The sequence below is a fragment of the Canis aureus genome, chromosome 4 (genome assembly GCF_053574225.1).
Source record: "Canis aureus isolate CA01 chromosome 4, VMU_Caureus_v.1.0, whole genome shotgun sequence".
NCBI lineage: Eukaryota > Metazoa > Chordata > Mammalia > Carnivora > Canidae > Canis > Canis aureus.
In genome coordinates, this window is record NC_135614.1 from 80360589 (window position 1) to 80648946 (window position 288358).

A 288358-nucleotide genomic window follows, 5' to 3' on the forward strand; every position below is an offset into this window, starting at 1 on the left:
CACACTTTGTGTACACACAGTCACATAAAAATTTCAGATGTATTGCGGTGGCAAATTTCAAAAAGCATATGCATCCATGATAAAGAAAATAAATCTATGCTTTTCAGCAGATGGCCCTATAATCTACATACCAGTCCTCTAATTTTCTTGCATTTTGATGACTCATTTTACATCATAAGAAACTCTTTACTAATCCCTGATTATAATACTGTTGTTACTATAATTCTCACTTATCTCATCAGTCAGTTTTCTTCATCATTGCAAGTTTGGCAGAAGCTGGAGATTTCTGTAGGCTTTAGGACTGATGTAATCAGATGTTTTTGATGAAATGCCCATATACTTTTTTTTTTTTTTTTTTTTTTACAGGCAGCCTCATCCAGTTCTTTCTCTCTCACCATGCCTTACCTCCACTCTCGGAAATGAAACTTTTATCACTAGTTTATTTCTCAAACTCTTCTGCTGTGCCATTTGGACCTTCTTAAAATAAAACAACTCCTTCATTTCATCTGTAAGCTTTGCTCTGAATGATTTCTTTACTAACTCCTAACTCTTTTAGCATAACATGAACTTCCTTAAAGCATTCATAAATAAAAAATATTCCTTTTTCTATAATTTTTCAAACCAGGTAATCAGACCAAGGAAACAGTATGCTTCTTGCTTACCCATGGGCACTGAAAACTAATTGTTTTTCATCTATTGTCAAGTATTTTCAAGCAGTGATATTCCATTTGCTTAGTTACTCTGGTCTCCCAAATCTGGATCACTTGCCTGTGTTTATTTAGAGTATTGCTCACCTAATACTTTTCACTAATATTTTTCAATGTATTGTGGATGTGTATGCAAATTTAAAAAGTCTAACGTTAAACTTTTTGTTAATTATTTCTGGGATAATTCTAGAATTGTAGGAGGTTGTAAGAATAATAGAGAACAATCCCTCATATCCGTTACTTGTTTATCCCACTAGTAATATCTTGCAAAATTATACTTTAATAACACAAACTGGATATTAATATCAATACAATCAGGATACAGGGCATTTTCACCACTACAAGGATCCTTCATGTTTCCCTATTTTAACCAGCTCCAATGAGGCTTCCTTCCAAGCCTCCTCACTTCATACCCCTGTCCTTCTCTCTGGCAAGAAGGATTCTATTCTCTATTTTTATAATTATGTCATTTCAAAAATATTATATAAATGGAATCATCTGTGATGTAACCTTATGGTGTTGAGTTTTTTAACTCAAGAGTCATCCAGCTAGTTTCATACGTCAATAGTGCTTTCCTTTTTATTACTGAGTAATATACCATTATATTTATACTAATGTTAACTTTTATTTTTTAGAAGATTTTACTTATGAATGTATTTATTTACTTATTTACTTATTCATTCATTTGAGAGAGAGAGAGAGTGCACGAGCTGTGGGGAGGGGCAGAGGGAGAGGGAGAGGCAAACACCCTGATGCTCCGGCAACCTGATGAGGGGCTTGATCCCAGGATTCTGGGAACATTACTTGAGCTGAACACAGATGCTTAACTGACTGAGCCACCCAGGTGCCCCTAACATTAACTTTTAAAAGCTAATTATGTCCCTTTCTAATCAATTCAAGGAATCATTGTAATACACAGCCTTGTTCATACTTTCATCTCTGAAATCTTAAGTTCCAATACTCTTCTCTCTTATCACTACTCCCTATTCATTAACTTTACAGAAACTTCTCTCATACTTCAAATTCTAGTCTCACAAAAGTTATTTCATTCTATGGCAATTTGCATTCTCCTGGAGTCATGAATTGCCTATCTAGCCAGTTTTCCACCTCCAGATTACTTATTACCTATTACCTTATTTTATTATTTTTTTTACCCTGTTCAACATCCAAACACTTGCCTAGTCATGTCTCCAGATAAATTCTTGAGGAAAATCTTTAACGTTATTTGGTTTAAGATCCTTGCACATTTTTTTCTAGGCAGTTGCTTACATTTTTGACAAAGACTGTCCCGAGCTTGCACTAATTTCTGTTACACTTATAAAATGCCACTGCCTCCAATTTTCGTGTGAAAATGGTGTTCATCATGTGAAACAGCTCTCAAATTCCTGGTAAATACTTGGCAAATGTGAGTAGATGACGGGCTATCCAATCTCATGTTCTCTCTTCAATTATCACCTCTAGAAGCATATTATATCTCTCCTTTCTCACTTTACTAGTGCTGTCCTTTCTTTTCATTGTCTCTTCTTTTAATTTTTGTTTTCAGAATTACAGTTTCCAATCTACATTAGTAAGTAGGAACACAGTCATTCAATGTCATAGCAAGGAGACTGAATGTAACATCCTGGGTTGGATCAGAGTGAAATCTAATTGAATGTATTAATAAATGTCAGTAAAGAGTGACACCCAGAAGTTTAAAAAGGGTTGGTTACCCATGGAAGAAGAGTGAAAAAAAAAAAATCAGGCATAACCATTAGCAATATCCAACCAAGTACTTCAAGTATCCTAAACCCATCTGCAAGGCCATCTGACCACTTTAAGCCCTTCCAATCATGACAGCCTCCTCAAATAGACAGAAGCAAGGAAAAAGTACGTAAAATACACATGCTGACAAAAGAAAAGATGTGTTATCCATGCGACATTTCTGCTTTTTATTGAAAATTAACATAATAGAATTTTGTACCTACATGAATCAATCTCCTAATTCTAGTCAGTGTGCTTTCACTCTGCAGAGAATCCTGCCTTACTGTATTGCTAAAGTCTTCTTTTCTATTGCAGGGTCTCAGCCCTGGATTTTTGTGATTTTACTAAAGAATCTCTTTAAATATATATATACATTTATGACGAACATATATATAATGAATCTCTTTAAATATATATATTTATTTCACCTGAATGACTCTTTATCTTTAAGCTCTTAATCTTACTATATTTTTTATTTATTGTTCTTTTCCTGGGTGTGCCATTACCTTACTACATTCAGTTCTTGCACCCCCAAGAAACTTATATATGCCAAGCTGCCCCCAATATCAAAGGGAAAAATATAAAACCCCTGTTCAAATCTATAGTTGTCACTATTAGTTTTCCAAGCAATTCTCCCAGATTTCCTTTGCCTTTATGTATTGCATCTCACAACTCTATGAGCTTTACTCTTCACATGAGCTTCTGAAGCCTTGGACTAATGGAAATGCTTTCCCCTCAGGGGTTATGTCTCCTTAGGGTCACTCTTAACCAATGACTTATGATGTGGGAGTGTGAAAGTACAGCTTTCCACCCCCTCCTGGAATAGGGAGAAATTCTGAGTTCATTCCAGAGGTTCCTGCAGAATGAGGACAATGCTGAACTTTACTTGAGATCACAACTTTGTTGGACTTTTTCCCTATCTTTCTTCTTTTACTCCCTTTTATGCTTCTCAAATGAATCACTTATACATAAATCTGTCTTAAGTTCTACTTCTAGGGAACTTGATCAAAGAAAAAAGCTAATTATAATAGGAAGTTAATTTATCTCCTATTATGCTCATTTCATTAAACATTTCCCTTTCTCTTTTTCTTTGATCTATCCAAAATATCCCTCTAAATTATTACCTAACTTTTTTTCCTCCTAATATTTAAGTTTCTGTAGAGAATAGTTTGTGATCATATATCTAGTATTTTTCTTTACTTTCAAGCTATTGAAATTTAGCTTGTGTCTTCCCTACTTCATTAAAATTTATTTTACTAAGATTAGCTAAAGCCTCTTAATTGACAACTAAAGCTAGATTTTTTTTTTTTACAAAATATAACACTTCTAAACATTGTTTTTTTATTCAACTTATTTCTTCCTTGACACTAATGAGGACAGTATATTCACAAACATAACCTAGCCTTTTGGAGTAAGGAAATTTTGTCTGAAAGACATGACACTATTATTAAATCCTATGTAACTTATGGGTATTGTTTGTGGATTTTTTCCCCACCTATAATCTCAGGTTGAGATCATAATCTACTTAAATTGAAAAAGTAAAATTTGCAGTAGATATTTTCACCTAAATCCATGCTCACATTAGCTCTTTGGAACACTAAAAATCTCATTTTGTTATACTCTCAACTTTTACCTTGACCCTAGAAATGACTCTTTCTCCCTTTTAAGCTGTTAATCTTACTATATTTTTTATTTATTTTTCTTTTCCTGGGTATGCCACTACCTCTGTGAGCTCTTTTTTGAAATCCAGACATCCAGATACTCTAAGTGTTTTAAATATCTTTTTACAGTGAAGCTCTGCACTGGTCCCAGCTTCTTAGCATGTCTTCCCAATGCTATTTCTCTTATCTGTCATAACAATTGAATAAAAAAGAATCCTAAAATAGCTGAGTTAAAATCCTATGGCAGTTTAAGACTTATGGATATCTACTATTAAAGGATATTGACTGAGGCTAAATCTCTTCTCTGAAATGCCAGAACTGGGAAATGCAAATATAAAGCACAGAGAAACTTTTGATTAAAATACTCAACCATGCAGGTTAAAATTGTAGCCCAGGGAAATGGGGAAAATCTATTCCTGAATTGATAAGTAACTGGTAGAAGTCATTAAACAGAGAGCATTGGAGAAAAACAATTTTATTTAAATTGTGGAATTTCTGTGCAAAGTAATAGCTTTGAAAAACAGAAAAAAAATTCAGTTAATGATAATGGGATGCTAAAGAAGAGGGACCGCCCTCATTCAGTTTAAGGGACAAGAATAATGTAGGGCTGTGGAAACTGTAGGGTAGAAACAAAAATCTATGCTGTATGAGAACCAAATCGAGAAATTGTGCTCAAACTTATCCAAGCATGTCCTAACAAGAAAAAATTTCTGTACCCACCTTAATCTGTATGTTGGCTTAATTTAATCTGCACTGTCTCCTTGAGGCAGATCGTCTCAAATCCAGATAAATAAAATTCCCAGGGCTACAGCAATAGCCTATTACATCACATGGTAGGGATTTAAGGGCCATTTTCTGAGCTAATGATTCTAGTGGTGAGTTGTTCAAAACTTGATTCTCCTGAATTTGGGTTCCAACCTCACAGACACTCTTAGAACTTCAGGAAGTTAACTTTATATTGTCCATTCTTGTATTTACTAATGCTTATTCAAAAGTGATATTTGCAAGGAAAACAGATAAATGTTATAAACATTAATAGTATATAATACAAACCTCTTTATATCATTTATTAATATCGGGAGCATTTAATTGCTGTATTCTACTGTTGTGTAATCATGAAAGGTCCCAGAAGCATAACCTATGCTCAGTTTGCAAATCACTATCACATTTTTTAAATTATATTTTATGTATGTTATAAAATCTAGAAAAGAAATTTCTAATAAATGATCTATTATGGAAATCTTATAATTTGAAAGCACTTTTAATCATTTTGGCCAAAATCAGAAAATAAAAAAAGTATTTAAAAAACATAATTATTTACTTTTATATCTTATTGTTAAACAAAAAAATCCTAAAACAGTTCACAGATTCATGAAGTAAGACCTTTGTCAAATTTTCATGAACTTTGAAATATTATTAATACTGACAATTTAAAAAAAAAAATATATATATATATATCATGCATGATATGGTAATTTTGAAGGTTTTTTATGGTCTGATTTTATTTAGAGCCTGCAGGAAAATCCAGCAATATGTTTGCTTTTTATAATATTAATCTAGGAAAACCATAAAATTTAATACCTATTTACAACATAATGTACATAATTTATAATATAGATGAGCATTTAATGGCTTTATTTTTATTATTTCAGAGAATGTGTTTTAAAAGGCAACGTACAAATTTTGAATCATGAAAAGAAAATATGAAAACCTTTAGACAAGCTGTTAGCTAACATTTGAAAACCAAATTAAGCAGGTTTACAATATAATGTAGCAGATGGAGAAAATGTGATCACCCTGGGAATAAATTTTCTTTATCATTTTAACTTAGGTCTGTTCATGTGCTTCTCAGATAATAAGTTTTTTCCTCCATAATATGTTTCATATTACCATGAAACAACGTTCTTTCAAGTATTGTTTTTGATTAAACCTGCTCTAAGGGTAAAGGAGTGCTAATATAAGGGAATGGCAAGATTATATTTCATTATGTTATATGATATCATTGATTGTAGGTATCTGTGAAATACACATGTGCAAAAAATGACACTTATCTAGAAAAATGTTACACTATTTGTACTGGAACAAATATATGTTGTCTGATTGGAAACAAGGCAAAATTTGGGGGATCATGTGTCATTAACTCATTTTAAAAAGTTAAAATCGAGTGGCACTTTTTTCTTTTTCTAAGATTTTATTTATTTATTCATGAGAGATACAGAGAGACAGAGAGGCAGAGAGAGAAGTAGGCTCCATGCAGGGAGCCCAACGTGGGACTCGATCCCAGGTCTCCAGGATTAGGCCCTGGGCCAAGTCGGCGCTGAACCTCTGAGCCACCCAGGCTGCCCTCAAGTGCCAGTTTTTAAGAAGATAAGAGATGGGAGAGATTTGAGGCAGACCAGTTAAGGCACGATGCTAACATATTCCATGATGACACAGAATTAATTATCCATGATTAATTCAGCAAATTGCAAGAAAGAAGGAAATAGATAAGCTGGTCTCCCAGACAGCAAATGCTGTAAAACAACCTCAAATGAATAGTGTTTCTGAAGTAATAGTTATTTGTGATCAATATCATGTCGATAAACTTTTTACTGAGTAATTCTAAAATGTATGAGTTAAAGACATACACTGAAAAAAACCTGATAAGGAGACTTAATTACGGTAGCAGAGGAGTCACAAATCTACCCCAACATAAAAGTGAGGAGTGGAAACACTGAAATTCAAATTCTGAAAGTCTTCTTCCCCTCAATTTTTATTTTTGCATTTAGCCGAAGGACGTGGCAAAAGAGTTGAAAGAAATAGCAGACTCTTGTCATGAAGACGACATTTGTCAACCTGTTGAAATGGGTGGAAGCCAACTGGAAGATGTCATACTATCTACAGACAGCACAATGACAATATTTATAGAAGCGAACACTTAAATTGACTTTGGATTATATTTTCAAATTTTCCATAAAGACATAAACAGAATGGCTACAAACTCATTTATTATGCAAGATATAAACTTACCAAGATTGGCCTTTGAAGAAATACTTCCCGAGTATATCGATAATCAAAGTTGTTCAGGCAGCGTCAACATTACCTGCGAGCTTGGTAGAAATCTGAAATCTCAGACCTTACCCTAGACCTATAATGTCTTCATTTGAATAAGATCCCTGGGTGATTTATATGCACATTACAATTGATGATTTGGTTCATACAGATTATGTTTGGCAGATGGAAATGCTTTAAATGCTTTCTATAGTTACATTGGCAGTAACAGAAGGAAATAGTCACCTAGTTTGGAATAAATGCAGATAAAAACTGTTTTATCATTTTGTCTGCAAAGTATTCATATCATTTTACTGGGAATAAATCTTATTTTTATTACAATTGAATTATCAAAATTACTTTATGTAATTTATTTGGAATTTGAGACTTCATAAGGAATTATCTGAGGTTCCATTCAAAACTCTACAGTATATCAAACTTAGAAAATGTTTCAGTATTGAAGCATTTTCCCTAAAATTTGCATAGGCCTAAGATAAAAGATGCTAAAATTTTATTATGCATTTAATATCAATTTGCCCTTGAAATAGCAAATGCAAGATGACATATAAAATGATATTAATAGTTTCTGGAAATGCCCTACCTGATCAAAGAAAAACACTGAGTTAATTATATCTTTATAGTAGATACTAAGAGGTTTTATTTCTTTTTTTTTTTTTTTTTTGTTCTACATTAAGGTATCATTCAACAATGAGGCATAATGTATTTCCTACTGTTGAAAAAATAATGGAGTAGATCAGAGTTTATAATATATAGTCTATATTTTATATTTTTCTATACAACAAATATAAAAATGATTTTTGTGTATAAAATCAAGCAAGATATTATATAAAAATAACTGGATAGGGACACCTGAGTGGCTCAGTCAATTGAGTGCTGAACTCTTTATTTCAGTTTGAGTCATTATCTTGGGGTCATGTGATGGAGCTCTGGGTAGGGATTCACGCTCAGGAGGGAATCTGCTTGAGATTCTCTCTCCCTCTTCCTCTCCCCTCCCCCCCACCACACATGGGTGTGCTCAGTCTCAAATAAATAAATAAATAAATAAATAAATAAATAAATAAATACATACATACATAAATACATAAATAAATAAATAAATAGATATTTTAAAAAGGTTTTGAAAGACTCAAAAAGATTTTTCACTCTTATTAAAACATTTAGTATCAAACTCTATGGATATAATGAAATCTTGAAATAAAGAAACTAAACAGAACTTGAAATAACAGGTTCGGCACTTAATAAAATCATTAAGAGATTAACATTAAAATATTTAGACTCATAGAAAATGGCCCCACTCTTTTTGAAGGAGCAAGTCATACTAGGAGTCCACTTTTCATATAAATAAATAGAAGAACTCAGAGAAAATAAAACATAAAAGGAAACACATAAGAAAATTGGCAGTGGCTATTTTATAAGGATATTACTTACAATGTTTTATTCATACCTACGCAATTTTTATATTCTTTTCTATTTACATATACTACATTTATAATAGAAAATATTCTAAAATAATAAATAATATCTACACTGGTATCTGAAACACTTTGAACACCTTAAAGAAAGTTATGTTAATATTAGAAAGCTCAGCCAATAAACAGAGTACTAAAATGTATGTATATGATAATTTTATTATCTTTTATATCTTTCCTTCTATAATTAGAATATAAACTTTCAGAAATTGAAATAATATATCATGCAAACTAATTAAAATATCCATAAGGAACACTTCAGAACACATTTTATGTGAAGTATTTTATCATCCTTTAGAAATAGATATATTATTTAAGGTAAGCGGTGTGGATTAAAATCCAGTGCGCTCATAAAAAATTCTCTTTTTTTTCTAATTGCATTGGCCAATTATTGTGGAAGTGTGGATATTGTTCCATTTAACTTGTAATTAACATTTCTATATGAAAAATCAATTATATTACTATATGCATATTCTTACCTGAGCATATTTGAATACAAAAATGTCTATTTGTTCTTTAATGGTTTTAAAAACCAATGAAATAATTGGATTTGCAAAGATTTATTGGACACTGCAATTTACTCTAAATTACATCAAAATGCTCTCACACATTTCTAAATGGTATAATACCTTTCATATCCATAATTTGGGACTATTTCTTTCCAATATTGATATTGGAAGGTTGTTTTCTAATATGCGACTAAAGCTGGCCTTTTTTTTTTTAATTTTTATTTATTTATGATAGTCACAGAGAGAGAGAGAGGCAGAGACACAGGCAGAGGGAGAAGCAGGCTCCATGCACCGGGAGCCCGATGTGGGATTCGATTCCGGGTCTCCAGGATCGCGCCCTGGGCCAAAGGCAGGCGCCAAACCGCTGCGCCACCCAGGGATCCCTAAAGCTGGCCTTTTTACCTGAAAGTCAAGGAAGCACTTCATAAACGCTTGTTCTATTATATCATTTGTGATTCTAAAACAGTTCTGCAAACTTATAATTGACAATTGAATGTAATAAGTACAATTAAATTTAGCTATAATAAGAGACAACTGCATACAATTGTAAATCATACTTTCAATCTAATAGACATAATTTTAATTTATTAATTTTGTTTACTGAATGTAACTGATAATGACATTATGCATTATTTAAAAGACTCACCATTTGTATTACTATTCTAATAATTATTATGCATTATCTATGTTTAAATACACAAAAAGCAGTTTTAAAACAGTCAGGGCACTAAACTATATAATAAAATAAAAATAATGATAAACTACACCATGCATTTTTTAATAATCTCATTTAGCAACAATATATTTGCTACCACGAGAAACTAAATTTACAAATCAGAGTGAAAACAAACACCATGAATTAAAGTCATACCACAATGTTAATTATTAAATTGCCTTCAGAAGTTTGCAAAATATTAGATTTCAAAAAGAAGTGCCAAAAAAAAAAGAAGTGCCTTTGACCAAAAGACATATGTTTCCTGCAATTAATATGTAGGTATAATCAGATATAACCATTTCCCAGTCATAAAAGCAATGATTTAAAAGATATTTCCTTCTCTGTCTAAATAGGAATTGTCGATTAATAAAATAATTTAAATAGTGTTCTACAGGTTATATTGTGTCATTTAATAATTTAAAATTATATCTACAACAGAACATGTATGCCTCTACTATAGTACTATAATATGTCATTTTACACAACTGGTTTTTCATACATAATAACATTCTCAACCATTATTCAAAGTGGTAATTTTGGAATTCTTAATATTTGTCCTTATTTTTATTTTGTGCATTTCAGGAATGAATTTCTCAGTCAACTAGTGTTAAAATGTAAAAATGAACTTTATTACAAGCAGATGTTTATTTTATAAGATAAATATTTAAATTAGTGAATTACATGAAGTTCTTTAATGGAAAGTGTTAACTTTATTGAGGAAAATTTAATTGCAGAATGGTTATTACTGTGAATAAGTTCTGCATGTATGTCTATCTACCTGTCTTTTATTTTTATTGCATCATTAGTTTTAATTGCTTTAATTACATCAAGTTAAATCCATTTGCATACTATCATTGTGTATAGGTATATATTTTAGTAAGCAAGTACTTTGAGTCACAGACATCTATAATATACAGTCTGCGGATAATTCTGAAATAGATTTACATATTTATTTATGGAGCTGTATTGGGATTACTGGGATAGTTTCCCAAAATAGAAGAACTAATTTCTGTGAGGGTATTAAGAAGACAGCTGTCATGTAATGCTTCCCAAGTAGTTTTCAAAGTACATAAACAATATTCTGTAATGAACACTCAGATTAGCATATCAGATGAAAGAGTAGAAATTCATCTTGATTCAACTTCTTAAAAGAAAGACATTTTGAAGAATTAAAAATACAGAGATTTTTTTTTTTCTGGTCCAATATTACTGTGCTTTTTAAATCGAAAGTTTGAGAGTGTATTTGCTGGTTTAAGATGCTTCTGAAATGTCGTTGAGGCCCAGACAATGTTTTCCAATGAATTTAAAATACCCATGAAACGACATTGCGATATGAAATGAGCAAAAGAGTGGCACTTATCTTTTAATAAAAATGATCCTCAAAGAAAAAGAAAAAAAGAAGGAAAGAAATAAACAAAAAAGAATCTAAAGCATGGATTTCTATAGTAATCTATGAAGTTGTTTCATTTACCTTATTGAAAAATCTAGAGCATGGATTTCTGGAGTAATCTGTGAAGTTGCTTCATCTGCCTTTTTTAAAACGTCAAAAAATGTAGAAGTAGGAAATATATGAAATATAATATACATATATAGCAATGTGTATATGAAAGTATAAATACTATGAATTATCTATGTTTACCTATATATTGTACATTTACTGGCATCTATACTAGTAAATCTTATATATTTACATTATATTTTACATATATATAACACTATATATATGTATATAAAATATACATATGTACACTTTGAACTAAGTATATACTATACATATACTTTGAAGTAACCAGTAGGCAGAACTGTAAGATGAGTGCTATTGAGAAGTAAGGTAGGTTGGGATCCCTGGGTGGCTCAGCGGTTGAGCATCTGCCTTCAGCCCAGGGTGTGATCCCGGGGTCCTGGGATCGAGTCTCACATCCGGCTCCCTGCATGGAGCCTGCTTCTCCCTCTGCCTGTGTCTCTGCCTCTCTCTGTGTCTCTCATGAATAAATAAATAAAACCTTAAAAAAAGGAGGAGGAGTAAGTAGCCATTCACAATCATTGATAAAAGATAAACTACTGACTGCTTCAAGTTATCCAGGAGCAAACATATACTGAGGTAACTAGGCAGCAAGACTGCCAGCAAGGCAGCTGAATAAAGCTGGGTAATTTGTACACTACTCTCATCATCTCAGCAGAGGGGGAAAATGAAGTCTGAAAATTCCTCTTGCTAATTATGACACCTAGTCTGAAGTTGCCTTAATGCAAAAGGAATGATGATTCATAATTTATTCACTCAAAAGAGATGCATATGTATGTGTGAAGAGACCTAGTACAGAAAAGTCATCTCTCTCATTGCAGTTCCTAAATAAGGGAAACCACCGTCTAGAAGTTAACAATGAGTATTAGAAAGTGCGACAACTTAAAATATAAGAAAATGATCTTAACAGAAAATAAGCACAGAGCAAGAGAAACCCTGGAAGAGTCTGTATCTCCGTGTGTGGTCACATATTTTGCACACATTGATCTAACTACAGTGGTGAGCTAAAAAAAAAAAAAAAAAATCAATCAAACCAAAGATCTAAATCATATAAAAAGTCTTACTTTTACGAATAACCACTCTTTAGTATGAAAGAAATGTACAAAGCCATCTATAATAAAAACTGTACAAATCCTATTATAAGAGGGTAAATGATGGGAAAAAATAAAATGCTGAGAGGATAATGGGAAAAATAAATTTGGGTGAATTGTTAAAGGTGATACAAAATCTAAATGGAAGCAAAGAAAAAAGCTGCAGAAAGAAATAGCAAGATGGAACAGTTAGAAAAAGGTAAATATGGAGCTCACTGAATTGAAATGACACGTGTGCAAATAGCGTGGTGTCTAAACAAGAGAACAGACAAAAATAGAAACAAATACAAATGTAATTTTTAGGACATCATAAACAAATGATATCTCCTTAAAATTAAAAGTAGGGAAATCAATTTGAAAATAAAACAATTCTGATTGGCTGTAACTTAGGTTCTGAGGTTCTGTTCTTTAAGCCGTTAACCACATGTTAACCACATGTCCAAGGAAGGAGAGATACAGAAAGGACATGTGCTTGAAAAGCAAAAGTACCTTTTTTTTTTTTTTTTTTTTTTTTTTGAGAGAGAGAGAGAGAGCAAGCATGAGCAGTGAGGGAGGCAGGGGAGAGGTGAAGAGAGTGGATGGAGCCTGACACAGCTCTTGATTTCACAGCACTGAGATCATTACCTGAGCCAAAATCAAGAGTTGAATGCTGAACCAACTGAGTCACCCAGGCACTCAAAAACAAAACAAAACAAAACAAAACAAAACAAAACAAAACAAAACACTTTTTTAAAAATAGTTTATTATAAACTATTCTAGGTTGATAAGGTTTAGGTTTTAAATCTAGATTTATTTATTTTTTTTAATTTATTTTTTATTGGTGTTCAATTTACTAACATACAGAATAACCCCCAGTGCCCGTCACTCCCACCCCCCGCCCTCCTCCCCTTCCACCACCCCTAGTTCGTTTCCCAGAGTTAGCAGTCTTTACGTTCTGTCTCCCTTTCTTAAATCTAGATTTAAATTTTTAAGTCAGATTTAGATTTCAGCTGGTAAAATATTAGTTTTTTTTTTTTTTTTTTTTTTTACTATCCCTAGCTAAAGTTCTGAATCAAACTCAAATTTGAGTAGGCGACTTTGTCTCCTTCTCCTCCCACCATCTATTTTTATCTTGGCCAATAACTAAAAAAAATATAAAAGCTAGAAGCTCAGTGAGTTGAGCATCAGACTCTTGATCTCAGCTCAGGTTTTGATTGCAGTGCAGGGTGTAAGTTCAAGCCCCATACTTGGCTCAAAAAAAAAAAAAAAACCAGCTAGAAGAGATATTGAAAAATTATACAAAGTAAAACCATCATAACATCCTGCCAATTAAATCCTTCATATTTTTTGTATATTAGTAAAGCTGTATATGTATTACATATATTTTTATATATATGTACAAAAATATATGTGCACAAAATATGTAATACTTGTCAACAATGTGTATAAACAAAAATAAGTATATGTAATAAGTGTATTATATATATTTTGTATATATAATAGTAAAATTTATATATATTATTCATAGTTATGTGTATTATATATACTTATACACTATATGTGTATGTATACTTTGAGCTAGATATATTAATAAGACTCATTGCACTAATATACTTCTAAATATGTGTGTATATATATATATAGAGAGAGAGAGAGAGAGAGAGATAAACACTTATGAGTTTATAGAAGTATTAAGCCTTCAATTGCTAGCATGTGTTATTATGGCTTTCCATTGTATAATTTTTCAATATCTCTTCTAGCTTTTATATTTTTTAGTTACTGACCAAGATAAAAATAGGTGGTGAATGAGGAGAATAAGATAAAGCAGGCTACTCAAATTGAGTTTGATTTAGAACTTAAGCTGGGGATAGTAAAAAAAAAAAAAAAAAAAAAGTCTAGTATTTTACCAGTTGAAATCTAAATCTAACTTAAAATTTAAATCTAAATCTAGTTTATAAGAAGCTATTTTAAAAGTGCTTTGTTTTCTAAACTCATGTAAATCAAACTATTATTTTATTTAAGTTTAATTTATTTCAGAGTAAAATAGGCAAATGTTTAATAAATCTAGAAATTATAATTCAAGAAATTGTGATAATCTGCTTAATCAAAAGCATTGAACAAATAAATGCAAAGGCCAGCAACTGTTCAATATTCTGTATTTTTAAATAAATTGCACATATGAAGAGAGAAAAATAGTATGAATGTTTCTTTATGTAACTGTATAATAAAAGGATTTCAAGGAATACATTATTAGGAAATGATAAAAAAGAAGTATAACTTACTACCTGTAAGCTTATCAAAATCAGAAATACAAAATCAAGAAGCAAGATGGCAACCAAAGTATGATTATAAATGAAAATTACTTATAATTTCTCAATCCCTACTCACAGAAAATGTAAATCTAATTATCTAACAGATAATACTGTGTAGATCAATATATGCTATTCATTTTACCAACATTTTTTCATCAGCTACTAAAAGATTTTTCAGGGGGCACCTGGGTGGCCCAGCCTGTTAAGCATCTGCATTCAGCTCATGTCAGGATCCTAGGGTCCTGGGATGGAGCCTTTGCTTTGAGCTCACTGCTCAGAGAGGAGTTCTCTTCTTCTCTGTCTTTGCCCCTCCCCAACTTGCACTCTCTCTCTCTCTCTTTTTCTCTCTCTCTCTCAAATAAATAAATAAATACTTTAAAAAAAAATAAATAAAATAAATAAAAGATTTTTCAGTATCTTCTAAACATTAGTATTTGGTGAAAATGCTAAGAAAGCAACAAAACAACCTCAAAATTATTACTAAGGAAATCCCATTTCAAAAGAATTTCCCCACTGTTGAGGCATTATAATGTGAGGCAGAAACGAGAGAGCCAAAGTAAAAGTTGAACAGTTAGCCTTTATTTAAAGTGAATCACTCAGAATATATCTAAATAATGAAGTGCATTTAAATAGTCTAACTGGCTGCAATAAAAATGAAAACCAATGCTGAAAATAATTTTTATCATTTTTACATGACTGGGCATCATGCAACTATTGCCACACAATCTAAGATATCAATGCTTTAAAGAACTTCGGGGTTTTTTTGTTTGTTTGTTTGTTTGTTTGTTTGTTTGTTTTAAATGACACTCGTGTAAAAAATGGAAACTGATCTTCATTAGAATCTTATCCATCAAGGCCCTAGAAGTTCTTGGGAACTCATTTGGCTGCTGAAAGTTTCAATTCCCAGGATCATCCAAGCAGAGCAGATGCCAGATGCTCCCATGGCAACAGGACTGAATGCCCTATGTGGTTAGATATAAAATATGATATTTAGTGAAGGAAGTTATTTTTCCTTTCTTTTTCTACAAGATAGAGAACCAAAAATAGTCATAGAAATAAGAGATGACTTTGCTATTTGCATTATCCAAATACAGCCAGTGTCAAACTTCTAAGATTGCAAACAGTTCAAAGAATAGTGCCTATTTGTTTTGAAGCAAATTCTCACACTGTCACACAATTTGATTTGGTACATGGGGGAAGGCAAATTATTTTTAAGATTTAATTTAGGAATAATTCATAGGAATTTACAGAAGTAGAAGAGATCTTAGAGAACATATAGGTCAAATCACAGACTACACAGATGAGAATATAGAGTCAATTAAATTAATCAAGTCAATTCAGGAAGTGGCAAGTTTAACCATTAATTTTTTTTTCATTGGCAAAAATAACTATGCAGTTATTGTAGACCTTTTGGATTGCAAAAATTGTATCTTACTTCATTTTAAAGGTCTATTCAAACTAAGTATAATGCCCTTTTTCAAAGACATAAAATATTAAATGCCAACTTAACTTCTATCTTACTTATATACATGAAAATATAATATTATGATTATATAAAAGTGTTTTAAAGACCAGCATCAGTAATTTGCATTGGTCAGATTTCAATATTTTTAACATATAGTACGTCCTCCACCTAACCTGTTCTGGTTATGTTAAGGAACATACGTTTATAATATTTACCTGTGCCTCTGGATCATTATTAATATATGTGTATATGAGTAGTTATAGACAAAAATAACCACATTTTGCATATCTTAATTTTTTATGTAAGCGAAAACATAATGTTTTCTGATTATAAAAACAATCCTGAAAAGAGAAATGAAAAAAAATATGCACAAAATTTTGTATTAGAACAAGAAAGAACAGCTAAGTCAGAGAATACTGTTTTCCGAAAGACTTTCCACAGATCTCAGTCTAGGGAGCTGTTAAGAGTAGAAAAGCAGAATAAAGTATTCCAAGGTCAACAGTTATCCTTATTTTCAACAGAAAACCCAAAAGGATCACACTGTGCATTAGATTTTTAATGGTTCTGATGAGCCTTGCAGTAAAAAAGTGATTTGACTTTGCTTAATGCTGATTTTCTTTTAGTTAGATTGCTTAATTACTAATATTCTTATGAATTATGTTATGTAGAGTACCAGACTGGGACAATTTGCTAAAGGAATATTCAGGACACATAAGAATGATGAAATATTGTAAAGGTACAGAGTATCTTTGTAAAAGAATCCTATTAAATGTATTTTCAAGTATAATATTTTTCAACATATCCATAATAATGTTCAATGAGGGACACCTGAGTGGCTCGTCAGTTAAGCATCTGACTTCTGCTCAGGTCATGATCTCAGAGTCCTGAGATCAAGCTGAGCATTAAGCTCCCTGCTCTGCGGGTGTCTGCTTGTCCCTCTCTCTCTTCTCCTCCTTCCCCCCCACCCACTTCACATGCTCTCTGTCTCTTTCTCTCTTAAATAAATAAATAAATAAATAAATAAATAAATAAATAAATAAAATATTGTTTATGTTCAAAGGAATACTAATATATTTAATGCTTAATTTTCAGCTTAGGTATAAAATTAAGACATGGAAGAGTATTATGAGATATAACTCATGGAACAAATATATAAGTTAACACCTAGAAAATCTAAGAAAATAAAATTATAATAAATAATAGTTTGGCAAAGCACTTTATTACAATCTAAGTTATGATAGCAACTTATTTATATATCCAAAACTAACTAAATATAAAGAAGACATTTTCCTTAATGATAGAAAGGCAACCTACAAAGCTTGGAAAAGCTTTTGATTGAAATGCTAAAAGTTAAGTTTCACAAAACTATGAAACTTTAATGTAAGAAATACAATTTGAATAACCAGAAGCCATACAATGCTGGCACAATGTGGTATGGGGATCGATGAACCCAGATTAGTACCCAGATTTTAGTTTTGCAATACTGTTCTTCACTGAATCCAATCAGGGCTGTCCAGAAAAATGTGACTTCTGACTCTAGGAAGGTATGAAGAAACAAAACAAAATTTAAAACTAAAGGTGCAAAATGAGCCTAGGGCTTTTTTCTTTTTCTTTTTTTTTCCCTCAAGACAACAATTGTGCAAAGAATGTCAAAATATCACAGACTCCAGCTTGAAGCTTCTCCAACTGAAAAAATATGCAATAATTTGTGCATGGTTATAAATAACACTATAACTCACTATATAGAACAGGAATCCATTATAAATTATCAATACATCATACTAATTTAGATAAATAAATTAGTAGTTGCATAAGAAGAGAAATTTCACTCTCATCCAAGATGGAGTCATGGGAATCATATTTACTTTCCAGTTTTAAACTAGAAAACTGGACAAAATATATGAAGCAATACTCTTCAGACTTTGGATAACAGGAATCAAAGGAATACAAAGGAACAGAGGGGAAGGGTTGCCTTCTAATAGCCTAGCTTATTTTGTGGAGGCAGTTTGAAGGCATATGTAGCACAGGGAGGCAGAACCCAGAGAGCGTGACAGTCTCCCTAAGTGATAGACATTGTCGGAGTCTGGAGAAGCAAAGGCAGGTAAAGTCTGCTAGACAGATTACTGGAGAGAAGAAACTACAGAGAAAGAGTACCTTGAAGTTTGGCAGAGGAGCTCCTGATTTTTTTCCTCTGCTTTCTGATCTTTACGTGTGTGGAAGAAACTACTCGAGACTGGGGGGAAAATCATCATAAATGATAGGACGGTTACTGTATATCACATACAACTGGAAATATATTGTTGCACAACTAACAGAAAGAATATATGGTATAGCAGCAGAATTTTCAGAGGCATGTTGCCATGATAGTAAGGCTACATTAATCCTTGAATAAAGAATGCTATGAATCAGACCAGATACATTGTAAAAGCCAACCTTGAAAGAATTAAACTGATTTTAGTTAACTGCCCATACTAACAAAGTTAAACACTATTGAAAAACTATATTCAGGGGCACCTGGGTGGCTCAGTGCTTGAGTGTCTGCCTTTGGTTCAGGTTATGATCCTGGAGTCGTAGGATAGAAATCCACATCAGGCTCCCTGTAGGGAGCGCTCCTCTTCCTCTGCCTATGTCTCTGCCTCTCTCCGTGTCTCTCATTTATAAATAAATAAAATATATTTTTTAAAAAGACTATATTCAAAAGTTCAACAAGAAAAAACAAACTAATATATTCAATTAATATAATATCAATAGGATTAAAAAAACAAAAACTACTCAGTCATCTCAGTAAATGCAGAAATAACATTTGACAACTTCCAACACCATTTCAGATAACAACACTCAGAAAAATGAATCATAAAAGAGAATTTCCTCAACTTGATAAAGGACATCTAAGAAAAATCCACAAGTTACATAATATGTTATGATGAAGATTATATGCTTTCCTCCTAAGGTCAGGATTAAGACAAATGTCTGTTTTCTCCACTAGTTTTTGACATTGTATTGAAGGTTCCAGCCAAGGTATTTAGGCCTGTAAAAAATAATAATAATAAAAAATAAAGACACGAGGATTGAAAATGAAGAAGGAAAACTAGAAAACATCTATGTAGAAAACATTAAACAAATGACAGACAAAAACAAAAACCCTCCTAGAAGTAATAAGCAATTGTAACAGAGGTGTAGGATATAAACTTTATATACAAAATTCAATCATTTTTATATGGTATCTACGAACAAACAGAATTTAAAGTTAAAAACACAATGCTATCTTATGGCAACCCCCAAAATAACTCTAACAAAGTGTGTATGAAATCTATTTAAGAAAAACTAAAAAACTCTGATGAATGAATTTTTTTTAAAAAACTAAATACATTTCATAGTTATAGATAAGAAGATTTGATATTGTTAAGAAGTCAATTCTTTCCAACTTCCTCTATAGTTCACTAAAATCTCAAAGTTTTAGCAAGTTATTTTATGAATATCAGCAAACTGATTCTAAAATTTATACGGAGAACCAAAAGACCCAGAAGAGCTAACCTGATATGGAAAGAAAAAACAAAATCAGACGACTGACACTATTCCACTACAAGACTTCATAGAAAGGTTGTAGTAATTAACCTTGGTGAAATGATAGACTCCTTCCACAAAAATCAAGGCAAGAGATTAGAGAGCCCAGGAGTAGACCCACATATATACAATTGATCTTTGACAAAGAAGCAAAGCCATTATCATGAAGAGAAGATAGACTTTCCAATAAATGGTGCTAGATAAACTAGACATTCACATGCAAACAAACAAAAAACAAACAAACAAAAAAAGAGATGGGGGATCTAGACACAGAACTTATATCTGTCCCCAAAATTAACTCAAAATAGATTATAAGCCTCAATGTAAACTGCAAAACCTTAAAACTACTAGAAGATAACATAGAAGAATATCCAGATGACCTTAGATATAGTTGATGACCTTTTAGATACAACATCAAAGGCATGATCCATGAAAGAAATAATTGAGAAGCTGCAGGTCATTAAAATAAATTTTTAAAAACTGCTCTGTGAAATAACTGTCAAGAAAATGAGAAGACAAGTTATTATTTGGGGAAGAATGCTTGCAGAAAATTAATTAAAGTCTGACATTCAAAATAAACAAATAACTTTTAAACCTTAACAATAAGAAAATGAACAGCCCAATTAATAAATTGGCCGAAGACCTGAACGGACATCTCACCACAGAAAATATATAGACAGCAAATAGTCACATGAAAAGATATTCAACATGTTATAACATCAGGGATTTGTAAATTCAAAGAAGAGTGTGATACCACTGCTAACCTATTAAAAGGGCAAAAATCTGAAATACTGAATATCAAACCCTGGTGAAGATGCAAAGCGATAGAAACTTTCAACCATTCTTGTGAGAATGCAAAATGGTGGTAACAGCCACTTTGAAAGACAATTTTACAGTTTCTTTCAAAGCTAAATATATTTTTACCGTTTGATTCAGCAATCTTGATCCTTGGTACTTATGCACAGGAATTGTAAATTTATGCCCAAACTGAACCCTTCACATGATGCTTATGGCAGTTTTGTTCATAATTGCCAAAACTTCTAAGCAACCAGAATGTCCTTCACCATGTTAATGGATAAACAAGTTGTGGTACATCCAGAAAATGAAATGTTTCTCAGTATTAAAAATAAATGAGTCATCAAGCCATGAAAAGATATAAAGGAACCTGAAGCACATCTACTGAGCAAAAACAAAAGGCTATTTCCTACATGATTTTGGAAAAGGTGAAACCAAAGAGACACGAAAAAATATCAATGGTTGCCATCAGTTCAGGGAAAGGAGGGATGAACAGGCTGAGAACAGAAGATTTTTAGTGTAAATGAGATTATTCTATATGATACCATAATAGTGGGAACATGGTTTTACCCATTTGACAAAACCCAGTCCACTGAGAATGAACTCTAATTTAATCTATGAACCTTGGTTGGTAATGGTGTATTGATGTAATTGTATCAGTTGTAACAACTGTACTACTCTGGTGTGAGAAGTTGAGTTGGGGGAGACTGGATACGTGGGGGCATGCATTTAGGGGAACTCTGTACTTTATATGGAATTTTGCCGTGAACCTAAAACTCTTCTAGAAAACAAAGCCTATTTAGGGACACCTGGGTGGTTCACTTGATTAAGCGTCCCAGAGTTCAAACCCCACATTTGAATAAAAAAATGAATGAACGAACAAATGAATGAATGAATAAATAAATAAATAGTCTTCTTAAATGTCTTATAATAAGTAAACATGACAATTGCTATCTTAATCACAAAGGGAAAATCAACATTATGTACCCACCAATGAATTGCAATGAGAAAGCTACAGTTTTCTTTGTGATATTCTAGTTCTAGTTTATAGGGATAATGATCATTTGGTTAAGTTCACTGCTTGCTGCTGAGTCCCCCCCATAGCGGCCCATGCAGACCAAATTTCAGTACGTAATAGATCCTGGTGAATTTTGTAAAGAAATATCTTTGTGTCTCTAGTATTTGACTTTTGCAGGGAAAACTTCTGGGTGTGAGGCAAAGATGATTAGAAAAAGAGCTAATACCTGGCTACTAAAGGGGGACTGGTCAATTTTGTGGCAATTCTGGAAAGCAAAAGCTCTGGCACTTGGAAAGAAAACACACCAGATCCTGGGAAGTATGGAGATGGGAACACGACCAATCGTCTTTTCTCTCTGTCAGCTCTGCAGTGTTCTTCATGAAAGGAAACACCTGGGTACAGCTCTTTCAAATTCATGAACCCACCTCTGAGCATGATTTATTCTGCACCCTCCTTGACCTTCCCAAAAAATTTCACTGAAACGGCAGAGGATGACTCCACCTTTTGCCCCACACTATCCTAGTCCCATAGCTGCTGAAACCAACTACCAAAACCTGGATGGCTTAAAACATACATGGATTTATTTACTTCCGATTCTAGAGGTCAAAAGCCCAAAATCAGGTGTCAGCAAGGCCACGTTCCCTGCAAAAGATCTAGAGGAGAATTTGTGCCTTTGCCTTTCCAAGGTTCTGAAACTGTATTCCTTGTATTTATTTCCTGGCTCACGATCACTTCCTCCAACTTCAAAGCCACCAGCATATATAGAACTTTTTCTTCTGTAGTAGAACCTCCCTCTGTTTCCCTCTTATAAGGATGCTTACAACCAAAATTAGATCCATCTGGAAAACTCAGGGTAATTTCTGCATCTCAAGATCCCTAATTTAATCACATATGCAAAGTCCCTTTTCTTCCATGTAAAATAACAGTTACAGTTATACATTTGGATATGGATATCTTTTGGGGACCATTTGGACCTTGGCAGATGTCTTGTTGGGCCCTAAGATTCTGCATTGAAGCCAATGTCGCGCTCGACACTTTGCACCTCCTGGAAGGCTAGAGATTTGTGGCCTGAGCATGAACAGTTCACTCTAGCTTGTGAGGTCTGGTGGGCAAGAGGAGAGTGTGGATCAGGGGTGATGAGGCAGTGAGGTGTGGGGAGGGGCTGATTGTGTTCTGCTTGACAAGTGATGCTGGTCGGCTCCTTACAGTAACCCGCATCTGGGACAAGGGTCATCTAGCATGTGGGTCATCTAGGTTTTTCTCATACCAGTCTCTCCTGCTATCTCTGTAGTATTCCCAAGATCCATGAAATCGGGCTTTGGGAAGGGTAGGTCATAGCAGCTGCTCCTCAGGCCTGTTTCCTCCCTCCTGGGAGTCAGCTCTGGTGCTCTGTGCATCCCAGACCATCCTCTCCTTGCCTCTCCAAAAGGACTCACTCTTACTGCCCCACAGAAAAAGAGGGACAAAAAATTATTCAGCCTAACACCATCTACCTCAGGCCTCCAATGTTTCCCAGCACATCCCACGTTCAAAAGACAGTCAATATATATTCAACTCTTCTGAACATCATTTGGTTTCTTGGGGGAGTTTCCGGGAGGTATATTTCACAGTCATTAAGTTCATACTCTGGAAAGTTATCCCTAAGAAAGTCATCGAATTAGAAACGACAATACAAAATTCATCCTTGACTTTAACTGAAGTAATCAATAAAACTACCTCAGCCCAGGAAGGCATTTTGGTTATCCTCAACACACTGGGGAGAATAAATTCTATGGGATATTACTTTCCACAGGAGTATTTTCTTTAAGCTTCCAGGTAGATAATTATTTTTATATTTACTCCGCTAGCACACTATACTGGTCTTTATCATATTGATTTGTGTTGACTTATTTTGCTGTGTTTATCATTAGACTATGCTGTCTTTAAAATGAGATCTTATTTTGCTCACCTTTTTATTCTGAAGAGCGTGGTACTGTGTGTTGTAAAATATGCTTTTAGTAAATTGTTGTCAAAAAAATGTTTGCACAGCTATTTTAGTGGAATATTTTAATTGGGGTTTGAATAGCTAGGTCAGGGCTTTTACTAAAGAGGCAATTGGGAGTCCACTGATGTCTTTTTGAGTAGGAAAATTATATAGTCATATATGCAATTTAGCAAGATTAATTTGAAAGTGGTTTTTATGGTGCATTGGAGCAAGACATACATGAGACAATTACTTCTGTTAGAATAGTGTTTCAATAGTCCAAGTGGTAGATGTAGTAGAGTTAATCCTAGGTGGCCGAGAGTCATTATGGAAAAGAAATAAGATATCACATGGAAATATGCTATGAAAATTAGAAATAAGGGAATATAAAAATTCAATGATGATGTAGTGGCAAGGACATAAGTGCATATTTATTTTTTTAAAGTCAACCATTAATTATATCATTTGTATTGTATAAGTAAAGGTAAATATTCATAACACACAAAGAGTTCATGAATTAAAAATAGCTACCTATCAATTTTATGTGATGGAAAAATGTTTGAATCACTCAGTTTTTAAAATTTGTTTTTGTGTGAAGTCATAAAAATGGAATCTGTATTTGTAATATTTATCTAAATATCTATAGCCTACAAAATAATTAACAATAAAATACTCTTCTTTTTTAATCAGTACCCAAAGTATTAGTTCTATTGAGTTTTAAAGAAATAACATTATCATTGTATTCTCTAATATAAAAGTATAAATCTACTTATAATTCATATAACAAATGGTCATTTAAACAGTATGTGGATTTTAGCTATGTTCTAATGATATCCTATAAATAAAAAATTTAACAACTCTTTTTTTCCACTAAAAGCTGAATCTGTAAGTGTGATCTTCCAAGGAAAATATTAGAAAGGTTATTATTTTCTGTTTGTATTAAATTAAATATGCTTAAAGTCTTTCTATGCCTCTGTCCTTGAAATTGGCTTTGAATTATCTATAAACTTTTAAAAATTATATGCACATGTCTGAGAATATGTATGAAAATATGGTTCTTTATACAGATAATATCCGTTTTATATTTTAAAAAATATATAAAAGTAGGAATTATTATAATACAGAAATATGTTTTCAAAAAATACTAGAATTTAAAAATTGTTCACCATGTATCTATTCTATTTTAGTCTATGTTTTATTGCAAGAGACAAATTCAATGGAGTAGGGATATGCTCACTAGTTGCTAACAGGTGGAGTGACCCTATATACAAATATATTGATTCCAATTAAACATAAGATAAATATTACTTTCAATATACAGACAAGCTATTCATCAAAGTCTAAATGCATTAGAAGAGTATATTTTTAAATAGATTTAATTTTTTAGAACAGTTTTAGGTTCAGAGCAAAAATGAGTGAAAGATACAGGGATGAAGATTTTTTTAGAGTTTGTTAAAGAAATGATCTGAAAAAGTTGAGAATTAAATGGACATAAAAGTCTAGAACTTATATGAGAGCCTCCTAACTCTGGGAAACGAACAAGGGGTAGTGGAAACGAGGTGGGTGGGAGGTTGGGGTGACTGAGTGATGGGCATTGAGGGGGGCAGTTGACGGGTTGAGCACTGGGTGATATGCTATATGTTGGCAAACTGAACTCCAATAGAAAAAAAAATTTAAAGTCTAGAACTTACGTTTGCATTGAACATTGAGAGAATATATATAGTTTTACTGGAACTGACTCACTTTGGCTATCAAGAACCTGTTTTCATTTATTTTATTTTATTGTTTTGTTGTTATTACTGTTCAAGAGCCTACTTTTAAATGTTAAGAATTTAAATAAATAAATAAATAAAATAAATAAATAAATAAATAAATAAATAAATAAATAAATAAATATAAAAAATAATTTTTGAGTTAGGTGGTAAACAAGATAAAAAAATATTTTTAAAAGGTAAAGTACAATCCATTGCTTTCTAATTATTTTGTGCAAATTTGCTATTCTCTATTCTCTTGATATTATTTTGCCCACTGTATCTGATGGTGGGAAAACTATATGATGTTGCACTACTATTAGTCTCTTCCTAAACCTGTGTTCAGTAATATCACATAGGTCATGTTACAAGTTGGATTGTGTCCATCCAAAACTCATGTGTTGACCTCCTAACACCATCAGCCTCAAGATGTGACCATGACTTTTTTTAGTGATTTGGTCAGCATTTAGTGCTCTGTACAGAGTAATCAGGATAAAATGAGGTCATTAAGGTGGTCCCTAATCCAATATGATTGGTGTCTACCAAAAGGATAAATGTGAACACAGAGACATGTACAGAGGGCAGATGATGTGAAGAGACTTGGAAAAGACAGATATCCATAAGCCAGGAAGAGAGGCCTGGCATAGACACCTCCCTCATAGCCCTCAAAAACAACCAACACTACAGGCATCTTGATTTTAGACTTCTATCCTCCAGAAGTGACCCAATAACAGCTGTTTGTTTAAACTACCTCGCCTGTGGAACTGTGTCATAACAATCCTAGAGAATTAACACAGAAGCTGGAAAATGCCATGACCAGAATTTTTACATCATGAAAATTGGCAAAGACTACAAATCACATCTTTTGTTCCTGAAGAGTTGGTTGACAAACTTTTGGAAACATACATACACTGTGTGCGCATGTGTATGTGTGTGGGGGGTGTACATGTAATTTGCAGGAATTATAAAATATTTTACTACTGAAAATGAACACTCTCCCCTCCATGGAGACTTGGAAAATGAAGCAGCTTTTAATTTGCTAGTAATTTGATCTCTGCCTTAATAAACCATCATGAGGTATTTGGGTTTTTTGTTTGTTTGTTTTTCATGATGTACTTTGAATAAAAAATAGAAAACTATACCTTCATAAGTAAAAAAAAATCACAGAGGCAGATGGAAAGAGTCTGAGGCTTGCTAGATTCTATGGCAATGATGAATGAACTGCAAAATATGAGTGAGTCAGTCAAAGAAAAACTATACGTGCAACATGTCAATCACAGAAATCTGGGAAAATCTGGCAATCATGCTTAACATGTCTATTCAGAAGAAGTTATGAGTCATCTTTGCCCTACTGGACCCTCCTATAAGGTTGAGAAAAGTTTCCCAGTCCCATTGGTTCTAAGTGCTGGTGCAGGAGTGATTCTTGATGTCTACGGAAACAAGTTCATGTTGTTCAGCTCATAAAGGCAAAGGCCTGTGAAACACTAAATGAAGAAACTTTGCCAGGCGCCTGCTGTGACCTTCTAGGATGTACAGACTTTTGCTTGTCTCAGTACAAAACACTCAATTATGGAGTGAGGGTACAGGGAGTTATTTTGCACTTCTGAGCAGTGCAACTTGGAGAAGTGTAAATAACTTAGTGCCCTGTATTCCTCATGTGTAAAACAGGCATAATAAATTTCCATACCACATATTTCTTGTTACACAGTCAAGAAAAGAAAAGATCCCTAGAATGAGATCTGGAAAATAAGTGCTTACAAATATTAGCTATTACTTTCCAGAAGTCATATTATTCCTCTCTCTTAGAGGGCAGAAGGTGGAGCTGCACTCATCATCATGACAGGCTGTTATGGAGACTCATTTAGGAAACATCTTAATGGAGATGGCATTGTTAAGATTTCAGAGTAAAGTGGACTTGGACTTACTTCTGGATTTTCTGTCACATAGAACACTACTCTGAGCACATTTCTAGATTTCCTGAGATCCGTTTACTCATCTTTACAATGTATAATTAGAATGCTTTTTAAAGAGGATATTTTATGACAAGATAATATATGCAATATACTCAGATCAGTTTCTGGTTTATGACAAATATTCAATAAATTATTTCTATGTTTGTTACATTATTAGTGATATTACTTTTATCACTGCCAGTATCAAGATTATGTCATGGTTCTAATGGAAGGCTGTAATTACTATATTCATTATAAGATCCACAGTAAATATTTCCTACAGAGGCTAAGCGTGTATAAAAGAGGTTTATGGATTTTTAGGCCGATTCTTGGTTGTAGGGATTCCCCACAGCAGTCAGACATGCTAAAGACAATAAATTAGTAAAGAACACTTATTTCTTGACTGCTGGTACCTAGTAACTTTGAACTGCCTTTACCCCATCTCATTTATTGCCATTAATATGCTTTTTTATTTGGAAGTTAAATGGTTATTGATTATCTACTAAATGCTAGATGTGAGATATATAATGGTAAACAAGAGAAAGTCCCCAAGCTCAGAAAAAAAAAAGCAAATAAATATACACCCTGTCAGTGATGCTAACTCTGGTAAAGAAAATGAAGCATGATCATTAGACAGATCATTTGTGGGAGGGGTATTTGAGTCAAAATAATCAGTAAAGTCATCTTAGATAAGGAGACAATTGAATAAACATGTAAATAAGGAGAAGTAACAAGTGATACAGATTAGGGGAGAAAGGATTCCAGGAAGAGAAATCGTAAGAGCTAAGGCACAGGAAATTGGTATGTTTAGGTGGTTCTAGAAGCCAGTGTTGGACCAGGTGTGTGAACAAACAAGAAAGTAAAAGGTGATGAGGTTGAAGCTGTTGTTAGGTATGTGAGGGTAGCCATAGCCCATAGGGACTTAAAGAGCATAATGGGGGCTTTAAATTTATTTTGAGGGAGATATAAATTCCTGGAAGTCTTCACATATAAAAGTCACATAATCTTACATCAGTTTTAAAAATATTATTGGCCAATAGAGACTATAATTTAAATAAGCAAAGTAAAGGCAGAAGGATCACTTTGGAAGCTGATGCTATCTTCTATGCCTATTGGATACCCAGTTTGTAAATATCACCCTAAGTGAATCAATTAAAAAAAAGAAACTCTTATTTTTATGGAGATTATATCTTCTTATTTTGAAAAATAAACCTCAAAACATTTTATCTCATTTTGCATGTAATGAAATTATATTATTATTCCATTTATTTCCTGAAAAAATTCCAAATATTGATTTTCTTTTTTAAAAAAATCACATGAAAACATCTATTTCATATTTGTTTTTTGCACCAAACTTAAAGTGTATTGTTTCTTACAAGTTATTTCAGAGCTTCATTGATCTCTTGTGGCATTTAACTCATTCTCTAGTGAACACATAAAATCATATACATTTCTACATTTTTCCTTCTTTCATAGTAACTAGTTAAAGCTGCCAGATCCTCAAGGGACATGGTGTTGTGTGAGATTTGATATACAGCCTACATCTTCTATAGATCTTATAATTTAATTTCATAAATTAATTGCATTATTTCATTGCTTTGTATTTGCTGCTGTTGGTAATCAGAAAATGAGGACAATAAGTTGAGATAGTGGGCTGGGAAAATGTAATAAATATCAACTAATTTTATAATGACCCAGTTGATTAGTAAATGATTTTATTTCATGGTGACTTGTCATTGCTCTAATGAAAATCTAAGCTACCTCCAAGCAAAGCAAGAGAGATATATTCGGGAGAAGGTACCATCTTTACAAATACATTCTATGGTTTATTGACATTTCAGTTGTTGTGAGAAGGTTTACAGCCAGCGACGCTGGATAAGTGATATATGATTTTTAAGGACATGAAATATTAGGGAAAACTCCTTTAATGTGTGAATTTTTCCTCCAATTCTTCAAAACTATTCTAAACCTAAATTCCAAAGGATTTATGCCCTCTCAGAACATATATCTGGAAGATCAAAAAGCAGTGTTGGTCCTCTATGGTCTTTATTTATATCCAATAAAGTTTACCTAAGTCAGAACTTAAAGGTCTTGGGTAAGCAGAAGGAAAATATTTGCCCAATTGGGAATGTTCTTGACAATAGGCTACTAATAGTCTGTTAAACATTCTATTTTACTGCTACAAAAATAGTTTGATACCTCATAACCAAGACACGAAAATAAATTGGCTTTGATATCTAAAATGTTTTTGCCATAGCCAAGAACAGACAAACACCATCAGATGCAAAGGATTGACAGTGTCCAATGAATTGCAGGAAATACAAAAACTGCAGAATGTTTAGGTTGTCTTATATGAGGTTGGTGCAGATCTTCTTTAGCATAATATTGAGGGCCTGACTTTTTAGGAAATAAAGTGGAGATATGTCTAAGGGGAAGCACACATGAATCTACTCTGTTAATAACCAAGTGATTAAAGAGGGGGGTACACATAATAAACATACCCTGATTATTGGGAACAATTCAGTTGGAAAGTTTTATCTTTACTACAATTTTTTTAAAGAGAAGAAAAAATAATACTGTGCGTTCCTCTGAAAATAATCTGCTATAAATGAGTAGTAGAGGAAATGGGAAAAATCATGAAGCAAATGCATTAGGAAATAAATGCTTTTCTTGGTAGGTAGATGATTGATGAAAGGTAGATAGATAGATATACAAATACACAAATGTATAGAGATGGACAGCTAGTTATATAGGAAATTCTATGACCCAAATTCTCCTATGTTCTGGAGCTAGAAAGATAAGATATAGTTTCTGTCCGTAGAAATCTTACAAGTGAGTGAAGACACATAAACTTGTAATTATAGTAAAATATACTATCTTCATTACTAACTGCTGCACAATACATTAGGAAATACAGGGTAAGAGAGATTGTATATCAGATTTCACTTAAAATGCATGAGTTTCTGGAAACAAAATATTTAAAAGTAAGAACAAACAATAGGTATTTGAAAGAGACTATACGTGTTGAAAGAGACTCAGGTAAAGAATATTTTGAGCAGGGATCCCTGGGTGGCACAGCGGTTTGGCGCCTGCCTTTGGCCCAGGGCGCGATCCTGGAGACCCGGGATCGAATCCCACGTCGGGCTCCCGGTGCATGGAGCCTGCTTCTCCCTCTGCCTGTGTCTCTGCCTCTCTCTCTCTCTGTGTGACTATCATAAATAAATAAAGAAAAAAATATTAAAAAAAAATTCTTAAAAAAAAAAAAAGAATATTTTGAGCAAATTAAATCTTCAAAAGCAGAAAACAATTCTGCATGGATTAGTAATATATAAACAATTTTAAGAATCCAACATTTAAAGAATACTGAGGGAGAGATAATGGAAATCAAAACAGAACATGCTAGGTGAAGAGGTCAGGGAATAAAGACTAAACCTGTGAAAACTTAGTGGAGATATAGAAACTTGGTGGAGATAAAAGAAAAAAACTGTAATCATAGAAAATGCCAGAGTATAAAACCAGTGAAAATAACATAGTCATATCAAGAAAATAAAAAATAAAATAAACTAGACAAAAAGGAGAAAGTACATTTAATTTATAAATACATTATATATTAATAAAAATTAGTTAACATTTGATAAAAAGATTAGATTTTATCTGAAAATAACATTCCTAGAATTTCATAAAATTAAAGAAAATATATTTAAAAAACAATATCTAAACAAATGGGCAAAAGACTTGAACAGGTACTTCACAAATGAATATTTCTAAATAGTTCAGAAATGTATAAAATGCAAGTGAAATCATTAGTGATCAGAGAAAATAAAGAGCCCATAAATAGGCTTACATAGCCAATGATACAGTGAATTCACAGTAGGCAAAGTCACAGAGGCAATTCAAGGGAGAATGGAGAGACTTTCAATAAATTATACAGGAATAACTGGATATGTGATTACAAAAAAAATGATTCCTGATACATAGATTGCAAATTATATAAACACTAACTTAAAATAGACAAAAACAGAAATGTAAAACAAAAAAAACTATAAATTTTATAGAAAAATAAAACTTAGGAGAAAACTAGCATGTTTTGGGGGTTTGCAATGAATTTTTTGGTAAAAGTTTTATTTAGTTATTTATTTATTTTAGAAGAAAGAGAGAGAGAGACAATATGCTAAAGTTGGGGGAGGGGCAGAGAGAGAGGGAGAGAGAATCTCAAGCAGACTCTGTGCTGAGTGCAGAACCCAACTCAGGGCTCCATCTCCCTATGTTGAGATCATGACCTGAGCTGAAACCAAAAGTCAGGTGCTTAAATGACTGAGCCACTCAGGCACCCTAATGAATTCTTACATAAGGCACAAAAACACAATTTATAAAAGCAAAAAGCTAAATTGGATTTTATCAAAATTAAAAATTTTGTTCTGTGAAAGATATGTTTAAAAATGGAAATAAAAGCAATAGATTGGAGTTAATATTTGTAAAACACATTTATGATTAAGGACTTATACTCAGAATATCTATAAAGAATTCTTAAAATTCAATGATAAGGAAAAAATAGCCTGATTTTTTAAATAATAGACAAAAAAATCAAATAAGATACCTCACCAAAGAATATATGTAATAACAAATAACCGTATGGAAAGATATTCAACATCATTACTTATCAGGAAAATATAATTTTAAATAATACGAGATAACCAAGATATCAGTGAATATCTGATATAACAGATAACTCCTACGCTACGTATCCTAACAGATATGCTGTTGCTGGAATAGAAAATGATACAGCCACTTCGGAATACAGTTTGGGGGTTACTCATAAAGGTAAATATACACACATGACTCAGAAATTATATTCCTAGGTCTTTATCCAAATTTATAAAAACCTGTATATAAATATTTATAACAACTTTGTTCACTATTGACAAAACTCTAAAACATTCTAAATACATATCAGGTGAATAATAGACTGTAGTACATTCACTCAATGGATGCTCTATGGTAATAAAAATTTACATAACAGCACAAAAGAGTTGTAAGAATCCAGGTTGAAAAACCTACACTGTATATGGTTCCATTTATATGATATTCTGGAAAAGGTAAAACTATAAGGACAGGACAATGATCAGTAGTTTCCAGGGATTAATGCTAGGGGTAAGGGTGAAGAAGGAGGTAAACTCAATGGGGCAGCTCAAGTTCGTTTTTGGGTGATAGAACTAATCTGAATGGTCAGCACATTTTTAAAATGCATGAATATCTGAAAACAAATTATTTCCAGGATGGAAAAATGGCTTTGTGCAAAACCAAATGAGCAGAGATATACAAATTAAAACTGCTATTATAGTTCACCACGTTCACAATGGAATGGCTAAAATTAAATGTCCAAGCAAGCTAGCAAATAAATAAATGATAATATTACGTAATTGAAGATGTGGAGCACCTGAGTTTTTATGTATTAACCATGAGAAGATAAATCAGGACAACCACTTGGGAAAATGTTGACAGTATCCCTTAAACTAAAAGCATGCATATGCTATGACCCAGAAATTCTACTCATCTATAAACAACCCTACACATATACTTGTATATTTATCCGTATATTTGCATCTACCCATCTATCATGCAAGTACAATATTATTTGAAGTTGTATTATTCATAATCATCCCAAACTGGAAACTCCACAAAAGGTCAGCAACACTTGAAGAGATTCAAGCTTTTACATATATTCCTATGATGGAATATTAAACAGAAGTGAATTGAACAAACAGCACTTGTAGTCACTATCATAATTATAAGGCTATGTCATGGAAACCAGATACAAAAGGTCCGCACTGTTTTATTCCATGTATATAAAAGAAAAAAGAAAAAAATTAATCGAGATGTCTATTAGTCTCCTATTGTTGCTGTAGAATATTATCTTAAATTTAGTGGCTTAAAGCACAAATATATTCTCTTACTGTTCTGGAGGTCAAAATTCTGATACGGGTCTCACTGAACTAACCTCAATGTGAGGGCATGGCTGCATGCTTCTGGAGCATCCAGGCAAGAGCCATTTCCTCACCATCCAAAGGAGTCCTACAGCCCTGGGCTTGGGGCTGCCTCTCCACCACTTCGTCTTCAAAGTCAATGGTTGTTTTCAGTCTAGCTTCTGCTTCTGTTGTCACAGCTGGTTGACCCTGACTCTCCTGCCATCCACTTTCACTTTTAAGGATCCTTCTGATTATATGGGGCCACGTGGATAATCCAGAATGATCTCCTCATTTTAAAGTCGTTTTATTAGCAACCTTAATTCATTCTCAACTCTCTTTCCTCCTGGCTATGTAACATAACACATTCATAGGGACCAAGGATTAAGATCTGGTCATCTTTGAGAGTCCATTATTCTCTCTCAGCAAGTGATAAAAAATTAGAGTATTGGTTACATGTTCATAGGAGGAGTGACCTGTAGCAGACCCTAAGGAGGCCTGTGGTGTTAGTAAAAGCCTGTATCTTGCTCAGGGTGTCTTTACAGAGTTTTATGTTCCCTTTGGGCAGTGATGGTGGCTTTAAGCACCACATTCATATATTTTTTCACAAATTTAAATGACATATTAAGCTTTGATGAAGCTTTGACGAAATAGTACATAAACACAAGAAAGGGGATATAGGAAGTGAATTGCACAGGTATCTATTTGTTTATTTGTTTGTTTATTATAAACAGCTGCTCCATGGCAGCAGTGTCTTTTAGTCTACACCCAGTTTCAGAACAGTAAATTTCTCAGTTATAGTATCTTTATATACTAGCATTTTTTATACTAGCATTTCTATTTTATTTATACTAAATATTCCTTCTATACATTCAATGTTTCAATGTAATTTTAATGACCTTAAGTTTTTGAAGTATATTCATATTCTGTAACAGTATAGCTTTCATTAGATAAAATGTAATACTATTTTTCATAATTATCTTTTCTGATATAAACATTTTTTTAAGTTTATTATCACTCCTTTTATTTTTCTTTCCTAGAGACCTTCTACTTGCATCATACTTACTTACACCTCAGGCTCTGTTGGCTGGACCTATGAAAATAGGAATATACTAGAATTGTATATAGACATAGGATTATGTTGTACAGTTTAAATTTTAATATGACTATTTTAGGGTCTCTACAAAACACTATATTTTTGTTTATATTCCAATATATCAAGTGCATATTAGGCAGATTATTATTTAAAATAAACAAACTGATTGAAATGGCCAAATGCCTTTATTCAGAAAACTTATAAAAACTATAAACATTTCAACTTTTCTTGATGGGGACTCAACTCAAATGCACTCAACTAATTCACAATAGTTTCTACCCCACTATAGTAAATAATATGTCAGTCTGCAGTTATCAAGATATTTTTTGGTAACTTTTCCTGAAATTTTCCTCAAAATGGCGATTCACCCATAATGTCTCTGACTGCCGTATTATCAGAAGTTGCTTTCACCTCTCCTAAATCATAAAGTGATGTGCACAATTCTTATTAAGTCCACTGACTAGAAATCTTTAAGGGGTGATTGATGTGACCATTCTGATATGAAGTGGCTCCCAGCATTCCAACTACAAAGGTGATCACGGAAGATGATGGACCACTAAATTCTGTGGGAGAGAGAATTTTTCTATTAAGGTATGATAAATGACAGCAGCTTCTGTGTTCATTTACTTTTCATTTTGCTTTAACTTCTTCATTTTTTTAATTTAAGTTTTCTAATCCATCTTGAACTCAGAAGTAGCTTATCAAGTATCAGTTTAAAAAATAACCATCAAAATGTTTGCAGACACCAAACCTACCTATTTAAATAGAATGACAGAGCATTGTTTGATAATTTCATCAAATTTAACTCTGTAATTTCACTACAAAATTAGTAATGGTCTTGCTATATTTACCAGATTTTGTCTTGCAGTCACTTATTCAGTTCATTGTACAGCAGAGGACAGTTGTGGTGATTCTAGAACTCACACTTATCAGCCTTTGTCAGTACAGTTTTAGCACTATGTGCAATCACAACAGAATTAGTCAAAACAGGATTTTGAAGTTGAATTTAATATAATTTTCATGTGCTTATAATAAATTGTATAGGCATGTAATGTGAACATATAGGTTTTGTGTGTGTGTTTTTACCATTGTACAAGAAATCATTCCTTTTCTCGATATATGCAAACTTTAGTATAGCCACAAATATGTATTTCCATCTTTGCTGTATTTATGTAAGCATAAAAATGAATGACTGAATCCTACTAACCTAGCTATATAGATCTGCCAACATTTTAGAACCTGTCCTATTGATAATAATGAGAGTGGCATATTTTATTAGATCTAGAGTTCTGTGCTTTTTAAAAAATATCACTTATTTTGCCAATATTTATGTAAATGAATTGTAAAATATTCAGTGGCTGTTACATTTCTGTCCCTTTCTTTTCCAGTTACTGATCAGGAAGTTAGAATGAATTATTATTGCCAGCTTACTCAAAAAATTTGAATAATTTAAATATTATTTGCTTTCTTTCCCATGCCATAATTTGGCATTGAACTATGTTAACTACATGCAGTGTTAGCAAACTAGAGGTAAGGGAATTCAAAGCTAACTCATATTTTGGCTGGTGTATAAAAAACACTCTGTGAACTAGTCCACCTGTATTAGAATTCTAATGTTCTTTTAATCCTTTTTGATGACTACAGATTTGAATGGCTTCAAAATAAAGGACAATAACACAATAGGAATCATACAAAGATAATAATGGCTCATATTTATTGAGCTGATACTATGCAGCAGGCAATACATTGTGACTGTAACCCAGACCGTATCATTTAATCTTCATAAAATTCTTTTAAGATTTTATTTATTTATTCATGAAAGACACACAGAGGCAGAGACATAGGCAGAGGGAGAACTGGCTCCCTGCAGGGAACCAGATGCAGGACTTGATCCCAGGACCCCAGGATCACAACCCAAGCCAAAGGCAGACACTCAACCACAAAACCATCTATTACTAATGTGCTAACTATTACACATATAAGGGAATTAATTTGTAGATAGAATAAGTGACCTTCCAAGATAAGGCAGCTCGTAAATGGAGAGATTTAAGACATGATACTTCCAGTCTCCAACACAATCATGTGTGGCTACATATTTGAGTTGTTTAAATACAATACGCTTTTAAAAAGAAAGTAGTTTTGTTTAATTAGCTTTTGTTGAAGGAAGTTCAGTAAGTCTATGTTTAATATATTTTAACTGAAGGAATTTCCTAACTCCAGTGACCCTACAACATTGCTCAGAGTAAGGCTTTGTTCATTCAATGGTCCTGCTTTCCAAAATAGTAGGGTATGTTCCCACTTCTCCAGTTCCATAGACTATTATATCTAAAATAAGTATTCATCTCCCATTGCCTATTTTCCTTCAATTGTCACTCAATGAAGTTGGTAGTCACACTTAATTTACACAACTATTGTATTGGATTTAAAAATATTTATTTAGATATAGTTAGGGATTATATTATGCATATGTTCTAAATATATTTTATCAATTTAGTCATGGCAATTAGTTCAAGATAATATATTTTAGAGGAAATGTAAGCAGAAACAACAGTGAATACATAAATATAAATACACCAAATACCATTTAAACATCTAATGTGGCATTGAACAAAATAAAGCATTTTATATCTTTGAAAAAGTGAACTACATGCTTTTTAAATGCAGTATGATGTTAATATTAGCAAATAATTAGTGATATTAACAAAATTAAGTGCTTTTATAGTCATAGCAAGATTGTTCATCAATTCTGTCCTTAATATTGCCTCTTAGAAGTAATGTGTTCACTATTAATATGGGTGTTCTTAAGTTTGTTATTTCATAGAACTAAAATTGTCTTTTCTTGACAACACAACAAATTTCTATCTCAATTGGAAATTCAGTGCCATGCATAAGCAAAACAATAGCAACATTTATATCCAAGGTAATAAAGAGGGTATGCTTGTGTACCATGACTACTCATATTAATATTTTTTTTACTCATAGTAATATTGATTTGAGTTTTCTAGCCAAAGTAATAACACGTACATACATACACGCAAATGGTCATGAATACCAAAATGCTATTGCTATTGTCGATTGCACCTTTCTCCTCCTGAGAATCCTAGCCAGTAAGTAAAATAAAAAAATAAATAGTGTTCAGTTATATGGCTGCAAAAATAAATAATAAAATCTGTATGCCATATACATCACCAATGGGTAAAAATACAAATGGTAAGAAAATTCTACAAGTAGGAGCAAAGTGCAAGGATAAACAACTCAATAAAGCAGAATAGTGAGTAAAAAATCCTAAATTCTCAAGCATGTGGACATTTCTTTTAGGAAAAAAGACTTAATCTTCTTTATATCATTATGAAAAAAAAAAAAAACGAAGAAGAAGAACTTGACTCTTATCTCACTCTACTCCTGAAAATCCATCCAAAGCAATTGTAGATTTGAATGTTGATGATAAAACTATAAAGCTTCTAGAAGAAAACATGGGAGAATGGTTTCAAGGCTTGATATTTGAAAAAATAAATTTTTGATATTTGAAAATTAAAAATAAACACAAAAGGAGCTAATTTCAAGGTAAAATATTTAAGTTGAACTTCACTAAAATTATATAAATTTGTTCATCAAAACACCCCTTTGTAAGAATAAAAAGAAAGCTACATAGTAGTAGTAGGTACATGCCAGATGACTACCAAAGATATATACCAAAGAAAGACACTAAGCCAAAATAATCTAACTTCTGCAAGAAAATCATATTGAAGATAGAATTTTTAAAGTCTTTTACAAAATTGGATACCCAGCTGCTCAATAAAATCGTAATAGCTATTCAACCTCAATAATGGTAAAAAAAAATACAAGGAAAATCACGGTATGATGTCATTTCATCTCTTTTGTATACACAAAATTGAAAACAAAACTAAACTAAATATTAAGGTTGAATAAGGGTTGAAATATCTGTGGAGCAGTAAGAATTCTCATGACTCCTGATGTAAGTCAATTATTAAAAACACTTTGGAAAAATCTTTAACATTGTCTATTTAATTGGAACATACACATTCCCTTATATAAAGATAGATATAGAGATGGAGATATATCATATAGTATTATATAAATACAGATGACATAGATATATGCAAATAACAAAAATGAGTACATATATGCACCAATAGATGTGTGCGCAAATATAGCTAACACCACTCTTTATAATAGCCCATTTAGAAAAGAAAACTAATGTTCTTCAACAACAGAATGAATTAAAGTATTAATATATGTTATAATAGTGCTGCCTAACAGAACTGTTGTGAAATATAGAACATCTCCATCATAGCAGTGTGTTCATTGTACAGTGCTACATAGGAAAGAAGCAGAATTAATCTGTGCTACACACAACCACATAGATAAATTTCACAAATATAAAGTTGATTGAGAGAAATCAGTCACCAAAGAATGAGTACTGTACTGATTCATTTACATAAACTACAGACTACCTCATCTGTAATGCTAAAAATCACAATTTTTATTTTTCCTTTTGTCAACTGAGGAGAAATTAATGAATGAAAAAGAGCATGAAAGGTAGATTCTGAAATATGATTAATATTTATTTCTTAACCTGGGAAGTAAGTACATTCGTATATTCATTTTGTGACAGTTCATAAACTCTTCACTAATTTGTTCACATTAAGCCAGAAATGGCATTTCAAATGATCAGGAAAAAATAGAAAAATAGAAAATGCATGTGCACAAAGTTTTTTGCACAAAAAATAGAAAAATAGGAAAAAATAGAAAAGAAGCTTGAGAAGATCAAAATAACTAGAAAACAAAGCCAAAAATTAAGTTTAATATCAATTTTCTTTTAAAGGGTGTCGATTTCTACCTTCTACCAAAGGAAATGAACTTTGAATTTTCAATATATTATATATAATTATATAAATGCAAATTAATAGATGTTTAACTCAAGCATGTGAAAAATGCTCCTTTTTTGCATAGAATATAAGCCACTTGCTAAATTAAATCAATTTGATAGCATGAATTATTACAGGATAAACTAAATGTGTATAAATTTGAACTTTCATGTTCATATCTGTACAGGGAAATCATTTTATTAAATAATTTTACTGAAATTGCACTCCTTGCATCACAAAGGGATTCTTTCTCACTTACAGAAAAATAGAACTGATGTAATGGGCTCTCTGAGTTATCCACATGGTTTCACGGTTTCACTGATGCAGAAACAAGATCTGCTTAATATAAATAGACATTTAAATGCTACCTAAGCAGGTATGTATAATTGAGAAAACACCACAGTGTTTATTATCAAATATCATTAAGACTTCCACTACCAGTTTCTTGAAATCCTTTTTTGTCAATAGATTAAATAGATGAAAAAAAAAAAAACATGAATTTCTTAGGGAGAGTACATTTGAATTTTAGAAAACAGTCCACCTTTTTTCTGAATTATTTCTTTCTAAAGTCAGGGAAACTTTCTGTGACATCTAACACAGAAACCCAATATATTAAAAAACATTTCAAAGCTTAAAAAGTGCTGTTCTATATGAAAAAGCAGAAGGCAGAGGCTACAATATATTTCTTTGTTCCTTTAATTTCCCAATACCCCTTAGCAGAAGCCCTTAGAACACCTTCAAGTAACCACTACAGGTAGTCAGGAAACAGTCTGAGAATCAAATAACAGATTTACTTGATGCTTTGGGTTATTGAAATAAAATCCATGAGATAGACAGGTGAAGCATTTTATTCAGTTGCACATATTTGGTCAGTAGTAAAATGAAGAGAGAATTTCCTCACCTTGAGAAAATGTTTATTTGAAATCCCCAGTAATATTCTTTCCACTTGGTCTTATGTCTCAGTAGTCTAGAGTTACATTTACAATGAAAGCAAGTATGTTGACTTGTTAAGATAAATTTCTTTGCACATACCTATATCTTTTATTTCCTACTCAATTTCTTTTGTGACCAGAATCCTGGGGTTGAGAAGAGGTATAGAAATGTGTTCAAGAGTTTCTTATTAGTTCTTCTGGCTTCTTGGTAAAACTTATGTTTTTGTCAAAAAAATTCATAAAGAAATTTTGTTCCAGATCACATATAATGTAAAAGCACATGATGTTCCTAATGAAAGGAGTGGTGCATTTTCATCTCCTCTAATTGTTTTTCTTATGAATTAATTTTGATTTTTTTTCTTATTTAAAAGGAAAACAGTTTGATTATCTCCCTGAGTGACTTCATCCTTTAGATCCCTAGTTGGGGGTACAGGATACAAAATGAGATTATAAGAATTCCATAGGCATTATCTGATAGATATGTGAATTGATGACCATTAAGCATATTATAAGACACCGCCCGCAAGAATCTAACAACACATAAATGTACCTATCTGCCCCATTAAGGATAATAAATGTAAGGGCAATATGAAAGATCAGATAAAAAAGAGGAACTGAACAGCAGATCATAAGAGATGTCTAGGAATTGGGTTAAAATCCTTAGAAGAATATGCTATAGCTATTTGATTAAGTGAGATGCTATGAACATAAGATGTATGAAATGAAATGAAATGACAAGGGAGCTCATCCTGGCATTTTACTTTGAAAACATCATGTTCCATCTACAATGACAAGAATTTACTAAATTACCCCGTACAAGCATAACACAAAGGTATGTTGCCATAGCTGTTACTGAGGAATCAGTTAGGACTTGTCAAAACATATGGAAAAAAAAAAATCTCGAAAGAAAAGGTTAGATTGTTTCATCACCTTTATGTGTCACACACCTACATAATACAGAGGGCCAAGGAATCTACCCTATTTCTGCTATAAATTAGAGACAGATAACTGATCCGTGTTGTTTCTGACAACTATTTGATAGTCTATTCTTTTACAGGTTTTGAACATCTTCTGAAAAAATTGCTGTGACACTCTATTCTCCTTGGCTACTATGTCTGTACATGTAAGATTTACATTGGTTCATGACATGTGGTTATTATGTACAACAGATATTTAGGGTCTTGCAGGAGTCAAGGTTGTGGAGTTAAAGGAGAGGAGATGGAGGCAAGGGAGTGGATGACACTCTCAGGAGAGTTTCAGCATCTGAATCTTTGCATCACACAGGAAAAACCACCAGACTATTCTCACTGGAAAAGGTGCTCTTAAAAGTAGACAGAATAACATGTTTCATGAATACTAGTCATAACTCACAATCACTGGGCTCATGACAACACAAGCACAAATTCTTATGACTACACAGAATGGATATCACCTCCCAAGACTGAACGGTTTGGTCATCACAGAGTGGCTAGTTTTCCAGCACAAATTCCAAAGTATATCTGATGACACAGTGCTGTTCTCAAAAACAACAGCCAGTTGCATGCAATGTTGCAGGTTGACCACACTGGAACTTTGTGATTTCAAGAGTGAACACTGGAATCAATATTACTCATTGGATTTGGTTGGGCCATTCATGTTCCTTGGGCCTCTGAGAGTGTCAGGAAATACCTGCTTACATGCCAGTTAAGTCTGCTTGAGGATCAGAGTTAGAAGCAGGAAAAGGGAGAACAAAGCAAAGATTGCCATGATGGGAGAAAGGAGTCTCCAAAGAAGGCAGATGATCTCTAGAAGCCGAAAAGGCAAGAAGGTGTGGATTCTCTTGAAAGTATTCCGGAGGGGAAAAGCCCTGCCAACATTTTGCTTTTAGCCCGATGAGATCTATGTACTTCTGATCTCCGGAACTGAGAGATAAAAAACTCAGTGTTAAGCCACTAAGCATGTGGTGCCTCTTTACAGCATCAATGGTTCGTTTGTGGTGTTTTCAGGATCATAACTGGTTACTGTTCTCCCAGCAACCTATGAGCTCCTCTTTCATACATATTATGACTGCCAGCAATGATAACCAAAAGTTGTTTGTTTGTTTGTTTTCAGTCTTATATGGAGTCCTGAGCTTTAGTTTTTATCATCTAATAGCTAACAATGCATCAAGTGTGTTAACATTTCTGTGGCATAAAGCAAATTCAAGAGATAGGTAAAACCAAACCAAACCTCAGGCTTACATTCTTTTCTCAACTTGTAACTTTACTGAATTATATACTGGAATTGAAAATGCCAACCATTCAGGTGACATCCTACCCTGGTGGACAGTTAACTGAGCCCACCTCTTCCTAAATCTGAATGGAACCATCATGGAGTCTATCAGTGCAAATTCTCCAAGAAGTATGCCAAGGAAGGCTTTTGAAAACTAGCAAGAGTTTTATTAGAAAAAATGCCTCTGAGAGCAAATGGAGTAGGAGCAGGAAAAGGCTGGGTCAGTCATCAGGTCTTATATAAAGTCTGACCCAGTGAAATAGAGAAAGAAAGAAGTTTGGGTAAAGATGTCAGTACGGCCTTAGCGTAAGCAAGGCTACTGAGGATTTCTTGAACTAAAGGTCTGTGACTCCCAGTAATGAATTCATCTTTGGACTAAATTTCCTGTTGCTCTCACCGTGGCTTCACAGAAATGCAGTGTCAGATTTCCAAGTACAGCATCCTGGGCCTTTGGTCAATTATGGTCACTGTATTTGAACGGATGTGAGATGAATGGCTTCATGGCCGCCACATGGGGCAATACCAGGAAACAACCCAGTTCTTCCGAGGTGGTTATCCAATGCTCAACTGAAGCACTATAAATATTTAGCATGCTGCCAATAATCAATTTAACCCATTTTCTTCCATAGGAAGCACATTAGAAAAAATGAAAAGTTTTAGTAATGTATTGGACTTGAAGCCAGAAATCCTAACTTTTAGAACAAATTTATTGATCTTCTTGAACTATAGACTCCATTGTGCGATTTTTTTTTTTTACTCTCAGTTAATTTATATCATATTTTCTATTAGGCATTTCTTTATTTAAAAAGTTAATCAACACATTTCTGTTGAGTTAAATATACAAACACATATATGTTTCTATTTCTATGCTAATATTCAGTGACATTTTCAGGAAAGTCTAGTGTTCCAGTCATCTATCTATCTATCTATCTATCTATCATCTCTCTATCATCTACCCAGCTCAATTATATATTCTTCAAGAGAGATACCATTACAGTATTTTTTTTCTGAATACTACAGATAGAAGGAAACTTAATATTCTAAATAATTATAGAAAACAGATCCTTTACTATATAGAACAAACTTAGGGTTGCTGGAAGGGAGGTGGGCGAGGGGATGGGTTACATGGGTGATGGGTAATAAGATGAGCACTTGTTATGATGAGCACTGGGTGTTGTATGGAAGTACTGAATCACTGTATTATACACCTGAAACTAATACTACACTGTATGTCAAGTAACTGGAGTTTAAATAAAAACTTGGGAAGTGTAAATAAATAAATAAATAAATAAATAAATAAATAAATAATAAATAAACAGTCCTATACGCCTTACTACTAAAACTCAGTGATAAAAAATATCACTTACATTATATCTGGTTTTTAAGAAGTATATGGACTTATTCAACAGATGATTATTTTTTCAGTTCATAAGGGAAACTAAAAAAGAAACAAAATCACCATTATTTTCACAACTTGGCAAATTACAAAAAAAAAACAGTTTACTTTATCATAAAGGTAATTTAGGACAGACGATCTTTACATATGGATGCTATAAATTAGCACTAACAATCCTGGTAAATTTTAGGTAATGTGTTCAAAATATTTTCCATAAGACATATTCACTTTGCCTCTCATCCTTCCACCTGTTCAAACAAGATTAGCACCTGCTAGCAAAAATAAAAACAAACAGTTCAGAAAGAATCAGACATCACTGAATTTATTAAGACAGAGTTGTTTCAGCTGAGTATGTCATCATCTGTTCCAAAGTCTACACTTAAGGGGTTTAAATATATTTCTTAAAAGAGACCAGAGAACTTCCTGTTTTATACAATTTGGATTTGAAATATTGCAGTATAAATAAATAACCAGGTAATTTCACATGTAAGGTAGTAGTTTATTGAATACTGCAGTTAAATATTAAATTTAACTGGTTGCTTATCTACAATTCTGAATATATAAAATAAACATCCATTTGGGATATAAGCCATTAACATATAATGGACAGTATTTATGTTTTTTTTTTCCTGTTAATTTTTCTTCACTCAATTACTTCAGCATACTCACATATAAGTTAGAGTCTATCCATGTGAAAAATTACAACTGGTAAATTCATGTTCATCACTGATTAAATATTTCAACAAATTGTTGTGTTTATACTCTGTGTGAGAGTTGTTCTAGACTCTGGGGAATAAAGCAATGAATAGAAAATGAATTTCCTACTACCAATCACAAAAGCTTGTAAAATGCATACTAGGTTAAAAATATGCTATAATGTATAGAGAGAGCCTATGTGAAAGGAAATCTCAGAAAGAACTCATTCAAGTGAGGAAGTGATAGCCTTGCTGGTTTCTTCCTCAGTGAATGTTGAGAGGGAGAGGAAGACAGAGACAGAGACAATGAAAAAGGAAATATCTACCCAAGATAGAAGCCATGCTCATCTTAGAACCTCTTATAACCTAATTCTGGAAATGGCATTGTATTACTTTTGCTATATTCTCTTCTTTAGACTAGAGTCAGGGAGACTGCAATTGGGAAGAAGGAAATTATGGACCATTTGGGGAGCATCAAAAAATTGTGGATAAATGTCTGAAACCACTACTATCCCTTCACTCTGCATCACTTTTGAGTGGATTTCAGCAAATGAATGTGACTACAGGCAATTTGTTTTTCCTCTTTTTTGTTTGTTTGATTTTTTTTTATTTTGTTGAGCTATCACTGATCTATTACATTGTCTAAATTTAAGGTGTTTATTTGCTACATGTATATATTGCAATATAATTATCACCATAGAGTTAGTGACCATTTTCATTACTTCACATAACATCTCTTTTTCTGTGGTGAGAATACTTAAGATCCAGTTTGGTTATTTAACACCTTATTCTTGTTATCTCACAGACCATTATGTGTCACTTGCTTCCTTCTGCCAGAGTCTACATCATCATCATCGGGCAACCCTCTCTTCCCTCACATTATTATAGTGTGTCTCTCTTACTTCCTTTTTAGGCTTGGGGAAGAGATGGCTCCCTCTTACTCTTCTTCGCTATTGTACTATCAAATGCACTAGAAATGAACCAAGAAGGGTAATGTATTCTGGTTAGTAATGGTATTACACTAAGAAGGGAATTGCACTATTAGTATTATATATTATATAATCATATATGTAACTATTTATTCATGAAAGAATGGTAAGGAACTAAAAGTGATTTTACAATATTCTTTGTTTTTCTTAAACTCTGCCTACATCTATGTGAATTGTCCTTTGGCAAAATTCTTTTCTCATGGCATCGGGTACAGCATCTGCTTTCTACAGGGTTTCTAACTGATGTAGTAATTAAGAAGATATCAGACATTAGACTCGGATGAACCAGATTCTAATCTAAGCTTTATGCTACTTAATAGTTGTGTGACACGGGAAGGCTAATTAATTCTCCAACGCCTCAATTTCATCATCTATCATATCTATTAAGAGCTTACAACATGCCAGGCACTCCTCAGGCACTGAAAGAGTTACAAATCAATTCATGTAACCCATTATATTGATTGATTATTGCTCATCTTTGATAGGTATTAGCTACCAATGAATTGACCTGAGTTCACACAGCTAGGATGATGTGGGACAGCATTTGAATTGGATCCTCCTGGCTTGAGACCCTGTGCCTTTGTCCATTGCACTGCACCATAGTGCCCACTTCAATGTTTAATGTGAGAAGTCATTAAGTTCACAAAAGTAAAATGCTTAGACTTGAAAAGGCCAGCCCTCAATAAATGTCAATTCTCCTAATCATAATTTATAATTTCTTTTTCCTAGGAAACAGTTTAGCCATATATCAAAGCTAATACATTTATTTTAATAAGAAATTTTCTCCTGACTAGAAATAAAAGTTACTATTTAGGGGCAGGGAGTGTAACAAATAGTTTGATTTAAAAATTCCATCTACCAGATAGTCAGTAAAAATTTCCTCCATAAATGTGAGTTGTGTTCACCATAAAACTTACTTAAGATGATTCACAAGAAGGCATAAGAGAATCACATACAGTGCATAGCTGTTTTTAATAATATCAAAGCACTATAAGCAGAGTAAAACTATTTTTATAAAAAAATAACTTTTTGAAATTCATACCCTATACTCTAAAATACCTATAATTTGATTTTAGCCTGGTTTAAAGACTACTTGAACACTACATGATTTAAAATAAGCTAGGTGGAACCTGGAAGTTACTTTTAAAAAACCTTATTTCATATGTAAATGTAACACATAAATGTATATAATTTGAACAAATACAATCTTTCAAGTAACCCCCTATACTTTATTTTTTTAATTTTTTTAAAAGATTTTATTTATTTATTTATTTATTTATTTATTTATTTATTTATTTATGAGAGACACAGAGAGAAAGAGAGGCAGAGACACAGGCCGAGGGAGAAGCAGGCTCCATGCAGGGAGCCCAACATGGGACTGGATCCCAGGACCCCAGGATCACACCCTGGGCTGAAGTCGGCACTAAACTGCTGAGCCACCCGGGCTGCCCTAACCCTCTATACTTTAAAAAAAAATAATTAGAAATAAATAAACTTTTCTTCCAAAATATAAAAATTTTATTAGTGTGGTCTTTGTCTCAATGGAATTTAGAAAGAAGTGATGGTTTCCAGCTTATAGGGATCATTAAGAATTTGGACCGACTCTCTTAATAGTAATGATACAGGAGAGCTTGGTTCTTGACTCACAGAGTCGAAGAATGAATCACTTGAACACAGGAGAGTGAGTAAAGCGATAGAAGTTTATTAAGCAAAGATGTAGAGAAAGCTCTCAGAAGTGAGAGGGATCCCAACAAGGTTGCCACTCTGGGCTTGTAGGGTCAGTCTTTTATTAAGAACCTAATCAGGGAAACAAAATCCCTTTAACATTATCTATTGACATCACCATTGAGTAAGGACTACTGATAACATCTTTAATGGCTCACTTCTTTGGGGTTTGGTTATTCTTTGTTGGTCACAAGTAGCTGTTACAGCAAGACACCCTTCTCACCCACACCTTAGGTTAGGGCAGGGTGGTCTGGCTTGTTCCTTTATCTCTGGTTTTCTTACATATCAGCATTTTGGGGATTTTTGTGAGCCTGCTTCTGTGACCCCCTACCTAGGCCTGCCTAGCCTCATTTGGCCCTAATTCAGCAAAAAACAAACAAACACACCAACAAACAAAAAACTTGGCTCTTGAGAAGGCTCCCTAAACTTCTAATTATGGGAATCAATAGGCTCTAAGGTTTCCCTAAAGTTTGGTCAGGCTTCTTCTGACTCTGGGTCCTTGACCACACTATTCTGAGAGCTGTTACTTAGAAAACTTACCATCTTTTTTCTACTGCTTTGTGATGTAAATTTATTTAAAAGCCTTTTGCCACTTTTATAACCCAGCAAATCTTTCTCAAGGACCTGGGAACCACCCCTTGCATGACCTCTTAAAGGAAAATTGAGTCTTTGTCTCTTAATCTCCATAGGGGACTGGAAGCCTAAATCCTGTTGAGTTAGGGACAACAGGGCTAGGCAATGGGGTGTTCAGTTGCATGGCCAGTAGGGTAAGAAGCCATTTTTTGTTTGTGTTCCATGCAAATCATTGGAAGTCCTCACTGAGGAAGAATCCTGTGTATGGTATTTCTCCTTCTTCCTTAGGTTTGCTTTCTGCAGGTTTAGTTATCCTCTTCCACCACCATTTGGAGGCTGGTGATTCTCCTTCTGACCTCCGTGGGTTCCTGGTAGCCTCATGCTGCATCACAATGTCGGCGTTGTTCACCTCACTTCATCTCATCTCAGGCATTTTATCATCTTGCATCATCACAGAAACAAAAGTGAATACAGTACAAAGGATATTTTGTGTGAGAGAGGAAGAGACCACATTCACGTATGTTACCGTGTAGGGTTATGATTCTCCTTTTTTCATTGTTAATGTTGTTTATCTTTTACTGTGCCTCATTTATAAATTAAACTTATACATACAGATATGTATAAATAGGGAAGAAACATAAGGAAAAACGTATAATGGGGGAAACAGAGATAGATATGTATAAACAGGGAAAACAACAACAACAACAACAAGAAACATTAGGGTGATACTATCTATGATTTCAGGCCTCTGGTAAGGGCCTTAGAATGTGCCCCTTGAGGATAAGGGGAGGGACTACTGTATTTAAAAATGTGGAAATAGGGGCACCTGGGTGGCTCAGTCCATTAAATGTCTGCCTGTGGCTCGGGTCATGATCTCAGGGTCCTGGGTGAGCCCCACGTTGGGTTCCCTGCTCAGGGGGGGAGTCTGCTTCTCCCTCTGTCTCTGCCTGCCGCTCTCCCTGCTTGTGCTCTCTCTCTCTCTCTCTCTCTCTTTTTCTGTGTCAAGTAAATAAATAAATATATGTATTTTTTAACGTTGACATACTTACATAAATGACTAAAATTGCTAAGATTATGAAATCATAAGTAAAAGGGTCTCGGAATGTTAAAATTAGGGAGGATCTTTAAGTGCTATTTTTAAAATAATCTCCTATAATTGAGGAAATAATTTAATTTGTATGATTTCTCCTGGTCAAGAGTATGTCTACATGTATATTTTCAGGCCCTAGAGAAGTACCTTTGGTCCTCCAGGCATTGTAGCTAGTAAGCAAAGTAATATACACTAAGTTTCTTCCTCTGTAATTTCCATCCATTGGTCCTTGTTTTAAACCTTCAAATTATGCATATCAAATGAATTCTTTTTCCAAATAATGTTTTAAAAAGCACTTGGAATATATTGTCTCCCTACCTCATGCTGCCTACCTCATCAATGTTTCTATTTTCCCCATTCTTTCCCCCAAAGAGATTGTTCTTCCTCAAAGGTGATATTCATAGAGTTCTTTACATGTCTCTTATAATATCATTATTTAAGTTATCTTATCAAGACTGTCCTAAATAGAATGTCCTAAAATCCCCCATTATCACTTTCAAAATGCAGTAGTCAAAAACTAAGTGTCACACTCAGATATTATATAAATAGGAATATCTGAACAGAAATAACATGTACTCAACTGAGTTCTGTTTTCAGGCTGAGCTTGAATGATTAGCTTTTTTGAAAGCCGCATCACAGGCTAACTCACACTGAATTTATTGTGCTGTGAATCATTTAAACATTTTTGTCACATGCTGATGTTAACTCAGTACTTACATCATTTGCAATTTGGATCTAAGTATGGCATCTTCTATGTGCATATCTCTACTATATTTCATTTGTTCAACTCAGCCCATCGTTACAGGTTATAAAGATCATTTCTGGATTGTAATTGTTCTGCAGTGCATTCACTAACCCTTCAAGCTTCCAGTGACCCACAAATTTAATGAACATATAAGCTTCCTATCTGTATGCTCATTCAAGTTGTTGATTAAAATGTTGAACAGGACACCACTGGAGATACAGTTCTGAGGCCTCTATTCAAAATCATATTAGTCTTATAATCTTTTTTGGTATTTTTATTTTTTAATGTTTTACTAATGTACCTCATTAATGATCCTTGCATTTAGACTATGTCATAAAATGCATGCCATGGCATATTGGCAATAAACAGCAAGAATATTTTATTAAAAGGATTAAAATTGATTACCTGTTACTTGTTTCTTACATGGCATACACAGAGGAACTAAAAGCAAAATAGAGGGGTGCCTCAGTGGCTCAGTCAGTTGAGTGTCCGACTCTTGGTTTTACTCAGGTCATGACCTAATGGGTTATGAGATTGAGCCCCGTGTCAAGATCTGCACTCAGCAGGGTGTGTGCTTGAAGATTCTCTCCCTCTCTTCCTTCCCCACACTCTCCTTCTCTCTCTCAAATAAATAAATAAATATTTTTTTAAAATAATAAAATAAAAGCAAAGCATGTAGAAAGAGTAAATGCTGAAGTTCTAATAAAGTATGTGTCTGTGGTTCACTCTAACCTGGGCTCGATGCCAAACCCGGATTTATGTCTATGGCTATATATATATATATATATATATATATATATATATATATATGCATTTGAGGAAATGATTGTATTTACATATATAAATTTTTCATAAAGTTCACAAGGTTGACTCTGACCCTTCCTAAAAAGTTTAAGTATTTCTTAAAGCTTTAAAATAAATATAGCCTCCCAACTTCATTATATTGAGGATGGAGAAATTCTAATATTGATCAAAAGCCTCAGACAAGCAAGAGTGACCAGGTAAAGTGAAGAGCAAAGTAGAAATGTATATTAGAAAATAATCTTAACTCATTATATAGTTCACTTTAGATACTGTTGAAATGGATATTGTGTTCTTTCTTCCCCACCATAATGCATTTGGAACTTCTGCAAGCCTGTATTAATGTCTTTGTCACTTTGGGACTTTGGACTATACTTGAGCTTTGTTCTTTCATCTTTAAAAGTGGGATATTGTTCTGTGAGAGTATGCACACACAGGCATACGTATGTGATGTTAATATATATGTTTATTTAATAAACATTCACCTTATGAAGAGTTGTGGGCATAAAATAATAACATGTAACACAGTGACAGGCACACAGTCAACATTTTCCAATGAGTTTATGTTCTCAGGGTTAGGGTTAGGGTTAGGGTTAGGTGCTCTTACTATTTTGTCGTTGTAAGACTGTTTCATGTTGCCCTTCTTCCTTTCCTGTTACAAGCAAGAGGAAAGGGCCTGGAATATTCCTCCTCATTTTGACTATTGAATGTTTAGAAGGACTTATGAGGATGCCAGGGTAAAGTAGGCATGGGCCAGCCTTCAGCTTCATAGAGTAAGGAACATAAATCTTGAAAAAGATTGAAAAATCTTGTCTAATTCTCAGTGCTCAGAGAACAGATAAAGATCAAGGATTAAATGGTGATTTTCTTTGCTGCTTTGAAACTGAGTAGGAGAAATATCTGGGACCATGCATTTGTCCCAGTTATTTCAGAATAAGTGTATTATGGAGCAGCCGTCTTCATAGCCAGGTCTTTACTGAGAGAAGCTGGCCTAGTACTGAATCATCTGAGATACTTAATCCTATGCTAAAAAGTTTTGATGTTTCAGTACACAAAGAGCCATAAAAAATGATTAAGATTGTATAAATCCTAAAAAAAAAAAAAAGTATAAATCCTCACCTTGTCTTCTGAACAAGTGATATTATCCTTCTAATATATGTATATTTCTACAATATGGTATAATCCCAAATCTATAGAACCTTATCTATTTCCAATTTTGTTATTTTTTTTTTTTTTTATGTATTTACTCTCTGCTGCTCTTCAGGGAGAACAGATTTGAGGCCTGAATAAAAAAAATATGGAAACCCCTTCTAAAAGTCAGAACTTGAACAAAGGATAAAAAAAAATATATATATATATATAAATGATGATTTACATATAAACTTATCTGTATTCCTTATATGTTGAAGCTTAAATATCTGCTCAGTGCATATCCCTAGGTAATTTCTCTGTTTTTCCAATTTCAAATGAACAACAATTCAAGACAAATTAGTTTCCTCTTGTCTGAGTCGTTTCCTATGTGCCTATTGTTTTTACTTTTCCATCTTGAATACCAAGAGAATGTGAAATATTGTTATTTAAACAGCACTTTCAATATATTACTGGCAAAAACATCTCTTAAATGTAGTAAATGACTTAAGTTTACTATGTATTATCTTGCCCTCTAAGAGTCACAATAAAGCATCCTCAAACATTAAGCTAAAATAATGGAAAGAAAACATATGACCATCTGCAGAGTTAAAATAAGAAAGTTATTCCTGTAGATTGGATGTGCTACATATTTTGCAATATTCACATCACTTACTGGGAATAAATGTGGAAATATTGGAAACTGCATGTAGAGTGTGCTTTGAATTATAGAATATCAGCTTAAAGTGATAGAAATGAAAGCCCTAGTTCATTTATTTATTCATGTAGTCAACTAAATATATTTGGCTCTTATAACATAGTTAATTGTTTCTATGTCTGCCTCTTTCCCCAAAGATTTTTCTTAATCTACCGTTCTTTTAAAGAAGGGAGGTGCCTCATTTAAACTCTCTTTCCAGAACATAAAATAGGGCATGGTATATAGAAGATGCTCAGTAAATATTAGGTGAACTAGTTAAATAAGTATGCAAAGTGAGTTTTTGAATACCTGAACTTTTGCATTCTACAGGAATGTTCTAAGTATCATAGTCACGTGAGATCTTATATTTAGAAATATAAGTTTAAAAGCACTACACAAATGTAAGATCATTGTTGTCATGAATATGGGTTCATTATTTCTTAAAAGATGCAGGTAGATGCTATATGTTTTCAAGAAGGTCAAGAACAAATCTTTGCAATATTTTCCCCCTGCTCTCTCATGGAACCAGTACAGTGGATTCTGAGACTTTCCTGCCTGCACTCTATCTATACCTAGGAAAAACCTAGTTTTCCTTCATTTCACATATTTTGCCCTCTTCCACCTCTGCTCTTTTACGTAAATTGTCCTTGACATTTGGAGCAAGCTAATCCCTGCATCTTTTTCATTTCACAGTCCTGTCTTCTCTAGGTACTGGGTTGGATTTTTACTTATTCAAAGAGCAGTTCCTCATTAGCCCAGGCTCAAGAGCCTTCCCACTCCCTCAAGAGAGAACAATCAATTCTAATTTAGATGCATAGGAAACTCTGGCCAGTAGTGTTTTGGGAAACTACTGTTTTGTCTCTTATGATCTTAAGAAAACACTGAATTATATTGTATGCCCCAAATTTCAGGTCTGCCGTTTACATATATTTGGTTCATTTTGGTCCTCTTGAAGGATAAGGAAATATTAGTTCTCTTTCTCCTGCCCTAGCTATCATGTGAGTAGGCTGGAGGCTGACAGTACAGGGAAAGATGGTCTAAAGTCTGTTGGTTTTCTTAACGTGGAATATGTTTATGTCTGGGCCCTGGATACATTTCCTTAAAATGATAATGTTTCTTTTAAATGTAATGTATGTTTGTGATAATTGACAATATGATAAGGGAAAGTAGAAGTCCGGAAAACATGCTATATCAAGCCAGCATAGCACCAAGACCTCCTTATTCAATTCATAACAAAGCATAAAGGGAGAATTTACCTTAAAAATCATCACATTGGGGCAGCCCCGGTAGCCCAGAAGTTTAGCACCACCTTCAGCCCAGGGTGTGATCCTGGAGTTCCCAGGTCCAGTCCCACATTGGCTCCCTGCATGGAGCCTGCTTCCCCCTCTGCCTGTGTCTCTGCCTCTCTCTGTGTGTCTTTCATGAATAAATAAATAAAATCTTAAAAAAAAAAAAAAAAAACATCATATTGAAGCTCTAGAAGAAGTCATCAAGGCTATTTCTGACTCAAGGACATTCTAAGTATTTTATTTACTTTTGCAGTTAAATATACCTGGTTCTAGATTTTATACTATAATGTGTCTGTCTGCTTGCTTCCTTGTTCCCATATGAACTACCATGCGATATTTTGGGTTACTTTTCTGCCTCAGTGAAATAAATAATGATAATTACACACAGATTAAAGAAGAAAGGGGAAATTAAGCAACTGAGGTTTCATCATGAAAGCCTTATACATACATACACACACACACATATATATATATTTGTTAAATATGGATTGCTACCTTCCATCAGAAATATTAAAGTGACATAAAATACTATTGGTGACAATTCACATTTTTTTACTTAGTATGCAAAGCAACTGCATAAAACTGCTCTACTAGCTTTCAATTTGCTACAAAATTACTTCAATCAAAAGGAAGAGTGCCTTGATTTTAATTGACTTTATATTAAATCAAAAGTGCTATGTGATCCATAGTTCAGGTTACTAAAAATGAAGTTTGTTCAGATACACTAGTCAAGGCCATCTGATATTTTTATTTCTAGCTGCAAATGATAAAATTGATACTGATATACTCTGTGCAGCTATTTCAGACTGGTAGCTCTGTTAAATAAAAAAAATATATATGACAAACTAGGCAAAAACAATGAAACAAAGCAAATCCTCTGGTTCCCTTCATTATCTCATTAATACAATTTTCATTGAGCTTTCATTCACTAATTTTTGAAATAAGTCCTGAATTGAGATTAATATGAAACTACTTTTTTTTTTTTACACATTCCTTTCCATCTAGGCTTTCAGGTTCATTTTTAAAAATGGAAATAATGAAACTGTATGCCCTGCACAGAGAGAATAATCCCTCTGGGTATAAGCGTGCCAGATGGGAGTGTGTAATAGCTTCTATAAGCTAAGTAGCAAATCTGTATTGCCAGATCTTACATTATAGAATTCATATAACTACATTCTTGAAGAGTTGCTTTTCCTTATGTATAATAGTGAAACATGCAAACGTGGCACTCTTATTGTCAGATTCTTCTGTCATGCTTTTGAATTGAGGGCTTTCTGTAATGTTAAAGAAACATAGCTCACCTCATATGAATTTTTCCTGAATCTTCTCAAGGGGAAAAAATGCAAATCAGTTGTTGGATGCTAAGGAATAATCTAATAATTTATAATAATCTAGCTCCTTCCAAACTATACTGGATGGATGTGAGAGTTTATACAAAGACAATGGGAGAAGAGAAGGAAAATAAATGCTTTTATGCAGGTTTATCCATTTTATTCTGAGGAAAAGGTACAAATATAGATTGGTTTATTAAGTGTTAGCAATATACTTTTAACAATTGTTTTGCAGATAAAATAGTAAATGATTTTCCAATAAAATCAGAAATTTTTTTACCTATATGTGCTAGTACATGATAAGATAATATATAGTCGACTCTTGAAAAACATGGATTTGAACTACATGGGTCCACTTATATGAGAATTTTTTGATAAATACAAAATGGTTCTGTAAATGTATTCTTTCTCTTATGATTTTCCTAATAACATTTCCTTATTTCTAGCTTATTATCATAAGAACACAGTATATAATACATATAAGTTACAGATTTTTGTGTTAACTGTTTATGTGACTTCTGGTCAACAGTAGGCTATTAGTTTAAACATGGATTTTCAACTGCAAGGGGAGGAGGTGTTGGCAATCCCCACATTGTTCAAGGGTCAACTGTATATATTTATCTCACTCATACACAAGTGTATGAACTTCCTATATAAATATAAATAATATGAATTTTGAAATATGCATAAAATAATCAATGACTCTTTTTCCTAAGATTATTTTCATAATATTTTATTTACTAATAAAATATAATATTTTATTTACTACATTGAAAGGTTAAAGAAGAAAATTTTGGGCGCCTGGTGGCTCAGCAGTTGACTGTCTGCTTTCAACTCATAGCATGATCCCTGAGTCCCAGGATCCAAGTGCCACATCGGGCTCCCTGCATGGAGCCTGCTTCTCCCTCTGCCTGTGTCTCTTCCTTTTTTTCTCTGTGTCTCTCTCTCATGAATAAATAAATAAAATCTTAAAAAAATAATAATAAAAAATAAAAAAGAAGAAAATTTTAAACGTATTTCGTGACACAATGTAAAAGAGTTTCAGTAAAACTTAAAATTTAAGGATTTTCCTTTTTTTTTTTTGTAAACCAAGCATTTAAAAAATATTGTCTATCCACATAAAAATCCTCCACCAAAAGCCACCACAATACTTAATGATGCTGTATGTAAAAAGTTTAACATTAACAAGACAAAATATTACTAATTGCTGTGGAAATATTTGTCTACATAAAATGCCTTTGCTATGTATTTATTATCAGGGTCAGTATGGAAGCTCAACAATACGACTGAATAAAAAAATAAGGTACATGTGATTCATGGTAGTTTATTGGCAATGAGTTGAAAATTGCTTTGAAGCTAAATCCTAACATAGTTGGGAAAACTCTCCCAGAGATTCTTGAAAACTTATTCAGATGCCTCATGAGGTTAGGAGAACCACAACTTTGAACTGATATTGTATCTGATAGATTAATCATTTAAAAAGTAGAGAAAGAATGGGCTATTAAATAAATTGTGATTTAACAAGTAATGTCTATATTTAAAATGATAGACTCTCTCAAGTGATAAACAAAAACCCTAAGTCACGTACACTCTGAAAAATAAAGGTTATTTTTAGCCAAAAAAAGCAGTAATACATCCAAAAAGTCTAGAGAAGGATATCTTAAAGCAGAGAACAGAAGAAATTATTGGTTAAAAGACTGATAAATTTGAAAGTAATTCCTCCATATGTCAGCTTCTACTATTTAAGTCAATAAATTATAAGCTACTTAAAAATATAAAAATGGTTGAAGATAGAAACTCTTATCATCCATCTAACTTTAAATTATGCTTTCTTCACAGTGATACACCCTAGATTGTATTTAAGGGAACAATACAAGCTAAAATCACATTTCCTACCCTGAGTCTGGGCATGGCCATAGACCAGTGAAATGTAATTAAACCCAGATATTAAATGTGCCTGAACAAAGTCCTTAAGAGTAATTTTGAGAAATGAAATAAGGAACGGCTAATGAAAAAGAAATAATATTAATTTCAAGGATTGGTGCAACTTCAGCCCTTTTATAAACTGGTCATAATTTCAATTTTGGTATTATTAAAAAATAGTTTGGAGAGCTTCTTTACAAATCTCAAGAAAACGCTACACTATAGCCAACTACACATTTTTATCATTTATCCATCTTACTAGTTTTGTCGTATATAATTAGTTACTATATTTTTTGGAGTTGTGAAAAGTTGTTCTCCAAGATTGTATTTATTTATTCTCAAACTACCATATATATTCCCCCAAATAATACTAAAACAGACAAATGTGGTATGTTCTTACAATTAAAAACTCTCTAGTAATTGAATTAGCTGATTACATTTTTATGTATCTTTATCAATAGGCCTTAAATACTGTGCTGTAGGGAAAAAAATTTCCAAAGTTAGTTACAATTAAATATTCTACTTTTGAAGGGATGCTGAGCAGAAAACTGTCTTTGAGAAGGTAAGAAGCAAGAATACCATGGTAAACAACCCCAAATATCAGTGACATAGCATAGTACTTTTGGTCTTGTCACAGTTCTATGTATGTCAGCAGTGAGGAAAGGAATGGAGGCTCTCTGTTCCATACAGTCACTCAGAGATCAAGTCTCCTATGATCATCGGGTTCTGCAGCTTCTAAGGTCTCCTTCTCTATATTTGGCTTGCTAATGGTGGAAAGAGTGTGGAGAATTTTCATGGTGTTTTCAATAGGCCTTACCTTGAAATGGTGCTCACTTCTTCATGGAAGAGGCCGATTTCATGAAAACAGCTAAAGTCAGGGAGGACTGGGGAATATAATCGAACAGTGTAATCTGTAAGTAAGGACAAATAAACTGTAAAATTTATATATAAAACAATGCCATTTATGATTTCTGAATACATACATTTATAGTGTACATGTATTAGTTTTAGCTTCCTAGTACGGCTATGAGAAATTACCATGAAGTTAGTGGATTAACTCAACGCAAATTTATTATCTAGTTTGAAATCTCATTGTCCTAAAATCAAGGTGTTGGCAGAGCTGCATTTCTTTCTGGAATTTGTAAGAAATTTTTTATTTTATTTTATTTTTTTCCGATCTTTTTTCCCTTTATAAGCCGGCTGCAGTATGGTATCTTTAAATGTCTCTCTGACTCTGATCCTTCTTTTTGCCTCACTATCCACTTTGAAGGACACTTGTGATTACATTGGACCCACCAGGAAAATCCAAGAATAGTCTTCCTATTATAAAGTAATCAGCTAATTTACAAATTTAATGCCATCTACAAACTTAATTCCCCTGGGCTAAGCAATATAACATATTCCAGGGTCCAGGAATTTGGGTGTGAATATCTTTGAGCAACAATTATGCTAAAATTATTATATAATATCTATAAAATTATTGCCTAATTTAAAAAAAATTATTATATTGTCTCTCTCTGAATAGACACTCCCCTGCACACTGCCCCAAATACTTAGACTTTAATTGCAACCTATATTTATTAAAAATAGAATTATAGGGACCCCTGAGTGGCTCAATGGTTGAGCATCTGCCTTCAGCTCAGGCTATGACCTGGGGTCCTAGGATGGAGCCCCAAATCAGGTTCTCGTGGGAAGGCCTCTGTCTATGTCTCTGCCCCTCTCTCTGTATCTCTCATGAATAAGTAAATAAAATCTTTGAAAAAATTAAAATAGAACTATAAATAAAACATTACAAAGTTATTATTGGTTGATTCTGGTAATGTGTTCATGGTTTCATATTAGTCTTTGAAATTTGCCACATTTTAGTTATCTGAACTACAAAATGGATAACATGTAAATAAATATAAGAGGAATAAAATAATTATTGAGAAATATTTTAATTAAGAGGAAAATAAGTTATCTTTCTATGAAGTATTTTGTATCTCTGAATTTTAGTCTGAGGGGAGAAAAAACGGGAATTGAACAGGAGAAAAATAAAAGAATTATGAATTGTGTACCAAAGTCAATCATTAAGAAAAATATATCAAATATCAATACCATCATAGGGAATAGTTGACTTTCACTCAAATTAAAAAGATCGTAAGAATTCTACACACATAACCTGATGATAAAAGTAGCAAACATTTGACAGATTTTGGGCATTAAAATATAGGTGAGAAACTTCTACCTTAACTTTGAAATTTAAAGTTTCTCCTGAGGTCGAGGGAAGGGACTGTGCAGTGCCTGGGGAAAAAGAATTTCAATTACAATCTGCCAATTTTTTTCCATCTCCAGCAGGAGGCTTTTGATCCGAGGTTGCCACACATGATTTATGTTCTGGGAAGGGCAGATCTACAAATAGAAAAGCTCCATGTTAAACCTTGGCAAATGCCACTGAGAAGGTAGGAGGCCAGAGTAACAAGTGGAGTTGTTACTGTAAAGAAAGTATAAATTTATGTCTCTTTATGCCAACAAAAATGACCTTATTGCAAAAGATGGAGAAATGTACAGTGAGGAGGTGAAAATGAGGAGGAGTCAATGGTAAAATATCTTTCACTGTCTCCTGTATAAATTTTGATATGACAATAGTCTTTTAAAAATTTAATGAATGTTTATATCTTGGAATGAAATAGTAATCAGGTAATTTTTCTTACATTTCTTATATTGTGGCATTTAGTCATTTTATAGTCACTACTTCGTGTCCAGAATAACTGCAGTTTTAACCACCTCATATCCCAATTATGAAAGTAGCATTTATTTTTCTGTTGTTTTAAAAATGTCTTAAAGTTCTTTGTTTAAAAACTACTGGGATCCCTGGGTGGCGCAGCGGTTTGGCGCCTGCCTTTGGCCCAGGGCGCAATCCTGGAGACCCGGGATCAGGTCCCACATCGGGCTACCGGTGCATGGAGCCTGCTTCTCCCTCTGCCTGTGTCTCTGCCTCCCTCTCTCTCTCTGTGACTATCATAAAAAAATAATAATAATAATTAATAAATAAATAAATAAATAAATAAATAAATAAATAATAAATAAATAAAAATAAAAAGCTACTTATTTAGGTAAATTGTTTATGGTAATGCTGACTAGTTGTCAAGTGTTTAGTATTTCAAAGTGCTCTCATGCTCTGTGAAGGTATATGTAATGACACTCTACAAATGACACTAACCATGGCAGTGAGATCTAGATTATGTTTTCATAATGATTTCCTAAAGTGGATGTAAGGGTTTTTCAGATTTCAATTGACATTACTCTCTTTAGCTCTGTACATTTTTAATGCTTTCAGTGCTTTTAAAAATGTAAAAGACAAAAAAAAAAAGTAAAAGACTAAGCATAAGGTCAATTGGAGTAATCATTGTTTTCATAGTAATGCATGTCACAGTGCAACTTTTTAAACCCTTGTTTTGGGACTGTTTTATAAAAATAATATAGGTTTTAAAGAGTAAGATATTTATTTATTTATTTATTTATTTATTTACTTACTTACTTACTTACTTACTTACTTATTTTTAGGACATTATCTTTTATGAGCAGGCAAAATACTTGAGATTTTTTGGAACAAATATAAGCACCAAACTTGTAAAGGCAAAAGGAAATACTGGGAGGCAAATGAGTTACTTTCAACTCATTCCACACTTACGTTTCCCTTTTATTTTGGATTTGATCTTACCCTCCACAATCTCAAAATTTACTAAAGAATATTATACTTTAAACTCCCTTTCATAACAGACACTTTATTATCAACAAAGCAATTGTACCACATTATTCTGCTTTTGAGGAACTAGGAAAGGAGACATCAGACACACAAATACGGTTTGTTATTTATCTAAAGATAAAGAGTGTCAGAGGCCATTAACATAAAATAAAACAAAATAAATGTGAATTCTACAAACGGAGGATGATAAATGGGTGGAAGTTGTGATATATGCTGAACCTTGAAAAAGGTGAATAAAAATGAGAGAAAATAATCTAAGGGGATGGATTTTCTATCAATCATACTTTCTAATAACAAGCTAGAACTGTTACCATGTGACACTGTGAGGTCATTGGCACTTATCAGTGTTCACACTATCATTTCACTTATTTTCTTTTTTTTTAAGACTTTATTTAATTATTAATGAGAGACACAGAGAGAGAGGCAGAGACACAGGCAGAAGGAGCCTGATGTGGAACTCGATCCCAGGACCCCAGGATCATGACCCGAGCCAAAGGCAGACACTCAGCCACTGAGCTACCCAGTTGCCCTTGTTTCACTTCTTTATGCCCAAATACATCATTGTGGTTCCCTCCCTTCCCATTCTCCTGTGCATGCTTCCACAGCAGCCTATACCATCCAAACTAGATGGGGCTGCAGAAGTGATCTTCTTAAAATTGTAATTTAGATTATGTCACTCTCTGGCATAATGTGACTGAAATTCATATTACACTGCAGTTGTGAATATGGGCATACACAAAAACAAGATAAACTCTTCAGTCTATCAGCAGGATATAAAAGTTGAAACCATGAGCCTGCTGAATTATAATTCCAGGGATAGGAGAGGCATGCGGAGTTTGATTTCTGGTGGGGAAGTGGGCCATGCATCGCAGGGAACAAAAGCCGGGGTCACAACATGTTACTACTCACTGAGGAAACCCTTCAACATCCAGGAGCTAGGTCCATAAAACATCTGACACTGAGTCCCAGATCCACAGCTCTTATGGATATTGATCGCCTAGTGTAGTGAGAGGCAAAGAGAAAACCATTGAACCTTGGCTTAGGCCAGGTTATTTGAGCTGATATCTCCCTGGTTACCTCTGAACAGCAGCCTCAAATTGTAGGGCCCAGAGTTGAGGTCAGGCAACTATAAAATCTCATGTTGGGGAGAAGCAGGTACTGATTAAAATCAAACAAAAAGTAAACTAAACAAGGAAAATGTGCAAACTAAAACCTTTTATACTGAGCAGTGAGCTGGCAGATAAAGATTACAAAACAAGTAAGGAAAAATGATTTTAAAAAAGGACATGCAGATGGTAAACAGATGAAAAGATGCTGAACATCGCTCATCACGAGGGAAATACAAATCAAAACCATGATGAGATACCACCTCACACATGTCAGAATGGCTAAAATTAACAACACAAGAAACAACAGATGTTGGTGAAGATGCAGAGAAAGGAGAACCTTCTTACACTCTTGGTGGGAATGCAAACTGGTGCAGCCACTCTGGAAAGCAGTATGGATGTTCCTCAAAAAGTTAAAAATAGAGCTACCCTATGACCCTGCAATTGCATTACTAGATATACTAGATATTTACCCAAAGGACACAAAAATACAGATTTGATGGGACACATGTTCCCCGATGTTTATAGCAGCATCATCAACAATAGTCAAACTATGGAAAGAGCCCAAATGTCCATCAACTAATGAATGGTTAAAGAGTAGTATATATGTACACACACACACAACACACACACACACACACACACATACACACACTGGAATATTACCCAGCTTTTAAAAAGAATGAAATCTTGCCATTTGCAAGGATGTGGATGAAGCTAGAGTGTACTATGTTAACCAGAATAAGTCCGAGAAAGACAAATACCATATGATTTCTTTCATATGGGGAATTTAAGAAACAAAACATGAACATATGGGAAGGGGGGGTAGAGAAAGAGAGAGAGAGGGAAGCAAACCATAAGCGATCCTTAACTCTAGAGAACAAAATGAGGGTTGATGGAGGAAGTGGGTGGAGGATGGGCTAAACGAACGGATACTAAGGAAGGCACTTGTGATGAGCAGTGGGTGTTATATGTAAATGATGAATCACTAAATTCTGTCTGAAGCCAATTTTACCATATATGTTGACTGACTTGATTTTAAGTAAAAGCTTGAAGTTAACAAAAAAGTTTTTAAGAACCCACATCATCAATAAAGTAACTTATAAAGGTTTTCAATAGTAGGGAATCTGAAAGTGATTTTGAAATTAAGTGCATTTATATTTCTTAAAGAGAAGAGCTAAGTCCATAAAGGGCACATGACGACAGAAATAAGGAAATGAACCAAAGTGAGGAACAAAGTGGAAACTCCTTATAAAGGAAGGTAAGAGAGATATCATAACTGCCTTGGGTAGGAAGAATTCCTCAATTAAATCAATTCTAGATTAATCTTAATTAAAATAAGCTGTCATTTGGATATCTTTAAGAATTCAGAACATCACAAGAATCTCCTTCTTGGTTTGTATGTCCAAACCTAGCGAGGAGGAGCAAAGCTTAGACATTCCTCTCAGTGATGGGTCAGAGTTGAGTATGTAAAGTTTTTAATGCTTAATGTGACAGGTTTCAGCCTTGTAATATTGCTTTTGAAGACCAGGTCCTTGGGATTATAGAGGCATACTGTCGATTGAAAAAAGTCACAGGATATTTCATGCTCCTACAAAAATCTCAGATCTGCAGCCAGCTTTTAGCAGAATATTTATTACTATAACTCAGAACCTAGGATATTGAGAATCCATTTCCCGATTTGGATTTTCCTATGAGGATTTTCTATCTCTCTTTTCTTTTTAAAAATTCTCTCAGTAACAGAATTACATTGTGTTTGTAAATATTTTCCTTATTTTCCACCATGCCTAATTTTAATAAATGACTTGCCTGAAATTCTTTTGTTTAATTATAAATATCTTCCTAACATCTAAATGTCTATCTCTGCAACATATTCCGGGTAAGTGATTATTCTTTTTTTTAAACAATGTATGTCTAGTATCTAGCACACAATGTATTTCTAGTATCTAGTGCTCAATAATAATTATTATTTTTTTTATAAAAAAGAAGGATGCTTTGGTTCTTTTCCTTTCACCTGACCTACAGGTAGATCTGTTTTTCAATTCACATGTGTTTATACTACATGAACTGAACACTTTTGTTTCTTACCTCATTTACAGAAAGTTTGCTACTTCCTAGTTTAACTGAAGTGAGTTGTTCAAGTGAACAATCAAATATTTGATTCAGGCTTAGGCAATGAAGTCCTAACACAAACATGGTATGAGAGAGTGGGCTTAGTACAGCATTTCCCATCTACCCCAAATTGACTTTCACTCATGACTGATGACTTATGCTAATCCAGTATATTTTCCACGCAGCACCTAGAATGAACAGGAACATTCCTGATGATGCAAGTAAAGTAGAAATCCAGTTAAATCCTTACCACTTCCCTTCCTACTCTCATCCTGATGGTGAAAGAAAAGGTCTAAAAGAAGGTTGACTATATAACTTTTCATTTAAACAGGGTTGATTTTCAGAGTCAAAGGGAGAATAAAATGAAATAAAATCATTTAATTTAAAAATATTTTTGTTTTACCAAAATATTATTTTATATATGGGAGGGTGTAATATTTATATTACAGCATATTCAAAAATAAAATTGTTTCAAAAACAGAAACACAACCTTGTAACTTAAATAAAATAATAATAGTTTTTTTCTTATATAAGCAACAAATGAATAAAATGAGCAGAAGTATGGTGCATATTCATTTATGTGAATTGGTTTCTTAGTCCTGGTTTTCTTTAAAGACATTATATTTTCTGATCAATCTATTTTTCAATATGATCATATTATTTTGTATAAAAGCATCAGCAGTAATCTTCAAATTTATATTTCATTGTTGCAAAATCTGAATTGAGACACTTCTTCCTTTAAACCATAATAGTTTTCATTGAAAAAGTAATTTCTCCAAAAGTGCTGAGCTGAAAACAAATTCTACTAATGGAGTGTTTTCTTAAAGCTATTTTTTTTCCTGCATTTGAATGTGTAAATATTTACATTCTAGTCTTTTCCCAGATGCTGCATTTTTTCCTGCATGTAGAGTGTCTTTCCTTGACAAACATTTCATAAAATGAAGCTCATTGAATAAGTTATCTCTACTGATGACTATTAACAATTTTTTTTTTTCTAGAGTCAGAGGCTGAAGAGTCAAAGCCTTTCTGAGTTTTATTCCATTTTGGCAGAGAATATCCACCGATCCAATTAAAAAATGAGTGTTCTATTAAAGTATTATTTCGACAAGTTGAGAGATTAAAAAATCACATTTAATCCACATACAGCACTGCAGCTTCCTCATTTAGTATTGTTAGGACCTCTCTTGCTTTTATAAGGATAATTGTAAATGTCTTCCAGTTGGAATATTTGAAATATTTGTTTTCAACAAGTGCAATTCACCAAAAGCTTCAAGAAATATGTTTGTCAGCTTGTTTTAATTATGGAATATTTTACTATTTCACTAATATTTTCAAATGATGTCAAACAAATAACAAGCAAAAGATATCGATATCCATGACCTTTATAGCATGTAGAGTGATTTACAACAGAGTTCCTCAAGAGTTCAAACATTTCCAAAATCTGATTAACAACATCAGTAAAAAGAAAAAGAACAATTATATCTGGAACAAGTTGAAAGAGAAATCTAAATTTCTACTAAGGGAGCAATACACTGATACTTATTATTCCATGTTACATATGTACAAAGCAATCTTGGAACAGAATATAAGTGAAGTCCCTTTAGAACAGTAGATATTTGATCTAAATGTAAAGTCAGGTTTCAGAAAGTGATATGCACAGATATTTTTATGCAGATACCTATGATAAGTCCTTGTCCAGAGAGACAGCTTCCATAATGGATGCAAATGCCGACGTGTTATTCAAGTTACATATTCATCATCAAAATTCTTGAGATATTGAAATCCTATATTTAAGTTTTTATTAAATGCACAATTTGTCCTTAGAACAAAAGTTTCTATTATGTTGCATCTGAGAAAGGTTGAAGAGGAAAAAAAACAGTGTCTTCTTATAAAAAGAAAAACCTGAAATGACGCTACACTAAATGAGGAGCATGACAACGGATATAAACGAGGGCTGTTGCAAACAGAATATAGTCATCATTTAAGTATGACATATATCCTATGATTTCCGCCCTGTGAGGGAGCAATCCCTAACCACTGATCAAAGCCTTCTTGCTCTCTTGGCCCACATTCTGGCCCATAATCCTTCTCAACGTAGGAGAATGAAAGATAATATTAAACTATCTTTGGTGAAATACACACCTGACCCAGGCCACACCTGATTCCACGAAATATTGGTAAATGAGAGTATATAATCAAAATAAGAAAGAAAGAGAAAGAGAGGAGAGAGATCTTCCACGAGCAAAGGAATGCAAACTTAACAACAAATAATCCCAAGGAATTCCAAGAATTTATGATGATTGATTATTGGAGACAAGGTGTGTAATAAAATTACATTTCAACTGATTAAAGTAGGAAAGACGAATCTAAAATATGAATAAATTAGAAGATACCATAAAAATTCAGATTATGGGAAGCAAAGCATAGAATTCACAGTTACTGAGTTGAAATTACAATTGCTGTTAAACACTTAGCAATTGAATTTGAAAACATAATGAAATATATACAGATTAGCTCTCCTTTTGGAAAATGTATTTGAAGGTCACCAATGACCTGCCACACAATGAACTGCATAAATCTGACCAACTTCCAAATCTTTTTGGCAAGAAATGCACTCCTTATTCTTGGTAGGTGGGTTAATTTTTGTGTAAGTGATATAAACATAATAAAAATAAGTCAGTGAGACAGAAAAAGTATATTGAATGCTTTCATGAAAAAGGATGATCATATCAAACAATTTTTTAAGAAAAATTACTATGCAGACTTCACTTATTCTTTATTATGTTATTAACTGCTTTTGTAGTCTGTTATCTTGTTTTAGTATAAGAAATGCACACAAACTGGGCAGCCCGGATGGCTCAGTGGTTTAGTGCCGCTTTCAGCCCAGGGCCTGATCCTGGAGGCCCAGGATCCAGTCCCATGTCAGGCTTCCTGCATGGAGCCTGCTTCTCCCTCTGCCTGTGTCTCTGCCTCACTCTGTGTGTGTGTGTGTGTGTCTCTCATGAATAAATAAATAAAATCTTTAAAAAAAATAAAGAGGTAAATCTTAAAGAAAAATAATTTAATGAAAGTCACATATGTCTTAGACAAAAAAATAATATTTGTAATGAAATATGTGTTTTTAGAAGAAAATTTCACTCAAATTGATTATCTTCTCATTATATATCTATAAGAAGAGGAGGGATATTTCAGTGGAAGCATGGCTCACTCTGACTACATAGTCGAACTTAGAGAATGGAGACTGACAAAGCAATAAAGCTATCTGAAATAGGAGAAGTGGACATTAGAAAATTTCAGCAATGCAATCTGATATTATTTATGACATTTGATTTTATTACATCCTCATATTATCTCCTTAAGATGTTTGATAATATTTCCAAAAATACGATCTTATGTAGAATTTTACTTTTTAGGTAAATACTTTAATATATTAACACAGAGTAAATACCATACTTTGGAATATGCCATCTTTACTTTCCAGAAAGGTGCCCCCAAAAGTCTCATTATGTGTATGTATGAATCGGACTACAATTAAAAGTAGAGTCTACTAAAAGAAATCCTCATTGACTCTATCCCCTGGATTAGCTGAATTGACTAAATTTAAAAAGGGTTAATGTAAAGAATTTTTGTGTTTGCAACAATTACATTAAGCAAGTAATAATGTGCACTAAATTGTTCAATTTTTTAAAAATGGAGGGAGTGGTTATTTCTGGTTCAGAGACATATATATATTTATAATATATGTCTATATAATTTTCATATAATTGATTAACATAGATAAATGGAGAAGCATGGTAAATATAAGCTGAAAAGAGCATTGCTGATTTTTACAGAAACAGAAGGCACAAAAAATAATTAATCATTCTCTGATACAAGAGGAAGGATTTGGATTAAAGTTATAATTGGCACGGTAACAGTTCCGAACAGAGCAGAACAAAACACAGCATCTGCTTATTAAGTAAAGACTACAAAGAACTATTTCTCCATTAAAGCAAAATTCAGTTTGTTGTAGGTGGCATTATATACTCCTGCTACAGAGTAATCTCCTATGCATATCTTCTATGGAAATAAGAATTTTTGTTACAACTCCAAGTGCAAGTATCATAAATAGATTTAGCAATTCACAATGTGTAGAATAAGATAATTTTAAGCAAATTGCACACGAGGCTTTTATTATTTCTACAATCAACTATCTCTTACCAACCATAAGATATTCAAATATGGATTTCATATATTTCTGTTTAAGTTCTTGCCAGGTATGCTACTTACCGTTTATATGATTTGTGCTACTCTTTTGTTCATTTACAGAAACACTGATTAATAACTACTTTACAATGTTATCATATTAATTGGGTCATAAACATGAAAAGACTTATAAATGCTTTATATAAAGGTTGTCTTTATTTCCCCACAAAGAATGACAAGATCCTAATTGCTTTTACAATTGCACAAGTGATTTTCTTCAAATGTATTATATTAATAATGTGCTTTGGAACATTTGAAATGTAAGAGAAGGAAATTTCACTCAAGTATTTTCATCTTTCATCAATATTTTCCCACAATAAAAAATAATTTACATTGAATCATTTTTCACTCATTTTCAATGAGTATTCTAGACAACCAGGGCATAAGCAACCTGAGAAAAAGGTTATGATGTTTCAAATGGTTAAAGAATCTAAGAAACTAGAATGTTTTGCTTCTATCATCACAGGAGTAGTGTATTGTATTTCTTTGTTGTATAGTTATACCTAACATGATTCATTGTTCCATTTGCTGTTGATGCACTTGATGCAATTGCATATTGATGAAATTACTACATAATTTAGCATTTTGGGACAATCATTTTCATGTTCACTGATTCTGGGGTCAGAAATTCTGATCAAAAGAAGGACATCTGGCTGCTGTGACAACATATCTTGAGATCTCAACTGGGAAGACTTGAAGGCTTGGAGTCTCCTGATGGCTCAGGCTAGAATTATCTGAAGGCTTGATTTCAAAATTTCACTTGAAATTTTGCACTTAGGGTGGCATGACTTGGAGATCAGGATGGCTATCCAGCATACCACCGTGTAACCTCACTAGGTGTGCTGGGCTTTCTCACAGCATGGTGGCCTTGGGACAATTGGACATCTTGCCACCTTAGGGTTCTAGCCCTGAGAGTTCTGGTGACCAAGATGGAAGAAAGACGAATTGCCTTTTACGGTTTAGCCACAGAAGTCACAGAATATAACTGCCACCCTATTCCCTTGGATGAATGAATTTAAAGTTGCAAAACAAAGGAGAAGAAATATAGATTTCCACCTCTCAATGGGAGAAGTGTCAAAAAAATTGAATTATTTTTTAAACTCCCATACAGGGCAGCCCGGGTGGCTTAGTGGTTTAGCGCCACCTTCAGCCTAGGGCCTGATCCTGGAAACCCAGGATTGAGTCCCATGTCAGGCTCCCTTCATGGAGCCTGCTTCTCCCTCTACCTGTGTCTCTGCCTTTCTCTCTCTCTCTCTCTCTCTCTCTCTCTTTGTGTCTCTCATGAATAAGTAAATAAAATTTAAAAAAAAAAATTAAAAATAAACTCTCATACACATAACAGTGTGTGTGTGTTTATGCACATTTGAATATTTGTGCATATATTACTAATTGTATACACATATATATTAAACAAATATGTATATTTTTTAATTAATGATATATTTAAAATAAGCATCATAGTTTAGTAAGGAGAGTCAATGATGGTTGTATTTATAGCTCTTTCAGAGGTATATTTTTCAACTATGATATCCATTAACATTGATTGTCAAAATTAAAGCTGAGATTAGAAATGTACAGGAAAATGCACACTCGCATTGCCCTCATTAAAATGGTAAAACAGTTTAATAAGAGTTTATGTGTACCAAATATAAACTCAATAAGGTTTATCTTTATCTTATATTTTTAAAATTTAAATTTATTTGCACATCTTATTAGACAGGTAACAGATTATAATATTCTTCTATATCCTGTTAATTGATAATAATACATGTATTCAAGTTGAAAACCCACATGTCTTTAGATGATAAGATATGAAAGAAAAATATTTCAAACTACCATCTTATAAAATCTCCAAGAAGCAGAGCCTGACTTGATTTGGGTTGGTTTAATTTTCATTAAGCTTGGTACAGAAGCTCTCAAATGAAGTTTGACGCCTGATTTTGCCCATTAATACATTTGTCCATCTGTAGGTTGGGTATAGACTTGGGATCATTTATAAAGTGTTTCTGCTTTGCACTGTAGTATACTATTTCATTAAAAGCAAAACAGACATTTTACCTTTGATCACTCATTTCTTGTCATTGTATACATACATGATTTAGGGGTAAAAAGAGCTCAAATATTCATCAAAATTAGTGATGTTGGGGGAATTGTCCATATTTTTCTTTCATAATGTTTTCTCTTAGTATTTGACTCAATAATTTTGGTTCTTGAATATTGGGTTTAGAAATTTGGGCAATGTGTTACCTCCTGAATAAATTCTTGTGATTTTCAGCATATGGCACCTAACCTGTATTAGATGGCAATATTCCATATGTAACCTGTATCTGGAAACAAAACTTCTTACAGAACCATTTGGAAAATGCAGTTATTAATCTTTCTTTTTTGTGATTCAGCATCTATTTTTAAGATACATATAATTTCAATTTGAATTGTAATATTATTTGTCAATTTTTTTCCACCTATTCTGTATCTTTTGCTAAAGGACTATCATACCAAATGCAGAAGAATAAAGCTTCATATAATGATTTGATTATAGCTTGTTAAGAATAGACTTGTTTTCCACTCATCATTCCCTCTTCAGTTTTTCACTGAGCTGTGCTCTTTTAGAAATCTTGTTGAGTGGGAAGATGTGAGCTTATGTAAACATGCATTGAACAGCTGAACCGAAATGTTTATAGCCCCAAACAGGAGATTACTCATTGGCACTAGTACAATGCACAGACATTTTCATGCACGGTCTGTAATTGCAATATTGTATTTGAGGGAAAATGTGTTTGATAAAGAGTGAAAACAACTCTACAGTTGCTCAGGAAGATAACATTAGTTAAGTTAACCAAATCAATGTTTCATCTGCTGGTTTATATTTCATCAGATTTATGGAACATTATGTTACAAAGCATGCTGAAATACTAAATTAAAATTAAGTATGATATGATAAAATTAATTCTGATTTATGCAATTGAATTTAAGGAAGGGTACTGGTAAATTTGTATGTATAGAATAGCATTTATAGAAAAAGTACTCAATTGCCTTGTTATTTTTTCTGTGGAAATAAGGAATATCATTTCTAATTCTACTATTTTTTATCAATCTATCCAAAATGCTTTAACATAACTGGTAAAAAAAAAATGAATTCAGTGCAGTATCATTTTATTTAAACCAATTGGATATAGTTTCTTCACAGATTGTCTTCAAGTTCGTTATTCAAATTTCAAAATTTTATGTAAAACAAAAAGTGAGAGTCTTTTGATTAATCTATTTAACTTATATTAATAAGATGTCTTTGGGAAGAGATAACAGGTTTCCTTTTTTCCACTTCATAATTCCTCTGCTATAGTTGGTATAGCTTTTTATCTTGTTCTAAGGGTGGGAGCAACACTCCATTTTTTTCAAGCTCTGACCTGAAACCAACACTTTTCAGCTTTTCAAGTCAGTTTAACAGAACTGGAAAGAATGTTGCCCCCCACCCTTAGAACAAGAAAAAAAGCTACACCAACTACCAATTAATGACTTTTCTTAAAAAGACAGAGAACTGAGTGTCAAACTACCTGAAATCTAAGGAAGGATAGATCCCGGAGAACAGAAATGAAATCTGAGTGTTTGCTTATCTGGGACAGACACCTGGTCATATAATCTGGTGAGTATATTTAACTAGAAAATTTAAATAAGTTGCTAAATATGGGCTAGCATGACAGTGTAAAGCTCTAGCAGACCATAAATGAAGGGAGAATTGCATGTACTTGCAGGCTGTCCCTCCTGGAATTCCACCAGGATCTCACACGGAGATGAAGAATACTTAGAAAGTTTCCCCATGTGGTGTTGACTTGATAGGGATAGGAGGCATTTCAAAAATCCAACCAGATCGAGCCTATATATATATATATATATATATATATATATATATATATATATATATATGTAATATATGTATATAATATGTAATATATGTATAACACACATATGTAAGTAAATATATATGCATATATTATGTATGTTTTATACATACACACACTCCTCAATATATGGGAATAAGAAAATTTTTTAAAAATTTAGGTAGAAGAAAGAATCAATGAAGGTGAGGTGGAATTTTAGAAACTGTCCAAATAATAACAGAGAGAAAATAAGCTGGAGACAGGAAAAACTCCTTGGGGACCTGGAGAAGCATAATGAAAAATCTAATATCTGTGTCACTGGCATCATAGAAGAAGAGAAGAAAGAGACTGGGGCTGAAGAAAACGAGTATTTAAAGAAATGAGTGACATTTTCTGAAATTTGACAAAAGTATACAAGTCTATAGAAAAAGACAAGCTGAGTGGACACCAAACTGGATTAATCTAAAAAAGTGCACATCAAGGAACATCAGACTATTGAAAAATAAAAGCAAAGAGAAAAATCTTGAAACCAGCAGAAAAGATACTTACAGGGGGAAAAAACAATTGAAATGAGAGCAGATGTGCATCAGAAACCTTGGAGATGAGAAGTAAGTACTACCATATTTTCCAAAGACTAAAGAAATGAAATTTTAATCAAGAATCCTACATCCAGGAAAAATAAAAATCCTTCAGGAATGAAGAGGAATCTACCTCAGAAACCTCAGAAAAAGGTAAGCTAAGAGAATCGGCTGCCAGTGTGACCTACCATAAAATAAATATCCATGAAATCAAACTGATACAAAGGATTGGATAAATAAATAAATTAAAGGTTCAGATCTCTCTCAGAGAAGAATTCTGATTTATAAACGCAGAAGGAATGAGGTAATGACAAAGACTGTGTCCTTAACCAAATACTAGTCAGGCTCCTCTAAGCCCTTTTTTGATGAGACTGTATCTTTGGTCCTTTTTCTCAAGAGCAAGAATCCTGTGGTCATGTTAGCATGAATCTACCATCCTCAATATCTAAACACCTTCGATATCTGGTCAAATTACTTATCCCCCAGATGATATGACATCATTTGGGCCTATCTACAGCAAGAATCTTGTCATGTTGGTTTAGTCAGAATCCTCCCCTACCCCTGATGCTCTTTCTAAATAATTTCCATCCACTGAAACCCACTGTATTCCTAGGCTCTAAATCCCTGCATTTCCATTTCTATTTGGAGTTGAGCCTGATTTCCCTCTCAAAGAGTATTCCTTATCATCTTTAGCAAGTGTTATAAATAATTTTTTAACAGTTAATAGAAAATCAACTTTAGAACATCACAATAATAATTGTTGTGGGCTAAAGAATATTAAAATTTGAAAAAAAAAGAATATTAAATTTTGTGGTCAAAAACTTAAAGGGGAAGTAGAATAACTGAGTAGATTCAAAGTATCTCCCTCAAAATATATAATGATTATGATGATTTGTGCATGTCCAGACATAGAGATTGATTCTCTTTCTCTTGAGTTTGAACTGAAGTTAGTGACTTGCTTCCACTGAATAGTTTGGAAAAGAAAAAGCAGTAACTTTACAATAGGAAAACCTGGAAAATAATACATTTTAACTAAGTGATCAAAACAGTGACGGGATGAGTCATGTTGATACCATCTACCTTCTGATATGATGTGAAGGCACCATCTATGATATTCAGATATAACCAAATAGAAAGATGGTATCATAAGTATTTTGACTAGAACCCATTGAAAGTGTCTAGATAGAAATAATAATAACTTTTAAAAAGTTGAGAGGGGAGACAAACTGTCACAGATTAAAGTAAGCTTGAGTAATAGCATGTCTAAATGCAATGTAAGGGCACCTGGGTGCTCAGTAGTTGAGTGCCCGCCTTCAGTTCAGGTTGTGATCCCGGGGTACCTGGGATCGAGTCCTTCATCAGGTTCCCCACAGGAGCCTGCTTCTCCCTCAGCCTTGTCTCTGCCTCTCTCTGTGTGTCTCCCATGAATAAATAAATAAAATATTTAAAATAAATAAATAAATGCAATGTAATATGCTAGATTGTATTCTGGAGTGGGGGAGAAACCCTGTAAAAATTAGAGAAATGAATATAGCCTATGATTTAGTTATTACAGTTCTTTGTGCCGACACTAATTACTTAGTTTTGATAATAAAGAAAATAGATAAATCTCTAAATTCAAAAAGGAAATTAAAATAGGATAAAGAAGAACATGTCAGGACACATTAGACTTAACCTTACTGGAAGCTGAGTGAAGGATACAGAGGAACTCTCTGTACCATCTTGGCTCTTCTTCTAAAACACAACCTTATTTCCAAATCACAATTTTTTTTTTTTTTTTTTAAATTCTGGGATGAACATCTGTGATGTTTCCAGCTCCAACTGTTCTCCAAGATGTTGTATCTGGGGGCACTTGGGTGGCTCATCCGGTTGAGCGTCTGCCTTTGGCTTAGGTCATGGTCCTGGGATTGAGCCCCACATCGGGCTCCCTGCTCAGTGAGGAGTCTGCTTCTCACTCTCACTCTCTCCAATAAATAAATATACTCTTTTAAAAAAATCTTCTATCTGATCTTTGTCTTCACTACATTTCTAGGTAGGTATGAATTGTGATATCAGTAAAAACTACAACCCCCAAATACGCATGTGTAAGCAAAACGCACTTTTTGAAATATTTAAACTGAAGACGCACATTCACCAATTTACAACCTTCCCTTAATGCAATCCTTCATATGAATCTAAACTTGGATGAGTCAATAATGCAAATATTCCACATCATCATAGAAGAATTGTTCCTGATGGCACCATTCTCTCACCTACAGGAATATTCTTGTGCACATAAAATTGCTCCTTAAGCAACAACTTCCTATTTTTATTAATAGGGACAGTGTCTTTTTCTGCTCCTAGCCTGCCTCTGGGAAGATATCCTCTCCTGTGTGACTGAGCTTCAAGAACACTGAGTTCCACATTACACAACCAATGGTGTATGTGTTATTTTATATTTCTACACCAATGTTATTTTTTAAGGACTTATTTTATTTATTTTAGAAAGAGTGTGCAGTAGGGAGAGGCAGAGGCAGACACTCAACTGACTGCGCCATCCAGGCACCCAGAAACTGTTATTTCTAATTCCTTCAAATAATTCAAAGATTTGGCATAGAATGATGTTCCATATTCTTGTAATCTTCATAAGGAAAATCCCATCTACCTACCTCCCCTTGAAAGTGTTTTTTTTTTTTTTTTTTTTTTTTTTTTTTCAGGTACCTGGATGGCTCAGTCGGTTAAGCATCTGCCTTCAGCTCAGGTCATAATCTCAAGTCCTGGGATGGAGCCCTGGGTTGAGTTCCCCGCTCAGCCGGGAGTTTGCTTTTCTCTCTCCCCTGGCCCTTCTCCCCCACCTCACTGCTTGTGCTCTGTGCTCTCTCTCTCTCTCTCTCTCTCTCTCAAATAAATACAGAAATAATCTTAAGGAAAAAGAGAGAAGAATGTTTTTACTCTTTTGATTGATCAACACTACCTTCCAGACGATAGGCTTATATTTTTTTGCACTTTATATATGGATATACTAATGTCTTAATTCAAAATTAAGATTTTGAATCTATAGATAAACTCCGAATTACTACAAGTCAGAGATTCAGCTTCATTTTTATCTGGAAGTTTAAATCTGATTTGGAAAGACTGTAAATTTTTACAACTCCCCATGCCTGGTTGTTACTTCTGCAAAGTCAGTGATGAGTTAGTCCATTCCCCTGTAACATCCACTGTCTTTTTGTTATTCTGTTCAATTAACTTATGCTTATTCCTATTTTCTCTCTCATCACCATAAACAGCAGGTGCTCAAATTATCCAGAGTCTATACCTTTTAAAAAGTCTCAATCCAGATTCACTTCTCATAAAAAATAAATTCCTTGAAGATCATAGCTTCCATTGAATTCACTTCATTTGAATTACTAAAATATAAACAAGAAGAAATAAAGGGAAAAAATTAATTATTTACTCTGTGTGAAGTGTTGCAATGTTTTTGCTATCTTATTATCTTATTCATTCTGTAATATGGGTATGATTAGTGTCTTTTGGAAGGGAAATTTCAAATACTAATCACTCTAGGATAAGGCTTTTAGTCCATGCTCTTTTATTAGTAATTTTTTGCATGTCATATAATCCCTTTTACTTTTAAATTTCTCTGTCTGCTAAAGATATGCATGACATATACTCAAATAGTACTGTTTAGAATGTAGTAAGAGCTCAACATTGTGCTTTAGGGATATCAAACGGGAGAAGAAGAGTGTTAGAGATTGTTCTCAGAAAAAATGAAGATGTTAGGGAAATTATGAGACTTGTAATCACTGACAAATTCTGCTAAATTTATATCATCATTACCTCAATGTTCTAATATAATTCTGTTTTGCTTGCCATCTCTGTAAATAATTAGCCTATAGAAGTGTTCTCTAACCTTCACAATCTATATTCACCTTTAACAAAAGAATGCTAAACTGACGTGTAATTCAATACAGTATTAATAATGTCTTCCTTTTTTTTTTTTTTAAACATCGACGACTTCTTAATCTTGATTAGGTCAGCTGTCATTACATTTAGCCCCCAACACATGGGTCAGTTCTTATTTTCATAGTTGATTTACTGGATAAATGAAAAGGAAATTAGGTCATGATGTATTTATCTGGCTTATCTTCATGGGGAATCTCTTATATTGATTAGCCCTCAGGAGAACAGCATCCTAAAACTCTTTGCAGGAAGACATGGCACGTTAGTTAACGTGGATGGTACAACTGAGGATAATGGGGAAGATTGCTTAGTAGAGAAATTAAAACTATAGTTGCCTTGGCAACCAGGGATTCCTTGTGCCTATTCTTCATGTGACTTTCCTGGTATGTGTAAAATTCTACTCTGAGATTAATGATTTTTCCTTCATCAAATTGATTTTTCAGAAGTATGCCCCTTGGAAATGCTGAGGACATTAGTCTTATCTACCAAATGAACTATAGTTAAGAATCTGTTTTATTCCCTACCTAAACTTCTGTTTCATACAGCAATATCTTTGCACTTACCTTTCAACTTGTAAAACAATTCTGCACCTTTATAAAGAAGAAAGACATTCTCTGCGTTCTGAACACGATTTGACGCTACATGGTTATGGGCACTTGGTGTGCCAGCCGTTTGCACAATGTAAAGGCCACAGATCTGTGTTAAACTAGGGATGCATGAGGGAACCTCTTATCCTTTTTAGGGCGTTAGATAAAGGCAATGATTAGGGGGGATACAGCATGCAGCAATTTAGAATATAAAATTATACCTGTATTTCCCTTGAGTTTCCCTATACATCTTACTGACTTGCATAGTGTATGATTTCGTAGGATCCCTTCACAGGAGTAAGACATATGTCCTTTTACAATCCTTACTGCCCTTTTATTGCCACTATACCATAGTCTTTCTAATTCTTATTTTTTAAAAAATACATAATTCCTCACAAAAAGGCATCCTTGATTTTAACTTTAGTTCTGAAAGCATGGAATTCAATGGATATATCCTAAAGGGCAGTGATGAACAATTTATTCTCCTAAAAGAGTTGTCCCACAGGATGGAAAGGCCTAATACAAACATCTTGCAGTTTTCTAGGGTTCTTTGGAAGATCTGACCTGTGTATCTAGAGGGCCTTTCACTAGGGGCAAATCATCACCAGGTGCTAACAGGTAGATAGATCATTGGGTTGCATGTCATAGTGGAAAGTTTGAGAATAGTCAGAGTCGCAAGAGAATGAGAATATACATATATGTCTATTATATATATATATACATATATATATATATATATTTGAAGAGAACTAATAAAGTTTTTATTCAGTTAGGTTCAATGGTAAGGGAAAAAAGGAAGAAAGAGGAAGAAAAAGAGAGGTAGAGAAAGAAAAGAAAGAAACAAAGAAACAAAGAAAGAAACAAAGAAACAAAGAAGAAACAAAGAAACCCCCCTGTATCTCTGGTTTTGCTAACTATGTGAATTAGAGAGAATACAAAAATAACAGGTAGAGGAGGTATAAGCAGACAAACTTCAAAAGTGTTATTATTTAGTATGTTTATATGACTAAGAATTATCAAATAGGCAGTGATAAATAGTATAATAGACAAGCTTGGACTGATGAGGAGGATTTTTTCCTGAATATGTGAAAATGGTGACTTATGGAATATAGAATCTATACTACAGATAGAACCATGATGATATAACCCAGGGGAAGACTGGAGATTGTGAATAGGTCCTGCATAACAAGCCTTGCTGCTTTAAAAGGTTGTTAGTTTGTGTCCATTTAATTTAGATGATGAAATAAAACTTGCTTTAATATGATTATTTCAGGTGAGAAAAATGGGGGTGATAAATTTTACTAAGTCATTTTATCTTTAGTATTGTATAATATGGTAGCCCCTGTCTACCAATTTTTTTGATACATAAATGGAGTGAGTGAGCTAATTTATTTTATAATTTTTATTTATTTATTTATTTTTGAGTGTGCTAAATTTGACAATACTTTGTGGCATTAGAGCCATCCTGGCAGTTGCAGATCACATCAAGCCTTGATATGAGAAAACTGTGAGCAAGTGCACACTGCACATGTGAACACTGCACCCTAACTATACAGTGAAGAGTGGTGCGTGAGGTGAACTGGTGGCTTTCCAGTTCCTTGGACTAACAAGTGCCAGCTGCAAACCTATCACGACTTAAAGCCTACATGCAGTATTGCTTTCTCTTTGTCACTACCTTGAGGAATGAAAATGATGATGGTGTTCAGCCTTTGAAAGATGACCTACCTTAGCTACACAGACCAGCATGGAGGTCTCTGAGTACCTCCATGATAAATACGTGATTTCTCATATTATTACAAGTTATTCTAAGCATCTGCAAATTAAGTTCTTCAAACAATGGTAAACTAAACTGAATGAGGTTTGGCTTAAATTGCATCCCAGACACTAAGGTTCAAATAAATACAAAGTCATCATTGTAAAGCATCTAGACTTTCTTTTTGAATTTAGGATTGATTTCCTCTTGAGCGAATTTGATAAATATCCATTGATAAGATATATTTATTCTATGTTCAAATTGATTTTCTCCATCTCTACTGCTATCCTGTTTAGACCAGCAAACATTCTTAGATAGGGCTTTGTTTGTCTGTTTATATTTTTGCTACTTTTATAGTTAAAAAAAAACTATATATATATATACCTAATCCTCCAACAAGTTTCAAGGGGATTAACTTTAGAAAACTAAATTAAGCCTCCCTAAGCATCTCTTGTTCTTGGTAATTGTCTACACTTTGATTATGTAAAATTGAGAGAGTTCAGGAGAAAAAAATAAAAAGAAAACTTAGTGTGAAATTAAAATATAACTAAAATAAACATAATGCTAAAACTCATGAAACTGGAAATAATACACATAAACTTTACAAGGTGAGCAGAAAAATATCAAGGACAATGAAATGATTAAATTAAATAACAATTCTCTCTACAGTTACTTTGAATTTCGTTTTTTATTTAGTGTGAAAGCCAGAAATTAAAATGAAATGCTTTCCCTCTTGGCCATTTACCACTGATAATTTTATGTGACTTTTTTCTAAATTTAAAAGGAGTGATAAACAATAAGATAACACATTCATAAATAAGTTTGTTTCCAGTGATTGCAGCAATCATATCTATGGAAATCAGTCCATTAAAGTGAAAGGCAGTCAGAATTTTCCCACCGCATGTGACCTCCCTCATACTCCCCAGCCCAGCAGCATATACCCAAAAAGTTAAGGCTTTTTCTTTTGTTCTTTGCTTGTCACCATTTTTTTTAACTTTCTAAAATGTGCTATATATATATATATATATCTGTATATATATGTATATATATGTGTAACTATATATACATATATATAATTATGTGTAATTAAATATAATATGCTCCTGAGTGTTACTTTTTAGTCACCCTTTTATATAAAGCATAACTTCCTAAATTCCCTTATAAGCAAGATGGGCAACTTAGGAATCAGAACTACCCCACATGAGGTTATCTTTGAGAAAGAAATGTGCTGGCCAATTAGGGGATGCCTATCTAGTTTGGCTAATCATTTAAAGAGTAAATGGCTTCTTCTTCTTCTTTTTTAACTCCATCCAATCACATGGAATTGAACAGTGTATTTATTTTTATTTTTATTTTTTAAAAGATTTTATTTATTTATTCATGAGAGACACAGAGAGAGGCAGAGACATAGGCAGAAGTAGAAGCCCGCTCCCTGCGGGGAGCCTGATGTGGGACTCCATCCCAGGACCCCAGGGTCACCACCTGATCTGAAGGCAGACACTCAACCACTGAGCCAACCAGGCATGCCAAAAGTAAATGGCTTCTTTTACAAGTAAATCTTTTCTAGATGTTTTTGGAGAACAATTTACATGGGGTTTTTAGGCTAAGTTATATTTGACCTTTCTGGACTCTCTAAAATAATCAGTGTTGGGGTTCCTGGGTGGCCCAATTGGCTGAGTGTCTGACTCTTGGTTTTGGCTCACGTAATGATCTCAGGGTGGAGCTCAAGCCTCGTGTCTGGTTCTGTGCTCCGTGGGAAGTCTGCTTGAGATTCTCTCTCTTCCTCTTCCTCTGCCCCTCCTCCCACTCATGTTCATGTGCTCTCTCTCTCTCTCTCTCTCTCAAATGAATACGTAACTCTTGAGGAAAAAATCAATTATGCATTTTTTGATATTTTCTTATTTTAATGCATTTATCATCCAACATTCATATGATGAAGTCTAGTCATGTATATAAACAAATTTATGTCATATTCGATTTACCATTCAGTAGGTCTTGGAATGACATCACACAAATAAAATGATGTAAGATGATTTCAACTACAACATACACAAGAATTAATCACTTGGTTTCAAACAAAATGCTTCCAGTAATGGTTATCTTGCCACCTTATCATGGAATTTGGAATGTCTCTCTATTCTTTATGGATAAAATAATACTTTTTAAGTTTGAGGATGAAACTGTAAAACTATGAATTTCAAATGTTATCATTGTTCGTCAGATTTCTCTTACATAGGATAAGATTTTGTTTACCAAATTAAAGATAGTGTCCAAGCGAAAAATTCCAGTGTATCCCAAATAATTTATTGTTAAGTGCCACAGTCATAGATACTCCATAGCTTTACTTGTTATTCTTCAAGAAGGATATGTTTGTTATTGCTACTGTATTTTGACAGCAAAATTAATTTCATGTTTGTGGAAGTTCATCATATTAATTACTTGTTAATTATGTTTTTAACTACCTTTTAAAAGGTTAACTCCTAACTGATTTGTTTTGGATTTTAAGACCATTAAACCTTGTAAACCCTTTATTAATATTAATATTTAGTGTCATCTGTATATGTTTAAAGAATTAAACTAACAGAAAAATATGTTAAAGAGTATAGGTGAGCATATGTAATTCAAGCCTGTTTTTAATAATATATTTACAACCCTTATTATTTTTCTCATTTTTATAAAGCTATATTTTCTTTTCTTTGATCATGAGAAATAATGGAAAAATCAGTGAACCATTATGCCATTCTTTATGGATAGCCCACTTTATGTTGAAAATGTAGCCCTTTGAATTTGATTAGGGTAATTTTTAAATAATAAGACCATAAACTTAAATTTTTCAAGTTTAATTTCTCTCACACTCTAATATTAGGAATTTGAAGTTAAAAATATATCAAACCATTTATAGGAAAAACATGTTATATTATAGCTGTGTTTATCTACTACTATGTATGATGTCATATTGTTTGAAAGCTCATCTAGATCAATGTGAAATCAAAGAACTTAAAAGTAATAGTGGGGCAGCCTGGGTGGCTCAGCTGTTTAGCACCTGCCTTCGGCCCAGGGAGTGATCCTGGAGACCAGGATTGAGTCCCACATCGGGCTCAATGCATGGAGCCTGCTTCTCTCTCTGCCTGTCTCTCTCTCTCTCTCTCTCATAAATAAATAAAATCTTAAAAAAAAAAAAAGTAATAGTGTTCTGGAGATCATACACTACAGCTACTAGCCAATATATGAATTTTCTCAATGGCCATTTACTCATCAGCTGCCACTTACTGTCCGCTCCAGGAACTGGAGACTCTTTACTAGATGACATAGCTAATGAATTTATTAGGAAAACTTAATTATCATAAAAATCTTATATACAGTAAAATGTATTCCTCATCATTTTTATTAAAAACACTTTTTGTGCCCCATGACACTCAAAAAATAAGTGTATTGGTTTTTCCTAGCAAAATTTTAAATTATTTAATGGCAGACATTTTGTTTCAGAAAAAAAAACTGTCTATTAAAGTGAAGCATCATTAAGTCCAAATGTATTTGCACAAGGCTTTAAAACATGTCATTTTGAATATCTATGGGGGAAAATATAAAACGCTGAAGTCAATTTAAGGTAATTTGTTGCTTTTTTTTTTTTTTTTAAACGTATAGGGATTCTATACATATAGCTAATTGATAGGAATACTGCTTACCACCTGGGTACTTTAAAATCCATTTTTTCATTACCTATAAATTATGTCATCAAAAAGCTCAAAATTTAGAAATAAAAAAAGAGAGAGGCAAGCAGATAAGAGGATAGAATGAAATCACTTATAATCAGTAAAACAGGAAACCCTAGTTAATTTAAATTTTGGTTTATTAAATTAAATACGTATTGAGTTTTCTACACATTTAGACTGATTTTCATAATTTACATAATGTTAAGGACAGGCAGAGAAATTCAGGCAATAGGAAAAATGCTTGAATTGATCCCAGAGCAACTTACATTTGGAACTAGGAGAAAAGACTCTATAGACTTTTCCCTGAAGATCCTGAACTTCTTTCCTGCTATACTGATGACCACAATAGGTAAAACAATAGGAAAATGTAGTGTTACCCTGTGTCACTCACACAGACTTGACAAGAGTTGATGGAAGAAACAATGGGTTATGGGTCGCCAGAGGTCTCTCAAGTCCATGGATACAAGAAATTAAAAAAAAAAAAAAAAAAAGAAGAAGAAAGAAGAAAAGAAAAGAAAAGAAGAAAAGAAAAGAAAAGAAAAGAAAGAAAAGAAAGAAAAGAAAGAAAAGAAAAGAAAAGAAAAGAAAGAAAAGAAAAGAAAAAAGAAAAGAAAAGAAAAAAGAAAAGAAAAGAAAAGAAAAGAAAAGAAAAGAAAAGAAAAGAAAAGAAAAGAAAAGAAAAGAAAAGATTCCACATTTTAACCTCATTGTCTGTGGTACTAACTTTTCATCAGCTCCTTCCTATTTGTATTTTTCCCATTAGAGTAATTTTCTTTAGCTTGAATTTTGCTCCACCCTTGACTGAAATATATGCAAACACACCAAAAAGACCTACATAAGTTTTGAATTGGTGCTTTGTTTAGTGTTCCAATTATTGTAGTATTCAAAAGAATATAAAGCATTGCACATTTCTCTCTACATTTATCTAAATTTGTCTCAATTTCCATAGTCTCTCTCTCATTCACTGTCACATTGTCTTTCTCTCTCATCTGTCTCTTCACAGGAAGATCTGGTCAACTTATTTCTCTATAACCTATTTTTTTTTCTCTACTCCTAAATAATGTATTTTTCTGGTAAATCCACTCTTATTTTTTACATCTTACTCAAGACTTAGAAATGTGATAGTTAACTTTGATCTTATAATTTCCCTAACATGTAGTTAAAAAGTCACTAGGTTTTAATAATTTATTGATCCACTTTGCCATGAATTATCTTGTAGTTCCAAGACATATTTTTTTTATTAACTGTAAAGTTTGTTATTTACCAACTGGCAGTTAAGTAAATATGTCAACATGCTTTATAAATGGTGGTGCCATAGCTCTAGTTCATAGACATAAAAGATATACGAGAAATAAAAATGCTTTCCTCCAAAGACATAGGGGGTGTTTATTGTACACATTTCTTAAATGAATACGTTTATAGTCATATGTCTGTTGTGTGCTTAAAGAAAATCCAGTTTAATGATGATTTTAAATGACTTCTGATTAATCAAGTTTTTCTTTAAAACAGAGATTCATTTAGAAGAGATTATATCACAGAGTTTTATAATACAATTTTGAAGTGAATATGCCATCTATCTGAATTTCCAGTCTGCCATTTACAAGCTGCGTGGTCTTAGCTAATTACTATTTAAACCTACTTACTTGTACTAATAAGACTCTGCTAAATATTTATTTGGGTTGTTGTAAGGATTAAAGTTCTAGAGGTGCAGTAATCTTAGTCTCATTCCACAGATTACTATGAACTATCTTTTCAAATAATCTTAATTTCAAATAAATACCATTATGCACTGAGCCAAAATAAATAAAACTCAAGCTAAAAAGAGTTGTTATAGAGTTAAGTAAAATGACTAAAAATAATAATAAATAAATAAAAGGCATTGGAATGAGAAAACAGTCTACAGTTTAAAGACAAAAAAACAAAAAAAAAAACAAAAAAAGACAAAAAAAACAAAAAAAAAAAACAAAAAAAGACAAAAAAATAAAAATAAAATAAAGACAGACAATGCTATCACTAGTCTCCAAAGCAAAAAAAAGTCACCTCTTAGAATTTGTTGGGTAATTATCCATTGATTACTTTTCTCTCTTTTCTTCTTTTTAAAATTTAATAAACCTTTTGTAAAGATCTGTTAGGGAGATTTTATATAATAAGTCATACATAGATTATAATACAGTTCTAATAAAAAGTATTTATAAATAATACTCTTTTACTAATATCAATATTGTCATTATTTATTATCAGAATTGTATATTTTTCTGGATCACAATTACATACTTTTTTAATAATTTCAAACAGGCCCACAAAATTTTTCAAGAGGCTGTTAATCAGAAGACTCACATTTAAAATAACCTGTTGGAGGGAAAAAGAACATTTAAACAAAATATATATATATAAATTAAATATTAAATTATAAATGCCTCCTTTTTAAAAATTTCCAACTTCTTCAAATTGAGTATAAGTATCAATGTAGCAATCTCCTAATCAAACACTGTAGAATATTTATACACTTTGCTTGGAAATCTTAAGGATAGAAAACATTTTTTTTTCTTTTGTCTGTGTAGTCCAGTTGTTCATTGTAGTGCCTATGCTTCAGCCAACAATAACATTAATACTGAGTCAGTTAATAAATATTTCGAGTCATTGTAGAAAGTTTAAAAATTGCTATTCTGTTTTATTTCAAGTATGTCTAGCATGTTCTTCTATCATGCCTCAGAGATAGAAATGTCTACATTATCCTCCAGAAGACCATTATACCCTCTATAAATACTTTGATTTATTCTCTTAACTTGTACCATACATCTATTGTCCCTTAACTACCAATTACTTTTTTGGTGGGGACATTTCACCGATCCAAAATATCTTTTTTATTTTGTTTTGTTTTTAATGTAATTTCCCCAAAATTTACATTTTTCCCCAAAACCCACAATTAAACTGCATTTTTCAAATAATAAATTATTTTTTTATTATGGGCATTTAAAATAGGCAAGTAGTAAGATATTTTTTAAAAGTAAGTAAATAGAGGCAGGAAAGAGTGAGTATCTCAAATTATAAAGAAAAAGAATGGAAAGACATTGGGATAGATAGAAAAGGAATTTGCGATTCAGTAAGGAGACACAAGGACATCCAAAAAAAATAGTTTTTTTTTTTTTTAAGATTTCTGTAATTCCAAACTTATTTTAAATCTTCACAAATGAAGGGAGGGATTTTCAAATGGGCAAAAATTAAACAAACATCTATCAAGATTCAGTTTACAACCGACAAATCCAAGTTTCACTGTATTTGAAGTTTAGAAGAAGAAAATACACATATTTTGTCAATTTTTCGGCATCATTTGCCATTGATTTTTAAAGCTTCCTAAAGACAGCAACTCTGTAGGTAGAATTTGCTACACGCCCCTTATCACAGATGTGTGAGTACCCACTATGATCACAGGAACATTGTCATGGAAAGGAAAAGTCAATGATCATGGTAGTTAAATTCTGATTTCAGTTTAGTTCAAGTAGAATGTAAGAACCTTCTTTTTTTTTTTGTTCTTTTCTCTTTCTTTCTTTCTTTCTTTCTTTCTTTCTTTCTTTCTTTCTTTCTTTCTTCTCTTTCTTTCTTTCTTTTTTTTTTTTTTTCTATCCAGCAGCAGCTGTGTCAGAATAGGAACAGATGAGAGACTTAGATATAGATTAGGAACAGTTAGAGGAATTAGTGTGATTAAAAGCTTTTATACCTAATATGCTGTATTGCATAAAAAGCTCTGCAGCTCCTAGCATCAAAGAAAAGCCAGCATATAGCAGAAGCAGAGAAATGCAAGTAACACAGCACAGTGAGGCAGTTTCTAAATAATATTTATCTCACCTCTGGAAGAACACCAGGTCAGCAATGAGTTAAATAGCATGATGAGAGGATTAAAGACCAAAAATAAGCTATTGTATTGTGCCTTTTGTTGTAATCATCAGCCTTTTCACTGTTATCAAGGGTTCATCACGCATAATAGAGACAATTATGTAGGCCAATGACTACTGTGTTGTTTAACATAATTTACTTGAATTTTAAGTTAACCTGTTTTTTTCTTTTTCTTTTTTTTTTTTTTTTTATTTGTTTTGTCTTTCAAAACACTGAGGATGGAAAGAGTTGGGCTGTGATTTTAGGAACCATTTCCAGGTTCACTATGACATGCAATTAGAAGGCAAATCAGCAGTATCAAGAGTATATACATTCTTACATTTTAACCACACCTGATTGTAAACACCTGTGAGAGAATGCTTTTGGTTTGAGATCCCTCTCTTTATAAATTGAAACGCTAATACATGAATATTGTTTGTATTTATAAAATAATATTTTGTAAACCTATAGATTCAATTTATTGAATTCTGTATGAAATAGCTGTGAGTTTACTATTTGGTACAGAGAACCACCTTGAATGGCTTACGCAGCCACAAGTCTGAGATCAAGGTGTCAGCAGAACCGATTTCTTCTGTGGTCTTTGAGGAGTGAGTGTGTGTGTTTCTCCAAGTTTCTAGTAGCCTCCCCCTTGTAGATGGTGTTTCCATTTTTATAAGGTCAGCAGTCATATTGGAATAGAGTCCATCCTAACAACCTTATCTTAACTGGACTATCTGCAAAGATTATATTTCCAAAAAGGTCACATTCGCAGGTACCGGGGGCCGCAACTTTTGAATCTTTATGGAGGCATAATTCAGCCCAATAACAATAACCTTTGCTATTAATTGACTTCAAATACTTGTTGGTTTTTTGAGTGACTGGGAAAAAAACAAACAAACAAACAAACAAACAAACAAAACCTTTCTGCGATGCTTACAAGTAATTTGGAAAATATTCATGATTTTTTTTTCCCCAGAGATACTTTTCCTACTGGTTAGAATAAATTCTAAAATGATCAAATAAATACTATTAGACTTAAAATATAATAAGGCATTCTCTGTATCTCAAATTTACATTGGCTTGAAATGGATTAAGCTCAAATATATATATACATATATATATATATAATAAGAGATAAAACAAGTCAAAGATTTTATAAAAGATGATGTTTGATTAATTGCTAAGTGTTGTAGATATCAGCCATAAGAGTTAGGAGAACATGTTCTTTTTCATTGGACTAATAGTTTAATAGGAATTAAACTAGAAAGTAGAGACTAGATACATTTTAGAAAGCCAAAGAACAGCAGAAAAGAAATTAAAGAGTAAAATATTAGATATGAGAAAAAAATCTTGAATTTAGAGAGTGATAACAGATTTGCTCATGGAGACAATACAATATCATACAAATAATTATTATAAAAATCAGTCTAACAATGCATGTATATGGACCAATAAATGCATCAAAATGGAAATTCAGGACAAACTGAGGATACATAAATTTTTAACAAATAAAACAACTCAATGGGTATTAATATATTTTAAATATAATTAATAAAATAATAATAGGGATAGGAAAATTTGAACATTTAAATGTTCAAAATGCCATGCTAGTGATTTTATAAATATCTATTTATTTCCTTAAGTACATCAGTATTACTTAGTTTTTGAAGATAGATTTCTGGCTCCCACCTCAGGATTCTGATTGATAAGTTTGATGTGGGCTCAAAATTTGTATAATTAACAAAAGAGCACATTTGAGGATCACTAGCCTATATAAATGATGATAAAATTTTATTTTAAAAAGTAGCTTTAAGATAAATTTAAAAGTCCACACTGTTTTCTCTCATTAAGTATTTTTAGTTTCAAAACATTAGTAAAAATTCTCAATGTTCTCTAGACTATTCGATATTACCCAGGATATTGAAAATGCCATAAGTAGGACACCTGAGTGGCTCAGCGGTTGAGCATCTGCCTTGGGCTCAGGGAGTGACCAGGAGTCCCAGGATCAAGTCTTACAGAGGGCTCCCTGCATGGAAGCCTGCTTCTCCCTCTGTCTATGTTTCTGCCTCTCTCTCTCTGTTGTCTCTCATGAATAAATAAATAAAATAAAAAAAAAAAAAAGAAATGCCATACGTATAATTATTTCATAGAGGCATAACTCATTGCAACTCACTTCATTGTATTCACGGATACTACGTTTTTTACAAATTGAAACTTTTCTTTTTTTTAAATTTTATTGTGTTGTGCCAGAGGCACAACAATATTTAGATTAGGCCAATTAGTAACCCTAAAATGGCCTCTATGTGGTTGAAGTGAAAGAAAGGGTCACATGTCCCTCACTTTAAAGCAAAAGCCAGAAATGATTAAGCTTATTGAGGAAAGGCATGTAAAAACTACGATAGGCCAAAAGCTAGGCATCTTGTGCCAAATAGCTAGCCAACTTGTGAATGCAAAGGAAAAGCTCTTTAATGAAATGAAGAGTGCTACTCCAGTGAGCACATGAATGGTAAGAAAGCCCAACAGCCTTCCTGATGACATGGAGAAAGTTTTGTGGTCTGGATGGAAGACCAAACCAGCCACAGCATTCCCTTACATCAAATCCCAGTCCAGAGCAAGGCCCTAACCCTCTTTAATCCTGTGAAGGCTGAGAGATGTTGAGGAAGCTGCCAAAGAAAAGAAAAGTTTGAAGCCAGTAGAGGTTGGTTCCTGAGATCTAAGGAAAGAAGCCTTCTCCATAATGTGAGAAGAGCAAGGTGAACAGCAAGTCCTAACAGAGAAGTTAAAGCAACAACGAGGTAAAACCCTCTGCCAGCGAAAAGATTACCATGCACTCAAAACCTAGATGATGGTTACTTTTTTATTTTTTTTTTTTTTTTTTTTTTTTTTTTTTTTTTTTAAAATTTTTATTTATTTATGATAGTCACACAGAGAGAGAGGCAGAGACATAGGCAGAGGGAGAAGCAGGCTTCATGCACCAGGAGCCCGATGTGGGATTCGATCCCGGGTCTCCAGGATCACGCCCTAGGCCAAAGGCAGGCGCCAAACCGCTGCGCCACCCAGGGATCCGATGGTTACTTTTTTAATCCATAAATTATTCTTTCATTAATGTACATTGCTTTTTATACATTAATTTGCTCTCTTCATATCTCTGTCACATATTTCACAAAATTTAATTTGTACACTTAATTATGTACCTTTTTTAAAGCTATAATGCTATTACACATTTACTACACAACAGTCTAGTGAAAACATAAATTTTATATGCACTAGGAAACAAAAAAATAATCTATTTGACTTGCTTTATTGTGATATTCATTTTATTTCAGTGGTCTGGAACTGAACCCACAATATCTCTGATATGTGCCTGTGTATGAAATACAAATTTGCTTAATTTGATTCTACTAATATTTTAAAATTGACTACATAAGCCTATCATTGATTTATTAGTTTAACGATACTATCAAGAGATTTGTTTCCTTTTTTTTTTTTAAGATTTTATTTATTTGTTCATGAGAGATGCAGAGAAAAGCAGGGACATAGGTAAAGGGAGAAGTAGGCTCCCTGAGAGGAGCCTGATGCGGGACTTGATCCCAGGATCCCAGGATCATGCTCTAAACCACTGAGCTACCCGGGTGTCCCAAGAGACTTGTTTCCTTTGTTGATAATGTATTCTATGTATGATATTACATTTTATTTTTATCTTTGAATTCACTCTTAAATGTAATATTATTCCTTCCGGACATAACCCGCTTCATACATACATAGGAACAGAGGGATTATTATAGTACAAATTTGTTGAAAATGTCTTTATTACTTTGCATGTTGAATACTTATATTTAGTACTAGTTACTTGATTAATTACCAAAAAATCAGAGAGGGAGACAAACTTTAATTATAGGAAACAAACTGGGGGTTGCTGGAGGGGAGTGAAGTGGGGTTCAGGGTAACTGGGTGATGGGTGTTAAGGAAGGCATGTAATGTGATGAACACTGGGTGTTATATACAACTGATGAATCACTGACTTCTAGCTTTGAAACTAATAATACACTTTTTGTTAATTAATTGAATTTAAATTCTTAAAAAGGCCTAAATATATTACATTGTGAGTGGGTAAAGGCCATATGTCGTCATTATAAACATGATGTGCTTTTTAAATATATCGCATAAAATATTAACATATTAATCAGTGTTTATAAGTTAAAAAAATAGCATATGTGATTTTAAGTATGTATCAGTGATTAATATATGTTAAGTATTATTAAAAGAAACAAAGATTCTCTTTTGTAAAAAGGACAGTTTTTTTATCATTTACTATCATCGTTTGCATTTCTCTTGTGGCAAAAAGAAATGGCTTTTCTTGACATCACTAATATGCAATAATTTTAATTCAGTATTTAAAAACTAAATCTATTTAATTATATCACCCTAGATAAAGTAGATCAACTTTTTTTTAGTAAATATAAGGTACAATATTGCCTAGAGGAGGTAATTAATTACAAGCTGTTTGAAATTGTTTTCTGAATAAATGATTTTTAGTTTTGCTTCTTATGCCACTTGAAACTGTCAATTTTAAAATACAACTATTTTTTGATAATTAGATTCCTGCCATTAATACTATTTTTCTGTCAAAAAAATAATAATATTGACCACATCATATCAGCTGACAACATTCTAGATACATATTTCAAGATTAACAATATATCCTGGAGTTCGATATGTTTGTTTCTGAATGAATCATAGAAAATTGTAGCAGTAGTTTTTATGATTTAAATAATTTATATATGATAGTTCAACCATGTATGCTCATGCAAACCAATGAACATTTTGACAAGAAGTCATCCAAGACAGATTCATGTTTTCCTGACCAATGAGTTAGCAGACATTGGGAAATACAGATACAGACCTCCACCCTTTGACTTGGTGAGCACCTCAGCACCTCAATTCAAGTTCATAGATGCATCCTGTCAAAAACTCTACATCCCTTTTTAACTATTTTCACTTAATTTCAGCAAATATTGCTAAGGAATAACAACATTACTTGGAAATGGCTTTCTCAAATTTCTCAATTATGCTCATTATTTAAATCCTAGAGTACCTTGTTTTAGAAGGACTTTCATTTCTATAACACCTAGTATTATGAAATGCTTATATATAAAATAATATCAAGAATATTCATTTAAAAAAAAAGAATATTCATTTTAATATAGTTAATACAAACTTTTAAAATCTAAAAGAATTAGATTTTACAGAGTACCCACATAACAAAAGTTGTTTGGATTCTATTTTGCTCTTAGAAATCTCTGACTTTTTTATTTTATTTAATTTGAATTAAGCTTCCCATTATGACAGCACTTTACTTTGAAGTGGGATTTTTTAATGTCAAGAAGAAAAATCATCTCCCAGTTGGTTGACAATTTATTAAGCAAGAGGTCTCAGGAGATTAGCACACATAATATTATAAGACATAATGTCATAGGGCTTGTCATTACAAAACAAACAATTTAATGTGGATCAGAATGTATTTCAAGCCTCTCTTTGAAAAAAGTCAGAAAAAGCCTTCAAAAAGGATAATGTTTGGCATTAACATGAATATTTTTATACTCTCTTCTGAGGAAAAAAAATGCTATTCATTCAAACTTACAAACATGTACGCATTAAAGCCTATTCAAGTAAGTAAAAATTGGCCATGTTTGTACTGTTAAAAATAAGTGGAGAAACATCAATCAGGTGATATATGTTACATTTCTTTTCCCCTCCAGAATTTTAATTGTTCCTCACCTGTTCCTACCACCAGTACTATGCTCAGAATTTTGTCATAGTTGATTACCAATCATCCTCTATTTTTACAATAAGATGGTTATGACGATTAGTATAATCTGACTTGTTTTATGGTACTTGAGTAGCAAGTTGAAGACTTAAGATGAAATATAATTTGAATTTGAATGAGAAATGATTGAATTGCATAGGCAAGTATTGGGTTATTATGTTGTAGCAGATCCTTCACTGTTAGCTTTGGTAAAGCAAAAATTCCAAAATAAACTTTAAACTTAAAGTATAGATATAAAGGGATGTTACCTATGCTTTACTAGAAAAACAGATACATTAGAAGGAAAAAGCATAAATGAGGCAGAGATACCTACTTGGTCTCTAGTATTTATGTTGCCTCAGTTTAATGTCATTTAATAAATTATATTTCAATTTCCTTTTATGTAGGATTAAAGTTTGAAAGCATATATATAGGTATTAATATACTATATACAACTTTTATGAATTATTATTATATTTACTGCCATTCTGATTATCAACTAAAACAGTTTAACTTAAAAGTATATTTCTGAATATTTTAATCAAGAATGAATTACTTCATTTTTTTAATTAATCCTATCCAAAAAAGTAGTATTTCAATGCAGATATTTAGTTTTTCTCCAGAAACACTTTTTTTTCCCTTCTTTCTTCTTCACGTTGTAACATCTAACCCGGGAACAAATAAACATTTAATTCAGAGTTGGAAAGTGTAAATTTACATTAATTTAGTAACAATTAAGTGTCAAACTATATGTTTAGTAACAATTTAGTGTCAAACTAGATGTTATTTTATTAAAAACAAATGTGTCAGAACTTTTATTTCCCACCATATATATGAACATATGAAAATATTAGAAAAAAGTAAATTGCTAACATTATGTCACTGGTCAGTGTTAATGCTTAAATTTATATCCTAGACTGTTTGATTACAAAGTCCATGCCTTCTCTAGTTCCATGTTAACTTCCAATCCATGTGGTTGGGGTGCAAAAGAAGAAATTCTCAGGTACTATGGCTTCTTTATCAAAGGGAAGTGCCCCCTTGGTTTAGAGAATTTCTTTACACATATGCCAGAAACTATGTTGTGAGGGTCATCTACACATGAATCTCTGGGGATCAGAGAATTGATCATGGATTTTTTTCAATAATTATGCACCATTTTAAATTACAAATTCAGACCTTAATAAAATACCATGATTAAATTTGTAATTAACTCTATAATTCTATTGGTGATTACCACTACCCAAACCAACTGTGACATCAAATGCAGACTCTACACCCTACACTAATATCTAATTAGACTGTATCTTTCCTTAATTCATATATGCATTTATCTGGATAGACATTCAAACTGGAGTCATAGACCAGCATACAACCAATCACATATATTCATCCAGTGAAAAAAAATGCCATTAAAAAATCCAACAGATTCTAGTTAAACATATTATTAATAAATGCCAGAAAATTACTTTATAAAAATTTTATTATGTAATATATGAACATAAACTAACAAAAATAGTTTCTATATACATCTCTCTAGTGCAGAAATGTCATCCTCTGTAACAGTCATGAGAAAATGGAATTTAATGAAATTCTCATAGCAAAATAAAATTCATAGAATATGCCAAACCATTTGGTTGTCAGGATCCAATGAGATTTTTAAAAAATGTACAAAAATACATTATAAATTTTAAGTCACTGTAGAAATTAAAATAGCAATTTATATATATTTACAAGTGTTATGTGTAGAGTTATATATAATTTTCTGCTATAGTCAATAGGATTATAGTCAAAATACTAATTTAGTTAAATGAAGAACAATTGAAGTTATGGAATTGGCACTGTGTGTGTCATAATTAATTTTATCTATTGACTTAAATGAGTGAGTGCCCAGATATTAGGTCAAGCATATCTGTAAGGATATCTCTGATGAGATTAACATTTGAATCAATAAACTGAGTAAAGCAGAATGCTCTTTCTAATGTGGGTGGGCATCACCCAATCAGTTGAAGGCCATAATAGAACAAAAAGGCTGACCTTTGCCCAAGTAAGGGAGAATTTTTCTTGCCTTTGGCCTTAAATTGCCACATCGGCTCTTTGTGCACCTCCAGCTTGCCAGCCATCAGACTGGAACTGCACCGTTAGGTCTGAGTCTCCAGCTTGCTGCCTCACCCTGCAAATCTGGGGACATTTCAGCTTCATAATCACTAAGCCAATTCCTTCTGTACATTCTATTGCTCTCCTGCCACCCCAGGGAACTCTGAATAATACTCTATAAATGTCACTCTTAAAAGAATGAAGAATGTTCTTTAATAAACTTTTATTCTCCCAGGTGCTCAGCCATTGCCTAGTAAATGAATGTTTGTTGAATGAGAAACCCTCAGATCAATACCTTTCTTATTGTTATAACAAATTTTCACGTAACTTCTGATTATCAACAACCAATAGTGGCAACTCTTATCATTTATTCTCTTTTAATTTTATGTTCAATTTATCCTGATACAATAAGATATTGACATCAACATTATCCATATGTAAGTGAAGAATAAGTTCCAAAATAGTTTCACTTCTATAAAATTACACAGTATTTTGTATTCTTAGCCATTCACAGAGTACAGAATAAACCTTAGAACAGATGTAAGGGCTTTTCAGCCTGATTCAAGGAGACTTCTAAGAAACCAACCTCGATTTGATTTTGACAGCCTTAAATTTGGGAATACACTCAGGTCTGCTACCCTTGAAAAACTTAATCTGAAGGGTAAAAACCTGTTTATTTACAAATACAGAGCATACTTAATTTTAGATGCTATGTTATTGCTGAAAACCTTTGACACCAAACAGATACACTGAACAAGAAAAAGAGGCCTTAATGCATAACCCAATTATGCAATATGGCTGAGATTTATAAGAGATTTCTGGGGAGCCTGGGTGGCTCAATAGGTTAAGCATCTGTCTTAGGCTCAGGTCGTGATCCCAGAGTCCTGGGATCAAGCCCTTCATCAGACTCCGTGCTTAGCTGGGAGCCTGCTTCTCCCTCTTACTCTGCCTGCCACTCCCCCTACTTGTGCTCCCTCCCTCCCTCTCTCTCTCACCTTCCCTCAAATAAATAAATAAAATCGAGAGAGAGAGAGAGAGAGAGAGAGAGAGAGAGAGAGAGAGAGAGAGTTCTGTGCTTCTGACAGATTTACTTTCTCAAGCATTATTATCCACAATTGTTTAGATTTAAAAGATAGTAGATTATACTTCCTTCCATAACAACACATGGAGCTATTTTATCTATTCTTAATTCTAATTGAGGCTATTTTTTTCAACATTCTATGGGATAAGTAAAATTTACTTAGATACCCTTGACATAATTGGTGTATGGCTTTTCATCAAAACAACTTTAAAGAACATTATTTAAAACCATGGTAATGATATAGTTAATTATTATTATATATAATTAAAACATCCAAAATATCATCATTAAATATGAAAAGCGTTCAGGAAATAGGAATGGTAAAAACAATTTGTAACTATAAAGTGTGGACATTGCTTTTAGAAACATTACAAGAGAATAACTATTAAAAATAAATTTGACATTTTAGTGAGACTGTGTTAGAATGAGAGAATGTGTTCTATGAAATTTTACTTTTGATTTTTTTTCCTGAAATGGAAGGAAAATTGAATTTAAGTATTGATAGGACCCAACAAAGAAGGATATCTTGAAGACCTTGGTGATAGAAGGAATAATTGATAGAAATGTCTCTAGGGAGCACAGAAATTAATGGAATACAGTGAACATAATGAAGACTTATATCTAGCCCTGAGGAAGACATGTTATCCATTGTAATTGTTAGCAAAAGCAAAGAAATGTGAGCCAGATTTTCAGCTGTCCATTAAGCTTCTATACTATCAACTTTTGCGACTCTCAATGATATTGTATAGGACTGGAAACCTGAGAACAATTTTTCTCAGTATTCTTTTTTTTTTTTTTTTTTAAGATTTACTTATTTGTCTTGGTGAGAGAAAGCACACATGTGGGACTAGGGAGGGGGTGGAAGGAGAGGAATAGAAACACACTCCCCACTGAGCACAGAGTTCCAACACAGAGCTCATCTCATGACCCGGAGATCATGACCTGAGGCAAAATCAAAGAGTCAGATGCTTAACCGACTGAGCCATCCAGGAGCTCCTCAGAATTCTTACTACTCTAATACCAGGTTAGATTCCACCATCAGGAGGCATTTGCATATTTCATAGATATTAGAAGCTGTAACTGTCTTCCAGCAAGATAGGATTATCATGAGCAAAAAGAAGAAACAAAATTTTGTCCTAATTCTGAGAATACCCTTGAAAATAATCTACTTTAGTGTTATCAGTGGCTGCAATCATTAGTGTGGCTTCCTCATTTTCTGAAAGCCAGAGGGATATTTCTCTACCCTTTACTCTATCAGCTATTCCATAGTTTTGTCAATACCTAATTCCCTATATATCATCCCCTCCAGTTGAAAGGCCTAGAACAGTTTTTGCTTTCTTTACTCAACCCTGACCAACAATATGCAAACCCATTTATAGTGAGAGTAGCTACAATTTGAAGCAGTTTCCATATGAAATGTAGGAAACAAATTTAGATGTAAAAGGGTGGAGTTGAAAACTTTTAAGAAACTATATGTCCTTGCAGAGAATAAGAGAAAAAAAAAAAAAAAAAGAGTTGGCAAATAGGGTGTAGCTTAGCAGCAGCAACAATTAAATAAACTTGATAGTGAATATAGAGTGACCATTATGCAGGTGTTTGTTTCCATAGCAATTAGTATTCCTAGAATAAAGGTAGAATAAGGAAGATAATGGGTTAAGAAGGCCAACAGAGCAAATCAATTAAGAATAAAGGTTAAAATGACATAATAGTCAGATGAAGTAAGTTTCCCTAAGGGACAGGTAGAAGTATCAGGAAAATAATAAAATACATGGATTTGGAGCATTTAGAATTATTTAGATGTATTTAGAGGTTTTTACACTTTTTTCATCGTGATATGGTTTTGGAGAAGGGAAATACCTATGAGGCTGCCATACTTTTGATGACTGTGTATATTCTAGATAAATTGATGAGATAAAGGAGTAGAGACCTAGTCTAATCACATAGGATGGCTATATTTGTGGAACTGACCCTTTGGACAATAGTGTTTGTGAACGGGGTATGTGTCTTAAGCCTTAAACAACTGATTCAGGAACATATTTCTGGAACACAACTCACTTGCTCCTGAGATGTAAATGTGTTCCAGTAAAATATGTTTCAATTTTCTTCTCAGTCCTTAACCTTTATTTTACTCTGTGGATCCAGAAGATTTATTATCTTATTCATATAATTTACCTCTGGGTATAGTCCAATGAATAGGTACTTGTTAGTGTAGGTAAGGATTTTTCATTTGCTGTTTAACATTTTTTGGGTTTTTTAAAAACTTTTTTCTTGTTCTTACTTTTAATAAAGGCTATTTCTGCAGCAGACTGTTCCATCTTTCTTCATTCAATGGCAATATGGTACAAGTTATTACTGTAGCATTCTAAATTATTCACTACAATGTGATGAACTGAAATTAAATGAATAATAATAAACTATATGTGGTGAATTGCTTTATAGTCTAGACAGTTGTCAAGTCATAATGATCATGTAAAATGTTAAGAGTCTATTAATGGCTGAAATACTATTATAAGAATATACACAATTAGAATATAAATATGAATCTATGAACTTTCCTTTATATAAACTTTTTTTTTGAAAATTGTTATCACAATCAAATCAGTCACAATACATTCAACATCCAAAAACCTATGAGACATGACTACTTCTTCCAACATGCCTATATCATTTATTATTCTCATTTGTCCTGAAAAGTTTTCATGATATTTCTATACATACAAATAATGTTTACCAAACGCATCCACTAGAGTATAGGTAAAACTGTTGTAACAAAGTTCAACATATAAAGACAGATTTTTTCTTTCGTTTTTTTAAAATATTTTATTTCTTTATTTTTGAGAGAAAGAGAGCTCACAAGTTGGGGGAGGGGCAGAGGGAGAGGGAAAAGCAGACTCCCTACTGAGCTGGGAGCCAACTCAGGCTCTATCATGACCTGAGTGGAAAGCAGAGCCTAGCTGAGCCACCCAGGCACCCCTAAACAAAGTTTTTCTTCTTTTCTTTTCTTTTCTTTTCTTTTCTTTTCTTTTCTTTTCTTTTCTTTTCTTTTCTTTTCTTTTCTTTCTTTTCTTTTCTTTTTTTCTTTTTTTTCTTTTCTTTTTTTCTTTTCTTTTCTTTTCTTTTCTTTTCTTTTTTTTCTTTTTTTCTTTTCTTTCTTTTCTTTTTTTCTTTTTTTCTTTTCTTTTTTCTTTTCTTTCTTTTCTTTTTTTTCTTTTCTTCTTTTTTTTCTTTTCTTTTCTTTCTTTTCTTTTCTTTTCTTTTTTCTCCTTTTCTTTTCTCTTTCTTTTTTTTCCAGTTTGTCATTCAAATATCAAATTTCCTTCACTACACCTCAGGGGATTTTCCTAGTGTGCATGTTTGAAGCTAGGTATAATATATATTGTATATTAATATATATTATATATTTATAAATATATTTATATTTATTTATATTTATTTATATTTAAACATATTTATATTATATTTATAAATTTATATAATTTTTATATAATATAAATTTATAAATATAAATATAAATATATATTATAATAATATATGTTATATAGGTAGGTTATGTATCCTGACAGATAGGAGGGCAAAAAGCAGAAAAGGAAGGTAAGCAATATTATTTTCATTTTATGCAAATAATACAGTATAAAATTTCTCTTTCACTCAGATCACACTAGCAAGACAAAGATCCTCCAAGTACTTCTAGTCAAGAAATGCGGTTTCTGATTACATGGTCATATATGCAGCAAAGACTCTTGGGATTAAAAAAGACAGGATGTAGGATGACCTAGACATCTGCCATACCAAGATCCTAAGTTAGAAACGTGTACTTCCCAGGCATATGGCCTACCTGTCTCTTTTTATGTTTTACATAGAGGCCCATCACTCTTATTTATATTTATTCTAAATTCCACCAACTAAAGTGCAATTGGAACTCAAGTAATTCTTATTAATATAATAAAGAATACTCAGGTTCTACTCAACTTGGTTCTCCCATCAGCTATCTAAAACTGGGGAACATAATGAAACTATTTGATCTTTAATTTCCACATGTGCAAATTCAAGTTAATAGAAATTAATTCATAAAATTGCATGAGTTAAATGAAATAAAATGGATAAACCATCTGGATACTTAATAAAACACTACTAATTTCCTAACTCCCTTTAGTCTCATTAGCAAAATAATTTTTATATTATGTAAAATTCATCCCAGACATTTGTAGGCATTTAAAGTCCCACAAACTCTATAGAAATATAAGTACAGATTTTGTATTTCAGTTCCAAGGCCAAATTTGTCTTATAGGAAGTCAAGTAACTGCATGGGAACATGAAAAGATGTGGTAATTTTCCCTACACTCATGTAATTTTTCGTTCTATCTTTTTTTTTCATGGATTTTTACTCTCAGATTTGTTCACAAGTGTTTGGAATACACCTTTCCACTTTAGAGAAAAGGAATTAGAAATAGTTTATGAATCCCTATGAGTGTGTTTTCACAAATAGAAGAAATACCCAACTCCAACCAAAATACTCACACTACAAGGAAAGATTTGGAATACACCTTTCCACTTTAGAGAAAATGAATTAGAAATAGTTTATGAATCACTATGAGTGTGTTTTCACAAATAGAATAAATACCCAACTCCAACCAAAATATTCACACTACAAGGAAAGATTTGGCCACAAAAAAAATATATTGCACACAAATGCCTAATTAAAATGCATGAATGATACACATTTGCCTTCTAGTATTTTTCTTAATTTCAATTGATATGGAGTACAATTGACTATTTTATGTACAGTTAAATGTATTTTAAACATACGTATGTGTGCTACACATAGCACATACAACTGCCACAATTCCAGCAGTCCAGAAAAGCTCCGTTAAGCTCTATTTGCAGCCACAGCGTATCTCAGTCACCAACTCCTATTAACTACTGCTTTCTTCTCCAAAACCATAGCCTTTGCTAAAAATGTAATGTAGAAATAAATATGCAGTGGGCACCTATGTGGCTCAGTTGGTTAAGTGTCCAACTAGTGATTTCAGTTCAGGTCAGAATCTCATTGGTTGTGGGATTTAACCTCCCACCCCCATTCCACATGGAGCCTTGCATTAGGCTCTGAGCTTAGCAAGGAATCTGATTGAGATTCTTTCTATCCCTCACCCTCTGCCCCTCCCCACACTCATGCTCTCTTTCTCTCTCAAATACATAAATAGCTCTTTAAAAAAAAAAAAGAAAGAACGAAATATGCAGTATATAACTTTTTGATGATGGCTTTTTTCACTCAACCTAATTCCATTGATATTTATCTGAGTTACTGCCTGTATCAAATTTGCTTCTTCATATTGTGGAATAGTATTCCATTGTTGTCTATACCACAATATGTTTATGCATTTACCCATGTGGAACATTTGGATTGTTTCCAGGTTGGAGACATTGTGAATACAGCTGTTGCAAACATTTGTGTATAGGGTTCTGTGTGAACATAATTTTCAATTCTCTAGGGTAAATTCCTGAGAGGAATTGATGGATCATATAGTGAGCGCGTATATAGCTCTATAAGCGACTACCAAGCTATTTTCGGCCTTACTATTCATTTTGCATTCTCACATGCAAGGTATGTATTAGTTTCAGTTCTTCTATATAATCATCACTTGGTGTTGTTAGTGTTGTCATTGTTGTTTTCCATTCTAATAGGTATGTGTTATAATTTCATTTTGTGGCTTTAATTTGCATTTCGCTAATAACTATATTTTCATGTATCTATTCGCCATTTGTAGATCCTATTTCCTTTGGTTAAATGCTTGTTATTTTATCCAATTTCTATTTCATTGTTTTTTATAATGTTGGTTTTTGAAAGTCTAGACTCCTGCAAAAGTCCTTTTGTTAGACATCCAATTACAAATATTTTCTCCCTGTATGTAGTTTGTCTTTTCCTTCTCTTAACCCGTCTCTTCTCATATAGCATGAGCTTTTCATTTCAACAAAGTCTAATATGTTATCTTTTTTTTTTCCTTTTATGGCCATGCTTTTGGTGTCATGGCTAAAATTATGTGCCACATCTTCTTTATCCATTCATCTGTCTAAGGACATCTCAGCTCCTTCCACAGTTTGGCTATTATGCACATTGCTGCTATGCACACTGGAGGTTCAGGTGCCCCTTAATTTCACTACATCTGCATCTTTGGGGTAAAAGCCTAGTAGTGCAATTGCTCAGTCATCGGGTAGCTCTATTTTTAACTTCTTGAGGAACTTCCATGTTGTTTGCCAGAGTAGCTCCACCAGCTTGCATTTCCACCAACAGTGCAAGAGTGTTCCCTTTTCTCCACAACCTCACCAACTGTTGCTTCCTGTCTTGTTAATTTTCCCCATTCTCACTGGTGTGAGGTGGTATCTCATTGTGGTTTTGATTTGTATTTCCCTGATGCCAAGTGATGTGGAGTATTTTTTTCATGTGCTTGTTGGCCATGTGTAGGTCTTCATTGGAGAAATGTCTGTTCATGTCCTTTGCCCATTTCATGACCAGATTGTTTGTTTCTTGGGTGTTGAGTTTGATAAGTTCTTTATAGATCTTGGATACTAGCCATTTATCTGATACGTCATTTGCATATATCTTCTCCCATTCTGTAGGTTGTCTTAGTTTTGATGACTGTGTCCTTTGCTGTGCAGAAGCTTCTTATCCTGATTAAGTCACAATAGTTCATTTTTGCTTTTTTTTCCCTTGCAGTCTTGATAGATGTATCTTACAAGTAGTTACTGTGGCCAAGTTTAAAGAGGTTGTTGCCTGTGTTCTCCTCTAGGAATTATATCAATTGATATAATTGATGGATTCTTGTCTCACATGTAGATATTTCAACCATTTTGAGTTTTTCTTTGTGTACGATGTAAGAGAATGGTCTAGTTTCAATCTTCTTCACGTGGCTGTCCAATTTTCCCAGCACTATTTATTGAAGATACTTTTTTCCAGTGGATATTCTTTCCTGTTTTGTCAAAGACGAGTTGACCATAGAGTTGAGGATCCATCTGGGTTATCTATTCTGTTCCATTGATCTATGGGTCAGTCTTTGTACCAGTACTATATACCATCCTGATGATTACAGCTTCATTATATATATTATATATATAATATATATTATTATATAAAATATATAATAATGAAGTCAGACATTGTGAAGCCACCAGCTTTGGTTTTCTTTGTCAACATTCCTCTATTTGGAGTTCTTTCTGGATCCACACATATTTGTGGATTATTTGTTCCAGCTATAAAAGAAGTCCATGGTATTTTTATAGGGATTGCACTGATTGTGTAAATTGCTCTGGGTAGCATAGACATTTTCTTGATATGTATTCTTCCAATCCATGACCATAGAATGTTTTTTCAACTTTCTGTGTCTTCTTTGATTTCTTTCATAAGTGTTCTGTAGTTTTTTTTTGGATATAGATCCTTTACCTCTTTGGTTGGGTTTATTCCTACTAATCTTATGGTTTTGGGTGCATTTGTCAATGGGTTTGATTCCTTAATTTCTCTTCATTGTTCATTGTTGGTGTATAAATATGCCACTGATTTCTGGGCATTGATTGTGTATCCTGCCACATTACTGAATTGCTCAATGAGTTCTAGAAATCTTAGGATGGAGTCTTTTGTTTTCGATGGAGTTTTTTCTACATACAGCATCATGTCATCTGTGAAAAGTGAGAATTTGGCTACTTCTTTGCCAATTTAAATGCCTTCTCTTTCTTTCTGTTGTATGATTGCTGAGGCTAGGACTTCTAGTATTATATTATGACAGTAGTGACAGTGGACGTCTCTGTCGTGTTCCTGACCTTAGGGAAAAAGCTCTCAGTTTTTCCCCATTGAGAATTATATTCGCTGTGGGATTTTCATTAATGGCCCTTATGATATTGAGACATGTTCCCTCCATTCTTACACTTTGAAAAGTTTTAATCAGGAATGGATGCTGTATTTTGTCAAATGCTTTCTCTGCATCTATTGAGAGGATAATATGGTTCTTATCTTTTCTTTTTGTTGATGTGATCTGTCATGTTGACTGTTTTATGAATGTTGAACCACCCTTACATCCCAGGGATAAATCCCACTTAGTTGCAGTGAATAACCCTCTTAATGTACTTCTGAATCCTATTGGCTAGTATCTGGTGAGAATTTTTGCATCTGTGTTCATCAGGGATATTGGTCTGTAGTTCTCCTTTTTGGTGAGAGCCTTGTCTGGTTTTAGGATCAAGGTAATACTGGCCTCATAAGAGAAGTTTGGAAGTATTCCTTATGTTTCTATCTTTTGAAACAGCTTTTGTAGAATAAGTATGATTTTTTTTCTTTAAATGTTTGGAAGAATTCCTCTGGGAAGCCATCTGGCCTTGGACTTTTGTGTCTTGGGAAGTTTTTAATGACTGCTTCAATTTTGTTTCTGGTTATTGGCCAGTTTTAGGTTTTCTATTTCTTCCTGTTTCAGTTTTGGCAGTTTGTAGGTTTTCAGGAATGCATCCATTTATTCCAGATTGCCCAATTTGTTGGCATATAGTTGCTCATAGTACGTTTTTAAAATTGTTTCTATTTCCTTGGTATTGGTTGTGATCTCTTCTCTTTCATTCATCACTTGATTATTTGAGTCTTTTCTCTTTTCCTTTTAATAAATCTGGTTAGGGGGTTCGCTATCTTATAATTTTTTTCAAAGGACCAGCTCCTGGTTTTGTTGATCTGTTCTACAGTTCTTCTGGCCTCTATTTCATTGAGTTCTGGTTGAATCCTTATTATCTCTCTCTTTTTCTGCCTGGTGTAGACTTTATTTGTTGTTCTTTCTCCGGTTCCTTTTGGTGTAAGTTTAGCTTGTGTATTTCAGATTTTTTCTAAATTTTTGAGAGAGGCTTGTATTGCAGGGTATTTCTCTCTTAGGACCACCTTTTCTGTATCCCAATGATTTTGAACCGTTGTACTTTCATTTTCATTAGTTTCCATGAATCTTTTTAAATCTTCTCTAATTTCCTGGTTGACCCATTCCTTTTAGTAGGATGCTCTTTAACCTCCAAGTGTTTGAGTTCCTTCCAAATTTCTTCTTGTGACTGAGTTCTAATTTCAAAGCATTGTGGCCTGAAAATATGCAGGGGACAATCCCAATCTTTTGGTATTGGTTGAGACCTGATTTATAACTCAGTCTGTGGTCTATTCTGGAGAAAGTTCCATGTGCACTTGAGAAGTATGTGTATTCAGTAGCATTGAGTTGGAATGTTCTGTATATATCTATGAAATCCATTTGGTCCAGTGTGTCATTCAAGGCTCTTGTTTCTTTGGTGATCTTCTGCTTAGATCTGTCCTTTGCTGAGATTGCCGATTTAGAGTCTCCTACTAGTAATGCATTATTATCCATGTATCTCTTTGTTTTGGTTATTAATTGATTGATATAATTGGCTGCTCCCACGTTAGGGATATAAATATCCGTAATTGTTAGGTCTTCTTTTTGGATAGACCCTTAAGTATTATATAATGTCCTTCTTCATCTCTTATTACAGTCTTTGGTTTAAAATCTAATTTGTCTGATATGAGGATTGCTACCCCAGCTCTCTTTTGAAAACCATTTGAATGGTACTTTGTTCTCCATCCCTTGACTTTTAGTCTAGAGGTGTCCTTAGGTCTAAAATGAGTCTCTTGTAGACAGTGCATAGATGGGTCTTGCTTTTTTATCCAGTCCAATACCCTGCATCTTTTGATGGATCATTTAGCCCATTCACATTCAGAGTAACTATTGAAAGATATGAATTTAGTGTTCTATAATACCTATACATCTGTTTCTTTGGATTGGTTCTTTGGGCTCCCTCCTCTTACAGAGTCCCCCTTAATATTTATTGCAGAGGTGGTTTGGTGGTCACATATTCTTTCAGTTTCTGTCTATCCCAGAAGCTCCTTATCTCTCTTATTCTGAATGATAACCTTGCTGGATAAAGTATTCTGGGCTGCATATTTTTCTCATTTAGTACCCTGTATATATCATGTCAGCCTTTTCAGGCTTGCCAGGTCTCTGAGGATAGGTCTGCTGGTAATCTTATATTTCTCCCAATAAAATTTAGGAATCTTGAGTTGCTTTTCAGATTTTCTCTTTATTTCTGAAAATGCAAGCTTTTTTATTATATACCAAGGTGTTGATTTGGGGCGGCATCCTCTATATCTCTTGAATTTGAATGCCTGTTTCCTTCCCTAGATTAGGGAAGTTCTCAGCTATGATTTGCTAAAATATACTTTGTGGTCCTCTTTTTTTGTTCCACCTCCTTTGGAATCCCAATAAAATGAATATTATTCCTTCTCAAACCATCACTTATTTCCCAGAGCCTCTCTTCTTGGGCTCTTGTTTTTTTTAATTTTTTTCTCAACTTCCTTCCTTTCCATTGACTTGTCTTCTATGTCACTAACTCTGTCTTCTACCTCATTAACCCTAGTATTTAGAGCATCCTGTTTAGACTTCATCTCAGTTAAAGTATTTTTAATTTCACCTGAATAGATCTCAATTCTACAGTAAGAGAATCTCTAGAGTTCTTTATGTGAAAAAAAAAAAAAAAAACTAAAAACTAGTTAATTTTTTAAAAAGGGGGTGGGGAGGAAGTGCTTGTGGAGAGAAAATATAGTCTCACAGAATGGACCAAGAGGATAATCCTCTTGGTTCTTAGTACATTTTGTTCCGTATGTTAGAAGGTGCTAAATTCCAAATTTGTAAAATCAGCAAAACTTTGTAGAGAAACAATAACAAAAACAAAAACAAGAAGACAAAAGAGGAGATGGAGTGGAAGAAAGAGAGAATATAGTCTCACAGAGCGGACCAACATGGTGCTTCACTTGGTTCTGAGTGTATTTTGGTCTGTATGTGAGTTGTTTGTCCTGTGAGGCCTTTGTTCACTAGAGGCCGAAGCTCTCTGAGGTGAAAGGAGAAAAAAAAATTAAAATGGCAGTGGCCAGATCTCCAGCCCTGTAGCTAGAAGCTCTCCTCATGTACTGAACTACAGCCTCTCAGGCACACTGGCTCAGATCCTCTTGGGGACAAACATGTGGGTACTGATTCATACAAATTGGAAGCTCTCCACCTAGTGGCTGGAGAGCTTTCCCCATCTTATGTGCTCCCCAAATCCACCTGTTCCAGAGGGAATGGAAGATAGCCTGCTTCTGTCTACTGCCAGGCTCTGGGCCAGAAAGAGCTCAGTTGTTGGGGTGCACACCCACTCTACGTCTCCCAGATGCTCTGGGAGGGTTGCTGTGTTCCAGTCCTTAACCAGGACTTAGGACAGCATCGGTTCCTTGATCCAACCATGGTTTGCCATTTATGGCACAAGTTGAGTTTTTTCTTGGGTGCCCCTGTTTTTACTGTGTCTCCAGGAATATTGAGGCTTCACTGCTCCACCTGTGATTCTTCCCTATTTCCCCACTGAGCACTTTGGCAGGGAAGAATCTCTCAGGAGCAGACTTCTAAAGTTCCCGATAGTGCACTGTACCACCTTCCTGTAGCAGCCTACCAAGGCTTCCTCCCCTCACCATTTATCTTCCAATATATCCCCTCCTTTCCTCTTCTCCACCCTCCTACCTTGTAGGAAGTGATCACTTTTCTCTCTGTAGCCTCTGGCTGTTCTCTCTTTACATCTCAGGTTGAATTCATAGGTGTTCCAGGATGTTTTGAAAGTTATCTAGGTAAGTTTGTGGCACCAGATGAAATGAGGACCCCTACTCTTCTGCCATCTTGCCTCCCTTCTATTATTTTCTTTCTTCAGAAATTTTTCAAACTTGATCTGCTGAAACTTTTTTTTTTTTTTCTCCATCTGAGAATGTTGTTAGATGTGGAATTTTGGGTACTTTTTTCTTTTTTTTTTCAGTACCTCATACGTTTTTTGTTTTTGTTTTTGTTTTTTTTTAGTTTCATTTTCTTGTTAGGTAAAGTACTTGCCATTTTCTTCTTACTATTGCTCTGATGATGTTGCCTTCATCTTTAGTTTTTAGCAGTTTGATTATGATGTGTCTGTGTGTGTATTTATCTGGATGTGTCTGACAGCAGTTACTAAGCTGCTCAAATCTACAAGTTCATATCTTTTGCTTAATTAATTATTTTTTTCAGATTTTTTTTCTTGCACCACATTCTTCTCTTTTTCTGGAACTCTAAAGTAATTTAGAATTATTATTGTTACCATCATCGCCATCATCATTATGTTAGTTAGGGTTCTACAGACAAACAGAACATAGAATGTCTACAGAGAGAAAGAGATTTATTTTAAGGAATTGACTCACATGATTGTGGGGACTAGCAAATCTAGCATGTGAAGAGCAGACCAGCATGCTAGAAATTCAAGCAAATTGATGTCGTGGCCCTGAGTCCAAAATCTGCAGGCTGGAAACTCAGGCAAGATCCTACATTACTATCCTGAGGCAAAATTCTTCAAGTGCCTAGGTGGCTCCATCAGTTCAGTGTCAAATTCTTGGTATCCCTCAGGTCACAATCTCAGGATCCTGTGATTGAGCCCTGCATCAGGATCCACACTCAGTAGGAAGTGTGCTTGAGATTTTCCTCTGTCTCTCTCCTCTGCCCCTCTTTGTGTCCCACCACCCCATGCACATACACACACACTCTCTCTCTAAAATGAATAAATCTTTTTAAAAAATTTGTTTCTTCTTCAAGAAGCCCTCAGTCTCTGCTCCTAAAGTCTTTAACTTATAGAATATAACCCACACACGTCATAGAGGATAATCTGCTTTACTCAAAGTTATTTGGTTAAAGGTTAATCATACCTAAAAAATGCAACATCTACACTGGCATATGTATTAGAAGTAAAATTATTAGCCTATAATTAGTATTATAGGAAATAGTAAAAACTTTAAGGATGATATCACATTTTTTAAAAATATTTTATTTATTTATTCATGAGAGACACAGAGAGAGAGAGAGGCAGAGACATAGGCAGAGGGAGAAGCAGGCTCCACGCAGGTTGCCCAACATGAGACTCAATCCTGAGACTCCAGGATCACGTCCTGGGCCAAAGGCAGGTGCTAAATTGCTGAGCCACCCAGGTGACCCAATACCACATTTTAATTAATACTTTGCCTATTGCTTTATAATGGAGGACCCAAGAGGATAATACTCATTTGTTATTGGTGGCAATTATTAGTTACACGTGTCAATATGGGGCTGGGGATGGGAAAGAAGAGCAATTAGGGTTCAAATGCATATTGTAGATGAGTCATCCTTGGTTGAGTCTTTGTGTGTGCATGAGTCTATGTGTTCATAAGTGAGCATTTAAAATAAGAAACATTTCTAATGCTTGTTTTAAAATGTAACTTAACTTTTTTGTTGTTGTTGTTCTGTATAGGCCTGGGTTACTTCCTTTTTTTTCCAGACTTTCTCATGTTCTTATTTTGTAACAACATAAACATGTCAATCTTTTTTTCTCTCTGATGGTGGCACATAGAACTTAACAAATTTCTATAATTAAAATAAATTGAGACTACCATGACTACCACTTGTTTGTGCCACCATAATGTTTACTATTTTAAGATCTGTATCCCTTTTCTGCTTGTGAAATATCTTCCCACATTCTATGAACATTAAACCATTTTCTGCCATATTTTCCTGTGGCAAATTGACAAAAATAAACACTCCATATTAATAATTGCTGTCTTTCTTTTCCAGAAAAAAACAATGAAGCAAAAGCTGTTCATTCTTCTATTTTTTAAATCATCTTTTCCTTATAGTATACAGCCTGATAATTGGAAAAAATTCACCCAGCCCACATTCATTTCACATGTGCTTTCCTTTGTCCCTGATTAGTGATTCTGTCTCTTTTTCTCTAATGTGTGAAATTAGGTCTCCTTACTTTGATATGGCTTGTTAAAAGGGAGATAAATGCTATGTCCATGTGGGTTCATATGATATGATGAGCTCTAAGTATCCTGTGAAGCAATCATGTATAGGGTCAGGCACCATGGGTCAAATCAGGCACAGAGGTGTGAGGGAAATGTGCTACCATAATCTGAAGTAAAATGATTTTTTTTAAAAATATATTAATTGCTTGATTTTATAAGTCACTGAGGGTTAAACTAAGTCAGGGACTACATCAAAATTCAATTTTACATAACACATTTAATGAAAAATAAAGGTCACAATGTAAAAGTGCCTGGGGCATCCCATGGTTTTAAAACTGGCTGATCCTTAGAAGCTGATGCTTAAAACACGTAAGTTTCAATTACAAATTAGTTTTTAAAATAACCAATTATGGTAGGTATTTAATTTAAAAAAAATGTGTACTATTCAATTTCAAAGTGGATCTTAGGGCAAAGGATTAGGTGATGTGTTTTTATAAGGAACAGGCATATTTTTTGTGTGTATGAAAGGTTAGTTTCACCCCCTGGAAATTAGTGTTTTTAGCACATTGGTAAAAAGAGCATATTCAAGTGTCTTTCAACAACCTGTACTACATCTTTAAAATATAAAGTAGGCTGCCTGCTGGCATGCAACTTTTGATCTTGGGAGTTGTAAGTTCAAGCCCCACATTAGACATAAAGATCACTAAAAAAATAAATAAATAAAGTACAAAGTGAATTTTCATTTTTATTGAAGATAAGTTTTTGCACAGTGATTTTGGTTCAGATAAGTGCTAAAAAATAAAATTTTGACACATCTTGCTGTGTCTGTGGAGTATCTGTTCTTGTTGGGAAAGGAGATGAGTCAGTTGAAATCTACAGGGGCAAAAAGGTGAAGGAATTTTTTTTTTTCATAATAAGGGCAGAAATGTAAGAGTTTGGGAACTCGTACATTATCACCTCAATTTACAAAGTAGGTAAAAATTAAATATCATTACATGAAGCAAAGCATAAGTTATCTAAAAATATGTGAAATATGATGATCTATAGCAGTTCATAGGTTCAATGATGTGATAATGTAGCATGAGCTAATGTACAGCAGTGAGTTTTCAGGTGAATATCTATATTCAGTAAAGTATAATAAACTCACGACAGGAATTTTATTTTTTTCTCTTTCATTCATTACTATAAAATAAAGTCTATAACAATAGTTCATGTATCAAAAGCACTCAATAAATACTTTTGGAGCAATGATTATTTCCTTATATCTCAATTTAATTGCTACTTTTCTATTTTGTAATATTATATTTGACATGTACTTGGAGCATAACTGGCAGTGATACATTTAAATTTTGGTAACATGAATGCTCACAATAATGTCAAAAATATTTTATTTCTTTGCCAAAAAACAAAGTGAATAAGTTGGGTACAAAAAAAGTGTGCTAAAAAGAGAGATAATTGTTCATTCATTCAAAGAACCTATTTTGGGTAGCAACTTTGTTTTAAAAAAACAAGAAATTTTTTTTCCCCAATAGATTTACAGCTTACTGGATGATAGAGACATATGAACACATAGTAGTGGGAAATACTTATTTTTGGACATGTGCAAAGAAACAAAAGGACCAACTCACCAAGAATTTAGATAGCCAGAGAGAGAAAGAATCTAAAAAGAGGGGAAGCTTGATTCAGACTTGACAAATAAACAATGTTGATTCTAATAATATTGCATATATTATTATCTATATATAATATATAATATATAGTTCATAAAGAAAACATATATATTTAAAGATTTTATTTATTTATTCATGAGAAACACAGAGAGGAGAGAAAGAGAGGCAGAGACACAGGTAGAGGGAGAAGCAGGCTCCATGCGGGAGCCCAACGTGGGACTCGATCCAGGGTCTCCAGGATCACACCCTGGGCTGAAGGAGGCGCTAAACCGCTGAGCCACCGAGGCTGCCCAGAAAACTTATATTTTTAAATCAAAATGCATACACAAATATCTATCCCCGGCATTTCCTGTCATTAAAGAACATTTAAGCCACAAATTATCCTTCAAAATACTTTAACCAATAAATACTTTTTATGTACAATTCTCAATTTATTTTTTCCCAGTCACAAATCTTATCATCTCAGGTCAGTGTTTCTTTAGAAAAATAAGCAAACAACAAAACACATTTCCTTTTCAGCAAGGACACAAATATTCAGTCCTTACTCTCTGGAAATCACAGGATTTCATTCCCTTGACCTCCCCATTTGTTTTAGTTTTTTTTTTTTTTTTCTTTTTCCATCTGCTTTGGCTTCATTCTCTCCCTGACCCTGCATACATACTCTAACATACCTCAAGCAAGTTGATAATACCAAAAGTGGTTAAAATTTTTCACTATGAAATCTAAGTTGGATAAGGAAATAAATGAAGGCAAGAGAGGGAAGATAAAGGCCATCGTTTTAAGATTGCAATATTTCATTTTGTATGTTTCTTCCTAAATTTCCCTGCCCCTCTTCTCCTGCTCTTTATATTTTAAATCTCCAATATGAGTCACTGAACTTTTTCATAAACTCAGTGATTAGTGTTGTTTCTTTCTGGCATATTGGTTTAGAACCTTTTTTTCCCAAATAACCCTCAAATATGGAAAACAATTAAGATAAAGTTTTTCTTGACAGGATTTAATCATATTATACTTAAGAATTTTATTTATAGGAGAATAAAAATAAATTACATAGTTCTCCTTACAGAACACTTCCTGGGAAAGACTTTTCTGTCAAAGTGCAATGTATTTCAATAGGTTTATTCATTTAAATTTAAACACAGATTTTTTTCTAACAAAATAGCACATGTTCAATTAAAAGAAAAACAAAAAAAAATGGAAGAAAAGGAAAAACAAATAAAAATACACTTGATATTTCTACAATAACCATTATCATAGAGTAAGAATACTATATTTTCCTTTGCAGGAAAAATACATCGTAGCATCTGTTGTGGGTTGAATTGTATCCCTCAAAATTCTTATGTGGAAATCCTAAACCCCAGTACCTTAGAATGGGACCTTATTTGGAACTACGGTTACAGATATAATTAGCTATGATAGTCATGCTAGAGTACACTGAGCCCCTAATCCATTATGAGTGCTGTCCATACAAACAGAATGCCAGGTAAAGACCAGAAGACATGCATCCAATAGATTTGTGTGAATCATAAAGGCAGAAATCAAGGTGAAGTATTTACTTGTCCAGGAACAACACCAAGGAGTGCCAGCAAACCACCAGAAGCCAGGAGAAAGAACGCAACAGATTCTCTGTACCTCCCAGAAGGAGCTAACCCTCTAACACCTTGATGTCAGACTACTAGCTTCTACTGTGTTGTGTTAGACCACACATTTGTTTCTTATTGACTTTTAAAATGGTTATTCTATTTGCTTTTTGTAAAATAACCTCCTGATATATTCCTAGTGACTTGTACAAAATATTTTGTGATATCTGTCAAGTTCTGAAAAGAATAACTGAAACTATACATATGACAAAACTATATCTTGGCATCTACAAAATAATTTTTCCTTCAGTCATCAATTTGATTCAATGCATACATAGATCCACTAATTTTAAACATTTTAGAAATAAAGCCTGATAGCCTGTACTTTTGCATTTATTCATGAAATATAAATAATACATTAGGCCTCATTTTTTAAAATCTCAAATACAATGGAAGGTTTAAGGTACACCAGAGACTTCTGTATTATACTGTTTGGTATTACAACAACTAAGGTAAATGTTTGAGGTTTCTTTTTCTCTTTTGGTAGTAGACTTCTTTGCCTAGATACTTTTAGGATACTTTTTTTTTTCTTTTCTTTTTCTTTCTTTCTTTCTTTCTTTCTTTCTTTCTTTCTTTCTTTCTTTCTTTCTTTTTTTTTTTAACAATTTGATGTTACATTTTATTGGTGTTTATCTCTTTACATCATTTGCTCCAAGTAAAAGTATTTTCTCAGATGGGTATAGTATGGTACAACTGGTGTAGTTAGCAGTGTATCTGTAATTTGTTTGTCTAATGGTTGCCTAATATGTTTTTGACATGATGTAATTTATGAAACCATTTCTTGACTGATGGACATTTTTCTTCCACCACAAAACACCATGTGTATGTACACCCCAATATCCATGTGTACCCATTTCTTCCATCTTTGTAATGGAATAGATTTCCAAAAGTGCAATTGCTGGATCAAAGGCATTTATATGTTCAATAATGCTTTTCAAGAAAGTTATTATAACTAACATTTATACCAACTGCATGTGGGAGTACTCTTTTTTCTACCTACCTGATGAAAGGTAGCTTCCTCTCTTTTAAAGTTGTAAATCTGATAGGTCAGGATCAGAAAATGGCCAAATTTAACTAACCACATATTTTTGTAAATGAAGTTTTATTGCAACATGGCCATTCCCATTTACTGACTAGTACTGATGGTTGCTTTTGTGCTACAATGACAGGATCAAATACATATCAGAGAAATGAAATACATAATTTTTGTTCTATTTTCATTTAATCAAGCACATCCAAACCATCATGCTGTATACCTTAAGTTTATACATTGATAAATGTCAATTATTTCTCAATAAAATTGGGGGAAAATGTGTAAAAAGCAAAACAACAATGAAAAAGAGTAAAAAAAACACAAAATGTTGATTGACCTTTTTTACCTTTTAGAGTTAAAATAAACATTATTGTTTTGTTATTCTATTATTCTTGTTTTCTATTGCACTTACCTTCATTCAATAAATTTACGAGTACTTCTCGTATGATTTTATTAACATATTTAAGAAGAGTACTTTGTTGAATTTTTGCTGTTTAATTTTTACTTTTAATTTTGGAGGATTTTAATTAGAAGTGACAGGGTTTTGACTTGTCTGCTGAAATTATATTTTTAAAATATTTTTTACATTCCCCAAAGGTTGTTTTGTATTTAATATTGCAATTGATTTAGGTGTTGGTTTAATTGCTTGTTTGATTTTAGATAATCTACCTCCTCCATCATTTATTTTTCACTTAGAGATCTGCTTACTCTTCTTTTTGGTTGCAGGATCCCATAAGTGAACAAGAACTTGCTACCACTTCCTCATGAGTTTATCCCCCTTGTAACCGGAAGCTAAAGAGTCAAGGTAGGAACAGTCCCAGGAATGGTGATTTCAACAGGGTTAATGATCTGTGGTAGTCCTGGGGAGAATCTCATGTAGGACTATACCCCAGACTTTGAGGTCAAATAGAGAATTCTCCAGGCAATGAAATGTCAGCAGTTCCTTCCAGAAGTGTTCAGTGTCACTGGAAAAGCCCCTTCTTTCAAGACCCCTTGCAAGTCAGAGGATCAAATTCTCCCATTGTGGACTTATGATGTTCAGAAGAAAATTTTGAATAGTATTAGAAACTCCAGGTCTCTTCATTACTTTTGAATATTTCCACTTGGTTAAATTATATTCTTTATATCCAGTTGATGGGTGGGCACTTCATTATGGGCTTTGTGGATCACCAGCTTTACCTCTGAGGTCTAAATGGAAGACAGATTCAACAAAGCCTACAGATAATCTTTGTAATTCTAAACACTACAGAAAAATAAATATGCCACCCAAACAAGAACTTCAGAATTACAAAGATTAAAAAAAATGCATTCATTGTTGTTAAAATTGAATTGAAAGGGCACCTGGGTGGCTCAGATGGTTAAGCATCTGCCTTCAGCTCAGGTCATGATCTTGGGTTCTAGGATCGAGTCCCCTATCAGGCTCCCAGCTGAGCAGGGAGTCTACTTCTCCCTCTCCTTCTGCCTCTCCTTCTCCCCTGTTCATGCTCCCCCTCTCTCTCTGTATCTCTCTGTCTCAAAGGAATAAATAAAATATTTAAAAATAAATTAATTAAATAAAATTGAACAGAGAAAATGAATCATATCACTATATAGAAATCCTGGATAAAGACTAAAACATAATTTTTAAAATATCCAATAATTAGAAAAGAAAATTAAATATTTCTTAAAGTTTATATACACTTCATAAAATTTTCCTAAAGCGTTATAAATGTTAACATGATTCCACCTCAGATGGTAAAAATTGAACCTAAAAGCATAAGTGTGACTTTTTTACAATGTTACTTCCACTTAAATTCTTGAACTTTTATCAAAGGACTATTTTTTTCCATATTGAAGATTGCTGATGTTATTCAATATTTTGTTTTACTTAAATAAAAATAATGTATTTTTTTCTTAAAAAAATGAGCAATTTTATACCATTTGGTACATAAATAGTGTCTCTATGAGTGCAAGGGATATATCTGTTTTTACACATTGTTGAATTCCAAACAGCATAATATCTGGCATAGAATGAACTTTTAATACATTCACTTTTGAACTCTGATATTGTATATCTAATATCTAAAAAAACACCAAAACAGCAATAAGTGGAACACATTTTAATCCATACTTAGAAACAAAATATACTGTGCAAAATTGTTGCCCTTGAAACTTAGACTGCAAAATAAATTTCTACAAAAAAGTAAAATAACTACCTTTTATAAACAACAACAACAACAAAAAAAAAAGCAAAGGGAAAAAAAAAAAAGACAACCCAAAAAACAGACTCTTAACTATAGAGAACAAATTGATGGTTAGAGAGGGAAGGTGGGTGGAGGGATGGGTCCAATAGATGAAGGATATGAAGAGTACATTTATCATGACAGACACTCAGTAATGTATAGAATTGTTCAATCACTGTATTGTGCACCTGAAACTAACATAACAGTGCATGTTAACTAAAATAAAATCAAAATTTAAAAAATAACTATGCTTTAATCACATAAAATAAAAATCTCTTATGAAGATAAAATAATAATAAAAGTTATCATTATTATAGCTATACATTTTGAGTCCATATTAGGTACCAGATGTGTGCTAGAAGCTTCATGGGAATTACACATAAAATTATGTGCAGCTAAACACTAATTGCAAGAAGAAGGTGGGGACAGATTAGAGTATAATAAAAGTGGAGAAAGTGATATTTTAAATTTGGCAGCTGATTAGCTGTATTAAGCTGAAAGAAAAAATAAAACCTCAACAGCTGGGAGACTGGTGACATTTTTCATCTTTGGCCAAGTATGTGTTGCTCCAGAAGAGAAGAGAGAGTGGGAAAAAGCCTTAGGCTAGCTATAACTGCATCCAAATGTGCTTGGAAGGGCATCAAGTATAGATTATTTATCAGATTTTAGCCTAAAATTAAATTGTGTTTCATTGCATTCTGTGTAATATAAATATGTGTATCTTAAACATTTATATGTCAAAAATATGGCAGTATAAAAAGCTAACTATCTGGCTTATATCTTAAATTTCTTATACTAAATGACAAACACATATGAGCCATCATTAAACAATGAATTATAATCGAGTAGGGTGGAGTCATTATTTGAAAAGTGGTGAAAAAAGTAACCATGTACTTAATTGTGTTTTGGATACAATATAAGTTTTTAAAGTAAAATTAGATTTTTAAAAAGTCAGAGTAGTGAAATATATTTCACATACAATAACATTTAAATTTAATTGAATTTGAAATTCCAGCAAGTTTGAAAAATATATGCATTTTATATAACAATTACCGCATCATCACAAATGTTCCCTTATGCCCTTTTTTAGTAAATCTCTCCCTCCAACCAAACCCTGTCAGCTAGCCTTTTTTGCTGGGATTATTTCATTAGTTTTAAAAATGGTTTTATATATTTATTTAGAGAGATTGAAAGAGAGAGTTCACTTTTAAGCAGGTGTGAGGGGTGGGGAGGAGCAGAGTGGGAGGGAGAGGAGAGAATCTCCAGTAGACTCTGCCCACACAGGGCTTGATCCCAGGACCCTGATATCATGACCTGAGCCCAAACCAACAGTCCATCACTTAACCGACCGGAGCCACTTAGGTGCCCCTATTTTACGGTTTTTGAGACCCATCTCTGTCTGCATATTATTAACAATTTGGTCTCTCTTACTGTCAAGTAATATTCCATTGTATGCACACACCAGAGTTTATCTATTTGTCAGTTGAGGAATATTTAACTTTTTGGCGGTCTATAGTGATTATGAAAAACACTAGTATACATTTAAATACAGGTGTTTGTGTGGATTTAAATTTTAAGTTCTCTTGGGTAAACAACTAGATATAAAATTAGAGGGTAATAGAGTAAATATATGTTCAATTTATTGACAGTTTTTCAAAGTAGAGTTTTTATTTTGGGCTTCCATCAGCAACATATGAGAGTATCAATTAGAGAACATTTTGATCAATATTTGAATTTTACTTTGTTGATTTTAGCCATCACGATAGTATTTGGTGATATCACATTGTGTTTTTGTTTTTGTTTCTGTCTTTGTTTTAAATATTTTTATTTATTTATCCATAAGAGACACAGAGAGAGAGGCAGAGACACAGGCAGAAGGGGAAGCCCGATGTGGGACTCGATCCTGGGACCAGGATCACAACCTGAGTGGAAGGCAGGTAGCGTCCCTCACATTATAGTTTTGTCATTTATTTAATAACTGATGATATTGACCATCTCTTCATGTTTATTTGCAATCAATGTATCTATTTTAGTAAAATGTTCAAATTGTTCAAATTATTATTGTTTTCTTCATATATTGGATATATGTATTGAATATATATACACATCATATATTATATTCTATGTGTATTCTATATCTGTATCTATATCTATATCTATATCATCTATATCTATATTGTGGCTTGATTTTTCACCTTTATAACAAGGGTCTTTTGATGCAAAATTTCTAATTTTGATGAAGTATAATTTGTCACTGTTTTTGTGCATATGTCTCAATGTATGAAAATTTTGCCCTCAGAAATGGAGACCAAAAACTTAGAATTATTTCAGTGGAAAAAACAGAAGACCAAAAGGTGAAATTTGCTTGGAGTGTCATTTTGTCACCAGGTATGATTTATAATAAATATATAAAAAGACATTACTGTCTTTTATGTTGTCACAGTTATAGAATGTTTGCAGACTATGAATTTATAAATATATCCATAGTATTAAACTTTAATTATTATTATTTTCAGGATATTCTAGAGTTTCCAATTATAAATTCATAAGATTCCATCAGCATTATTTACATATTTATACATTTTTACATATTTACAGCATGATAACCAAGAACATACTCCCAGGAGTCAAAGAGCTTGAGTCTCAACCTTCAATCAGTCTTATTCAAGATGCGCAGCTTTAGAATATTTACTTAACTTCAGAGTGTCTTTTTTGACGTGTCAGCAAAATCAGAGACTTTCAGACTTTCGCAGTTCAGAGCGTCCTCAGTTACCATTCTTTTGTCCTGACACACGAAATCAAAAGAAATACCTAACAGTTCCATTTATTGAGTAGTGATTTCTATTAAAGTTCAAAGTATTTATGTCTTGACAAATTAATAGTCATTTGAAAAAAACATAATCTCTTTAAAGTAACAGAGAAATACTGTTCTTTAATTCTTAACTTTGCTCTTACCTACAATCAGTAATGATAGCAAGAATTTTCTTTTATTCACTATATTGCCTGTTGCATTAAAAAAAAAAATACCAGTACTTATTAAATACTATTCACAGTATTCACCTTGTAAAATACTGGACTCTGATTCAACACCACCACTCTCATTTCCTGTTCTATATTGATTTTTGCATTGTACTTGCCTTTTACATAAAGGCCTCTAAAAACCCAGCTTTCCAAAAACATGACCTGGAGAGAAGTGTAATGCAATCTAATCTTAAAACAGTGATTTCTAACCGGTAATTCACATGATGTGTGGCAAGTCTCCAGTATTGCCGTGTCTCCCTTTAAATTTAAAATACTCCCTGTGAATTTTCTGCGTGCCTTGGGGGCACCTTTGTACTCAAAATATTTCTCATCATCCCCATTTCTACATTTAATAAAACTAGGTACTCAGAAATATTGATTATTATTCTCACTTCTTTACTTTACCAAGCTTTTCTCCTTACCCTGCAAGGCTAATATTTATTAATATCCAGATTCTTAGAGGATTAGTCCAGTGATTTGCCATGGCAGATGCATAAGAATTGAACGGTCTATGGCCTGAAATATATGTCCAGTGTTCCAAAATATGTCCAAGCTGAAGACTAAAATTCAGATGTCTACATTCCCAATCCAGTACATTGTTCAGGACAATTTTCTCAAAGCAATATTGGTAGACAGTATGACAATAATGGAGGGATGTTCTGTGTCCCTTCTGATAATAACTACACAAAATATCTTGTCTATGTCCCTATGCTGTTCACTCCAGCAACAACAGCCCTATCTACAGGGTTATCAATCTGCAACACTGTGGATAATCATAATCTGTGATGATTAAACTGTATATCTCCTTAAGAAATATTTTATTAAATAAATCAAGTTGCATATGGATACATTCAATAAGGAATACTTTATCAATGTTCAGTTATAAATATGTCCACTTTTACATCATGCTTCCTTCTTTGAACTCAGGATTTTTTGAAGTTTAAGTACTGAGATTTAAACGTGTTGTCAATTATTTTAACTTAATCGCAGTCTCATCAAAGAACAAATTCCTGTTTGTCATTTTTTTAAAAGAGCGTTGAGATTCTCTTTATAGTCTAGCCCATGCTAAAATAGCATGTTGCACATAATTGAAAATCATCCATATTTCTATACCTTTAATGTAGTGGCTTCTATTTGTATCTTCAATCATTGGCTTCTATTTGTATCTTCGATCATTGCTATTAGTTGTGTTTTCCAATTGTCTAAGTCCTTCTCATACTTTCCCACCTGATTTATTATCACGAGTAAAATGTTAAAATCTCATATTTTGATTGTATATTTGTCTTTTAATTATGTTGATTTTTTTTGCTTCATATTTTGTTGAGGCTTTATTAGCTGCATATTACATTAGAATTGTTATACTTTTCTTTTTTTTTAGTTTTAAAGATTTTATTTATTTATTCATAGAGACACAGCTAGAGAGAGAGGCAGAGACACATGCAGAGGGAGAAGCAGGCTCCTTGCAGGGAGCCCGATGTGGGACTCGATCCCGGGTCTCCAGGATCACGCCCTGGGCTGAAGGCGATGCTAAACCGCTGCGCCACGGGGGCTGCCCTGATATACTTTTCCAGTAATTTTATATTTTGCTCACTTTCAGTGATTTCTTTTATCTAAATCAATGGCATTTTATATAAGATGATTTTATCTAATATTAATAGGACTAATCCATTATTATCTGGCTTACAGATATATGTGGATATTTAGCTACCTACTTACCTATCTTCAATCGCATATTTTAACTTTCTATATCATTTTGCTTTGGATGCGTCTTTAATAATCTGAATACTAGTTAATTTATATTTTCTATTCAGTTTTTAGTTATCTCTCTTTTCCTTTTAGAAAGTGAGAAAAAGGGATCCCTGAGTGGCGCAGCGGTTTGGCGCCTGCCTTTGGCCCAGGGCGCGATCCTGGAGACCCGGGATCGAATCCCACGTTGGGCTCCCGGTGCATGGAGCCTGCTTCTCCCTCTGCCTGTGTCTCTGCCTCTCTCTCTCTCTCTCTCTTTCTGTGTCTCTCATCTTTAAATCTTAAAAAAAAAAAAAAAAAAAGGCATTACCAGAAAAGTATATTTTTGATTTAATTAATTGTGTTATAGTTAAAAACAAATACAGTTGTTGAAAAACATAGTTATTTAATGATTAATGCCTAATTCTGAAAAATAAATTAATTAAATGAGCTAAGCAACAGCAAGGATTCCACCAAATGTCGTTTTATCTTTCCAGTCATGAATAGTGCCTGGCACAATGTAGGTGCTCAACACTGACTCAAAGACATATAATTGACTTCAGTGAAACAGAATTTTAAAAGAAAGTTGCTTGTAGGTTTTAACAAATGGATGGTTATATAAAATACTTACCCCCCAAATTAGAAAAAAAAAAAAAAAGATTCAGAAATATTTTAAAAAGTGTGATGATGAGACTTTTTAAAGACCACATTAAAAAAAATAAAGACCACATAAATGTAGTTAACACAGCAAGTTCATTAAATTTAATGTTTTTAAAATTGAAATATAGTTGGTATGTAACATCATATAAGCTTAAAGTGTAAATCATTAAACTTAGAGTTTTCCTACAATACTCAACTTATAAGTTTATTGGATATTATGAGAACATGAAATAAATAATCAGAACATCAGCCTTTGAGATGAGGTAGCCTTACCACACTTTATTTTCTACACAAAATAATGGAATCTATGTTAGCCCATAGTTCAGACTTCCCTGCATAAACTGTACTGGCAATTACCATAAAAACAAGATTGCCTAATAAAAATGAATCCACTGTTTGGAATAAGACTTGCCTTTTATTGAAGTCAGAGTCATCACATTTCTTCTACCCAACTTCTTGAATAATAAGAATTTCTACTTTCTTTAATGTTCTGAGAATTTTCTTTCTGAAAAACATAAAGGCATATTATCATGCAGAGGAAAAGGTTTGAGCTTCTATTGTGAATGTGCTGCAATATTCCATTTAAATAAAGTTGATTCAGCACAAGTTTTCTAGATACTAGCAATTTTATAGTTTGAATAAATGTAAGATACTTGCCTGGGTTGACTCTCTCATTATATTCATGCTTTCTATCATGAAAGACTGTCTCAGGATCTTTGTTAAGGTACGTTTTGGAAAGAAAGACACAATAAAAAGGTATTATTACTTCTTTTCTTTCATAGATGTGATATAAATACACCTTTGACTATTAACAGATAGGAGTCATGGATTCAAGAGGCTTCTATTGCTTAATATTTTAAAATCTCACATTATTGTATATAAAAAGAATTTATTAGACTTTTGAATAATCTAAGGATTTTAAAAACTATGTCATTCAAGAATTTTCTAAAATGTTGAAGTCTTCCTTATAAGGTATCATTTTATCCCCCATTAGATTATTAAATCTAGTACTAAATTATTTGTCACAATAATGAAAATGATTGGGATATTTTGAAAGCAAACTTTTTTGGTCATTACTAATTTTAACAAATTCATTAATATTGAAACGTGAATAAAAATTAAAATATGAGTGTATAGATTATGATGATGCTGTGAATATAATTGAAATGAAAATCATAAGAGGAAGTTTTGTTTTAAAAATAACAAGAGCATGGGCACCTGGGTGGCTCAGTAGGTTGAGTGTCCAACTCTTAGTTTTGGTTCAGGTCATAATCTCAGGGTCTCCGGTGGGGCTTAGCACTCAGCAGGGAGTCTGCTTGAAGAATCTCTCCCTCCACCCTTCCTCCTGCTTGTGCTCTCTCTTTTTCTAAAATAAATACATGATTTTAAAAATAAAAATAATAAAAATAATGGAGCCAGAGTGAGATCTTCCATAATAAAAATTCTTCACTGGAAACTTTACTTGTTTGGAAATCTAATATTAGGTTAAGATGTTAATATTAGACAGAAAGCACTTTCTGTCTTATACTTTTAATCACATTAGTGAGCAATACTATATACCATATCAGCTAAAACTTGTCCTTTTATGTCAGAAAGTTCAAGAGTCTGTTAATTACATAAAGTTGACTAAGCTACTTAGCCTCTCTCTGACCAATTCCTTATCTTTAAATTTAATGAAAATATTAGTACTTATTTCAAAGGATTGTTGTGGAGTTTAATTGAGATATAATGTGCAAACAGTTAAAATAATGCTAGGTACAAATTAATGCTGAATAGGTGTTAGCTTCTTATTATCAGTTAATATTTTAATACTTAAAAAAAATCCCCATTCTGTCAAATAGTTTATTCCTGAAAAAGCACAAAATTAGTATGTGTTGTCTAGATTTTTAAAAATCACAAGAAAAATGAATCTTGTAAATCTTAGAGACTTTGGGGCAAGATTGGGTTGCTGTGTATCTCAAAGTAGGTAGAAGTTTGTGGCAGGCACAGCAGATTTCATATAGAATAACCTTATTAACGTACTCTGATTCTGTTTATGCCCCTCTCCCACCACCCCAGCCACTTAAACATATTCCAATGCTCCTCTTTTTGTAAAATTAAATATGACCATATTGCAGAAGGCCTGGCCATGGGAAGTATTGGCAACAGTCCTTCCCACAGCCTCATTCAAAGAAAGCCTTGGCTTCTCTTTTACTTTCTTCCTTCTTAATGCCTGGTAGTGTCCTACTCGTCTTGCCATGAGAGTGAAGTAACATGTATGAAGATGGAAGATGACAATTCAAGTAGTGGAGGACGGTCATATTCTGAGACCGTGTTAAGCCACAGTACCAGGGCTGAACGATTTACATCTGAGCTTTGTGTTGGTCAAGTATTTGCCTCTGTGATTAAGCCCCTGTAAGAACTCCTTTTCATTATGTGCAGTGTGATGTAATCCTAATTGACACAAAATTGATGGATGGAGGAGATAGTAAAGGTGCAAAGATTCCCTGTGCATACCAAAAATGTAACCTTTTCTCCTTAACGGGATTCTGCTGCTCTTACCAACTTCCTTTGCCATTGCAATGCTTCTTTTTGCTAATTTTCTCTTACCAACATCCTAGCTGTCCCTTTTCTCTGCTATTCTATCTTCCACTTGATCTTTGATCCTTGGGATTTATGGCAGACTCTTATAGAAATAGCTCTTAAAGCATCATGTATCCTTGTGTCCATACCCTTGTATAGTTTCTACCCACACTGGCTGGGATTGGTCACGTGACTTTCTTTGATCAATGAGATATTAGCAAATACCATGCAAGCAGAGATTTGAGAAATAATGATCACTGAGAATTGACTTTTCTTTGCCTGTTTCTGGAAACAGTTCCCCATTAAAAAAAAAAAAAAAAGAAAAATTCCCTGGCTAACCTGATGAAAATGTGTGACCTGGGAAACAGCGAGAACCAACTGCCAATTGGATGAGTGAGGCTTTAAAAGCCAAAATATCCAGACCCGGACAAAGTGCTGAGTAATATCAATTGAAACCAGCCAAAAAAACTATCCAGTGGAATTCAAACCAAATTACTAACACAAGGGAATGTAAACAGTAATTGTGTTAATTTTAAAGCCACTTAGTTTTGGGTTGGCTTATTATACCGATAAATGATACAAGTTTGTGAAAGTGTCTTTTATGATCTTCTATTATATGGCTTTATTCTCTCTCCTTCACTCTCAAATGGATATCATCAAACTATATTTCTTTCCTACCCTCCACACCCTCATTTCCAACTTCCTTCTCAACACCTCAATGAGAATGTTACCCATACAAGGACTTCAAACAAAACATTCCTAAATCTCCCTTATAAGTATTCCTAATCTGCCTTAGCTCCCTCTTCTGTGCCTGCATACCTCTTTTCCCAATAACTCACTAAATGAATAGATCAAATAAGAAATCTGTAGGTCATAACTTTCCCCTCTCCCATGTTTCACACATCCAAATGACCACATCCTATAATTTTTCACGAAACAGTTCTTTTATATCCAGTTATCTTCAACTCCATTGCCTATTACCATTGTTAAAGTAGGCAGTTAGTTAGGTTCTAATAAGACACCTGGAAGTCAGCAATAGGAAGTCATGACCTGCTATTGGAAATGTCAGAAGCCTGTTCTGATAGCACTCCATAAGAAGTCAGATCAAACCAGACAGGCCAAAGATAGCAAGTGCCTTGGCAAGAAACCCCGAACCAAATTAGGAAGAAGAAGCCTGAAACCCTGCTTCCCTGCTGTAGGTAATGAATATCCTGTCCCTAATTAGCAAATGATGATTTAAGGTGGAAACCCAAACCCCAGGACAGAGTGCTGTCTTTCTCTCTCTTGTCTCTCCCACTGTTATCTCTCAAGAGTATACTTCTCACTTTAATAAGCCTTCCTGCTCATGTTCCTTATCACTGTGCTGCATGTCTATCCTTAAATTCATTTTTGTGACCAAAGAACCTCCAGTATCTCCTTCAGGTCTGGCTGGGTCAAGGCCCCAGTGCCCAGAATTTCCCCAATTCACCCAACAACACCATCCAAGGCAAAATCATTTCTCTCCCTCTGACAGGAGAAAAAAAATCCATCTATCCAATTCCCATAGAACTCTTATTTCCTCTTCAATCCATTCTACAAACCATTGCAAAATCAAATCTCAAATGCAGACATGATTACATAATACTGCATTATATTCCCACTGTCTTTGAATTAAACAAACCACATATTCATAGGATTGGGAAGTTTTTACATGAGAATTTCCCTGTTGGTTTCCACAGCCTAAATTTCTGTCATTCCCCTCTCTCTGTATGTTCTATTTTAAGCCATATTAAGCTTCTTTCATTGCTTTTAAGGCATCACATCTTTTTCTGTGTAATTTTGCTTTTGTGATTATGCAATTTCATCTACAAAAAAAAGAATCCACCTTCTCTCTCCATCAAGATCTATTTTGTCTATCTTTTGCTGCTCAGTTTAAGCTTCACTCAATTTAGGAGACTTTGGATGATACCTCCTCCAACTTCAGGCCATGCAAATAAGAATGGTGTGATGAAAACTACTTAAAACTAGATGGGGGGGGTGGTTAGGGGAACAAAAACAAAATCCAAGCAAACACATTTTTATTTAGCATGCATTGATTTCTATCGTTTATTTATTTATTTTTTTAAATTGTATTCCTTTTTTTTTAATTTTTATTTATTTATGATAGTCACAGAGAGAGAGAGAGGCAGAGACACAGGCAGAGGGAGAAGCAGGCTCCATGCACCGGGAGCCCGATGTGGGATTCGATCCCCGGTCTCCAGGATCGCGCCCTGGGCCAAAGGCAGGCGCCAAACCGCTGCACCACCCAGGGATCCCGATTTCTATTGTTTAAATATTCCCACCATGGTTTACAAGTAACATGACATCAGCTGGTCTGCAAAATTCCTAAAATGTGAACAAACAACTTGACCTCATGAGCTGTTACATACCAGGCCCAGCACAACACTTTCTGTGGAGTCCTACATTTCTGTCAGGATGCCCAGTGCACTGTCAGTATGAAGGAACCTTAGTGTTAAGATCCATTTCTTCTCTTCTCACTTTTGTATTTCTAATGGACAGCATAGTGCTCCATCCATAGGATATAACTCACAAAAATGTATTGGGTGCAAGAAAGAAGGAATGCATAAATGATGCTTCCCTGGCTTCCAGGGTTCCATACATTTAGAGGGCTAGATAGTATCTGAAAGTAAACATCCACACACTTCTGTTCCAGACTACCCAGATAAGTATACTTGGAAAACAAATAGAAATTAATTTACATAAGTTGAAAATGCTTAGCTGATGATTCTGATTCAACCAGTGTTAAAATTCATTGTTTTAAAATTATGTATTTTGCAAACATATGTATCAGCCAAAAATAGATGGCATTGAGGAAATAGTTTTTTTTTAAAGATCTTATTTATTTATTCATGAGAGATACAAAGAGAGAGAGAGAGGCAGAGACACAGGCAGAGGGAGAAGCAGACTCCTCGCAGGGAGCCTAATGTGGGACTCAATCCTGGGGCCCTGGGATCATGCCCTGAGTCAAAGGCAGACACTCAACCACTGAACCACCCAACCATCCCCCACTGAGCCACCCAAGTGTCCCGCATTGAGGAAATAATTAAGACAACTTTTAAACTATATTATGCAAGGACTTTTGTATGCATGACTTAAAACAACTGAGCCTCACAGATTTAGTTGCACACCTAGTTAACTGGGAAAGAAAAAATTGGAACTAAATGATGATGGATGCATAACCCAGTCTCTTTCAACTGCTCTATCATTTGTAGTCTTAAGTATTTGAAATAAAATGATCTTGATTACTGTTGAAAAGTTGCTTAAACAAGTATAATTTACTGGAGATTGACTATAGAATAGGAAGTCAACAGGAGAGTCAATGAGTATAAGCACATTTTAGAAACTTTGGAAGAATAATTCCAAGAGCATGCACATGATCTGAGCCACCATGAAACTGATCCCAAGGTATGTAATGGTCATGATTGCAAGTAAAATGATAGTTTTGTTAATGAACAGTAAAAATATTATTTACTAAATTACCATATTTTCATGATTCTAAGATAAACCTTTTTAATTTTCCTGCCCCTGAAATTCATATACAATAAATAAAACACACTGGATTAAAATTTAATTCTGGCATCTGCTTCCATCTTGGTAATACACAAAAACAAGGGTATCATCGAGTTGATAAATTATAGCAATGATATTATGTCATAGTAGATATCATTTTACACATGAGATAATATTACAAAAATACCCTTTTTTTTTTTTTTCAAAATTCTGATCCAGAATAGCAAAATGAAAGAGTTGGAGGTAATAAATATTAGATTAAAATTAAAACAATATGGTCAGGGGAAATGCAAATAAAATTATAGTGGTTAAAATGGCATTTATTCAGTTCCCACTATGGCTTTAAGGCATGAGGGTAGGAATATTCAGAAGCTATTTTATATGTACAATCATTTCACTAGTGTACTTTTTTTTTGCCACATGTTTATAACATTTGGTTATTGCACAGAGGCGGACAGAGACAGAGAGATAGGGGGAGAGAAAAGGTCTGAAATTAAGCTAAATGTTAAAAAGGATAGGCGTGAGCAATCAAGATAAATAGTATTTCTAAAAATGTGATCTGGGAATCATATCCATAATAATTACCTGGCATGCTTGTTAAAAATGAAGATTCTTTGGCTGAGACCCAAACCTACTGAATCATAAAATCTGTGGATGAGAAGTAGAAGACTGATTTTTAACAAGCTTTCCAGCAAGTTTTATGCAGAGTAGAGTTTGAAAAAACCTTTTTAGTAGGAAAGAGAAAAAAAATAGCAAAAAAAATAAGATGAACACGGGATTTTACACCATAATTTCAATCACACAATAGGAACTTCCTGTTAAGTATGCTGAGTGAGCACTTAAAATTATGTTTTCATATGAAAACATTTTTTAAAGTGCCTACATATCAATGGAGTCATGAAGAGCTACTTAGCTATAGAACAGAGGGGTAGATAATATTAAACTGTATGTGTTATTGAAATATTTGATCTCCCTCTGCCTCTCTCTCTCTCTCTCTCTTTGTGTCTCTGAATGAATAAATAAAATCTTAAAAAAAAAAAAAAAAAAAAGAGAGAGACACCTGGGTGGCTCAGCAGTTGAGCATCTGCCTTTAGCCCAGGGTGTGATTCTGGAGACCCAGGAGCGAGTCCCACATCGCTCTCTGCATAGAGCTTGTTTCTCCCTCTGCCTCTGTCTCTGCCTCTCTCTCTCTCTGTTTCTCTCTCTCTCTCTCTCTCTCTCTCTCTGTGTCCCTAATGAGTGAATAAATAAAATATTTTTTTAAAAAAAGAAGTACTTGATACAATGTTATTTCCTTTCCCCTAAAGAATATAAATTTACGGTTGAATGTTCTCAGAAATTGTGGTTTGAAAGATTCACATATTTTTCACATTTTTAAACCAGCATTGTAACATACGTATTTTGTCAATGTGGAGCCATTTACAATGCTACAATTCCATGAGAAAAAAATTAACAAACATTATATGTGTTTCAGTTTGTTAGTGAAGTTGTATTCATAAATTACAGAAAGGTGTTATATATGTGTTGCTTAAAACTGAGTATGAGCAACAAAGTTATGAGTGAACTTATCAGCAAGGAGTTATGTGTTAACGTGAACACATATAAATCGCTTAAATATATGCTATCTCTTAAAGAAACGTAATGTGGTATGTTGAAAAAGAGAATTTAAAAATTGAAATTTGTCTTAATTCATTACATTTTTGCTAAACTACAAGATACTATCTGAATTTTTAAGACTTGTCTGAAAATTTTTGTTATAAAAGATGACAAAATAACCTTGATTTTCTTACTTACTCTCAATTATTTTGTTACTCTGTTGTATTACCTAGATAATCTATTTTTTAAAAATTTTATTTAACTTATTTTAAAGAGACAGAGAAAATGAGAGAGAGCACGAGCAGGGGGTGAAGGGCAAAGGGAGACAGAAAGCAGATCCCTGCCTACTGGACCACCCAGCACCCGCCCCAAATAATTTTTATTATTTACATATGCCATTAAAATATTTTAATGAGAAATTGCATTGTTATCCCATCTTGGAGAAAACGCGATCAAAAATAATTTCAATGTAAATTTGCCATTTTTTAAATAAAAATTTTAATCTTTTTCTTTACCTAACCACATATATTGCTATTTAAAATTTTTTGTAGGTGATAGCATATCTAATACGAATGTCCCATGTTTGGACAGAAATGAAAGACTTCCTATAATTCAGAAGCTTTATATTAGCATAGACAACTTTTATTTACTTCAATTTCATGTGAAGAGTCAAGGACAGAAATGAAACCCAAGGCGGGGAAATAAAGTGTCTTTGGTCTACATTTTCTGAGTGGAAGTTTGCTTGGTACCATATTTCTCTCTTATTTTCCTGATCAACTTCAAGGAGAAGAATATCTTCTCAAGTCAAGATTATGCAAGAGTAACATATTAGCTATGAATTGGTTCAGACAGCTTTCTAACCATTTAAAATTGCTCAGAAATACATAAAAGCCATGATGTTAAAGGGAAAACTCTTTCTAAGCTTGCTATGTTCTTGATCTATAAAGTAGGGCAGCTAAAATAAAAAAAGTCAAAGTTTAAATAAATTGTGCTTTTTCTACTTGTGCTTATTTAGCAGAATTCTTAAAAGAACAAGTCCACAGACATAAGAAAAATGACATCAGGACATAAGAAAATATTGTTAAATTTATTTATTTTATTTTTTTTTAATTTTATTTTTTATTTTTTTTTTCCTTTGTACTTTGTGATTTATTTTCTTTTTTTTTTTTTTTTTTTTATTGGTGTTCAATTTACTAACATACAGAATAACACCCAGTGCCCGTCACCCATTCACTCCCACCCCCCGCCCTTCTCACCTTCCACCACCCCTAGTTCGTTTCCCAGAGTTAGCAGTCTTTACGTTCTGTCTCCCTTTCTGATATTTCCCACACATTTCTTCTCCCTTCCCTTATTTTCCCTTTCACTATTATTTATATTCCCCAAATGAATGAGAACATATAATGTTTGTCCTTCTCCGACTGACTTACTTCACTCAGCATAATACCCTCCAGTTCCATCCACGTTGAAGCAAATGGTGGGTATTTGTCATTTCTAATAGCTGAGTAATATTCCATTGTATACATAAACCACATCTTCCTTATCCATTCATCTTTCATTGGACACCGAGGCTCCTTCCACAGTTTGGCTATCGTGGCCATTGCTGCTAGAAACATCGGGGTGCAGGTGTCCCGGCGTTTCATTGCATTTGTATCTTTGGGGTAAATCCCCAACAGTGCAATTGCTGGGTCGTAGGGCAGGTCTATTTTTAACTGTTTGAGGAACCTCCACACAGTTTTCCAGAGTGGCTAACAAGTATATTTTTTGACACTTATAGGGAACTGATTAAATATAGTTTTTTTTTTTTAATTAATTTATTTATTTATGATAGGCACACAGTGAGAGAGAGAGAGGCAGAGACACAGGCAGAGGGAGAAGCAGGCTCCATGCACCAGGAGCCCGACGTGGGATTCGATCCCGGGTCTCCAGGATCGCGCCCTGGGCCAAAGGCAGGCGCCAAACCGCTGCGCCACCCAGGGATCCCCTAAATATAGTTTTGAACTGAAGTGAATGCCAAAGTCATTTTGTAGATCTTTGCCTTTGCTGATTGTCCATAAGTGGCAGTTTCCTTACATTGTATAATGCACACACGTATGTATGTACAAAACACACTTGGAAAAGGACTTGAGTCTTATAATTTTACTTTTTAACTTTCTGTTAAAAGATACGTTTCTTCTTTTCATGTCATTAAAGAATCTCATATATGTACATTGTCTTTAGTATGCTGAGCAAAATTTACCTTTCTGTGAGGAATCCTGTTTTGTCATAACAACAACAAAACCCAAACAAAACCAACAGGAAACAACAACAACAACAAAAAAATCCATGGCACTTTTAACAATCCTCATGACATACCAATGTTGCATATCAATAGGATGAGTACTAATGCCATACTTTTAAGTTAAAAGTTAAAAAAAATCTGAAAAATCTTAATGCATATTTTATATTTCACTTTTGATTTTTCACTACAAATTTCACCACCTCCTTTGAATCAAAAGAATAATAAACTACAAAATCCATTTTATAAAATGATGTTATTTGTGTCTGATTATGGCCGACTCCGTGCAATCGCTCCAAATTTGGTTCATGAGGAAATTGTACCTTGGCACTGCCAAAGAAAAATTGTACCCAGTGGAGTTAAACAGGCAAGGAAGATGGGGTTTTTTAGGTCTATTTCAATAGGGAAGAGAGATTGAACCAAACTACACTGAAACAAAAAGCAAGAAATTTTTAAGTGCTGTGAGCTAATGGAAAAATACTGGAACCTTGGGAGAGAGATTGTCGATATGATTAGGTCATCTGTGTGTGCTAATTGGCTCTTAAGTTAGGCTCCTTGTCTGTCACAGAGTGGGATAGAGTGTCTTTCCTGAGGGTTACATTTCAAAGAGCTGGCTCCCAGGTTCTTGAATGAGGCATCAGTGGGTTACAAACCTGTACAGAGGAGGAGAGAAGATTTACATCTCAGAGGGGCAGAGAAAGAATTTTCAATCAGAAGTTTTCTTAAGTAAATGTTCTAAGGAAAGGGTGGTCAGAGACAGGGTCAGGAAGAAAGCTGTCTAAAGATTTGTCAAACTGAGGGAAACATTAAAACCATCTTTAGTCAAAATAGGATAGAGGAACACACCAGCTTCATTTACATGCTACGTCTTCGGAGAGAAGGCCAGGGGGAAAGTGGAGCCACTTGAAGACAGTTTGGATACCTGAACCTTAAAGTCCTTTTCCTACAATGCTTCTGCTTTGTGAGTCAAATAGTTTTTCTGCTTCAAGAAACCTTTAAAAAACTCCCTTTACTCTTCCGCTATTTGACTTAGATGTCTGTTCTCTGTGCTCCCAAGCAATCTGGCCGTATTTCTTTCAAAGTACTTGTACTAGAAATGCAATTTTGGAGGCCAGTTTTATCTTCCCATCAACCCTGAACATTTTTAGGCCAAGAGACTATGAATCCCCAGCAACAAGTTAAGTGTCACACATAGTAGGTACATAATAATGAGTGCTGAATAAAGGAGACCGAGGTCTTTCACATCAAATAGTTTGAAGTCAGTTTGTGTAATGAGAATCAAAGATGGACAAAGGGCTCTACAAAGTCCCTTAAACCTTGAGTCTTTAAACATTTATTCTGTTACTTTGAGCAGTAAGGCCAACCCTATTAGAGAGCATTATAAATGAAAAATATGCAAACGTTTAAAAATAGCCCAGTTTTAACGGGGATTATAACAAAATCGAATATGAGCTTAACTTTGAATGTGTTGGCTTTTATGTTTCAAGTTAAATCCATGATACCATTTGAAACTATCTTTTGGAATGCAAATCAACACCAGTACTGCTGAGCCTAGTGAAATTTAATGAAAATAATAACAGAAAAGACCTTACAATGTATGCTGAATTCTGTTTTAACATAGTAAGTAGACTCGAGGTGGTCTTTATTATGATGATGATTAACTGATTGAATACAAATACAACCTTACTTATCCTTTCTTTTAAACTTAGATATAAGGATAGTTGTATAATTTCTAACACAAAGAATAAATAAAACCAAATTTAACTAGCCAACCAGAATACCCATATTTCACATTTCACCTAGAAGATTGTAAGAATCAGTAATTTCAAATATTTTATTTGGTTGGATAATACTCATTGTGTTCTGAATAAAATTTTAAAGATTTCAAAGTCAATCTCCATGTTTAAATATGTAAAATCCATTGTTAATAATGTACAGAAACCCAATTATTTTTTATGCAACTATTTTTCATGGAACTGAATTTTTTTCTCACACATTGCCTTAGAATATTTCACAGTAATTAGAAATGATTTTAAATATACACTTGATCTAAAGTGTTCCTTTATTCCAAACTCACTGTTTTATAAACATTTTAACTCAGACAATAGGGCTAACACTCAACATACTCATTTTTTATATATAGTTTTATTTTAGAATAAAATAAATTTGTATAAACTCTGGTTGTAAGATGCTATATAATGCCTATCAATTGAAAAAATCTTGTAAGAAAGGGAGACTGACAGAGAGAGGAAATCTGAAACTACATAATTACCAACATAGGGGCACACACCTTTCCTAGGGTTTCCTAGGATTTGATCGGTGTGATCGCTCAGTAAATATTTTCTGATATTAAAAATTTCAGACATCAAAGTTTCAATGATTTTCTAATATTCCATGCAATAAATAAATAATGCCTAATTAAAGATTACATTATTGTTGGAAACTTATCATTGTGTCCTTCAATGCCATATGTTAGCATTTACATAACCAATGACAAGTGAATGACGGAAAATTCTTTAAATAGCTGACAGGTGGGCAAAGTCAGTATAGTTTCACAGTGGTTAATTCTGTAGTTCAGCAATGCCATGGACAGCTCATCCTTTCTGTGCCATAGCTGTTTTGGCCTTCAGATTAGAAGAGTGATCACAGTGGTGATAGACATTATATGTTGATAGCTGCATCCACCAATTTAAAATATTTCCAACAGGAAAACAAACAAACAAAGAATACTTCTACTTTGTCTTCCTTTAGAGGTTATAACAAAGAACTTCCCAGAGCTCCAGAAGACTTCCTTTCATTGAATTAACGATGAACAAGCCCAATGCCACCTTTTCAAGTGAGTGACTCTGTAGTTAGTTGCTTTACAATAAGGCTCTTCACCTAGAGGAGGGACAGACATAGAATTTACTAAGGGCTGTTAGGAAAAGGTAAACAAATTCAGAGCTCTGCTCCGTGTATCTGTCATCTTAGATTTGGAGGATGCTCTAAGTATTTCTTTATAGACAAACTTTGTCATAGATTGTAGCGCTGTTATAAATATTAAATATGACAAGTTCAGACCTACTTATTTACAAAGCTAGTAGAAACAGAAATACTAATATTTAATTAAACAAAATGGAAGAATTTTCTAGGAAACTAGTATTTGTGAATTCTATGTTCCACCGGGTTGCTTGTAGGTTTCTTTTTGTTTGTTTGTTTGTAGGTTTCATACAAATAACGATAAATAGCTCATTTATCACATCATAGAATACATTCAATAGTAATGAGCATAATTAATTTATTCATGTTTCTGAAGGTCTTTATTAAAAATACTTTTATACCAAAAATAGATTTAATATGAGAAAATGACTCTTGTCCAGTTGGGTGCAAGAAAGGGTGTTAGTTATTATGTCTCAGATTTATAAAATAAGCATGTGTATTTATCTTTTTTATCATTCTATATATGTTTTAAGCATTAAATTTATGACACATTCTCTGAGCAGATCCTGAATTCATGAAGTCCTATTGTTACATTTCTAAGTCACGACAAAAGTTAGTAATAACAAACATTGCTTTAAGAGTTATGTGCGAAAAAAAAAAAAGGTATGTGTGATATAAATTATATTTACATTATTTGGAAAGTAGTGAAGCAGAGCCCTATAGTCACTAGTTGAGTGAGGTAAGAATAATGTTTGTATTAGCTTCTCAAATAACCCACTAATGTTCTTCTACCTTACCTGAGAGAGCACTCCATAAAACTGAAAGATTTGCTACGGATTTTGTTATTTCAACTTTTGAACTCACAATCAAGTTGAAATATTTACCAGTTATAAATTCAATTATGTAAATTATATGGAAAAGACTCATTAATTGGTGCACAATGATACCTCTGTTTTTAAGAGATGCTTCTAGGCAAATTACTTGGATTTATATTGCTTCTAGAACAAAGCATGAAGTAGAAAAGTAAATAGTACTTGTCTTGATTTTTCTATAATACACAAATAAAGGAGGTTGAAACAGGAAGCATAAATAAATAATTCCTTTTATCTCCTAACATGATGTTTGCTACTTACCCTTCCACAAGCTGATGGTGATAAAGAAAAAGAGAGAGAGAAAAATGCAGTGTGTAGTGATTCTCCTGGTTTTGTCCCTGGAACTAAAAATCTGATGCTGTTAATCTGAGTGTAGGTTACAACAACCTACCTGGATATTTCTTTGGTCAATTCAGGCATAACATAAAAATCCTATTGAATTCATTAGGTTCAGCAATGTACTTAGGTATTACAGATACTCTAAACATTAAAGGGATAATAAAGACCTGTAATGAACAATTTTAATGCAATACTGACCTGGGAAATAGGAAACCTGAATATCCTATAAACATTTTAAGACATGATTTCATAATTAGAATTCTTCACATAAAGGAAACTCCAGGTCGAGATGCCTACACTGGTGAATCCTATAAAACATCTGACAAAGAAATGTTGCAAATCCTGTACAAACATTTTTTTTAGAAAATAGAGAAGGAGGGAAATAAATGACTTCTCTTATGGAAACTGATGATAAGTTTTCCACCAGTAAAAGTGAATATCCTTTAAAACCCTTCCAGACACACAAATAAAATGGAAGATCATTTCACAAAAGCTCTCTGCTTCCACAAAACACTAACCACTATTGAAACTGTTAGAGTTCTATAGAACAAAGAAAAGAGGAGATATAGGTGCTATAAATATGAAAGCAAAATAAAATGGAGAGTGGAACGTAAGCGTGAAAGCAGAGCCTAAGAGCAAAGAAGCAAGCATGTATGCACAAGGTGAGCATTCTCTGCGGCCTGCACCAGATCTCTGACCACAGGAATCATCCAACCTCTATGGAGAACTGGTTGGCAGTTTCTTATAAATTTAATATACACTTTCCATGCAGCTGAGAAATTGCACCCCAAGGTATTTATCCACAAGAGATGAAAACTTATGTGTGTGCATATAAAGTACATGTAACAAAAACTTCGCAGGGGCTTTATTTGCAATAGCTAACAATTTGAAAAACTTAAATTCGTCAGCCTGCAAATGGATAAAAAGCGGTGATCTATCCCTACCATGGAATACTCTTCGGCAATGAAATACAATGCACTACTGATACAAATAATGACATGGATGAATCTTAAAACTGTTTAACATGGAGCCACAGAATCCAGATGCAAATATATTTCCCAAAATTCTGTTTATGTGACATTTAGAAAAACTTTATTAAATCTAGGGAAATGGAAAGGAGATCATGCTTCCCTGAGACAGGTGGATCCAATGACAGCAAAGAGGACCAAGGTGTAGGCACAACAAACAGTTTTACATCTCGGTTTGGGGTAGGTACATGGATTTGTATATTTATGAAAATTCATTGAACTATATACTGATTATTAATTTTATAGTAGGTAATGACAATTGACTACCACTAATGTTTAAAAATAACTGTACCTGGACACTTAGAAAACAACAACAAAGTACACTTTTTGTATTGTAGCAGAAATCCAAGGAAAAAAAGTTACACCAGTATAAATGACAAATATGACAAATAAAATATATAAGAAGAAATACAAATTAAAAGTGATTAAAAATTAAAATGTTCAGATATTATTAAATTTATTTATAAATGTACTTATGCCATTTAAAATATAAAACTGCAAATTGGGGATCCCTGGGTGGCTCAGAGGTTTAACACCTGCCTTTGGCCCAGGGCGTGGTCCTGGGGTCCTGGGACCGAGTCCCACATCGAGTTCCCTGCATGGAGCCTGCTTCTCCCTCTGTCTGTGTCTCTGCCTCTGTGTGTGTGTGTGTGTGTGTATGTGTGTGTGTGTGTGTGTGTGTGTCTCATGCATAAATAAATAAAATCTAAAAAAAAAAAAAAACCTGCAAATCACTCTTTGGAAGAAAATATATGCCACACCTATTTCTCACATATAACTTGATCTGGAGAATTTATCACAAATTAATAAAAAGAAGATAGCCCAGTACAATTCAGACAATGGTTCGAGCAAGTATTTCATAAAATATGATATATGGCAATATGTGCATTTAAAAAAAGCTCAGTATCGTTTTTCATTACAGAAATAAAAAACTAAAGCACAATGAACTACCAATAAACATCTGTTAGAATGACTCAATTAAAAGAGGTAACAACTTCAAATGTCAGGAATAGGAATCAATTTGAACTATTTTGCTGTTGGGATTGTAAATGCTACAACCACTCTGTAGAACTGTTCGGCATTTTCTTATGAAGTTAAACACACATCATATTGCCAACAATTCCACTCCTAGGTATTATTCAAAGATAAATGAAAATATATATTCACAATAAATACTTGTACAGGATATTCATAGCAGTGTTAATCATGAGAGGCAAAAACATTATAACCCAGGTCCATTAACAGATAACTGGCTAAGCGTATTTTCATACAGTCACCCTTTTGAAGACTACTCAGTGGTAAAAATAATCAAAATATTTATGCAATGGAAAGACTACATCTCTGAAATACACTGAGTAACAAAAGTCATGCACAAAAGAAGAGACATTGTGTGATTGTGTTTATTTGAAATCCTAGGACAAGTGAAAGCTTGTCGATGACAGGAAGCAGATTTAGTGGTACTGAATGTAACTTTGACTACAAACTGGTGCTCTCAGAGGTACAGCATTGGACTTTATTTTGATTAGTGTGGTGGTTACACATGCGTATGCATTGTCCAATCTAATTTAATGAAGCATCAAAATGTGTTTTATTTCTTGCACAATAGGCCTTAATCAAGTTTACAAAATTAAAAGTAATAATGAGTAAAAACGAACTAAGTGGAGAGAAAAACAGGTGAGTGTTTTCGTGGAACAAGATGTGATTAAATATGTGCAAAAAATGGAAATGTAAAAAAATAGATTATTCATGAGAATTTATGTGGAGAACAAGAAACATGATTGATTTGTTTATTGGTTGATTTTATACCTGAAATTATGATAAAATATGGAAATGTTTTCCTAGAAAATAATTAAAGGAATATATTTTTCTTCTGTTTTCTGTTGAGATATCCTGGAACCTGGATTAATTCACTCAGAAACAAGTACTGGCTATTGAAGATGCATTTTTAAGCAAATTCTCTTTAATAAATAGCTCTAAGGGATCTTGTCTGAATTGCCATACATAATCTCCTGGAAAATACAGCAGGTTAGCCTGCTGCCAGCATAAAACGTTTTGCAACCTGTGTATGTAAGTAAAACAGATGATTATCAAACAAGTGAGTAGAGCATTGATGATAATCTCCAGGCCCATCAAATGACAGCCACCTTGAATAGCATGTGGACATTACATTTCGATATATTGTCTAAAGAATTCTCTGTAATCTAGCAAAATGCTTGACAACATAATTTTGTAATTATTTTATAGTTACAAAATTTCAAGGTAGCAAATACTATTTAAAAGTTCGATATTTTGTGTTTAGTGCAATATAAGGAGAGACATTTTCCCTGCAATACAACTTTGCACTGGACCTTTATCAGAACACAGAAACTCAATTTTTATCATGTAGGTAATGGGTGTAGGTTCCATTTAAAAGTAATATTTATGACTCAAATAAATTGGGTATGAATAATATAATAATATAATAACCCTTAGGCTAATTGTAATTATATTCCATATTTTCCAGTTAAGACAAGTGAGGTTCAGAGTTAAGCAACTCACCCAAGGTCAGTAACTTGGCCCTTGACTTCGGAGTCTGTGCAGTGATGCTCCCCAGTTGACCTGCTGCCAGGTTTTGTAGAAACCTCAAAACTCCCATGATTATTTACTCCCTCACATTGTTTACACCACCACATGAAGAATTTAGATTTATGAATTCCAAGTGCATGGCACCCAAATGATTCTGCTTACATCCTCTTTGTCTTTCTTTTGTAGTGAGTTATCAATTTTTTTCTTCTTGTTCCCAAATTAGAAATTATAAAGTGACTCACTCTGAGTAAAAACCAAAGATGTCCCTAGATGAGAGCACACTGATATGGTGAGCAACTTAATAATATTTATATCTTTAATTTAGAACAAAAACTAATGACCAATGGGTCCCAAATGTTTGAGGAAGTTTAATAGTTCCCTAGTGCTGATGGGGACTTTCCAGAAGGGGGAACAACAATCATAATAGATTGACCCCCCTTTGAAATATATCACCAATTACAGGGAACAGACTCAAATCTACAGGAAGTTATGAAGCTGATGGCAGATAGTATTTCTTTTTTTTTAAAGATTTACTTATTTATTTGGGAAAGAGAGAGCATGAGCAGGAGGGCAGAGGGAGAGGAAGAGAAAATTTCAAGCAGCCTCTACGCTGGGTGTGGAGCCCGATCCAGGCTCCATCTCATGACCCTGAGATCACCTGAGCTGAAACCAAGAGTCACATGCTTAACCAATTATGCTTTCAAGGTGCTACCAGATTGTGCTTTTTTACTATATTTGTTGTTAGTGTATAAAATTGAACCTAATTTGTAGTTGTTGATTTAATGTCCTAGAACTCTACTGAATCTGTTTAGTTCCAACAGCATTTTTGGTTGAGTCTTTATGATTTTCTCTATATAAGGCAAGATGAGGATTAAACATAAATGGAATTAAGATAGTTATAAGATAATAAGTCAAGAGATGTAAAATATAGTATAGGGAATATAGTCAATAAGATTGTAATAACTTTGTATGGTGACAGATGGTGACTAGCTATGATGTGAGCGCTTGGTAATGTATAAAATTGTTGAATCAATAGGTTGTACACCTGACACTAATATAACACTGTATGTTAATTATATTTCAATTAAAAAAAAAACAGATCACATAATCTGCAAACAGACAATTTTATTTTTTCTTTTCTGATTTGATTTTTTTCCTACCTGATTGTCCTGATGAGGACTTCTACTATGTTGGATGAGTGTTGACAATGGATGTCTTGTTCCTGATCTTAGAGGAAGAACTTTCAATCTGTCACTCCTGAGTATGATATGAGCTATGGTTTTATCATATACTGCCTTTATTGTATTGAGGCATGTTCCTCCTATATAAGATTTGTTGAAGAATATTATCACAAAAAGATGTTAGCAAAACTTATTCAATGACCCATTAAAAGGATCATAAATTAGGGCACCTAGGTGAACGCAGTCAGGTAAGTATCTGACTCTTGGTTCCAGCTCAGATTGTGAGCCCCATGTCTGGCTCCATGCTCCGCATGGAGTGTGCTTAGGGTTCTCTCTCAGTCTCCCTCTGCCCCAATCCCTATGATCTCCTTCCCTCCCTCCCTCCTTCCCTCCTTCCTTCCCTCCCCCTCTCAAATAAGTAAATCTTTAACAACAACAACAAAAAAGGATCATATGCTTTGATAAAGTGAGGTTTATCTTTGGGATGCAAGGATGTTTCAACATACACAAACTAATTAATGTGATATGCCCTGCTAATAGAATAAAAGATAAAAATCATATGATCATCTCAATAGATGAATAAAAAAATTGACAAAATACCATATCCTTTTATGACAAAAACACCCAAAAAATCAGGTACACTACATTTTGTAATAAAGACACTGTTAGATTTCCAATTTTGTTCTTTTAAAAGTTCTAGATAATTTCCATTTCCATAAAGTTTTGAGGAGTTTTCCAAATTCTCCAAAAAGGAATGATGAATATTGATTGAGATTATTTTGAATTTATAGATTAGTTTAGGGAGAATTGATATCTTGGTGATTCTGATCCATACGTCTGGTAGAGGTCTCCATTTATATATGAAATCTTCAGGTGTTATCAGAAATATTGTGTTATTTTCAGGGTACGACCTTCACAACCTCTGTTAGATTTATCCCAAGTTATTTCATGTCTTTAAATGCCATTTTAATCAGTGTTATTTTATAAATTTCACTTTCTGATTATTAATTTTGATTATATGGCGATACATTTTATCTTATGTATTATTATTTTATCTCCCACAATACTTTGCTAAATGTACTTTTTAGCTCTTCTAGTTCTTTAATCCCATCACATTTTCTAAATAGACAAATAGGTCTTTCACATATAAAAATATTTTTACCTCTTATTTTCCTACCTAGATACTCTTTTCTTTCCTGATTACTATGGATAGAACCTGCAATTTGGTGTTGAATAGAAATGTCATTACTATGCTGTTCCTGATCTTAGGGAGAAGCATTCAGTCTTTCACCAAGGTGTTTGAAGTTAGCTATGAGTTTTTCATAAATGTAATTTATCATTTAAAAAAAAGTTTCTTTCCATTTCTAGTTTGCTAAACATTTTTGTCATGAATGAATGTTAGAGTCTGTCAATGCTTTTACTATGTTTATTGAGGTAAACACATTGTTTCCTTATAAGTGTGCTAATATGGTGAATTGTCTTAATTTTACCATTCGTGGGATAATATCCACTTGACGATATATTATTCTTTATGTACAAAATGATTTTTATTAAGAATATATATTTTTAATCTTATTACCAAGATATTTATTGTGTACTTTGCTAATGATGAATTATTATTTGTTTAGTTTGTCTAAAAAAGGTCTTCACCTTCACTGGTATGAATTCTTGGTGAATATATTTTTCATTTTAGCATTTTAAAAAATGTTCTGCTGTCTTCCTGAATTATTTCTAATGAAAAATCTGCTAAGCTAATATGTATGTTTTTTTTCTTTTGGACTGCATTTAAGAATTTTTTTTTTTTATTACTGCTATTGAGCAATTTAAGTGCTATATGACTTGGAGTAATTTTCATGGTGTTTGTGTGTTAGACTCATTGAGCTTTTTCATCTATGAGTTTATAATTCTCATCCAATTTGTATACATTTTGCACCTCATTCTCTCTTGGCTTTCCATGTAGTTTCACCTCAACTCTCCATTCTGTGAATTCCCTAGAACTCTTGACTTTCCCCTTCCTGTCCAAGGCTTGGAAGTTCTCTCACGGCAGTGAATTTGGGCAAATGTAACCCCACTTTATTTCTTTCTGTCTCTTAATGATCATTGTGATTAATTGCCTGATGCTCAGTGTCTTGAAAGGATTGGTCTTAGATATTTTGCCTATTTAGTAGTTGTTTAAATGGTAGGATGAATCTTGTCCCTGTAAGCCCATTTTGTCTAGAGGTGAGAAGGTATAACTTTAATGGTGTACTCAGCTATACTGCAGATTATGTAAGTACAGACACATTAAAGATTATACAAACCCAAACTCTCTAGTCTACTGATTTAGCAACAAACAAATACACAAGCAAAAACTGAGTTTTAAATTAAAGTAATGAGATATAACAACAAAATCTCAATACCTCATTGACTTGAAAGAATAGTTTTACTGCTCACTTATTCAAAATAAAATATAGGTTAGGTGACCCCCCAGTCTATCATGTAGTTATACAAAATATAACCTTGCTTCTCACAATGAACTCTATGAACCAGCAGCAATAGCATCTGAGAGCCTGTTAGAAATGTACAATCTCACTCCATCACAAATATGCTTTATCAGAATTTGCCTTTTAACCAGAAACCTGAATGGATGTATGAACATTAAGTCTAGGAAGTACTGTTTTTTATTAGAAGTATGTGGCTTCCAAAGTTGCTGAATCAGGGTAAGAAAGAACTAGAGTACCCCACAAGATACTTTAATGACTTATTCTGGAAGTGTCTTCCAGCATTCACACTCATCCAATTGACCATAACACAATCACAAGAATTCAATCTATATGCAAAGAGGCTAGAGATTATAGAAGTACGAATGGATCTTTAGAAGTTTAAAGATATCACATTTATTTACCTAGCTAATCCTTTTGATATGAAAGGAGTCTAAAGTTTATGTTGTATCTAGATATGTAGATTTTTTTAAAATATTGCAATTATTAATATTAAAAAGAATACTTATCTGGCTGTTTCTTCTATAAAATTTATTATGTGTAGCTAAGAGCTTCATGTATCCTCTAAAGAAAATATAGTTTTCCAGTCTTACTAATAATTTTCCAGGCCCAGAGTGTATTATTAAAAGGAGCAATTTGGGAAACAGCCTACATCTCAACAGGATAACAATTTACAAATCATAACAATATGAAACTGATGACTAAAACAGAAAAAAGTTAATAAAAAAAAAAAAATGAAACATGTAGGGACACCTGAGTGGCTCAGTCAGTTAAGCATCAACTCTTGATTTCTGTTCAGGTCATGATTTGATTGAGCCTTGCTTTGGGCTCTGCACTCAGCAGGTAGTCTGCTTGAGATACTCTCTCTCTCTCTCCGCCCCTCCGTCCCACACTCATTCTCTCTCTTTTTCTCTAAAACAAATTTTAAAAATGTTATAAAATATAAAGCATGTAAAGATTGGTATCATTTTGTATAAAGGCAAAAAAAAAAACAACTATTAAATATATTCCTTTGATCCTACACCAAAGGATTCAATATTCAAAAGTAAATATTACAATATTAAAGAAGTAAAACTCATACTTATTAAGAATAGAATATCCTCTTTAAAAGGCTACTGGTATTTGTACAGTTTTATAAAAACACTCTAAAATCATCTGTATGTTTAAGCTAGCTTTGAAAAACATATATTCCACTAAAGAACATAGTTGAATATATTTTAAGAAAAATCAATTTTTCTCAAATATTATCTCAGAGAGATAAACTATAAAATAATAAATGTTATGAGTTTCTTTTTGTACAATAATTTTTTTAAATATATATTTCATGTCTGTATTTTAATGGAGTTCAAGAATAACCTCTTTTTAGATTAAATGCAGGTATGATCTTACAGGACTCTTCCTTGAAGATAAATAATTTATTTTACATTGCTTTTAAATGTATCAAGGGAAGATAATGAACTAGGGCAAAGAAAAAGAAGGGAAAGAACATTTATTAGTTAATATTTACTTTTATAAATTATTATAAACATTTACAACAGAAAATAAACCTGTAAATTAAATAATATTGATCAGTTGCTATTGTAAGTCATTTACATACATAAATTTGTATTTAGACGCCTGTTTTAAGTATTTTTAAATCTGTTGAGTACATAACTTTCTTATATAATGTTCTCTGAATAGCAATATGCTCATAATTATCGAGTCCCTTTTATTTAAAAAACCCTGTTGTTTATGATTTAATTATTAATAAATCATTATAGAATATTTATTTTAAAGAACAATAGGGTTAATAAAATTTTCTCAGCTATTATATGCAATTTCTTAGCATAAAAATTTTATTTTACTCAGTGAATCTACCTTACCATAAGTTATTGAAATGATGTTTTTATTGCTTGTAATTACTCATCGAAAGAGAGTCTTACCAGTCTCATTACTTGCACATGTGGCAGGTAAAAGAATATCTTTATAAAAGAATAGAAAAAGTAACTATAAAACCACCAGTATATAGCACTGGAAGTCTGAATGGTAATAAGCCAATTTTTGTGGAAATGAACTCATTAATGCTAAATTTTTGCTGACTTCCAACTGATTCGAGAACTGCTTTACAAAATTCAAAAAGCACTTCATGAATTGTAGAAGATATGAGAAGAAAGGAAATGATCCAACCATAACCAAGCATATTTTACTCATTTGGCTTCCAACAAACTCCCATCTAATCTATAGCTGTGATCTAGGGGAAAAAGTCAGTAAAATTGATGAGAGTGACAGAGGGTTCCATCAGAATGGCACAAAAAGCTTCTCGTTGAGCAATGTAGAGCAGTTTAGATATGAAGTACAGCTGGGCTTTGATTGTTTATTAGATTTTTTTTTGGCTTTCCTTGCACTTGCAAGTTTTCTGCACATTATTTATAAAAATGTCAACTTGTCATAAGTGAGCTTCAGACAGTAGAAGGGGCAAATTGAAAAACAAAATGGAATGTGAAATAGATAAATATACAATAGACATAGGCTAAGGGGAAAAATAAGTTTCTCATGCTTGATTAGAGTACTTATCCAAAATACTGTTTAAAAATACTTGATAAAATAGATAATAGTTTATAAACATCTATAGTCTTAAATGCAAAAAAAGAACTTGTAAAGATGAAAGTACTTATCAAAGGGCCTGTTTTTTTTAAGGCAACAATTATTTTTACTTAAATAATCCTGAACCTATATGGTTCACTCTATTTATTTATTTTTAAAGATTTTATTCATGAGAGACAGAGAGAGAGAGAGAGACAGAGACAGAGACACAGGCAGAGGGAGAAGCAGGCTCCAAGCAAGGAGGCTGTGGGACTCGATACGGGTCTCCAGAATCACACACTGGGCTGAAAGCAGGCACTAAGCCACTGAGCCACCGAGCTGCCCAATATGGTTCACTTTAAAGCACATGGCAAGTCAACACATATTTGGTATGGAACTCAAATGTGAGATTTTCAACATTGGAAAAAAAGCAACCAAAACTTAATTTTTCCTGTTCAGTTTATCTTTAAAATTTGATAACACATTTCAACTTCTACAACTCTTCACAATATATTTCCTGAGAGAAGCGGACTCAGACAAGCCTAGCTGTATTCCTTTGTTTATGTCCAAAGAATGACTGATTTATAACTGAGGGAAACAAACTGCTTCGCAAAACGAAGATGTTCTTAGTTAAGGGGCAAATACAGTTATTACTTATTGTTTGCATTCTACACACCTCAAAAGTTATATGCTGCAGTTAAATAAGATGGCAAAGATAAAAAGCAATTATATAAGGAACAGTCAATGCAAATTTCAAGTAATAAATTATGGCTATGAGAACTATTATACAACAGAAGAACCATTAAAATCAAGTTCAGGACTTATAAAAAGCCATTAAAATTATCGGAAGAACCAAACATGGACCAGAGTGTTTCTGGGAATTGAGTTGACCAGACAAAATTTGTTGCAATGAGTATCTTTCTGTTTTCTAAAATACACAGACTAAAAGTGTAAAATACCTTATCTAACAACATGCACAAACAGAACTGGGAACAGAAATGAGAAAAATGACTTGTGGAAACCTAAAAATTAAGCTAACTAAAAAAAGAAATTCAATTAATATTTTTCTTTCTCTTTTCTCTTTTCTCTTTTCTCTTTTCTCTTTTCTCTTTTCTCTTTTCCTCTCCTCTCCTCTCCTCTCCTCTCCTCTCCTCTCCTCTCCTCTCCTCTCCTCTCCTCTCTCTTCTCTTCTCTTCTCTTCTCTTCTCTTCTCTTCTCTTCTCTTCTCTTTTTTCTTTCTTTTCTTTTCTTTATCTCTCCTTTTCTTTTCTTCTTTTCTTTAGCATCAATCTATCTGAATGTTAGTTTGTTTCTTTTAGATCCATCAGTATGTCACATATCAGAAAAGAGAGATCAAATAATTCAATAAGTATAGTTAGGATGTACCTACCATGTGTAATTCAATCAGTTAGTCATTTAATGAAGATGGAAGTAAGTGAGCAATTCCTAGGTCTAGGGTAGCTCTATGTTTAACTTCTTGAGGAACCTCCACACAGTTTTCCAGAGTGGCTGCACCAGTTCACATTCCCACCAACAGTGCAAGAGGGTTCCCCTTTCTCCACATCCTCTCCAACATTTGTGGTTTCCTGTCTTGTTAATTTTAGCCATTCTCGCCAGTGTAAAGTGGTATCTCGCTGTGGTTTTGATTTGTATTTCCCTGATGCCAAGTGATGAGGAACATTTTCTCATGTGCTTGTTGACCATGTGTATGTCTTCTTTGGAGAAATGTCTGTTCATGTCTTCTGCCCATTTCATGACCAGATCGTTTGGTTTTTGGGTGTTGAGTTTGATAAGTTCTTATCAATCTTGGATGCTAGCCCTTTATCTGATATGTCATTTGCAAAAATCTTCCACCATTCTGTAGGTTACCTGCACTCCAATGTTCACAGTAGCAATGTCCACAATAGCCAACTGTGCAAGGAGCCACAATATCCTTCAACAGATGAATGGACAAAGAAGATGTAATATATATAGTATATATATTATACACACACACAATGGAATATTACCCAGCCATCAGAAAGGATGAATACCCACCTTTACATCAATGTGGGTGGAACTGGAGGGTATTATTCTGAGTGAAATTAGTCAATCAGAGAAAGACAATTATCATATGGTTTCACTCATATGTGGAATATGAGAAATAGTGAAAGGGAATCATAAGGGAAAAGGGGGAACTGAGAGGGGAAAAATTAGAAAAAAAGATAAACCATGAGAGACTCCTAACTCTGGGAAACAAACAAAGGGCTGCAGAAGGGGAGGTGGGTTGAGGGATAGGGTAATGGGTGACAGGCATTAAGTAGGGCACTTGATGAGATAAGCACTGGGTGTTATACTTTATGTTGGCAAATTGAATTTAATAAAATTTTTAAAAAGAAGTAAATGAGCCGTTTAGCATCGCCTGGTACTATAGAATAAATTTTAGAAGTATTCTGTTATTCATAAAGCTATAGTATGTGCTGTAAAAAATTAAAATGTAAATTATGATCGGGTCACAGAACAATTGAAAGAGTAATTATATTTAGTTTTGGCACAAGGGGTATTAATGACAGAGAATGCATGTCACCTGATCAAAAGTGATGTTAATAGTAATTGACAAACCAAAAGAAATGATATAAGAAAAATATGTTTTTTGAAAATAATGATTCAAATGATCTCTTTTTTCAAATTATCTTTTTTAAATGTGTGTGTGTGTATATTTATATATATATGATGTACGTGTGTGTACATTTTTATATGAATGTATATATATATATATGATTTTGGAAAGATTGGGATAAGATTTTGAAGAACTTAGCTGTTGTAATAGTTTACATTTTATCATTTTAGTACTGAGGATTGGCATGATGAAATGTGACTTTAGGAGCCTCATTCCCTCTTATATCTACATGTCCTTCTCTCACTAAAGACTTGCTGATATCCTTAGTAAAATCTCACCAAAGGTAAACAAAGTTGCCACACTTAGCACCTTGTTGTTGAATATACTGGGGAAAGGCCAAGCAGGACATGTGCTTGAAAAATTCGCTTCTCTACCATATTTCTTAATCTCTGCCACAAATCTATCACATAGTAACTGGAGTTATTATTTATCATTCTTAAAATTAAAAATATATATACATATATTATGTATTTGTTTAATGACTTCTCAACTGGATCATTCCTATAAAATTATTCTGACCTCTCAAATTCTTATTCTCCATCAATCTGCTGATGAGACTAAGTTGGGGTCTTTTACCCTATCTTAGAAGTCTTTATTCTCCTTCTGATCCAGGCACTGATTACAGCCTTTAAAAGAAGTATTCAGACCCAGAATTCAGATGCAAAAAAAAAAAAAAAAAAGTTTATATCTGTAATAAGTTGAACAGTCTTAATTTCCTGCAAAGTGAAATGGGTTTGAATAAATAATATCTTAGAGATATGTTGGATTCTAAAGACTGTACTCACAAACAGTTTTAGTTTCAATGCAACCATAAACCTGGAAATAGGGCAAAAAAAGTACTAAAATAAACAAGAATGTAAAAAAAAAGTAAAATGTAAAAACTGCCTGAAAAATAATAAAAGCAAACAATAGGAAAATCAAACTTGTTGTTTTCAAGATTCATTCAGATTATAGCATGTATTAGTACTTCCTTCCTTTTTATGGCTGAACATTCTTTCATTGAGAGGATATGCCACATATTTTTTTCATCAATGGACATTTTGAGTTGTTTATATTTTTGACTATAATGAATGATGATACTATGAATATTCTTGTATTTTTGTGTTTGTGTATTTGTCTATTTTGAGTGTATACCTAGTAGTGGAATAAATGAGCAACATGGTAAGTCTATGTATAACATTATGAAATACTGCCAAATTATTTTCCAGAATAACTACATTGTTTTTCATTTCCACCAGTAATATTTGAGAGTTCTAATTTGTTCATATCTTCTCTAATGCTTATTTTCAGTATTTTTGCTTATGACCACCTATTGGTTGTGAAGTGACATCCCATTGTGACTTTGATTTGTGTACCTCTAGTGACTATGTTGAGCCTCTTTACATGTCTTATTCGACTTCTAGCTTGCTTGTTATCTTCCATGGAGAAAAGTCTTTCAAATCCTCTACCTATTTTTTTTTTAAATATGCCATTTATAATTTTTAGTTTTGAGTTGTAAGAGTTAATATATTCTGGATAAAAGGTCCTTGTCAGATATATAAGCAAGTATTTTCTCTCATAGTCTAGGTTTCCTTTAACTTTCTTAATGATATATTTTAAAACACAAATGTTTTCAATTTTGATGGATGCTTTTTTTTAACCATTTATGGTTTGCGTTTTGGTATCATATTGAAACATCATTGCCTAATCCAAGATCAAGAGAATGTATGCCTGTTTTCTTCCAAGGATTTTGTAGTTTTAGATCTTACATTTATTTATTTTTCTCTTCTATTAATTTTTGTACATGGGTGGGCACCTGGGTGGCTCAGTGGTTGAGTGTCTTGCCTTCAGCTCAGGGCATGATAGAGTCCCCACATCGGCTTCCCTGCAGGGAGTCTGCTTCTCCATCTCCCTATTTCTCTGCCTCTTTCTGTGTGTCTCTCATGAAGAAATAAATACAATCTTTAAAAAAAAATTTGTACATGCTGTGAGATCATTCTAACTTCACTCATAGGTATGTAGATTTCCACTTGATCAGTATCATTTATTGAAGACTCATCTTGTCTTCATTGAATTTTCTTGTCATTGAAAATCAATTGACCATAAAAGTAAGGTTTACTGCTGGACTCTGAATTCTATTATATTAATGTACGTGTGTTTATCTTGTAATAATAACACAATGTTGTCATTACAGTTGCTTTGTGGTAGTTTTTGAAATCAGGAAAGATGACTCCTCCAATTTGCTATTTTTCAAGAATTTTTGGCTATTCTGGGTCTCTTACATTTTTCACATACTTTATTTTTAAGATTTTATATATTTATTTGAGAAAGAGAGAGAGTATTATGAGTTGGAAGAGGGGTAGAGGGAGAGACTCTAAATCACACTCTGCACTGAGCATGGAGCCCAACATGGAGCTTGATTCCAGGACCCAGAGATCATGACTTGAGTGGAAATCAAGAGTCAGATGCTTAACTGACTAAGCCACCCAGGCACCTCTTCACATGCATTTTTTAATCAACTTGTCCATTTCTGCAAAAACGGCAGCTGTGATTTTGAAAAGGGTTGTGTTGAGTACATGAAGATCAATTTAAGAGACATCACAATGATCATGGGATGTCTTTCTGTTCATTTAGGTCTTCTTAATTACTTTCAATGATGTTTTGTAGTTTTCGGTGTACGAGATTTACATTTATTTTTAAAAACAGATTTTTGAGTATTTTAGCTAGAAATCAGAACGCCTTCTCAATTTTACTTATATATTATTCATTTTTATGTTTAAAAGTAAAATTGGTTTTGTGTATTAATCTTGTATCTTATACTTTTCCTGAACTCATTTATTAGTTTTAACTTTTTTGTTGATTGCTTATGATTTTCTACACATAAGATGATGTTATCTAAAAATGGATACAGTTTCATGTCTTTCTTTCCCAATCTGGATGTCTTATTTCTTTTTCTTGACTGCCTGAAGTAGAAACTCCAGCACAATATTAAATAGAAGTGGTGAGAATAGGTTTCCTTATCTTTTTCCTGATTGTAGAGGATGCATTTCCAGTCTTTTAACATGAAGACGTATGATGACAGCTGCAGTTTAGGTACCCTTGTAGCTAGAGGAAGTTTCCTTCTCTTTCGGGCATATTTATTGTTTTAGCATTGTGCTGTTTATTTTGTCAAATATATTTGCATCAAGGTGATGATGTGGATTTTGTCCTTTGTTCAGTTAATATGGTTTATGCATAGGTTGATTTTCATGTTAAATCAACATTGCATTTCAGGCATAAATCTCACTTGGTCATGCAGTATAATCCTTTTATTTATTGTTGAATTTAACTGTTACTGTTTTGATAAATACCTAATGTTGGTCTGTAGTCTTCTTGCTACATCTTTGTCTGCTTTTTTGTTATCAGGGTAATTCTAGGCTCACTGAATGAATTGGGAAGTGTTCCCCCAACTTTTATATTTTTCTGGAGGAATGTATAAATAATTGATATTAACTCTCCCTTAGCATTTGGCAGAATTTACTAAGGAAACCACCTGGGCTTTGTCCTTTCTATAAGTTTTTGGATTAGTATCAATGGCTTTACCTGTCATAGGTATATCAGATTTAAATTTCTTCCTGTTTTATTTTTGGTAGTTTGTGTCTTCTAGAAAATATTCCAGTACATTTGAGCTCTTTTATTTTGTTGACACATATTTTTAATTTATTAATTTCTACAATGTAGGTAGTAATAAATCTACTTCTTTTCTTATTTTAGTAATTTCAGTCTTCTCTTTATTGTTTTCTTTGGTTTAGTGTTGTTTTTGGTTTGGTTTGGTTTGGTTTCACTTTGTTTTTAGTTTTATTTATTTTTAGTTTTTAGTTTTAGTTTTATTTATTTTTAGTTTTTAGTTTTATTTATTTTTTCTTATTTCAGTTTCTTTTTTTTTAAGATTTATTTATTTTAGAGAGAGAGTGACAAGGGGAAGGAGACAGAGAATCTGAAGTAGACTCCCCACTAAGTATGGACTCAACATGAGGCTCAATCTCATGACCCTGAGATCATGCCTGAGCCAAAATCAAGAGCTGGTGCTTAACCAACTGAGCCACCTAAGTGACCCTCTTATTTTAGTTTCTTATTGGAAGCTTATTAATTTGATGTCTTTCTTCTTTTTAAATATAAAGATTTGTAGGTATTTATTTCCCTATAAGCATTTTTCAGCTACATTCCAGAAGTTTGCATATGCTGTGATTTTGTTTTCATTTATGTCAGTGTTTCTCATTTCCTTTGTGATTTTTCTATGATTCATTGATTATTTAGTAGTGTGTTATTTAATTTCTCATATTCTTGAATCCCAAATTTCCTTCTGTTTTTTAATTTTTAATTTCATTATTTGTGGTATGAGAACATATGTTGTACAATTTTAATTTTTTAAAATGAAATTTTTTTGTGACCTAATATATGGTTTTTCCTGGGCAATGTTCCATGTGCAGTTTAGAATAATGTGTGTTAGGCTAATGATTGGGCTATTCCTGGTAAGCTACAAAATTTCCGATTTTTAAAGAACCATTTGAGAGCTGAAGGTCAAAGATGCCTAAATAAAATAAACTTTAGAAAGACATACATGCTTTGTAGGAGGGGAAAAGCACTACTGCTCATTTGATTACTTAACATAAAGTGAAAACCAGTAAGGAGAAAACAATCCAAATTTTAATAAATTTGTAATGGCTGCACATGGGTTGGAATGATGGATTTGAAGCTCAAGAAACAGCCTCTTAATGCCTTCTTTTTCTTATTAGAGCTTTACCAACTAGTTGTATGGCATAGTGCACCTGAGGACCAAGTTACCGACAGTGGACTGAGTAGGTTCCTTAAAGGAAAATATGGTTTTCACCAATTGCAAGGCGGCAACCTGCTAAAGGGAGAAATAGGGAAGGATTGCCAAGAGGGATTCCTAAAAAGTACACATTCTCTCAAACAACACACACACACACACACACACACAACATAGCGACCAACATTGGATAGAGCATTCCTTATTTGAGGGTGAGTAAAAATTATTGATTTCAGTATCTGCAGTCCATACTCTAAAGCAAGTAGAATATGGTGTAATATATAGGATTTATTTTTTAAATGTCACTTATGATACAAAAGGATTTTTGACTTAAAATGTTGGCCCCTCAAATACAAATTATTCTATTTTATTTACTGCCCACAATTCAGGTGTCCTTTCACATTTTAACTCAATCAGTACTCTCTGTTGTGTTGGCTCACTGATTCTCAATTTTATTTTATTTTATTATTTTTTAAGATTTTTTTTTAAATTTATTTATTCATGAGAGACACACACACACAGAGAGGCAGAGACACAGGCATAGGAAGAAGCGGGCTGCATGCAGGGAGCCTGAGGTGGGACTTGATCCCAGAACTCTAGGATCACACCCTGGGCCAAAGGCAGATGCTCAAATGCTGAGCTACCCAGGAGTCCCACTGGTTCTCAATTTTAAAGAACAAAGCCTTGTTAGGGACAGAGAGCAAGTTGGGAACAAAAAACAATGACAAAAACAAAAACAAAAACAAAACCAACTAGAATTATTTTAGTAAATAACATATATTTCTTAATGCTCTTTAAATAGCATATTTCGGGATCCCTGGGTGGCGCAGCGGTTTGGCGCCTGCCTTTGGCCCAGGGCGCGATCCTGGAGACTCGGGATCGAATCCCACGTCGGGCTCCCGGTGCATGGAGCCCGCTTCTCCCTCTGCCTGTGTCTCTGCCTCTCTCTCTCTCTCTCTCTGTGACTATCATGAATAAATAAATAAAATCTTTAAAAAAAAAAAAATAAAAAATAAAAAATAAATAGCATATTTCATCACAAAATTGAATGTACCCAGTAACTGGTTAGTGGAAATGCATTTTTTAAAATTATGGTGTGATGTATTTTTGCTTTTAAGTTGATTAATGTATTTTTGAGAATTTTCTATTATTAAAATATTAATCACTATTTAAATTAGTTCATCTTGGTGTTAAGATAGTATTATTGACTTCAATATTAAAGGAAAATTTAAAAATATACAACTTTCAATTTTTATATCTGAAAACTTTTTTTCTCTTAGGCAAAACTGAAATTTGCACTAAACTCCATCTTTTATTTAATTTTACTGAGTTTATACAAAATTTGGCTTGAGAGTATAGTGGAGCTTATCTCACCTGGGACTATTATTGGTATATGGAGAAAATAATGACTATTTCCAATTTATTGTCCTCCCAAGAGAAAAAAAAAACACAAAAATTAAAGACTTTGAAGAATGATTTCATAGCTCTAGATCTTATCATTTTTTAGCATAATGAGAAATTTTCTAAATTCATTTGTTTATGTTGTTAGGAGAAAATACACTTGCTTACAGTCCCACCAAACATAGTAAAAGCCTGTTTCTAATTATTGCTTACTCTGATCTTTTCAGAAAGGGGCATTTTTCTGGCCTCATTTTGATTGAAGACTGGTCCTCAGACAGCACTCATTAATTGCCTAGCCTTGATTGTCTCCATGGTGAGGCATTGTGAATTGCTAGTGTGGTGGTTGATTTTGCTTTAAGACCTCTATCTGGTTGATTCATCAAGTCCCAGTCCAATGCAGGTGATCTGAGCCAGACAGAATTCTTGCAAATTTCTACATTAAAAATAATACAGTTGACATTCTTTCCCTGGATTGATGAGTTTTTGTTTGCCCTGTGGAAGAGATCTTTGGATTAGCAAGAGGGACCTCTAGATGACAAAATCCAATGATTGAAACCTTTTAAAATTAAGAACTCTTTCAAGTGACAAATTTTGTCTAGTAATTATTTCCTCATAAGTTAGAAGTTGCATGTCTTGGTTCATCTGTTGGGTTGTAATTTTACATCTTGTTGGGTGTTATAAATTTTATATCTCCGTTTTCATAGATATCTCACTACATCAACATTTTCAGGAGAAAATAAATGCTAGAAGAAATGGCTAGTTGGCTATAACTGAAAACTTTAAGAAAACGAATTGATCTTTTCAGCTTATGAGCCTGAAGCTTTCTCACTAGACTTGTTTTAATTTCCTGGTAAAGCTGGAACTGATTGGTTTAACATGGTGAATCTCAGCTTATTAAAATCATTTCAGTTGCTTTTTAAAAATACCCAATTTACTGCATCCTACCTCAGGGTGATTAAATCGGAATCTCTGGGAGCAGGGACCAGACATTCTAATATGATTCCAATGCTAGCCCAGCTTGATGACTATAAACCAAGGCATGAAACACTCTGAAGTAGCAACTCTTGAGAACTGTTTTGTTCTTATTTTGGACATATACTTCAGAGCAAAATTAATCAGGGGACCTAAATCCTAAGAGTCGTGAAAATACTGGTTGAGTTAGTTGATCGATTTTCTTTAGTTGATCGGTTCAGATAAGCATGTATCAAATTTTAAAATAAATAATGGTCCTTAGTGAAAGCATATGGTACAAATGCAAAACATTTTAAACTGCATTTCTATCTGGGAGGCCGGTATTGTCTATTACCTCAGAGTTATTCTATATATAACATGAGCTGTGGAGAATGATTGCAAATCAGGTAAAAAGTGGTTATGGGTTATACTTTTATAAACTTGTGGAGATTTCTGTTAGGAAGAATGTAAGATTGGAGCCTTTACTGACTTTTCTTCAGGCTTTGCTTTGTGATAAGAAAGTCACAATAAGCTAAAGAGCTAGAATTTAATAGAATGCTCTGGATACTGATGCTTGTAAAAGACTTTAATATTCATGGAAGAATCAGGGTTGGTAGAAACTGTTTTTCGATGGATCAGATAGCAGTCTCCACTGGGTCATTCTACATCCTCTCTCACTTTGTAAATCAAAATCATCGGAAGGGCTCTATATCAAAAATTGTTGAGTCAAAGTCATGGTGTATAGTGTTACCTTTGTTGTTACTTTTACTATACTCTCATATTTAACCGGCGTATGTTAAGTGATACAATGAAACTATTTAATTAGCATAATTAAATAAGTATTTTCTGCAATAGCAGAAAATAATGTGTGGACTACATTATTCTGACCCTTGAAGATCTGATTTTACTGAATTTTAGCTGGAAGTTAGCTTCAGTTGTGGTATAATTTTGTTTTTCTATGTAGCTAATTTGGTTTATCATCATGAATTATTTATCTGACAATGCTGTCTTCTTTGCATTAACTTTGAGACTGGCTTGAGATTATTTGCATCTTTACATTAGTAAGACTCTTGGTAAAATAGTTTTGACCATAGCTTGCCCTTTGTGCTCTTCTGGCTTGGTCTTTCTCACTGGTTTTCCCTTCATTCTGTTTATTTTTCAAACAATTTTTTCACTATACCCTTGTGTATTACATGTAAGTCACTTTATATCTGTTATAAAACAAGATGAAATATCTATAAATAAACAAAAAGCTGACAAATACAAAATATAAATTAAAGATCATAAAAAGAAACATATTGGCATTTCTATCTCAAAATAATAAATACTTGACAAAAGATATCGAAGCCCACCCCTTTTCTCCTTCCCTCCTTAGGAATTAGCCTGTCAGTAAGCATTGCTGAGGATTTTGCTTGAGTTCAGATCCTATGTGGGATATTTACATTTGCCGACACACTGCTATTATCAACTTGTCTCCAGTTGCAAAAATATCCGTGTATGTTGTATACGTACATTTTAATAATTAATTGGATATGCAATTGAATTTGATCTGCGAAAAATTTAAAAGCCTCCATCCTTGGGAAAGTTATCTATTTTCAACATTGTATCTAGGAAGGTGACAGCGATCTGAGAGTCAGTGAATCAAGTCAAATGGCTAAGGACGCTGAAAATAATGGAAAGAGCAGCAGAAGGAAAAATGATTTTCCTTCAGCACAACAATTTAAATAAATTGAATACACTATCAGAGAGGCAGTGTGCTATTTTCAGGAGTTAGAAATTGTCAGAACAGCCCTTTCTAGATTTGCTTCAAGCTGCTGGCAGTCTCATTCCATTCACCCATTAGGCTGAGGATGAAAAGCAAGCCAGGTGGCTTATGTATGCATTCAAAAACAAAACTGTTTTATCCAAATGTGAGAATGGACAAGAAGCGAAAATAGTTCTGTGATCTGCAAATGAGAATGGGACTTCTTTCAAAAAAGATTTCTCACGTTGAAAAAATCTTGAAATATAGAAGAAATTTCTGCTGGCAAACAACGAAACTTGCTCATTTTGGCAGGAAAGGAACCTACTTTCCTGCATTGCCTTTTCAAGCTTTTGAAGGCTGAGGCATAGAGTATTAAAAAAGAAAGCATAAAGAACTAACATTTGAAATACTTGCTAATTAACTTTTAACTTGCTTCCCTGTGTGTCAATTGGAGTCAAACTTACAGTTACTTTAAATTAAGGGTGTATGTTCTACTACCAATGACCAAAACCATGAAAAGAAGATGAAATCTGGAATGATAGAGCATGAATATGTGCACCAGTAAGGAGGTTAAAATATGCATATATAATATTTATGTATTGATTTATGTATTTATTTATTTAGATAGATAGATTCTGATGTTTAAGGGGGAAGTCATTCTTTTCCTTCACAATTCTACCAAGTAAGAAGATGTAAACTACCTGGATTGTAGAAGATATCTTGAGAACACATTCTATTTAGAACGCTCTGTTTGTCACAAGATTAACAAAACTGAACAATTTTTTTTTAAACTGAACAAAATTAACAAAATCGTGAGGTCTTACTTTCTTCTTATTTATAAAATTCTTGGTTCTAAAGGGCAAAGTGAGAATTAGAGAGGAAAGTAGTTCTGATTCCTAACTCATCAAACTTATAAAATGAGCAGCTCTTACAGACACAATTTGCAGCTCTCCCACTGCCTCCTCCATTATGCAGGCACAGTTACGCTCTCCAGACAGAAATGATCATGGCTTGCCCTGCAGGAAGTGTGAGGACATAATAACATATGGGCATTTGTAAAGAAAAAAATATGCAAAACAAGAAAAAGGGTGAGGAGAGACCAGAGGATTTGCAAAAGGGAAATAATTTGTTCTGCTCCCAATTTTAGCTTTGCAAATATGATGACCCATGGACATTTGGCAGGACAGTTCATACTTCAAAGAAAAAAAAAAGAAAGGAAGAATATCAGAGAACTTATTTCAAATATTATAATATTTATTTCACAATTGTGAAAGCAATTTAAGTAACTGAACAATTCTTTAAAAGAAACAAAATTAAACACTAGGGTCAGAGACATTTGCACTTTTGGTTGTTAGAAAGTTAAATAATAAGTCACAGGTACGAATGTGATTCAGGACTGCATTGTGCTAGTTATGCTGAAGTTTTTCTTCTGTCACTTGTCTTTCATCTGTCTGCTTATCTGTCTTTTAGCAGAATAATACAATACTAAATTCCTAACATTGAACCGTTGAAATTTTCTATCACCACGTCTATTCTACTGTACTACAGAAAGGTATATCCATCTTAATTAGCACCAAGTCACAGAGAGGCGAACCCTGTATGTCTCTTTTCAGTGTCATTAAAAGGGCTTGAACTTTTTGATGAGGTTGGAAACTGCTGAGTTTAGCATGCAGTATCCCTGGGTTTGCCATTTAACTAACTATTCCCCTTTAGGTTCCCTCTAGGGCACTGCAAGGAATCAGAGTTCTGTCCTCACAGCTGATGAGAACCTTGGTGTGTAGTCTTTTCCCAAATATCCAGGATTTCTCTCTTAATAGTAAATTCCCCAACCCCTCTGCTACTCTTCAACCACTCTAGAGCAGTTTCCATTATTCCTTCACTGAACTGAACATCCATGAAACAAAACATTCATTTAACTTAAACCTCAAATTCTCAGAGACGAGGAATTATAAGCTCCAGCTACTCGTCTGAATGAGGAAGAGAAAATCTTGGGGAGGCCAATAATAGCTTCAGATTTTATTACATAAACTTGCCACAAGTATATTATATTTTGGAAATAAGCTTCTAAGAGATGAAAATCACCAAATTTCATGTTTGAAGTCTTACAGAATTATTCTAAGAAAACTTGAAGGTGCGTATAATTCTGTTTACTTTATTACAATCTACAATCTGTATTTTAGAGATTTCATGAGGAAAAAGAACTTCACAAAGTCATTGAACAATATGAGTGATAGAACATGGGCCAGAGTGAGGTCTCTGGTTCATATCCATTTTTATTTCATACTTTACCTGATTTAAATAGAAACACAGTAGCATACCCAGGCACACGTGCATACTATATATTACAAAGACATGTCTATACACAACTCCCTGGTTAATAACACTGAATTCAGTAGCAAATGGAAACCTACTGAAAGTATTTTCTATGTTGATTGCAGAGATTAAAACACTCCTGACTAGTCCTTCACAATATATGTTTATGTTGGACAATTTTCAAATAAGGAGGAATAATTCAAGGTCCAAGAGAATATGAAATTCTTTCTAAACTTGATTGTCCTTTTTGATTGTATCTCAAAAAGAAGTTGTGACTAATTATGCATGAAAAATAGAATATAAAAAAGTATTAGTATGAAACAAAAATATATGTTTTATAGGTATACTCCTATATAATGCTCAAGGTATTAAGTTAAAATACCCATAATTTCCAGTTTATTACAATGAACATGCAGATATGAGGCCATAAAATAAATTAATCAAAATCAGCATAATTTTTTTCCAGTTTTGACTATCTTGCTTTTTTTGTTTGTTTGTTTTCTGTGTGTAGATATGTGTTTGGGAGGTTTTTTTTTTTTTTTTTTTTTTTTTTTTTGTGGTTTTAAATTAATTATTCAGGGAGGCCATTAGGGGCATCTAGATGGCTCCCTCAGTTAAATGGTTGAGTCTTGATCTTCTCAACTCAGGTTTTGATTTCACAGTCCACGGGTTCCACCCCCCACACCAGGCTCCACACCAAGCACACTACTGAGAAAAACAAAAAACTTTAAGGAGGCCATTAGACTGAGGTGCTTCTATTGTTGCAGTGACCTAAACTAACAAGCCAAAATCTAAGCTTCTAAATGTCTTAAGGTTATGAAATTGAAACCTAAAGACAAGGGATTACCAACACCCAACTACCCTTTAAGCTACAGGTAATCAATAATCTCTGTGCTTTGCCTCTGCCTTTTCTCTATAAAATCTTTCCTAAAGCTGTTGTCCTTGGAACCCTCCTAACTACTTCCGGTTTGACGCTGATCAATTCCAACTGATGTTTGCACAAATAAACTCTTAAAATTTTTAATATGCCTCAGTTTGTTTTTTAAAAGTTCTCAGAAAATAAAAAGTTCTATGAGTTAGTATGTTTCACAAAAAAAATAGTTTTTCTGCTTTGAGAAATGCAACCCGGTGTCTTTTTTTTTTTTTTTTTTAAGATTTTATTTATTTATTCATGGGATACACAGAGAGAGAGAGGCAGAGACATAGGCAGAGAGAGAAGCAGGCTTCATGCAGGGAGCCCGATGTGGGACTCAATCCCGGGACCCCAGGATCACACCCTGAGCCGAAGGCAGACCTTTAACCACTGAGCCACTCAGGCGTCCCAGCCCCAATGTCTTTTATGCTGGTTTTGAAACTATGATTTTTCATGCACTGGTAAATTTTAAATGTATTAGTGTGAAACATCAAGAAAATGAAAATCATATTTCATTGCATGTTCCATTCAAAAGCATTACTTTGATGATATTATTAATTGAAAAGAATTATCTATAGAAAATGTTCCAGAATATCTTGATTATAATTTAGATCAATTGTTTAGTTTGATGGGAAGGTGAAAAATGCAGCTGTCTGGTTTCATGCAGATCTATAAGGAGATAAATCCTCTGTAACATATTTATTTCTGGCAGCATTTCCATTGTCAGTGACTAAAAAAAAAAAAAAAAAAAAAAAAAAGCTACAACTGAAGACGTAAATAGAAGTAATGATCTGATGAGTGTAGTGATTTAAAAAAAAAATTCAACAGTTAATGATGTCGGTTTGTACTTATGCCATCAGGGGAAGAAAGGCATGAGTTTCATTGGAATTAATTCTGCCCAATTACTATGTATAGTCCTTTATGATAGAATAAAGATGGCCTATTATTTATCATGGTTCTTTTTTTGTGATAAGAATATTCCTTGTAAAGTGACTTTTAATTTTCTGAGGGTATTTAATTTGCTGCCCTTGGATTTAGTCTATGAATTGCCAGATCAGCCTCTAACCCTTCTAGCAGATAAGGGATTTACTACTCTGAGTGTTAGGCCATATCAACCACAGAGCTAATAAAAGAATGTTTTGTATGCTCTAGGCTTTATTTCATTAACTGCCTCTTTCTGAAGTCTATGGCACTGTATGATCTAGATATAAAGAAGGTATTCAAGTAAAAGTATATGTCATGAAGGAAATGGAGGCTTTACTTTCTTTTTTCCCAATGACCAACAAAAACCAACCCTATTCCACAAGCAACTCTGATAAAAATCCTTAACAACCTTATTAAACACTTTTTAAGGTCATTAAAAACATAGTTATATAGATATTATCGGCCTTGAGAAAAGTAGAGAGGAAGTATTTCCTTCCTTTCTATGAGAGCATTCCTTCTACTAATCACATTCACATTTGAATATGTTAATGAAAACCTCTTAATCTAGTTCACTAAAGGCAATTGGACAGTAGTTTCACAGGACAGCAATGGAGATGTAACTGATCCTTTCTGTCATCACTCCATCCTCACATTCAACTGGTCACCCAGGCCTTCGAACGTTTCCTTTAAACTGGTTCCTCTTCACCAATCTCACTGACGTTGTCAGTCATCAGGCACTACCAGACTACATCAGTAGGGCTAATTGACATCATCGTCCCTCCTTGTCCCCCATTTCAGTCTATTCTCCATGCAATTAACTTTCTAAAGTAGAAATAATATCATACAATTCTTCCTCTTGAAAATGGTCAGGTCACCTTGAAAAGGATCAGCTGTTCTCACCTAGAGGAAACTTTCAAATATCTCAGCAATGTCTAGAATCTATGCCTCGATAGGGTCTATGGATCTGTTTATCTCTATGGGTCTAATTATCTCTCTATTGAGATAAGGGAGTCAACTGCTTTTCCTTCACAGTCCACACAATATCGCATGCCTTTGCAATTTTTAATTTCTGTGTTTGAAATAGTCTTTATTTGTATTCTATTCACTCTCTAAGGTTCCATTCAAATGTCACCTACTGGATGAAGCACTTCATAATGATTAAATTTAATCATCAAATATGTCATTTCCTACAGCATAGTAGGAAACTAATAGAGGCTTGTATAATTTAGAAGTAAATTCCACCCTATTTTATAATCCTTTCTTCTATAAGTTATATTTCCTCTAAAGTAGTGACTTTTGTTGAGGAGTAAGAATTTCCGTTCCCCAAAAAGTTCCTTCTAGTTGGACTATGAATCAAATTGACATGAGATAGATTAATAGGAGAAAATCAAATTTAATAGGCAGACATACAGAAAATCCACATAAACATGGAAATTCTAAAGATAGTCAAGAAAAATTTATATATATATATATATATATATATATATATATATATATATATATATAACATTCTGAACTAAAGAAAGAAAAATATGTCTCAGGGTGATAAGACGAGCGTATGTTTGGTAATTAGATGTTTGTCCTACCATAAAGATGGCTCACTCAGATAAAATTTATCTCCCTTAATAGTCCTTACTCTCAGAAAGACTCCAATTTAGATTCTTCTGCATAGTTATGAGAGAGATTAAAGTTTCTCTTGAGCCTGCAGGGTCTCAAGTGCCTTCAGGTCAAAATAATCCACATGCCAGAGTAGCACATTCTGGGGAAAGAGGGTCCTGTCCTGAACCCCTTCACTTCTTTATTTTGCACCAAGGTTTTAAGATATTGTTGACTATCTCAAGGAATATTCTTCTTATCCTTTCAAACTTGGTTTTAGGTCTAGGATTAATACAGTAAATTTTCTGAGCTTTTTTTGAGAACCATCTAGACATTTATATAGCAGTGTTGATGGACGTGTACAGAGGGCTTAACTAAACATCAAAGCAATCAAAATAGATTGAGTGTGAATATATTATATTTAAAAAGACAATCACACACAGACACACACACATCTGTTTCGGGAAACTTATTCTGTGTGTGTGTGAGTGTGTGTGTGTGTGTGTGTGTGTTTAAGAGCACTCTTTAAATGATAATTTCATATTTTTCCTCCTGAAAACTTGCACCACTTCTTTTCCCAACATCCTTCCTAGTTGCATATCTTATTCCCAATCTCAACAAGAAAATAGAAGCAATTCTATGGGAATTGCCCATCCTCCAGTCTCCATACCACTTTACCTTTATTGCTAATCAAATGTTCAATCTTCTCTCTTCTCACAGATAAGCTCTTGAGATTCCTTGTAAGACAACCCTTTCTGTATACATTACATTGCATCCTTTCTAGTTTACATAAGCATCACCTCAAAAATTGTCTTCTCTTTTGTACCAGTTTCTCCTTCCAAATGGATCATTCCTTTTGTATGCAAACCTGTCCTAATATCACCTATTTTAGAATGAATAAATAAAAACTTTAATTCTCTTCTCCAGATACTCCCATTCTACCTCCACTCTCACTCCTTTATGATACAACTTTTCAAATTAATCCTCTACATCATTGGTGTTGATTTCCTCTCTTGTCATTCTGTTTGGAGCACACTGAAATGGACGAGCATCATATTATCTCACCAAAACAGAGATCAAGATCACAGAAGGCTGCCATATTCCTAAATAAAAACTTTAACCTTTTTTCCTTCTCCTGTATATGTTGGCAGGTTCATGTTTCCAGTATATCATGTGCAATTGGCCAACTCTTACCTGACTGACTCAATCTCAATGTCCTACCCTGCTTTTCTGCTTCACTCTTTAACTTTCTAGTACATATACACCTCTGAGTTCAGTTATAGTCATACCTATTTGATGATTTATGTTACTCCACTATAAGATTCAATATCTACATTGATGGCTCTCAAAGGTGTAACTCCAATCAGAAGTTTTCCTCCTGAACTTTAGATTCATATGATCAAATCCATATTGGATATCTCTATTTGGATGTCTAATAGGTAGATTAGACTTATCAGGTCCAAATCTGAAGTTTCAATTGAAATCCTCCTAACCCCAAAACTGCTTCTTCCGTGCCTTTTTCACTTTGTGAGTAGCAACACCAATTTTATAAGCACTGAGACAAAATGTACAATCATCTTGTCTCTTTTTTCCTTTGATTTCATATTTAAAAAATCCCATAGCCTCTATCTTTAAAATGTGCTCAGAATCTAGCCACTCCTCACCAATATCCACTACTCCATAGAGTGTTTTTAATTATTGGTGAAAGCTGTTACAGAACTTCCATTGTGTTTCCACTTCCACCCTTCCTACTACTAGAGTATCTTCTCTGAAATTAATCATCATGATCTGTTTAAAACAGTGGTGATTTTATCCCAATTCTGGGAGCTTTAGGCAATGTCTGGAGATGGCTTTGGTGTCAAAACTGGAGGAAAGCTACCCACATCTAGTAGACAGGCCAGAGGTACTGCTAAACATCCTATAATGCATAAGAAAACACCGTGTAGGTAAGAACTATCTTGCCCAAAATCACATTTAGTAACTCTGTTTTAAAATGTAAGGCATACCTTTTTCAAGACCTTCCAAAGAATTCCCATCTCAGTCTGAGTAAAAGCCAACATCCTTAAGGTTAATTGTGTACAATGGCCCACAATACCTGGTCCCTTGCCATTTCTCTGATTTCATCCCCTCTTAGGATATGTCACTCTTTTCCAGCAATAGTGGCCTCCCTGGAGTATGTCCAAAAAATTCCTAATATTGGGGCTTTAGAGTTTGTTTGTCTCTGTCCTTGGAATATAGTTTGAACAGATGTTTCTATGACTTGTCCATTCACTTCTTTTAGATGTCTGCTCAATGCTGCCTTGATGGAAAGGCCTTCTCTGAGTATCATTCATAAAATATATACTTTGTACCAGACAAACAAATATATAGCTAGCTTTTTGAATTGCCTCTTTCATCTTCATTTTTCTGCATAACTCCTGACTTTATATATTTACTTGTTTCTTTATTTTTTCCTTTACAGCATAAGTTCAATGAGGTTAGAGACATTTGTTTTCTACTTTATTTACTTCTTAAATATATAGGAGAATGCTTGGAACTGAAATGGATGTTCAATAAATATTTATTGTGTGAAGGAATGCATAATACTATTGAAAATTCATGGTTATTTATCTATCAAAATTACATTAAACTTGGCTTAACTTGAATCAAGGAATAAAACATATCAATTTTCAACAAAAAGAGTTTTGATTCCTCTCACATTTTAATTTGATTACATGAAAGAAGAATATCATATAAAGCTCCTTCTCAATCCAAGGAAACATGGATCACATCAATAAGACAGAGATCAAAGAGAATGAAGACATTGAAAGAAGAATTAAGTGTCCTTTTCTTTCTTACTTTCAATTGATAAGTAATTATGGGGGTTAGTCCTCAGTTCTTTGATTTGCTTTAAGCCAATTCAAGAAGGAACAAAGTACCTGAAACCTTAAAAGGCAACTTATGCTGATCAGCAAAGTGCAGTTCACAAATCCCCTGTGCACATCCATGCACTGTAAATGGCTAATTTTAGACTTATCTGAGAGAGTAAATTCAGAGTTTTTGCTGTTGGCTTAGCTCACTCAAGCTAACTTATCCTATAACTCATATATCCTTATTTCTTGACTTATGTTTTAGGGATTATGGAGAGAGCAGGTCAGTAATTGCATTTTAGTTTGGAATTGCAGCTTATCTTGATTTTTTTAAGGATTTGGCTTAGGCAGAATGTAGCTAAAACAATAAATGCAAATATGAGAAATAAGTCACACAGCATGTTTTCCTATCAGGTGCTCGATGATATTCTTAAGAATTCAAATTATTTTTGTTTTTCTGCTTTGCTATCCTGTGGAACTTCACTTTTATGTTAGACTAATACCTTAAAAGTTCAATAGACTCCTAAATATAGAAAAGATACATGGTTATGATGTCTGTTAGAGGAAAGAAATCTTTCCCAGAGGTCTCATTCACATCCTACACCTGATTTCTTATCAGGTCAAAATTTGTGTAATATGCCTGTGACAAAGACAGTCACTAGTGAAGGAAATAGTCTGATCAGCTTAAAAGATTCTTGATTTTCCCTGAAACTGATGATATAGCCACCTTTTATGAGTGGTGGCTACCAGAACGAATGTGTGGTTTTGTTAACAAGAAAGAATGGATAATTGAGAGACAATATACTGCATATGCTACAAGAAATTTGTCTTTGTTGGGAACCAGCATTATTTCTTTATTCCTACTTTGGGACCCTCTGCCTTCAAAACCACAGTGAGATACTAACTTACATCTGTTAGAAAGGCTCTTATCACATGTCACTAGCCAAGGGAAAATATCAAAACTCAAGAGTACTGTTTCTACTGAATGTGCATCGCCTTCACACCATGGTAAAGTGGAAACATTGTAAGTCAAATATCATATTCAAGGGAAGTCTGAAATAAAATCTTCAATATAATATATTGATATTATTTTCTACTCTATGTGAACTATTTTTTTCTAAGGGATTATTTATCTACCTTATTACTGAATCCCTTGTTAAGCAGGGTTAATTGTTCCCGGGCTGTGTTCTTGCAGAACTTTATTACTTTACATTACCTCTATAACAATCTTTATCTCCTAGATGACAAATATGTTTAAATTACTGTCATTTATAATCTGTTTTTGAGGTCAAAGACTGTTGCTTGTGTTTATATTTTTGTCCCCAGAACCTAACACAGAATGAATACTTAAAAAATAATGTTAGGCTGAATTATATAAAGTGAGTGCTTGTTTAAAATTGCTTATTCTAGAATTTTGTCTTTGATCAACAATGGTCACACATTGGGTCATAGTGACACATAAGTAAACTAATATTAGTAAAAATATAATTGATCAACCTGGAGCATTCTTTGTTTCATCTTCTCTCATTTGAGATTAAAATATCATAAAAATGCCAATTCATATGGAAAACTAATTTTCCCTGCCAACATAACTCCTATTTACTGTATTTTTTCTTACTAAAAACAGATGGAGCAAAAATGTGTGCTTGCCTAGATTTTTAACAAGTGATGTTTTATCAACACAAAATATAAAACAGATGATGCACAACTATATTCAAAGATCATATGAAGCAAATAAAAGGACACAATTTTGTTCATTCTATGATATATCTGCATCACTGACAGGAAAATCACAAGTTATTCTTAAAATAAATCAACACAAATAATATTTACTGATGCTTCATTACCTTAAAGAAGTACTGTAAGCAATGCAAGACAGACAGTAGATGCCTAAGAACAGTTTCAAGCCCAAGAATTCACTCTGTGTTAAAGGCATTGATACAAATCTGAAATATCAAGAGCTACAAGGGATTTGTGGACAGCAATGTAAAAAACTAAAAAGAAAAAAAAATATGTAGCTTCACTAATATAACATCCAAAGTTCATATATATTTATATATTCTAAGTAGTTATATTGTATATTTTGCACATTAGAGCCACATAATTTTCAGGGTTTTTTAAAAAACTATTTTATTTATTTGAGAGATGGAGAAAGAGTGAGCAAGCATGAGCAGGGGGAGGGGCAAAGGGTAATGGAGAGGGACAGACTCTTTGCTGAGCAAGGAGTTTGACAGGAGGCTTGACTCGAGGCTCCATCCCAGGACCCTGGCATCATGACCCCAGTAGAAGTCAGACACTTACCCAATTGAGCCATCCAGGCACCCCAAAAGTTTTAAGTTTTTTTGCTTGATGGATCTTTTGTGATTATTTGCCACATTTCTCTACTATGACTGAATTTTTATAGCCCTGAGATTATAATTTTACAATCATGTTCTCGTGTGATGTTAGTGGTAACTCTGTGATCTTTCTTTCTTTCTTTCTTTCTTTCTCTCTTTCTTTCTTCTTTCTTTTTCTTTCTTTCTTTTTTTCTTTCTTTCTTTCTTTCTTTCTTTCTTTCTTTCTTTCTTTCTTTCTTTCTCTTTCTTTCTTCTTTCTTTTCTTTCTTCTTTTCTTTCTTCCTTTCTTTCTTTCTTTCTTTCTTTCTTTCTTTCTTTCTTTCTTTCTTTCTTTTCTTTCTTTTTCTTTCCTTTCTTCTTTCTTCCCATTTTATAAATGAAGAAACTTAATTCCCAAGATTTAAGTAGTTGTCCTAGAATCACTTAGCCCCAAAATGACTGAAGTCAGGTTGTAAATCAAGTCTATTTAATTCAAACCCTTAAGAACTTTTCTTTCTGCTATGTTCAAAATATCAGAATCCCAGTTTTCGTATAAATAATCTTATAGTTTCTACCTACACTCAGATTTTAGAGAATTTTGGATCACACAGAAGCAGAAAATATCAGGAATGGGATTCCTTGTGAGAGGGGTCATCTAATTCACTTATATTTTAAGACTTTTTTTTTTTCTACTATATTTGGAGAAATAGTCACCTAGCCTCTCAGTTTAATCAATTTAATGATAATGTACTCAAGTTATTGAATGTAAGAATATTTCAATATAACCTCATTATTAACATGTTTATTTCAAAATATATGCTTTGTATAAATGTTCTATTATACTCTTTAGGATCAAATATATTATATGTAAATCTTCTAAATAGTTTCTCATTTCTCCACTTTCTTAATATATTGGCTCCATTTAAGTAAATGAAATTTTTAAAAAAGAAAGATTCTTTAACATTTTTGGTTTTGTCTTCCTGAGACTAAGTATGTAGCAAGAGAAAATCCAGGTAGCTCGAGTGTTTCAGAGGTCCTTCTGTGTGATTCAGATGTTGATGATTCCTGTGGTTAGGTTATGTTTCCAGGAATGAACCCAGGGACCTTACAGTTATTTGGGGCCAATTTGATGGTTTCATAGAGGTCGCATTGAGATAACAAAACCAGTATAGTCTTCTCTTTTAAAAATATTCCTCCAGGGACTCTGAGACTCATTCATTGCCTTGTGAACAGTCAGAATGAGGTTCCTAAGAAGACCAAATTTCTTGACCTACTTTCCTTATATTGGTGTCTTTCTCAATATTCTTCCAAGAAAAGAACACAAATCTGATCCCTTGAGCATTGGTCTAAAGAGGATGACTGAAATCCTAGTAACATTTTATGACAATTTGAATTCTCATAAGGTTTTACCCTATTTTAAATATGATATGATTCACATAAAGTGAAGCATTAGTGCTTATATGTAAATAATACAGATTAGAGAAATTCAGCCATTTACTTGCCTTACAACGATAATCTATAATAAATTTACAGTCAACTAACATTGCTAATTTGAATCACTGTTTTATTCTGTTAATCCTGTTTAAGTTTTCCTTTATATTTAAATAATAAGATTGAGGATATTTATAATTTATTTCATTTAAATGCAATTCTGATTTATTCAACTTACCATTATGCTATTTTAGGGTTCTGAGAATTCCAAGAGTATATTTCTCACATATTTTATTAAGTGAATTCAAATTCATTCAACAAATGTACTCAGTGAAATACTTTACAGAATATTTTGCAGAAAAAAAAGTATTGAGGGTTCAAGAACAAAGGTTTGTTGTCTGGTCTCCACTCACAGAACAAAAACATTAGATCAACAAATTAAAATCTAATGCTTGGATGAGAGCTCCAGGATATAGATTTGCTTTGGTATGACCCACTGAGCTGGATAGACACGCAGAAATAGCTATGGCCTGTCCATGTATGTACTGAACATAGAACACATGGCAGAAATTTATTCCATGAGGAAAAAGCAGATAACATTATTCTTACAGTTTTCATTTGTCTCTGCCCTCTTAAAAAATTGCAGTGCAAAGTATACAAGTAAACTGCTATTACATTATTTTCTTATTAACAGAGGCCAGCTGTATTATAAACTGCTAAGTGTACTTTGTCAGAGGGCATTTAATTGTTATCTATAGTACTTTCCAATCATACATTATAATTTTAGTATATCTGTGGCAAGTACGGAGCTGAAAGCTACAATAGACATTTCCCCATCAAATGAAGTAATTTGACATGAAACACACGTTATTTTGATAGGCAACCCATGTTTATTTCACAGTCTGTTTCTGAGATAAGCACATTCAAAACGTATTGATTTTCACTAGACTGGCATCTGTAAAATACATCTTTGAATATCTCTATATGTCAGATTCAAATCAATATAGTTTTCTATTTTGAGAATTTATATATATTTATAGGTTGACCTTCATTATTGGGTGTCCAAAATAATTTTTTGGTAAGTTATAAAAAAGCAAGCTTATTCTTACCCACATGGATCTATTTATTGTTAGAAAATTAACTCTATCTCATGAAGTTTGAAATTTCAGAGCATTGTCAGATAAATAAAATTTCCGATTTAACAGGTTTGAGTTGGGTGGAACGGGATTGGGAGTTGCAGTTAGAAGCAGCTTCTGAGTCTTTAACTCGATATATTCCTAATACTTGTTCCTAAATTTGCCCCATAAATGCAGCCTTCCACACCCTACCATTTTCTTCACCCACTGAACATTTTTATAAGATCTATTTGGTCTCAAGATAATGCAGACAAATGGTGTGGTGCCCTGATATTTCAGAATATTGACCAGTTTGTTTTTATCAAACCCATTTTTGTGGCACTGATTATCAAGAAAGGTAAGAAAACTGTGCATGTGTACAGTTGAATATATTTGATCCATTACATTCAATTCAGATATATATTATTATTGCTGCACAAATATAACCCAAATTAAGCAGCTTAAAACAGCAAACACTTGTGTCATCATGGTTCATGAGTCAAGTGCTTTAGTAGGCAATCTGCTTAAGGGGCTCACAAAAACAGTCTATGTATCAGCTGGACTATGCTTTCATCTGTAGGCTTGCCTAGGAGAGATCTGTACATTTTTCTCAGAATTCATTTGTGACTGAATGACCAAAAGTCTCGGCTTATTCAGACGCTGCTCACAGTTCCTGGAATACAACCCACCCCCCACCGCCACTCCTGCCACATGAGCTTTCTCCATATGGATATTTACTCCATTTAGGCAGCAAGGAGAACCTTTCATTATAGTCTGCTAAACTGGCCTCTGATGTACAACATTGAAATCACAGGAGTGACACCCCATTTTCTTTGACATGCAATATAACCATGTCAAGGGATTCATTAGAAGTCAGTGACAAGCCTTACTTACATCCAAGAGAAATTAAATTACATAAAGAGGCAAGAAATAGGAGGTAGGATATTAAAGATCTCCTTAGAGTCTGCGAGAGGACTATTTTACTAAGTTAGTTGGCTCAAGTTGCTAATTTTTTTTAACTTTTTCTTGCTGATGGAAAGGACAATAGACAGATTATGAATAAAATATTTTTTTAAAGTGTGCTGCCTTCTGCTATGTCAAGACTGTATAACTTCTTGTGTGTCCATAACCAGAAGAGAATACAGAGGGACATCTTTCCAAAAATGTCCGTAACTGTAGCGCCCACAATCTTTGTGGATCTATAATCATGCAAAGATAATTTTACCAACAATGCAGAAAATAGGTCTGCCTGCAAAATTATGGGTACTTCATTTTTAGGTCTGTCAAAATTTTATTGAAATATATAAGTTACTGTCATGTCATAAGAATGTCAGTAAATATTTATATGCTGGTCTTACCCTGGATCTTAAGAAAGTCCTATTGCAAAATTTTTGTCTAATTTGAGGTATTTCAAGGTGTCTACAAATCTCAAAAAAGATAAATAATGAAAATATCTTCAAAGTACATATAAAGAATATCTAAGTCACTTTTTCAATTTCAGAGGAAATTTCTTTGAAATTAATTTTGTAATCTGTCATAAATTTGGAGGTTTGACTGTAAAAACAACAATTGAAATGATGTTGGTGACTATGTTTGAATAATACAAATTGTAATCGAAAACAAAACAAAAATAGTAATAGTCAATTAGTTATTTTCAGTACTCTTAGTTTTCATATTTTCCCTTGAGCTTTTGTTTTATGTAAAGCCATACTAATTATGCTAGTTACCTAGAATTGAATTAATTTATTGATTGTAAATTCACTTGTCAACATAATTAGTATAATACACCTCTACATTTACTGCTCAGTTAGACATATGAACAGTTTTCCTTAGAAATTTAGCTCTACTAGCTTTTGAAGTTCTAAATATAGAAAAGGGCTTTAGCAGAAAAACGCACTTAGAAAAATCAAACAAAAATCTATGTAATTACTCTCAATTGAAAACAACGATGCTTACCTCTTTACAGATACAAGTGTGAAGACATAAATTGTTAAACTACTAACGAGCAATCACAGAACAGGGGAGAAGAAAATTAGACATTTTCCCTTACTCAAATAATATTCAAATATTATTTGAGTAATATTCAAATGGCCACTTTATAAATCATAAAAGGCATTTGGGCATGCACTTGATGGTGAATAAGTACAATAAATAGATGGCTATAGCTGTGTCTTTCTCAATACTAAGCACATAGCAACGTTTTCAGGTAGAAATAGTCATTAGGAAAACATTTCCCCAATTTAAATGTGACCAATTGTAAATCACCTTCACGGTGTTATTCATATAATGGAAAAGGGCTTTCTCAATGGATCAGATCATGTATGGAAAATGTTTCTGCTCTGTTGGTAAGTATCTTGTTATTTGCCTAAGTGAGGCCAACTTGGGATATTACAGAAAACTTGCATACAGCCTAGTGAAGTTAAGGATATGGGTCTTTCCCCATAGTTGGTGAAGGTAACAAATGAATATAAAGGTGCCAAGTTGGCTGTGTTCTCTACAGGTTTTATGGTGTTGTTTTCAGTTGTTTAAATGTATTATTCCTTCATCAACCTTACAAGTTATGTCAATATATCACCTTTAAGAAAATATTGAAAAGACATTATTTTGAGCGTATGTGCATTATGTAAACTCTCATTTTCACCTTCTCCTTCCTGCCAATTCTCCTTCCTGGACCTCCCAACACATACTCATACCTCTGCTCTTGTTAACTGGAATCATCTAGAATTATCTTATCTGCTCACTTTTCAATATGTTTCTCAGAGATGACAAGGAGTACCAAAGGATATAAATAATACCACCTAGGTAGGTTGAATAATATACTATGTGAGATTAAAATATCTGAAGTGATAAAAGACTCGAATTTCCAAGTTCTTCAATGAATTTATTATCAAATGATAGAAGATTCTAAGGAATTTTTTTTAACCTACAATGGGAAATTTCGTTTAATATATGAGCCAGTTGGAGGAATGCTTGAGGAGACAGGGTAATAATTAAACTGGAGATATACAAGTGGTTCAGTTATCATCGTATCATTTTTAAATGATAGATCATCAAATCTTTAAATAAATGTACAAGTTCTTATTCCTTGTGTTGATGGAATGAATACATTACATCCTTACTGCAGATAAGCAAAATTAAGCACCAGGTTCCCACTTACGTGCTACATGTAGTCTTTAATCTACATTCACTCAATAATATATATTCAGCAAATATTTAATGACCTCCTTCTCTATGCAACATATTTTGTCTATTTCTCTTGAGAATACAAGGATGAATAAATTATTACTTTAAACTAAATAGTCTCAAAAACTTATATGGAAATAGGATATTATGCAAACAAATATTGTATTGAACAGAATGCATTAAGTATACAGCAAAGTACGCTTTGGAAGCCCAAAGGAGGTAGCAAAACTTTAGTCTGTAATTGTCAAAACAGACTCTTGGAAAAATTGATGTTTAATTTTAACCTGGATGATGAGTTTTAATGTTAGAGGAAGGTTAAATTTGAATACATAATGAAATGCCAGCTTAGATTTTTAAGTAGGGAAAGAAATGTAGTAGCCTATCTTTATGTATCTTTCCTACATAAGCAGGCTTAAAGATAAGCTCTTACATTTTAAAGTGCTGGCTTACAGAATGACAGCCAACTATTAGGAACATTTCTACTTAATTTTTTAATATTTTATTTTGATTATTTGAGAGAGAAGCACTAGGGAGAGCAGAAGCAGGGGGACAGGCAGAGGGGGAGGGGCAGAGACAGATTGAGCGCAGGGTCCCTACCTGCTGAGCAGAGAGCCCAATGGGGTCTCATCCCAGGACCCCAGGATCATGACCTGAATTGAAGGCAGACAACCTACTAAGCCACCCAGGGACACCTGGACATTTCTATTTTTTTTTTTTTTAAGAATCTGGTTAACCTAGACCTGGGCGCTCTGGGATTTTATAAGGGCAGCATGACCTTATTTTTTTTAGATATTTCTTCTTACTTCTTTTGCCATGAAGTTCAACATCAGCTTAATTTTCAATAACACATGATGTATAACTGTGTGTGGCCAAGTGCATTATCTTAGCTTTTTTCTCATTTTTGAAAGTCACAAACCACAGTTGTGAATATATCTGAATAAAATTATCTTTGTATTTTGAAACATTATCACTTAAGTGAAAATATAAAAATCAGGATGTCCATTCATCCTAAATTGCCTGGGATGATCTCGATTTTGGCCTGTGATTTTGGAATAATGATTAATTGCATCTCATTTCACACCTGGAAGTGGCCTAAATTAGACAATAAATTATTTGATCACTCCACGTATAATAAATATGTGCCATCCAGTAAGCTGAAGGTACACATTAGAAGTACCTTGACCACTCTTCAATCCCACCTTCCTCTCTTTTCTACATTATTTTAAAATATGGACACTACAGACATACATGCCATGGAATGAAATGTGTCCCTCCAAAATAAACATTGAAACTCTCTTTATTTGTGAATGAGAGCTTTATGGAAAAAAGATCTTGGAGATATAATCAAGTTAAGATGAAATTATACTGGATGAAGGTGGACCTAAATGCAATGAATTGTGTCCTTTTAAGGAGAGACACACACAAAGTGAAGTTGGCCATCTGATGGATGGTAAAGGCAAAGATTGGAGTACCCAGCTACAAAGCCAAGGAATGCTAAGGATTGCCAATGAACAGAAGCTGGAAAGAGGCAAAGAAGTCTATCACCTTTAGAAGGTTCATGGCGCTAACACCTTATCTCAGACTTCTAGCCACCAGTTTTGTGAGAGAATAAATTTCTGTTACCTGAAGCCACCTACTCTGTGATACTTTGCTATATCATCCCTAGAAAACTAGTACAATGATTATGTCCATGAATGTTTTTACCATTCGTCATATGTGTGTGCAGATCACACAGAACACAATCCTCCATTTTCATATATTAATGTTTTGTATAAAATGGAATCTTGTTTTTATTTTTCTGCTATTTGTTTCTCTAAATATTGTGGTGATTTATTTTAGCTAAATTATGGAATGCTATCTTTTTTTATAAATAAATGCATACATGTATAAACTACAAGGTATATATTGCTTCTCTTGTTAATGAATATTTATATTAGTGACTTATAGCTATTACAAATATATATTTTTGTATATATGTGTGTACAAATGAGTAGGCAATGCAATTCTTCAAATTTATGTGGTATTGCTAAACTGCTCCCAAATTGGTATAGTGATTTTTAACTCTATTCAGGAAGGCATAATAAGCCTTACATGGTCAACATTTCTTTTTTTGTTGTTTTGCTTTGCTGTGGTTGGTTGGTTGTATGATTTTTCCATCTGTTAAGTGAGGAATCATACTTCTTCCTTGTCTTTGCAGTCTTCTGATAACTAGCAAAGTTCATATATTCCTGTGTTCATTGGGATTTCAGATATTCTCTCCTGTGGGTGGATTACACAATCATTACTTTTCCCCTGAGGTTGATTTATTTCTTTATATTTCCCTTCAATGAGATGGAGTAGATATTTTTAGTTTTCAGATGACAATGCTTTATTGATCTTACAGGGTGTTAATATCTTTTCCAGTTTGAGGCTTAAATGCAACTCATGCAATATAATTTTTGACAGGCAAAGTTATTCTTTGTTCTATTTGAGCTATTTTATTGTCATGAACATCACAACGTTTTGTTACTTGATTGCTTATGTAATTTCCTAGAAAATTGCAAGTTCTTTAAGAAGATGGACAGTGTTTTTTGTCCTGTTAAAGGCACATCCAAGAAAATATAACAATACACATTAAATGATAATGAAATGATTTTAGTTGTTAGAAGCTGTTAAACCTATTGCCAGGGAGCACTGGACAATCATTTTTTTGGGTAAAAGTTAGAGATTACAGTACACATAATAAAATTTTTATTTTATGACTATTGGGTTAAAACAAGACACTGGAAGGATTGTTTAGTTATTTAAGTCCCTTAAGCACTTAACACAAAATAAAGCCAGAATATATTTTCTCTTTTACATTGTCCATATTGTGTTTAAGTATATTGAAAAACTAAAGAAAATTTCTTGAAACAACAAATATAGGAACATGAATGCATAAATAAATAGATAAATAAATAAATAAATAAATAAATAAATAAGTACCCTAGGATGGGAAAAATGTTGCATATATATTCTGATTAAGAATATTGGTAAGGGGATCCCTGGGTGGCGCAGCAGTTTAGTGCCTGCCTTTGGCCCGGGGAGTGATCCTGGAGACCCAGGATCGAGTCCCACGTCGGGCTCCTGGTGCATGGAGCCTGCTTCTCCCTCTGCCTATGTCTCTGCCTCTCTCTCTCTGTGACTAGTAGAAAAAAAAATTGGTAAGTCTTTACTACTAAATTTTGTAGTAATGCACATTTACATCTTATTACCATGAAATTTTAATTTATTTTTTAATTTCTATTTGAGAATCCTCAAAATGTCCCATACTGTGGCTCAGTTTCCTTTGTTATGTACCAAATGGGCATATCATGAGCCTAGACAGTAAAAATGTTCAAGATAGCATGAGGAATCTAAGTTAGCTATTTAATGCAAATTAATAGTTTGAAGTAATGATTGAAGTCACTTTATACTTATTTTGGAAAATTTAAGTTGGAGAGTTCCTCTAAGGTCACCAGAAATATTAGTAACCCTAGTTCTTCTTAATTAACGTCTTTGTATCTTTTAATACTAGAATATGTAGCAATGAAAGCACTGGTTTATGTCTTACCACTTAACTCTATGTTTTGAAATGCAGTGGTTCTCGTCATTCACACTGTATGTGTGTCATTTCCTTGACAACATGCTGACATATCATTAAGATTGAGATTGAGAATGCAGAGATTAAGCCCCATGAGAGTGATGATCTCATTTGGTCCATTTTCTGGGCAAACAAGCAAGCATGTTCACCCCTTCTTTCAAAATTTCTTGTGGTTCTATATGACTTTTATAATATAAAAATATATAAAAATAATATAAAAATAAAAAAATAACATATCTAAATACCTTCTAATTATAGTTAAAATGTAATATTTTAAACATAATTCAACTCAAGATTGGGTTTTAATAATACATAGGAATTGTGTATGTGTGGAATGTATGAGGCAAATAAACCAGTATCTCTTTATTAGGAGGTGAGAATATTCCACATTCATGCATTAATTAGACTAGTGTATTTCAAATATTTCTCCTTATTTATTTCACTAATTCATAGTGTCCACTACACATTTTGTTCCATTTTAAAATGTATTATTATAGTGCAGAACAAACACCTGTCTAGAGAACACTGGGTGATATCATGGATTCAAAGACTGGAATATGTACTTGATATGTGACATATTTCCTTTTCCACTTCCACTTTTCTGATCATGACTATGCCAGCACAAATGGCAGAAAACAAGTAATTATTTTTGTTACGGTGTTTTTAGATGAATAATAAATAACTTGTATATGTGAGAGCTCAAATATTTGCCAAAAGTGTAACGCACAGATTTCCTCCTCAATTTCCAATATTAGCATAATGTGAGAAAAATACTTCTATAAACATAAAATTTGATGATAAAAACCCCTCTCACTTGAATGATATGTAAGTCGTAACCAAGTCACATTATGCTCATCTAGCATAGTTTTATAAAATGTTAGAGGCCAAAATTTAATAGTGGTAAAATGGCAAGGGGCTTGAAAGAGATGGTGCAACATACTGTGGACACATTTTTTTTTTTAAATACCCAGACTGTTGAAGGCCATTAGATATTCTCTGTGGTACATATCCATATGAATATGCATATACAAGCTAAATCCTACTAATCTGTGAAAGAAGAGACTACAAGAAAGCCCCAGAGACAAACTAAGAATGAAACTATTAAGATAAGTAGGCTCAGCTATACATGTAACTGGCAAATAATTTATATTTTAATTTCTATGCACATTGCCTGTGTTAACATTACTATAAAGCAGTCTGGTCATATTTTATAAAATCTTTGCGTATATCACTACAGAATTTGTTTTTCAAAACTATGCTTGCAAGGGGAGTTTTATTATCCCCTGTGGATAGTTAACCAAACTTAGAAACTATGTGACACTAAGTGACAATGCAGAGACCAGACCCCTGATGTCATATTGTAAAGTTGTTTTATATTCTATTCCTGCAAGCTTTGTGATATGTATACCAATATTTACAGAATATTTAATAATTAATGTAATTAAATTACATGTATGTGCCTGTATGCCTATATATTATATTATCTATAATCTATATAATTTGTATAATATATAATTACATATAAAAATTGGTGTATTTATGTGAGTGGTAAGTTTGGAACATTCCAGTAAAGATCTGACATTTTTGTGTTGAGGAGAAAGCCCCAAAACGCTGCCCTGACATTATCTGGATTGATTATAATATTTACATTGAAGGTCAGTTGCAAATGACTTATGAAAATAGACTGAACGACAAACGGCAATAATGAAAACAGTGTCCAAATGAGATCATTCTTTCCTGAGAAGCTAACAATTAATATTAAATAGGCATGTTCAGGGGAATCCCTGGGTGGCTCAGCGGCTTAGTGTCTGCCTTTGACCCAGGGCATGATCCTGGAGACTGGAATCGAGTCCCACATCAGGCTCCATGCTGCTTGTGTCTCTGCCTCTCTCTCTCTCTCTCTCTCTCTCTCTCTTTCTCTCTCAGTGTCTTTCATGAATAAATAAATAAAATCTTAAAAAAGTAAAAAAATAAATAGGCATGTTCATTGATACGTCTAAGAGATATATCAGATCATCCTTAAAGCTTTACATTTTCCGAAAACATGATTTTGCTTTTTAGCTACATAAATGCTTGCAAATAGATATGCTTCAAATTTCCCAGGATATTCCCACTTAGTATAGTAAATGTTTTATTGACATTTCATTTCACTCTCAAAAGACCCTTGGTTTAGACAAACATTAAAAAAAAAAATTAAAAAAAAAAAGACAAACATTTATGTAGTTACCCTACAAATCTCAAGTATAGTCAAAACACTTTCAGCTCTAGTCATTTTTTATACCAATAAAAAGGAACATTTAGGGGCCCCTGGGTGGCTCAGTGGTTGAGATCTGCATTTGGCTCAGGATGTGATCCCAAGGTCCTGGGATCAAGTCCTGCATCACGCTCTTTGCAGGGAGCCTGTTTCTCCCTCTGCCTATGTCCCTGTCTCTCTGTGTCTCTCTTGAATAAATAAATAAAATCTTTTTTTTTTTTAAAGGAACATTTAGTATCTTTGGCATGCAATGTTGAACGCAGTGTATTAATTCTGAAATTTCACTAAAAATACAGCCATATGACCTGAAATTGTTCTAAGATTAAATACTTTCTAGCACCTATTAAGGTTGGTAAACAGCAACAACAACAAAAATTAAAGTCAAAAGAAAATTAGAGATCATATGACTAATATTTTCAAATCTATCTTTCTATATAAAGGATGAAGTGGACCAATACTTGGGAAGTACTGAAGTATTATAGAGATTTAATATTTCAGAAATATAACAGAACTTGGAAGAGATCAAGTAACATCATGACCAGTCATACCAGAATCAAAATTAGAAGTTAATTAACATGACCTTGTCAATTTACTTTTACAATAGTATCCGGGCTTGAATCATGATCATTAGAGTAACTGAGTCATAGCTATGTGCATTATTTTAGGTTATAAAATATATAAGGAACCTTCAAAGGTATGAAACATAAGAAATTCATCATAATTAAATTCAAAGTTTAAATAAAAAGATCAAAATTTTATATTATATATGTAAATATATTATATTTTTCCTGAATAAACATTTTCACTTTTCTCTTGCATGTAACACAGTAACCTTTAGCCTACAATTGAAATGGAATACAAATTAGGCATTTTCCTTCCTAAAATGTAATTATTTCTAAACACTATTCCTTCTTAGGAAGCCATATAATTTTGGTATGTGTTTTAATTTAAGTTACTCCCAGTCTGCTTCTCTTCTAATTATTTTAAAATGCTGTATTGAGATTAATTTCAGTGGTACTAATGTATATAATTTAAGTGAAAACATGGAATCAAATTACCACAGGCTTATGCAATATTTAAGAAAAGCAGCTTAAATTGGGGAAAAGTGGAATTAGGTACTGCACGTTATTGAAATGTACAAATTCATTCTTTCCTACTGTGTTAAGTAAAGGGATTGGCATGAAATCTTTAGTTCTGAATTAAAGTGTTAGGGGGTTTACATGAGCAGCAACATGAGTGAGCAAGAAAGGATTATCAAAGGAAAGAAACAATAGCGGGTCTTTAGGGAGCTTTGAATAAGGTTTTGTAAGTACACTCAAATTGTTCCTTTTCCTTTTCATAATATTGTATTTTGCTGTCTATCATTTTATTTTATAGTTATTATATTTACTCCTTGTAAAGGATGGAAAATACTATACTTTCTCTTCTATGTATATAATTGTGCTAATTTGATTTAGTGCAATGATTTTCTTTGGACTCTATCAAAATAATCTTTGAACAATAACCAATGTTAAGAAAAGAAGTTTTAAAAATAATAACTAGGCCATTAAATGAAAGATCCAGAATAGGCAAGCCTGTAGGACAGAAAGTCGATTGATAGCTGTCAGGGGTTGGGGTGAGGAGCAGAGAAAAAGTAGTTGCTGTTGGGTACAGAGATTCTATTGGGGATGATCAAAATGTTCTGATTTAGGTGTGGAGATGTGTGCACAGCTCCTAACATACTAAAATGACTTAATTAGGAAAACAGTTGTACATGTTTTAAATTAAATACTACAATAATATTTGCCTATTTCATTGGCTAAAATAATCAAAAAGTCTTTCAAATGCTTTTACTTTTTAAGCTAATAAATTCCCTTCTCAAACTCTAGTCTAAATACATAAATAAGGAAGCAAAGATTAAGCTATAATGGCATTTATATTGCAGCTATAAGGGTATTTGCATCATTGGTATCTATGATAAAAATGTTGAACTATAAAGAATAAAATAGTAAGGATAACGAGTCTTGTCTTTCAACTTTCACAAACATGACACATTAAGCTCAGGTCCTACATACCAGTGTCATACACAATTTTCATGATATTTCATTCTGTATATTGCTGTGAGCTTATGTGAGGATTTACAAAATCGTAGTTCCCCAAAGTCCAATATTAAATGATATCCATTGAAGAGAGGGTCCAATATGTCTACTTTGATGAATTTGTATTTAATAATTGCCCTGGTAAATAATGCATTTGATAAAATTTAAAGATCAATTTTAAAGTGTTAATGAAAAGGTTTCAAGTGAAGTTCTGGACCCAATGTATATTTAAGCTCCTATATCTGCTAGAAAAATAATTTTCTCATCTGCACCCTCACCTGAGATACTCTTGAGGAGAAGAGATGGTGGAGACACCTTCAGTTCTATGGGATGTGTATGATATTGTCTGTGTTGGGAAGTCTTGAACTTTGGATTATTTAGTCCATAAACAGGTGATGTAGTAGTTTCCATGTCCATCCTGAGATATTTTCTAGCCTGGGAGTCCTAAGAGAAGGCTTCAGAATTTGAGGGGTTTTGTGGTCTGGAAGATCATACTGTTCAGCCTGGGGTGGAGAGACCTAATTTTTCATGATAGCCCTGTTTTAGGAAACCATATATAAATTAACACTTATTAACACTCAGTAGTTGTTTTAGTGTCTTCCTTTGCTGTCAACTGTATCAGATGCATATGAAAAAAAAAAATGTACCCATCCTATCATGTACTATGCTGTTGCCACTTTGAAAGTAGTTCATCGGGATCCCTGGGTGGCGCAGCGGTTTGGCGCCTGCCTTTGGCCCAGGGCGTGATCCTGGAGACCCGGGATCGAATCCCACATCAGGCTCCCAGTGCATGGAGCCTGCTTCTCCCTCTGCCTGTGTCTCTGCCTCTCTCTCTCTCTCTCTCTGTGACTATCATAAATAAATAAAAAAAGTTAAAAAAAAATTAAAAAAAAAAAAAAAGAAAGTAGTTCATCTTGCAGACTTGTGTTTTCCTCTAAAATTAATCTACTTAGACTTTTGGTAGTCAATGCTAATAGTCAGATATTTTTGGTTTACTATCCATCCCTCATCAGCAGAGACACCTTCTGCAAATCACTTCTGTCCTTCTTCTTGGAAATAACTCTTCAGTTTATTATTGGCTCGGTCAATTATTGGCTGTGGTAGGTGTAGAGCCTTGGGAACCACACAAGATTGTTCTTCAGAGTCGTAGTAAGTGTTTATCAAAATCAATAGTGTTAGGGATGCCTGGGTGGCTCAGTGGTTGAGTGTCAGTTTACCACTCATGGTGTGATCCCAGGGTCCTGGCATCGAGCCCCTCATTGGGCTCCCCACACGGGGTCTGCTTCTCCCTCTGCCTCTGTCTCTGCCTCTGTCTCTGTGCTTCTCATGAAAAAGTAAATAAAATCTTTAAAAAAAATCTAGTTTTAGAAGTAGTTGATAAGTTCAGAGACACATATATGAGTGTTAAAAAAAAAAAAAAAGTGGGAAATACAAAATTGCGTTTCCAGGAAACTTTTATAGAATATCCAAATCTATGAGTAGGAAAATCTTACGTTGTTGTCTGTCTTCTTTTTCTCTCCAATGAGACTGTTTTTGTATGGAATTTATTATTTTTTTTAATTTTTATTTTGATGACGCAATGATAGCCAGAAGATTGTACTCACTAACCAAGAAGTAACCTGCATACAAGATTCAATGCTTGCTCACAAACCCCCAATTTCTTATAGCACAAGACTCTAAATGCACTGTACAAATTTTGCATCATCAGTACATTTTTTGTGTGTATATTTGAATTAAATAAGTATTTGGTTACCTGCTGTAGTAAGCTGGCTCTCTGTGGGGTCTGTGTAAGATGTTTTTCTCACTTTCTAGAAGGAAATCTGCCTCAGGCCCACTTTGTTAAAATCGAAGGCATAACCTGAATTTGGTAGGACCTGGAAAATTACCTCAGTCTATATTTTGGGTCTGATGTAGAAGTTGAGTCCCAGAGATTCATAGTATTTTAAATTCCTCAGTGTACAAGAAACCTGCAATTGGGAATAGAGTCGTTTTGCAGTTAGTATCACATTTCCTATCATTCGATTTTTACTCATGCTTTTTAAAAATTTATTTTTTGCATTTATACTAAAGCCCTCAGTTGGGACATTGTGGGTTAATCTCTCATTATGGATTTATAACAAACAGTTAAAAAAATAACTTTGAGAAATATGAGGGGAAGAATTATCTGACCAGGGTTCAAAGTAGTAGAGGGTTATTTGCTATTTGTGGCTTTGTGGTGGCAAATGACCAAATCCTGAGGTAACGAAGATTATTACCTTTTCAAGGTCAAGAATCGGCTGGTATTTTCAACTGCTTGTAAGTCGTGCATGTATTTTTAGTGTTTTCCTTGCATGTGATTTTACTTCTAAAATAACAACTCAGCTATATATTTTTTTTAAAAATGACCCGTTAAAATTTTTAAAAAATAAGAAAATAAAAATGACACATTATATTAATTTAAAAATTATATAATCACAAGTTTCATCTAAACTTTCTCATCAGGATTTAAGTTTCTGACAAAATTTGCATTTTAATTAGATACTGTTGATATTTAATACTTCTCACTCACTGAATTTCACATTTTGGATTACATAAAACTTTCGGCCTTTAACACAAAATTAAAATAAGACAATAACACTTAAAAATATTTTCTATAGTGAGAAGCAGAGACAGTAAAATATTTGCTTCACTTGCTCCTTAAATATAGATTTTCTATAGCCTGTCACTCTTGTCTTTGATGTAAATGACTATGAAATAAGTCATTGATTTTGATAAATACAAAATTTTGTCAGCACAGTTCATACTGAGTTTCAATCTAACTTTATAGCTGTGATATCTATTGCTCTATTGTGCATAACAATAGGTATCAAGGAAACTGTTTATTTTCCTTCTTTTTTTCTTGCCAATGCTTATGTATTTCATACTACTGGTAAATTCTATCTCTAAGACATGGTAGAGAGCTGGTTTGAAATCCAACTGATCTGATTTTTTATTTCATTGTTTTCCATTTAGTATATATATGACATAGATAAGTGATTTAATCTCCCAAAGACTAGCTTCCTCATGTATAAAATGGGGGTAAAAATAATAAATAATAAACCATGTCCTACTTGGGAATAATAAGAAAATAAAATATAAAATACTTGACATATAATAAAGACTCAATAAATGATAGCTATCAGTTATCATTACTTTTCCCCCTCAATGCTTCCCCCTCCGCCTGTGTCTCTGCCTCTCTCTCTCTCACTGTGTGCCTATCATAAGTAAATTAAAAACATAAATAAAAATAAATAAATAAATAAATAAATAAATAAATAAATAAATAAATAATAAATAAATAAACGCAGCGGTTTAGCGCCTGCCTTTGGCCCAGGGCGCGATCCTGGAGACCCGGGATCGAATCCCACGTCGGGCTCCCGGTGCATGGAGCCTGCTTCTCCCTCCGCCTGTGTCTCTGCCTCTCTCTCTCTCACTGTGTGCCTATCATCAGTTAATTAAAAAAATAAATAAATAAAAATAAATAAATAAACTTTTCCCCCTCAAATTCTAGCTAAATATTTCCATCATTCTTTTTAGTTACTCTTAGTTGAGTATGTATCTTACCTGCTTATATCGCCAAAGAAAATTATATTTAAAAATAATTTATTTTTACTTGCCATTTGAAATACCTAATTTATTGCTAATATACATCTATTTTATTAGTTGATATATTTTTTTCAGATACAAATAATGTAATCAGTGACAGTCTCTGATAAATGAAAAATATGCAGAGCATATTAAATAACAACTATCATATTCATCTAAGATGAGACATTTTAGAAAAGGAGAGAGTGGGAAAAGGTTATGATTCAAGGATGAAAGATGCAACTTGGAAAGTCATCCAAATATGACCTGACGGTGGCCACCTTCCAGGTCCCCTCCCTGGCAGTCGTCAATTATAAGTTATTGATAATTCTAGAATGTCAATGTCAGAGTCTTGAGATCAGGAAAAATCCTCACCTTCCACAGAATACATTTACACAAAGATTGCCACTGATGTCAAGGCTTTCAAAGTGACTTTAAACAGGTTTTCTTATCAAATAATCTCAGGGATTGGTACAAAGCCACAGTGATTGTGAGCAGATTGAGGCAGCAAGTAAACAACAGAAAACCAGTAATTAGGCAAATAAAATGAAGTCTGGATCAGTGATCAAGTTTTTTTTTTTTTTTTTCTTCTAAAACCATAAATGTTTGTTTATATTCAATGCATTTTTTCAAGTTGACCTGTGAAATTTTTATCATTGCGACAAATAGTAGCAAAGGGTATATTCCCACTATATTTCAAATTTTTTGAATTTTACATCACTTCTAAATATACTTAATATACTCTAATCATTTCAAGTCTGCAATCATTTTCTGAAAGAATAAAGAAGCTCTTCTTAAACAGTTATACATTTTGCATTATTTTTTCTTGGACTTTGATTTCAGTTTCACTTCTCCAAAGAATTTTTATAATAAATATTTTATACATGAACATATACAAATATTTTAAAACAAAGTATATTGTGTATATTTGTATTTAAGTTATTTATAATTTACATAGACTTTCAAAAATTTTGACTATGCTGATAAAACTTTATTCTGGCTTGCTATACCATTTCATGTGTTAGAAGTTCATCACTGACCACAATAACATCATAGATTGCAACTTTTGAAAATGTTTATCATAAAAGTAAATTTTATTGGAATTGCAGTTAATTAAGATGTATGACAGGGTTATAAAGCTTGTCTAAGGACATTATAATTATCTTCTTGCTTAATGGTCCTGAGATTTTTTACAGTGTAGGGTAATGCACCTTATTGGAATGCAAAATGCGCTTGTTCTTCTGAAAAATGACAGAAGCATAATTGTGAAGGAGGCAGTTACATAGGAAATGCAATTGTTAAGCCGATCACATTAGTAAAAAGTGTGTCCAGAAGTAAACGATCTGGGAAAACATGCCTTTAAAATAACTTGTGCATGAGTTCTTTAAATGCTTTCCTGTGATGCCTAAGATACGTGGGCCATAGGATAAAAACTGCTGTTTTATGTGATCCGTGGGGTTTTCTTTAATTCACTTGTGCGGTCAGGCCAATTCACAGTAGAGAAAGATGTGGTTACAGAATGGGCACTCCAAGAATGCAAATGTTAATGTATTGATTAGAGTGTTGTAGACGGGTAAATAAATTATTACCCTCCCCATCCATATTTAAGACGCCTCGGGTTTCCATTAGGAAGTCCCTCTACACGCCACTCCTTCCTGAATTCAGGCATAGGCATACCAGTGAACATATCCTCTATGAATACTCTCTGATTATGTAAATTCATTTTTAGGAATTTGCTGGGGATTGTCAGAAATCACAATTTACTAAGACACTCCAGTGCTATTTAACAAAGAACTGCGTTTGGTAACTATGGTTAAGGTTTTATAGATATTTATTAAGTTTCACAATTAAGGAAAAAAAAAACTGTTAAATACTCCATGGATAATTATATACCACAAATAATAACTTGCCACTTGGCCTAAATCTTTTAGTATACTTAGTTCTAATTAAAAGACAGGTTGGTTAGACTTGTTTATTTATTAATTGAATATATTTTAACCTTCTAGATTGTGTAATTGATTGTAGAGCTTACACAAATGTTGTATACATCTTTGAAAACACGGGAAGTGAACACAAAACTGGGCTTGTATAAATGTTGAATGCACTTTGAATTAAGAATCCTTGGCTTGCTCAGTAGCTTACTAAAAGCATAAGGATATTGTTCTCCAAATCACACTTCTTATTCACACAAGCATTATTCATGGGAATTGCTATGGTCTTCTAATATGTTCTTCCTTATGCTTTATAGATAATCCATTTTAAAAACATGTTTTTTATACACAGATAGCCAGACCCTCGTTGGTCATGCTGAATGAAAATTACTCCCTAGAAAATCAATTTTACTTACTCATAGTACCAATGCCAAAAACTCAAACAAACAAGGCTATTCAGTCGGTAGTCTTGTAACTTAATTAACTCAAGGAGATTTCATAGAGTGAACACAATCACTTTTGTATGTAGCATACAGAAAATGAATATGAATAGAAATTCTACTCCTCCCCCCCAAAAAAATATATTCTTTAAACTGTTCTAGCAGTATCTTACCTACAATCTTCCAATTCCTTTGAAATTATGTTCTGTATTATCCTTCTTTAAAAGGAGAGTATAAAACATTCAGGATTTAAACTCAATGCAATTTACTTAAAGTTTTAAAAAAGGATGCTATTTCGAAAAATATTTTCCCTAATGTGAACAAAACCTATCACTGATTTCAAAATAAAATCAAAATATTAATCTCAGTTTTAAACTCTAGTATTTTATTTACAATTATTTTTTAGGAAATTTTTTCACCAGATAATCTCATAGAATTTTATCATTAAAAATATTTAGTGAACCAAAGAAATACAAAGTCGAAATGACAAAAAATATTACAATTATCATTTCCTTAAATATTGAACTGTAAGAGAATAAACAGAATATAAAACACCTCAATAATAGACTTTACCTTATCTGCTGTGATATTTTATTTCCTTAAACATGACTTGTTTCTTGAATAACCGACTAGTTTAAGGAGCTTAGTGATGGGTACCAGGGCTTTTTCATTTGTGTTTTCTTAATCCTGTCTCAGTCTTTATTTATGGTTTTATTTCCTCTTATTCTCAACTAGCCTCTCCAAATACTATAAATCAAATAAGACTATTAGCACAATATTTAGTAAGTGATGTAATGGATGGAACAATTTGCCTAGAATGTTTGGATATGGGTCACCAAACATTGAAGGAGGAGTAGGCCTCATTCTTTTATGATTGGTAGAAAGAAACATAGTTTTTGGTTGATGGGCCAAGGTAGAAGCAATTGCGAAATGACTTAATGTTGTGACATTATAACCAGAAAGACTAGGAAGAAATACGCAGAATCAAATTTCATGACATTTAAACACCACTAAGAGCCAAGATCCTACAAAAAAAGAAGCTTAAGGAAATAATTCAGAGTAAAATTAGACTCATTAGATCAATGAATTTTAATCAAATGATGAATTACTTTGGAGTAAGAATTTCCACAACCTAATCAAGCTATAAAAGGTAAGGAGGTTATATAAAAATTAGGCTAAGTGCTTAAATTAATCTTAGGGAAAGGGTATAAAAACAACCCATTGACAGTGTACAGAATTTGAGAACCCTCTTACAAGAATGATATCAAATGGGGCTGTCCTACTTTCCCTCATGTTTGTGACAAAATATCTTTTATGCCTTTCACTCTGTATCTCTTGCAATGTTCTCAATTATTAGTCAAGTTTCAGCCCTCTGAGAAGAAATCCACAAAAAAATAAAGAAAAAAAATGGAGGTAATGTAGTAAATTAAACTCTTATTAGTAATATATTTGTATGTTCAGTTTAGAAATAATCCGTTGTTTCCTAATGCAAGATCTTTTCATGTTTGAGGATTTTACACACACAGTCAGCCTAATAAAAATCCATTTGCAAGTACTTAAAAAAAGAAACTTGCAAATTAGAGCCTAACATTGTCTATGTGATTTTAAGATGTTTAATATACTAATTTGCTTACACTTGTGATTTTAATTTCAATGGTATAAGAGATTACAACATTTTAAAGAATTTTAGAAACTTCCATTTAATTTAAGACACAACACACTTTTAGTTTAACTTCTTTAATTTCCTATGATTGCTTAGGTAACTGACAGGTTGGTTGGTGAGATAATACAAAAAAAAAAAAAAAAAAAAGAAAGTCAGACTCACAGAGATACAGATGTAACCCAGAGCCAAGTGTTACCTATGATTCAAAGAATACAGTCAATAAGAAAATGCAAGTCAAACAGTCTTTCCATGGATAATCTGATATCATCAATGAAGCAAAACATAAGCCCATGATTGAATGTAATAATAATTTTAAAAAGTTATTGTATTTACTAGGAAGTTGTCCATCAGCCTTTTACAAGAGAGACCAATGGGTTGTGGAGTATGGGCTTCATTTTAACATTATCCTTTAATCACACCCTGACTAGTAATTCTCTAAAATTTTTTAATATTAATAAATTTAATACATCAATTGTCATACATTTTTATAAATTTATATGTGCAAATAAGACATTTTATGAAGTTTAATTGATGAAAATTTAAAGAAATCTTTTTAATTTCCTATATCCTAAAACTATTCAAACTACTGGGTGTATACCAGTATAAAAACAAAAACAAAGTAATCTCTCCATCCCTGTGGAGCTAACATGCAGAGAGTGCAGGGAAGAGGAAACTTTAAGAAAATAAACAAATGAAATATAATTGGTAATTACTTTGGAAATTTTAGGCATTACAAATAATATCAGAAGTCTGGGCTGTGGTTGACAATGCACCTACCTTATCACCTTAACTAATATTTCAGGGATTTTTGAGTAAAGACTTGATGAAGTTGGGAGTTTTGGTTATGTGAAAATCTAGAGCCAGAATGTTCTAGTAGGACAACAGACCATGCAGAGATCTTAAGGCAAGACTGTACCAGGTGTGTTCAGATTGTCCTTGTGGTGAGCAGAGTAAAGGAGAGAAAAGAACAGATACTACTAGAAAGGTAATAGGACAAGATTATTTAGGTTTTTTTCAGGTCATTGAAAGGCTCTTATCTGATAGAAATGGGAAATCGTTATAAACCTGGTGAGATAAAGTGTCACAATCTTATTTTAATGTTAAAAGATTCATGTCAACTGTTTTGCTGTGATAAGGGTAAGTAGGGACAAGATAAAAATACAGACACTAGTCAGAAGACCATAGCAATAATCCAGGTAAAAGATTATGGTGACTCAGAGCAGAATGGTTGCAATGGCTAAGATGATATTTAGTCAGTTTCTAGAGTATATTTTAAAACATCTTCTAGAAATATTTCAACACTAAACCAAAAAAGAGGGACTAGCACCCAGAACCATTAGTATACAATTCCAGCAGAGCAAGAATAGCACTGCTCACCCTATTTTACAATTATGTACACTTCACCACACTTACTTCATCTACCTCCTCCTTTGGGGCCCTTTCCTTGTTAAAATGTCTTAAAACAAATCTTAGATATCATTTCAGACTATGATACTTGATTAACCATCTACAAAAACATTATATTTTTAAATATTATATAATATTGAACATCTAACAACATTAATGATAATAGCATCCAACACCTAATAAATATTCTAATTTACCTAATATATTAAAAATGTTTTTTTATTATTATTCAAATCATGATCTAGTAAGTAACACATTCTATTTGGTTCGTATGTGCTTTCAGTATTTATAAATCTAGAACTCCCCCTTCTCTTTATCTCATATCATTGTCTTGTTATAGAGTCTGTGTGGAACTTGGGGGTGTAGTTTTTGACTTGTTAAGTCTGAGATGTGATATAATGATACTGTGTAGATAGTTGGAACAAACAAACAGAGATAATCATTCAGAAAATATAAATTAGGAAGTAGTCAATATTTCAATGTCATTTAAAGTTTTTAGACTGGATGAGAGCAGCAGTAAGGGAGTTAAGTATAGACAATTACTGAAGATTGTGCAAGGATGACTCTGATATTAAAAGTCAGGGAGAAGAGTGGGACTCCCCAAATAAGACTGAGAAGAGAGGGGTGTCTGGTGGCTCAGTTGGTTAAGTGTCTGACTCTTGATTTTGGCTCAGGTCATGATCTCAAGGTCATGAGATGGAGTCCCCCCTATCAGGATCTGTGCTCAGTGGGGAGTTTGCTTGAGATTCTTTCCCTCTTCCTTTGCCCCTCCCCCTGCTCATGCTTACCCTCATTCATTTCTCTCAAATAAATCAATAAGTAAATCTTAAAAAAAAAAAAAAACAACAACCTATGAATGGAATACCTGGATGGTTCCGTCAGTTAAGTGTCTGCCTTTGGCTCAGGTTATGATCTCACGGTGCTGGGATCAAGCCCCATGTAGGGTTCCCCACTGAGTAAGGAGTCTGTATCTCCTTCTCCCTCCTCCTTTGTCACCCTGACTCCTGCTCTCTCTCTCTCTGTCTCAAATAAATAAGTAAAATCTTAAAAAAAAAAAATACTGAGAAGAAACAAGTATAGAAAATATTTTCAAGTAGTTTATTTTTCAAAGTCAATTAGGGAAATAGAGGAAGACTGGGAGACAAAGTTTCATTAATAAACCAACACAATCATGTATGTTGAAAATAAGAAATGTTTATGTTTTCCTCCTGATAAAGTTCAGCATGTGCAATCTCTCCCCACTGTGACAAGACTCCATCTTCTGGCTTCATTATTCCTGGGGCCCCAGCATCCTTGCTTTCAGCAGTGGTGATAGTGGGAAAAGGCTTTGCAGGTATGGACCAAAGCCTGAGCTGACTACATGTATCAATTCTGATGAGAACTCCATCACATGACCAAACCTATCTCAAAGAATGCTGGGAAGTCTAATCTGCTCATGTAAATAGCTGGAAAAGGAAACTGGTGAATTGGTAAATGATTTCAAGTAAGGAGAGATTTTTTAAATGAAAGCACCAGTATGAGTTGTCTAGGAAAGTCAGAGACTGAATGGATCAGAAAATCATAGTATGACTGTGGGGAAACTTTAGAATTCCTCTTGAATTTTGTCGTCTTACATTTGAAATAGATCCAGTCATCATGATTCTTTGTTTTTCTGTTTATTTATTTGTTCATTTGCTTTTTCCCTTCATTTTCTTCAGCCAGTGTTGTGTATCAACACATGGAGTAGTTTATGGGCTGATGCATCAGGTTCTTATGGCTGCCATAATAAATTATGGGTGTTTAAAACAACAGAAATGTACTCTATCCCAGTTCTGGAAGCTAGAAGTCCAAAATCAAAATAGTAGCAGGGCTGTTTCTTTCTTTCCAACTCAAATGTATTCCATGCTTCTCTCCTAGCTTCTTAGTCCTTGGAAATCCTTGGCTTGTGGCAGCACAGCTCAACATCTGCCTCCATCATCACATGGCACTCTCTATGTGTCTGTGTATGTCTCTGTTTCCTCATCTTGTAAAGACACCAGTCATTGGGAGCACTTGGTTGGCCCAGTTGATAGAGCATGTGATTCTTGATCTCAGGATTTTAAGTTTGAGTCTCACATATTGGGTGTAGAGCTGACTTAAAAATAAAATCTTGGGGTACTTGAGTGGCTCAGTGGCTGAGTGTCTGCCTTTGGCTTAGGTCATGATCCTGGGGTCCTGGGATCAATTCCCACATCAGGCTCCTCACAGGGAGTCTGCTTCTCCCTCTGCCTAGGACTCTGCCTCTCTTTGTGCATCTCTCATGAATAAATAAATAAAATCTTTTTTAAAAAATCTTAAAAAAAAGACACAAGTCATTGAATTAGGTTCTTCTCTAATCCAATGTGACCACATTTTAATTTAACTAATTACATCTTCAAAGACCCTATTGCCAAATAAAGTCACATTCATAGATACTAGGTGTTAGGTGTCAAACATGTCTTTTTAAGGAGACACAATTTAAATCATTCTAGTTGGTTTGCACCATGGTTATGTTTTGCAAAGTAAACACATGTGAGAGAAGAACAAATGAGTTTTGGGTGTTACTAAGAAGTAATTATAATGATTGGCCTTGGGATTTACACAATTTAAGTATGAAAAAGAGAGAAGATACCTTGAAGGGCGAGATACTGTTTAAAAAAAAAAAAAGATCAGTGACTTTGAAGTCTTGACTTTGTCAAAGAGTTCTTGGAGTTGGGGTACTAGACATAGTTTATGGTAGTGTCTCATTGAGACTAATGAAAGGGGTTGCCCTTAACATTTGTGATCCTTCCCTAAGATCTAGGAATCCAGAAATGCCCTCCATCTTCTTGCTTGGAGGGGCATTCATTGCCTCCATGGGTCCTATTTTGGTTCTCTGTCCTGAATGACCAACACTTATTAATGGAAACATTTATGTATCCTTTGTTTCCAGAAGCTCAGGGAGACTAATTCCAATATATCATCTCAATAACTTAACTTCAGTTTTCTCACATGTAAATCTTGCCGGTGATTATGTATCCCTACTCAAAATTTCAAGCATAAAAATAAATTGTCGTGGAAATCCAACTCACTTGGTTTGAAAAGAAAGAGGTTTCACTCATGACTATTTGCTCCAAGGATGGGGAGATGCTTTGGAATCAGTATTATAATCATTTTTTTTTTTTTTCCCTAGAAAATGTCTTAAGCTTTCTCCTTTCCAAAGTCAGATCCTTTTCCAGATGCCTGGTCTGCTAGAGGATATAAAATCAATTAAATGGACTCTAACATTCTTTTTTTTTTTTTTTTTGTAAGATTCATTTATCTGAGAGAGAGATAGAGAGTCTGTGTGAGTGGAAGGAAGGACAGAGGAGAATGGAAGGGAGAGAATCTTAAGCAGGCTGCACACAGAGCCTGATGTGGGGCTTGATCCTATGATCTTGAGATCATGACCTGAACTGAAATCAAGAGTCAGACATTTAGCCAACTGAGCCACCCAGGTATCCCTAACATTCTTTTAAAAACTATTTCCAAGACTGATGTCTGTCATTGAGGTTCTTATTTAAAAGAAGGTAGGAAATCTCCTTTTAACATCTTGTTATACTAAATTTTAAAATTTGTGATATTAATAAATATTAATTTCAAAATTCAGCTAGCTATCAAGAGTACATGTTGGGACTGGAACCCAGCTTCTTCATAAAGCATCTTTCTGAGGCTTGCCACAACTCCAAAAAAATCAAAAGCAAATAAGATACCAGTGTTGGTAGGACAGTAAGAAAAGTTAGGCGCCTAGGACAAAAAAAAAAAAAAAAAAAAAAAAAAAAGAGGTATTTACTTTCACTCTAAGCTCACATTTTTTTGTTATATTTTATAATTTAGGAGTAGCGACAATCACCTCACAAACAGCAAAGTTAGAAATATTGTCCAAGACACACTCTTATTACTCCCCCATCCACTGAATTATGACATTTAAATATTCAGATTTCCTGATCTCATTCATAAATGCACCCTTCTCTCAATCCACAGTATTTCAGCATGATTATTTCTTGCCTAGACTATATTAAATCATCTCTTAATTTATCTTCCTGTATCCAAATCATTCTTCTAAAATTAACTATCCTCACTTTTACCTACTGTGCTGATCTTTCTAAAATTCAGAGCTAGTCCTTCTGTGCCTATCTTTAAACAGCTCTTTTTTGCCCAGTCAAGAAATAAAGTTCACATCATAATCTATTCCTGTTTACTCTACCACCTTATGTCTCTCAGCCTATCTGGGCAGTTCCCCAATGCACTATACTGTTTTGTTCATTTACATTTTTGTTTTCATACTAGACACTTTTGTACCACTCAGTTCCTCCTAGAAGAAACCCACTAATGTCTTGGAACCAAGGTCAAACATCAATTACTTGAAGTTTTTCTTTACTTTCCCAAGTCCAGCTGAAAATCTTTACTTATACCATAGCCTGCATGGATTCTTGACATGGCTTGCTTTATCACATTTATTTTAAAAGTCAAAGCTTCCTGAGTCAGCATATACCTATTCTTTCTCTTTATTCACAGTTTTCATAAAAATACTAAAAATATAGCAGTTTTTAGTACATTTATGTCAGATAAAAAATGTATATAAGCTATGAAAAATAAATAATCCTATTTATAAAAAAATTAACCCATTGTTCACTATCTCAGAATTTCCTATAAACACTTGATGTGAACTCTGACCTTTTAAAATTATGAGTAGATGAACATGTTACATTAGTACAAATCTTTCCTTCCTAGAAATGACTAGATGTTATCATTCCTGTCTCAAATCCCAAGGGTCCTTTTCGCACCCTGAAGTAATCTCTCACTCCAGGCCCAGGAGGTCTCCTCACTCTGAAGTATTGCCCTCTGGGATGCGATCAAAGCTGCTCATCCGAAATCAATCCTGCTTATGATTCTGCTAAGTTGTAGGCTAACAGTTTTCCCAAAGAGAGCTGTAAACCCAGCTCCCAAGATAGGTTCGAAGACTTACCAAAATTATTTTCTTTTTTCTTTCTCTCCTCTGTGTCTACATAAATTCTTTACAGAGCATCAGTTCAACTAAAATCATAACTTCTTTTTTTTAATATTTTATTTATTTATTCATGAGAGACACAGAGAGAGAGAGAGGCAGAGACATAGGCAGAAGGAGAAGCAGGCTCCATGCAGGGAGCCCAATGTGGGACTCGATCCCAGGATTCCAGAACCACGTCCTGGGCTGAAGGCAGGCACCAAACCGCTGAACCACCCAGGGATCCCAAAATCATGACTTCTAAATTGTTTATAATGTCATAATTTCAGCACCGAGTGAAAATTACAGAGAATGCTATTGGCTTTTTATATGCAGAGCTTGCCCTATCTCAATTCAGTAACTCCACATTTCAATAGCATGTCCCTAAAACAATCAAAACTGAGGATACGTGACTAACATTTACTACTGAACAACTTACAGTCAAATTAACCTGAAACATTTAATTATATAGATGTAACAGTTTCTCTATTTCAAGGTAATCAGGAATAAATGGTAAGCTGTTGTAGGAAATGACAATGATACTATTTTAAATCAACAAAAATGACATTTTTCTCTGTCTGGTAATGCTCTCTTATCTATAATTAACATCTGTAACGGATATTCCTTAGAGAAATACAGCATTTAGTTATAATCCAAATGATTAAACATCAACTCATATTACACAGATAGAGGTCAACACACGTACATATTGAAAGGTAAAGCCCAGAGTCTGACTACATGAAGTTGAATCGGCCCTGTTCTGGCAGATTTAGAATAGCAACAGGGAACTAGACAAAACAGAGTTTGAAACACACTTTATTTTTTTTTTTTAAGGAAATGTACATTGTGTTTGGCAAAGGCACATATTTCTGTTTGACAGAAGCCTGCTGAATATAGTTGGTAGTAAGGTGCAAGTTTGAACGTAGAGGAAGCCAACTGCATGAAAAACTATATTTAGGTGAAAGAAACATGGGCTTGTTTCAAGTAGAAGAAAATGAGGGAGATATGAGAGTAGCAAAGAATGGCTGAGGAAATAGAGTAGAAAAATGGAATAAAAAGACATTGGAGGCACTAGCTAAAAGTTGTAGGCAAACCTTAAAGAGGAATGAAGAGATGAAGATTAAAAGAAAAAAAAAATGTTCTAAGCAGTGAGTACCTACTGTAAACCCCACCCCCCATGCATATAAATGCTTCAAGTGACCAATATTTCCCCTCTTTTTCTCCTATAAAAAAGGAGGGCATTCAAATAATCAAGTATAAAGTTTCTACCAGTGGGAAGATGGCAGGGGCACAGAGAGCACAAGCTTCCCCGGGCTTCTAGATTCAATGGAAGGGGGTCACACGTCTTTCTTTGCTGACCACCAGGCGACAGATCCTGCAGGATGGAGGATGACATGAGTCCTGCTTGAATCAGAGAGCTTCACAGATGAATGCAATGCAGAATGCCATGAAGTGAGAAGCAGCATGTACGCAGACACTTCTTTCCCTTTTAAACTTGATGTACTTTTTACAGCATCGTCATCTTCTCAAGATAATCAAATCATTTTAAAAAATAAAAATGTCAAACTGTTTTTTTAAGCTTTTTATTTTCTCTCCTTTCCTTGATGTAAATTTGTATTACAACATGATACTCCACCCCATTACATAATTTTAAAAGAATGTTCATAGGAAAGTGGACATATAATTTAATAGAGAGAACTTATTTAAAATATTGTATATATTTTCCTAAAGAATATGTGTCACAAAATAGAAAAAAAGAGTCACCATCTTCTCTTAATATAAAAGAGGCACTAGAAAAATCAAGACCTGATTTTCAAAGATAAATACGACATCCTTCTTCATAGTATATGTATAGATTTTACTTTTGGCAAAATATATTCACAATGTTAAGATAAGATAAAGTTCTTATTTTAAGAAAGAATAAAAGAGTGAACTGTTAAAAATCCCTTTCTGTGCGAATTGAGAAGTTTGGATTAAAGTATGAGACAAAGCTTTCTAAATCATATGAGTTGTTTAGTTGAAACCATTTTTTTTTCTTTCCGGATGTATTTTTTTAGACATGATAAGAATTTATATTAAAACAAGTTGTGAACAAACTTGTATAAATGTCCCTAAGTGATTGAAACACCATTTAGTTTACCACAGACTGAAATTATAGTATAAAATAAGTAAATGATAAAATATTATATTTTAAATCTAATATATGTCAGATTAAAATACATAGACAAATGGCATAGTATTTTTACAAAAAAAGAATGACATAGTATTTTTTTTTGACATAGTATTTTTTTAATGATACCTGGTACATACAAAGTTAGCAAAATTATTAAAAGTCAGATAAGATAGAGCTTGATTAATCTTCCACTTAAAAGTTATTCAAATAGAAAATTATACTCAATACTCACCAATTAAGATACAAATGTCATATTGAATAACCACTCATATACTTCTAAATTAATTACTTTAAAAACTATTATATAAAATGGATTTTAGCTATATAGTATAACTAAGTTAAACAATCTGACACATTAAACATTAAACATGTTTCAGGAAAAATAATAATATTTAATGGGGAGGTTTTTAATATTTCATTTATTTATTTTTATGAGAGAAGGCGGGTGGGGAATGAGCAGGGAAAGGAGCAGAGGGAGAGGGACAAGGAGACTCCACTGTGAGCCCTGAGTCTGATGTAGGGCTCAATCTCAGGACCTAGAGACCATGACCTGAGCCAAAACCAAGAGTTGGATGCTCAGTTGAGTCCCCCCAAAGACCCCAGAAAAGTTTTATTTTGAATTTAAAAATACATTATATCAGTTGTTAAAAAATAAACTTGCTGGATAATTTCTTAGCTTTTTATTTCATTTTTCCTCTGTAGACAAAGCCATAATGGCTAAAAATTTTTCAGACATGTAATACTACCACCAATTTTTCATTAACAGGAGTATTGGGATTTGTAAAGAAGGATTTACTGAACGATCTCAGAATAATTTGTAATCCCAAATATTTAGTTATATGTTTATGACCTGAGAAAAGAAAATCCTGAAAAAAACAAAAACAGGAAACCATAAAGACACAAAAAATAGACAGAAAACCTGAAAGATAAAAAGCATAAGTCATAAAATAAAAGATGGGCACATTTCGCTAATATTTTTTTTTTTAAGATTTTCTTTATTTATTCACGAGAGACACAGAGAGAGGGAGGCAGAGACATAAAGGGAGAAGCAGGCTCCATGCATGAAACCCGATATGGGACTCGATCCTGGGCCTCTGGGATCACGCCCTGGGCCAAAGGCAGATGCTCAACTGCTGAGCCACCCAGGCATCCCTCGCTAAGATTTCAATTCATCAGAATTCACTGTGCAAAAACTGAAAAGATAGGCTACCAACTAGAAGGACATATATTTTAACACTGGTAAAGCTTTTCATCCCAAAATATATAAAGAATTACTACTAAATTGGAGATTAAGGAAGGCACTTGCGATGAGCACCAGGTGTTGTTTGGAAGTGCTAAGTTACTATATTGTACACCTGAAACTAGTATAACACTATATGCTAATTAGAATTAAAATTAAAAGTTAAAAAATTTTTAAAAAATACTACTAAATAATAATATAAAGGTAACCAGTCAAATAGAAAAAGATAGTCAAAGTCTTATGCAGTCATTTTTGAGAAGAGGGAATCTGAAGCACCAACAGTTTCTGGAAACATACTAAAAATATCAACATGGAACATAGAAATTAAAAACCAATAAATTGTGGATCCCTGGGTGGCTCAGCAGTTTAGCATCTGCCTTCGGCCCAAGGTGTGATCCTGGAGTCCAGGATCAAATCCCACATCAGGCTCCCTGCATGGAGCCTGCTTCTCCCTCTGTCTTGTGTCTCTGCCTCTCTCGCTCTCTGTCTCTCATGAATAAATAAATAAAATCTTAAACAACAGCAACTAAAAAAAACAAAAAACAAAACAAAAAAACAGTAAACTGCATAGGTCTTTCAAGCAAAATGTTTAAGTTTTGATAACTTCAGAGGTTGACAAAAATTAGAGTAATGAGAACCTTACATATTGCTGAAGAAAATATAAATTTTATAAACATACTGGTAAACAATTTATCACTATTTTGTAAATCTGCATATTAGCATGAGAAACACATTCCACTGCTAAGTATCTACCTAAGAGAAACCACTGGGCAAATGAATCTGGAGACGGGTCAATAAATTTACTACAGTAATGTTTATTAACAAAAAATTGGAATAATTTAAATATCTAATAAGGGAATGGAAAATAATTTTTGATTTATTCAAATATCTATTTCACTTAGATAATATTCAAAGGCATATAAATCTATATGGTTTAATATTAAATATTCATGTGGCATATGTTAAAAAGGAATTGAATAATTAATGTACAATTTAGCAAAATTGTCATCTCCTGAATAGGAGCAAGATGGGATCAGGGTCATAGATAGTTTCCATTCTTCAAATTTTTCTCCGTGTGTGAATTCATTTATGTTTATCTTATTTTTATTCTTTATCCAATAATAACTATAAATACCATTTTGTATGTATTCAATATTTAAACAAAAACAGAACCCTCAAAATCAAAAGACATTGATTAAAAAAGGACATTATAGTGCATAGTACATAAATATGATAACCATATCATCTATGTATCATCTTTCATCTATTCTATATAATTTTAATGCACCAAACTAGACAATTACTGTTATTTCACCTAATTTCAATCAACCAAAAAAGTATTACAAGCTAGACAGACATAATAGAAAAATATAAGAACATATCATCAAGTGAAACATTCTTACAGATTTAGGATTTTTTTTTTATCTTTCTTTTTTTTTACATTTGCAAATTAAAATTCATGATTTATTTTTTTTAAGATTTAATTTTTTTTAAGCAAGCATCCTCAGCAGTGGCAAAATGTAATATATACGTGTCACTTAATTCATACTTTTTTTCAAAGATTGTATTTATTTATTCATGAGAGACACACAGAGAGAGGCAGAGATACAGGCAGAGGGAGAAGCAGGCTCCATGCAGGGAGCTGGATATGGGACTCGATTCTGGGACTCCAAGATCACGACCTGAGCTGAAGGGAGGCGCCAAACTGCTGTGCCACCCAGGCATCCCTAATCCATACTTTCAATGCTTTAGGAGATCATTCCCCAAGAGAAATATTTTATTTATGTTATGTAGTCATTCTATAAATATTTACTGAACCATTGCTGAAGACACTTGTGATTTAACAATGAGCAATCATTCCAAATATTCTTAAACTATTATGCTGTAGAATTCACGCTAGTAAGTAATGGATAGTTTCACGAAAGCATGGTTTGATCACTGAAAGAGGGAAATTTAATTTTCTTGGATAGTAAAAAACAGATATTTGAAAATGCAGTTAATTCAATCTAGTAGAAATGCTTTCTAAACCAATTAATCAGCTGGAAGCAGTATTTAGACGAAAAGTCAAGGGAGAACCATTTGAAGACGTGTGCATATAATGTTTGAAAGCTGTAAGTGAAAAAGAGAAGTATGTATATTGGAGAAACTAAGTAATTCAGTTGCCCATAGAATCAAGGTGAAGGGAGCAGTGGCAAGAGATGATGTTGAGGAAGTAAAGGTTAATGAAGACAAGATTTAGACAGCTACCATCGTGTGTTTAGATTTTATCCTGAAGGTGGTGGTAGGGATTCTTTGTGTAATAGAATTCATAAGCTAATTTGGCTTATAAATCACATCGTACATCTAGAGCAAAAGATAGGATAGTGAATGCGAAGGTAGTAGGTAAGAGACTATTACTGTATCCCAAACAATTTTATGACAAACAAGAACGATGGGAGTGGCCACGACAAGAAATTGGAAGATTAGCAGGACAATTTGAATTTACAGAACCTTGGGGATTAAGTGGATATAGGAGTGGTGAGCAAGAAAGAGCACTCCAAAAATGTCTTCCGGCTTGTGTAAGGGGACGATTGTAGTTACATTCACTCTAAAGGGATAGGATATTGCAGGAAAAGGATTGCTTGAAAAAACATAAAAGTCTTATGGGTAGAACATACAAATAAATATGTTGGAATAAATCATCTATTGCTAATATATTTCTGGATTTCAAAACACACTTAGGAATATTGACATCATAATAGGGTGGGTGGAATAAAAAGGGTATGCAAAACAAGGTGAACTAAGGACTATATAACAACTACTTAACACTATAAAAGAGGAGTCATAGATACAACAAAAAGTATTTAGAAGGGAGAACGGCAATAATGTCAAATGTTTTTAAGGACTCAAATAAGTTAGGGACTTTGAAATCCCATCACACTGAAGTTGGTCTTGGAGAGAAATTTTAGTAAAGTAAATACCATATGATTTCATTCAAATCTAGAATTTAAGAAACAAACAGATGAACATAGGGGAAGGGAAAAAAAGAGTGAAGCAAACCATAAGAGACTCTTATTTTTTTTTTTTTAAGATTTTATTTATTTATTCATGAGAGATGCACAGAGAGAGGCAAAGACAGGCAGGGAGAAGCAGGCTCCCTATGAGGAGCCCAATGAGGGACTTGATCCCAGGATTCTGGGATCATACCCTGAACGGAAGGCAGACACTCAACCACTGAGCCACTCAGGCATCACCATAAGAGACTTTTATTGATAGAGAACAAACTGAGGGTTGATGGGGGGGAGATGGGTAGAGGAAGAGCAAGATGGGGGATGGGTATTAAGGAGGGTACTTGTGATGTGCACTGGGTGTTGTATTTAAGTTATGAATCACTAAATTCTACTTCTGAAACCAATATCTCCCTATATGTTAACTAATTTGAATGAAATGTTGAAACAAAAGAAAGTAAATAATTATTCTTTAAATAGGCCAAAAATAATAATAAAGTGAATTAAGATGAAGATTGAAGTCAAATAATACTAAGTTGAGGTGATAAAAAGTGATTTAGTAGCTTTAGACACCTCCCACCCCAATTACACAATAAAGGAGAAACAATTCTTTTGCAATAAAGGGGATTTTGGAGTTTGTGAAGTTTCTATGAGAGTTGAGGAGGGTTTGATCACAAATTTGAAGGTTGCATGTGAGAGCCAGAGTTTGAAGATGGATGGCAACTGGTGATGCATAGAAAGACATCTCTGTCAAGTCTTAATAGGATGAAGTCCTTAGAATACATGAAAACCCAGTCTCTAAGCATATATAAAAATAAACGAGGAAATAACTGATGTGGAATACATTTTAATTCCTCTCTATCTCTGTCTCTCTCATATACATATTAGAGTATTTACAAGTTTGTTCATACATCACAACTGTCTAATTCCAGAATATTCTGTTCACCACAGAAAGAAATTTTAGAATCATTAATAGTCACTTTGATTTCTTTCTTTCACCTAGTAAGCACATGACTGACACTACTTTCCATCTCTATGAATTTGCCTATATTGAGCTATTTGTAGAAATGAAATCTTTTACGTCTATTTTTTGTTTTGTTTTGTCTTGTTTTACTTAGCATAATGTTATGGCAGTTCATCTATGTTGCGGCATGTATCAGCACTTCTTTTTTTATTTATTTTATTTTATTTTTTTAATTTTTATTTATTTACGATAGTCACACACACACAGAGAGAGAGAGAGAGAGAGAGAGAGAGAGAGGCAGAGACATAGGCAGAGGGAGAAGCAGGCTCCATGCACCGGGAGCCCGACATGGGATTCAATCCCGGGTCTCCAGGATCTCGCCCTGGGCCAAAGGCCGGCGCTAAACCGCTGTGCCACTCAGGGATCCCCACTTCTTTTTTTTTTTTTTTTTTTTTAATGTTTTTTGTTAGTTTGCTAGAGCTCCAATGACAAAGTGCCATAGACTGGATGGCTGAAACAACAGAAATTAATTTTCTCACAATTCTGGAGCCTGGAAGTCCAAGTCAGCAGAATTGGTTTCTCCTGAGGCCTTTCTTCTTGGCTTGCAGATGGCCTACTTCTTCATGTGTCTTCACATGGCGTTTTCTCCACAACCTTGCAGGGAAATTTCCTCTTCTTGTAAGAACACCAGGGCTCATATTAATGATCTAATTTTAATTCAATTATCTCTTTAAAGATATTAACTATAAATACAGTCACATTTCTAAGGTGTTGGTGGTTAGGACTTCAACATATAGCAAGGTAAATTAAATCATTTATTTATTTATTTATTTATTTATTTATTTATTTATTTATGATAGTCATACAGAGAGAGAGAGAGAGAGAGAGAAGCAGAGACACAGGCAGAGGGAAATCAGGCTCCATGCACCGGGAGCCCGACGTGGGATTCCATCCCGGGTCTCCAGGATCGCGCCCTGGGCCAAAGGCAGGCGCCAAACTGCTCTGCCACCCAGGGATCCCTAGCAAGGTCAATTAATATAATGTTCTCTGAATAAATCCCATCAAGTCCATAGGGATAGTTTCCATTCTTTGGGTACTATCATTACTGCTGCTAGAACATCTGAGGACAAGTTTTTGCAACATATTTTTTTGCCACTTCATCTCTGGGTAGGAATTTCCTGTGACTCTAGGTCTTGAGAGATTCCTAGAGAAGAGAATGCGAAATCTCTCATATTGTGTTTTGCTTTTGGTTTTCATTAAAATTAAATCTTTTAAAATTTCAAATTATGTTTCATCAAACCGTCACATTTTAAACACACTAAAATGTACTTTTGAGACAATTTACTTTGAAATAAAATTTTAAAATATGATTATGCTCACATATATTGAATTTAACTTCCAAAAACTGACTTCACATATCTGTAAGCTTTGTTAATAGTCTCTATGCAGAATCTTTCTTAGTTATTTTCATTCTCATTTTATTTTAGATGATTACATTTAATTTAATTTATATGATATGTTTAAGTGACCTGCATGAAAAAGTTGTAGGACTGTTAACACTACTTATAATAAGCTAACACAATGTTAAGTGCCTATTAGCAGCTTAATAGCTACTTTAATGATACACTGACATTTTTAAAAAGTAAAATTATCAGTTAATGTCAAAACAGGAACATCTTCAAATATAATTTAGAGAGGTAGTGGGTTTAGTTTTCACTTTAAAAAGATAATAGTGTATTAGCCTTTGAATATCCAGTATTTTTCTAAAATCTACAGGATATATTAATTTACTGTAGGTCACTGCAAAAAGGTGGACTATGTAAAAGACAAAGATATTTTTTCAAATTATTTTATAAATTCAAAACAAGAAAAAGGAGCCTTAAAAATTCTATTAAAGTAATTACCTGAAACACAGAAAGCTAATAAATTTCTATTTATTTTTCCTTATCATTTAAGAAATGAATCTATATATTTGTTTTTATTTATGGCTAATTTATAAATTATAGATGTTACTATATAGATATGGTAATTTAGGTTGCTTCTTCACATTTTAGTTTTTCCTCCACTTATTAAAAAATTTAAATTACAACTTTATATATTGCACAAAGATTATTTTGTCTCCAACACTTTTAGACAATTTAAATAATTAGGTACCAAAATATAGAAACAGAGAAGTATTCAGAAACTCATTGAACACATGAAAATAATAGAATCATATATAGAGTGTATTCTTGAGGCATATACATGGATGTGCAAATGAACATCTAGATCAGAGGATCTAGAGAATGTTAACCAAGTGAAGTAACATGGGGTAGGTTTTTAACAATTGGCATGGACTAGGCACAAAGGAAGAGTGTTTGGTTATGTAAAAATTATAGATATAGTCTGGAAATAGAGAAAGCATTTGGATAATTGCAGTTAGTTCATTATGGCTAGAGCTAGGGCATGTTGAGAATGGTGGAAGATGAGATGGCTGAAGACTTTAAGCAGAACTCAGGTTATGTCAAGCTACAGAGTATGAAAATAATCCTAAATGAGAGTAATTAGACGAATTTAAATGGGGAATGTTACAATGCAATCTGTATTGTTTTCTTGGTTTATCTAACCTATTTTTCCATCTGTCCATCCATCCCTCCATTCACTTTTCTTTCCACCTATCCATTGACTTTTTTACTTATTAATCTGTGACCAAATGCCCCCTGCATCCACACATGGTGAAGAAGGTTATGAGATAAAATTTCCAACTGAGAACAAAAAAGCAGTGACAACTTTGGAAAATAAACGATGGAGTTAATATTTTATAAGAATACTTTATATTCTTTAAGTTGACTTTTCTATAGCTTCCTCTAGAATGGAGAAATAATACCACTGGGTATATCTGGAGACAAAGTTTGTCTCTGAAGTTTTTAAATCTTTTCAATGACCACAAATATATAAAACTTATAGAAGTATTATCCATTAATAAAAATAAAAAAAGTTTGGTGTTAACTAATACCAACAGAGCAGAGGAAAGGCACAGTCATTTCTCTGATTTTCATTGGATTAATCTTCAGTATCAGGCTCTAATGAGTGTCTAGTAGTGTCTTAATGTGTGTGGTATTCATCCTCCTTGCTTCCCTCAGCTTTGTTATCAATTTATTTTATTTATTTTTTTAAAGATTTTATCTATTTATTTGAGAGAGAGAGCACAGAGGGAGAGGGAGAAGCAGACTCCCCATTGAGCAGAGAGCTGAATACGGGGTTCTATCCCAGGACCCTGAGATCATGACATGAGCTAAAGGCAGAGGCTTAACTGACTGAATCGCCAGTGATAACCCCTGGTTATCACTTCTAAAGAAGAGAAAAAGTAAATTTTTACCTTAGGTCATCTTAAGATAGCCTTTAATAAATGATTGAAAAATTCGAAGAACATTAGTAATATCATGGCAATCAGATAATGGAAGATTTATATATTACTCTGTGTAATAGTCAAAATGATGTATTACATGGGTACTGTAATTGAGGGGAATAAATATAGAGTTCTGGGAATGAGTTTAATTTGATCACATAATTTTAAATGATGCACATTAATAATTAATGTATTATGCTCAAATATAACTTGAGTTATATAAATTCCCACAGAAATGCCATACTAAATGATCATGATTAGCATTACCTTAATAAATAGCAAATAAATTATTGTCAGACCAATTGCTCTTACAGCATTTATGATTCATAAATACTGTATAGAGTATGTCAATAATTAATAAATATGTTTAAACAACAATTTCTTGGTATGGTAGATAGTTTGCACAGAAGACCACAATAATTCCTCTTTCCCTTTGTAATGTAACATTATAAATTCTCCCATCAAAGAATTAGATCCTATTTTCTCAGACCTTGAACCTGGGCTGGCCCTGTGACTTGTTTTGTCCAAGGTAATGCTGCAAACTGGCTCTGTAAATTTCTGAGCCTTGCATATTTGCTCATACCTTCATAGAATGGTTCCCTGAAGTCAAAAGGAAGATTTTTACTCTCCTATATAGGAGGTTGAAAAATCTGATGGAGCAAATGCCAATTGCCAGAAGAGCTAGTGTAGATATGGTTGACCACTCAGCACAGGTGAGTCAGTCATGTGACTCACCCAGGAGAAGCAACCAGAAGTGTGCAGCTGAGCTCAATCTAATTGCTAAAAAATTATGAGCAAATGATAGAATTGTTTTAAGCCTCTAAATTTTAAGGTGGTTTTATATTCAGCAATATAAACAGATGGACTTGGATAGCTTATATATTACCATTTTCTATGTTCATCTTTATTTTTTACAAGCAAAATAAACAATTTAAGTATGGAGAAAAATTTTTAGGCAAAAAAATCAGATACTACAATAAACTATTTAAGACAGGGACTAATATTTAGAATAGTATTACTATGTGCTTAGGATATTACTAAATGTGTTTTACATATGTGTTGAATAATCCCACATAACATTAGCATGTAGATATAGTTATACAAAATATGGAAATCTAAATTTAATTTACTTACTTAGAAATGAAGACTTAGTAAACATGAATAAGTTAACCAATGTCACAATACCAGAATTGAAAAATATGCCCAATTATGTTTGATGTCAGAGGATATTTTTTTCTCAGTAAAGCAGTGTAAATTTAATCATCTTTTTCTTTGTGCAAATTCATCTAAAAATGATTTCCCATTCAGTTAATCAATAAATATTGTGAAATAATAGAAAAAAATATATGTATTGGACTCTCCCCCCAGTTCATGACACAGAGATCTTAAGATCGTTATAATTTCCTAAGTGATAAGAGTACTAGGATTAGATTTTGTTCTATTATTTCATCTTTAATCTTTGTTCCTGACACAGTTCCTAAATTCCTTGGCATTTCCTTGGTGATAGGAGTGTCTCTGGGTCCAATGAGGCGACTCTAGGGATAATAATATGATTATATTATTATACCCAGATGGACTCTTGGATAGCTCCAAGATGGGGGATGGTCATCAGAAATAATTAGAAGTTCTGAACTTTCAGATCTGCTCCCAACCCCCAGCATATCTTCTATGAATGAGTGAAGGGCTGGAGATTGAGCTGGTGACTCATCGTGCTATGTGATGAAGCCATCATCAAAATCCCAAAAGCACAAGGTTCATTCAGAGAGCTTCTGTGCTGCTGTTCCTACAGAACTCCTCCATTTGGAACTTTTCCAGACCTGGCTCTCTGTATTTTCTCATCAGACATTTCATGTATCCTCTATCATATCATTTATCATATAATAAACTGATAAAAGTAAATGTTTCTCTGAATCTGTGAAATGTTCTAGCAAATGATCAATCCAAGAAAAGGAGGTCATGAGGGCTTCCCATTTGCAGCCAAATCGGACAGAAATTCTGAGTGACATGGGGATCTGCTCCTGATGATTGGTGTCTGAAAGGCGGGGATTATCTTGTGGGCTGAGCCCATAACCTGTGGGATCTGGTGCTATCTCAAAGTAGGTAGTGTCAGAATTGAGTTAAATTGTAGGACACCCTGCTGGAGTTTCAGAGAAAGGCTTGGTGTGGGCAAAACCCTCACACATCTGGTATCAGAAGTATTGTGAGTGTGGTAGTAATGTAAAAGGAAAAACCCAGGCAGAGTTTCCTAGGTTTTCTAGGAAGAGTTTCCTAGGTTTTCCAGGTTTTTAACATTACTGCACAATAGCAATTAAAATCCAAGGTGACTGTACGAATTTATAAACTCACCACCAGTACATGAATTATTATTATTTCAATTTCCCGTCAGCAATTAGTATGATGAGTAGTTTTTAATTTCTAGTCTGACAGGAATTAAATACCAACCCATTTTGAACATTTTCACTTTTCCTCAATGGTTGGAATATTGAGAATCTCTTAATATTTTATTGAGCATACAGGTTGCCTTTTAAATTCTTTCTCAGCAGAAATATTTTCATCAAGAAGTTTTTGATTCACGCTTAGTACATAATCCAACTAGGAATGATTTTTGTACACAGTATGAGGAAGAATCAAATTTTCTTTATTTTTTCTGCATCGACAGCCAATGTCTTCAGTGCTACTAGCATAGCTGTTTTCAGTTTCTATTTGCTCTGTAACGTATTACCAAAAATTTTAGTGCCATAAAGCAGCACACGTTTATTATCTTACAGTTGTAGTAGTCGGACGTCTTACACAAGTCTTACCAGACTAAAATAAAAGCATTGCCTTGGCAGGAACACAGCTGTGCAATGGGGCACTCTTCAGACGGGCCTCCTCCCGCCATCTACAGGTAGGAACTCTCTAGAGGATCTCTGAGTTCTCAATAAAACCCTAACCCTTTGAGCCCTACCCTGGAGCTGGCTTGATAATCTCTTTGGCTCAGCAGTACTGTAGCACCTGTTCAAGTTCCCTTATCTAATTTCAAGTGATGAATTCTTACACATGGAACCAAACATATGGTCCATTTTTTTTTTTTTTTTTTAGAGATGGATGAATCAGTCTTCAACAAAAGTAACTATATTTCTTTTGTGAGAGACAGTGTTGGGCAAGCAAGAAGGCAAACCACAGACGAGAAGAAAATATTTCATATCCAGGCAAGGTTAGGCATGGAGAATATATAATAGACCTTCAAAACACAACAATAAGGGGATAAAAAGCCCACATTAAAAACAACTGAGAGATACAGGCATTTTACCAAAGAGGATATAAAGATAGCAAATAAGCATGTAAAAAGACATCCAGTATCATTAGTCCTTGTGGAAATGAAAAGTTAAAAAAAAAAAAAAAGACATGATGAGATATCAGTACATGAGCAATAGAATAACTAAAATAAAAATAATGCTGACAGCACTGCACACTGGGGAGGGCGTGGAACAACTAGCATTCTCAAATACTGCTGGTCAGAAGGCAAAATGACACAGACACGCTGGAAGATAGTTTGGTGGTTCTTATAAAGTTAAACATATACTTTTTAAAATATTTTATTTATTTATTCATGAGAGACACACAGAGAGAGGCAGAGATACAGGCAGAGGGAGAAGCAGGCTCCATGCAGGGATATGGGACTCAATCCTGGGACCCCGGGATCATGACTTGAACCAAAGGCAGATGCTCAACTGCTGAGCCACCCAGGCACCCCTAAACACACACTTCCTTGTGACCAAGGAATCCCATTGCTCCATATTAGGCAGAGGTAAACTTAGGCTTGTAGGAAAAACTTCACATGAAGATTGGTAGCATATTCATGTGGCTGAAAACTGGAAACAACCCAAATATGTTACATGAGACTAACGAATAAACAATTAAAATACTATGGACAAAGGAATAGAATACTATTCAGCAGTAAAACGAATGCAGTTTTCATAGATGCGACAATCTGGATGAATCTCGAATGCACTGTGCTGAGTAAGGTAAGTTGGTTTCAGAAGGTTGCATACGCACTGCATAGTTCCACTTATATTACACCTTTGAAAATAAAAAAAAAAAGTAAAAATTGAAACTCTGGAAATCAGGAACAGATCAGTGGTTGCCATAGGTTACGGTGGGGGAGAGAGAGATGAGAATAAAGGGATAGTAGTAGGTCGCTTTTGGAGGTGATGGAATCAGTCTATACCCTAGCGATGGTGACCATTCACACACATCTATACATGTATTAAAATTCCATAATTTTACATAAAAACCGTCCATTTTAATCCATGATAATTGAAAAAAAATTAAAAATAAGTGGAATATTTCAGATCAGGCATGTAGGTCGCCTTGCTGAAATGTTTTTGAAGTTGAAGTTGCAGCCCATTATTCCTCTGGAATCAAAGGATTTTGTGAAGAAAGTTTTTAATTAGACTAACAGCTTGCAATCATCTTTTGTGAAGTTTCAGCCACAAGTTCCATAATCTTGAAACCCTTCTTAATAACAAAAAGGTCAGGCAATTTAGAGAGTAAAAGAGGTGAGGATGAGGGTCTTGAGTAGAGGTAGAGATTCTGTTAGAGAAAGCAATTGCTTCAAACCCTTTATTATATTAACACTGCCTATTCCACCTACTAGATTTTTTTTTAAACTACAGTTTTATTTTTAGATTATTGGTCATTTTAGGAACCTATGGTCACAAATCAGGAATGATTCTTTGGATTTGTTTTATCATCCGCTTCTCTTATTTTAATTTTTAGACTGAAATACCTTTTTGGTAAAATATTTCCTAGTTTCCCTGAGGATTGGCAATGCACGTGGTCTGTATTCCCTGACCATTGGTCTTATATTCTTTTATCTCTCTTTTTTTAAAAAAAATATTTCATTTATTTATTTGAAGGGGGGAGACAGACATCAACAGACATAGTGGGAGAGCACAAGTGGGGAGCAGAGGGAGAAGCAGGCTGTCTGCTGAGCAGGGAGCCTGACAACAGCTCGATCCCAAGACCCCAGGATCATGACCTGAGCCGAAGATAGACACTTAATAGACTGAGCAACCCAGCGCACCTCTTTGTTTATCTCTAATTCTCTTTAATAAGATATGCTGTCCTATTTGCCCCAAGCTTCTTGCCCCAACATCTGTATTTCATAAATGATGATACTAAATTATTATAGCATACCTATAATCCCCTAGGTTGTCCTCACAACATAGATAGAGGCATATTAATTTCATATTTTACTTGTAAGGGAACTGAATGCAAGAAATATTAGAGATCATAGATTACTGGAGAAAGTATAAAACATATTTGTTTTGGAAATACAAAACATATTTGGGTTATAGCAAATCGTTTTCTCTCCACTGTTCACTGATGCATAACTAGAATGCTATTACTCTATATTACATATAAGACTTAGAAAAATCCATTTCTTTTACCAGAGGACTGGAAAAAGAAAGTAAAAACAAAGCACAGTTTTCATCTAAGAAAAATGTTTTAAAGTCTAATAGTGTAATAATTAAATAAATTTTATTTAAAAATTTTAGTATTTCTCCACTATTGATCTGAGGTCCCAAATCTGTTCGTTTTTGTAATAGCCAAGAATTTATTCCATGAAAAAATTTTAAGTGATGTAAGATTGCTGAAATCAGGATGAGCTAGTGCATTTCTTGAGCAGTTTAAATTGAGCTTTCTAAAATCCTCTAAGCAGTTCAAATCTAAAAATAACTTAAATTATTCAGATCTTTAATAATGTGCAAATACGATTCCATCCTTTCTAAGCTCTAGGTGTGTGATAATTCCTATCATTTTTCATTAAAGGCTGTTGGATTTTGAACATTTAGAATTCTAATCTCATTTCCACAAAGAACTGAAATGGCATTAATATCGATCTCAAAGGAGATCACACGTTTCATGTGCTTAGAGGAAGGAAAGCGCTCCAGGAGCCTTTGGCAGAAAGAAAGAAGGGAGAGAGAAACACCACCCTTATGTCATGAGGAAGATTTTGTCTGGTTAGGATGCTTGGGCATCTCCAGTACCAGACATCAAAAGTGTATAAAAACAATTTACTTTGATAACCATGAGTTGTTTTTGTAATTTGCCCTCAAGAAAATTACCCTTCACAAGACTATTCTATATTGCAACCTATAGAAACACTAACTATGTGCATGAATATGTTTAATAATATTTAACAGTCTGGATAAGAGAGAGAAAAAATGTTTTCTATATCTGAAATCAAGAGATTGGAGGAGTATAATATTGGCAAGTTAAATAAAATCTTTAAAAATAAACAAATAAATAACTGGATAGGAAAACAAACAACTTTTTTTTTTGTATCAGACATAAATTTATTTTAAAATGATAGATCCTTGAGATGTCTCGATTAGGCAACTTAAATACGGTTTTGATGGTGAGGATGAACTCAGGAAATACCAAACCATAGAAGTCACAGTAGAGCAGATCGTCATATTACCAAACTTAGAAAGTATGTGCATTATTTCTTTTTATTTTGAAATGTAATTGCATTAATCCTTAGCCAATATGTGAGTAATGTATTTATATTAGTGAAACATTCTTCATGGTTACTTTGCTGAGATTAAATTCACAGTCCTTATGTTAGAAGCAACTTCCCTTGCTCTGCCAACTTTCAAAACTATGATTCCACTCTTTTGCAAGAAGCTTTCTTTCTCTAACTAGATGAAAGGTAATGTGAGGCCACCATAAGCTCAGTACAACAGTGAAAAATGTAGTCAGTTCAGCTTGCCTGCGATTTTAGTGCGTTCCACTTCCAAACCATGGAAACCTAAATACTCAGGAATTTTCCATTTCAGTTAACTTTTGTCAGCCTGCACAATGTGGCCTCATTCGGTTAACACCTATTATTGACTTACTATTACGTGCCTGGTAGTATTGAGCACAGCCTACATGATGAAACGGGAGTTTCTCTTAGCTTCTTCAAGTTTTGCATCACAGATGTCACGCTTTTTGCGATGTTCTGACTCTGTGAGGAGACAGGGATTCTGACTGTCTCACACATTAATTAGGGGCAAAACGTTTGCAAATGCTTCCGTACTTTTAGAGGAAGAGTTCAATGAACCTTTACTGTAAATAAGGTTAAATTGGCCTGTTTGTTACAATGAAGAATTCTGGGCATCGCAGGAAAAGGGGCTAAGGAGTGGATTCCAGAAATCATCCTAGAGGGTTATGAGAGATCCAAGAAATATTTTCTAGAAATTAACTTCCTAATCTGTGACCAGAGAGGGCTGGTGGACTATAATTTAGGACCTTTGATGGAAGTCACCAAAGGAGTTAATCAGAGTGGTTAAATTTTTAAAATCCCCTCAGTGATCAACCTTCAACATCTTTCCAGCCTCTCCCTCCCACACAGACACACCCCCCACCCCCACCCTCCCTCCAAGAAACTGCCTTTCTCTTTCTCAGTGAGAACCACTGTTCTATTTGATGCATAAGTTCCCATTCACCTCTAATATTCTCTGGTGGTTCCTTGTCACAATTTGTTTTGCTTAGAACAGAAACAATGAACATGGACATTGTAAAGACATTTCTATTGCAGATTAGTTAAGATTCAGAGAGATTTAGTGGGCAGGGATCAGGTTTGGGGTTTAAAGCACTCTCTGACTCTGTGACCTCGGACAAATTACTTAACCTCTTTGAAACTCGGTTTCCTGTCCTTGGAAGTTGAATAATGGTACCTAGCATTCAGGTTTATTGCATTGATTTAACAAGATAAAATGCAGGGAGTTGTATGGCAGTGCCTAATACATAACATGTCCTCAAAAGTAACAGCTGGTTTATGTTTATTATTATGTTTATTATTATTTCATTAAAAAAAACCCACATTGTTACTCATTAAACCGTGACAACAAATATATAACCATAATGACACCTGATTTGCGAAAAAACGATTGGAGTGTTAATTGAGTTTTCTTGTGTCATCTATCTAAAAACCGCTTTGATCTTTAGATCATTAACTATTGCTTTAAAGTTTACACAAAGAAGGGGCGGTGGGGTCTCATCTAACCCCTGAGAAAGTTTTTGTTTAGCTGTATTTTTGTCTTGCCTTTTAGATTTTGTGTTTAGCATTCTAATTGAGATCCTATAATTCACATAGTAATTTAAAGCCCTGGGGCTCAAATGCTGTCAGTATTGAAGTCCTGCTTTGCCTGAAGTCCATCTGGGGATTGGAAACCAGATCTTGCCCCCTGCTCTAAAGATTACTGACCCCCCACTATCTGCTGCTATTCACGTCTGGGGGTTACATTTTCTTCCACCTGCCATATATGTCCCCTCTGCTGTCTGCCGTGTTTTGCAGGTCTGCTTGTCTCTAGGTACTTGTCTCCCTTGTAGACCTCTGTGAGTTTCAATTTTGAGAATTCTATGCGACAAATTCTATCAACAATTTTTGGCCTCAGTGTACATCTCAATCAGAAGCTCAGCAGTCCCTCAGACTAGAACAGCTTGAGATTAAAGATTCCTCATTTTCAGGTTCACAGGAACATATCAAATTTAAACCTCTGTTTGGATAATTCCCAGGCTACATTGATCTAAAACTTCTTCATACTGTGTATTGTTCAACCTAACTATACTTTTTTTTTTTTTTTTTTTTTTTTTTGAGTCAGCTCTGGGAACAAGACGAGAAAGGACAGAAAAGTCAAGAAACTCATTTCATCAGATTTAAAGGCCGAATTGAGATAGCTGGTGTGTCTAGTAACTAAGTCGAAGGCTTGGCTAAGCAACATGTTGACAGTGAAGATGCCTGCTGTTGTCTATAGTTCCCCATTATTGTTCTTCAAAGCAGACTGTCACGGACTCAAGTTTGTGCTCCCCTCTGCACGAGAAAATTTGAAGGCCTGACTTCCAACATGATGGTGTTTGGAAGTGGGACTTTGGGAAATAATTAGGTTTAGATAAAATCACAATGGGGGCTCCCAAGATGGGATTAGTGTCCTTAGGAGAAAAGAGAGACCTAAGCACTCTCTCTCTCTCTACCATTTGAAGACACAGCAAAAAAGCTATCCATCTGCAAGTCAGGAAGAGGGCTCTCACCAGACATAGAATCTGCTGGCACTTTGAATCTTGGATTTCCAGCCTCCAGAACTGTGAGAAATAAATGTCTGTAGTTTGAGCCACCGACTCTGTGATATGTTGTTATGGCAGCCTGAGCTAGGACACGGTTTACCAAGCTCCCCTCTTTTCTCATTCAAATATTTTATTTTATTTTTTTAGAAGATTTTATTTATTTATTCACAAGAGACACACAGAGAGAGGCAGAGACACAGGCAGAGGGAGAAACAGGCTCCCTGTGGGGACCCCGATATGGGACTCGATTCCAGGACTCCAGATTCACGACCTTAGCTGAAGGCAGATGCTCAATCACTGAGCCACCCATATGTCCCTCAGATATTTTATAATCATCCATACTACTGTGGCTCTTCAACATTCCTCTGCCTAAAACGCTTTCGCTGATCTCTTCTCCAAATTTTATCAAAAAATCCTTTTAAAGTTCACATATAAGAATATTCGTATCTCTTTAGTTGTGTGAGACTCAGTTGAAGGGGTTGCCTCTTCCCTTGTTTACTGCAATATTCTGACCTGGCCTCTCTGCTTCTCACTTCATCGCTCTCATTCTATTCTTAATTCAGTCAAGATTATCTTGTTATATATCACAGACTATATCATTCCTTTGCTCAAAGTTCCCTAGTGTCCTCATTTATCCTTCTGAATAAAGACCGATTTCTTTAGATGACCTGTATATTCCCTCACTGCTCTCTGCACCATTTCTGACTCCATCGCCTACTATTTTCCCCCGTACTCTTCTGTCCACACTAGACCCCTTCATTTCTGTGAATATGACAGGCAATTCTGCTCCTTAAGACCTTTGCGCTTGCTTTCCCTGCTGACTGAAATGTCCTTCACCCAATTACCTACATATTTTGTACCAGTTCTTTGTTCAAATGTTATCTTTCCAGTGAGTAATCTAAAGTCTATACTGAAACCAACCTCTCCAAGCACTCCCTTTCATTTTCCTGCTTAATTTTATTCATGTCACTCACCTTAGTTGTTTATTTTCTGGTATCCCCTAAAATGTAAAAACATAAGGGAAGCGGTTTGTCTTTATTGTTAGTTACTGTATTTCCAGAAACAACAGATTATTACAATTAGTATTGAAAAAAATTTGCAGTTTTGATTAGTGATCTCTTGAAAATGCAAAGGCAATTTATTCATTTGTTCTCCCTACCTAATAAGTTTGAGTATGAATGAAGACTGCTTCTGGATAAAATTGTCTTGAAGCATAGCAACTTGACAAGAAAGCTAGGGATATTGGTGGTGCATATGTGACAGGGGGTTTGGGGATACAAATTCTTCCCATCTCTCTATTCTGCCGAGCTCAGTGTATAAAAATGCCTATTTTTATTTTTGCAATGTGGCTGCATAAGACTTTTTTCCCCTTACATCGATTTCTTTTCTAATACGTAAATATTTCTATTGTGAGAAATAGATCAAACTCGCTCTTAGACCAAACACTACATAAAGGGGTAAGATAATTATGACTGAATTAGATAATTTTGAGTTACCCTGTGGAGCTGGATGCCCAAATTGAGAATCTATTTGGAAGATGATAAGGAATAGCTATTTGGCAGATAATCTATGGTGTCTGACAAAACTTTTCATATTGGGGCTCACTGATTGGCCAGTATATTACCCAAGTTGTGGGTGAATATAAACATTCATATCTGTTTTAACAATTTGACCAGGATCCACTTATTGATACTGTTATTCAGTAGTCCATCAACTAGCAAGTCTGGAAAGGAAGGGATTTAATTAAGATATTGATATGCTATAGTGACTAAAAATTGGAAGAGGAAGTCTTGGAATCAACACTGCCAATAGTACTATGGTATTTATTCCATGCAATTTTTTGACAATGTAGGATGGTGACAATCAATTTTGATTTGTGTTTTGAGTCAGATAGACATGCGTTAACCTTAATTCTGCCCCCTTGGAACTATGTAATCTTGGGCAAATTACGTAACTTCTCTGATCTCCTCAGGAAAATGAGAGTTCCAATCAGGACTCACCCTTCAAATTTAATGAGAAAGAATGAGTCAATACATTTTTCTAAACATGGAGAAATCAGATACAAATAAATAAGCAGGAAAAATTCCTGGAATAATTAGGAAAGCTCTTCAATGCACAACTTAATCAGTAATCAAGTTTGAAAATCCCTATTCTCATTATAATTTTGCTCTGAGCAATGAATATATTTTATGATCAGTGATGTGAATATTTTATTCTAATCAAAATATTATCATATATTAGAAAAACTGTAGGACCTAGGGGTCTTTGTCAATAACGGAGTTACATTTTAAAAAGTGGTGGTTTTGATTGTTTTACCGCCTGTGCCTTTGTGTGTAAGTGGTGAAACAAAATGGATTTTGGAATTCAGAGTGTTCTGAGTTCCAGTTACCTTTTCCCAGTTCCTTGCTATGCATCTGTGGTAATTCAAAATTTCTGCACTTCAATTTCATCATTTTTAAAATCGGAAAGAATTCTATAAATCCATTCATTTTTTCAGAGCTATTTATTTGTCATCTATGTATATATGTATCTATCATAAAGTGCCCTAGCATATTGTAGGAGTTAAATAAATTATAGCTTTATAGATTATTTCATATAGCTGTATTAACGATGAATTCCATTAAGACATAATAATACTGACAAAAATAATCATAGCAACCATTAAAATATTTGGTGGGCAGGGATGACTGCCTCTTAATTCTGAACAAAATTTATTTTGAAGGGATTGTTATCAGAGATTATTTTCAAAATTATTTTATAACTTCACGAAAAGGCCTGTTTTATTCCATCATACAAATTCAAATGAGCGAAAAGTCAAACTATGTCTCCCTCTCTTTCTTCATCTAGATCACAATATCCAGCAGATTGTAAGAAAAATATATTCACTATGGTATTTTTTTTCTAGCGTGTCCCTTTCAATAAAAAGTCTTTTCTCTCATGACGAGACTCTTTATTGAAACACTGTATTGGCCATTGGGAGGAAGGTGGCTGGTTATAAAATGTGAAGTCACCTCGATTTGGGTGGTTCCGTATTTTGCATCCTTGCTGCATTTTAAGCTTTGCTTTATGCTACTGAGACCCAGGTGTTGTTTATATCAAGTTCCATTTGTTTCAGAATATTGAGGAGACTTTTGTAATATTTGAAAACTTGACAATTTTACCTCAATAAAGCTCAATGGCAAAGTAATTTTAAATAGATATTGGATAGACTAATTGATCTAATCACGGATACTATAAGTCTATTAAAACAATTTTGATGTCCCCAATGAATTCCATGCAATTAACTGCCTGCTTAACTATTTCATTTAAATTCCATATTAAATTTTAATTAATAGCTTACATTTCATGTGCCTTTATATAATTACTTGATAAATTATGCAAGTTGTGATGTTATAGACAAGTTTAGACACATGCTAAATCAAAGTAGTTAATGATTAAATGGGTTCTGATTTCTTCTTCTCTTTCTTCTCCCCCTCCCCTCCCCTCCCCCTTCTCCCTCCCCCGCCCCTCCGCCTTCCCCCTTCCTCCTCCTCCTCCTCCTCCTCCTCCTCCTCCTTCTTTTTCTTCTTCTTCTTCTTCTTCTTCTTCTTCTTCTTCTTCTTCTTCTTCTTCTTCTTTCTTCTTCTTCTTCTTCTTCTTCTTCTTCTTCTTCTTCTTCTTCATCTCCTTTTCTGGCATTTTAACCTAATGACGACTTAGGTTTTTTGATCAGAGTTAGGTTGTAACCATTTTCTTAAAAAATATGTACATTGGGGATGCTTGGGTGGCTCAGTGGTTGAGCAGAGTCTGCCTGCGGCTCAGGTCGTGATCCAAGGGTACTGGGATGGAATCCCACATCCGGCTCCCCACGGGGAGCCTGCTTCTCCCTCTGCCTCTGTCTCTGTCTCTCTGTCTCATGAATAAATAAATAAAATCTTTAAAAAAATATGTACATTAAAAACTATGCACATTACAAACATTAACTGAATACCCACAATAACTGAAGTACTCTTTTGGGAGATGAGTGCAAAGTAAGAAAAACAAGGTAGCCTGAAAGAGTACAGCAGAGTGATCTAAGTTAATTGGAGCCAGAGAAATCTAAGCTTGAGGGTGAATATGAGCTCTCCAGATGAGGAGTGGGAGAAAGAGAATTCCATTTGGAGAAAAAGTGGGTAAGTAAATTACTTGCAAAATTGTATAAATTACAAAATAAAATAAAATAATAAAATAAAATTTGAATTAACATGGTTGAAAGCTAGCGAGATAAAGGGAAAGTGCAGTGAGGCAAGATTGTAAATATAGGAAGAGACAAAGATGAAGTTCTGTTGAACATGCTAAAATTTTTGATTGTTTATATTAAATGCATTTAAAAACTATTGAGTAAAGAATGAGAAATGTGATTTTACTTATGCTATATTTTAATTTTTAATCAGAACATTACCTAATAATACTTGAAAAAGTCAAAAATTGGGGGAAAAGAAGGCAGAGGAGTCTTGTGTAAGAGCAGATAAAAATTTTCAAAAAGAAGCTTAATTCTGTTTGTTGAAATTAAGGGAAGGTATTTGACTTCACTCACCCTTTCCCTAAATAATTTACATTAAAAAGTGTGTAATTATAGATTCTTTGTCTCTTGAAATGTTTTTAGCCTTTTTTTCAAAAACTAAATAAACCTTTTAGAAGCTTTATTACTCAAAAATGTCTTTCTCAAGGAACTGGAAACCATCTTTTTTGAAACATAAGCATCAAAGTAGATGGAGCCCCTGTCTCCTAGTTCATGTGGGTGGGTAGGAGCCTCACTTCAGCAGATGCCTGGCTTCCAAGTTGCAAAACTACATTCTTTCCTAAAGATGTAGAAGCTTATTTTTCATGTGGAGAAAGCCAATTAACTAACACAGATGGTCACTCCAAATACCAAGTGAATTTAGGATGAACTGTTTGTGACAAATGGTTCTGTCAAGTTCTCTCACTTAAGGACATGTATGTAATGGTTTTAATCTTCTTGGGTATATAAAAGGGTGGGATTTCTTTCTGTCTTAGCCTGTGATGCACATCGCATTCTAGTCCAGGGCTTATTCAATAATAAACTTGTTTTCTTTCTCTTCTAGTCTTAGGGAGAGGTTTTATGGATTGGGAGGAGATTTTGTTTTTAATTATCTTTTCCCAACCCTTGTGCCTCACCAAATCATACCTGACAAATAATAAATTAATATCATTTTCTCTAAAAGATAAAACTCCTCAAATACTCCTTTATGCTGCCTCAGTCTGTTTTAGTTGTTTTCTAGGTTTGATACACATACCCTCATCCATGATATCCTTTGGCTGAGCAAAATGCATTTAATCTGTATATCTTTTCCCTGCCGTGTTTGAGTTTTATAAGCAAACAATAAGTAAATCAATTAATAAATATGTACATCGAATAAGTTATCTCTTTGATTTCTTCTAGGTATAATCTTCAATGTTGGTTACCAGTATTCTGGGGTTTGGCAGAGCAGGATTTGGAGGTAGGACAATTCTGCTTGAATAATACTGTTCATGATCTCACTCCTGTCCTCCATTTTCCACATGTTTCTAAATATGATTATTTTTCTCCTGAAAACAAACTCCTTTTTTAGTAAATCCTCACCAGATAAAAAATTAAATGCTTTGATTTTATTCACCATGTCTTTTTGTCTCTTCTTTCACTTCATATAAGTAAAATCCTAAGTATGGACTTATTTTTTAATTAGCCTTTTTTTTGATAAAAATCATGTTTTTCTCATTGAGATACAATTAACATATAAACACACTGGTTTCAGGTGTACAACATAATAATTCGATATTTGCAAATATTGCAAAATGATTATCATAATAAGTCTTATTAACATCTGTCACCACACATCATTACAATTATTTTTCCTGTGATGAGAACTTTTAAGATCTAATCTCATAACAATTCTCAAACCTTCAAATTATTATTAATTAGAGTTACTATGCTGTATATGACATCCCCAAGACTTAATTATTTTATGAAGGGATTTGTTCCTTCTGATCCCCTTCACCCATCTTATTCACACCCAAACCTTCACCAATTAATTCTCTGTTTTTAAGTTCCTTTTTTTTTACTCTGTTCTTTTTTTTAAATTTATTTTTATTTTTTTATTTTTTTAGATTCCACCTGTAATGTAAGTGAGATCAAGAAATAGCAAGTGTTGGTGAGGATGAGAAGAGGGATCACTAGTGCACTGTTAGTGGGAATGTACATTGGTACAGCTACTATGAAAACAGTATGGAATTTCCTAAATAAACTAAAAATAGAAAAGCCAAATGACCTAGCAATTCCATTTTAAGATATTTATCTGAAGGAATTTAAAATACTTACTTGAAAAGATGTATCCACCTCCATGTTCATTGCAGCATTATTTACAGTAGCTAAGAAATGAACACAGCATAAGAATTCACTGATGGACCAATAGATAAAGAAAATGTAGTATAAAAATATAATGGAATATTATTTAACCATAAAAGGAAGGAAATCTTGACATTTGCAACATGAATGGGCCATGAGGGCATTATGCTAAGTGAAATAAGTCAGAGAAAGACAAAGTATGATCTCACATGTAGAATCTAAAAAAAAATAGTAATATTTTTGAAACTTATCCACAGTGTTGCATTTATTAGTACTAGCTTGATTTTCTTTGTATTGTTGGGGGTATACAATTGTATGACTGTAATCTCATTGCATATCTAGTCTCATGGGAAGTAATTGGTATATTTAGTTTGGAGACTTATGAGGAAAGTTACTTTGTTACTTTGAACACTTGTACAAGTATTATTGTGGGCATGTTATTTCCCTTGGGTAGATACACTGAAGTGAAATCACAAGGTCATAAGATAGTTGTGTTTTTAACTTTATAAGAACTGCCAAAAAGGTACACACTGTAGTGTGTACATCTGTCTTTACAGATGTTTCTCTTCATAATATTCTGAATTATTTTCCTAATTATGGAGAGATATTGAATTTTCTTAAATATTTTTCCTTTACCTTTTGAAATAATTTCGGGTCATTTTTTTTTCTTTATTCTGTCAATATAGTGAATTTTTAAACTTAATTTCAAACGTTAAAATGTAATTTCCTAGAATAAGTCCCATTTGGTCATGATGCATTATACTTTTAATATATTGCTGTATTTGGATTGCTAACACTTTGTGAAGAACTTTTCCATCTAGTTTTATAATGGATTTTTTTTGTGTGTAATTTTCTGTTCTTGTAAATTCTTCTTTAGATTTTGATATCATAGTTATCCTGTACTTAGTCTCATAAAATAGGGTGAAGGGTGTTTTATCATCAGTTTTTGAAAGTTTCAGTAGGACTAATATTTTCTTCTTTCTTAAATGTTTAGTAGAATCCTCGGTGAAATCATGGGAGCTTAATGGTTTTGTTTTTAATTCATTTTCTGTTTCGACATTTTTGATTATAGAATCATTTATTAAAATGCATTTGAACAATTCAACAGTCTAGTTGTTTTGTACTTTTCTTCAAATGTTTATAAGATATGTATAATATGTCTTTCTCATTTTGATATTATTCATACATATTTTGCTTCTTTTAAAAATTGTTTAGCCTCTCTATATGCTAATAAATTATTTTAACCTTTCAAAGAACCAATTTTGAGTTTAAATTTTTTCTCTATATTTATCTTTCTCAATTTCATTATTATTTCTTTATTTCAATTATCATTTTTTTTTTCTAATTACTTTGGACTAATTTTTTTCTCCCTCTCTTATTTATTTATTTATTTATTTATTTATTTATTTATTTATTTATTTATTTATGATAGTCACACAGAGAGAGAAAGAGAGGCAGAGACACAGGCAGAGGGAGAAGCAGGCTCCATGCACCGGGAGCCCGACGTGGGATTCGATCCCGAGTCTCCAGGATCGCGCCCTGGGCCAAAGGCAGGCGCCAAACCGCTGCGCCACCCAGGGATCCCTCTCCCTCTCTTTTCTATGGATGGAAATCTACATGTTGATTTTAAGCTTTAAAAAAATGTTTTTAACTGAACACTTAAAGCTAGTTTCCTCTTCATCACTGCTTTAGCTACATCCCACTAATCTTTTTATTTCAAGACCTAAGATAAGATCATTTCACTAACTTTTAATTTTTCCTTCCATTATCATTCAATATGACATATTTTCTTTCCCCTGTGATTTCTTCTTTGACCACTTATTAATTTTTTCTAATTTAAAAAATTTAAGGGTTGTTTCCAGATTTGTTCATGTTAATGACCTCTAATTTAAATTCATTGTTTACAGACACCTGAATGGCTCAGTGGTTGAGTGTCTGTCTGTCTTTGGTTCAGGTCATGATACCAGGGTCCTGGGATCAAGTCCCACATCAGGGACCCTGCGACTCCCTCTTTGTCTCTGCATCTCTCTCTGTGTCCCTCATGAATAAAATAAAATCTTAAAAAAAAAAAAATTTGTGAGGTTAATTAAACATAAGAGTAAACCTAAAGTAATTGTCTAATTCCAGGAACAAAAGCAGATAATTAATATTCATTATTATCATATTTTATTAACAGATTTTTTTAAAACTTTACATCAAAATATAATTGAATTTGGCTGTCAGATGATCAAGAGCAAAGATTCTTTTTTCCCCATCACTGCAACCCCAGCACAAGGGAACAACAAACCTATTACAGATGAGGATATGTTCTTTGCCATTTCTAAATAACCATACCACTAATATTATAATAAAATGACAAAAAACATTGAAATATTTGCAACCGGTTCATTGATTGGGTTGAATTCACTCTGATATACAAATAGAAGAGGATTTTTCTCTAGCTTTGGTTTTCAAGCAGGTAGCTCAAATCATGTCTTCCCACTTCCTTGAAGTCATCTTGGGCATAACTGATAGCTTTCTGTCCAGCTAAAGTTACTTCAAGCCAAGGTTTTTTCCAGTCCAAAGTTAAACTCCAATCTTATATCCAATTCACAATTTCCCCTGTCTCTTCAATTTAGTCAACTGAGATTCTGGGACCAGTAGTGCCTGACTAGCAGGACTTACTCTTGTACTATAATTTTCTCCATCGGCAGAGATTAAGATTAAGATTAAGAGCCATTAAGATGGCTCTTCTAGAGTTGAAAGAAAGAAAGGAAATAATAAAAGATGGGTGTGGTAAACAGAATAATGATTTCCTACAGATATCCACTTACAGATTCCCTAGAACCCATGACAGTGGGACTTACCTCACAAAAGGTATTTTGCTGAGTGACTGAGGTTACAAATTATGCATGAGATTATCCTAGATTGTTTGAGTGGGTGCCATTAATCATCACAAGGGCCTTTAAAAGAAGAGAAGCTTTTCCAGCTGTGATCAGAGATGCCTTAAAGAAAGGTCAGATATAAGGCAATGAAATAAGGGTTTTATGCCCAGTTCCTTGTTCTGAGATGGAGGGTACTCCTAGAAACAGACTGAGAGAGAGACTTTGGGGATATATGGGCTACCTCCAGCAGACTGCTGGAAAGGAAAGAGGGAACTTGGTCTTCTATGTGAATGGAACTGAATTTTGCCAATGCCTGAATGACCAAGAAAAGAGATTCTTTCCTGGAGCCTCCAGAATGAAATAGGGTCTGTTGACACCTTGGTTTTAGTAGAGTGAAATCCACAGGGATTTCTAACCAACATAACTATAAGACAACAAATATGAGTTGCTTTAAGCTACTGGGTCTGAGGTAATTTGTTACAGGTAGAATAGAAAGCTTATACAGGGGATAGCTAACAGCTCACACTGTAGGTAATCCCCTTTTAGCTGTCCCTGCTCTGCATAGCAAGTATTGAAATTTTGAATTATCTTGGGATGAATTTGTGAATTTTTAGATTCCTCCAGGGTCTTCTGTGCCTCAGAGTTCCCTGACATGCTGCAGTGTTAGGCAGAAACTCCTTGACCATATTCATTCAATTCATCCTAGAGCAGTATACTGAATTGATGGTTTCCCACCCTGGCTGGCTGCTTTCCAAGGAAGAGTCCCATCAAAATTATTTGAGCCCAGCTGTATCCCAATTGTGCCACTTGACTTGCAGGCAACTCTTTCCTGCCTTGTTCTTCATACACCAAGTGTGGAGGCTGCCACAGAGCCAGGGGTGCACTCTTGCTTCTCCCCGGGCCTAGTGTAGAGGTGAGGGTCTGGGTGGGTAGGAGAAATACTGAAGTAGTTCATATTAGACCTAGAAATTCCACACTTCCTTTTTTTGACAAACTCTACTTTTATGTTAAATAGGCTAGTATTGGGGGATTATTGTGGGTAATGCTTACAGATATGAATTGATAGTTTATATTAACTTGAAAGCACCTTTCTTTATCTCTAGTGCCCATTTTCTCAACCAACCAAAACAAAAAAGAAAGAAAAGGAAAAAAAAATCCAACAACAACAAAACACATACTTTTACACATGTAAATGCGTTATATTAACATTGACTTTAAGCATATTTTAAAATGAATATAAATAAGATATAGTTTCTAATTCTTTCATCATGGCCTTCTTAGTTTTCTTAAGGGCTACCGAGGCTAGGAGGCAGATTCTGCAACTAGACATTGGCCATGAAAGGCTGATATTAAAGCCAGCTCTCTCCCCAGCATCTTATTTTGCAAGTTCTTCATCCAGGTAACAGAAACAAAAGTACCCTTCCAAGGGGCTTTCTCTAGCCTCAGATGAAGTGATATTAAAAATCATGAGATGTCTTCAGGGACAACACAATCATCTTAAAGAAGGAGCTGGAAAACTAAGACCAGAGTCATTTGAATGCAAACATCAGAGGAAACTGATGAGCAGTTTTCACATATTCATTAGTAGGAAGAGCTCTCAGTTTGCAGGGAAGGAGATTTTCAGGAAAGAATGAAAGACTGGAAAGAATACGTTTTGTGAATTAAAGTGATAGAAGCCATGTTATTGGGCTCAAACAAATCTTCCCTGCGCCCCATGGTAACTCCTATGTTTATCACTGGCTTGTATAGCACAGAAGATGGAAAAAGTCACTCTAAAAGAGCTGAATCCAGGCTTTCATGAATTCCTCACATGAACTCTTTTCTTTGGCATAAAGAACCCACAGTAAAATTCCTTTTCCTGGGACACTGGGATGAGATGTTGGTTACATATCAGACTCTTGGTTTCAGTCAGGTTATAATCTCAGGGTCGTGAGGTTGAGCCCCCATGTTGGGCTCAGTGCTTAGTGCAGAGTCTGCTTAAGATTCTCTCTCTCCCTCTGCCTCTCCAGCTTGTGCTCCTTCTCTCATTCTCTAAAATTAAATAAATTAATAAATACTTTAAAAAATTCCTTATACTTCTTTTTTATTATAAAACATTGAATTGTTAAGCTATTTTTTCATTGTCTACTACTACAAGATGACTCCAACGAAACTCAATAAAACAATTTTCAAAGGCAATAATAAACTTGTCACATAAATGGATGATGTAAAAATTCCATTTCATTGGCTTTAAGATTTTCATAACTTTCTTGTCCAGGAAGAAACCGATATTAGCACTGCTGGGAATCAAACTCCTTACTTGAAAGAACAGTAGAAACAGCAGCAAAGACTGTGGAAAGATTGAACATGAAAGGGAAAGATTTAGAAAATCAATCAACAGGAAACTGTCCAACATTCTTTCCCTGAAGAAAAACCAGCATATAAACCTGCTGTCTTTATTATCTAGCTTGGAGCAGCTCTCTCAGTGGGGTGACACTTTGTTTACTTTTTTTATTCCCTCTACCTTTCTACCTGCAGCTAATTCCTGGCAGGATGCCATCAGGGTATTTAAACCCTTTTAGATCTCTGTCTGGAAAGAGAGAACGGTCGACTGTATTGCAATGGATATTGTTAAGGCTTCCTCCATGTGAAACAAGGTTAAAAACACACAGGGGTGAAGGATGTACCATTTGGGAGATAAATATGACAAGTTGTCAAGATTCTATAATTTTTAATCCTTCAGAAAAGCTTAATGATGTCTATACATTCTAGGTTACGTTAGGCTAAACTTTAATAATGGAGCACTAAGGCTTTATAACATCATGGGAAAAACTGTAAAATAGTTTCTCGTTGTTTTTCTACTTCTCCCTAGGACCATTGAGATGGGTTAAAACAATCCTTCAGTTTTCTTTAATGTTCAGATAATATCTATAAACACGATTCCTATTGCTCTAAGAAACACAAATCTGTTGATCCGTGTGAGCTTGTTACTATTATTGTTCCTCTATAATAGGATAAAAATGTATACTCACATTGCATCTCGATACGCAAACAAAAGTCTTTTTTAAAAAACGTGTTTTAAAGTTCTTTTTTCTACAATTTACTTAATGAGTCTTTGTAACCGCCCTTCCAACTTCTGCCTAGAAGTGGTAGGATTTACAATTAGACAATGAACTGTATCTGAATTCTTTCCGGTTACCAAAATATGTGTCTTTTCAGCTTAAATAATCTTTTTCATGTAAACAGTAGACATTTTGGATTCTCCATTTTTTCAAGGATTTATTGTAAGTCATATATGGCTTCTTCTCCCAGTATTAAACTTTAATGCTTAATCTTAATAACTACACATGTTCTCTTTGTTCACACTTGAGGAATATCATGTCTCTAGTCTGGATGTGCCAAAATATGACTTTCTTCTTTCAGCAACGTTTTCTAGTGAAAGGGATTGAGAATGGCCATAATCAACTGATAATGTCTTATTCTAGATGATATATCTCTTCTCCTTTAGGTTCATTCTTGAAGAAAGACACGAAGCAATTGATTTAAATGCAAGGATGGAGCAATTCAAATGTATTAGCTGCATGTGTTCGGTATAGTAAATTTCATTATAACCCATGTTTCCTTTTTTTTAAGATTTCATTTATTTATTCATGAAACACACACAGAGAGAGAGACAGAGAGACAGAGAGACAGAGAGAGAGGCAGAGGAAGAAGCAGCCTCCATGCAGGGAGCCGGATGTGGGACTCGATCCCAGGACCCCGGGATCACACCCTGGGCCCAAGGCAGACACCCAACCACTGAGCCACCCAGGTGTCCCATAACCCATGTTTCTTCATTGTTCACTAAAAGAAAATAAAAATAAAATATTGTTGAGCTCCTTCCAATAGGGAAAAAATGTTGACGAATAATATGTATACAGCCTCTATGACACTAGGGGAAAGATTTTTTAAATTCAATTATCCTTGCTAAACTTTACAAAAGATCAGGCTCATGTGTGTTCTATCATATGTATAAAGAAATTTATTCATCTGGGGAATAAACACAAATAATTTAACCATTAGAACATTTACCCACCTCTAAAGCATTTAGTAACTTTTGATTATTTTCTTTTCCTTTTTTTTTTATTATTTTATTTTCAAAGTAGAAATGCTCCTATCCCAGAGTCTGGAGGCAAAATATGAGGAAGGCCAATAATGTATTTCATTTAAATCATACATCTAGGCTGGCAATTACCTGGTTCCATTTGTGAATGGTGGTCTCTTTATTCACACATTAGTGTTTGTTCACTGAGCAGATATTTTTAAATTATAGGGAAATATGACCAATTACTTGTTTGCAAAGGGCAGTCTCGTAATTAAATTAAAGTGCATGTTTGGTGGTTATCCACTTGCAGAAAGATTTTCAGTTTTTTTTTTTTTTTTTTTTTTTTTTTTTAGATTTTCAGTTTAAACAATGTTTTTAATGTAAATGGTAGACATTTTCAACTCCGTGCTAAGTCCTTTCTGCATTTTAGTGCAAAAAGAATCTCTCTCCAAGTAAAAAATTATTCTAGGCAAATTTATAAGTCTGTGCTTGAGATTTGCAAGTCAAAACAAAATTTTTTTGAATCTTTAAGATACTTCCAAACACTGACAAACTCTAGTGTTGTTTTACATACAACTTTTCAAAAAACTATTAACTTCATAAGCTAAGCTTTTTCACTTAGCATTTCAGTACATTTCTAGTTTCCTAGTATGCTTAGAGACCAAAAAATTACATATAATAAAACTAATTGGAATGGGACTGAGGTCACCAACGTGGAGACACAGGAGACCCCCACCTTCTTCCTGCAACAAAGATCAGCAATGAGACAGCTACCCGTGAGCAGGAACAGCTCTGGGATAGGCCTGGAGTCTGCTTGAGAATTTTTAGTGACACATGGAATAAAAAACCCTGGGACTAATCACACAAGAAGAAAAGACAGCTCCATTTTTGCCTGCATCACTGCAGCCCCCAGCAGGCACCCTTCAGCACCAAGAGGGAATTTCCTGGCTCCAAAGAATTCCCTTCACCAGGAGTAGGAATGCTGACCAGTGACCAGCTTCTCCAGACATTCCAGGCACCACACAAAGGACTCCCTTCAGTTCCACCTCACCCAGCCGAGCAAAGCTGAGACAGCCAGGAACAAGGAAGAAAGAAGGGACTACTAATTGCAGCCATGGCCCGGGCAGTCACGGTTCACGAAGACCTGCTGTGCGGGCAAATCTGGCAGATGTGGCCACTGATGGAAATGGCACTTAGCATCACGCTGCCACAGACCTACTGCAGGTGTCACCCAGTTTGTCTAGCAGGTATTTGCATTTCCTGATGGGAGCCTCCTAAGTCTGTCCTTTTCTCCTTTCATATCCTCCTGGAGTCCAGGAACTGCAACAATAGCCAGCTCAGGCCTCTGTGCCTGCTCAAGTGCGAGATGTCCCCACATCTGGCACCCGCAGCCATGCATGTGCTCAGGCATAGCCTTCCAACTGTGCACTTTTACCCCACCAGTCTGACATCTATCACTTGCTTCCCTTGCAGTAGACACACCTGAGGGGAGAGTGTGTGGCCGCAGGGGAGAACTCAGACAGCTGGGGCCTTCAGAGCTACTTGTGGGCCTGGATGAGGCCTGCTTTTCTGTCCCTGTCCTGTCCCACTCAGCTGACCTTTAGCTTATCCCTTAAGCTGTGCATTTGCAGGCCCCTGGACTGCCTCTTGCCATCGGACTCCAAAGTAGTATGTACACGGGGAGTGGTGATGGGTGGTGGGTGGGGGTTGTGCAGCCATAGGAGAGCACACAGAAAGTCAGTGTCTCTTTGGCAGTGAGTTCTCAGTTGACTCTGCCATTGCTGCCAGCACATGGCCTCCATGTACATGTCTAACAACCAACCAGTCCCTGCCCCAACGTAGGCACCTGCAAGTGACCCCCACAGATGAGTGTGTGCACACCACCAGGTCTGGCCACCACAGCTGCTTGTTTTGGGCCCTCACTGCTGGACCTGGATGCATGGCTGAGTACCCAGGGCCCTTGTCTGCAAAGACTCTGTGGCCCCACCAGAGTGTTCTCCAAGAATCATAGTTTTGAGGTTGTAGATCCCAGCAACTTGAGCCAAAGAGACTCTGACTCTTGCTTGTAGGACACCAAGTGTTCTGCACCACCAGAATTGAAGTCACAGATCCTCCTAGTGGGTCCTTACTCACAGGTGAAAATCTTCCCTTATTGAAGTTAGCCCAAAAAGTCTGGAAGAGGTGCCTACTTCTTCAAATGGGCAGACACCTAAACAAGTATACAGGGATCATGAAGAATCAGGGAAACATGACTCCACCAAAGGAATATGGTAAACCTGCAGTAACTGAACCCAAAGAAATCTGTATCCAGAAATTGCTTGACAAAAAGTCAAACCAATTGATCTAAATATGCTCAGAGAACTACAAGAGAGTACGGGTAAACAATTTAACAGTATCAGAAAAAGAATACATGAAAATAAGAAGTTCAGCAGAGAGATTGAAAATAATAAAGAGAATCAGACAGCAATATTGGAGCTGAAGAACACAATGAATGAACTGAAGAACTCAAGAGAGAGCCTCAACAGCCAACTTGACCAAACGAAGGAGAGAATTAATGATCTATAAAACAGAGCAGTTGTAATTATCCAACCAGAGAAGCAAAAAGAAAAAGGAATGGAAAGGATTAGGGAATGCATACCAGATTTATGGACTATCATTGAGAGAAATAGTGTATGCATCATTGGATCCCTAGAAGAAGAGTGAGGGGAGGTGTAAAAAGTTCAGTATAAGAAACACTGGGAATTTCCCAAAACTGGTGAGAAATTTGGACACCAATGCTCGTGAAATCACTAAGTCACTCCAAAATTTCAATCTTAAACAATATTCTCCAAGATAGATAAAAATATAAAAACACAAAGATAGTTCTAAAAGCAGCAAGAGAAGAAAAAGATCTCATACCAGGGAACTCCATAATGTTATTAGCAGATTTCTTGGCAGAGATTTTGCAGGACAGGAGAGAAGGGGTGGTATAAGCAAGGTGTTGGAAGAAAGAGAATGTCAACCAAAACTACTTTACCCAGCAAAGTCATCCTATGAAATAAAAGTGAGATAAGGACTTACCATAATAAAGACTGGGGAAATTCATCACCACTAAATCTACCTTATAAAAAAATCCTGAAATGAGTTTTTCAATCAGAACTGAAGGGACACTAATTAGTAACATTAAACCATGAAAACATAGCACACCAGTAAAGGTAAGACACTGGTAACATCAGTTTTAGGTGTACAACATGATGACTTAATACATATATATATTGTGAAATGATCACCACAGTTAGTCTAGCTAACATCTACCATCACACACAATTTTTTTTCAAAGCAGTATTGTTTATAGTTACAAAAATAAAACCAGAGAATAATCCAAATGTGCACAAGAAAAAATTGGATAAACTGTAGTAACTCAATGTATCTAATGCATATCTCAAAAAAATATCCATACAAAACCTAAAACAATTTGAGCCCCAGATGGGATTTGTAAATAATAATCTTTTTATACAACAAAAAAGCACGAGCAACAAAAACAAAGACAAAAAGTGTGGAACTATATCAAACTACAATGTTGTACAACAAAAGAAACAACCAACAAAAGAAAAAGTAACCTCCAGAATAAAATATCTGCAAATCATATATCTGATAAGGGATTAATATGTAAAATATGTAAAGAACTCATACAACTCAATATTAAATCAATCAATCAATAAACCAATTGAAAAATGAGCAGTGGAAGTAAATTCCAAAGAAGACATATAAATGGTCAACACGTACAAGCAAGGGTGCTGGACATCACTAATCATCAGGGAATACAAAAGAAAACTACAATTAGGTATCACCTCATGCCTGTTAGAATGACTGTCATCAAAAAGATAAGAGATGAATGTTGGTGAGGACACGGAGAAAAGGGAACAAATCCTTTTGCACTGTTGGTGGGAGTGTAAATTGGTTACAACCACTATGGAAAACACTACTGACATTCCTCAAAAAATTTAAAATAGAACTCCCATAGGATCTTGCAGTTCCACTTTTTGATATATATCAAAGGAAATGAAAACAAAATCTTGAAGAAATATTTACACCCCAATGTTCATTGCAGAAATTTCAAATAGCCAGGATATAGAAACCAGTTAAATGTCTGTCAAAAGATGAATAGATAAAGAAGATATGGTATATATACGTTATGGAATAGTATTCAGCCAGTAGAAGGGCCAAATTTGCAACCATATGGATGAAACTTGGGGATATTATGTGAGGTAAAAAAAAGTCAGAAAAGGACAAATATGGTATGATATCACGTATGTACATAACCTAAAAATGCTGAACTCTTAGAAACAGAAAGTAGAATTGTGGTTACCAGGGACTTGGCGGTGGGAGAAATGGTGAGATGTTGTTCGAAGGTGACAAACTTCCAGGTATAAGGTGAATGAGCTCTGAGGATCTAATATATAACATAATGTTTATAGTTAGTAAAACTCTAATATATGCTTGAAAGTTGCTAAAAGATTATATTTTAATGTTTTCACTATAAAAATGGTAATTGATGTGATGGAGGTGTTGGCTAACACTATAGTGGTAATCATTTTGCAATATATGTGAATCAAATCAACACATTACACCTTAAACTTACACAATATTATGTCAATTATGTCTCAGCAAGGCTGGGGAATTTTTTTTAACATTTTATTTATTTATTTGACACAGAGAGCACAAGCAGGGGAAGAATTAGGCTCTCACTGAGCAAGGAGACCCACATTCCAGGATCCCATGACCTGAGCCCAAGACAGACCTTAATCAACTGAACCACCCAGGCTCCACAGGCTGGGAAAACTTAATTACCAAAGTTTTGAAAAGTAAAATAGACTAGTTATTCCACTACCATAGGCAATCAATGATTATTTTATTTTTCTAGTCTATTTTTCCCTTATGTTTGTTATAAACATACAATCCTTCCACTTAGATCTGTTTCCTGCTTCAATAGCCTCATAGAATGTTTCAAAAACTATACCCCTATATCTTAATGGGTACATAATTTTCATTTGGGTTGGCTACTTGGAAAATAAAGAGTGGTGATGGTTACACAACATTGTGGATGTAATTAATACCACTGCATTGTACACTTACAGAGATTTAAAAAAAAAAGCAAATTTAATGTTTTATATTTACAAGAAAAGTATATAAAAATCAGTCAGACATTTCTCAGTTGCAAATAAATCCATTTTTATGACTTAATATTACAGACATTAGAACTCTAATATGCACAGGCAGCAAGATCCAGATTGTGATAGTAAGAAATTGGTTATATTGGGAAAAATAACACAATGATTATATTTTCTCATACATGAATTCAGTATGGGTTTCTTTGCAAATTTCTCCTTAATACGAATGGGTCTTGTTGTAGCTGGGTGATTTGAGACTGGCTAAGTTATGTCTCCTAAGGGCATCAAGGTTTAATGCCACCTCTTTCACTTTCCTCAGAAGTGTTTCAGCGATATGCATGGTTTGCTCAGTTTAATGATCTGGGACAATGGGAATGTGCACATCTTGCTTTGTGGCATTCCGCAAGTAAAACATTCATGAGTATTTTGACATTCATAAGTAAAATGAGGCAAGCACCACTGTTTTCCTTCTTATAGAAAGGCACTAAGCATAAACAGAGTAAATTAAGACATATATTTTAATATACCATACATCTGTCCTGGATCTACTTCAAAAGGTAAAAGCTGAACAGAATAATTTCCTAGCAGTATATCTTAATCAAGATTTATTGATTTTTCTTCTGCTTTAAAACATTTTAAATGGCTCACTTTCAATATACCAATGAATCTAATACCGCCAGTCACAATTACGCTATGAAAGAAGTATAGATTAGGAAACAATCATAGAATTGCTTTTTATTATTCTTGACAAAAAAAAATCTTAACATCAATCAGAAATAGATTTGAGGTTAAAAAAAATGAGGCATGTGGTAATGCAATACCATAGTTTATGTTTGTTTGCTATTTAAAAATAAAACTGGAACTAATGTAGGATCTGGAATAGAACCATTCTGGGATCACAGGATTGTAGAGTTGAATGATTAGGAGGCAATTTCTCTATTTTTTAGCTAGTATTTTTCAAATCACATTTAACTTTTCCAAGATGAGGAAATATATAGGCTTGACTATAATAGCTTCAGAAAAATCATGTATATTTTACAAATTTCTTTACCTTTTAGAACAAGTATAATTTAATCTGCTACCACCAAAAACATCTGATTTCAAATTATTTGAAAGAGTACCGTAAGCGTTTTCTTCTCTCTTGTTTGGAAGAACGTGTTAGAACAACATAAATGAACAAACTGATTTAATATGCTTAGAAAACATTCTATTAGCATGAAGTTCTATTAATCTGTGATCTTTAATTACTTGCCAATTTCTTTACCTGCATTTAAAGTCAGTTTCATGGCAAATGATATCAAAAAGTATTTTATTTATTAGATATTTGATATATCCACTAAAGACTACAATATTCTATGTTATATGGTATATTTAATCATTGTTTAGAAGTTCAAGCTTAGCAACCAGTCCACCACTTACCATCTGAAATTTTAGTGAACCCCTGTACCTCAGCTTATTCACTTGTAATACAGGACAATTAAAGGACCTATACCTTTTATTATGATGTCACGATTTTTAAAATCATGTGTGTGTATTTAACAACAAATATTTACTTAAAATTATGATATGATACAAGGAAACCTGACAAGTTATTATTATTTACTATATAGAATAAACAAACAGTATTACCAACAGAAATTGCACTCTCTCAAATAAAGGATAACTGGGAAGTACACTAAAGCTAAAAATCAATTCAGGTCCTTATTGCTAATATTTTTAGTCACCAGTCTCTGCTTTAGTAAAATCATGACTACCAGAAGATTAAGTATTTCACAAAAGACTTTTAAAAAGTGTGCTACTATAAGGGACTAGAGAAATGAAACTAGTGCTATTCTTCATTAAAATGTGAAACATTAACTCTTTGGTAGAAGAGAGATCTTGAAAGTTATGGAACAATTAGGAAAACATTTATTTTCTTCTTCAGTGATTTAGATTGTATATGTATTTAGATTGTCAACTTAATGCTTATTTTGTGAGATAAATGTGTATGAACATTTCAACAGTTATCCCCCAGGGCAATCTGGAAAAATAAATTGACCATATGTGTGTGTAAATTAATATAATCTTTGGGAGTACAAATATTTTGGCCCTGTAATGCTACCTCTAGGTGATATACAAGGATATTAATTTCCTCAATGTCTCTAATAAAATTTTTAAATAATTATATCAATAAATACATTTATATAAATTACTGTACATCCATACTACAAAATACCTTGCTGCCATTATAAATAAAGAAGTGGAATTATACATGCCTAGGTAAAGAGATTTGTAAGCTTATTTTTAGGAATCAAAACCAAATTTGAAGGTAGAACAATAATATTATCCCTGTTATATACAAACTCACACACACATACATTCCAACATTCTAAAAGGTATTGCAATTGTATGTGTATATACCTAAAGATAGAGAGAAATGTTTAGAACATCATAGATCTTACTGATGACAGCTCCTATCTCTAAAGAGAGAACTGAAGATGGTGGAGATTACTAAAGAAGTTAATTTTATCAATATAGTTAAGTGTAAAAATAAAATAAATCTGCTACAACTGGCTATAGAGAGTTCTAGTCAGAAATTCTCCTTTAGGATTTGTTTATGGATTTTGTTACGCAAGAAAAGAAAATGCATGTACCAGGGGTTCAGTAGGTTTCTCTCAAGAGAGGAAAATGGACCTAGAATTGTATTTATTTCCAGCAATCTAATGTGACCAAGTATGGTCAGCAAATTGTAGTTACAACCAGACAGATCATTTATGGTCACCACTTAATGTAATGAAGAAGGAACTGAACAAGGAGCACAGGTACAATGAAAACAAGGAAACAAACAAACATGGATACTACAGACCTGGAAACATACAACTGCCTCAATAAATATAAAATTTGGAGGAGATGTGATGATTTGAAGTTTTTCTTGTAAACCTACTATATATGACTATATTGTATAAAACTCCTGATCAATTCTTTAAGAAAACCTAATGACTGGCCAACCATTTAACGTGACATCTTTGGGTCATGCTTTAGTTTTATTAAATGCAACTTTATGTAGAAACCAGATCTTATCCTATACCATTGCTCATCAGGATTATACTGAGTCAGGGGGCAGGGTTTCACTTGGGATCTTGGATTTAAATTAGTACAGTGTATTAATTAATATTGTGGCTCAAATGTCAGATTTCCTAGGTTTCCATTTAGGCTTTACATTTGTAACTATGGGCAAGTCCTTAACCAACATAGTCAAGCTGTGAAACTGTAAACTCAAATAAATAACGTGGAGTTGAGGTTCTGTGCTCGTATTAATCTTCGATTGCCCCAATAATCATACATAGAAGAACATTCCAAAACTCAGTGGCCATTAACAGAAGCATTTATTTCTCATTGTCATTGCTGCAGGTTGGTTGGGATTGGACTGCTAGCTGTGGCTTGGATTCAAGTCTCTCCCACGTAGTCCTCTCCTCATGATAATTTAGAAGATCGAGATAACAAGCTTATTTGCATATGCACAATACAGTACATGGTCTATCATCCCATGGACCAAAAAAATAAGTGACATGACTGAGCCTGTCAATCCTAAGGACACTTGTGATTGCACAGGTGATCTTAGCATTCAGCTCAAAGTCCAGGATATCATGATACCAATCAGGTCTGATGGTAGATTCTCTTGATCTATAAATTTATGAATGAATTTTCTGCACCCCCTCTAAAACACTCATAAACATTTATAAAAAAGTACATTGGTGGTACAAGTACAGGATAATAATAGACATTATATTTTAAAGTTAAAGAATATATGATGTGTGCTAATTTATTTTTTTAACATTATTTGCTCATTTATATATTTATTTATTTTTAAAGATTTTATTTATTCATTCATGAGAGACAGAGAGAGAGAGGCAGAGACACAGGCAGAGGGATAAGCAGGCTCCATGCAGGGAGCCCAATGTGGGACTTGACCCCAGGGTCTCCAGGATCACACCCTGAGCTGAAGGCAGGTGCTAACCACTGAGCCACCCTGGGATCCCCAACGTGCTGATTTCTAATTCAGAGCAATTCTGAAATCTTACTAGGCAAATGTTACCAGGTCCTTCTGCATTGAGGACAGATATTGTTTCTTTCTTAGGTCCAAAATTACTCTTGGAAAGTAGCTCCCCTGTCCTTAGTCTTCCACAGCTCTTGCCTCTACTCTCCTATTCTGTTTCCATAAACGATCTTGACCATTTCTGAATAGGGAAATATGCCCTCTTGGTAGCTGGTGGCTTTCTCAAATTCTGCCTGTAGACAGCTGTGACTTTGGATGTTTTGTTTGTTTTTCTGTTTTTGAATCTTGAAATCTTTCTCTTTTTTTCATCAAGATTTATTTTATTAGAGAGATTGAGAGAGAAAACGGGGGGGGGGGCAGAGGGAGAGAATCTCAAGCAGACTCCTCGTTGAGTGCAGAGCCCAACATGGGGCCGAATCTTACAACCTGGGAAATCATGACCTGAGCCAAAAGCCAAGAGTCTGTGCTCAATCAACTGAGCCACCCATGGACCCCTCTATTTTTTTTTTTTTTAAATCAGGGTTAAAGTCACATTTTCCATCGCAGATCTCTTGAAAACTGTTTTCTCTGTATCTATGTACCATAGACTACATTTACAATTCTTTTCAACATCTTGCTGCTTTTTCCTTCTTTATTTATTAGATTGTGTTTGTTTTAATCTTCCAGGTGTGCTGCACACATGAATGTAGATGAAATAAATAAAATGCTTGGAAGTCAAAGGATATAACTATTAACTATCAAACATGTATTTCACTAGTAAACCTGCTATCTGTGGAAAAACAATTTCTCAAAAAAAAAAAAAAACAACCCACAAACCTATTTTGGTTAATAGGTTAAATATGATTTGATGACATTTAAAAACAAATGCAGTTGAAAATAGAGGAACAAAATTCCTCCATGTCACCATAGTACTGTGAGGAGAATTGAATATCATTTACCAGAGAAGAGGCAAGGAATATACAGAGAATAAAGATTAATACAGAAAGTAACATGCCTGTTTATGCCTCCAGCCAAAGTGAAAATGATATAAATATATGTATTTATTTTCTCTTGCTGCCATAACAAATTACTCAAGTGGCGTATAAGCAACACAGATTTATTAATTTACAGTTTTGTAGGCCAGATATCTGACACAGTTATCACAAGGCTGAAACTAAGGTGTTAGCAGGGGTGATTTCCATTCTGGAAGCTCTGAGGGAGAATCTGTTTACTTGCTTTTTCAGGTAGTTAGCAGAATTCACCTCTCCCAGTTTGTAAGGCTCTGGGCCCCATTTTCTTCCTGCCAGCTGAGGGCCAAGTCCTGTTAGTAGAAGCCGCTTGAATTTCTTGACTCATGGTGACCTTCCTCCATCTTCAAAATCAGCAAAAAACTTAATCCCTCTGATGTTTCAAATCTCCTCTTCCATAGTTGAATGTCTCTGACCTACCCTTTTCCCTCACTCTTCCTTTCCTAAGGATACTTGTGATTACACAGGTGATTAGGTAATGAGAGTATCTCTAGTTTAAAGTCCATAAACTCAATTACACCTCCATAGTTCCTTTTGCCAGATAGCAAATCCAGATGTAACACCGAAAATGTCTTTGAGAACAGGAAGCAATTGTACGCCAATCATAATATGTGCAGTTTTCATACAAGCAGGTAATTATTAAAAGTTGAAATTCAACATTTGCTAAATGAAAATGAAAAGTAACATGGTGTGGACTTTCAAGTTGAGGATTGGTGTATCTTAGCGTTTTCCTCCTTTTGACATAAATTTTTAGCAAAGTTTCCCTGTCATAGCAACAAATGCAAATGGCTTTGCTCAATGGTTTCACTCTTCCTCTATGTGTTTTAGCAATTTAGTAATTTTAATAATTTAACAATGACCTATGTTCATTCACATTTACACAGGACTTAAATTCCTTTCACTGTTGAAACTTCTGCTTTAAAAACAATATTTAAAATTTTGATATGACCCTCTCACCAAAAGGAGAAAATCTGTGAATACAATAATTTTGTAAAATTATTCACTAATCACCACTTGATAGCATTCAAGAGAAATAATAATTATTTCAGAAGATTAATTTCATGAGACTTCAAATTTGTGAATAGAAAATCTCTATGCATGCAGGTATAACAAAAAACAGTAAAAAGGCCCCAGATATGTTTGAAGATAAAACCATTAATTTTCACAGTTGATTGATTCTATAATCCAAGTAATTATCTTTCATAGACAGTAAACTTAACATTTTTCTAACTGAATACATCACTAAACACCAGGAAAATATCTAAAGTCTAGACACTAAAGCTAAAATCTAAAGTACCTGAAAATCAAGGTAAAATCTAAAACAAAATCTATACTTAAATTGAAACTCGTGAGCATTAGTTAATTCATAATGCACTAGTGTGTTAGCAAATTATGATAATGCCACAGCTGCCAACCTGCCTCACTTTTTTTTTAAATAAAATATGTTTAAAAACTCTATGCAGAATTTATATTCCTCTCCATTTGCAAGTTTGAATGAATGAGAAAAGGATAATTTTTAGGATACACTGAATATTTTCCCAGACCTCATTGAGAACTCTTACAAAGACCAAGTTTTTATTCTTGGACACTTCAGGTTCATATGATTGAAGTTGTTCAAAGACAGATCAGACAGCCGAAAGTAGAAATAGAACTTAAGAATCAGATGTTTAAGAAACCCCATAGTGTGGATATCAGACAGCCATCCATTTCACATTTAGGCTTGTCCATTCAGCTTAAAAACAAAGTGACTATGTTGACAATGATGGGACTTATTCATGAACTCAGCAAACTGGACTTTCCCTGACCAAGGTTGATGTCCTTCTGTTGAAAACGAAGCAGTCAAACAAAGATCAACTCTGAACACACTAATGTGGCATCATTTCCTAGGGTATCAGCTGATATCAGCTGGTACGTAAGTCACACGTGGGAACTTTGATTACAGAAGTGGCAGAACTTTTTTCTCACTTAAATAGAAATTTTGCCTGGTTAGGGATTTTCATTTTCTGCCACACAGCATTGTTTCTGAGGAAGTCATTTTGCAGTAAATAAAGTTTAAAAAAAAAATGGGCCCATGGTCATTACATCCAAGGATTTCACTATATTCTGAATCAGGCTGAAGCCGCTGGCCTGAAGGTATGGTGGAATGACCTTTCAAGAGTCAGTTATAGGGGCAGAATGAGGGTGATGTTTTGCCCTGCTAAAGAAAAAAAAAAAAAAAAAGGAATCAGCGGCCAATACAAAGTTTGTCTCTACCACAGCTGGGATTCATAGGACCAGGAATCAAAGGGTAGAAATGAGATGGCTCCTCTCACTATTACTATTAGGCAAGGAAAGGATTTATACAGGCCAAGGGGAGTGGGGGAATTATATTCCTTCTATCCTTTGGAGATAAGAAGAAATTCGTTTGGAATCCAAAGTGTATCCTGAGCCTACTGGTATGATAATGTTGAGTGGAACACTACCCAGACAGGCAGTTTTGCTCATGATCAAGAGCCATCAGGAAGGAATACTTAGGTGATCCAATTAGGCAGGGAACCAGGGCCAACTGGGTTCACAGATCATGACAAAAGAAATATAAATGAAGAATTACAATCATAAATACCATAAATAAGTTATAATTTTGTGACTAGTTGCAGAAATGAGGACTTTAATGGTCATATTTCTGTCTTATTTTAATATGTACATATTTATAAATATATTAATGACTTATCTCCTTTTTTGTGTTTCTTCATCCATACTTTGACATTCTAATATAAAAATAGTTGATAGTAGTTAACTCATATTCATGTTTCAGTAATCCAAAGGTAAGTAAGTGTGTCTCATCCAGAAACAAAATGAACATAACTGTGGGAAGAATAAATCGACCTTTAAGATATTGTTTCACCGTTTGGGGAGGTGATTAGTGAACTTGTGATTAAAGATAATTACATCGTGAGGATTATGATAGTGGTGACAAGTTTCAAAGAATTTAAGATATGGGTTTCACATTGTGTATAGCTGCATTTACAAGCATAAATTATTCACTTATACTTTTATTATATTATAAACCATCCAATTGAATTCAATTACTTTCCTATTTATCATAATTTACTCATATTCAATGAGATAGTTTCATAATTGTGTCAATCTATTTCTTCAAATTCTGTTTCTTGAGCTTCCTTTAAAAAAATGGTCTAGCTCTAAAGTGGCTACCTGTAGAGATATTTATGTCAGTTCGTTCATTTGTTGATTTTTCCGAACTCATTTTTATTACTGCATGTGTTTTTGGCTGATGCATTTTATAAGGAACTCAATTATTGCATAATATAATGTGTTTGCTTATTATTTTCCATTAGTCACTACATTAGAATATGAATCTTGATTTATCAGGAAAATTGCTAGGTTTTTATGCTTATTACATAGATTTAAAATTAATACAAGCATACATCTCTTTAACTAAACATTTATATAGAGTTGGTACAATATTTCCATATATCCAAACTTAGGCATTCCTACTGAATTTTAGTATGCAGTATAGTCTATTCACAAGAAAAAAATTCCAGGAAAATATTAAATTTTGCATATTGAAAACAGTGTTTTGTACTGCTGGGAGGCATGTTAAGCAATAGTGCATCTTACATAGAAATTATATTTTATGTAGGTAGTTTAATATCATGTAAAACACAACTCTATTATTTATACAGATATAAATCAATTTTAAAAAATAAGTAAGCAAGTCAAGATTCTGGTTAAGTCTAAGGGTGAAGGATTAGCACCAAGGAGGTTTTGTGGATGGTGGAATTTTTCTAAATATTGACTTAGGTAGTGATGATTTAGGAGATAGCACTATACTTATTCATTAAACAGGGCATTTATGCATTTCTTTGTATCTATGTTATATTTCACTGTGTATCTAAGAGGGGAAATTATAATTATTGTTACTAAGGATAACTTAGTAATGTTTGCAGCTTTATATTTTAAACTTATTTTGTTTGTTGTACAATATTAATATCTTTTAGAACAAATGTTACTATATCAATATTTCTTTCTTGAAATTTAAAAACTAATTTAAATATAATATGAAATATATAATTCTTTTATACTGAATCTATAATTGTCCTCACATACATACTGCTATAAATATATTACTAGCATGTTATTTTACATTGATTGATGCATAATACTCTGTGTTTTATACCCAGTGGGTTATTTTCTCTAACTTATTAATAAATTATAATTAAAATGAGAAAATTATTATTTAGTATGAGCTTATCCTAAAATTGAGTTATTTTCTACTTTCCTAAATGTTAATTTTAATTTATTTAAAATTTTATAACAAACCTTTCTAAAGATAAAGCTATCTAATCAACTAATATGACATACTCAGACATTTTCTTCATAACACACTTGACAAAGATTTGTTTGATATTTCAGCACTTCAACATGCAGCTTAGAAAACTTGAAAACTCTACTTACAAAATACATGGGGATTCTTATCTTAGAGCAGATTTACAATCTTTTTATTTAACTCTTTGCTTAGAGATATTTCATCCTAACAGTTAGAAATAGAATATAGGACTATTTCTTTTATAAATTATATAAAATCATAGATATGAATATGCTGTCTTAGAGATTTTCAAATTAGTGCCCTCACTTTAATAATGAGTAAAACAAGAACCAAAGAGAGGAAGTGATTTTTATAATTACTACACTAAATGCAAGAAAACTGCATTTTAGATCGGTAATAATTTTTATGTAATAGGTATTATCTGGTAGATGAGTATTTTGGTACATGTTTTATTCTTCTTTGATTAAGCCCCAAGCATTTTGAAATAGTTGAGAGCAGTGTTCCCACAGATATCCCAATGCAGGCCTCCCCTAAAAGTTACCAGTTTAATGAGCTATCAGCAGTTAACCTATTTCACATCTTCTCTGGGACACCATTTTAATAGAATAATAAGTGGTGAATCCATAGGGAGGTTACTATGACAATGTCTTACTGAAAACCAGTAGAATAGGACACTAACAGATAATTTAAGATAACTATTAGCCAACTTCCTTTAGCCATTGATAAACAAGATTAAGGCCAAATGATTGGAAAACATAAGCAGATTAAATATCTTCTTTCAATTTTTGTCTAGGTATTTGTTCTTCATTACATTTTGTTTGCCTAGATTACCAACTATGCCTAACATAAAGTAATTATACAGAAACACGTTTTTGTAATTCTTTAATGCCCTTTGTTTTCTCTCTCATTTGACATTTTTAAAGAAAAAAATGTATATGGCTTAATTTGAATAATCTATGTAATAAACATTAAGGAAAAGAAAAAATAGTTTTAGTTACTACTAATAAAAGTAAAATGACTGAAACAGCAGATTTTGCCAACTTATATTTCTTTGGATTGTATACAGAAACACACCTAGGCATGCAAATAGATTTTGACAGTCTTTTGACTAGCAGATAGTGGACAGAAATCATCAATTTTTACTGTGTCAGAGGGAAAAACAAAACACAAAGTGAGCAATCTCTCAATTTCTAAGAATTATGTTTAGAATTCAAACATTTCTCCCTTTATAAAAATTGGTTTAAAGATTTTATTTATTTATTCATGAGAGACACACAGAGAGAGGCAGAGACACAGTTAGAGGGAGAAGCAGGCTCTCTGCATGGAGGTTGGTGTGGGATTTAATCCCAGGACCCCAGGATCATGACCTGAGACAAAGGTCAGATGCCCCAAACATTTCTCCTTCTTGAGAGGACTAATTTTTGATTGAGAGATACACAAAATACATTGATGAGAAATATCTTTTCTTAGTTTCTCTTTTAATGAAAACATTTGCTTTATCATATGTAACAAGTAGAAGTTGTTACAGTCAAATTAAGTGTAACTAATATCAGGTCATTTGCCATTAATTTTGAAAATTAAGTGAAATACTGGGAACATGATCTAAAATTATAGCAAAATTATATTGGGTAATGAACTTTCGGATTTAGACTATCCATTTTTATAGCTATGGACATATACAATAACATGTTTCTATCATAAGACATGACAATTACTCTTTTATCATTTTATTTATTTTTTTTTTTAATTTATTTATGATAGTCATACAGAGAGAGAGAGAGAGGCAGAGACATAGGCAGAGGGAGAAGCAGGCTCCATGCACCGGAGAAGCAGGCTCCATGCACCGGGAGCCCGACGTGGGATTCGATCCCGGGTCTCCAGGATCGCGCCCTGGGCCAAAGGCAGGCGCCAAACCGCTGCGCCACCCAGGGATCCCTCTTTTATCATTTTAAATCTGTAACAGAGACATTACTGTTCTTCAAGCGTGCTAAGAGAAATAAACACAATGAACACTTTATTTGGTGATTGGAGTAAATATGGTCAGTGTTAAAGATAATTTTCTGTGTTTTTGACTTGTGAATTTTTTTTGAATGTCCTCTCAATTTGTCTCAGGATTTTTATATATCAGAATAGGAAGATATAAAGGGTTGGATGCAAATTTTTTTTATTGTATTCTTGTACACTGTATGATTTGGGGAGAGGTGTTTGTCATGTTCGATTCTGAATGCCTGATAGTGGTAGAAGGCTAGTCACAATGATCATTAAATAAATTTGATGATGGGCTCCAATGTGTAAACACACTTTAACCTGGGATTCTTGATAAATGTGAAATAAATAGAATGTTTTTATTAACAGTCTTTCTGATGATGAAACCCCTTTAGATGATGAAACCATCTATGTAAAGGAGGTACCAAATTTATCTGTTGTTCAATTGATTTATCCACTCTTCCATCTCTCTCTCTCTCTCTCTATCATCTATCATCTATCTATCATCATTATCTATCCTGTCTACCTACTCATCTAACCATCTACCCACCACCAGGATATCTCCTGGCCTGAATTCCATACTAAATAAATACCTTATTGAACAAAGAACCAATGAATAAATAAATTATTAACTGAATAAATTAATAATGTAAAAATAGTAAAAATTTTCTTCTAAAAAACTGAAATACTAAACATTTACCACTACAATTTTAAGTTCAATAAATAAAATTTTGTCATGATAAAAAAACCTTCTTTACACTATAGTTAAAGACTAAAAAAAATATAAAAGACAGTTTGTAAATATTTATATATGTGTGTGAAAGGTGGGAGAGAAAAAAGAGAGAAAGTCTTCACAAATCTATATTTTGCATTTCCTATATTAAAACAGCTGAACAGAATTGTGGAAGTTTGTCACAAAGAATCTCCTACGGCAATTAAACTATCTGTTTAAAATGTGTGTATATATATATATATATATATATATATATAATATACACACACACACATACTGATGTTTGTTTTGTTTTGTAGCCAGTTATTGGGATGTTCTCCTTAAAAAAGCAACTATTGTTATGTAGAACTAACATTGTATGTGTTCCTATATTTTCAGATAAATCTCTTACTTTATTTCTGCCTGTATGTTTATAATAATTTTATATTAGTTGTCATGACTATGTAGAAAATTACCAAAACCTTAGTGGCTTAAAGAAGCACACATTTATTATTTCAGACTTCGTGTGTGTCAGGAATCTAGGCACAGTTTAGGAAATTCTCTGTTTATCATATCACAAGACCATAACCAAGCTATTAGCCAGGCTCTGTTCTCACATGGAAATTTGAGGAAAGATCTACTTTCAAGCTCTCTCATTTTGTTGGCAAAAGTCATTCTCCTGCATTTGTATAATTGAAATCTCCGCTCTTTCCTGGATGTTAGCCTGAGGACATCCTCTGCTCCTACAGACCACTCATAGTTCCATGCTTCATGGCTTTCTCTGTAGAAGGACCACAAGATAGTGCCTTGTTAAAGACAGCAAGAAAGCAAAATACGAGGGCAAGTCTACTGACAAGATATTTTTATATAATGCAACTCTAGGGAGGACACCTCATCACCTTCATCAAGAGAAAGGGATTGCACTAAAATGTCAATAGAAAGTAAATATCATGGTGTATGCCTTAGAGTCTGTCTGCCACGGTGATTTGTGCTCTTTTATGAAATTTTTTCTTTTTCTTTTTTTTAATATTTTATTTATTTATTTATGAAAGAGAGAGAGAGAAAGAGAGGGAGAGAGAGGCGGAGACACAGGCAGAGGGAGAAGCAGGCTCCATGCAGGGAGCCCGACATGGGAGTTGATCCCAGGTCTCCAGGGTAAGGCCCTGGGCCTAATGCAGGCACTAAAATGCTGAGCCACCCAGGGACCCCTGAAAGTTTTTCTTTTAATACTCAAGCCCAGAAAACTTTGTTCTTATATATTAGTTTTATATTTCCTAGACCACATTTAAAACTTACGTTTATTTCAAGTGTCAAATACTAAAGTCCCGCTTCTCTGGTCAGTTTCATTTTATAACCCTTCAGAATCTGATCACATATTTTTATATGAAAAATGTAATTGCAGGTATTCTTGAAAATCCATTTCATACTGAATATTGTAACATATATCAACTCATATTGTTTTAATTTAAATCAGGGATAAGTAAAAATCTAAACCATTCTCTGTGTGTGTGAAATAAATTGTACTTAAAGTCTTAAAAATGGAGGAAATATCCAGAATAATACAATTTGTATGATACTGATTTTTTCTAATAAGTGGCTTTAGTTGTACTACACACACACACACGCACACATATATATAGTAGTCATGAACAAAATATGTACGTTTTACCTCAACAATGAGTAAACTTCTCTTAAGCTTCCCTTTATTTAACCTTGAGTGTGTTTTGGTGCTATAATATATGCATTATGCATTGTGTTTTGTGTGTATTTTAAAATCATGGCATCCATCTTTTCAGTTTAAATAAAGGGGAAGTCTCAGCATGTACGTACAGGTTTATAAAGACTTATAGAAAATTGCTTGTTTCCTTAATTAAATTTTTTGTCTTCATAGCTTGGCTGATTTTTACTCATTATTTAACTCTGGGAATCTGTTTGTTATGCAATGAATGTAAAGAAGTACTTTACTGTGTATCATCATAGAAATTATAACCATACTAAATTTGATGCAAGCCATATGGAGAGAAAAATTTCTTACCTCAGAGAGAAATATATCAAGAATATTCAAAATGTGTACTAAAATCATCTTACTAAGAAATTAGAAGAATTTTAAATGTTTCATTTTAGATTTATAACATGCTTTATTAACAGTAGTATTTTGCCCTGATTTTACTGATAAAGATGACAAAAAGAAAAAATTTTAAGATTAGCTAAGTAGTATAGGATACAGAGTCAAAAGAGTGAGAAATTTGTATCCAGCTTTATGATGAAACTCTGATGCTAATGTAAGCCTGATATGAGGCAGCCATACGGTGGGTGTTCTATAATGTGCAGAACAGATGCATGTAGGGCCTGTGAAATGGTACCCTGGAAGCCCTCCTGTGGAAAGCTGGAAAACATTAGAAATGTCTGGCCTTTAGCCAGCTAAACTTTTGTCAACATATTTGCGGATGGTTGTGAGGCTTATTCTTTTATATTTTAAATTTAGCAGAAAGATTTCAAGCAATCCTAAGTAGATCTAACATCTTGAGAATGGTAACAATATTTTTTTCAATGTGACATTGTAAATACCTAGTAGAGCACTGACAATTAGTAGCTATTCAGTGTCTAATTTCTGAATGGATTAATATTTATCTTCTATTGTCTTTTGCAATGCCTCTATAGCTTTTCTAGGGATTAGTAATGCTGTAGGTGTGGGGGTGCTTTGATCTTCTAAAAAGTAATGCACGTCCTTTCCAGAGGTCCTTATGGGTGAAATCTGGATATTACAGTAGCCCAGTAATAGCTGTTTCTTACCTGAAGAAGAAGAGGAAAAAGAAGAAGAAGCAGAGGCAGAAGCAAAGGCAGAAGAAGAAGGAGAAGCAGAAGCAAAGGCAGAGGAAGAAGAAGAAGAAAGAAGAAGAAGAAAGAAGAAAAGAAGAAGAAGAAGAAGAAGAAGAAGAAGAAGAAGAAGAAGAAGAAAAAGAAAGAAAGAAAAGAAAGAAAGAAGAAAGAAAGAAAGAAAGAAAGAAAGAAAGAAAGAAAGAAAAACGAAAGAAAGAAAGAAAGAAGAAAGAAAGAAAGAAAGAGAAAGAAAGAAAGAAAGAAAGAAAGAAAGAAAGAAAGAAAGAAAGAAAGAAGAAGAAAGACAAAAGACGACAGGGGGAGGATGGGGAGGAGGGGAAGTAGTAGTAGTAGTAATATTGGAATTCTGAAATGGAGGATAAAGGAGTTACCATACACCTTGTAAATTAATCAATACAGATTGCAATTTTTTTGTACATCAAAAAAAAATGTATTCCTTACTTACAGCACCCCAAATGTTAGCTTCTTTATTTAATGTGATAAAGGAAGTTTCAAAAATGTTCACTATTTGGGCCTGCATTATTAGTTGTATTTTTATATCATGCATTTAGTCCTTTGTTGTTGTTGTTTTAGGAAATTAATGTTCTTAAATATAATCATGAATTGAGTAGTTTTTAGGGAAATGTAACTAGGCCTTGCTTAGGCATATGTTGGCATACAATATGCTGGAGTAATGTGCAGTGCACCTTAATAAGACAAATGGAATTAGAACAACATTTTTTAAAGGATGTATATATTTGAGAAGGGGATTTCCCTGAAAAAAATAAAAAAGAAGAAAAGGTATTTCCAATATAAAATATCATTAACCGGGGATTCAATTATTAGATATTTGCTCTGTTTTAGCATCACACCTGGTCAGGGAGGTTATCTAATTACTACAGATACAGCAGTGTAGACAGGATCTATGTCTGATTTCTTTCCACCACCCAGTGGAAACAAAGTACAGGCCATTCCTATAGATCCCAATCTAGCACATCCTCTATATTTGTACTAAATAAAATAAAACAAAATTCTACAGCCTAGACCTGGACTGGGTTTAGGGAAGGAGGAGAGGAGAGTAAAAAGGAATTGGAGCCAGTTTTGTAACGTCAGTGTGCCCTCCTTCCCACATAAAAAAAAAAAAAAAAAAAAAAAATTGTACTACTTTCTGCTTGCTTATTTTAAGTGCCTGAGTGTTAAAAGAAAAATTAATTTTTCTGGTCTTATGTTTGTTGAATAAGCTAAGAATAAAGTGAAGGTTTTGCGTTTTTAACTTTCTTCAAATTAATAATTATCAAGATTGAGAGGTTTTTCTCCTATAATTATGGTATTTCTATCATTTTGTTTTTGTCCATACTAGAAAAAGGGAAACATAGATTCATAAAGAGAACTTAGAAACTGCTAAGTCCCCTTCTCTGTTTTTGACTTGAGTGGAGCCTAAAACAGTTCAGAAAATAAATAGCTCTATCTACTTTTGTAGGCACTGACATCAAATTTCACAAATTCCCCTCATAGTGTATTTCAGGATTTTACCATTGATATCATGAAGAAAGTCATTTGTGCTGTCAAAAAAAAAAAATCTGTGTTTATTAAAGCATATTTTATTCCTTTACTGGTCACATACATTAACTAGTATGCTCCTCTATGTGTATTAAATGCACATTATATCAATTTTCTTTTCAAAATTAAATATAGAGTTTTGCAAATATTTTCGGTTCATGGGACATACTGAGTAACAATGGGTGGTATTGAAGATGCAAACAATTCCATCCTAAAATTACCATTTCTTAACTGAATATTTACAATTCACATAAATTTGAGTTAAATGAAGTTTAGGTTAATATCTATTTCTGCTTTACAGTGCTGTTGTAATAATTAAATGAAATTACATACCTCTATAGTCCATCTGTATCATGTGTTCAGTATATCACATCCCTACTATCATCACCACTGTACATTTGTGATGGAATCAACATATTAAAACTGTAGTCAAAATTGTTTACTTAATTATTTTGGGTATTCCAAATAAGTAATTAATAATAATGAGTAACTTTCTCAAGTCCTTTATGTAGTGGCTGACACCTAACTCATTGTCTCACCACACTTTGGATTCCTCCATTTTCATCTGCTATGAAATTTTATTCCCCAAAACACACAATCAGATCAATAGAGATAACTCAGGATATTTGATATACATCTCTAACATTTGAAGTTTGTTGTTCTGGTCTTTCCAAAATGACAATTAGGAGGCATATTATTTAATATAGTAGGATTCAGTGTAGTTACTCTTCTTGGCTAGGTGTAATAGCATTATTTTATATATTTATTTTCAGTTGTATTTAGTTTGACTTAAATGTTCCATTTACCAGCTTGGTTCTTCAAGTCAGCATTTAAACAAGCTTCGATCCATTTCTGTATGAATGATTATTGCTAAGAACCAAGCAAGGTACACTAGAAATATGGTATGATAAGAGGTAAAGCAGCTAGAATGGAGAAATTAAAAATCACAACTTCCTTCGTATTAGATAATGTAATTATAGTATATCAAACAGGGAGACCCTGTATAATTATTTTGACATTTACCAAGCTTTACAGAAAAGCAAGGACAGACTCTTAAAGAATGTGGTTTTAAATTTGCATAAAATTACTTTAGAATTAATGTGTAAAGGGGGGTAGTCCCTGGATGACCTAGCCATGATGACTGTCGGTAGTTTCAAGTACCTGAATGCTCATTTCTTGCTAAACTCTCTTGATGCCTATTTTTATTTCTTTTTTTTTCTTCTTATTTCCTTGTTTTAGAAGGAAATGTGGGACCACTAGACCTGACAAATTAAAGGCACTCAGTTATATTTATGGATGAATGCATGAATTATTGAACTAAATTTTCTTTTGAGATTTATTTATTTATTTGAAATAGAGAGACAGACTGCATGTGAGTGGAGCGGGGGGCAGGGTAGGGAATCTCCAGCAGACTCTCCATTGAGCACAGAGCTTGAAGTGGGGCTCGAGATCTCCTGACCCTGAGATCATGACCTGAGCCAAAACCAAGAGTCAGATGCTCAACAAACTGAGTCACCCAGGTGCTCCTAAGAGTAAATCTGTATAAGCAGTAGATCTATATACCTCTTGGCTCAGTTGTCCTTTTTCAACTTTACTGTTATCTCTATATTGGGATAATATCAACTCACAGATTTGTGGAAATTGAATGATAGGATACGTGAAAAGGATGCCATATATTCACTTATACCTTCATTCATTGAACAAAAATTTACTAACTACTGCAACAAATCGCTGTTCTGCATGCTTGGGATATATTAGTGAACGAAGTAAATTTGCAATCTTTTGTGATAATGATGACAGTGACAACGATGATGATTATCATCATTATTGTTACAAAAATAGCTAACAATTTTATAATGCTTAATATGTGCTAAATAATGTATTTTATGTGTAACTTAGTGTTTCCATAAAAACTATAAGATAGGAATTTTGATTTACCTCTATAAATGGGGAATTGAAATATGGTAAGATTAAGGAACTTGCTTAAATCATGGAGCTAGTAGATGGAAGAAGTGAGATCAAAGCTGGAGTGTGTGGCTCTAGGGCCTGTTCTGAACCATAACACCCACCATACTGCCACCTAATTATACTTAGTGGCTGGTAGTTGATTCTCTCAGTCTATTGTCTGAGGAACACCACATAAAGTGCTGGTGGGAATTCCATGCTTTACTCGTACCCAGGGAAATGATAGAAGAGTTTAGACAAAAAAATAAAATTAAATTAAAATTAAAAAATAACCACAGAACGCATTTGATCTAAGGGATTGGTAAATGTAAAGTTGATCAGCCATGAGTATCCTTATATATTTAGTGAAAAAAATATTGATTTGGGGAAGACCCATCTGACCATTCTAGAGTCTAATTAGTATTCTTAAAAAAAAAAAAAAAAGATTTTGTTTCTTTATTTGAGACAGAGAGAACAACACAAAGGGGGTGGGGGGAGCAGAGGGACAAGTGGACTCCCCACTGATTGGTGAGCATGATGCAATGCTTGATCCCAGCACCCTGAGATCATGACCTGAGCCAAAGGTAGTTGCTTAACTGACTGAGCCAATCAGGTGCCCTGAATCTAAGTCATTTTCTTCAGTCATGGGAATATATGGTGTAGGGCTGGACTAGGATACATGATAACAAGTAAAAGTTTAGTGTTTTTACACATTCCTCTACACCTATTGTTATTTTTATTTAACTATCATTTATAAATAAATAGCTTATCTAATTAATGAATACAAACATGTGTACGAAAATGAAACTAATAATTGTGACTTATGTATTGAGGCAAATCCAAACATTTTAGTTCATAAATTAAAAATTACGGCTTTTGCCTTTGTCACTAATTAAATGTCCTTGTTGAAAGTAATTCTACAAATATTATTAGATACAAACTATGCACAATGTCTATGCTAAACACTTGTGGTAGAGTAGCAAAGAAGTTGGGAAAATAATAATTAAACTAACAGTATAAATTGGTTTATCTACACAACCAAAATTGAAATCAACACATCATACTTTAGCAGCATAATTCTTTTGGAAAAAATCATGTATCTTCTAGACAGTGATATTACCATTAGTTTTTTTTTTTTTTTCATTCTTACAGGCTGTTTATAAAATATGTAAATCTGATATTGGATTCACTATGTATTATCCATAGTACACAAAAATATTGTGCTGTAAACATAAACATGTGCTTAAAGTGGACTCTTGCTCAATTAACATCTGATGCATGCTCAGTGAAGAAAATCACTAATGAAACAAAAAGGCAATCTACTAAATGAGAGAAAATATTTGCAAATCATGTATCTGATGAGGGTTTAATATCCAAAATATATAAAGAGTTTAAACAACTGAACACTGATAAAACAATGCAATTAAAAATGGGCAGAGAATTTGAATAGACGTTTTTCTAAGGAAGATACACAGATGGCCAACAGACACGTGAAAGGACGCTCAACATTAGGGAAATGCAAATCAAAATGGCAATAAGGTATCACCTCACACCTGTCAGAATGGCTAGCATCAAAAAAGATTAGAAATAACAAGTATTGATGAGGAGGTGGCAAAAAAGGAACTCCTACACACTATTGATGAAAATGGAAACGGGGGAATCCCTGGGTGGCGCAGCGGTTTGGCGCCTGCCTTTGGCCCAGGGCGCGATCTTGGAGATCCCAGATCGAATCCCACGTCGGGCTCCCGGTGCATGGAGCCTGCTTCTCCCTCTGCCTGTGTCTCTGCCTCTCTCTCTCTCTCTCTCTGTGACTATCATAAATAAATAAAAATTTAAAAAAAAAGAAAAGAAAATGCAAACGCGTACAGCCACAGTGGAAAAGAGTATAGAGTTTCCTCAAGAAATTAAAGTTAGTAATACAACATGATCCAGCAATTTCATACGGGAGATTTACCCAAACAAAATAAAACACTATTTTGAAGAAATATGTGAAAGCCCATGTTTATTGCAGCATTATTTATAATAACCAAGAATGGAAGCAACCTACCTGTTCACAGATAATCAAATGGATACGGAAGATGTGGTGCATACCACATACACACATGCATACAAACAAATGGAACGGATTATTACACAGCCAAAAGAAGGATGTGGTTGTGCCATCTGTAACCACATGGAAGGACCTAGAGAGTATTATGCTAACACCATATGATTTCATCCATATGTGGAATCTAAAACAACAAACAAACAAAATGCAGATTCAGATCTATCAATATAGAGAACAAACTGATAGCTGCCAGAAGGGAAGGGTGGGAAGAGGGGAAAAATGGATGGAGAGTGGGAGATACAGGCTTCTAGCTATGGAATGAATAAGCTATGGTAATACAAGGCACAGCATAGGGGGAATATAGGCAATGATATTGTAATAGTAATGTATGGTGACACACAGTTGCCACATTTGTGGTGAGCATAACATAACGCATAAATTTGTTAAATCATATGCTGTACACCTGAAGTTAATGTATCTATCAACTACACACAAATAAAAATAAATAAATAAACAAGCTGTATTTTCAAGTAAAATTTAAAGAGATGTAAAATATACATTTTTATTACCAATTCTGCATATTTTCCTTCAGCATGAGAATTATATTTTAATACATTATGTTAAAGAAAAATGAGCAAAACATGTTTCTCTTCAAGATAATTTATAATGTTAAGTCATGCATGAGAGTAATGAGATTAATAATAGAAAGTTTAGATGTATTCTTTCTCTGGATGATAAATCATGACAAGCCATTTAACTCTGATGCAATAAAACCATGTGATGGCTAAGAGAATGGATGATAGTACTTAGAATGGTTCATGTCTAGTTGGGGTAAAATTAAGTCAGAGTTGTTAGCAGTGTTCTAAAATTATTTTACATTGGCAGAAGTCTGGTAACTTTGAATGGGGAGTAAATCATATGAGAACGGAATCCTCCCTCTGAAAATTCCAATGGCACACATGAACAGAATATTTTCAGCTAGTATCTCTTAGAATATATGGCTCATATTGATTGAGCACTTACATGAAACACATCGCTAGCCCCTATTAAGTTTATATATAATAATAAACCTTAAAAAAACATGAACTTTATTTCTCTTAGTGCATGCAGACATCTGTATGTATATTTATTATCTCTGGGAAAACCGATCTTGATTATATTTTACAAAATTATCTTTATAATTATTACTTTAAAGTTATATAAACACCTGGTCTGCAATTTTAAAGTCACAAGGGATTTCTCTTGCTTGACTCTGTCTTTCACCCACCTAGTAAATCTTTCTGGAAACTGCCCAGCTTATTTTTTATTAGATGGTCATTAAGAGATACTTAGCTTATGTAAAATGTATAATATGTTTGGATCTGTGGATTGTGATCATAATTTAAGGAAATACTCAATTTTAGGGCTTAATAGAATAAAGTTTTGTTTGTTTATTTTGTTTATAATTGAAGATCTTAGATAACCGAATACTTTCCATGGATCTGCAGAGTCCATATTAAGACTCCTTTGCTTACAAGAGTGCTGAGTCTCTATATTGTTTTTAAATATATCATTTTATAAAGTATTCATATTGGCATCAATAGTTTAAAAATCATGAATTACTAGTTTTTGTATTGTTTTATTTGTATCTATCAAAGCTGAATGGATTTTTTAAATTGCACATAATTGTATATAAAGGTTAATTATTCTACTTCACTTTCTGATACATAATTACTTTCCATTGTCCATATAACCCTGAAGAATCATTATCAGTCTTTAATGAATCCAGAAATAATGATACTAGATTGAGATCATATAGAACAACAGTTATACGATCCTACTATCATAAATTTTTAAAAAATTGTCACTATTGTTAATCATCTGACTTCAATAGCATTTCTTAGAAAGAGAAATCTTGTCTTTCGAAAGATTGTTGAAAATCTGCACATCTGTATGTGCTTGTTGAAAACTATTAGAAATAATATATTTTTTAAAGATTTTATTTATTTATTAATGATAGCCACACAGAGAGAGACAGAGAGGCAGAGACACAGGCAGAGGGAGAAGCAGGCTCCATGCAGGGAGCCCGACGTGGGATTCGATCCCGGGTCTCCAGGATCGCGCCCCGGGCCAAAGGCAGGCGCCAAACCGCTGTGCCACCCAGGGATCCCTATTACAAATAATATTAACAGTAACACAGACACTTCACATTAAACTGAAATTGACCTGTAATAATTGAATATGTTAACCACCATTGTCTCTGTTACCTTTCTGTCTGGCCATCTCTGACACACACACTAGTGTGCACATTAATGCTAATATACATTAGAGTTAACTATGCCTCAAGCAATGGTGCTCACATGTAGTGTCTGAAAACCTTCTGTGCCGCTTACTAAGAGTGGCACTCTTCCAAAAGTTCTTCAGGATGTTTGCATAATCTCCTGACCCAATGCTCCAGGAACTATCCTAAGGGGCTTAATTTTAATGATTAAGATTGCAGAACTCTGGAGTGTAGATGGTTTTCAAAGAAACAGAAACATAACCTCAAATTTGGTTTATGCCCTGTTTACCATACTTACTCTAATTTCTGACGCTTGTCCTAAATACCATGTCAAAAATATATGGATCTTCTATTCCTTTCAGCAAAGGGAATTGGGGCTCAAAGGCAAATAAATTCCAGAGTTCCATATGGTTTGAAATGTCAAAATATTTTGGGTCCACACCAGTGGTTCTCATGGACGGCACCACACTAATTTACTTAGTTTACTCCTGGGTCAACTAGTTTCAAACTCCACAGGTGACTCCCATGAGCAACTATGATAGTGGATCATTGCTCTATCCCTGTGGCATCATTCCAGTCACTAAGAGCCCAGTCATTCTTTTTTTTTTTTTTTTTTAAGATATATATTTTTTTTCCTAAAAATTTTTTTCTTAAAATTTTTTTTCTTAAAAATATATATATATCTTAAGAAATATCTAAATATATGTATATTTTAATTAATTAATTAATTAATTAATTAATTTGTTTATTTATTTATTTATTCATGAGAGACATGCAGAGAGAGAGAGAGGCAGAAACACAGGCAGAGGGAGAAGCAGGCTCCATGCAGGGAGACTGACGTGGGACTCGATCCCGGGTCTCCAGGATCAGGCCCTGGGCGGAAGGCAGTGCTGAGCCACCGGGGCTGCCCAAGCCCAGTCATACTTAAGTTTGGAACACTTACAATAATCAATATTTCCTAATCAATTACTAGTAAAATTTAGCCACACATTCTTCACCTGAATCTAGTTTCCAGACATCACAGAGCAAAAGCTGCAGATTGTAAGAATGTCTAGCAATAGCAATAGAAAGTTATCCTGTGTTCTTGTTAGGCTCAGTCTGGTCAATCTGGGCCAAAGTTTTGTCTTCTTTTCATTGTAAGTTACAAAATATTAGGAGAAGCTACAATTCAACTCCACCATGATTTCTAATCTCTAAATATTGTTCTATTTTAGAGGCCATCAAGGTGTCTATCCGGCCTTTGTTAGGTATATAACCTGAGTCCTAAAAAGTTAAGCTCCAGCAGAAAGGATTCGCCCACCGATATTCCTAGTTCCTAGAATACTGCCTCGCACATAACTTGCTATGATGAATCAAATAGAGACCTGGCAAAGGTTTAAATAACAGCTTACTAGTGTTGTAGACTAAAGGTAAGGACCTTTAATAATCAACCTCATGATTTGTATTATAACCTTGCATACTGTCACAATATTGAAAATAATTCAAAATGCCTCCTTTTCCTGATTTGGGATTTACATGCAATACCCTTTGCAATCAGGTATTGTGTCATGATCTTTCACTGAAGGTAAACAGGGTTTATTGTCTTTCAGAAAATATGAAAGTTCGCCCCCAAGTTCATTATATGAAGCTAATACTACCCTGATATCAAACAAGGTACAAAAATTCATGCCAATATTTGTCCTAAATATAGATGCAAAAATCCTAATCAAAATGTTATTAAATATAATACAGCAATGTGTAAAAATAACTCTATGCCATGACCCAGTGAGAATTATCCTAGGGATACAAGAATGGTTCATATTTGAAAATCAATTGATGCTCTCCAACATACTAATAAAACTAACAAAGAAAAACATAGGATCATAACAATCAAAGAAGAAAAGGTGTTTTACAAAATCCGACACCTATCAGTGATAAAAATCTCTGAGGATGTATAAGAAAGTGTTCTCAATTTGACAAATAAATTCTATATAAAACCTATAAGTAAATCATACTTAATGGTAATACTGGTTGTTACTCCCTTCATATTGGAAATAAAGCAAAAACATCCACTCTCGATGTTCTCATTCAATAAAATGCTGCAAAGTATAACCAGTTCAATAGATAAGAAAAAGTAATAAAAGGAATACAGTTCAGAAAAGAAAAACAAAACTGCCAGTATTTGCAGATGACACCATTATTTATGTAGAAAATCCCAATTGATCTAAGAAGAAGAGAATAAGAAAACTCTTTAAAACTAATAAGTGAACTCAGCAAGGCAATAGGATACACAAGATGAAGATAAAAATCAATTGTATTTCTATATACTACCATTGAACATATAGACACTAAAGTTAAAGGTATAATACCATTTACATGAAAGGTTTAATGCAAATTTATGATAAAACATATACAGGGCTTATATGCTGAAAACCACAAAATACTTTGCAGCATCATTTTTTTTTAAGATTTTATTTTTAAGTAATCTCTACACCCAATATGGGGCTCAATCTCCCAACCTCAAGATCAAAAGTTGCATGCTCTGCTGAGCAAGCCAGACAGGAACACACCTTTCTTAAGAGAATCTTAACCATTTCTAAGAATTTAATTTTTTAATCATATTTGATAATTTCATGGAGGTAAAATGTAACTCTTGAGTTATCCAGTAATAATAAATTATTTTTTAATATGTAGATCATTTTTATTTACTTTTTAAATTATTTTTATTTTTTTAAGATTTTATTTATTTCTTTGAGAGAGAGAGCCTGAGAGAGAGAGAGCACAAGCAGAGCAGAAGCAGAAGGAGAGGGAGAAGCAGCGGGAGAGAGAGAAGCAAGCTCCCCACTGAGCAGGGAGCCTGATGGGCTCAAACCCAAGACCCTGGGATCATGATCTGAGCCGAAGGCAGATGCTTAATAGACTGAGCTACCCAGGCTCCTTATTTACTTTTTATGTTGTATTTTTGAGATATTTGTTAATTTCTTTTATTGATGTGTGTGTTAGTGTATGTGTGTTTAGAGATTTGAAAGTGAAAATATTTAAGTAGCTCAGCTTTTGCTTTTAAATGAATGGTTGTTGTGCTTATGTTAGTTATCCTTTTTTAAATAAAAGACTTTTATTTATTAATTTGAGAGAAAGAGTACAAGGGAAGGGGGGCAGAGAGAGAAGCAGACTCCCCACCAAGCAGAGAGCCTGCAGCGGGACACATCCCTGGGACCCTGAGATCATGACCTGAGCAGATCAGAGGCTTCATTGACTGAGCCCCAGGGTACCCCTAAGGTTAGTTGTCTTGTTCTATTTTTCTTAAAGAAAGAGTTGGAATTTTAAAGAGTCAAATATCAATATTTTTCCTTGTGAGTCTTACTTTGATGTCATGCTCCTTGGGTGTTTTTCTCCCTTCCAAATATATATAAAATATAATATATAAATTATTATATATAAAACATATATATTGTATATGATATTTATTATGATGATATGTAAAATACTAAATTCACATTGGGATTTATATTGGTATTTTATATGCTATATAATTTAACTTTTTTTTTCTATTAACCTTCTTTTGGAAAATATTTTTATCCACCCATTTTGGACACATCCTTAACCTATAAAATAGGTTCTTTAAATTATTTATTTTTAATTTTATAAGCCATTACTCCAGTTCTTGGCAAAACAAGACTGCTTACAAAAGTAAGATTAAATAGTCAATAATAAATCTATACAAATGAAATTCCCTGTTCAAACATTCCCTGTCTGTATCTAATTTTACTAACCCAACCAATTTTACTAACCTAACCAAGATGTGAAGGTTACTCACATCTTTGGGTGCAACACAAAGACAATATAAAAAGTGAAGATGCAGGATTTACAAAAAAGCACCTATGAATTATTACGTTTAGAAGTCAAATACAAATATCGAAAGGAAAATATAGAGTTTAATTTGTGCTCATAATTAGTTAATTATGTTCCCCTCTCCTAAGGAAACTCTAACTTCACACACACAAATTACATTACAAATCAGTACCAAATAACTTGAATTAATTTACCCCTCGATGGAATTATATAAAGTATATATCATTTTACCCAGAAATTTTATAAACATAAATATTAGTATTTAGTTTTGAGTATGTAAATCATTTGTACTTTATGTGCTTGCATTCTCTTGAGGAAGTGCCATCTGTTGCCTGTTATTGGGAATAGAAGATAAGCATTTCTACCCACTGCATCTTAGTATCAGAGTCATTAAGGAAAAAAAAATCAAACACTGGGTGGTACAATGCTTTATTCACATGGGGAAGAGGTAGAGAGAGATCTGCTTCAATAGTGGGCATCAGTCTCCCATGTCCAGTGGGTTTCTCTGGGCAGATGACCCAGGGCAATTAGCCTGCATACATACCTTTTGTGCTGCAGCAGAAATACCTTGTCCACTCCCTGAGGCAGACATAAAGAAATGGGTTGATCAAGTGCCACATGACACACAGACTTAAGCAGAACAAAGGAACACTCATTGAGTCTGATATGGAAAGACTTTCTCATACAAGGTGATAAGTCTAGCACAAGCTATGAGAACTCTCTCTTGGTAAGAAAAGGCTCCAGGATCAGCATTCATTCTTATGTGGCTGAAAGGAGGTCAAGGACTAGACCAATTAAATTGCCTTCCCCAACAGTTTCATTGGGGTTTTGCCTTCTCCATATTTTTACCTTAGCACTAAAAATAGAATATAGCCCCCACAGAGGATTCCACAGAGAAGTCATTAGATAATAAGAATATGACTCATTCTCTAGCCATTTAATAACACAACAAAGAGGCCAGAAAACAAAACAGCAGAACAAAGCAAAACTCTAAAATAGCAAAGAGAGATCAAGTCAATCCAATTTTTTTTTTTTTTTTTTTAGATTTTATTTATTTCAGAGAGAAAGAGAGACGAAGAGAGCAAATACAAGGGAGGGGTAGGGGCCGAGGGAGGGGGAGAAGCAGACTCCCTGCTGAGCAGAGAGCCAGACATGGGACTCCATCCTAGAGCCCTGGGATCATGACTTGAGCTGAAGGCAGATGCTTAACTGACTGAGCTACCTAGGCGCTCTTCAACCAATTATCTTTATATTAAATGCATACTTATTACAAAATATAATGTTACCTGATTTATGCATCCTGTTTTTACTTTTCACAAAATTCCTGAATATCAGAAAGGTGGGCATTTTTATTAGCCCTTGATTGGAATGAAAATTGGAATTTTGATCTATTCGTACAATGTGTCAGAAACATTTTAACCACAAATTTCCTCTCAGGCCTTTACTCATAGCTATTTGCTTTCAATATCTAAAATTTTTGTATTTGGCTTTTCCAGTATATAGCCTCTATAAAGTAATGAAGTAGAATTTAAGGGTGGCTTCTTAAAATAAAAACCCTGCTTAGTAGACAGAACAACACTGAAAGACAAAAATTAGAAATTTATTTGACCCAACATGGATATATAACAGGAGAATTTCATAACTCAAAAAAGTTCGAATAGACAAGGACTTAATTAATATAGTCAGTTTAATGTATCCTAAAGTAAACATTGTAGTATGGCAGAGAAAAATTTATAATAATATAACATGTTGGAAAATGGATTATGTTCAATAATTTTAGATTATACCACAAAAATATAATATATTTTATCTAATCTATCACAGTAAAAAAATTTGGCATTTGTAGAAGAAGCTATGGTTTCACAATTATTTCACTTAAATAAAACCTGCAATTTTTCCAATATGCTATATACATCTAACATTTTGTGAAAAAATTTATAGCTGAATAAATGTGTGCATATCTATATGCAGACTACAATTTGTCTATAGACTGGATTCTAAAATCTATTAGTAAGTTTGTTGATTAAAACTTGTAACAGTTTCCCTAAGGCTGAAAAAAAAGGATTTCACTGCAGATAAGCAATTGCTCTTATAGAAGGGAAGTATATAGACTCTCTTAAAAGAAAAAAACTTTGAGATTTTCCTAAATAATAGATAATATTGTAATTAGGCACCTATATTGTAAGAATGTTCCCCTAGTCATTCATCTCTTGTTTATCATTGAATCTATCATATCAAAATCACTCTCCCACAATTACTTAAATCATTATATATATATATATATATATAAATCTAATAACTACAATTTTGCTGGCTAATTTCAAATTTATTTTCTTGAGCAAAATTTATTGTGTCTTGTTATATACTAAGAAAGAGAATTTACATGTATACAAATCTACAGTGTACTCCTTTTACCCACATATATGTAAATTAGCTGTAAAACAACTTATCTAAGGTTTAATACAAATATATACACATTAATTGTCTCATTGATTAATAGAATTTCTTGGTCACTAATTGCATGGTCACTAATTGCATGGTATTTATCTCTATTAATATCATCATTTAGATCTACATGAATATTTACATGGACATCTGCAATCCAAGTGCAAAATACTATTTAACTGGCAATACATAATTTTGTATGGTGAGAAATGTCAACAGCTAAAATTTTATTCTCCAACAAAAGATTATCGAGATGTAACCATCTTAATATTTTGTTAGGAACACAGCAGTTAATAAGGATTATAATGAGTTACCCTGAGGAGTATGGATGAGAAATAAATAGGTCAGCAGACTAAATAAATGGTAGAGTTTTGCTGCTATGTAATGGACTAACATGCACCAATGGACACAATTAGCATATTAAATATGTTGTAGGGTAAACTTAAAATAGAATGAAATTCATCCTTTCTGAATATGTTCCTCTTTAGAATAAATTGGCCCTTTTCCTTCTTATTGGAAGGAGACATAAATTTCATCAGTCCATTTTGCTCCCTGTTCTCCTTACCCACTGTCCCTTTCCACAAGCCCAACAACCAAGACTAGTAAGCACTTTTTAACTACATGACAAAGTCTATCTAGTTCTTCACAATCTAGAGAAGTAAAAGTATTTCCCTCCAGATATCATTTAATAATAATATGACCCATGGGACTGTAATCTTACTCACTACCTACTTTTCCTTTGAATGGTATAGGGAACAATCACAGAACAGATTGTTTAAAAAAAAAAAAAAAAAAACAACTCTCTAAATTCTTAGAATAACCAGACATTTTCGCATATGACTTAAGTAAGGAAATATTAATATAAATTCTTAAGTATAAATCATCGTGGTCAGGGACGCCTGGGTGGCTCAATGGTTGGGCATCTGCCTTTGGCTCAGGCTGTGATCCCGGAGTCCCAGGATCGAGTCCCACTTTGGGCTCCCTGGATGGAGCCTGCTTCTCCCTCTGTGTATGTCTCTGCCTCTCTCTCTGTGTCTCTCATGAATAGATAAATAAAAACCTTAAAATCAATCAATCAATCAATCAATCATCTTGGTCAATAATTAAGTCATTCACTTAGCAAATATTTAGAGAATATATCTATAAGACTTATCTAGTTTCTAGTTGTGCGAGGATAAATATGACTAGGTCCATGGAAATGCCAATTTTTGTTTTAAGATTTTTAGATTATTTAAATATTGTCTTATCATGATGTTTTAAATTATCAATGTAATTTTAAATATGGGACACTGTGGTTCAGTTGATTTAGGTTCCAACTTTTAATTTCAGCTCAGGTCTCGATCTTGGGGTTGTGAGATCAAACCACATGCTGGCCTCCATGCTGGGTGCAGAATCTGCTTAAGATTTTCCCGCTCCCTCTCCGTTGCCCCTCCTTCCTCACCCTCTCTTTCTCTCTCTCAAAACAACAATGAAACTCAGCTAAAAATTGCTTAGAAAAAAAAATGCTTAGAAAATATTGTTTTTGACAGGAATTATGGTAAACACTGGAGATATGGAAGTGAAAAATAACAAAATAAAAGACCTTTCTTTATGGGAACTTAGAATATGGTATGGAAAAAGATATATGATTAATAAATTAAAATCTCATTATAATATGGGAAAACTATGAATTCCATTGGGAAAAATAGTGCACGTTAATGGAAATGGGACATGTCAAGAAAGTTGTTAACATTCGTTCATTTAGTCATTCATTCATCACATATTTATTAAGAATATATACCAGTAATTATGCAAAGTACTGAGATATTACAATAAATAAAACAGTAAGTTCTTTGTCCATACGAAGTTTATAATCCAGAAAGGGAAATGAATAAGTAACTTTAAAAATATTATGTTGTATTATGTTGTAAAATATTATGGTGCAAAAAAATATGACACAGGAAAAAGAAAAGGAAGTATATGTGGAGAAGAAACAGGAAAGGAGAGTGGCCATGAGGATCTCATTGTGAAGATAACTTGGGTAAAGATTTGAATGATGTGTGAGAACCTGCCATGCAGATAAGTGGGGTTATCTTAAATGGGGTTATCTTAAATCTTTAATGGGGTCTCCCATTAAAGACATGGGAGAACACATGTCTTTAATGTCCAAAAAATATCAAGGAGGCTCTGGGGGGCCAGTATGAAGATCTGCAGAAGTAAGAGAAGAATATATGAGAGGTAAATGATTATATGAGGAATGCTTGTTTCCTATTGCTATTATAACAAATTAACACATATTAGGGGCTTAAACCAAAACAAATTTATCCTTTAACAATTTTGTTTGCCCTCTTATTGCAATTTAATAGAGGACTTGATCAAGAGTAGCTGGGGAACATCTCTAGGGAGCAGACATCTGAACTCCAGTCAGCCAGGAGATTTGGGGTGAACACATGCCAGGCAGCGGGTAGTGTGCATGCAAAGGCCTGGAGGCAGAAATGCACACGTGTTTGCTGAACTGCAGGAAGACCAGTGTGGCTGGAGCCACAGAGTGGGAGGAAGCAGGCACTGGACAGTTAGGAAGCAGTGCAAAATCCAAGGTCCTGTGGCCACATGAGTTCAGATTTCATTTTTAGTGCAGCTAACTGCCATTTGAGGGCTCACCCCTTCAAGGTCTCCAAGCTGTCACTTGGTTGAAAGCATGCAGAGTGCCTGGCCCATAGCAGGTGCCCCAGAAATTGGCAGGATCAGCTGTGTCACTAGAGCCAGGACACCCAGGCCAGGGCTGGGTGGGACAGCTGAGGCAGCGCCTTTGATTTTGTTGAACCTCTGTTCTCATCTACAAAGTGCAAATAGCACAGCAACTACTTCCAGAGCAGAGGAGTGCTCTCTTCATGGGGGCACACAGAAGCTTCACCGTTGGACTGAAGCCAAGACAGAGGGTGGGGCAGGGCCAGCTCTCAGACTTCCAGGGATGTCCTTCCTTACCCCTCAGAAGATCTGATGTTGGCAAATTAAGGTGTTGGCAAAGATAAATTCTTTCTATATGCTTCAGGAGAGAACTTATTTCCTCACCATTTCTAATTCCTAGAAGCCACCTGAATTCCTTGGCTTGTGGCCTCTTTCTTGCATCACTCCAACCTTTGGCTTCATGTCAACCTCTTGTTTCCACTATTGTATTTCCTCCTACTTGAATCTGACTCCTCATGTGCTCCTCTTATAAGAGACATGTGAATACATTGGGCATACTAGGCAATCTGGGCTAATATCTCCATCTCAAAACCCTTAACTTGCTCACATCTGGAAAGTGTCCTTTTTTCATATAAGATAATATTTCAGTTTGGGGGGATTAGGACATTGACATTCTTTGAAGGTGTGTAGGGATTATTCAGCCTATCACGTGGATTCTTGTAGATCGTAATATATTTTTGTCTTTTGCTCAGAATATTCTTTACATGTGGGGATTAGGGAATACAAGATTGACAATGCAACATGATGGAAATAAGGAATGAGGCCACAGAGATATCTAGAGGGAAAGCGTTTCAAGGCAGAGAAAACATCAAGACAAAGAAATTGAGGTGTGAGCAGTGTTTCAGGCTGAGAAATAGCAAGGGGAAAGGATGGCTGGAGTGCTGTGAGCTAATTTAACAGTAGAGGTAGAAATTATAGAGGTAGATGTAGTAGAGATCTAGATAGAAGGTTTTACAGACCATTTCCAGGAGGCCTGGATTTTACTTTCAATGAGAGAGGGAGCCATTCAAAGACTTTCCCTTGAAACAGGTAAGAAGATTAACCTGGAAATGTTAATCTTAAAAATATATATAAATGATATTCTAATCCATAAATTAATGATATCTTCAAAAGAATGAGTGCAATCAAAGAGAAGGAAATTATTTAGCTGAGTTAGAGAACAGCTAAAATGTCCAGGTCAAGGAAATAAGGAAGAACCACCAAAAGGGACAAAACAGAATAGCCAATGGGATAGGGTCGAACCAGAACTTAGAAAAGTTGAGAAGAAAAGTGAAGAAAGTTGTTCAAGACAGTAGGGGTGGGCAATTATTTTGGTTGTGGCTGATAGTTTAAATAAAATAATTGAAAACAATTTCCACTCAAATTAGTTTTGGGAGATGCAACATGTGAGACAAATGGGCAGGAGAATCAACATGAGTGTTTCTCTCTTACCCCTGGACAAACCCTGCTCTGCCCAAAACAAGAGTGATTGGTGAAATTCCCAATGCTAATTTATCAGTGGAGTGAGATAAATTTCCTCTTCTCCACCCGCTTCATCATTCTGATATTCTCTTCCACAGACATTTATCCAGTTGTCCCTTAACAGCCAGTGGGCCCCTGGGAGACATGTGACTCACCACATGAGGATAGGGATAGAGGAAAGAGGAAGACTTCCAGCGATGAAGTCATCCCTTAAAAGAGGTATTTGTTACAGTTTTGAACAAGAACTATTGTTTTCCTACCCTCAAGAAGGGAAACAGCTCTGGGTTCCAAGATTTCCCGTCACTCAGTCTCTATATAAATACATTCATACATGTATTTTATGCAAACATATCTGTGTGACTTTGTGTAAAACAAATCAGTTCTACTTTGTTTCACAGAAAAGAGTTCTTCATTTGGATGAAATAGGGTATATTTTTCATAAAAATAAAAAAAAATTATCTTAAGTATTAAAGACCTCATAAAAATTTATAGTGGTCCAAACACATTGCTATAGCCTTTGATGGGAAATCCCCATAAGAACTTCTCTATTTTGTCACCTACCACTCCTTTGGATGTTTTGCATATTTTAAACCTCCATCACATAACACAAAAATAATACACTCAATATAAATTATTTGCTATATTTCTACTGAGTGAAATTATTTGCTGTTAGATAAATATGACATATACCTGCAACTCATGATGCACCCAATATCCATGGTTCTTTTTAAAGAGTAAGTAAATTTAAATAAAGTTAAAATAGGAAAACATTTTAAGTTATATGTTATTCAAACATCAAATTATGGCCCTTTGTTTAAGAAAATGAGCAAACATTTAATTTAATATCTTAATTCCTTAATAATTTAATATCTTTAATATTTAAATTTTTTAAACAGCAAATAAAATTACAAAACAAATATATTCCTTAAATTCTTACATTGCATATTCACATAACTCAGGAAATTAAAATCATGAGAATCTGATAAAAGAGTTGGATGTTCCTCTGAGAAAATGGCACATTCACACAAAAATCTGCATGCAATTACATAGTTAATGCATTCATCTGAAATCCAACATTAGATCCCCTCCAGGAGCTCTATTCCTCCATAGGCTCCAGTTAAAACCCCCTGACTCAATTTTATTTGTTTCATATGTTTAACGTAAATGGTTTTCTTTAGAGAAAAATTCAGATGTCTCTCCATAATTAATATGCTTTGCCTTCAGCATACCTTCTCTGTATTTTACCAAATGAAGAATATTTCAAGATATGAAAGAACGTGAAAAGCTTTGTTTTGTTGATTATTACTCATATCTTCTTGAGATTAGTTTTGTAAATCAATATATCTACATCAGAAAGCATATCTGTGTTTATTGTAAGTCAATACTTGAAAAAACGTATGTTGTTTAAATGCTGATATCCAAAGCTTCAATGCATCTGCCTATTTTGAAGTATTAGGATATTATGAGTACATAAAAAAAGTTAATGCATTAATGTAAAGCAAAAATGAGGGGAAATATTGATTTTTTTAAAGTTCAGTTTTATTAAATAGCCTTGGGAAAATGTAAGGTCCAATAATATAATATTTATGAGTTAAAGTATAATGGAAACTCATTTTTACTAAGTTTTTATGTTGTGGTTATATCCATTTTACAATGTAAGAGCTTGCAACTTGATTAGTAAAGCAGACAGTGACTGAATGGAAAAGTCAGAATTGCTTATTAGATGAGGCACTCAATCACACTTGGTCATTGTATTTTCTTTCATTGAGAATTTTAGAAAAGGAAAAATATAGGTATTTTTAATTCTTTAGATGTAAACATTCATGTTACACTTTCTTTTATCTTTCAAAACAAGGGAATTCAGCCAAAAATTAACATTTCATAACACTGAAAAACATGCCCCCCAAAATATGTAAATGATATATATACATATATATGTATACAACTTATAGGTGATAATATCTAGAGCCTTTTTAAAAGACCAAAGAAAACTACAAAACAGGAATGTTTAGACATATATTTGTTTGTACTCAGATTGCTATGAATATATGTTAACTTAAAGAAAAACTCTTTAAGACTGCATCATGACTTTAAAAAATTACAGAATGAACCCCGTCATACTGATGATTTTGATGATTTCACAGGGATAAATTTTAGTCATTTAAAATTCATCAGTAGCACCTTCCTGAAGATACATCAATAGTGTGGTGAAGCACTGAATTCATTTAGAGTGAACTAATCATAAAATCACACCATGATGAAACACATGTCTCAAAATGGCATAACCACACTTATTTTAAACTAAGCACAGTCATCCTGAACCACTAAAGATGCTTAGTTTCTTAAATGAAAATTGGATTTAAATCTAAATATCCTTATTTATTCCTTTGATTCAAATGCAATAATAAGAATCAATAAATACAAGTTAGCTAAAACTAGGTTGAAACTATGGTATGATGTTGGTGAAATAGTAAACAAAGAGACAAAAGAAATAGAAAATACAGAGATTCAGTCATTTTAACCTGTAAATCTGCTATTTACTTAAGAAGCATCACATGTCCATTGGGAAATTTATTCAATAACTGTTATTAGAAAATTAGCTATCCGGAATGCCTGGGAGGCTCAGTGGTTGAGCATCTGCCTTTGGCTCAGGGCATGATCCCGGAGTCCCAGGATCGAGTCTTATATCAGCTTCCCTGTATGGAGCCTGCTTCTCCTTCTGCCTATGTCTCTCTCTCTCTCTCTCTCTCTCTCTCTCTCAATCTGTGTGTGTGTCTTTCATGAATAAATAAAAAAAGTCTTAAAAAAAAAAAAGAAAATTAGCTATCCATGTGGAGAAAAATAAAGTTGGAGCCACGCAAACAAAAAAAAAACCCCAAAATTTCCATAAAATGACATACATGTTTAAGGAAAAACTCTCAAGTAATGTTTAGAAAATGGGATATTATAGTTGTGATATTAAGTAGAATAGAAATTGTTTAAAAAATAAAAGCACAAGGATTAAAATAAAGATTGAGATACTTCGTTATATAATAAATATTTTTCCTGAATACCAAAAGATAAGTAATGTTAAAATATAAGCCACAGACTGAGGCGAGATATTCCAAAACATATAACTAACAAGGCATTAATGTCCAAAATGTATTACAGAATTCCTACAAAGCAATAAGAATTTAAACAAATGAAAAAATACACAAAGGATATAATAAAACACGAAGGTAAATAATTCCAAATTCTCAAATGATGTGAAAAGGAGTTGAATTGTTTTTTCTTTTCATTGCAGGGTAGTTAACAGTGTTTATTAGTTTCAGGTGTGCAATATAGTGATTCAACACTTTCACACAACAACCTCTGCTTATCACACTGTACCCCTCAATCCTCATCACCTATGTAACCCACCCCCACCCCGCTTTCCCTCTGGTAACTATCAGTTTGTCCTCTACAGTTAAGAGACTGTTTCTTGGTTTTCCTCCCTCCGCTCCCCCTCACCTTTTTTTTTACCCTTTGCTCATTTGTTTTGTTTCTTTTTTTGGGTTTTTTTTTTTTAATTTATTTTTATTGGTGTTCAATTTACTAACATACAGAATAACCCCCAGTGCCCGTCACCCATTCACTCCCACCCCCCACCCTTCTCCCCTTCTACCACCCCTAGTTCGTTTCCCAGAGTTAGCAGTCTTTACGTTCTGTCTCCCTTTCTGATATTTCCCACACATTAAATTCCACATATGAGTGATATTATATGGTATTTGTCTTTCTCTGATTGCCTTATTTCACTTCACATAATATTCTTTAAATCCATCCACGTCGCTACAGATAGCAAAATTTCATTCTTCTTTGTAGCCAAATAATATTCCATTCTATTATCTATCTATCTAACTATCTATCTATCTATCTATCTATCCAATATCTTCTTTATCCATTCATCTATCAATGGATACTGGGGCTGCTTCCATAATTTGGCTGTTGTAAATAATGCTGCAATAAACATAGGGGTGCATATATCCCTTCAAATTAGTGTTTTTGTTCTATTTGGGTCAATATCCAGTAGTGCAAATCTGGATTGTAGGGTAAATCTATTTCTTACATTTTTGAGGAACCTCCATACTTTGCCCACAGAGGCTGTACCAGTTTGCATTTACACCAAGAGTTTACAGGGTTTCTTTTTCCCCACATCCTCATTCAAGTAGTTATCCATAGGTATGCATTTATTGTCATTTTGGTATTTGTTTTGTGGCTGGTTTTGTAATTCTCTCTTTTTTTTTTCTTTTTTGCAGTTCTTTGATCTCTTACTCTCTTTCATGGTTTGTTGGTTTTCTTTAGTGAATACTTGGGTTCCTTTCTCTTTCTCTTTTGCATATCTAGCACTGGCTTTTGATTTGTGGTCATCATTAGGTTTGCATCTAACATCTTTTGCATAGAGCAGTCTTAAGTAGATAGTTTCTCAAGTTTAAAACCATTCTTTACCCTCTTCACCCCCCATGTTTTACACATATGGTGTTACATTTTATATCCTTTTATTTTGTGAATCCCTTGACTTATTTTATGGAAATACTCATTTTAACTACTTTTGTGTTTCCTACTTTTTTAACTATTAGGATCTTCCCTTTCCACACATAAAGTCCTCTAAAACACTTCTTGCAGAGCTGGTTTAATGTTCATGAAATCCTTTAGCTTTTGTTTGTCTGAAAAACTGTTTATCTCTCCTTCTATTCTGAATGGTAGACTTGTGGATAGAATATTTTGGCTGTAGATTTTTTTTCCCCTCAGTACTTTGAATGTATCATGCCTCCCACTCCCTTCTGGCCTGCTGAAAAATCTGCGGATAGCCATTTGCGGTTTCTTCTCCTGTGTAATTGTTTTCTTTTGTTGCTTTAAAAATTCTTCTTTATCATTATTTTTTGCCATTTTCATTACTAGGTGTCTTGGTGTGGACCTCCTTGGGTTGATTTTGTTGGAGAATTTCTATGGCTTCTGAATCTGGATATCTTTTCCTTCCTCAAATTAGGGAAGTTTTTGGCTATTATTTCTTCAAACAAATTTTCCACCCCCTTTTTCCTTCTCTTCTTTTTCTACAATTCCTATAATGGCAATGTTATGGCACTTGATGGAATTGCTGAGTTCCTAAGTCTATTCTCATTTTGCATTTGTGTGTGTGTGTGTGTGTGTGTGTGTGTCACTGCTCAGCTTGATTATTTGCCATTGCGCTGTCTTCCAGGTCACTAATTCTCTCCTTTGTTTCTTACAGCCTATTTATTCCAGCTAGTGCATTTTTTAATTTCATTTATTGTTTTCTTCACAATACGAACGTGAGTGCCACGCTGGTTCCCAGAGGTTTCCGTGTTCCAGAAGTGCCTCAGTGACACTTGCCCCTCCAGGACATGCTCTAAAGTAAATAAACTGCTCTCTCCCCATTATGCCTCAGGAGTTTTTAAACTGCTGCTTCTTGTTGTACCTCCATTGATTGTCTCTCATGCTGTGCACTTAAGGGTATTTCTGGGCTCTTGTATTTCTGGGCTCTTCCAGAGCCAAGCCCACTGATTTTTAAAATTCTGGGCTTTAAGTCCCTCTAATTATAAGAACTCACTTTCAAAGGCAAATGTTGGGATCCCTGGGTGGCGCAGCGGTTTGGCGCCTGCCTTTGGCCCGGGGCATGATCCTGGAGACCCGGGATCGAATCCCACGTCGGGCTCCCGATGCATGGAGCCTGCTTCTCCCTCTGCCTGTGTCTCTGCCTCTCTGTCTCCCTCTGTGTGACTATCATGAATAAATAAATAAAATCTTTAAAAAAAAAAAAAAAAAAAAAAACAAAGGCAAATGTTATGGGTATTCACAGCTACCATGCAGGTTCCCCAGTGTGGGGGTCTATTTCTCTCCCCTTACCATGCCCTCCAAGTTCCTCACCTGACTCCCCACCCCAGAGACAGTCCCATGAGTCTATTTAGGGCCTGATCTCATCTCTGCCATTTGTTTGTTTGTTTTGTTTTGTTTTTTTTTCATCTCTGCCATTTGTAACCTCTTGAGTGTGCCCTCTTCTCTAAGTAATCCTGTGGAGTTTTTTCTGCCAGTTTTCAGGTCATTTTCTGGGTTATTTATACTGTATGAGTGTTATCTAGTTGCACCTGTGAGATGAGGCAAACTTAGGGCCCTTTCACTCCGTCGTCTCCCCTGCCTCCTTCAAAAAGAGGTTGAATCTTGGACCTAATCCATATTAAAATGCCTGACAACTATAAGAGTTTTACTGAATTAAAACTAAGGTAATCTTTATGCATTACCTAGCTGAAGTATAAATTATTACAACCACTTTGAAGACAAAAACCTTTTTTTAAAGATTGTATGTATGTATGTATGTATTTATGAGACAGAGAGAAAGAAAGAGCATGCATGAGTGAGGGGAGGGGTAGAAGCAGAGGGAGAGAGAGAGAATCCCAAGCAGACTGTGCAGAGTGCTGAGCTTAACATGGGGCTCAATCTCACAACTCTGAGATCATGACCTGAGCCAAACCAAGTCAGATATTTAAGTGTCTGAACCAACCAGGGGCCCCATGAAGACAAATTCTTAATAAATCTGTATGTATTTATATACATATCTATATATTATCTTAGAAATTCTATTTCTTGTCACACACACACACACACACACACACACTTTCAGAGGAAGGGGGAAAAGGAGATTCCATTCAACTCATATTCTCCCAATTTACTCCCAATAGTAAAGAGGGTTGGTTAGAAGAATTACTTCCATCTGCAACCTTATTTCCCCTTTGCAATATGATGTTAACATGTTCAGTTTCCATAGATTTTGACATCACTGTGTATAGGGGTTATTTTTCTGCCTACCACAATAATTCAAAAATTAACTACATCTTTTGGGTGCATATATCACTGAGCAAGTAATGAAGAATAGTAAAGCAATGATTCTTGGTAAAGTTAGGAGAATGATTTCTTTTGAGGAAGAAGGCAGGAGGTGTAAACAGAGAGAGGCAAAGTGGTGCAAGCCTCTCATTCTGGCAGTGACTGGTTTCTTAAACAGAAGTTACAAGTGGCTTCATGTTGTCATTGTTTATCCTGCATCAGTGGGTAGAGTGTTGAGGTAAGACATGTCCTACAATTTAAAATTATAAGGATTTTTTCCTTTGTGCTTTTAAAGGTCACTAACTTTTCCAAATCTATTTAAGATGACTTCAAAAAGAGAAAGCCTATGCACACACACAAAGAAGTTATATATTGTGCATATACACAAAGGCATATAGTTCAATTAAAACAAAACAAAATTAGATTCTCTAGAACAAAGGTATTGGATTAATTCCATTTGCACTTTGGTTTCAATTTACACTGTGCTTTGACCTGCTATATGACACAGGAGTGTGGATTACATCAACTTAGTTCCTTTGCAATCTGGTTTTAGGTGAGGTCAAGCAGATGGAGGGAACTGAAAAGAGATTGGAAATTCAGTAGGTAGAGTGAGGAAAGAATATTTATATTATTTTATTTATTCAATATTTGAGGAAAGAAAACATACAGTTATGTTCTTTTGTTATATATAAAAAGCTAAGCGAATATGATTGAACATGAAAAATCATTTTTGTGGTTGTTATTGTAGCTGCTACTTACCCTTCTTTCCTCTGCCTCCCCCCTCTTTTCCTCCTTTTTGTTCAACTTCTCCTTCTCATCCTTCTTTTTTCTTCTTCTTCTTCTTCTTCTTCTTCTTCTTCTTCTTCTTCTTCTCCTTCTTCTTCTTCTTTTTCTTCTTCAGTTTGTTTCCTTCTTTTCATAGTGTTGTTGTCCCCAGTTTTTCAGCAGGATTTGATTTTCTTACTGGTCTTCCTTTGAGTCAAAGGATAAGAGACCAGAGGACAGCAACTGGGTTAAGTAGTCTTAGCATTGCTTATACGATATAGTAAACAAAGAAGTGTGGTTTCTAAACCACAATAACTACAAATATTTTTCCATTGCCACTTCCTCTGTATCCTTAGCTTTATTAATGTTAAACAATAAACTAATGTATAAAAGAAAATAATAGAAAAAAACAACTGTAAGTCATAATTGAACAACTAACGATACCCTTCTTCATTCTGGCATGCAAGAAAAAATTAACTACTAGCATGTGAATGTTTATGTAGTGCTATGAAAATGTAAAACAAGAAAAGAACTGAATGAGCATTTGATTATGATAGAACATCACATATGATCTTGAATCTGGGTTGAACCATTCACTTTTTTCTTTTTCCTTGATTATTATTCAAAACTTATTACCTTTAATATTTATCATCCATTAGAGTGAAGGGAGAAAGAGTAAAAGAATACGAGTTTATAGATTGCATTCAGTTATTGGATTCTGACAAAAAATATTTTGTTTTTTATCTAGACATGTATTTTTATCTAGACAAGTATATTTATATGCATCTATTTTTATTACAATATTTCAATGAAAGACTATACTTATGAAAGACTTTGTGTTATAAAGTATACTTTCCCTGAGGTCAAAATTCCTGGATGCAAAGTCTCATTATCTAAATTATTGACAATGTGATTATTTGTAAGTTTTAACCTTTATAATCTTATGTCTGTCATCCATAAGTTCGGGATAATAATATTGACTTCAAGTATTTCATAAACCTTAAAATACATACATAGAATATACTTTAAAATACATAGATATAATTAAGCATTCATACATATTAGTTACTAATTTGTGTCAAAAACAATATGGCAAAAATTTCTATGAAATTTCAGTGTATATAAGGCATATCTATAGTTACATATCTTAACATCAATTAAATGTGTGTTTGTATTATATTTACTCTTTTGTTGTTTAACATTTCTAAAAATAATTGGAGATTGATAATAATAAAATATATATTAAATAAAACATTTAAATAAAAATTGAAGTCTGGTTCTTTAGTGTTACCATCTGTATTTTCTGCTAAAGTTATTCAAAGGATTGGAGATAATGGATTGTTAATGATCATAATCATATGATCATGATCATGAAAACCAACAAGAATTTAATTTTTGAATGGATAATAAAAGGTTTTTATTTATTTTGATATGCTCTTTTGCTTCTATGACACATCAAACTTTGTTGTATCTTTTTTTATATTTGCACTGATATGGCCAGTAGGTAATCCAATAATTGGGTGGCATTTCAAGAGACAGACTAGAGAAATTTTTTTCAAGTTCTGTCCTTAATTCTTTTTTCTTTTTCTTTTTTTTTTTTTTTGTAATCTTTTTGGTTGAAAACCTCATTGACTGCCGTCATTTTAACTTTCTCAGTGTGAACATGTCTTAGTTCTATATCTGGCACTCTGACTTCTGTAATCGTATTCCACATTTTCAACAGTTACTAGTATTTCTACCTGTCAAATACTTCCTTTCAAAACATTATAGAACTAAATAACAGTCATATATTACAGATAATTCATTGATAAGAAAACTGTGTCTTTTAGAATTTATGTGATATACTTTAAATCATAGATTTTGCAGCTAGAAAAGCAGAGGCTAAAACAGATCATTGGAATCCAAATCCATTGCCTTTCTATATAGGACTCTCATATGTAAATGCATTCCAATGTAAAACAATGTTACAATAATTCAATTTTATTATATGATTGTACTTATCCAATATAATCTGTAGTCTGTTCTGAGTTAATTTATTTTATTTGCTTTATCCAGCACTGCATATATAGAAAAGGCCTCTTACACTAAGTTATCTGAATGGACTGTTTCACATTATGATCTGATGAAGGCATTATTGCTTTGTGTTTCTTCAGGGTATTGCAGATTCAAAAATATAAAGCTCATTAACATGAAACAGCTCCCTGAGGAGATGTGATATGTGGAATCCAATGTTTACAAACATTTATAGCCCTATTTATCTAAAAGTTATCCATTAGCTGGCAGTAAATCGTGTGATTTTCACTGAAATATACTATTCACCTCTAGTAGCCATGCAACTATATATATATATATGTATATGTATATATATATTTATACATGTTTATACACATATATATGTGTGTTTATAACAGAATGAAATAGTTATGCAATATTATATTTTAAGTTAAAGAAATCCACTAACAAGTTGAAAGAAAGATAAATATATTCATGTAAATCATTGACAATTTATGTGTTTGGTTTTCCATAGTGGTCCACAATTCAGATTTCTTCAAACTTAAGTTATTATTTTGAATTCTGAGACAGATTTAACATAATCATTTTAATCCTGAATGGCAATATTTCATATATCTAATTGCAATGAATGGTTTTAGCTTAATACAGAAGAAAAGCCAGGATTTTATATTAAAGTATTCATTAATCATAATCAATTTATTAAATACAAGTGAACGTGTTCATTGTGGTCTGGTTGCACTAATTTATTCATTTATTTAACAAATATTTGTTAAGTTCCTAAAATGTGTCAGGGTCTTTACAGAAGACAAAATGTGAAAGGAGAAATGTCTTTATATTTTTTATAATTTACATTAAAAAAAGTCACAAAAATAAAAACTAAGTCAAAAATTACAGGACAGATGGAGTGGGTGTTTTTGGAAAAGAAAGGACTATAATCACATAAGAACTGCAACAATAAGAAGTAAGTTATTTCCTCAATAACTTTCCCTTACATGAAAACCAAGAGGTGCTGCATTTGGAAAATCGTATTCACCACAGTGGAGGCAAACATAATACAAAGAAAAGGAACTCTGAACTGCAGATGGTGGCTGGTTGAGGCTGAAAGCCCTTGAAGCAACAACTATAATCTAGCAAATGTGATCATGCTTGAGAAAATCATGACTGAACATGTTGTATGCTTTATACATAAATGAAGTCAAGTATATTAGAATCAACTAAAGAAAGTTACAACATTCTCCTTCTAGAAGATTTTATAGTGAAAATGACTAATTGTCAAATAACTTTATAAATGCAATAATATTTACATGAAATCCTCAATAAAATTACTAAGATTAATCTAATGCAAAATCAGATGGTTTGGGCAGTCATATAGACTTAGGTTAAAATTTCAGATAATAAAAAAAAAATCATATCACTTATTAATTGAGCTATGTGTCCTTGGTCGTTTGACCAACTTCTCTGCTCCAATCTCTTATAGGAAGACAAAAATAGTATCCCTTATAATAAGGGGAGTAAATAAGATCAATTATAAAGTATCTAGTATAGTGTTTGATATTAAAAAAATACTTTCTGTATGTTGATTTTTTTTCCTTTCTTGTTCATATGCTTTAGAATAGAGAGACCTATTTGACCACAAAAATATGTGCTTCCTATTCAGATTTGTCACTCGGAAGTATTTGCTCAAACACTATATTCTTCAGATCCAGTCATATTTAGTTAAGGCCATGATAGTGGTTCTTGCAAATGAAATATGATTAAAATGATGTGCTCTGCAGGACAGGAATATTAAAACCAGTGCTCTGGACTTCCGGGTTTAGTTCCAACATGCAAAGACATCGTAAGTTATCACTTCCACTCTAAGCAAATAAACAGTGGCAACAACAACCAAAAAAAACTGAGTAAACTGAAAAACTACTACTGTCATTAGACCCATGAAAAGACTGATGATGCAGGGCAGACTGTGATGCTGAAATCTGGAGAGAAGCATGAATACTAAGAATCATAACAAAGATCTATTTACCTGGGCAGAATGTTCTGGAGCCATAATGTAAGGTACAATTAAATGGGAGTGTTGTGAAATTGCTGTGACTGAACATGCACTGAGAACATGAGAAAGCCTGCAAGGCCACAGTCTTATGGGCGTGTAGGGAGGCATCTTCCTGAGTTTTATCTCCAGCTAACCCACCAGATTCTCACTTTAGAGCTAAGAAAAACCCTATGGGTCTGGTTCATGAAAGGGAAGGAGAACTATTATAAAATATTTTTAGATAGTTCCACATAACAGTCCTACTCTGCATGGGAAAAGATTTTACTGGAGCCTTATTCATTCTAAGAGGTAGGAAATTTACCTAATTCCTGGGCTCTCTAGCTTCCTGGTCTTTAGTTGGTGAAAATAGTTATACCATGCTAAAATTTAATTTAAAAAAAATTTTAAAAAGCTTGGGGACCTGGGTGGTTCAGTGGTTGAGGGTCTGCTTCTGGCTTAGGTCATGGTCCCAGGGTCCTGGGATTGAGTCCCGCATCCGGCTCCGTGCAGGGAGCTTGCTTCTCCCTCTGCCTGTTTCTCCTGCCTCTCTGTGTGTCTTTCATGAATAAGTAAATAAAATCTTTTTTTTTTTAAGATTTTATTTATTTATTCATGAGAGACAGAGAGAGAGAGGGGGGCAGAGACACGGGCAGAGGGAGAAACAGGCTCCATGCAGGAAGCCTGATGTGTGACTCGATCCCAGGTCTCCAGGATCACGCCCTGGGCTGAAGGCAGCGCTAAACCGCTGAGCCACCCGGGCTGCCCAGTAAATAAAATCTTTAAAAGAAAAAGCTCAAAAGGTTGTATTGATTTCAGAAAAGTGGATAAGACAACACTATCTTAATGGAAATATACTCATTTGAGATATTTTGTTGTTAAAATATGTTAAACACAATATGCTGTTAAAACACAATATGCTGATTTTATTATTGACCTTATTGTAAAGCTACAGTTAATATTGGTCAAAATACATAGGTGGTATCCATTTCCCATATAACAATTCTGGAGATAGGCAGACCAGGACTAACATACCATCAAGCTATAAACTCATTATCTTCCCCCTCCAGCAATTGCATCACATGTGCCTTTTTCATCAATATGCTTTTCACTTTCTGGACACCAGATGTTTGACACAGTTCCAGTCATAACATCTATTTTTTTTCTTTTTATTTTTTTAAAGATTTGTTTATTTTAGAGAGAGAGGGAACAGGGGGAGGGAAGGGAAAGGGAGAGAAAAATCTCAAGGAGACTGTGCTGAGCACAGAGCCCACTGCAGGACTTGATCTCATGACCATGAGATCACAACCCTAGCCAAAACTAAGACTTGGATGCTTAACTGACTGTATCACCCAGAGACCCATAACATATGTTTCTAAGCAGGAAGGACAAAGCTGAAGGAAGGCAAGTACAGGCAACAGAAGGAGACTACTGGTCCTGAGCTCGTAAACTGGATGAAAAATCCTAGTGTTAGATTAAGTTCAGGACATAGTCAAAAGTAAAATTAAGAACTATCCTATTGTTTAAGGTGAATATGATGATAGATAAAATTTATTCTTAGTTTAGTGTGAAACCATCTAATGATTTTTAAATGAGGAATTACATTCTGGCTTCCAATGTAGGCAATGAGTTGATAGCAATAAACGGAGACAAAAAAGATAAATTAGTTGGTATTAGAAATGACTAATGTTGGTTACTATAACTAGAGTGGGAGTAATTGAGAAACAGAAATCAAATGACTTGGGCATGTTTTGGAAGCAGACCTTTTAGGATTTATTGAGGACTGGATGTAGGTAATGAACAAAGGGGATGAACAAAATGAACTCTAACTTTTGGTATGATCTGGCTGGTTAATTAATTGAGGGGGTTGAAGGAAGAGACACATTTGGAAGAAGTGATTATTGAAATTCTGTTTTGGACATGCGCAATTCAAGATGGCTCTAGACTTCTGAGTGGCTGAATACAGTTATAATTAGATATTTGCTTAGAACTTGGTAGTGATCTAGAATGGAGGTGTTCAATTAGGAACTGGTCTTCACAGTTTTGAGACTATACACAGTCATAGGTGGGGTAGGTATAGAAAAGGGCCTGGGATCAAGCCCTGAGAGACCCATTGTTTAAAATACACATAGAGAAGTAGAAGCTCATAGGAGTAGATTAATAAGGTGCAGCCATGGAGCTGGAGGGAAACCAGGAAACTGTTACAGTCTATGTGAGGAGGTTGATGAAGAAGCAATGAACAAAGAGCTCAAGGAGATGCAGACTTAGTACCGTTATTTTGGACTTGGAACCTAGCAAAGTTCTGTCAATCTTTGTAAGAGCAGTATCTTGGTTTCCCAAATTCACAGTCACAACAGGAAGCAAATGGCCTATTTAAAATAAGATAAGGTGAGGCAGGTTCATTTATTTACAATGGGACTAATTACAAATATTTAGGTGGGATTTAGGGAAACCACAACAGACACTGTGTGAACCTGGGGCTAACAACAAGGAGAGCTGTTACAATCCCTAGGCTGAGCAGACAGAAAAATTATTTGCCAGAAGCAAAGAAGAATCTACAGATGGGTTCTGGACCCATAACTGTTTGCTAAATGAGCTAGGTAAAGAAACAGCTATGTACAGAAATTAATAGTAAGCTTTTGCAAATTTTGATAGTAATTTGATAGAATAATTGTATGTTTGTTGTCCTATTGATTAAAAATAGTTTGAGTTATCTGGGGAAAAAAAGAGCAATATCTTTAGAAGGGTAGGGATGAAAGTCATTTTTGAGAGAGACATCAAGGAATTCAATAAAGCAGAAATGTTGAGAGTTAATGTATTTTTATAGAAGTTTTACTATGAAAAGAAACAACAAAACAGTAGAGTAATAGGGAGGCTTGTGGTGTCCAGAGAGTAATGGAATTCTGTTGTTTCAGTGGTTAGTGTTACTGTTGTTATTGTTGTCACTATTTCTTGTTATTTTGAGATGGAATGGCTGGGGCACATTTTTATGATCCTGGATTGCTCTAGCAGCTAAGGAGAAACTGATGATGCATAAGATAGAAAGTATAACTGGTCAACAGAGTCACAGATTCCACATGGAAGGACAATAGTCAAAGGAGTTATATAAAGAAACAAACACAAGAGGCTAAGGTTAAAAATGAATAAAGAATTCCTAACTAATGAAAAGGAACTAAATATTAAGATACTTAGAATAAACATTAATTGAGGATTTTAATAGTAATAGAACATAGAGTATTTTTATGAGGTTTGAAGAAATGCAGGCTGTGGGCAAATGTCAGGCCAAACTGCACATGTTATGTTAGAGATTCTTGACTTTCTCCGGGGGATACAGGTCCACATTCACGTCACTGGAATGCTACGACATCTTGCAAACAGACACTGACGGCTTCTAGTCCACTTTTTCTTTACGAATATGTGGGTGGGGAATAGTGGCCATGAAAAACACTGAAGGGATGGTCAGAGAGGGCTGAAACATAGGAGATATGGCAGGAGAGCAAAAAGAGAAGAAATCTATAAAAGGTTTCTTAAATGATCAGCAATTTCCAATCCTTTCTAGAAGAAGTAAGATGAAAACTAAGGAGCCATTCAATCTTAGTTATCAAAAAATGACTAGTGACCAGAACCCTCTTAGTGGTAATTAGAACCAAGTTGGTTGAGGAGTGAGTTTGGAATAAAGGGAAGCCCAAGATTTGTAGCAATGCCTGAGGGGAGTCAAACAGCTAGGAATGCATGTCCCAGAAAGATCATTATTTAATTTTTAAAATTTTTAAAAGATTTTATTGATTGTTTTATTTATTTTAGAGAGAGAAAGAGACAGTGTGAAAGGCAGGAGGGGCGGGGTGGGGAGGAAGAGGGAGAGGGAGAGAATCTCAAGCAGACTCCATGCTTGAGCTTGGACAACATGGAATCAATCCCATGACCCCAAGACCATAACCTGACCCAAAAGCAAGAGTTGGACGTTCAACTGACTGAGCCACCCAGGTTCCCCAATCATTGTTTTAAAACAGAAAAAAATAGAGTATATTTTTATAGTACAGAAAAACTGTACTTGGAACATTCAGAAATGTAAATGACAGAGAATAACCGTGGGTTAATATTTACAAAGCTATAGAATCCTTTGAAAGTGGAAGGGAAAAAGAGTGGGCAAGATGAAAAATAGTTTGTGGAAAATGGAGGAATTAACAAAGTTCATTTAATGAAAGAAAGTTAAGATGGTTCTGCCACAGGGAACTTGAGGATGTGGTTGGGAATTGGGGGTTTTCGTTGAAGCCTAGTTGCAATGATCCATGACGATAGTTAAAAGGGTTTTTCCATTTGCATTCCAAAGAATCCTTCAACTGATAATATCTTTTGAACAGTGGAAGAATAATATCAAATATTCACCAAGACTACTAAAGGATATTCTTGGGCAGGGGAAAAATAGACATCAACAATAAGACATTATTTCCTTAATCTCTTATCTAACCACACTATTTTATAAATTCATAAAATCCTTATAGAACAGAAAGAAAGGGTAACCACTTCTGAGAAAGTGGCCCCTAGAGGTACACATATCTGATAGGCCCAGATAATTGCCTAGGAGTGTTCCTTCAGGCTGACAGCAATAAATCAGAGAACATTTGGATGAGATAGCAGTGCCAATTCCCTTTGGCTATAAAAAGTTTATTAGAATAGATGATTTAAATCACTTTTCAGCTAAAAGCATATATGATTTACATTGATTATCCTTTGTATTCTAGTCCTTGTGTGCTCTACAACTCTATATTCACTACTCAATTGTATGTTCCCTTAGGGCAAGGAGTAGGTGCTATTCATTCTTTTCTTCAGTCCAGAAGCATTTTCTATTTCCCTATACAAAATATATGTTCCAAGCCTAAAAACATAGACATACTAGCAAAAAATATATCATTTGGTAAAAAACCAAAAATGTAGTTTCATAAGGAAAAAAGCACCCAAAGACTATGAAACAATTATCATTTCTACTTTAGGACTGAAATGACAAAATTCCATGAAAGGTTTGAGTTTCACCTCTCTGGAAAATCTAGCACTTTCAGAATTGAGAGGAATCCACAAGGGAAAGCTCAAAGTGGCCCTAAAGGATTTTACAGATTTGACCTCTTTACATTAAAATAGTTTTAGCCAATAATTTTATGTCGCATATATGACATAGAATTTGTGATTTTGATATATTCCTTTATTTGTCACACTAACACCTACTACCTGAGATAGTAGCTGAGACATATTTCTCAGGCAATATCAACGATCCTCACCTGTAGAGAGCTACAAGAAATCGATGAAATTAACTCTGTTAATTGCTTTGCACAAATTTGGGCACAGGATGAGAATGTATTGGTTTGCTAGAGCTACCATGACAAAACACCACAGACTAGGTAGCTTAAACAACAGAAATGTATTTTCTCACAGTTCTGGAGCTAGAAGTCTAAGAACAAGATATGGGCAGGTTCTTCTCTGCTGAGACCTCTCTACTTGCCTTGTAGGTGGCTGGTGGCTGCCTTTCCCGGTGCTGTCACATGGCCTTTTTTCTGCACATATCCCTAGTGTCTCTCCCTCTTTTTTATAAAAGCATACCAGTCATATTGGGTTAGAACCCATCATAAGGGTGTCTGTTTAATTTTATTATCTCTTTGGAAGCCTGTCTCCAAATACAGTCTCATAGATAGGCCCCACCCCCACCATATTTCATTTAACCTGAATTACTTCTTTAAAGAATCTATTTCCAAATTTCATAACTTGAGAGACTGGATGTTGAGCCATCAACATACAAACTTTGGGGGATACACAATTCAGCCCGTAACAACTTTTATTATTATTATCATTCAAACAGCTTGGCCACATTACCATTCATTTGCTATAGCCAGGGAGTGAATTCCAAAGAGTTTCCTTAAGTTGTGAGTAGTTTTTCTTTATATATTTTTGTGTCACAAACCACTTCAGAGTAGATTAAAACAAAAATTTTCCGTCACCATTCTGTGTGTCAAGAATGTGGGAAAGGTTTGGCCAAGCATGTAGACCTTGGTCAACATTGTATCTAGCTGGGATCACCTGGCCTGGAGAGTTAGTTTCCAGAACAGTTGTATACTCATAATTTTCAGGCTCTCTCTGTAAACCTTTCCACATGAAGTCTCATCTGCCAGGGACTTTCCACATGACCTGGGCTGCTTACAACATGATGATCACAGGATAGTTGACCTTCTTGCATGATACTGGGCTCAGGGGTGCAGGAAGTAGAAGCTGCAGAATTAGCTAAAGGCTGTGCCCAAACTAGCACAGTCTCATTTCTGCCGTGTACTAAGGATCTAGGCAATCACAGAACCTGCGTACATTCAAGAGAGTTTAAGAAATAGACTGCACTTCTTAGTGAGGAAGTAAGAAAGTCAAATTGCAGAAAAGTATGTGGAATGGAAATGTTTTTGTGGCCATTTTTAGAAAATTGGATGGCCATTAAGTGTGATTTGGGATGATTCATTACAGTGGACTCCTTCTGTAAGGAAAAATACTGCCAAAAATAGCAGCTGAGTCTACAAGGCAAAGTTGCAAGTCTCACAATGAAATAGAATAGGCTTATTTTAGAATAATTAAATCAGTTTTAACTAAAATGCCATCAGTTGCTAATCTTTTGTTCATTCTATTTTCCAGCTTTGAATGTTTCTTCCTCTCTTTTGCATGCACCCACATACACAGACACAAACATTAAACACACACTTACACTATCTTTTCCTAGCAACTTCAATTTATCCTTCATGTGTTAGCTTCCAAAAGCTCTCCTGTCTTTCTCAGAAAAAGTTAATTGCCTCTTTTCATGACATTTTCCATCATATTTTTAATAGAAAAGTGATTTGCTCAGTCCTCCTAGAAGACTGTAAGATCTGGAAAAAATCTGTATTACTCATTATTTTCTCTTGTTTTTCCTAAAGTGGCTGGAATATAGTAGATGCTCAATACATATATTTGTTGAATAATTGGAAAAAATGCATAAAAGCACTTTGGCACAAAGTAATTTTCCCAAAGATTTGAAATAGTGTTGGTTAATGGAATATGGAGATTTTATTCCATAGCAGTTGCTTTTGTATAAAAATTAATTATTACTGTTTGATTTTGACTTACGAAAATAATATTTTTACATTTTCATGATTATTCTTCTAAGTGTGTGTATGAGTTAGTTTCAGGCTAATTATCTGCCTAAATAAAATAGACAAAATTTTTCCTGGTTTTTAAAATAATCAGGTTTCTGAAACTGAAGGTTGTACCTTGAAATATTTTAAGAGCTTAACTTTTTGCACTGAAATAGTGTCAGCCAATAATTCTACATTTTATACAAAATGAACATAATATATTTGAGGGATTTATAAATAAGAACCAACTTTTTATGAGATAAATAGCAGATAGAGTAATTTAAATTTCTAAATTGATACCATGCTTTTAAAACCATTTATTTAGAAATAATAAAAATATCTATTTTCATTGAAGAAATATCAAGGAATACAAGAAAAATGAAAACTGCATAATTTTATCAAATGTTATTTATGTATCAATAAAATTTAAATATATAGCCATATACACAGTATTTCATATGATTTGACACAAAATAATTTATACAGACATGGCTCCTACCTTCTGGATTTTTACAATATGGAGCAGGAAATAGACTGCCAGAGAGAAATTAAGTAAAAACCAAAGCATTATATGTGTACATTCGATGTATGAAGATTAAGTCATTTATGGCTTTATTACATTTGTATAAGTTTTACTGACATATAGCAATACTGATTAGTCTCAGGTTTAACTCTTCAACATATCTTTTATTGATCTGTGTAATAGAAAAACTTACAATCGATTAGATAGATGCTCAGGCACTCCACGGTAAGTATGAGGAAGTCAGAGGCTATGCCCGTGAGCAAGAATTCATGTCCCTTCAAAAGTCCTTCTAGCCAGACTAAAAATCAAATTGACATGAGAGTTTGTCCTGCCAATTCAGATGCATCACTCAAATAACATTTATCTCTGTTAATAACCCTTATTCTGGGATAGACCCCCAATTTAGATTCTTATGTGTAATTAATGGAGGGACCAAAGTTCCTCTTAAGCCCACAGGGTCTCAAGGGCCTTCAGCTCAAAATAATCCTCATGCCAAAGTGACACATTTTGGGGAAGGAGGATCCTGTCCTGCACTCCTTCAGTTAGATATTAATTAAAATTGAGGATTGGCTTTATATGGTTAAGATTCCAATATTTAACTTTTTTCAGAGGTGAAAATGTAATCAAAATATTAATGTGGCCATTAGAAACTTGGAAAAGTTTCTCATATTCTACATAATGTGATTTGACAGTGTGTTATTTTGGGGAAAAAATGTGTTTTGCACAGTTATTTTTTTCTTAGTTAATATTCAAAGAAAGTTTTCTTTAAAATTTCATGGGAGATGTCACCTATAATTTTCCAATATCTCCAGATCAAGATAGTCTTTGAATTTCTGTGCTTGACTTAATTGACAACACATTTCACATAATGCAAATCTAAATTATTATTCAACAATGATAAAGCTCGATTGAAGGCCATATTAATGATGGCCATATGAAAGAAACATTTGAGGATTCGGTAACAGTACAAACATATTAATACACAGTGTTCTTTTTGATTTTATAAACAACTTTGATGTAACAAAATTTCCTTCTATACCACATTTTGATTGATGTTTTTCATGAAAAGAAAGTAAAGTAAGGGTTTTATCTCCTAGAACAATTTAAGATATTTGACTTCCCTAACTTAATTTTGTTCACCTTCAAAATACCTTCACTAGTGTAGTGTTAGTTATTTTCAGTTTGCAATATTATGTATCCCATTTGATATAAGTAAAAACATTTCCATTTTAAATTAGTTGAAATCTAAGGCTATTTGTTAAGAAGTCAAATTGTAACACAGTACAAAGGTTGTGTGGCTTTAGATTATCTTGTCATACAAAGACAAGTTAGTAGCCCGTCCATCCCTGGCACTCTACAACTTTGAGTTAATAAGTATACCCTAAGTGCTTTTTTTTTTTTTTTAATTAATAGATTTTATTTTTTTAGAGCAGTTTTAGGTTTAGGTTATGGAAAGTACAGAGAGTACTCATATATTCTTTCACCACCTCCCTCCCACACAGTTTCCTATATTATTAATACCTTACATTAGTGTGATATATTAATACAATAAATGAGCCAATATCAATACATTATTATTAAGTAAAAGCATGATTTACATTAGAGTTTACTCTTTTTGTTGTACATTCTATGAGTTTTGACAAATGTATAATGTATAATGACAATTATCCACCATTATAGTATCCTACAAAATAGTAGTTTTACTACCCTAAAAACATCCCCTCTGCTCCAGGGATCACCAACATCCACTCAGCCCCTACAACCCCTCTTTTTACTGTCTCCATGTTTTTGCCTTTTTCAGAATGCCATATAATTGTAATCATACAAGATGTGGCCTTTTTAGTCTGATTAGTTTCACTGAGAAATATACATTTAAGTTTCCTCCATGTTGTTTTGTGGCTTGACAACTCATTTTTTTTGTTATCTCTGAATAATAATCCATTATATGACTATACCACAGTTTGTTCATCTATTGAAGTAGATCTTGATTGCTTCTTCGCTTTGGCAACTATGAATAAGGCTGCTATAAAACACTCATGGGCAGGATTTTGCTTGGACATAAATTTTCAACACATTTGGGGAGTAAATACCAAAGAGTGCAATTGCTGCATCATATGGTAACAAAAAGTTTAGCTTTGTAAGGAACTGCCAAAGTGTTTTCCAAAGTAGCTGCAGTACCTCACATCACCATCAGCAAGGAATCAGAGTTCCTCTTGCTCCACAAGCATTTGGCATTGTGTTGTGAATTTTAGTCATTCTAATAGCTGTGTCCTGGTATATTGATTTAATTTGAAATTCCTTGATGATATATGACATTCAGCATCATTTCCATTGTGTACTTGCTTTATGAATATCTTCTTTGATGAGGTATCTTTTCAGATCTGTGCGCCATTTTTTTTCCAGTTTTTTTTTTTTAATTGGG

General features: G+C 33.7%; 2 long non-coding RNA genes across 10 annotated transcripts; both read left to right on the forward strand.

Annotated features, from left to right (window-relative positions):
- The first annotated feature begins 74698 nt into the window (after window positions 1-74698).
- Window positions 74699-75315, forward strand: LOC144311957 (uncharacterized). Its single transcript, XR_013377425.1, has 2 exons — window positions 74699-74860; window positions 75137-75315. It is a non-coding gene; the product is annotated as an uncharacterized LOC144311957 (long non-coding RNA).
- Window positions 75316-107482: 32167 nt separating this feature from the next.
- Window positions 107483-221209, forward strand: LOC144311958 (uncharacterized). 9 transcript variants are annotated; one of them, XR_013377429.1, is made up of 7 exons: window positions 107483-107654; window positions 114181-114259; window positions 117520-117613; window positions 117976-118064; window positions 208756-208811; window positions 220443-220500; window positions 221147-221209. It is a non-coding gene; the product is annotated as an uncharacterized LOC144311958 (long non-coding RNA). The 9 variants fall into 9 exon arrangements; XR_013377426.1 differs by lacking the exons at window positions 208756-208811; window positions 220443-220500; window positions 221147-221209 and adding exons at window positions 136300-136402; window positions 138108-138289; window positions 139011-139069; XR_013377427.1 differs by lacking the exons at window positions 208756-208811; window positions 220443-220500; window positions 221147-221209 and adding exons at window positions 136300-136402; window positions 138138-138289; window positions 139011-139069.
- The last annotated feature ends 67149 nt before the right edge of the window (window positions 221210-288358 follow it).